Raw genomic sequence first — 288358 nt, forward strand, 5'->3', positions numbered from 1 at the left:
ACCAAAATTCAATATCCAAAATTAAGTGTTTCTTTTAAAAGAGGAAAGATGGTAGAAATGCTTGAAAGAAATGAATGCAGTAGAAATAGGTAGGTATTGATTTTCTTAAAAGTTTAACAGCAAACATTTATCTAAACTTTCAGCACTGGAAGACTTCTGTCAGAATTATGTAAGCAACACAGAGCACACTGAAACTGGCAGTTTTCACTGTCCAAATTTCCACTGTAAACAAGAGAAGGCTCAAAGCAAGATGTCAAGAATGTTGAGAAGTATGAACTGGCTATTTTTAATGAAGAGATAGTAACTAGGAGTGCACTCAGCTTAGCTCAGCTCAGCTCAGGAAAGACTGACTGAGGGATGTGATTGCTATATATAAAGTCATGGCTAAGATGACTTCTTAAGATGCAGGAACCAGAAGACTGAAATTGAACTACTGGGCTTAAGATTTAAACTCAAAAGAAGTTGTGCATATTTAAATTGTGAATCTTGTTGCTATGAAACTATGGCTGTCAAAATTATAAATGGATTTAAAAAGTAGCTACGCAGATTCATGTAGAAATGGAGTATTAAATATGATCAGGCAAATGCAAGCTGAAGCTCAGAAAGTCCATGAAGTACAGACCGCTGCAATTTGAGAGTGGAATACTGGAGAAGGACTCTGTAAGTGCTCCGTTTCATGCACCCTTTCCTAAGGGTATATTAATGGTCCTACTCACAGACAGGCTACTTCCCCACTCTGTACCAGAGCAGCTGTTCAGGAGCACGGACAGTGAGTGATTGATGTAAATGATGGTGACAAAAAAGTTTATGATGGGGAAGGAAGAAAGGGAGAGGAGCTGACATCTTTGCTAAAACCAGTGGCCTCTTTTTCTTCAGAAAGGATGCTAGAAGCAGCTGTGCTCCGTTTCAAGGAAAGTAGCTGAAACAGCATCTGAGGCAAAGCAGGTCAGGCTTTGCAAAGCTTAGCTGAGAGGCTAAGCATGAAGGAAGGGACCTAAACATTGCTGGGGAAGCAGTGTGTGGGAGGAGAAGTGTACATGGAGGTTTCAGCAGAAAAGGCCAGATCTGTTGCAGGAGCTGAATGAGAGGACAGAGGAAAGCCGGGAACAGCCAGAGAAGCACCAGCAGTGTGACCTTCTTAGAGGCTAAGCACAAGAGCACTGTTGACTGAAGTGTTCCGAAAAGAACAAAACTAAAAAACCTTGAAATATAGAGTGGTATTTTTCTTTACTACATGAATGATGTTACAGAAAGGAAAAGGCTCTCCATGTGCCTTTTTTTGTAGGTGTGCATCTAAGAAGTATCTGATGCATCTACCGTTTTCTTCTTCTAATGGATAAGTACTGCAGATCTGAAGTACTGCCATAAACAGTCAGAAGTGGTGACAGTGTAATTGCCTTTCCTGATTGTGCCAACAGTGCTACAGTTCTTCACAGCCAGAGATAGACCCTCAGCCTCTGATATGGGAATCAGAGAGACTACAGACAAAAGTTAAGGGAAGGAGAGGTATGATACGAGCACAGCCTGTTTGCAAAAGAAGGCGGCTGGGAAGGGGATTCTAAACTCTTCTGTTATTCCATCAGCCTGCCTTTTTTCCGGTATGAAAGTAACTTCATCTGCATTCTACACCAGGAAGTTGTGATCTTGTCCTGGAAGATTTTCCTGAAAAACTAAGAGACAGGTGAGCGTGTAAAGGTTATGTAGGACTGGGAAATGGAAGTAATCAATGCAGTGAAGAAAACAGGCTGATTTTATGGATGGATCTTGTTTTGATCTTTAATAGCCCTTCAGGATCTGTTGGCTGAGTGGGTTTTAGTGACACAAGGAAGCGATACATAGCTATATAAGATGAAAAAGAAGGGGAGATTAGATTAATCTCTAATATGTTTTGCTGTGAAAGCTCCCATTTCCATTTGGGCAGGGCATAGGATCTTGTAAACATTTTTTTATTTGCAGTGTGCAATTTAATGTTTATTAAAATTGCTTACAATCCTTTGGCTTCAGCTGTTTGATTCAGGATCTACTATATGGCTGGTGGTTTGTCAGGCTGTCACTCTATGGATATATCAAATTCTTTTGCCTGTTTGCCATTATTTTAGTAGTGGAATTGTGGTGTTCATACAGCCCCTGGCCCTGCTTTATGGCAAGACCCTTGCTCATGCCTGAAATGTTAATCATCATCCTCTGTACCTTTCACCCATGTATATCTGCAAGGTATTTTATCCTTCAGAGGGGAAGTCTGTATTGTAGTAAAAGTGCTGGCTCAATTTCACAAATACACACAGCACTGGGAGTTGTTACTATCACAGTCATGGACTATGTAGCTTCAGCATCTTCAAGCCACTCCTCAAGTGACAGGTACAGGACTTTCATTTCTCTGTCTCCAAGATATCACTATAGACCAGGCTCCTGCTTTTCCCACTCTCAACTTGGGTCTTGAACTGTAGACCACGAGTGCTTTTGCAGTTCTTCTGACTTGGTTGAGTCCCTCTAGTTCTTCCATTTGGGAATTTGTAATAGTGATACATGCTATGAAGGGCAGCCTTTTTTATCGCAGGCATCACTGAATCTTGGCAGTGTAAATAAATCATCCTGTGACTGGTAAAACTAGTGGGGTTTGCTACCCCATGGCTGTGTCCTGCAGCCTAAACCTTTCCATCAAAATAGCCCAGATTTCCCCCTTTTGCTTATTATAATTCAGATGCTAGTACAGCACCCTCAACTCCAACTGAATGCTGTATAATCCACCCCACAGTATAAGCTGGGCAGGGAGCAGCCACAAAATATTTCTTTAGACCCTACTGCAGCCTTTCGTCTTTCAGGTTTTTTACATCTTGCTGATTTTCAGTGAACCTGTAAGAACCAATTTCTGTCTCCTGAACTGGATTGCAGTTAACCAACAGGTTCAAAAGTTACTGAAGGTGTAGTGGAAAATTGGAAAGCAGACTAACAGAGCAAGAAAGAAAAGGGATCTTAAAATAGCAAACGTACATGTGTCTGCAGCTACTGATGCTGAATAACAATGTTGGTATAGGAGCATATGGCCTTAAAATATCTGAGAATAAATTTAGCTAGAAATAGGACAAAGGCTCTTAGCTATGCTTGATGCTTTTGAACAGCCTTTCTGTAGGAGTAGTGAGAGCAAACCATCTACACTGCTTTCCAGTGGAGTTTAATTCATTTATGAATGGGCTACTGTGTCTCTGCCTGCATGAAAAAAAGAAAAACTAAAAAATCTGTTAAGTGTCTGGAAACACGATTACTTTTCTAGTCCCATGTTCCTACCTGTAGTCTGTGACCCTCCGAGAGTAAAATAAAGCATGCTAGATATTTTGGACCTCTCCAAAGATTATGTCTGAGTGGCAGTCCACTTCCCATATGCTTTTTTTACCTAATGATGGCACCTCTTCCCTGGCTGGGGGAATCATTTTAATATTAGTCATGGCATTTACAGTTTGAACGCTATGGCTCAGATTGGCAGTAAAAACAGGATCTCAGAAAAAAATGGCTTTTGCTTGAATCCCAAAATGTTGTCAGGTGGGTGGCTCCCAAGTCATCTTCTTCACTTGTTTTCAGGCAATCTTGCTGTTAAACTAACACAACAGAAGTATCCAAGAAACCTCTCAGCACAGTTGGTTGAGCATCTAAAAATGAGGACAACAGCACAGATACTCAGACTGGCTTGTAGGTCAGCCAGCTGTTTATAGGATTTTCCTGTCACAGAGGTAGATAAAACCTTTTGCAACACCAGGACTGACACACTAATTTTGCTGCATGATCTGATGGGCCCAGGGGTATTTTAGAGCTCCAGCTATGTGTATACATGATGTCGTTCCTTGGTATGTCTGGAAAAGTGGACCCACGCAAAATCCTATGGATGGGTAGGGAAAGATGAAATTAGACTCAATCCATTCTGTGGGAGTAGAGCAGATACTGCAGGCAACTGCATCTTTCTTTCATATCTTTATTTTACATGTGTAATACATTTTCCCTGTTTCTGGAAGTAAGCTTCAGGTAGGCTTTAGAGGAGGAGGTGCGAAGGAGGGAATGGAGACATGCAAGTCTCTGGCATGCCCTGCCCTTTCTCACTTCCTTGCGTGACTCACTTTTCCTCTTCTCAGATCCCAGCTGGGGTCTGTAGCCAGGTGGGTTGATGTGGCTTTCCTGTAGCTCAGCAGCCTGTTGCCCGGTAGCAGCCCTGCATTTGTGCAAGGCTCAGCTGTGTCCCTGGCACCCAGGGGCAGCTGCTCCCTGCAGACCTGCTCTGGTCCACTGGTTTCCACCAGTGTCCACCAGTACCTGCCTGCCCATACAGTTGAGCTCTGTGGCCATGATGACAGGTGAGTCCTGCCCAGCATCCAGGGCTAATTAACTCACCCATCTTGTACATGTGCTCCGCGTATGCGGCAGCTCTGTTTGTCGGGCAAGGGCTCTTAGAGAGGGTGGTAGGAGGGTCTCTGGGGACATTGAGGGGTTCCACTGGGGAACAGCCTGCAAGGCATCTGGGGTTCCCAGGGGGAGCACCGGCGGCTCGACTCCTGGGCAGCTGGTGAAGAGCGTTGCAGAGCAGCTGCTGCTCTTGCAGCTATCCTGCCAGCTCCACTCCTCCCGATGCCATTCCTACCTCCAGGATTTTTCCCTTACACACAGCACCACCATCCAAAAGTCTCCCTGGAGGAAGGTATCTGCCTGCTGGTTCGTCTCTTTATCCTTTGCCTCATCCGCGGGAGAAGAGAGAATAAAAGCCATAAGCAATCAACTCGCCTCCTTCTTTTTCCTTTTTTTATTTCCCCCCTCCTGCTCCTTTCCTGTTGTCCAGGCAGGGTAAATCGCGTTTGGAAAAGAGCTTTTCTAGGTGGATGCATGGATGGCAGCATAGTGGAAGAGGTGAGCAGCCGGCAGAAGATGTGAGCTGGAAGGGCTGTGTCGTGGGAGTGGTCCTCGCTTTGTGTGCGAGCGAGGCAGTGAGAGTGCAGCCTCCCACTCTGGGTGCATCTTTTTTTTTGGATGCTGTGCAGTTCCCCGTGTGAAATGCTTTTTTGGTTAAAAGAAGAAGAGATGTCACATCAGGAGCTCACCCAGCGACTGACTACGGTTATCACCCATGTGGGTAAGGCATATTTATTTTTCTTCTTACTGCATTTGTGTAGATTTCAGGGCCCTTTTTGCCCCAGGAGGTGCTGATGCTCTGTACAGGCAGAAAGCCTTTGTGTGACAGTATCACACCTGTGTATGAAATAGGAGCCATCAGCACACTGCAAACTCATGGCTTTAGGCAATTAGTCAGCTTTTTACTGATGATTTGGTTAGGTTTTCAAGCATGCAATTCTCTGAAAAGCAGAAGCACTAAGAAGAGAGTGTCCTACCTGTGAACTGATCTGTGAAAAATACCCAGGCACAGTCCTTCTTGCAGGGAGATGGGAGAGAAAAGGAGATGATGGAAGGATGCTAGAGCAACAGCAGTACTTAAGGTGCTTTATATTTGCTTGTGATACTGGCATTGCAGCCCATTATCAGAGAGTCTTTTTTTATTGCCATTTCTGTTTCTAAGGTTCTGGAAGGTGCTAAGACAGGATCCCAAAAGCTGTTCTCCATATCAGGCTTGATTTTACTGTTTTCTAACCTTCAAATGCTAGTGAACACAGGTAAGGCCCTATACTAAGGACTGGCATCCTTGTAAGTCTAAGTTGGCTACCCACTTGCTGGCATTGGTGACCACACTACAAGGAACCAGATAACCTGGCAAGACAGTAGGAAATGCTGGTGATTAAAATATCAGCTGAGCAAAGATTTTGGTCCCCTTTTTGTTACATACAATTAAGTTAAAGTGAATTGTGGCTGTGTTGCATCATGCAAAGAGAATATTTTAATTGAATTGCATGGAAGCAGATTTTATAGCTGTCAGTGTTCATAATGGATTGTCTGTTGTGAATGCCAAAGATGTTGTACAGGTTCCCAAAATGGCTTTGCCATTGACTTTGCCATACTCAATCAGTGTATGAAACCAAGTGGCACCAAAATGTGGCTTTTAGAAAATATATAATTAAGATTTTAGACAAAAATTCTTCTTGTATTTCATATTAGCTGTAGCAGTTGAATTAAGTTTAAGAAATCAAATGCAATCAGTAGCTTGCCTAAAGAAACAGCAGAAAAGCAGGCTTAAACTGAATAAAATACTTAAGACCAGGTCTCATGTCTCCAAACACTTCTTTAGAGGCCAGTCTTGGTGCTCCTGGTAACCTCATCAGGGGGTTTGTATGGGAAAGAGGATGTGATTGCCAGGAGAGCTTGCAGCATCAGCCGCTTTGACCCAGTGATGCCAACATGAGTTGCTTTGCAATTGTTCAAATTCAGATTGACACAGAGTCATGTGAATTCACATTTTCATTTTGAAGATCTGGGATTCAAAATGAGGCACATTCAGTAGGCACACAGTCACATGAATTCACATTTTTCATAGAATCACAGAATGCTTTGGGTTGGAAGGGACCTAAAAGATCATACAGTCCCAACCCCCTCTGCCATAGACACCCTTCCACTAGGTCAGTTTTCTTAAAGCCTCATCCAACAAGGCCTTGAACACCTCCAGGGGTGGGGCAGCCACCACTTTTCTGTGGCCCTGGGCCAGGGCCTCTCCACCCTCACAGGAAAAAATTTCTTCCTAATATCTAATCTACATCTCCCCTCTTTCAGCTTAAAACCGTTCCTCCTCGTGCTATCACTGCACTCCCTGATCAAGAGCCCCTCCCCAGCTTTCCTGTAGGACCCCTTTAAGTACTGGGAGGTTGCTATAATATATCCCAAAAGCCTTCTCTTCTCTAGACTAAAAATCCCAACTCTTGCAGCCTGTCCTTGTATGGGAGATTCTCCAGCCCTCTCCTCATCTTCATGGCCCTCCCCCTAGACTTGCTTTAATATATCCATGTCTTTCCTGTGCTGAAGACTCCAGAACTGAACACAGTACTCCAGGTGAGGTCTTATGAAAGTAGAGTAGAGGGGGAGAATCATTTGGGATTCAATATGAGACACATTTAAATTTTTTTAGGAAGAGTATTTCAGTGGAGCCACAGGAATTTGTGTGTCTCCCGGTTTTCCTCTTAGACACAATACAAGTCCTTGTCATCCATATTGAGGACCTTTCTTGTTGTCAGAAGGGATATGTTAGAGGTAACATAGCATTATGCTAGCATTTAGCAATGTAGGAAATTATTTTGGAAACTAGAAGGATGTTAATGAACCTTTCCCCTGTTCCATGACAAACAGGGTTGTGTGGCTGAAGCTGGAGTGGTCACTGGTTTCCTGGAGGTCAAGCAGTCAATTAGTCCTAGGAAGAAGAATGAAGCTCACAGATCTTGGGGTTTTTTCCCATTTCACACTGAGGCAAGAGCCTAGTTCCCCAGTTTTCAACAGGGAAGATTAATCCCACCATCTCCCCAGCCATTCAAGACATGGAAAGCAAACCCTACTTGTGGAGTCCTGTCTTTTTGTGGACAGTGCTAAATTTTTATCACATCACATAACTAGAAATAACAGCTGTACCAAAATGGAAGCAAGTAATGTTGAAAAAAGTTGGATTGGCTGAAGGAAGAACATTCCTTCCAAAGCAACTGGTGATGAACCATGTTTATGAATTACATCTTGTAACATAAGTTGCCTTAGCTGAATCAGCAGTAGCTTATTGAAACAGTAATTCCTGGGCAGCTGCAGGGATCTCTTGAAAGTTCACTGGGAATTTTTACAGCTCAAACAAGTAAAAAGGCTCTCATTCTAAGCAACCTGAGGAGATCCCTTGCCATGAACATACTTTATCGTGTTTGCTATTTTTACAGCATTTATCACCCTCATATTACTGCTTGGGCTGGTGACATTCAACCTGTCTAGTACGCAGCCAGCTCTTGGTTGGGAGCACAGCTCTCGGCTCACCCAGAAGCAGAAGGGAAGAGACTTATTCACAACATTTGCAAAAAGCCAAACAAGAACTTCATGGGAGTATTTAAACAAAAGACCTTTATATTTGCAATAAAACCTTTAGGTGTTTGTTTTGGTTTGCGTGAAGTAGATGACACACCGGCTTATTTTTAATGTGTCAGTAAGATTGTCAGAAACATAGTTAATTGCCTGGAGCTCAACTTACCTGTACTGGACAGAAGCTTTGATCCCTCATTAGCTAGCTCATGTTGTGTTAGACAGTTCATGTGCTTGTAAACAAAGACTCTTATTTTGCTACAGATTTCATACATACAGCTACCTGCTTCACCCAGGTTAAAATTAAAGCATTGAATTTATTTACCTACTCCACAGCCGCTATCTTAACTTGGTGCTTTTCTAGTACCATGCACCTGGCCCTGTAGCACATCTTTAAACAGTGTCAAGCCATAGAGGACCAAACTAGATCTCTTGAATAGCCCTGTGGTCCCTCAGCCTCTCTGGGATTATTCCTAGTTGCCCTGATGTGGGTGAGGTAAAGGGTTGACTGCAGGCGTCTAGGGCAGGAGTGGTTTGTGAATGCTAGCAGGCTTTCTGCTTGCTATCCAAGATTTAGGACAAAACATTACCCGATCTTGTTACCAAAACTGTGTCAGGAATCTTTTTTTAATTTAACCTACTTTCATTAAACTTGATTGTTGGGAGGTGTTGGGAAACACTCATCTCTTGAAAAAAAGCGTGTCCTATGGGTAGGTGGGCAAATGGCAGCTCTTCTGTGATGGGAAGGGAAGAAGCTTTGCTGTGTGCCATGCCTGATGCTGACAGCAGGATTGTTTGTGTATGGGAATGGTACAGCTCTTCCAGCTAACGAAGCCCACCAGGATTTGCTTTTGTGCACTCGCTACCCACCCACACTTGGCAGTTGGTGCCCAGAAGTCTGATGCCAGCTTTGCTATGTGTGGGCAATGATCTAGGCACGGTTACACACACAAGCACCTCCACTCAGTGCCCCATTTTCTGCAGATTTTTATTCTTAAAATGATTTTATAACAAGATGGAGATGCCAGAACTGACGTCAGCTGTCTCAAAAGGAAGCAGAGGAGCTTGGCTCCTTTCTGTTACCAGTAAAGAATTCTGCAGTACATTAGAGGCAGGGCTTTCTTAGAGGCTCCCCTTAACTTCCAATTAAGTTGTAAGAGCTCCTCGCAGCTTCAGATGGCAACTGGATCCAGATGAGCTGACTGACACTGTCCCTGGTAGAGGAGGCACTGATGTGAAATTACAGAAAGCAGTACATTGCACAAATTATATGTACAAGAAAAAATGCCATATGTTTCTGTCAGCTTCCATCTGAGTTTACACACTCTTATTTACCCAAACTCTTTTATGAATGCAAAAAAGAATTTAAGCGACTTGATGGACATCAAAAGGAAAGTCAGTGGCAGGACTTAGTTTAGGATGGACATCTCAGGACTTCCACAGTCACTTTAAATTCCTATCAGTTAAGGATGGCGGGTTAATTCCCACCATTCTTGGCTTAACCACCAGCTCTAAGGAGCAATGCAAAATATCAGGTGTCAGAATGTCTGTATATTTCAAGAGAAGCTGTACTACAGTTTGGGAGAGGAAGTGAAGGGTGATACTGCATCCATTTGACTGTATGAGAGGAATTTAGGTCAGCAAAATGGAATAACCCGGGCTGGCACTTGTCCGAGGCCAATGGCTTAGCGTCACAAGTCACAGAATCTGTTTTATGCTGCAAAGCTACAAATAATCTAATATGTCACAGCTGGATAGACAATTGCAATGTTTCTGATCCGTGTCTGTGTACAGCAAGGACACTCAAAAGAGAATTTTATAAGAAATTTGCTTTCAAGGTACTGTATAAAATCAGCCTTCTGCTACTTCTATGCAGAGGCTTAACTCAAAGCAATGGAAATTCCCCTGCCTGCAACAGAAAATTGTTCCCTTTGTTTTAGAGCATTCATGCATTTCAGAAACTCTTTTTGAACCACTGATTCTATGGCTCTGCCCTACTTACAGTTTTCTGGTGAGCAGCTAGGGGCAACCTGTCTTTTCTGCTGACCACAGCACACCAAGTTTCCTTACCTGAAAGTAAGATACAGGCATATGGGTTGTGCCTCTATCACTGCATTCCCAATGAAACAGGACTAGAGAAACCTGCAGAATATGTTTGCTAAATTTGCTTGGGATCTCATGCTAATGAGAAGTGGTAGTTTGGAGTTCCTTTACGCATTGACCTACTTCTATTTAAAAAATTACCTTTTGTGATCATGTTATCTGCATCTTTCTCTGTGTACCCCAATGAAGCTTTGGAACTGCTGGCCAATATTTACCAAATTTGGTGATGTGACCAAGGTCATAAAATAATACGTTCACGCAAAACATGAAAATAGTGACTGAAGAGAAGATGCAATTAGTGAAGAAAAGGCTAACAAGCTCATTCTACTAGACCCAAGAGAATCCACATGAGAAAGTGTAATAGGGGAAAGGAGAGGTAATAGCAATTTATCCTTTCAGTTTCACAGCTTAGAAAAGCCACTTGCTTATATTTTTGTTCCTAGATTTGTGGCTATTAATTTTACTCCATTCTGTATGGCTTATTCTGTGCAGCTGTTTCACTGCAAACTGTTTAATAAGGAACTATTTAAAAGTGTTTTGCTAACGCTGCAAAGTTTGTGCCTATAAAAAGTGGAAATCAAGCTTTCACAAAAATCTATGAAAAATGTGCCTAGAGCTCTCTCAAAGATGTGGAATATTCCAAGTAGCACATGCTACTTCTTTAAAGCCTAGGTTGTAACCTGGTTTATTGCGGCATGATCAGAAATAAAGACCATAAGAAATTGTTATGAGTTGGGGATCCATAACACTAGTTTGTCTCAAGGCAAGATATTTATGTTATAGTTTGGCCTAGGGAGACAGGTGTGACTAAAGGCTTCCCAGAATGACTTGAAACAGTAGTCTGCACTATGGCTGCTTCTGTTTCAACAAAGAACAGCTCAGAGGTGTTTCTCTTCTGCATTCCATCCTTCTTTTTAGCTGACTACTTTTCATATGGGATGTGACTCTTCCTCCACCACCCTTAACAGAATTAAAGAGAAAGTTGGAAAAATCCTGCAATATCCACGTGTATTACCATCAATCATTTGTCTTACAGCAGCAGGCAGTGAGCAGAGCCATGCAGAGCCCCACAGAACTGAAAGACTGCTTACAGCCCTAGGAGTTTTCTCATTTATTGCTGTCGTCCCCAAAACTGGCTGTTAAACCCTGAGTTTTCATTCTCAAGCCAGTAAGAGACCAGGATGTTGGGGAGGAAAGCGTACAGGAGTAGCTGCCATCCACCATCTGCTTGCTGCAGGGTTTTCACACTTTCTACTTACGCATTTTGTGATGGCAGGTGTTGAAGACAGGGTACTAGGCTGGATGGAACTGAGGTGTGATCCAATCTGTCAATCTCTAGGTCACAGTCTGTTTCGAAAGTCTGCAAACTGCTGCTGTTAAATCTAATGCTACAGCAGCCTCCCTCTGTCCTTTACTTTGCAGCCTACCTCAGTAATGGCTTGTAGGTGTTTGTTTCTTGGTGAGTGCACGGAAGGGTGTTTGATATGATGAAATCATTAAAGGAAAGTCAGGTGGCAGGATCCAAGTTTTGCTGTTAGCTCTGGTGGTGCCCACGTTCTCTTCCACAGCTTTGCATGCCAGTCTCTGCATCCTGGGCACCCTTAGAAAGATCTCCTGGGCTCTGCGGCTTGTCTGTTGGTGCCTGGAAAGTAGCTGGGAGTAATAAGTATTCCAAGATGCATGTTTCGGTTGCAAGCAAGTCTGTATGCCTGCTGTTCGAGTCACCTCTTCTCATGGCTTTTCTGAATCTACCTCTGTATTTCAGACTATTTTAATACAGCAGAAATGAGGAACTGCCAGCTTCCAGAGCAGGCATTTACAAACACTATGTGGTGATTTTTTGGAAGAGGAGAGGCAGGGAGGGAGGTTGGTTATTAAATTAGAATAATAACAATTTAAAAAAGAAGAATTAGATATTATAGGTCACAAGCAGGGGAAAATAACTTCTTGCAGCATCACTCATTAAGCTAGTCAGACTGTGGAACTTTCCTCTCTCCTCTTAAACACTCTAGAGCAAGCCTTGGACTACTTGGCAAGAATAGCCAGGGGCAACTCTCCATAGGAGAGCAAGGATAGGAGTTTTCCTTCTATGTGAAGACTCTGGATCAGGCACAATGAAAGCTGCTGGCACTGACAAAAGTCATCTCTTGCTGACAAGGTAGGTATTTGTGACCATTCTGTAGTACTAAGTTCCAGATTAAAAAGGAAATAGGGCCAGAAGGAGGTAGAGAGAAGGTCCTGTCTGTTCCCATCTCTGTGGCAGAGGGAGGCTCAGATGGCCACAGTGCAAATTAAACTGAGCTGACATCTATCACGGTTTCTGGCAGCTAGTTAAATACATGGGCCTTTTCCCACCTCTTGCCTCATCTTTTATTTAATTCATTTTCTTGCCTTCCATATGGTGCCTGAATTCGAGAGATCCTCTGAGAAGGCATTTCCCTAGGGGAAACAGGTTCAGCTCTAGGGAAGATACTTGCAGCACATGACTGTCTCAATAAGCAGAGAATAAACTAAACGATTTCATTGCTGTTTCTCCTCCCTTCTTATGCACCATGTTTGAGGCCTCTCTTAGCCCCCAAAGAATGACTCAGCATTCACTCAAGGATGAGTCTTTCTGGATGAGGCTTGGATGACTGCTATAATAATTTTGGTGCCACAATGTCTGGTACCTGATATTAGCCCCATTTGTATATTTTTTTCCCCTTTTTTAAGTGCTGAGCTTGTGTTCAGGCATTTGGGAGAAGGTAAACCATGGATGTTTTGTGCTAATGCTGATGCGGTGTAACCCGCTGACTGAGCCTTTTGTACCTCACTTTTAGAGTTCAGTGCAGTAACATCTGGATTTACCCTGGTGGTCAGTGGGGAAGTTACTGGAAAAACCTGAGTTCCCTACCAAGCTGCCTGCTCTTACTCACATACCAAAATGCTGGAGAATGATGAGAAAAGGATAACATGGCACATGGATCATTAATAGTCAGTCAGCTTTGCTGAATCACACTAACCAGTGCAGCAGAAATGTCAGAAAACAAGGAACAGGAGGGAGACAAGGTCAAGAAACAGCCAACTCTTACAGGCACAGATGGAAAAACATCGCTTGTAAACACTTAAGTCATCTTTAAATCATGGCACAGGGGGAGGTACTGCTCTGAGAGCGGAAATGCCATAAAGAAAAGCTGGTGAGTTTAGTGGAGGAAAGGACAGCAGGCTCCGCTTTGGCAGAGGAACAGATGTATAGGGGACAATCAGGTTGAGATCACAGTATCTTCAAGCTCCACTGTCATGTAAGCCCAACATAGATAGCATCTGTGAGTCCAAACTCAGAACTATGTCTAAGGAATGACTGAACTCGCGTACTGGAAGAGAGCCATGTCCACCATGTGAACTCAGGCTGGTGTAAGTCTGAAGCAACAACATTTATTCAAGGGTGAAATATGTTACATTTGTGCCCAACCACCTCTTGTCAGTCACAGTGTAGCTTTATAAGTCTGATGCCTTTTCTGCAGGAGCCTGCAAATAATTCAGTATTAATGAATAGTCCTTTCTCCCATTCTCTAATAAAATATCTTTGTGGTGTAGTAGGGTATGAAGCATTGAACTGAGACAGACAATCCCCAGCTTCAGTGGACCCTAGGGTTTAGTTCCGTGTCTCCATCTTTTCCAGCCACTGGAGAGTCTTGGCAGTACAGAACAATATCCCAGGCAGCATTGCCGAAGGAAAGACAGGCTGCCAGGATCAAAAAGCTGTGCTATCGTGAAATGTTTGTCTATGTTGTTTAGCAGAACAATATGCGCACAATAGCTCAAAACCACCTTTGCACCTGCTGTTCATTGTATTTGTGTTCATGAAAATGCATTGTTCTAAGATCACTGCTGTCATGAAATTTGAGTCCTGACTACTTAAGGCAGTCAAGAGCTAAACAAGCACAGCCAAAGCACTGATTCTCCACGCTTTCATAGAGACGCACTGCCCCCCTTTTTAATCCACCATGCCTCAAAGGTGGACTACATGCATGGTTTGGCTCTAGTATAAGGGTCTACCATCTGGTGCCTTACTGATCTGTGAGGACTTATGGGCTTGTTTGGCCAGCCCAGTCCTCCCTAGCCATGGCAGAGCTTCCCTGATTCCAGAGCTACATGACTACAACAGAAAGGATATTCACTGGAGACTCAATGGCAGTGAGTGCAGGGCTGTTACAGTGAATGCAAAACTGACTCTCTGGAACCTTAAACAGAGATACAAAGGGCCTTTTTTTGGATGTTAGTCCAGCTTTTGATTTTAAAAGCTGCTGATTCCTGACCTGGATTACTCAAGCATGGGAGTAAAGGTTAAATTGCTGAAGAAACCAAAATCCTTTGAAACGTTGCAAAGAGGTGATGGGAAATGATCTCCCATCAATATTACAACAGAGTGGCTCTCATCCAGGAAGGTGCAAAGAGTTCTCTATTTCTGTGTGCCAGCACTCTGCACTACCAGATATTTTTGTCTGAGTGTACTCAGCTGTAGCTGGTCCAGCTATAGCCCCTGCTGCAAACAGACAGAAGAGGCAGCACAGTGCAGGCACTGCCTTGTGAGCCGAGATTTATGACCTACTGTCAGAGTTCCCTGAGTTCATGTGGGGATCTAGGGTCAGCTCCTGTAAAAGCTCAAGGAAAGCCAGGCTGAGAGGATCTTGAGTCAGCTGCCCCACATCCACAAGTGCAGGCTGTGATCTCTCTGCTTCCAGTTACCTCCATCTGTGTCTCAAAGATCTTGGATAGAAATCAGCAGCTCTTATCCTGAGACTCATTAGGTACCCATCCGTATCACTTAATAGTGAGCATCCCAATGTACTGTAGTAGGACATCCATAGTACCAATCCATATATTAACACTATATGTTACAGACATCATGAGAAAGGCTGGATCTGCCACTTCCATGCAGGTTGTTGCCTAGGGCAACGAGATATGAGGGGCTGCAAACCATTTAGCTACTGCTTTCTCTGCATGACTGTGAGCTGTATAATTTCCAGTTTCCCTTGGGCAATGAATTGTCTACAGCTGGCCCTGGACACAAGAGCAGTTATCTGCATTTCCAGCACATAAATACAAGCCAAACAGTGCTGATGTACAGCATTTTGGTCTGCTTGGCAACAGCTGCTGACAAGATCTGACTCTCCTCATTCAATACGTGCCTTGAGCTTCAGAGATGTTATAGAGGTTACTCCCATTTAACACTGGAGAACCACTTCAAGATACCAGAATGTGGAAAGGTGAAGAAAATATAAACCCAGAGACAGCACCCATATTTTAATTATACATAGGTAGAGGATTAGCCCACAGTTGCTGGCATCTCCCATTATTATTACTGCAATATCAATAGTTTAGTTAGGACTTTCTGAGGATGTGCAAATGCTGACAGACAGTTGTTGAGGGAAAGAACTGCAGAATACACATGCAGCTTAGTAACAAAGATAAATAGAAATGAGATGATTTGACATGTGAAATTTGGATGCGTCATCTATTGATTATATATGTTAAACCTTAACACTTGAAATGCATTTTTTTTCTGGCATGGAGTTTGTATTCTAATAGAATTGCTGTGGCTAGAATTACTACCAGGAGAGTTCGCTCTTGTAATTAATCAATAATCCTTCACATAACAAAGGACAACTATAAATATTTCGCCCTTTTGAGTCTGAAGTTCACTGTTACCCGTTACACTTTGGTTCAGAGGTCTCTGAAGCCAAAGCTTGATTTCTGAAGAGATCAATATTGGTGTTTGCAGCATAAAAGCCAAAGCTGATGACATACATAGGAGCCATACGATTGATTTTGAAATATTTAGAGAAAAGGTTATGTCAAACAGAAATAGATATGGCCTTAGTATGACCCTAAGCTGTGATTGGGTGCAAAACTAGTCAGAAAGCTCCCAGCAATTACATGCCAGTAGTTGGTGCGTGAAGGCTGTTGGGAAAATCTGATTAATCCTTGTTATTGTGATCAGCTTATTTTGTGAAAACAAAATTCCTAATTTTTTGAAAGAGATTCAAAGCTACTCTCATCATCTGCCTCAGATATCTGCACTGTTATCAATGTCTAATATATTTTCCTCTTCCACATTGCTGAAGCCAGGAGGGGCTTCACAGCAGACTTTCAAGTCACAGTTCATTTTGAGGTAAACTTTTTGAGATTTTTTTGGGATTTTTCATAGCTCATAAAAATCCTACTTTCTGGCTTTGTTGTCAGCTAGAGGAGACTGCAGTTTCAGCAATGTGCAATTGTCATTTTGGATCATGTTGAATTACACCCTGGCTTTACAGCAGAGCCTTGTGCATAGTTGTATCTTGAATGCATGCATATTAATTCTTGATCTCTTTAGAAGCCATAGTGTAAGTTTTACATAAAAGTCATTTTCCTATTTAGGAGAAAGCACATCCATTTATTTTAATCTCTAGAAAATATGAGAGCATAATCTCATGGCAGCTTCTCTTTCAGCAAATGTGAGAGTCTGTTGAGATTTTGATAACTTAATTGAGCACTACAAAATGTATTAAAAGTCTTAAATACCTGCTAGGAATTACAGTGACAGGGAATATACCTTACAGGAAAATAAGGCTGGCATTAGTATGATCATCCTCACTCCTCAGAAAGCAGGTCCACAATACCTGAGCAGAGATGATGGCAGATTCAAATGACACATCAGGTCTAAATTAATCTAGCAAGTCTAATCTACAGGGCAGGAACAGCAGAGAAAGCAGCTGAAAACAGCCTTACCCACTGCATAAAGGCTAGAGGGACTGGTGGCCCTCTTAAATGGAGGAGCTGGAGCACTAGGTGGAAGGTGCCTTGGTGGAAGCCTCAGAAGAAAATTCTCTGGCAATTAAGGCTGATGAAGGCACTGGGACGCTGACTACCTGCTGCTGTCTAATGCAAAATATTTTCGTGGTATATCTCACATGTTCCAAAATACCTGCCTTGTCCTCTCCAGCACTGATATGTGGGATCAGTCATTGAAGCCGGTTTTAAAACCCCTTGTTAGCATCTCATTTTTATTTCAACCCGTTCACTCATTCTTAGCAATTTCAGGTCAGTGGCCTTTGGTATCAGACCTCCTGCCTCTGAAAGTATTTAGCCTGACACAAACACTGCAAAACCTTAATGAGCAAGACACTATTTTAAAACATGGTATTGAAAAGATGGGGAGATCTACAAAGGATGTGAAATACAGTGAAGAAATACTCTGTGCCACATTCAGGGCTACAACCAAGAAAGGGTTATTTTTTGGTAGGTCCCCATTTATCTTCCAGCTTTACTGCAGTAATTGCAATTGATCTTAGACAAATTGTATTAATATGTTGGGATTCAGTTCCCAGCTGAAGGTTTTTTCCTTATGCTTCATTATTTGTATTGAGATTTTAGAGTTCATTGGTGGGTTCTTATAATGATCTGACACAATTAAAAGTATTGCTTGAATTTTTTCACAGTTGATTGCTATTCTTGGAGCAAGTATATGTAAAACAGAAGACAGGCAGGCAAATATTTTGTAGAATTATGTGGATTTATGCTACAAAGGAGGAGCAAATAGAAGGGTGTAAATAGGAGGTGACACTCATTTCCCCACCTGAAAACAGGTAGCAATTAGGAGCAGGTGTTATCACTAATAGTGGCATGGAGAAAGGCTGCAGAGCCTGTTCCAAAGGAGCTGTGAAAGAGACACTAGCTGAAAGAAATGCAACAAGAAGGTAGATTTTTAGGTGTAGAAGGAAATACAAAAGAGAGGCTGGAAGGCTGTATGAGGTGACCTAAAGGCCGTGTGGAAGGCTAATCTGAGGCTTGGTGCTTGTGTGTTGTGGAGACCTGAAGGGGGTGTACTACCTGGGAAGATGCAAGAGTGTAGAGAAGAAGAAGAAAATTCTTTGGAAGCTGGGAGGCTACACGGGAGACCTGAAGGCCGGGTAAGTTGCTGGTAATTCATGTGTTGCATGTATAGTCTGGAAGCCTGATCTGAGTCCAATGCTATCAGCTGAATTGGCTCAGAGACTTAAGAAAGAAAAAAATATAATTACTTGCAAGAGATCCTATAGATAGAGCCCAGGGAAGCAAGCAACAATTATGGTTTATTTGCCAGCACATTAAACAATTAGATTTCCTTTCAGTCAAGATAGTTTTGTGCAGGCAGTTGTTAACCTAAAGCTCTTGGAGCCTTCAGGGCTGCAGGAGAGGGAAGAAAAAGCAGAAACTGTTCAGATGTTGAAGCACCTTCAGAGGGAGGAGCGTTTGAGAAGGAAGAGAAGAAGCTGTTTACTCTGAATATCTTTACATGACTTAAGAATTAATTTGAGTGATAGCTGGGTGCTGTAGTTGGCTTTCAGTGGTGTCTAGAAGCATTGGCTAGTTGAGCAGGATGATGCTTGGAGTCTGCCTGTGGTGTTGCTCTCCGCTGGCGTGTGGGGTCAGATGGTGCAAATGTCTTCACCATAAAACTCCAGCAGATGTGTCACCTACTCAAATCTTCTTTCAGTGGTGCACATGGACTGAAAATGCATGATTCAACCTTCTTTCCTGCCCATACACAGTGTGCCTCTGTCAGTATCTTTGGAGCCGTGCTTTAAGCACAGCTGACTGAAAAGTGTGCTCTGCTACTGAGATGGTGCTGACAGATATTTCTAGTTTGCAGTTCCAGGAGAAATCATGCCGATCTACATCAGTGTTGCTATAGAACTTTGTAAGAATGACCAAACACTTGTAGCTCCACGTGGTAGCAATACAAGTATGGGTCTTTGATACTTCAGAGAATCAGAAGTCCAGTGTAGAGAGACGTATGTTTGGGAGCAATCAAGAAGATGGCAGGCTGCTTGATCCATGTGCCTCTGTACGTTTTGGGGGTAACTGTCTCGTATATCTGACGTGGTTTCATTCTTGACAAGAGACTAGTCCTAACTGTGAACCTACTGCTTTTAGCTGCTTTTAAACTACTTTGCTGTTGCTTTGTTAAGCTGAACATCTTTGCATTTAAAGATTCTTCTCAATTAAATCAATCTGATGGTCTTTTGAGCCAGTGGGAGGTGTATGGATATCTGCTTTTAGCATATTCCTCCCCAGATTTTGGCTTTTGTGGAGCAAAGCTTTTGGTGAAATTGTTTCCCACCACCACCCCAAGCCTTCTTCAAATGTTTCTCAGATGCATCCTCAAATTAAAAAAAACCAAAATATTATTCTTACACTGTATCCTTTTATTGGCAATTAAATGGAAAACTGTCTATTTTCTGGGACTTACAGTCTCTCTGTGGTGCCAAAGTGCTCAGCTGAGAATCACTGGAGAACTACACAGTATTATTTAATGCTCTATTCCATGAAGTGGACTTACGCCTATTGGGACTAAGGTCCATAAACGGATGTGGGATTTAGATACATTTTATTGAGTTAATCTGTGCTGGTCAGCAGAAATCATTTGTAGTGGGCTTCCTGGCAGGCCAAAGAGCAGTTTCTTATCTCATCAGAACACTGCACTGTTCAACTTTAGGTGATTTAAGTCCATAGCGCTGTTGAAATCAAAGTACTGTCCTTATTTTGTGTTGGCTGATGGTCCAGCCTTGTGCGTGCAGTATTTTGCACACCCCAGTGTATGAATGCCACATGTAGTGGGACATTTGAGTTGGTGAGGAAGGTCTTTGCACACTAACGTGGTGTTGCAGAGAAACCCTTGCGCAGACCCTTGTAGGATAAGTTATCTCGGATGCAGTGCTATACTGTTTCTGTACCTGAAGCTGATTTACAGACATCTGTTTTACTGTGTGGACCCACTTGCCTGTTAGTATATATGTTCCCTAGATAATTTTAGGCTTGCTGAGGAAAGGAAGCAAGGCTTTTATGCTTGTGCTTTGTCTGCCTCTCCCAGCTGGCTCCTTTCCATATAATTTTAGCAGCTCTTGCTTGGTTATGACAAAGGATTGAAACTCTTGGTTTCCTGTAAATCTGGTGAAAACAGATTGCAAGAGAGCCAATTGTTAATTTACCCTGCTGTTAGACATTACAAGATAAGGACAGTGTAGGATGATGAAAGTTAGTAATTGTGCTGTTTGGGGAGGAGAGGAAGAGGTCTGGGAGTGTGGTTGTGTGTGGTGGGACGATGTCTTGGCCTTGCTGTGCCCTGGTGCTTGATGCAGTGCTCAGGGCAGGGCGAGGTAAAAGAAGAGTATGCATGATATACACTGATGCACACGCTAGCAGGTTTTTCATACCTTTATTTTTTCTACTGCACATTGGGCTTTGGTATAAGTGTGGAAATTGCCCTGTAGATTATGTCTTTCTGGAAGCTTAAATCTATTGCAGCTAATGGCTTAGAGACAAAGCTGGGGACAATAAACTGGGGACAGCTCAGGTGTTCAGGCTATGGGTGGATGTGAAGAAGGAACAGTTCTGCAGCATGAGGCATTGAGCCAGACAAATTCCTAATGCCTGGATATAGATGTGTGCAAGTGTCCACCTGCCCCATGCTTTCGCTTGTGGGTGCACACAGAGGACAGTGCTGCAGCGTCACATTTGCAGGTGCCCAGCACCGGGAAACTACCTTGTGGGCAGGTCCTTCAGGACAAATCTCTGGTTTCTGACAGCAGGCCTGCCCCGGGGAAAAATCTCTTGCTAGGACGGAGGGTCTAAGTCCTCTTTGACTGACTCTTATCCTCTGTTGCCTAGAAGGATGCAAGCCTTACTCTGGGGGATGCAAAAGGCTTGTGTTTGATGTCCATCTGTTATCTGAGAGAGCCCGATCAGTGAAAGTATTGGTGCTCAGAAAAGTCTAGATAGGAGCTCCTTTTTCCCTTGTGGACTGCTCAGAGTAACTGAATCAACCTTGCCGCACAGACATGCAAACAGGAAGAAATCAATAGTCTCTAAAGTCAAATATCCCACTCTGTGTAGTAACTGATATTGAGCGTTTGAGAGATAACAATGAAACATTGGAAATGCCTTTACTGTACTTCGTAACGTGAGAAGCTGTTTCTTCCTGTTCAGCTAACATTTGGCGTGTGGCCAACGCCCCAAATATCAACAGCCCTTGTGATTCTTATGGATCCTATTTTTATCCCTGTGTCTTTTTGGTCCTCCTTTATCTGCTTCAAGCTCTGAATTACAACAACAAAAAAATGCTGCTTACATTGAGGAATGTGCACAGCTGTTTCTGAGGGAGAGAAGCTGTCCTGATGGTCTTTGCTGCATGGATCCAGCAGCAGTTCTGCGCTGCCAGTGCTCCAGTGGTTGGTTGCAGGAAGGAAAAGGGGAGAGAAAGAGGAATAGTGCAGTGATCTGACCACTAGCAAGCTTCAGGGTTACTGTCACACTGGAGGTGACTCAGTGTGTCAGTGGCAGAGTACCAAGAGGAGAGAAACATGTTCCCTTCTCTGTGTCCGGAGCTGTAACTGTGCATCCACCTCTCACAGTGCATGCTGCACTGCTGATAAGGTCATCATGGTGTTTAGGAGTGTGGGAGAATGTGGCCTTGCACACCCAATTTTATGGATCATAACCATCTCTGGGTTACCCGGTGTCTCTCTTGCCTGTTCCTTCTGCATTTACTTGTCTTCCATTTGTCCTCCTGTCGCTTTCAGCCAAGCACTATGTTTTGGGTGTGTGTTGCACAGAAAGGCTCTCACTCTCACTTGAGTTCTGGGGCATTTCCATGATCAAGACTGGAATACCTTTGCATCCAAGCATAAGCCTTGGATCTAGCTGTTCTTTACCCTTATCGACAGGTGATTTTGGGAATCTTTTTGTTGATCTTGCCAAGCAGATGCCTAGCGGGACAGAAATGCCTCCTATTCTTGCTAATATGCACTTAACTGCACAGGTCAAGAGAGCCAGGTAAAATAAACCCTGCAGGTGCAGCAGCAAGCCCTGCCCACTGCTTGGCCTAGGAGGATTCCGCTGTTCTCCTGATCTCTTGGGCAGCTTCTCTGGTCTGGCAGTGATGGCACAGAGGCTGTTGTTGTTGGGTTTTTTTTTTTAATGTTGGTAACAGTCCTTGGATAGCCCTGGATGCCTGCACGGCTTTGAGATGTCAGTAGAAGTTCTTTGGCTGGGTTGTCTTTTGATCTTTGCTATGATCACTCCTGCTTTTGGCAGCTTGCATGGGAGTGGATGGGGACTAACAGTGGCAGACTTATTGTTTCCTGCTGCTGGAGGTGACCAAAACTGTTTTCCTCATCAGTTAAGAAATCACTTTAAGGAGATCAGTGTAATGAGATTCTGAAACCATATGGCACTGGAATTAGGGCCTTCTAGTGCAGTAACTGCATGCTGTAATTGCAACAGTGCTGTATGCTAGAAGTAATTTCAAGAGCAGAGACATCTTTTTCCTCTGCTCGTTCATTTAACTCTTTGGGGCTTAAAACAATTCCTGGGATGTAGCCCTTTATTAAAAAGGGAGGGGGAAGGAATGCTAGTTTGCTTTGTATTAGTTGGAAGAAAATAAATGGAAGTTAATAGAAAAGACCAGTTTCTGTTTCCTAGCTGAACAGTGGAATGGATGTTACCTGTAACAGTGCTGTGTGCTCTGAAAATAAACCTGTAAAGCTGCTGAAATGCCTCATAGCTTATCAGACTCATGATCTGGATGATGGGGAAGGCAGAAAGAAGGTCAGGAGGTGTATGCAAGAAGAATGGTGTGTTTCAGTGTAGCTCTCAATGAAGAGTTCAAACTTCAGAAAAGATATCACAAAAACATGGAAAATGTGAATTTGGGTTTCAGGAATTACACAGATTATTTTTTTTCTCTTTAGCTTCTATGTATATCACTTGTAATAGCACTGAATTTAGATACCTTATTTCTTAGACTTGTAGAATACTGTAAGCAGGTGGGAGGAGCTGCTGGTCTTCATGAATAAATAGGATATCTCTTGCTGCTCTCGCTGTGGGTTTTTTGTTTTGTTTATTTTCTTAAAATTGTTGGTGGATGGGAGAGGCAATTTTTCAGTCTCAACTACTAAGCTTTCTTAATGGTTCTGACATGACTCTAGTGGAAAAGGGATGTTTGTTTCTCCTCAATTGTTTTAATGACCGTGTGGGGTAAGTTGCAAATAGGGAGTGTTTTTCAGTATTTTCTAGCTGAAAATTGCAGCAGAAGCAGACTTCTCTCCTCCTTCCTCTGGCACATAACTGCTGTTCTCAAACTCAATTTCTTGTGAAGAGTCACGTCCATTGTGCCCAGCATCCTTGATATCCAACATGCTTGTTGCACGATTCATGCTTAACAGTGATACCAACAATTAGAGCACTGTTATTTGGGGAAGAAGCATATTTCATGAGAAGAGACATAGGGCTTAAAGTGATTTAACTGAGCTGACTTGAAATTTGTGACAATCCTCTGGCTGTACAGTAAAGACAGCAAGCACCTTCCAGTGAGCTTCCAAGGTGAACTGGTGTTTTTAGTGAAACTAGGAACGGCCTGTTTTGATTAATGGCATCTGAGAATATCTGGGTGGTTGGGATTTCTTTTAATTTCTGATGATGTTCTTGCATCTAGTTACTTGCTTACTCATTGACGGACCAACCCAGATGACATTGCTAGGCAATGTTGGCAATACACAAGCAGAAAAGGTTTTCTTACTTAGCTTTTCCAAACATTTTGACGTGTTTGTCTGGAGCAGCAGGAAAGTAACTCCTCTCCAATCCGTCACCTATGGAGAAGACCCAAGGAAGTGTACTTGCCACTTTCTGCGCCTGTTCTCTCCACTATACCATTCTGCAGGCGAAGAATAGTAATTGGTTTTCAGATGGATACCGTTTAGCTAACACAGGAAAATTGTGAAGAATCAGTCATCTACTCTCAGTGCATGTTTGGTAACGTTACATAAAAGCATTACTGTGAGCCAGCCCTTGCAGCAACTACAGCGCAAATACATCCAGTGCAGTGTGGAAGAGGTAGTTTGTGTGGTAGGAAACAGTGCAGCTCTCAGTGCTCCAGTGTCAGGTTTCTGAAATGTGAATGAAATGAAACTTGCAGGAGAATAAACAGATCCTTCTGTCCATCCATCCTAGAACTCGCACATCATTCAGTCCTGTTGCTAAATGTGTAGAAGCTACAGTCAGCTTATTTTTTGCCTGGCGATGGGTGGTGGCAGAGATACTGTAGGCATCAGGGATGTGTATTTAATAGTGTAATTGATCAGTGTCTGGTTGTGAAAGACTGAGACTTGGATAGTTTTCTTGGTATGTGCAGTAGCTACCTATGCTTCAGAAGTTCACACACAGGGCATATTTCTTCTTCCATCCCATTTCCAGCATTGAGTCTCCCCCTTGGAACAGTGTGTCTCACAGATCCTCCTGTTGCTAAGCCACGTGGAAACTGGTGGGAGCAGCATATGCAAGGGATTATGGCAGACAGGAGTGTATTGTCACAAATGCTGGATTCAGCCCCCATGGTATATCCATATATATTCAGGGTAGAAGTGCAGTTATTCTGTATATGTCAGACATACACATGAATGTATCATCTGAAAAGCTTCATTTCCAAGGTACATCATGTTTGCCTGTGTATGGAAGGGCACCTTGAGCCCATCCAATGTACAAACAGAGGATGGAAGAAAGGTTTTAAGATAAAACTTCAGGGTTATGTTTCTAGTCTTCTTATCTCATGATGACAGCTTTCTACAAATTTATTCTGCCTTCTGTGACTCTGCTTTCTCTATCTGTAAAATATAGCAGCACACAGGGGATTTCTTTATGGAAGCTCTAATAAATATTTTGCAAATGCTAATGAATCAGGTCACCCAACAGCTCAGTATGTCGTTGTCCTCACTTTGCAGGCAGGGTTTTGGCAAAGAGCAGAAGGGTGACCAGCTTCATGCCACGCAGCAAATTTGGTGGGGAGGAGGAGTGAGGTGGGGGTTGGCAGCAGACAGAAGAGTGGAGGTCTCCTTTACAGCTTACTTTCATCAAAAGGAGAGGTCCTGGGACTCACTGCTTACCGGGTCTGGTAGCTGTTTTACTGCGTGGTCAGTTTCTATGTGCTGGGTCAGGGAGCTGAAACAGCTCACTGAGTGATTGGGAAGCACAAAAGCCAGCAGGGAAGAAGCTGCAGAAGTTCGTGGAATGGGGAAGAAATAAGGCTGAGTTGATTGCTGTAAGCTTCAGCTTAAAGGCGTTCATGCCTGTTCATCTAGTGATTCACCATTTTAGTCATGTCATCGTGTGGTGTTTTTTTTCTCCTGGGCATCTTTGTCCCCCATAGTTCAGTCTCAGATCTGTATTAATTGTGCTTCTCCTTTCCCCTCTCTACAACTCTACAACTCTCTCTAAGTTGCTCTCTACAACTACCTGAAAGGACGTTGTAGAGAGGAGGGTGCTGGCCTCTTCTCCCAAGTGATGGGGGACAGGACAAGAGGGAATGGCCTCAAGCTCCGCCAGGGGAGATTTAGGCTGGACGTTAGGAAAAAATTCTTTACAGAAAGGGTCATTGGGCACTGGAACAGGCTGCCCAGGGAGGTGGTTGAGTCACCTTCCCTGGAGGTGTTTAAGGCACGGGTGGACGAGGTGCTAAGGGGCATGGTTTAGTGTTTGATAGGAATGGTTGGACTCGATGATCCGGTGGGTCTCTTCCAACCTGGTTATTCTATGATTCTATGATCAGCTGTGATCTGAGAGGGCCATGAGCTGAACAACACTGGATGCAACTATGTAAAGAGCCAATAGGTAGTAGTGACTAAGGCAGAGGAAGGCAAAGACTCTCTTGGCCTGTGTATAAGATTCTTTTCCTTGTATGAGAACAAGAAAGCTTGTTCTGTGCTCACGTCCCTGCAGCTGAGTTCTGGGTTGCAGCTCAGTTCTTATTCACTAGCTTTTCACTGGACCCTTTGCACCCTCGCCGGTGCTGGCCTTGTGCTTGTTCATGCACCTCCTGTGCTGTCCCATCCCAACCCCAGGGAAACTTTTTATTTCTAAGCGTCAGGATTGAGTGCTCTCTGCACTCAGTTCCTTAAGAGCTAGTTTCTTCATAAGACACTGTGACCAGTGATTTGTATTATACTAATTTGATAGGAATGGTTGGACTCGATGATCTGGTGGGTCTCTTCCAACCTGGTTATTCTATGAGTCTATGATTCTAATTGTTAGAAGGGAAAAAGGTCAGCTTAAATACCCAGCTCCTTCAAAGAAATGTTTCTAAGTGTACGTTTCAGATTTCTTATTTTGACGTCAAACTGATGGATCCAGCTTCTTTTCTAAAAAAATTTTTGTGGTGCTGCACAGCTAGCAGAGTGTGTCTGCCAGCAATATTTCCCTTCTGTCCTCCATTTGCTACTCTGTTCATTTAGATTATCAGATCTTATGAGCAGGCACTGTGCACAGCAGCAGAGGGCTTTTCTGTACAGTCGCAGCCTCCCAGTACCGCTGCCAGACGTATGAGTAATTGGTTGAACAGCTCTGCGGAGCAGTCTCCTTGCACCGTCCGAGCTGAGATGCAGAAATAAAAAAAAAAAAATCCATTCTCAGTGAAGAAGAATCATAAAATCCTAAGCCTGAAAGGGACTGAAAATCATGAAGAAAAACCTTTTCTTAAGGAAAACTTCATTGTGAATGTACCTGGCATGCTCTTTAAGAGACATTCTGTGATCTTGCATCGTGCTTCTGGGATCTTCTCTCTTCATTGTTGCTTATAAGGTAGCTTTAAATTAATGATAAGGAAGCCATTCAGGGCATGGGCTGTGCTGAGGTTCACAGCTTTCATTCTGAATGAGAGGATAAAGTAAACTGATATTGAAAGCAAGGAGGGAGAAACAAACACAGTCAGTAAGCCTATAAAAGTCTTAGCCAATGGCAATGGTAAGTATCTTGCTGGCGAGGGTGACCTTGAATGAACTAAGTGGGATAAAGTCACCAGCCTGGACTGACGGCTGAAGAATCAGGCTGAATTCCAGCAAACAGAGAGCAGATTCCTGACAAGATTCTCCTGAGCTGTGGCAATGGCTTCTCGCTGTTGGAAATGTGGACAACAGGTGCCCAGGAATCCATCTTTCACTGCTGTCCGAATAACAGAAGGAGAAATGAAATCTTATCATGATTTTATAGGAGGATGCATTAGACTGGAGCGGATGACAAAGAAAGGTATGTGCAACATCTTTTAAAGAAATAGTATCGTCTTTCAGTGCTAGCTGCATTGCATTCCTAGGAAATTTGCAAAATGAGATTTTTTTCTAATGCTCTCTCTGAGGAGTCAGTGCTAAATAAAGACAACTGGCTGGATTTGAGTATTAACTCAGGTATGAATGCATCATTTGACTTGGCTGCGTATTTCTGGGTTATTTGCAGTGATTTGAACTAGAGGAGGTTAAAATGAATGTTAGACTCATTCTGAATATTTACTTCACTTGGATGTTAGACATTGAAGTTTCTGTATGTGTGTGGAGCAGGTATTTGCTGTGCACGTGAAATACATTTTTGAAATGAATGTGAGGAGGTGGAGCAATGGGCTTCGTGACCACTTGACCCAGTCACCCTGTGCTCCTAAATTACCATGTAGAAGGCTGATATCTTTCTCACTGTAAAGATTCTGGTTTCACTGTACTTAGAAACTTGGACTACTGAGCTTTTTGTGCTGTGTGTCAGTCTGGCTATGGGGCAGTATTCTCCTCTGAGTGAGTTGCTAGTATAAGATACTGATGTCCTGGCAATTCATACTAATTACATGTTAACTCTGGAGTGATGTTAGTTTGTTAGTTGAAATCTGAGTTGTTGACTATTTAGTCACATATCAAGATTGCTGAATCATAGAACACTCTTTCTGTATGTGTCATTTGAGTGAAAGATTAATCAGAGTCCTTTGGTTTTATTTGCTCTGTTAACTTGGATAAATACTTAACAAACCTCAGATCCAGAAACTTATAATGTGTTCACTAGTATGAGAAAAAAGATCCCCAAAAGCGTGCAATATGATTGTACTTTGAAGTTGGACAGTTTATTATGATTTAATTAGCTCTTCAGAAAAAGAGAGTTTCGTTCAATCTAGTGAATCGAGAATATTCCGCAGAGAAAAAGGTGGACCAGAAGCAGGTCATCTGCTGGCAGCTATTGCTTGCAAATTGGGATTTGCATATGCTTTCTTTAATAGGGCTCTAATGAACAATGCCAGGGTTTGAAAACTGCAAAGCCAGTCCATTGTACCTTTGCTTGCTGGCCATCTACCCACGCTGATTTTTGGGCTCAATGCCTACCTATGTGTTGTTAGATTTGGCTGACCTTTCAGTGACACTGATGTTTCCAGTTGCGCTCTTTGTAATGAGGCATTCTGAGTTCAGCATAGCATGGCAGAAATGTGTGGTAGCTGAATAAAAGACAGAATAGAATGAATTGAAGCTCCTTTCTGAATCTATGATCAGGTGTTTCCAGGTTGCTTACGGCTTTGAGGGCCCAGGGGCCTGCTGGAGGCACTGCTCAGGCATCTGCTGTTCTTTCTTCCTGTAGGTAGAGAGGGGAAGGCACTGGTAAGAGCTTTGCCATGGTTACTGTTCCCAGGGAAACGCCTTCCCTGCCTCTCATGTTGAGAGATGACCTGGCATGGTATTATGGGTGGAAGTCCTTTGGAAAATCATTTTCTGCTAGAGAGCAGATAGTGCATCAACTAGTCTGAGCCTAGTGCTGCTTTGTAAGGTAGGAAGAATCTTCATTGCTTTTGTTTCAAATTAAGTTAAAAAGGCCACAATAGGGGCAGAAGTTAGGTTGTTGCTAGAGACAAGGTGCCTTCAGCTGCATCTGTTAAGCTGTGTGACCTGTGAGAATGCACCAGTGATAGCTCTGCATGCGGTCACCAGTCAGAAAGGGGCTGAAGATCTGGCAAGGTGCACAGGAATTCGTAGCAGCAACGCTGCCTGGGTTCTCTTTCCTACTCTGAATGGACTCTGACCCTGTACTCATCTCTCTTTTTTTCAGCCTTAGTTTTCTTATCTGTAAAGTAGAAGCAATGAGAATTACCTGCCTCTGTAAACCCTGGACCCTGATGATGTAGCTATGACTATGCCCTGAAGGTTAGACCAGTTTCCCTTTGCAGTAGCTGCTATGTAAACACAGGGGAAGACAGGTAATCTGTCCCATAGAACTTGGGCTCTGTCTCTCCCATCCTGCTAGTCCTTTTCCACCAGCAAAGACCTGTTGACAAACTCTGGGGGTGGATGCGTGCCCTTTTCTCAGGCTGGCTCTGCCTGATCATAGTAGCAATGCAGGATCATGAATTTCTGTGGCATGTGCTGACTTGACTCTTGCTTAAGGGTACCTTCCTGCAATGTAAGGATCCATCTGGAGCGTTATTGAGGACTAACTGGCTAGTGCTTACTCAGTGCTTCAGACACTCCAGAGTATGAAGCATTTTTCACATGTGGGCCATGTCTCTGGAACCCTCTGAGTATTCTATGGTAATTTTATCTGTCGTACTAAGTATCATAACGAGAAGAGATGGAAGATGCACAAGTAACCACAGCAGAAAGAACGGCTCTGTGGTTGCAAGTAGACCTGCAGGCAACCTGCCTACCAGCAGGACCCCGCAGCAAGCAGCACTTTGCCAAGTTTATCCAGTTCCTGGATCGTGCCAGTTGAAGGCTTCCTTTGAGTCAACGTGGTTTGTTTATATGAGTGGTTAAAAGTCTGCTTGTAGTCTCCTGTTCATGTCAAGAGATGAAAATATTGAATGCTTACCAAAAGAAAGTGCCACTGTGCAGGCCAGTTTAAGGTCAGGTTCACTGTGGCCAGCCTCATGATGACTGCTCAGAGCTCTGCAGCCCTAGTCCCCTGCAACAGGCAGAGGACAGACCTTGCTGTGTGGGATGGTCTACAGGTGCTGAAGCCTCCCTGAGGGCTGATGTACAAATGGTGCTATTTTTAAGCACTGGTCTGTGACCTTGAGACTGGTAGCTGCAGCTCCAAGGAGCTATTGCTGATAACGGAAGGAAGGAGCCTCCAGAAAGCCAGGCAAGAAATTTGGCAGAGACTCCAGTCCAGAGCTGATCCTCCTTATAGGGCTCTCAGTTCCTCGTAAAAGAAATACTGCACCTGAAAGCAAAGCAAAGCCTCTTGTCATGAAATACATCATCCTTGTGTTTATGTGCCTTTTCAGCACTGACATGACTATTCATATCACCCAGCTGCGGGTTAACAACCTTCATGCTTGAGGACACCTCCTGCCAAAATGGGCCTCTCTGTCCCCAGATGCTCTTAATTAGTCTGCTTTGTTGTGATGCTCCGATGGGACCACACTGCTGCTGGGGCTTAACGTGGATGGATGAGCATTGGCCAATTAGGGTATGTTTCTGCACGCTGTGGAGCTTGAGGCTGCATGCAGATCATATAATTTTTAACTGAACACGTGTTTTATCTGTGCTCAATGCTGGTGGCTGTGTAAAACAGGGTAATGACTCTGTTGACACTAAGGAGCATGGAGTTCATTGCTGAGGCTGTTCAGAATTTTGTTGTTGATGCAAAACCAGGTGTGAGCCTCCTTGCCAGTAGGATGGGGACCTGTCTCTTGTGCAAACAGAATATTTCTGATTTTGTCCTTCTGTATGACAGAGGAATGCTGCAGCTCTCTCTGCCCATCAGTCATGGGGTCTTGTTCTTGATCCTACTGCTGTCTCTGTTGCTGCTGGAAATGAAAAGCAGTTCTTCAGGTCTGTCTGTCTGGGGAGGAAAATGGATTGAAATATTGGAAATGGTTTTAGAGCAGTTAAGGATTTTAAGATAGAAAATGGCTGCTATGGTATTATCTCCAGAAGGAAATCCCATCTGAATGAGATCAGGCTGAAATTTCTTAGACTTTCTGGAGCTTCTTCACCTTCAACAGCAAAATAAATGAGAAATGATGACCTTTCTACCAAGGTGCTAGTTACTGGGGAAAGTGACTCTATCATGTGAAGACTGAAACCTGCAGTGTAAGTAGAAGGTATTTCTAACCCCCTTGAGGCTCAGTCACAGTGCCTCTTCATGCATTGCTCAAAATTCTTCTTGGTTTATTTGCATTCAGCATCTATTCTGCTCTTTAATGTAAAATGCTACCTAGGGAACCTGGGATAAATATTTTCAACTGTCTCTCACTGCAAAGAAAATAGCTAAAATAAAATACTCTCTTTTCCATAGAGTTTCTTCGAAGAAAATATTCTTATTTTAGATGCTTGTGTCTCTCTCCACCTGCTCCCATTGATGTGCAGCCTGCTCTGCTGCTATTGGACAATACTGAACCATGTTTACCTAACCTGAATAGTCCAGAGAATGGTGATGGAGATAGGGAAGGCATAGCTTGATTTCCATTTTAAGTGTTTTGAGAGATAAGTAGTGCTGAGAAGATCGAGAGAACAAATTCTCAGAGGGCAAGTTACAGCAGAAGCCTTCTGGGTTGTTTATGTTTTTTCCCTTCCTCCCACGATACCAGAACAAGAAACAACTCAGTGAAATGGAAAAGCCTTAAACGGGGATAGACAGATTGCTGTAATTGGTAACATTTTGTTAACTTGTGGGACTTATTACCACAAGATAATAGCTCAGTGTGCTTTTTCTTTTTTTATCATCTAAATTGCAGTGTAAACTGTCAGGGGAGAAGATTTTGGGGGACAGTGGTGCTGAACATACTGGGATCTTGGAGACTATCTGTGCAGAGCTCTCACCACAGTTATACCCATGGAGCTTATAGTCTGATTTCAGCCAGTTCTGCTGCTTTAAGCCCTACCTAAAGACACATTTCTGCTTTGCTGATATGTTGACCTTGTGTACAAATTCAGCTGCTGCTTTGTTATCTGAATCTTGCTGTGGATTAACATGCCCAGTAAGGCTTCTGTCTTGGAATCTTCTTCTTCCCCACCTGAACATTATTGAGTAGAATTACTGGTGTTCAGGTATAAAAGAATGATAAATACAGTTTGGTTTTAGCAGCCCAGCTTCCCTTATATGAATATTTGACCTATGCCAGGTTTCTTGTTGCACAAAATTTCTGATCCTATTAGTTCATTCTTTTTCTCAAGGGTAAAGAAAATCCTCCAGGCTTTTATAACAGACAAGAATTATTGACCAAACGTTTCTTTTTTCTCCTTTTTCTAAGCCAGGATGTCTCAGCAATTTTGTTCTGCACAGAGACCTCACTTCATTCATATTCAGAACCTGTTCCTGTGAGTCATTAAACCGGGAATTCCTGAGTTCAGGCTATTTGTCTAAACTTGAGTCACCACCTTGATACATTGTGCTGCCATAGGGGCCTCTAAGGAGCAAGGGTTTACATGACTGAAGATCTGATTATGCAATTGAGATACTGTTAATGAGTAAGGTCATCTGCTGCTAACATTCAGAAAACTTGAGGTGAGAAGGGAAGATGGAAAAGAATGAGATGCTGTTTCATGTTCGCTTGACTTTACCACTACACTCAAGAAGGGAGATCTGCCAGAGAAAAGATGAAATTAGGGGCAACTATCAAATTTTGAAACCAAAAACCACAATAAGAGTCAATAGGCTGGAAATTAAAGTGAAAGCTTTGAAATGCAAGCCAATTTCTTTGCGTTAGGCCAGCTCAAGGGGTAGCAGTGGATTTGCAGTTGCCTGGAGCCTTTAACATAAGATTAAAGAGCTTTCTAAAATGCTGGTTTAATCCAATTTCTGTGAACATCTTGTGTATTCGACAAGTCAAACACAATGAACCTAGTGGTCCCTCCTGGTCCTGCAGTGGAAGAATCTGGGAAGTTCATCTCTGAGTTAGAAGCACTTGTGGATCAGCCATTCCTTGTGATACTTTTGGTGAGACATACCCATCACATTCTTGATAGGAATGGTTGGACTCTATGATCCAGTGGGTCCTTTCCAACCTAGTGATTCTATGATTCTAGGTGTGAACATGTGAGTGTGTGGGGTCAAGTGCTCAGATGGTGCAAGTTATTTCAGGGTCTCTGAGGTGTATTGTAGGAACTGAGGAATAGGTTCCAGAATTTTGGGTTTTGATTGTGTTTTTTTTTCTAAAAAGTAACCTTTCATATGTGCTGCAGTTGCTTACCAGTAACTAAAACTGATATGTCAACAAGTGTTGCTCTATTCCATATGCTGCATGCTGGTAGCATAATACTTGGATGGTAAGAAGTATTGTTCCACTGAGAGAAGCACAATTAAGCCTTTTGAGCTCAGCAAAAACATGCATGCTGAAATTACCTTTTCTGATTATGCAAACCAAAAGTCTGACACTTGTAAATCTGGTTTATGAAACTGGAAATGCTGTCTGATGAGCTTTCCTTTGGGCATGCAGAGGACTGAGAGGAACTTCTTGATGTCTCTACTATGATAAATTCATTCCTCTCCCTGTCTTAGGAGTTCAGTGTAAGGTTAGCTCTTTGTGCTCACTTGCAGAGTGGTGTTTAGCCTTCTCACTCCACAGCTGGATCTGCTACTTTTGCAGCATTGCTACATACAGGGTTAAAATAATTTTTAGAGTGTAATCATCTAGTGCATTTATCAGCCACTTATATTGATATGACACTTTTTCATAGTACTCTGGATCTTCTTCCACCTCAGCTCCTAGAGTGGAGTAGTCTTTGCAGGAAGATCTCGAACACTGCCCGGGAGAGGGCAGTGGACAATGCCAAGCCCTGTTGCTGAGTTCTGCTGGGCACTGGCCTCACTGGGCACTGGCTCAGCTGTCATCTAAGGCTCCCACTGGTGATGAGCTGGGTCTTGGTGAGTAACGGGGCTGTTGTCCCTGTTGACTGTGCACAACTGGAGCTAGAGCTAGATCTCTCACCCACAGCCTCCCCTGTACAGAAAAAAATGTGTCTGGACTGGGAAGCAGATTTTGGCAGTAAATTGGTTACATACAGACATTTATATCAGTATAGGCAGCAGACAGTAACATTACACGCTCGCTACAGCTGGTAGATTCATTAGCTCAGCATGCAGTTTAGGAGAGGCCAGGGAAAGAAAGTGCAGTGTAAAAACATACTGTGAGTCTTGCTACTCTCCTAGTCTACCATTATCCATCAGTAGCATCACTCTGTAATGCTACAGGTGTTTTAAGCTCTCATATGTGCCTTGTAATTAGCACAGTGATGCTCTGTTTTGATTTGGCATTTATCTTTAACTACATATAGAAGCCTGTTAATTTTTTCATGTTATACTATAAACATTTCAATAATTTGCACTGGGGGGACTGACGGGGAAAGATGGAAACACTGGGTGTGTTATCCTTAAGACAGATCCTGTCCAGTACCCTGTCTGTAAAGACAACTTTGATCTGCCCCTCATTTTACAAGCAGGGAAAACAGACTGGCTGGTGAGCTGGATTCCTCTCCCTGTGCATCAGTTTCCCTGTCTGTAAAATGAATCACACTTGCCTCTTTTTAGCCTGATTGGTGGCAGGACATGTAGAAGAAACAAGATGGTTTTACTGCATCATGCATCCTAGGGGACAGCTGCTCTGCTGTACACTAGTTGAGTGACCTCTATCCAGAGTTACCAGGTTGCTGGGATTTGTGGCAGGAAAGGGACAATTTTATCCATCAACCTCATGTGAATTGTTGACCTGAAATTGCTTCAGACAGCTATCGATACCATGTTACCATTGTCACACCAACATGAAAACAGGCACACTTTCTTTGTGCAAGCTTGTGTCCTGAAGAATTTGTTGAACTGGACATGCAGAGCTGATTACTCCCCTGTATCATGTTTCCAACTAAATTCATAGGTCTCCTGCAATTTTCTTGTTTGTCTTTAAATGACAATCCTATCCTTTGGTGTGTGGGTGTGCCCTCAGGACAGTACTCAAATACAGCTATTCACAGCAACTTGGTTTCCCTTGGCCCTGAATACTCTACTATTTGAAGTTGTTTTAACTAGAGCTCTTTCCAGCCTTATCCTGAGCAAGTGAATTTGTTCTGTCTCTTGTTGGGTTGTATTTTTATTCGGAGGCATTCACAGCTTCACAAAACCCAAGTGCCTAGGGTCTGAGAGGGAGGAAGCCAGCTGTACATTGGGGAGGGTTAAAGTCTGTGTATGGTGAGCGTCAGAGGTCTCCACTGTGGTTTGCATTGAAGCAGTCACTAAGCAATTTGTGCAGCCTCCTCCAGAAGAACGTCACCTCTTTGGTGTAGTGTTGGCTAGGTCCAGGACCGCTTCCACAGAATGCTGCCTCTCTCCACCCCTCCCCTCTGCCTCCTGTGAGCTCATTACCACAGCAGGACTGGGAGAAGCCAGCCTGTGACATCAAGAACACACATGCTTGTGAGTGTCTGTGGGTCTAAAGGGGAGGCATCACTCTTGGCAGTCCGTTTCTGTTGCTTTTTTCTAATGTGTGTCTGAAATGGGGTGGTGGTGACAGCTTGGGGAAGGCTGCTGGAGGGATGGCTGGGTCTCCTCAGGCAGAGGGGTCTGCTGTGAGCAGTGTTTATCCCATTACTGAGGTATAAATTCAGAGTGCTGCTGGCACCAGTGACAGCAGCTATGGCTCACTGTTTGTCTCCCATGGCGGTAACCAGGGAAATATTTGAGCTAACTGGCCTTTGTTCAGGAGTGAGCAAGAAAACAGCTCTTTGGTTCCTGAGCCGAGGGGTCCCTCAAAAATTATAGGCTCTGAAATGATTTTGCTGGATGCAATAGTTAAGAGCAGAGCAGTGGCTGGAAATTTGTTTCAGCCGTGAAGCTGTCTGCTTGTGAGCTCTAGGAGGAGGAATGAAGTCTGCCAGCCAGACTCCTCTATCTCTTGATTAGCCTAGTGTCCAAGTATTGTAGTGAATATGTCTTAGCTTTGCAGTTCATCTCGTGGTTTTTGTTACTCATGATGGATTTTAACATGACAGTCTGAAAATGTGAAACATTCTTTTGTTGCATTCTTTTCTCTGAGCAGGAATTCTTGTTCTAACTCCAGTGTTGTTGTGAAGTGCAGACTTTGGGAAGATGATGTATTAACTTTTCTCTGGCAAAAATTAGAAACCATCAAGAAGTGTTTACTACTGAGGGACTAGACAGAGGGCTGAGCTGTGCTGCTGTAAATCTGGATTCATTTATTAAAGCTGTTGCTGAGATTAGGCTTTGGCCTTTAATGCCTTTTGCTTGGGAAGTTTCTTTTATTGGGTGAGCAGGCTATAACATCTTAATATCTTTGTGTGTGCTCTGTGAAATCGATAAATGTCTGTCTCAAAATAAAATATTTTGCTGAGCAAATGATGTGGAATGCTGTGTTTCTTTAGCTCTTTGCAGTTTATAGTTCATGATACATAGTGAGGATTTTATCTATCATTAATTATTACAGTCTCTTGTGATTTTGCAGAAATATTATAAAAGTGTCTTTATAACAGAATGGGATATGAAGTTGCCTAAAGTGGGGCGTATATGCTTTAAGAATTTTATATTAGTTTGTATAATTTAGCTTTTATTGGGAATAATTAATCAAGGGTTCTTAGATGTGTGCATAAACATATGGTGCATTCTCACCTTTAGTAGTTATCCAAATTCTTGAAGTACAACTATAGATATATATAGATATGCATATATGTAGATAGTATGACTACAGATCTATTTTACTAATGTAATTTTGTAGAATGTACTAACAGTAAATTAAAATAGTGGCTTATTTTCACTTTCTTTCCAGTTTATTTATGTAGGAGAAAGATTCTGATTTTTTGATTCACAGATCAATTTTAAGAAATTTTCTCTAAACAAACAAAAATCCCAACCAAACAAGGACATCAAAAGACTGTTTTTCAAGAAGTGGCTAAATGGAAAATGTGGCAGCATCTGTTTCTTCACCCAGGGAAGACAATTCTCAAATAATGTGAAGTTGTCTTAGAAAGCTGAAATAAACCCTAGAGGGTGCACATTAGCAGTAGCAGCACTGCACGGAACAGTAGCAGGGACCCATCCTCCCTGGGCTGGGAACAGCCTGCTCACCCACTTGACACAGGAGTGAATAATTAATTTTTAAGCTGTAGATACATCTGATTGAGAGCTGTCAACTTCACTATTTCTGAGTCCTGGCATTCCCTGGGCCCAGATATTAATTCTGTATCTGATTTTCCTGGTAATTCTCTATCACTTTAGATTAATAGATATTTACATGTTTAACAAAACAGAACTCCAAACAGATGTAAATTTCCTCTAGTTCCAGTGATGCTCCAAATTGACTTTGCTTTTCCTTGTGCATGTCTTGAGGGGTCTGCTGAGTTAGCAGTTGCCCAAAAGTCTAGATCTAAAGCCTGGGGGGTGTTCAGGTGTGGATCCAAAATAACTTGCATTTCCAGTATAAAGAAGGAGCATGCTGGGCTCTTTGACTTGAATGTCACTGCAAGTTCTTGAAAAGGACCTTGCAGTTTGCTAATGGCTGGTGTGATCTTGAGAGTAAGCTAGAAATTTCCCTGTTATGTAATGGTAATGTAGACCTGCAAGTAACAGGGCGTTCTAATTCTCCCCTGTGTCCCTGCCTTCTTGATGCCTGCATGTCTGTAGGACTTACATTCTTACTTGGACAGTGTTCAAATGTCTCCTTTGGAGGTTGCCACTAATGACTGCTTCAAGCTCCTTCTGCATCTTTCATTCAGTGAAATTCAAGCCCAGGTATGTGCTAATGGCTTTGCATCTTTAGGGTGGTAAGAGTTCCCAGTTATCACAGTGGCCCCACATACCTACTCAAGAAACTGGAAATGAGGGGATTTCCAGGTTGGAGGACTTTCCAGGTTGGAGGACGTAATTTCAGTTCTTTGATATAAACAGCTCTCCTTTCAACCCCTTCCAAGTCAGCCACTGTGGGCTCCTAAAGCATCCTATGCCTGCCTGTAAAAACAACTTTAAGTCTGTCACCACTCCTGAAGCATGGGGAAACACTACCACTAAGTGGGTCTTTTCAATCTGTGACCTCTCCACTTCTCTAATCTTATGTTAAAAGTGAGCATCAAATTTAGTCAATGAGATGAACTGAGAAATGCAATGATCCAAAGTAATTTGAGTAGTCTTTTCTCAAAGGCTTAAAATTGGAAAAAATTTTTAATGCGCCTGCAGAGCGCAAAGCTCAGGAAAAGCTGTACGTCCCACATTAAATTGTGCAGAATACTTTGGAAATACTGATCTCAACTTAGCATAACAAAAGGAGAAAACTTAGAGCAGATCTGCTGTGCAGCAGATCACTTCAGGCACCGGTTCAGCTTCTGCTCAGGTAGACACCAAGAGTCAAAGGGGTTTGAGCTCTTCAGAGACAGGTGTGCATGGCTAACCTTTCTGTCTTTCATGGACATTGTTTGGGAAGGCTTGCAAGGCAGCTCCATCCACATCATGGTCTAGGTGTGTCCACTTCTCAAGGGGTAAGGTCATATCAGCAGTGCATCTGTTGCTCCTAATGTTGCTTGTCCAGATTTGAACTACATTAGTGCACGCAAAGCTGGGTTTTCTGTTACAGTTAAAAAAAATCCCAAACTTTAAAGGTTACCTTTAGAAGATGCTTTTTTCTTTGTAAGTTAGTCAGAAAACTTTGGTATGAAACTTGGTTTCAATGAGACTATAAATAGTATTTAAAAAAATACACATTGCAGGTTTCAGAATTGTGCTTGGTTAGCAAGTAATCTGAAAGGAAAGATGACGCCAATCACCTACCTATGCATTTTGGTTTTTCTAAGCTGATCGAAGTGTGATTTTCTGCTGGAAAAGGTAATCCTGACCTTTGGCATTTCCCACCCCATGCCTTACTAGCACTTGTACCCTTCAAGCTCCTTTGCAGAGAACTAACCCAGACAATCCACTTAAGTAAAGCAATCTTTTCCTACAATAATATTTTTCCTAGCTTAGTTTTCAGTTCAATCAAGAGGTGGTGGGAATGTGCAGAAGAATAAGAGAAAAGATGGGATTTCCTTTCTGTTTATAGCTGAACTTTTAGTTCCTCTTAAAGCAAACAATCTATACCACAGCCAGCTTGTATCAGCAACTGATCTTGCTGTTTCTCTGCCTGGGCTGAAAGAACATAAAAACCTTTTCAAAAAATAAGCAAAGGGAGCAAATGATGAGGAAGAGAAATAAATAGAATTTAAAAAAGAATCCCAAACCAAGAGCTTTTTTTCTCTGGTGTAATAACTTTGAAGGAAGAGGACATGTTTTGCTTAGGGATTTGCATTGGGAATTCTGGTGGGACAGAATATTTTCAAACCCTTCAGCTTGTTTAAACCTTACCAGTGAAGATGTGCAAATTTGTCATCTTAGTGTGTTCAGTTCTTGAATTTAACTTAGCTCTGCTAGGGTCTTAGCTACCAGTCATTGTTCATGACCAGCAGATGCAGGAGTTGGTAGAACATTTGAACTGTAGGTATTGTGCAGCTTTCAAACCCTGGAGTTGTGTGTTGTCTTTGAGTAGTTTTTGAGAAGAATATGAACATGTAACGCTAGGTGTCCTTTCATGCTCTTAAAATGAAATCTCTGGCCTTATGCCTAACCCCATCTGACACTTTTTCCATCATAGCAGCAATCTGATTTTTCCTTGAAGTCACACTTTGGATTTGAATGCTGTGAGGGCCATTTTTGACTGGGCTTGCACAGGTAGAAGTAGGCTGATGTACTCTGAGTTTAGAGAAGATTTGATTTTACTTCCAGCTGTCTTTCTTCCCTGTAAATTACATATTAGGCTGTCATTAAGAAGAGGCGAACTTTGTAACCTGTTATCCTAAGACTGGTGACTTAAGATGGGGGATTGAAGCATCTTCCTACTCTAGTGAACGAAAGCCCAGGCAGCTGCAGCATTCAGTCACTGAAAACAAAAGAAATGCCAGTGTCCTGCCATGGCTGGGTGCCTTCAGTTGTCTTTCATAGAGCCTTAGGCACTGCTGTGTTGATTTGCTCTGTGCAGTCCAATTTTTCACTCCAGCAGGTCATCTTTCCAACACTGTTGGAAACTATTAATTGCCATTAACATGTAAACTAGTTTCTCTCTGCTCAGAGAAGAGGACAAGATTATATTCACTGTAGCTTTTCATCAGCTGCTGTTGAAGTAGGCCTGAAGGCATCATTCTGTGGGCTGTGCTCCAGCCCTGCTGCAGGAATACATACAACCATGGTGGGAAATTAAATAGACGAGTGTGTGGGTGGGGAAGCCCAAGCATATTTCATTTTTAAGTGAGGAATTATGAAGCGTGACTGAATGGCTTTCCTTTTATATAGCACAGTTGCAACAAGCCTCCCTAGAGATCTTGGAGGGAGGAGAAGCTGCATCAGGCAGATGGCTGTAGTAATTGCTCTTCTTTTTCTCCCTCTTGGTAGAAAAGCTTGGGAAGCAAAACCGTAAGGCCTAATTCTTCTGCAGCGAAACTTGTCTTGCATGTAAAAACTTGAATGATCCCTGCTAGGAATTGCATTTATAGCAGTTTAAGAGGAGAACCATGAACTGACTTGTTTCTTTTTTTCCCCCTAGTATCACATCCTTATTCACTAATAAATTAAATTAGCTCAAGTAATGAAGAACACATGGTTTGTGTAAAGATTCAACTTTGGTGAACTATATACAGGGGATTGGCATTGTTTCACGTCATGCTGCTTGATCGATTAAGCTTTTTCCTTTTTTAAATTTGAGAAGTTGTGTAACGGTCTCTTTAATTATAAAAAAGCTAAGAACACAAGAGTAATTACACAGAAGCTAGGAAATGCCTGAGTCAAGGTTGCCAAGATAACCGTGTTCCAGCCACTTGGCTGATGTATGTTTTGATATGATTGTTAGTGGCATAGCTATACAGATATTTTTTTATTTTTTTTTGTTAGAACATAGGACTGCTCTGAAGTGACCAGGGCATCTCCATCTCATATGCAGATATCAGCAAGGTGCAACCAAGCAAGACAGTTGTTGTCAAGCTCCTGCAGCTGAAACCTACAACTTTACCATTCTTTTTTGTGTCCCCTGTAGTGAATTAAAACATACCTTTCTTCAATACATATTTTTCTGAAGTAGTCTATGAACCTGCAGCCATTAGCTCAGCATCAACTCATGTCAGCCTAGAGCAGGGTTTTCTCAGCTGTCCCACAGGAAAACTGTGTGCTGCTTCTGCCCGCTTCCTGCAGGCTTGTGGCTTGCAGGGCACTGGCCAAGAAGGCTACAGAGCCTCCTGGGATAAAGATAGTGGAAGATATGAATAGATTCATGCTCATTAATGCTAGGCAAAATGCGTTGGCTTTAAAACAAACCCAGATCTGTGTATTTTGGTTTACTTCTAAGAATTTTTTCAAGCTTTTCTTTCAGTCAGAGGTTAGAAACTACCCTTAGCAGCCCAGGTAATCACATTTCCAAGGTCTAGGATGTTACAAGCTCTGTGTTGTGACAGTGTTACAAATTTATCAGTATTGGAGGGTAACTGCCTTTAACTACTGTCCTAGAGGAAGATGCCAGAGGGCAAGTGTTGTGTGGACTACAGCTACTGCCATTTCATTGCCATATGATCTGGTTTGCCATTTGGGTTCACGAAGCATCTGGCACCTTCCTTTGTTTCCTCAGACTTTTTCAGACTCTTGCTAGTTTCTTCTGCTACAACTTATTTCCGTGCGTGAGCTATGCTCGCTTACTTGAACATATGATTCCTAGTCACCAAATATGTTTTATACCAGCTTTCTCATCATCTGAATGTCTTCTACTTGAATGTGGGTTTTACAGAAAATCCCATGTGGGTCACTAGAGAGACACTTGCTGCCTAGGCAAGGGATTTGATGAGACCTAACTGGCACTCTGCAATTCTTGTTTCTATTACTTCATTTTATCCTTACACCACAACATTCTTTTGGTAAAAAAAGAATCTTTAGAAACAAAACACCAAGCTATTTCTAAGGCAAGCTAATAAATCAGCTACATGAAGAGGGGGTGGGCAGCTGGGGGCCACTTCTGTTTCACTTCAAACTGGTTGATATTAATGCCTTCATATAGGTAAACATAAAAACTAAGTTATTGTACTGACAGGTTTGTTAGTCTGGAGGGATAAGCAAGTCTCTAAGAGACTAGAGATGGTGGCACATTTTCTAGTTCATTTTATGCTTCTGTCAAGCTTCCTTGATTGTCGCATGCCTTGCAGAAACATTTGCTGCATTTTTGTGACTGGCCTAAGTTCAGTCCTGGTCACCCAAACCTGAGTGCACCTATCTACCTGTAGACTGCACAGTCATAATGTATTTGTGTTTTCTGGATGCTGAAATTTAACAATATTTTCTTCAATGGATGCTCCCGGATTTCTTGATTCTGAGAGTCGAACCTCTGTTTTACTCATTTTTGGTTTTATTCCCTGTTTCTAAGTTGTGGGGTTTGTTTGGATTTTTTTTGCTGTTTTTTAATTTAGCTATAGTCATCTCTAAACACCTACTTTTCTCACTCCTGCCTCCATCTTGCTGCTAGTCTGTGGTTTGAAAAGGTTATAACTATTATCGTTATCATGATTCAGAACCACTTTGTGTAGACTGCCTGAGGGTTGCTAGAAGTCTTTGACCAATGATCTGGAGACACTTGGTAGTGCCTGTTGAGGGCTGTATTCATGGGTCACAGGACCATTTTGTTGCTGGTTCTTTGTTTAGTATACATCTGACTCTAAAAAGGGCTATCAACATACTGTTCTTGAGCAGCTAGCAGAGAAACTAGGCTTACGGTGTTCTCTGCTTTGTAACAAATAAAGTTGTATATTCAAAATTATTTTGGTTTGACTTTACTTTTTACTCTACAGTTTACCCCACAGATTGCATTCTGAACTGAGTAAAAAAGGAAAATTGTAATGGGCTACTATTATTTTGTTTCCTTTGGGAACCCTATACCTGCCTCTTTAGGTCCCTCAAAACCTGGAGTTCTATGTGGCTGTTGGCTGGGATCTCTGTGCTGCCAGTATATGCATAAGGAATTGGCAAAAACTCACTTTAGGTGAGCTGGAGGAGGAGGTAAGTGCAGCTCAGGGGTGCAGAGTATAAACTATTTTGTGATACTCAAACTTCCCTGATTTGTCTGTGGCCGATGCGCAAGATGGGTGATGATGTGCCAGTTCACATGTCCTTCCTATGCACAAAAATGTTGTTGGAAGGGGTTAAAATTGATTCTGGGAGTCCTGATGTCTAAGGATTCATGGCTGTTTGATATAGAGACAAGAAAAAGCTGTAGGAGGAGGGGTGAGATTACTACTGCAGTACAGTACTCGGCTGCCTTGAATAAGGTCAGCTGGGGTCAGTAAGATACCAAGGGGGAGATCAGGAGGCTATTCCATCCTTCATTCTCTAAGTGACCACGTGCTGTATTGAAAGCAAAGCCCATCAAATAGGATTGCTAGTTATATTTGTAAAAGCATAGAATGGAAACGAGTTCTCTGTTCCTAGTTGTTCAGTGGATTTTCCTTTGAGAATCTGAACCTAACTTACTGAATATAAGTTTAGCTTTACTATCCTTTCCAATGGATTCTCACAGACCATAGCACCTCAGGTTTAGAGTATCTACAGATGTGGAGACTCTGAACAATGTTACTGTTTTAGCCTTTCTATTGCTCCATCTAGAAACTGGCAGGCTTTTGTTCTAGTTTAAAATCAATTTCAATTGAGTGCTCTGCTGATTTCAAGGCCTTAATGGCTACACCACTCCCAGACAATGACTCTTTCAGCACCTGCACAACAAACAGCACAGAAAAGAGCCTATTCTTCTTGAGTGGAAGAGACCAACCTTGTTTTGGCCTCGTGCAATCTTTGGTCCGTTTTGCTTAGTTGTGAACGTCATGGTGAGAGGAAAGATATAAGCCTATTTTGATCAAGTAGATTTCAGAACAATATCAGCAATACACTGGAAGATCACCCACCAGTGGCAACCTGTGTAGCATAGGGCACTTTTAACAGGTAGTTGTGCGCTGCTTTTAGCAGTTTCGCTGTAGTAGTCAAGGCTGGAGGAAAGAGTGTGATGAGGTGGTTCAGACAATCACTATACTGTGGTGCTAAGAAGCCATCAGAGCACAAGGTTAAGTTGCCCTTATGTCAAGGCAGAGATGATGCAGATCCTACTCTTAATTTCTGCTCCGTGAAGACTTGAAAGGAAAGCAAACACTGAGCTGGTGTCAGAATATATTTGTTCTTGGAAGAAGGATCAGGATTCCGTATCTTACTTCAACAAACTGTATCAGTCAGCTAAGAGCAACAGGCTTTGTAAGATCTCTTACCATCCCAAGCAAAGGCAAACTCTTTGTTTTGACAGGGTCATTTCTGGAGTTAGTTGTGATTCTGTATTTAAGATGCTGTTGTGAAGCTGTGTTGAGACATAGTTTCCATTGTTGTGGTTCTGGAGCCTTGGGGTAGGGAGAAGGTATAGTGGTTTTCCTACAAAGGCTGCCTGCTGATGTGTTGTGATCTCTGCTGTGTGTTCAAGTTTTGATTCAGGCCACAAATCTAAGTTTGTCAAACTACGCTTTTTGAAATAAATTACTTTTCCCTACCTGCAGCCCTCAGCACTCACTGAGTCTCACTGGTCTCACGTACACACTTTACCTGGCACAGTCAGACTTGGATCTTGGACAACTCCTGGGCTTTGCTCAAGCGATGAGAAAGGTGACTAGGAAACACATTAAAATAAGGGAGCATAGTTTACACACTGACATGCTATAATACATGGGTCAGTGCTCTGCAGATACCCATGTTTTAACTTGGAGTAGCGTATCTCTGCTTGGTGTCTGTGTCCAAAGCGAAGCCTTGGTTCTGCTCTCTGCAACAGTAAATACTTGACCATAGTAGCAGATTGAAGTTACAGTTAAGTTCTATGAACATCACTGAAATCAAGCTCATTATCTGTGATTTCGTTAGTCCATTCTGGTTGCTCTTAGCCACCTGCAGTGTCAAGAACCAGAGAAGCTGATAGTGGGCTGCATAAACGGAATGGAAGTGAAGGTCCCACATCAAAAACATCACTCTTTCTAGTTCGACTTTTCTGCTTTTTAGTTCAAAGGGAGATCTGCAGAATCAACTCTCTTGAGGTTTGGGGTTGGGTTTGTTTTTTTTCCATTTACTTGAAATTATTGCCTTGTTTTGTGCATTAACCAAAATCTGTGCAATATTTTTTCCATATTGTGTGTCACTGTCTGTCTTGGATTACTTTGCCTCAAAGCATTAGTGAAGTGTCTGAAACTCCAATGAGTCTGAAGAATTAGAGAATGAACAGAAAAGTTTCCAAGTGATGTGTAATTTAAAACCTAGAATCCCTAGCTCTGTAAATAATCAGAGTGAATGTCTGAAAGCAAGACAGAGATGGTATTTTGGGCAGCAGACAGGACAGAGGAGAAAGAAGCTAACTTCTAACCTCTCTGACCTTCCTCTCTATTTCTGGATAGTTTGTTTAAAGCCAAGTGCACCAAAGTATTTCAGTGCCTGCATGGTATTGACATCAGTGAAGATCCTGATGCTCAAACAGGACAGCTACCTGCTTCTAGTCTGATCCATCCTCTATCTGGACTGAACTTCCTTCCTTCCACCTGTGTTTAGGCAGTCAGAGGTGAGCTGTACAAAGCCAGGACTGGTGGTTGCTGTGTAGCTGTACAGTGGCTGAAGACCTAACCGTAACAGGTGCTGTTTTAAGTGATCTATGTGAGATTATAGTCACTGGTCATTGAATAAGTCACATTCAAAAATTGTGGTGACTTTTCCCCAACTGCTCGCCAAGGTATTTTTTAACTTCTCAGTGTTTACTTCAAAAGGATAGGCTTTGTTTTCACGAGAAGAAAGCCTTACAGCCCCCTATTTCCTCCTTTTACTATGTATTGGCTTGTAGCGGAAAAAGCATCAGCAAAGGAAACTGTTCTGGATTGGTTGGTTACACAAAGTCCTCAAGCAGAGACCAGGGAGTTCAGAGTAGAACATGGCACTCTACCTGAAATAGACTTTATTCTTTCAAAGACTGAAAAGCTGCTTCATGTGGGAGGCCAAATTCAGTGGCTTAATATGGAACGTGAAGTAGTAAGAAGTAGGCTGTCAGCTTGGGCAAACCTGTGACGAGTGCTGGCAAATCTACTGGAGCTGGCTTATGAAAAGCTTTCTCTGAAATCACAAGGCAATAGATAAAGTAAGTAGGCAGAAGATGAGACTCTGTAAGTATCATAAGCTCCTCTGTGATACTCATATAACACCTAAGCCAGTAGTCAAGCTGGGCTCTTTTCCTTTGAGTGTTGTTTTGCTGGGTTCTTAAAGGATGGAAAAACAGTCATGAAATTTTTATTAACTCATTGATGATTTCTGTTTTCACTTGCACAGATGAAATCATGCAGCAGGAGATACGGCCGCTGGTTGCCGTGGATATAATAGAGCAGCTCCACAGGCAATTTGCTATCCTGTCAGGTAAGAAGTTGCTGGTAATCATGCTCTGGGATTCTCTTGGAAGTGTATTGGAATGTTTCGTGCTGACTGTAACCCTTCAGCTCTGCACAGCAGTTGAAATAGCATTTTTATATTGCTAATTAGAAGTGCTGTTAGTTGGACATTTGCAGTGTATGGAACTGATAAATGTGAACTCGATGTATTTGTTTCTCTTAAAGGCAGGTTAATTTTCCATGCTCTCCATAGTGGGGTGCAGGGAACAGATTTAGAGGGTAAGAAATTAAACAAGTATTTTTATGCATATCTTTGCACAATGTCCAAGCAACTTGTTTGTGGGAAAATATTTTGGTCTATCAGGGAACTGTTCATGACCTTCCCCTTCTTCCTCACTCGCCTTTGTTTTAGTAACGATTCATTTCTAAAGTTTAAGGTTCTAATCTTTTAAAGATTTGATTATTGCATATTCCTTTGTTTGCCTGAAGTTTGCAATTACACAAACTGACGCAGTTCCTGCCCCGAATAAACAGCTGATACCGAAATGTTTGCCAGATTATTTAATACATTTATTTCAGATACTGTAGAAAAGAAATCCTTATCTGGGTCCTAAAATGGCCTTTGCTGTTGACTTGATGGCCTCTGGCAACTCCTTTTGGCTCTGTTTCTTCCTGTTCTGCAAATAAAGGAATTGAGAATTCATTTTCTTGGTTGCCCATAGAAACGCAATGAAGTATCATGATTTTGCATGAAATACGGAGATGATCATAACAAGGTGCTCTTGGACAGTCTGTCCCCCTCTGCTTTGTGAGGGGTAACACCAGGTATGTGGTGCAGAGAGTGCACAGGCCCAGATCTGCAAATGATCCACCCCGTGGGCCCAACCATTGCTTCATCTTCACATTTTTAAGTACGCCCAAGCTGCGAAATTAAACCCAAAACTTAAGTTATTCTGAATTCTTTGTTGGGCTCTGATTATTAAAACTTGATTTTGGAGGTCTCTAGGTAGCATTGTGTGACAATTTCACAAGCTCAAATAGCTGTTTTGCATTCAGTAGAGGATATTGACTGAGCAGAGGTGGAACCAGCTGCCTTCTTGTCAGTGGTAAAGCATCTCAAGGTCACGTCTTCCTAGAATTCTTAATAAAATCAAATCTCTATGCAGAACAGTGCCAGCAACTGCATAAAATTGCTCAGACACTTACATCCCACCATTGTGCTTGGTTCAGGGTAACCAGGAAATGATAGTGTAACATCCACCCCAAAAACAATTTTTGTGGGATAGTGTTGCAGTATTCTTGACTGGCTGTCCAGGCAATTGTCTGCATTCCATGCACTTACTGTAGTTCTGCCAGGCCAAACTGGAGAAGATAGTGAGGAACTTGGAATTATCGTTCAGTGCTCTGCGCTTGACTGCCAGAGATTTTAATGCACAGATGCCACAGCAATCTTGGAAGTATTAGGTTGTCAGGGAAAGCTGGGCACCTCTTTCTTCTTAAGGTGCTAGCTGTTTAACAGGAAAAATAGACTGATAGATGGGACTGACAGCCTCTTAATCTGAGGGCTGTTGTCAAGTTTGAAAATAATTCTCACTTTAAAAAATGCCTCAGAAATGCTACTTGGATCCTCTTTATTAGTGCTAAACTGACTTTAAAATATTCTGACTATGAGAGGGGGAACAGGGAATCTAATCGCTGTAAAAATCCTTTGGGGTCTTGATGTTACCTTCAGTCAGTTCACAAATGGGATGCCTTTTGTAAGCAAGAAAGCACTTATCAGGTGGTCTCTCTAGAATGCTCTGCTTGATTTTCTCCTCACCAGGCATGCAGAACTGCTGCAACCGATATTGTTTTTAAGGCCTTCGATTTAATGAATGCCTGAAAACATTTACATGAATGTTAAGAACATCGTGCATGTTGACAACTGTCTCGTGCAATGCCTACCTAGTAAAATGTGGAGGACTACTTTTCTTAAAATCCATTACATTGCAACATTTAAGACCATTAATAATAGCTATATATGACATGTAATGGGCAACTTGTGGAAAGTGGTTTACTAAACACGAAGAAAACCCCATTTCCAGTTCCAGCTAGGACATTAAACATGGTACAGAAATAACACTGGCAAATATAAAATAAAGTTTTCGTATTTCTTTATGGACTCATCATTTCAGCAGTGCCTGTATTCTCACCTGCTGTTCTGGCAAATTCAGCTCTTCACATCCGATCTGATTCTTTTATTCTTGGAAGTGATGAGAAAGATGTTTAAATAAGACTATTTATATGTAAGATACGTAAAGACTTTGGAAACAACTCTTCATAGAAGGCAAGGCCGAGGGACTTGTTTGTTAAGGTTCAGCAAAGAACTGGTTCATCAGAATACAAGTACTAATAACAAATGCCAAAAGTGAGTGAAAAGTAATCTTCCTTGCCCCCATCTGCATAAATAACAAATCCCACTTGGAGAACTTTCAGGCTTATCTAAAATTTCCTTGGTAAAGTCCAGAAATAATATCCCAATAAGAAACAGGGCAGTATAGTTCATAGCTTCGAAGTTGAATTCAGTCTGAAGTTTACAGCTAAATTTGGAAATCTGGGTGCCTCCACTCTGAAATCCCCATGGCAGCCTGGTCATGAACATAATAAAATCATGTACTCGGTGGTCCCTTTAGCCCAATATCTTATTCTATTGGTCATCACTGGTGGGTTATAGGTAAAATATAGCAGCAACCTTCCTCAGTGTCCCTTTATTGCCTCCTTCAAACTGAGGTTTAGGGACAAGCCAAAAATGACTACGCTTTTCAAAAATTCATTTCTTTAAGAGTAACTGTCTTTTTCTTCTAGCAAAAGACTGTTTTCTTCCTCATTTCACTTATTAAAGTAATTCACACATAAATGACCTCACTTGATTATTTTAAATTTTTCTCAGGTGAGTCTGCGGCTTTCCCTTAAAGCACGCTGCTTTTCATTAGGCACAAGCAACCACAAATATTTTGGTGCTTCAGTGATTGCCTATGTGGAGACTGAAAATCTCGCGATACCTAGCCTGTTTCTTAGTTTTCCATGCTGATATGTTCCAGCTTGGAAGCCACAGTCTGGGGGGAAGAAAAACCAAACCAAAACCAAACAAAAAACGAAAACCAAAAAACCTCTTTGGCCTGATCACCATGGGCAGTAAAAGATATTCCAAGCTTGTAGAGTGTTTTGGCAATATAATATGTTTTTCTGAACAACTTCATAAAAATGGTATATGCTGATTTGTAGTAGTTGTGGTTATTTCTTTCACTCTGTGGGCTGCAGGCTCCAGAGGGCAGCTCATGACCTCTTCCATGTATGCACATGCAGAACTTAGTGAATCTTAGCATTCTGGTTTTGTGCTGCTCCACAGCTTCTAGCTTTGTCAATCTCTCCTGTTCGGTACTGTGGACCCCAAATCCATTTGTCCAGTGATAATAAAAGTAACTGCTTGACTTTTACGGGGTTTTTTATAAATTAATATTTATTTGGTTAATGTCAGCTCTTTATTAACAGCTGGTGGCTGAGGCAGATGTGGTGAAACCATAATGTTCCCTTGCAGTAAAGCAAAAATGAGAGAATAAAACTATTGAAGTCAAAAGCTCTTTGTTTTTTATGGATATGAATCATTAGAAATACTTTCCTCTGCTATTCCTGTGTACAGACCTCCTAGAAGAGGATCTGACTGTCTTGCAGTCTCTGAGCAGATGGTAGAAATTATGTAACAAGCCTAATGAGTCTGGTGTTTGATTGTGTCAGGGTCTAGTTATAATGAATACATTGGATGCTAACAGCCTCCCATTTGTCCTGACCCTCTAGTCACCAGACTAAGACTCTTCTGTTCATGCCAAGAACAGGGAAACTCTCCAAAGCTTTCCCTGGTTTGCTGTGGTCACGGAAAAGGCTGCGGTTCAATGTGACAATATCCTTAGTCACGTAGACCTGCTTTAGTCATCTCTTTTTCCATGTGCTGATCTAGGCCTACTTAGCTTGTGAAATCTGGTGGGAGTGCTGCTTCTTGTGGCTGAATTCTGGTTTTGAAACCACTACTGCTTCTTTCCTTTCCCTGAAAACCGAACTCCCAATTATGGGACTGCAGCTGTGGCAAGGCAGGATTGCACAGCGATGTTTGTGTGTTTCCTGTAGCTGTTAAGGAAACAAGGTCACAATTATGGGGAGTTCTGAAAACCTGGCTATTCTAACGTGCACTGCTTTTACTAAATGATGGAGAACCACTAGTAAAATACTGTTCCTGTCCTGCTGACAAACTAATAACCCTCTGTACCAAACTGCTCTTGGAACTACTACTATCCTCTCCCTTTTTATCTGTAGCTTCACAACCTGTTCTTGTCTGTAATTACTTTGTCAAAGAGCCCAATCTGCCATTTGCACCGATAATGCATCCTGTTCCTAAACCATGAATTTATTAGACAAACTGTCACAAAGTGTATTAGTAGAGATTAGTTTTCTTTCTGTTCTGCTCCTGGTAAGTCAATGGACTTTAGTGGATGGGAGGCTATATCTGAAAACAGTAACTGATTCCAAAGCCAGTTTAACTAATTTTCAAAGCCTGGAGGGTGTTTGGCCATCTGCTTCCTGTATGAACTGAGCCTTCTGGAAAACATGGCCTGACCTTACCAGAAGGAGAGTTTGGAGTTTGTGTAAAAATCTAGACCCAGAAACTTCAGTGAGAAAGTCAGCATTCACAGCCCTTAATCAACATGGAAAACCAAAAGAAAAAGGAGCATGAAAAAAGCAAAACCTGGCCAAGGCAGTGAAACTTCAGCCAAGATATCACTCAACTCTTGAGCTGTTTGTCCCAGGAGATGAATTGCAATTGGGTCTGCTCTGACTAAGAGAGGTCTCTGCATGCAGGCAGACCCAAGCAGTTGGCCTGCACATGCCAGCAAGATTTGAAAGAAAATTTTCCAATACTAACTGATGAGTTGGTGTCTGTGGCTGGCTGAGGAGGTGTGCACTGTAAACTTGCTGACAAACTTTTGGAGCTTCTCCTGCCCATAGTCTCCTTTTTTTTTCACCTCTCAAGACTCAGTAAGGTCTTAACTAGGTAAGCTCTAGCTAGATGTTACTTTACGAATCCTGCTGCTGGATCTAGGATCTCCATCATGTCCAGGAACCTGGCCTGCACTTGCAGTTCATTACTGCTTTTATGTCAGTCATACCAACACATGACTTCAGCTCTGAGAGCTCTCAGAATTCAGCCCTCGCGCCTCATTTTTCAGTCACACCCTTTACACTGCAAAGCAAAATTAGATTTTCTCTAGTGCCATATCCTGTTCTCCTCCATGCATGTTCCTCCCCAAAGTACTTTAGCTGTTTTGTTTCCATAGCTGAATTCTGGCCCCATCATCACTGCAACAGCTAGCTGGGCTGCATTGGCAGCTAGAAAGCCTATCTGATAGGAGCAAATCTGAATGCTGCTTTATGTCCTGGGACTTGGGGAATTGGCATAGATAACAGTGAGCAAAAGTCCCATTACTATGCCTTGTACTCCTTGACGCAGTTTGTGCATAGTCTCTCCTACTTTTTTTTCCCTTCATGTGTTCTCTCTGTATTCTGTCCTGTCAGCCAGGTTCTTCCTGTCCCTTTGCCCTTGGGCCACAAGAGAAGAGAAAAAGCTGAGTGAGAAGCTGGAGTGAAAATGAGGATAGTGTCCAGGAAGAGGAGGAAAGGGATGCTGTCATTCTGAGTGGCAAGTTGGGCAGAAGGTCAAGCTAACTGTGATCTTTTCCCTTGAAGTCTTGCCTTTAGCAGCCAGTCCAGCCTTCTGCTCCTCCAACTCTTGATGTTGTCTGCCTCATTTGTGCTCCAAATTGTTGAGTTTTACACACCTTGTGTGCAGCCCAGCATGCAAATTATTTAAGTGTTTGCTGGTAATTTATGTCTGATCATACATAAAGATCTTAAACCAGAATGCTCTTCTCTAAGCAGTAGTGGATCCATGCCTTCAATGCAATGAGTTTGGGTTGGGTGCAAGGCAGGCTGCTATCTGTAGAGGTAAAGAACAGAAAGGCGATAGACCTCTTAAAGAAAATCGATGGAGCTAAATCAGGGTGGCAGCGTATGTTGCATTTGTGGGTACTATCTGCAAGGGGAGCTCAGATCTGCATCAGGAGATGGTAAACAAAATCTGGTTGAGTTTCCTCCTCAGGCAAAGCTCTGGGCCTCGCTTTGATGGAGCAGGCTGTGGTCTGACCAAGGAGCACTGACCCATAGGAGGCTGTCAGTAGGATGGCCTGGCTCCCCTAAGGCAGGTTCAGGAGCAAACTTCATGTTAGTTCAGCTAGAGCATAGCCCTGAACCTCCCCTCCTGCCAGCTGAACCTCCAGTGCTTGTGGCTGCTTATTGCACTGGCCACTGCCACTAGCTGCTCTTTCCCTAGCGTGGCACCAGCATTTGGAGCTTCCAGAAGGTGTTGGAGGTGGCTAGGTTGCTTGGAAAGTACTGCAGAGTGGCATCTAATGGCTCCTGGGGGAGCTGCAAGTCAATGAGACAGGCCTGTGCATTGCATGAAGACAGCTGCCAGGCGTGGCTGTGCTCCCAATATATGGTTTTCAGTGGATCTTTGTTTCTCCTTCTGACTGCACTAAACTCAAGTTATTGCTCACTTCTCCCATGAGATGCTCTAGCTCAGCTTGTGCCCCGTGTTGCTCCAGATTTTTGTTAAGAACCTTTGCTTTTGGGCTCCCTTATCTTGCTGTGCAAATGCTGCTGAATAGAGCACGTACCTCAGACAACCCTAATGTAACCCTCTCAGCTTTCTTCCTGCAGCTCACTCTGTTCCCCACTTCTTTTCTGTCTCCTTCTTCTTGCTCTCACTTTCTACTCCTTTTTCTTGAAGACTTTTTTTTTTTTCATTTTGGAATTCCATGGAGCTGCTGGACCTTGTTCTGTCCCTGTCTGCCTTACTTTTGATGGACTGTAAAAATTCCTGTTCAGCAATTAGACTCTTTTCACAGCTGGTGCCCAGGAGCTTATATACAGCGTCAGCCAAGTACAAAGACCTCATACAGAGCCCTTGGGAGCAAATTTTGTGTGCTTAGTCCTTATAGCTGTGGAACTGACTGAAGACCGTCCCTGCCGGTTTCCAATTTGTGCTCTCTACCCTTCCAAGACATTGAGTAGCTAGCTAAAGTATTTCAGTGACTAGAAGTAATCTAGTGGTAACTACCTAGAGAGCAAGGTTGATGGCCCAGAGAAAAAAGGGCTAGAGCTTGTCAATTCACATTCTGCAGGAATTTGCATACTGCAGCAAGTCTTGGTTTAGTGTCAGGAAAAAATGGGCATTAACACTTAGGTGTATGGAACTGCTGTCATCCAGAGGAGAGAGTTTTCTAGACATCCTTGGTATATAAACAGCTTTCCTTGTATCCCTTAACATCCACTTCTGTTACCTCACTAGATAAATAGATATATTTATGGAGATAGATAATTTGCCTTTGTAACTCAACTACTACTTAAGGTTCAGGTATAGACAGGGACAACTCATTCTTAACATATTTTGTGTTTCTACTTGTTACCCAATATTATAGCCATTCCTATTCTCTCCTTGTCATAGTACTTAACAATTTCTGATCACTGAACTTCAAATTTCAATCTGATTTCATGATATGGTAGGAACTGAGGACTTCCTTTTTTGTTTCCTTGTCTTAATAATAGCTGTATTCAAGAACCTTCTGAGAGTTCTTCTGTTTTGGTTGCAGCAGAAAGTGTTACCTTCACCTTAGAGAATGAGGTGTTCTTAAGAGTTGTACAGGTGCATGGCATAGTCAGAGACAAGGAGCTCCTGGCTCTTAGCTGAATGCTCAGTCTGAGGCTGCTCCTAAGTGTTCTTCTAGGTTTGTTGCTGGTAGTGAAGGGAAGAAGAAAGTGTTCAGTCTGCTTGTGTTCATTGCTTGGATGGCTTTTTATAGGAGAAGATCTTGTGACAAAAATACACATCCACATACATACAGTGTCATCGGCCTGCCCCATCTAGCTCAAGGTAAAGAGGCCAGAGGAAGAAGAGCACATGTATGAATGTGGATGCAAGAGAAGGTTGAAGGGACACAAAGAGACCCTGGTCAGTAGGAGCATTAGAAGTACCATGTGAAACTTGTAGTCTAAACAACTCTTAAGTATATCTGCAGATAAATCATCAGGCGTTGAGGGTGGGGATTCAGGGGAATCTTTACCTTTTTCTCCAGGGGCAAATATTGCTGCTTTAAACCAAAATATTCCAGGTTACTACATCTCCCCCATCTAGAGTATCTTAAATACTTCAGTGGGAAAGCGTGGTCCCCAGGAACCATAAGAATGCGTACAAGAGGCCATCTATGAAATACCTTGACTCTACAAGAAGAGAGAGAGCCGACAACCATTTTTCTGGTCCTTACTGTTTGTGTCCAGAAGATGTCACTAGGTATCTGTAACAAACCATGCTAACTGATCCTGCTGAGGGGCGTTCCTGGCCTCCTGAGCGCAGCAAGCACTCCGGGGAAAGTGTGACTAAATTTGTGTGACAGTGTATTCTGTGTCACTGATGATGATGCAGATGGAGTGCCCTGAGATCAAGCTGTCATGCATCAGCATTTGGCCTTTTTCCAAGGCCAGTGTGGAGGGCACAGTGGAGGCTGTGGTTCTGCTCAGTGTTAGAACTCCGCTTCAGTGCAGTGTGAATGACAGTATTCCTTCTTTGCATTTTGGCCGAAAGCCTGTTTTCTCCCTAGCAGGGAGATCTAACACAACTGAGTTATATTCAGATGTAAACCATCAGACAGGAAAATAGGGGCTAAATGTAGTGTCCTGACAAAGACTAGATCAAGAAGGAGAAGGGTTCCCGTGTTCAAAATTCCTGTTTTCTAGACCTGCAACTTTTACTGTATGCAAACATTGTGTTCCTCAGCATCCCAGCTCTCCATGGCTAGGCAGCACAAAAGGGACTTTAAATAATCCAACTGAGACTGGGAGGGTTGGGCAGAGGCAGGATCAGGACTAGCAAGGGACTCTATGGAAATAGATAGGAATTGCTGGAACACCTCTTTGCAATGAGCACCAAAACAGGAGTGGGAGCACCTGGTTTGTGGCATCAGCTGTGGTTATCTTCAGGGAAAACCAATGGTCTATGGGAACAGCATGGAAACAAGGTTTGTTTACAGGGACTTAGAGGATACTTGTTACGAATGAGACTTTTTTTCCCCATGCCTGTTTCCTCCTGTGCTCATAATGGAATAGTTTATTGGATGTTTTCCTTAAGGAAAGTAATTTTCAGTCTGCCTCTCGCAGCTTCTCCTTCACTAAGGGGAAACCCAAAACACGACTATTCCTTGGACAAGAATCTTCTGTTGGTGATAAATGACTAGGAAAACAGTGTGTGCTGCAGGACTGGGATTAGTATTGGGCTTGTAGAGAACTCCTCAGCCTGCAAAAAATAGGCTTACATGGACATTGCAGAGGAAGGAGAAAGACTCAGAGAAGTGCATGTTCTTAATGCCCTGTCTCAGCAGCACTAAGCAATTGGGTACCTGTAACACAAGCTTTGTTTCATTGCATGTATTCATGTGCTACTGCCTCATTAATCTGATCTTGGCTCTGAGTCCGAGTTTTGTGAGAAAACTTCTGACTTCTGTGGGGTTTGAGTAATACCCGTATTTATTAGCAGAACCAAGTTAGTGTTGGTCCCACAAGTGAGCAAGGTTTGTGTCATGGTTTATATGTATGTATTCGAATCCTATATGCTCTGTTACTTCATTTCCTTTAATGTCTAGAAGGAATCGGAGAGTGCTGTACCTATACATAGAGAAATCATAGAATCATAAAGCCTCTTGGTTGGAAAAGACCTTTGAGGTCATTGAGTCCAACTGTAGCTGTCCACTACTAAACCATATCCTTGAGCACTTCGTCTGCCTGTCTTTTATATACCTTCAGGCATGGTGACGCAACCACCTCCCTGGGCAGCTGTTCCAGTGCCTAATAACTCTTTCAGTGAAGAAATTTTTCCTGATGTCTAATGTGAACCTCCCCTGGTACAACTTGAGGCCATTTCCTCTTGTCCTATTGCCTGTCACTTGGGAGAAGAGACCAACACCCACCTCTCTACAACCTTTTATGAAAGGACCTGCCTTTCATAAACTCATGCTGACTGGGCCTGATCACCTGGTTGCCTTGTGTGTGCTGTGTGATAGCACTCAAGATGACCTGTTCGACAACCTTCCCCAGCACTGAGGTTAGACTGGCAGGCCTGTAGTTCCCTGGATCCTCCCTCTGACCCTTCTTGTAAATGGGCATAACATTTGCCAACCTCCAGTCAAGCGGAACTTCCACCAATAACGCTGTAATATTGCCACAAGAAATTACTTGGAAATGGGAAACAAAGAACCAAAGAAAGTGCTTAGTCAGAATTATGTGGAAAGTTCATGGAAAAGCTGAGAATAAACAAGAGAGGCTAGAATCTCAGCCAAGGTAAGCGTAGATAATAAAACTACAGTGAGTTATACCAAAGTTGATCGTATCTGTACTGGGTCTGGGTGCTTTCCAACAAAGGATATGCCAGTGTTTCTCGTTTGAGTACGACTAGTCTGTTCACAGACATAAAAATGCCCTCTAACTTTTACAACTTCTCTTTTGCAGGAGGAAGAGGGAAGGATGGGGCACCCATTATAACCTTTCCAGAATTTGCAGGATTCAGTGACATACCTGATGAAGATTTTCTGAATGTGGTCACATATCTAACCAGCATTCCCAGGTGAGATTGAGCACAAACGTCTATTGATTTCCTAAAGCGCTTTGCTTCCTCAGTGGCTCATCACTTTTAATGTTTCTACCATGTATCAGTGACTCTGCATCCATCCAGTTCACGTGAAACTTCCTAGGAGGCCCTAGGAACCACTTAGATCATGTGTGAGAAAGAAACTTTCACACCGGGCAGGCTTTCTGTTCAGGATTTCAACTAGGTGTCAGGGGATGTAGATCTGAAGGGAAGCAGTGAAGATGGCAGATCAAAAGGGAGCTAAGAGGGGCCATTTGAGAAAATCTCAGGGGCACTGGACGTAGTAGGGGAGGGTGGCAGCTGGAGGAAGCCAGACTTCCATGTGTTCTGTTAGTGATTGTTCTCTGATCGCATCTTTCTGACAAGCTTTCCCTTTTTTGAGAAAGCAAGCTAGGTGCCCCATTGACAGGATTCTGGCAAGCACCATGTGCTTTCTGATACTTCGTTTATTAGGAGATTGCTTCACAGCTAGGATGTTTTTCTTGCTGTGCAAGGATAGTGAAACAAACTCACTTCCACTGCTCTGAGGAAATGTGTTAAAGCATGGCTGCTGAATTACTTTTTTGTTTGTTCAAAAAGAAAGCTTAATATTTTTTCAGTCCCATGGTCCTGTCTCTGAACCATGGCTGTTTGTGCTAGTTAGAAGTACAGCAAGGATTTATTATTTCCTGTGGTCTTGTGTATAAAGGTTCTTAGAGGATGATGAGGGGAAAACGTGCCTCCTTCAAGTTTGAGTAAGTTTTCCAGCTCTGTCTACATGTATTCCCTATACTGGGTTGCCAAAGCAAGCTGAGAGAAACCACACACTGTGAGCTTAACAGCTTCATTGTTTCACTCTGCTCTGTAGGGTTTTTGTTCTGTCAGGAGAAACTCATATATTTATTCACTAGCTTCAGGACTGGGAGGATGACAAGCTTCAGGGTTAATAAACGAGCAACAGTAACTGAGAAAAACACAAAACTAGTTTTGCAGTTCTTTGTGTTTGATATGCTGGGTGGTGATTTCCAGTAACGTCACATGCTGGTGAACTAGCGCTTTGCATTGTCAAAATGATAGACAGGAGTGTTTTGTTTCTTCAGCCTGTGTGAGAGGCCAAAAGTAGAGATAATTTCAAAAGAAGTCAGACCAAATTCATGAAGGATAGCTCCATCAATGTCAGCTGAACGCAGTGGCTTAGATGCAAACTCTGGATGAAGAAATCTTTATATTCCTTAATGCTGAGACTTGGGAGAATACCAAAGAGAAAGATCGTTCTCACTGTCCTGCTTTTGCATCACTATCTACTACCTAATAACACTGGAAAACAGGGTATTGGGCTAGATGGACCTTTGCTTTGATTCAGTTGATCAGTTTTGTTTCCTCTTTCCCTGAGGAATCCTAGAGCAATGAGCACGGGATGATGAATTAAGTTTCAAAACTTTGTCAGTCAGGAGAGCTGCAATATGCCTTTTTTACAGATGATGAAGTATGTGTATATTTCTTGCACTACAGACGGGCTCACTAGAACTCATATTCAGTAGGTGATTATTCAGTTTCATTTAAATGACCTGTTCACTGTCAGGGACAGGCTGGGGTTTGAACTTACATTTTGTGCATACCAGCACATCGGTTTCACTCTTAGGTTCAACAGCAGGGATGTGAGTTTTCCAGGGAGTTTGCTAGTCTTTGCTGCAGTGCTCTTAAAAAGAGCAACTGTATTTCTTGCGTCACTATTTGAAACTTGCCACCCTTTATGTAGACAGTGAGGGACAAAGGTATTAATTTAGAAGAGGAAGAACTTGAGTGGCAAGCTTTGGTTGTGTATTTTATGATGTAATTGTATGGAGTATAATCTTAATGTGGCATAAGCAGTGGACCTGTCTGGGTGCAGTGGAGTCTTGTCAATATGCAGTTGGCTGGTCCACTCACAGTGTGTCTGTCATACTTCTTGGCAAGCAGTAAAGTGACTGCATTTGTTTTTCATCAGCGCTACTGCACTACATACTACTGTGTGTATTGTGACAGTGTTCCTGTACGCGTTGTTTTGCTGCTAATGATTCACCTTTTAATTCTCAAGGAAGATGTACAATTATCAAACAAAGCAAATAAGAGAAAGAAGAAAGTACTCTCTAACTCTTGTGGTAACAAAGGGTATGGCTATGAATCGGGTAAGATGAAGTGTAGTTGAAAAGCAATTCACTCTGTTTATTGGAGAAAATACTTTCTTTTTCATAACTCGGAGAACCGGAGAAATCAGCATAATTTTTCAGCCAAATGTAGGGAAAATATCTGTATTTTGTAGTGTCTGTTTCTAGGTATCCTGTAGAATAAGGTTCATGCTCTTTGTAGAGAACACAGACAATATAATTCATTTAGTTAGTAAATTTCTAAGTCCCTCTGGAATGATTGATCTTATGTGCCCAGATGACAAAACACTGAAAGGATAAAGATAGCCAGGAAATGTTATTCAAATGTACAAGCATGCGTTTGTCTTCAATGTTGCTGAGCAAATTTGCTTTACTGGCTGTGGCGTACCACAGCGTTTTGGCGTGGGCTATAAGTAAACCTTGCACTTCTGAGCTTTAAAACATGAACTACTCTCCAAGGTGGCAAACCAGCCCAGTGAGACTTTTACAATCTGATTAATTTTCCCTCTGGTTCAACATCTACTCATGGAAGTGCTCCACCAAAGGTGTCTACATACATACATACACACACATCTACAAACATTGAGGAACATAGTGTATGCACATGTATGTCTCTATGCACACACATGCTCACAACAGATAGCTCCAGAAAACCCTTTTTTACTTGCTGAAAGCTCTTCTTACTTGACATGGATCAAGTGCTTTGATAAACAGGTGCCATTTTCTCCTTCCAAAAGAGGTCAAGAAATTTGACATCTCCTGGTCTCTTCAAATCAGTGTTCAAGGGCTCACCTGGATTCAGAGCCGAGGATGGAACAGATGCTGAACATTGCACAATTTTCGTTCAGGGAAAGGCAACCTTTCTGCCAGACTTTAATTTGGAGTTACACTTGATGATTATCTGCTGTGTGGGATTGTCTTCAAATCCCTCTTTTAACAGAAACTGAGAAACCCCTATGCATTTCCATAATGAGGGTAGAGGTATTATGGTAGTGACACCGAGAAAACATTGATAGAGTGTGTGTGTGTTTGTTTTGTTTTTAAACAAACTCATTTCCTCTGGATTGCATGGACAGGAGTGGGGTTTCTCAGCTGTGCATCCACTTGCACTGATGCTGCTGTCTTGGCTAGGCTTCCCATGGCTGTTTGCCTGCACGCATCCCTTAGTGCCTAATGACATTCAGACCTTGCTATGGCCCTTTTTTTCAGTATGCTGACTGAAATAGGATCACTTGCTGACACTCTCTCTGTTTGGCTGGGTAAATTTAGCTCTCAAATCAGCTCTATCTAGTAAAACAAAAAACCCCAAACATACAAATAACATTGGCTTGTCTCAATGAAGACAATTGATACTGTCCTGGACATCAAGGTGAAGAGCAGGAAACAACATTGCAGAAGGATAAGGTCTAACTGTATCGAGGTTACAGGACCATTTTGAGTTTTCTGTTGAAAACCAAGTGCCTCTCTTGTCTAGATCCTCCTCATGTTCCATCCATCAGCCTGTGGCAGCCAAGATTTAGAGGCGTATCACTGAAAGGTTTCTTTGCTGCTTGCCTTTGCATAGTCTGCTGGAGCGATTTTGAGTGATGTAGATGTTCTCCCACATTTTCTTCTGTGCTCAGCTGCTTTTCTTTCTAGTAGCACATGATTATTTTTTTTCCCCCACTCCTTTCCTCCTTCTTCAAAATGTGTAGTTTTAAAGTCTGTTCTCCATTTTTTTTACCTATTTCATCTTAGACAATGTAATATGTTCAATGTTGTAAAGGATATATACTGCAATAGGTACCTGAATTGTTCATTTAATGCCTTATTCTCATTTTACCCTGACGAATCTCTCCCAGATCTCATGCCTTGGCTTGTACCTGCCCTTTTTGTGTAATAAAGGCCTGTGCCAGACCTGACAGCCCCATGTGCCAAGCACAGCTGTTTGGTAGGTTTTACCTTTGCCAGCCAGCTGCAGTTACTACATTTGGTCTTGGCGGGAGAGAGCTGTGAGCAGTTCATCACCATAGCTAGACTGAACACCGAGTGGTATTTTGCCCTTCTTTGCTCTTTTCTCATATTTAAAGCCAAGTAGTTATGTAAATATCTACTACTTTTTAACTTCCTCAGTCTGTCTCTTTAACTGGCCTGCAACACTGAGTTGCAGTGGCAACTGATAAGCAGTGTTCCCATTCCCATGTGTTAACTATTCCCATCTCTCCTCACCCTCATGACCAGTCTTGCCAAGTCTAATTTAATGAAAAAAAATTCTGCTTGTTTCTTGCATCTTCTGAACTACTTGTTTAAGAGGCTTTTAAAAATGGGACTTCAGAATTTGTTCTGAGGCACAGACGCAAGTCCTACTTGGCACAAATACTTCTGTGTTTGTTTACATCACAGTTGTCTTTATTGCTTTTGGCAAAAGCTGTCTTGTCACTTACTTCCGTTGCAGTTTTCTCACTGAGGTGTGATTATAAGGGTCTGATTCTGAATTCTTTTAGGCCTCCAATTGTTTCTCAAAAATTGACGTGGCTGTCAAACACATATAAAGCATATTAAAGAGATGGCCTTTTCCAAGGTCTTTTAAACACGTAACTATTGAAAGGAGAATTGCATTACTTAATTATGCCTTCGTATCTCACTGTTTTACTAATACCTTTGTTCTTTGTACTAATAACAGTAGGCTAATTTCAATGACGCACTGTAAGCAACATATATGCTGTATTGTAACATCGTTCTCTTGAAATAAGTAGCCATAACAAGCATTTTTTGTATCTGTTCTGGATCAAATGCTCTGCAAGAGCAAAGAAACCTAAGTGGGTCATGCTTTTTGTGATGACTCATTTATCTGTTTGAAGAACTGTGAATAGAAGAGCTAACCTACACCTGTGTGGGCCAGACCATGCCCGAGTTTGTGCTTTCACAAGAGGTGCTGGGCTTGTTTTGGGGAACACTGAATGCTAACAACTGTTGGTATTATCAGTATAAAATGTTCTAAAACTTTATTGTGGATTCTGATGGATAGTACACAGGAGAGTTTTCAGCTATTTGATAAGGAGTATGATTCCGTCTTTAACAAACCAATTTTCTGTTGACTTGGGTGGTCAGACAGCAGCCAGAGTTGACTAGGTGGTCTCCTGTTCCCTAGACCAGGAAACGTCATGCAACCTACATCGTTCTGGTTTTCAGAATGTTTCTATCTGACAGCTTCTCAATGGTGCTTTTGCTTTTTGAGATGGTGATTGTATTAGAGGATTGGGAGGTTCATCTGCAGTAAATGGAGTAACTGGGGCTGTTGTTGGCCAGGGTTGTTAAATGGGAAGACAGAAGCAAAAATACTCATCTCCCGTCTCCCACAGTTCTTTTCTTTCTGTGGCGACCTAAATATTTCTCTGCAAGTCGCTAAATAAAAAAAAAAGAAGGTTTTGGATGTGTATCATACAAGCAAAGGAGGAAAACAACAGAGCTTTGCTCATTTTGATTTCCCAAACTGTCAGAAATTTTACTACAATCTTCCGTGTCTGAGATGTAACCAGAGTTCCTGGCACCCCACCTATAATGCAGCAACATCCGTTGACAAGGTAGAGAGAAAAAGCCTGCCCTGATCCTATGTGTCTCCATTAGGCTGGACAGGCACCTGGTGGTCTAGAGGCAGAGGCTGATTTCCCCAGGCCTTCCATGCCTATGAGACTTCCAAAGCAATTTTTGGTCCCAATCAGCAGAAGCAATTTGATAAAACCAATGCATAATTTGGTTAGGTTAGGAAGCTAACAACAATTAGACACACAATTTCTTTCTTGCCTTCATGTGAATTATTTTTCCCAACAGCTAAAGCAAACATATAGATGCCACATTGGTCATTTTTTTCCTTAAAATATTTGTTGATCTTGTGAAGGATATGCATATAATTGTGTATATATAGAAGAAGAAACTTATGAATTATCTTCCCTGTGCTTCCCTGCACTGCTGCAAATGCAGTTTCTGTTCTCTGATGGAGAGATGCCTGTTGCACTACTTAAGAGAAGAGGTCATGTATTGCCATTTAATTTTGTAATTCTCAGAGGGATGCTGTAAACAATACTTAACTGAGAAATTCATTGAGTTTACCTGTTACCAGTTACTATCAGGAACACTTGCATGGCATCCCAGATTTATGCAACACTTTGACTTTCAGGTTTCTGTTCTTGAGCCTGTAGAGCTGTAGGTGTTCCTTGGTTGCTTCTTGTATGGACAGTGGAAAAGAGATCAAGGAAATGTTTCATACAATTTCTTTCTATCTTCATCTGTGATTAGATGTTTGATTGCAGTATGTTGTCTTATTATGACGTTTATACTCTTTCTGCCTGCCTCTAGTTTGTCCAGAGATGACTGAGCCATCCTGCTGTAATGAAGTTTTTGGAGATTTTCCTCAGTGTAGGTTCCAAGGACTTCTTTCCAGCTCTGAGTGCTCTTGGAAGGCAGAGGGTGGAGCAATCCCACTGAAGCCCTACGCACCAAAGTGTCATTTTTTGAGAGAAGGAGAGGATGGGATATTTATGAAGTGTACCTAAATGGGATGGAGCATCAAATCAGTGCTGCATAGATCCTCCTTGAAAAGTACTGAGAAGGAACAGTAACTGTTATTCTAGCCAGTGTGTTAAAAGGATACTTTTGAATGACCTGCAATCCTAGAAGCAGTTTCTGGCTGACAAGGTATAAAAACTCTTCCATTCCTGCTTTGTCTACCAGAACTCCTGGAGCATTTTGTACTCAGGGAAGGTGGTGACAGCAGGGGGATTGTGGACTCCCTGTGCCTCTGTCAGATGGAAGCATACTTGGAGAATGCAGACTGAAGTGAGGTGCCTTGTAACTTTTATTATTTTGCAGTGAAAACAAGATCTGAGGGGTTTTGTCTTCAGTACAGCACAGTATAATTTATGATCCTAAACTATTCATATCCACAGAGTTGGCAGCAGAGTAGCATAGCAGCTGAGAGATTCTGCAGATAAAATATTCATATTTTGTGTAAGCTGCTAGCCTCACACTAGAAAGAGAAGATTTGCCGACTTTCATTTTCATGTGAATTTCTGCCAAATATTCATTCTTTCACTGTATATTGCATTTTCACAGTGGGCTTAGAGGGTTATCTACCAGAGGCTGTGCTTTGCTGCAGTATGCTTCCTTGGAATGGGAGTATCTCCGTGTAACCCAGCATATTTATTTTCACCTGTTTTGCAGTCTGGAGGCTGCCAGCATCGGATTCATCATCATTATAGACAGACGACGGGACAAATGGAGCGCAGTCAAGGCATCCCTGACACGGATAGCAGTAAGTGTTTGTTTTTGTTATTTATTGTCTAGAAATCAAAATTATCTGCTGAAACTTCAGCACAGGATACAGTCGCATATGCCAGTTTTTAGCTACTATTTTCTGGCTGCGAATGCAGATTCTCCCCTGTCCTGAAGCACCCTAGTGTTAAGTAAGAGAGGGAGGAAGCTGCAGGAAAAAAATTACACAGCCTTCTCGACTGCTGAATTAGGACAAATTCCTGATTTGCTGGTGGACTGCAGTATAAAGTCTATTAATTTGACATTGGTTCCTCAAAGAGTGTAACAGAGGTACCCTTCTGTGTCAGGGGAGTGAGGACATATCCTGCTTATGAAAGAAATGGATCCCAAGGGACTTGTGTTTGTGTGGTAGTAAGTGATCTCTGTCAGAAATGCTTAATAGTTTATTATATCTCATTTGCAAAAGTCAGACCTAAGCACTGATTTTCAGTGCTAATGAAAGCAGCTGACTTTATATACCTCTTACCAGGAATGTGTGCTGTGAGAGGAACAAACCCTTCTATACAGAGGTGTGGGATAGAGGCATGACCAAGGTGACTTTCAAGGAATTTAGACAGAATTGCTTTTCATTATCAGTCCTTTTTAGCTGCTTTCTTCTAGAAATTGTTCTTTTGAATGCTTGATGAGCTCAGAGGAGTGCGTGAGGTATGTAGGCTGTGTGTTGCAGACAGGGCCATGCCTTATGAATGTGTTGAGTGCCTCTGTGTGTGTGAAAATATGTGAAGATAAAAGGAATAAAAACCCTTTCCAGACTGAGAAGGTAGGTCATCCTGGGGAAATTCATCTGTGTTACCTTCTTCTTTCATTAAGTCCAATGTGGGTAGCCTGTTTTGCCCTGTAGTGCCTGCACCTGAAAAAAATGAGAAAGCCTGTGCTATGGCAGTGCAAAGGGGGGTTAGTGTGCTTTAGATCTGAGAGGAAGGCACTAGTGCAGAAACTTTAGAGCTCTGTACTAAATCCATGTTAGAAAGCAGTGCATGACTGAGCAGTGAAATCCATGGGCCAGTCTTTCTATTGGCTTTGGCTATTGTGACAATGAAGATGTGCTGAATGGACCAGCTGATATTATCAGCAGCATGGCTCAGTGAGTCCTACCTGCTTTACCTTCTTTAGGAAACTCTTGGCTGAAAGTTCCCTTGGCCATGCTGTTAGGCAGAGTTGTGCCTTCTAATAGTTCTATATTTCTTGCAGGGAGCATTTCCAGGAAACCTGCAGCTAGTGTTTGTCTTGAGACCCTCCCGCTTTATCCAAAGGGCAATCGCTGACATTGGCATTAAACTCTATCGAGATGACTTTAAAATGAAGGTACCGGTAAGCATGCCTTTTTTTGTCCATGTGTTTTCTTTATCTCCATGAGTGCAGTTCTTAAGTGCCAGCGATTTCTCATAACCTAGTAAATGAAATTTGATTGCGAATGGCAGTTGGGACTTTTATCTGGTACTGTATGGTTTATATAACAGTAATACCAAAGAGTTAATTACTGGTGGATGCTTCACAGTATTTAATGGACACATTCCCATGTGGATCGTCAGTCTAGCTATAAAATGTGACTCATTTTTTAAGTATTGACATCTTAACTCAGGGGAGCTGTTCCCCTGATGTGAGCAGAGGTAGATCTTCTTAATCCAGTGAGAAACATAAGTATTTAGGACCACAAAGCACTGAAAGACAGGGCTGAATTCTTCACTATTTTATGTATTACTCATCAGAGTGCTGACAGTGCCCTGTTAAGTGCTTGCATAGCATTGCCTATTCTTAATGCCTTTTATGATCCCCACACCCTCAAATCAACATCTGGTTTTTACTTCTTTTTACATGCAGTTGGCAGATGCTGTGAGTTGATGAGAATGTGATTTGAAGCAGATTATGAATCCTGAAAGAGTTTAAGTTTTAGGTTATTCTATGAGAGCTCTTTGGGAAGTTGCTTCTAGCTGCATATTTGTGTGTGGCTTTAAAGCATTTCATAAATAAACTTGAATTGTGATTCTTGATATTTCACCCTGGACCAGACTCATACTGTGTTCCACAATGACTTTACTGGAGTGATTTTGCATGATTGTTTTGGATTTTGCTTGTGGTTTTATATTGTTTAGCAAAAGACCCATGACTCTCCTCCAATGAATCTCTGTTAACACCCAAGTTTGAAGTTCAGATGTGTAAGACACTTTATGCTTCTTCTGAAGTAAGAGACAGCAGCCCATTTATTAAAATACATACAGAAAAAGAACCATGAATATTCGTTTGGTTATTCTGGATTAACTTGTGACACTGACTGTAGTTTGGCAAGGGTGGCTTTGTAGTAATTAAAATGCAAAATTGATGTCAAAATAAATACTTGATAACAAAGCAAAATCTTCTAATTTTATAGTACCTTTAAAAATGGAGGTTCCTGTACTTAATAAGCCACAATCTGATACCATAGCAACTAGTATACCAGCAACTGTAGCTCTGAAAGGGACAACTTCACCAAAGACCAGCCTTTCCTAACAATTCAGCATTTTCTTTACTTTTAGCAATTTATTCGACAACAGTGTTGCATTTCAAATCCAACTCAAAACTGTCAAAGTTGGAAGAGAATTTAATTTTAGGGAGGGATCAAGCATCGCATTAAATATTAAATAGTAACTTACTTCTCCTAAAGGCAGGAAAATAAAGATATGAATTTAGTTTGTGGTCACCTTGGACTTTCAGATTTTGAGCTATCTTGAGTATGTCCACAGAGCTCTTAGTCTTACAAAAACTAAGACCATAATATGCTTGCTGTTAGATTTGCCTGCCCTCTGCCTAATATCTGTAGGCAGCCTGTCAGATTTATATGCAGGCTGTTCACATATGCCTGATGTTATTATAAGTTGCTTAGAACGGTTAAGTTACTGAGAGTCAGATCTATTTGTCCCCCTTGAAAATAGTATCCTACATGCCAAGCATGAGAATGGGGCCAGAGAGTTCTTGTCCCATGGGAGATATCCTTACTCAAGGAATTATATATGAGCACCTGTCTGCAACATCACCATCGTCTTTTCTGTTGTTTGCAAGTGTTTGTTCATGTAGTGAATTGGGCACTACATCAACATCATAACCTAGCCGTGGATGAGTTGCAAATGCTATCACAACTACAAGCAAGTCAAGGCCAGGACATGAGCATTCAAAAGGGGCTTCAAGAATGTGGTGTACGTTTGTTAAACTCTTTAACAAATGTTTCCTTATCTGGTCTATGAAACTGCAAATACGTTCAGTAAAATAGATTTGCTGGGTTAAATCAACACCAGATTGAGAAAGTGCCAGAAGATCATATAGGAGGAGAAAATAAATGCTGAAATAATAAACCAAACACAATAAGGAAATGCAGGATTTATATGACTTATTGTCGTACAAATGTGGTTAATAAAACTCGTGAGGTAAATCTCGATTGGGATGGTGATTTGATTAAGTATCATTACCCAGAAGCAAGATACAGAAATATTGGAGATACACCAGGCTTCATCTAAGATAAAATCTGGGAATTCAAAAGGAACACTCAGAGATTCCATGAGACCCCACCTCAAGTACTGTGTCCAGTTCTGGAATGCCCAATATAAGGATATGGATCTGTTGGAATGGATCCAGAGGAGGGCCACAAAGATGATTGGAGAGCTGGAGAACCTCTGTTATGAGAACAGGCTGAGTGAGTTGGGGTTGTTCAGCCTGGAGAAGAGAAGGCTCCAGGGAGACCTTATAGCAGCCTTCCAGTGCTACAAGAAAGTTGGAGAAGGACTTTTCACAGGGACATGTAGTGAAAGAATGAAGGAGAATGTCTTTAAATTGGAAGGGGAAAGATTTAGATTAGACATTAGGAAGAAATTCTTCATGATGAGGGTCGTGAGGCACTGGCACAGGTTGCCCAGGGAAGCTGTGGATGCCCCCTCCCTGGAAGTGTTCAAGGCCAGGCTTTGAGCAGCCTGGTCTGCTGGAAGGTGTCTCTGCCCGTGATGGGGGTTGGAACTAGATGATCTTCAAGGTCCCTTCCAACCCAACCCATTCTATGAGTCTATGATTTACCTAAGGAACCTTCCATTAAGGGAAGTGAATTAAAGCATCTTCATTGTGTACACAAAAGGCTGAATAATCTGTCCGTAGCAGGCACTTCTTTGACCTTCATAGACTGTGACTTCCTTCAAATGGCCTAACCCATCATGAAGCAACCCCACTGCAGCTCTGTGTTCCGTCCTGACCTGCTTAGGCAGGCCCTCCTCTTCTAAACTGCTATTGTCTTGCATTCTCCAGCTTACTGAATGGTTGTCTTCAGTCTGGTACATTATGAAATACAAAAGGAACAAATACAAAGTCCTGCAGCTGGGAAGGACTTCCTTCCAGAAGGACTTACTTTCTTAAGAACAAAGAATGCGTGTTCTTCCTTCCCAACAACACAGTGTTGTGTTGTTGACAATGATACAGGCTGTAGCCTGACTTTCTGGGGAGAGAAATCTGCTGAAGGGGGCCTGGGGACATAGTAGACAGCAGGCTGTAGATGAGCGAGTGATGTGTACTGACAGCAAAGGAAGCTACCAGTGTCCTGCATTAACAGCAACACTATTAACAGGAGCACAGTGAGCCGTTCAAGACAAGTGATTTTCCCCCCTATGCCTGGTTCTCATTAGATTGTATTGAGAATATCCTGTCCAGTTTTGTTTCCTCCCAGTACAAGAAAAATATTAGTCTGGAGTGAGGTCCACAGAGAGCTAGCAAGAAGGTCAAGTCTTGGAGCGTGTGTTCTGTAAGAAGATGCTGAGGGCTTCTCTAGCTTGGAGAAGAGAAGGGTTGGGAGGGTTAATAGGACATAACAGTAGCTTTCCAGTCCCTCCAAGCAGGTTACTGAAAGCACACAGCCAGGCTGTGTGTGAAATTAGGACAAAACATAACTGACAAGTCAAACAAAGGCAGTTCTGACTTCATACCAGGAAAAACGTTATCACCACAAAGATAATCAGGCAGTGGACTAGGCTTCCTGGAGAGGCTGTAAGGTCTCAATGCTTGGAGATTCTTAAGACCCAAGTGCATAAAGCCTTGAGCAACCTGGTTTGATCTCACAGCTGACCTAGCTTTGAGAAAGATATTCAATGAAAGACCTGATATTCCTGCCAACCTGAATTATTCTAAAATGATTCTGTAACAAATATCAGATGAAAAACTGTTCAGGTTTGTTCTCTGGGCTTTTCTAAGAGCGCTAGCAGCCTAGAATGTACTTCCTCTTGCCTCCATACACCTGTACACATCTCATTGTCAAGAGTGCTGGCAAGAGTACTTGCTATGCTCCCTTGGAGCCCACTAACAGGCTTAGCCAGTTAGTCTTTTTTAAACAGCAGAGTGAAGTAATACTTTTGACTTTAATATTAGAGTCCAAGGCTTACTATTTCTAGTAATCTGTGCTAAACATCTTGGTTTTCTGTTGCTGAAATCATGGTGTATTTTCTAGCAGTTAGATCAATGAGGCGTAATTAATTACATGTGTGTTATTTGTATAACCACTTGTGTTGCCAGATTTAGAATGGTTGCTAAAAGGTAATACTGCTTGCCTGAAGCTGAATACAAATCTGCTTTTGCTTTCATTAAGCTGTTCCTGTGGTAAGGTTACTCTTTAAAGTAAGAAAATGGATTTGGGTTTGTCTCTTCTTTCTCTTTAAAATGGAATAATACCAATGTGGACATAGAGTGCCATAGAAATGATACAACTGAAAGGAAAATTTTATTCTTAACTATTTAATTTCAGCACTTCTCTAGATTGAGTGGATGGTCTTGAGGAAGCTGGTTGTTGAAACTGCTCTCCATTTCTCTATAAATAACAGTTATTTATAAAATATAGAAACGATTTGATGGAAGTTGTGTGAACATTATAAATACCATACTTTTGCTGTTGATGCTCATGCAAAATGACTGCATCCTCAGCATAGCAAGAAGCAAGATGATGTCAAAATATGGTTAGTTCAAGAATGGCTGTGCACATGTTGAGAAGGCAAAATTTTGTGGAAGTAAACTGTGATCATTGCATGAAAAAATATAAAATGAGAACTTGCTGTGTATGGTGGAACTGCAGTTTGGTCATACGTGTTTAAGGCAAACTTAGATCCTGTTAACAATGCTTGTTATTTCTCTTAGTCCCTTGTGTTTGGATTCATTTCAGATCATCATGTTAAATTCTGTCTCTGATCTGCATGGCTATATTGACAAAAGTCAGCTGACCCGGGAGCTGGGAGGAACCCTGGAGTATGGCCACAGTCAGTGGATACATCACCGAACTGTGAGTGTTGGTATTGTTCTTACGTATGTCTACATCCAGAGTTGTCCAAATAACAAACGTAGGGCAACCTTTAAGCACTATAGTAACTCTTCAGCTGCATTTCAGCATATGCATCCTGTTAGGGACTTGTGGAAAGAGGAAATTCATGACTCAAATAGAGAAAGGGGAATTCCCCAAAAGTTTGTAACTGAAATAGTAATTTGTATCTCACTGTTGAGCCCGATTAGGGCCCAACAGTGTCATAGTATTCTTACTCAGCAAGGCCCTTTGGCACATTGTTAGCTTTTGAATGATTGATAAGATTCACAGGCCTTCAGCTCACAGTTGACACTGAACATCTGCTTTAGCACTTTGCTGACTCAAAGTTCAAAATTCTCACTTTGATTAATTATGTCCATGTTTTTAAGAGACGATAAATACTCAAGACACTAGATTTTTTTTTTCTGTGTTTTCATTTCTGTGCTACGTAAACATGCGTTCCAGCTGGGTCTTATTTTGAGTAACTGAAGAACAGTTAATAATTATAGCAAGGCAGAGAGACTTTTTATTCTATTGCCTTTGAGGAAACTTGTTACACTGGCTTTCTACTTTTACGGCTGTGTTGACTACAGTGAGGTTAGGATTGAGGCAGATGAACAGGCTTATGGAACTGTCCTTGCAGGAGTGAGTCTGAAGGAATCATCTATATGAGCTTTCAGACAGCTAAAGGCTTGAAAAAATGAGGAAGGGGAGTAAAAAGAGGCGCAGGAAAGGTTGTTTCGTTTATTAATAACAGGAGTTTACAGAAAGCATGAATAAACAGTTCAGTAAAATATGAAAATAAGTGTGCCAAGATATGAGGTGTGTGGCTATATAATACCTAGGTCTTTTGGTTAAATTTGTTTGAAAAACTTACCAAATGCAGAGATGTGAAAAAAAACCCCACAGATGCAACTTAGTTAGCTGCATGAAACAATTTATACACACAGGATAGGGTAGGGGCACACATGCTATTGCGCGAAATACTGATAAGATCATGGTGTGTGGTGCAGTCAGCCAAGGAGTCTTTGCTGGGTAAGAGGTTTTGATCAGGGAAATGTCAGCCTCCACGGAACCTTGAAACAACCTGACTTTCAGCCTTGCTGAGCTACAGTCTTTATCCCCTTTGCTGCTTTTCTATGTGTCCTCATATCTTGTCCTGCCAGTGCTTTATTCTCTGAAGCTTTAAACTGTTGCTAATTGGTAGTGATACAGCGATCTTGCTGCACTGTTCTTTGTTGCTGCATTGTTCTTTGTTGCTGCATTCTTATCTTAAGTGACTAGGAGCCTATGAGCTTTCTTGCCCACAGAGTACATTTGCAGCTTCTAGTAAATGGCTTTTGGCCATGCATGGCTTTATCTGCATTGCAGTGAAAACTGTGACATTTCAATGAACTTTAATCCAGTAGTTCCAGTGCTGAGAATAGCAGGCTACAGGTGCTAAGCACTAAGCCAAAGCATATGTGGGTCTGTACTGCTTGTTTTGAAATCAGGGATGAACTAAGAGGGGAAAAGCGGAGGAAGGGTATTAAGCCTGCTGGCATTGCTGCATCTAGGGTGTGTTTCAGATCACGTATATGGAATGTAACTTCTCTCTGCACATTTTACGTGAAGATCTACCTCCAGTTTATTTTTCATTGAGCACACAGTGTGATTTTTAGCTGTCATGATTACAAATGAGGAATTCCCATCATTGCTGGAGAAGGGAATGCAACTTGCAACAACTATGCACTGTTTGGTTGTAAGAGCATCCCTGGTGCTGTTGACCGACTCAAACCATTGGGTGGGTTAGATCAAAAAGTGTAAAGAATAAAAAGCTGTACAGGACAATACAGTCCCTAAAGAATTTGGGGCATGGTCATGAAAAAACATCCCATACAGTTACTTGCTACTAGAGATAAAGGTTTTAATCACGTTTCATGAGTCTGAAACATACTCAGTTCTGAAAAGACAGCGTTGATGTTATGCCTTCCTCAATTGCCCTTTCTTCAGTAACCATAGATTTTAGTTTTGTGTTGGTGCACCCAAGTGTTAAAGAAACAACAATGCTCCAGTGAATTTATGCATTTAAACTGTATTTGCAGCAAGTAATTCTTCTGTTTGTGTAATAATATGAACATATTGTGGAAAGAGTGATTGGAATGCATTTGGTACTGATAGACAGGATGGAGACACTTGTTTTCAAAAGTCAGGGGAAGACAGATTGCTGTTGAGTGAACAATGGTTGTGTAAATATAAATGCAAAAAGGCTTTGCCCTGTATACTTTCAGAATCTCCTCAACTTAAAACCTTAATTAAAATTTTAAACATAGTAGAATTTCCCAGCAAGCACAGGCAGAGGATCTGAAGTTCCAGTCCTGGCTTTGAAGCTACAGTCCTCTGTGGTTTCATTATGTCTGTTAAGCCCTGGGAGTTGCCCAGCTGGTTCATTGAGATGACAGTACTTGTAGGTCTGTGAAAAGATCATTTGTGACACAGGTTTTTATTTGTAAATTTTAGCATATTCACCAAAAAAAGTGCAACGTGGCCACCTTCACAGGCACGTAATACTTGCAGCACAGTGTACCTGAAGGACTAAGCATTGTTAAAAGGCTAAGGGTAAATAATCAATCTGTGACTTTATGCTCTTGCTTTCCCAGGCTATTGAAAACTTTGCAATGACAGTAAAAACAACAGCACAGATGCTACAGACTTTTGGAACAGACCTAGCAGAGACTGAACTTCCCAACGATGTGCAGTGCACAGAGGGGCTCCTCTCCACGCACACTGACCACCACAGCAAGCTGAAGGTGAATGTTGTCTCGTGACAGATCCATCAGTATAACGTATCATTTTTGATGTAACAATTTTCTGCCATCATTTGAGAGTCCATTATCTAAAAACTACTGAAAAGGAGAGAAACCTTGGTTCTGGAGGTCGCTTTGATACCGCTATGAAAAATGGTTTATTACAGCTTTAGGAATGATAAAACAGGGAAATGTGGCTTCAGATATATGAGAAGGTGTAATGGGATAGCAAGGGTTCTTGGTGAAAAGCTCATCAAAAAGATGAACACAGTGATGCAGATGTAGAGAACAGCTGTGAGGATAATCCAGGAACAGACAGAATAGTCTAGCTGTCATTTAAAAAAAAAAAAAAAAAAAGTTGGGGCAAGTTTAGCATTGCAGAATAAGGCTTAGAAAGAAATATCATTGCTGTCAACAAACATCTTTGGTTAAACACGAGAGAAAAAATACTGCAGAAGTTATGTTAGCACAAGAACAATTTTTTTGCAAGAAGTGTGGAGTGATGTGGGGAGTTCTCAGCTGACATGCTAAGGTTTCATAGAATAACCAGGTTGGAAGAGACCCACCGGATCATTGAGTCCCATCATCCTTGTCATTGCTCATCTTTCCTGCTGGGAAGACACTTTTTTCTGTGGATATTTCCTTGCCAGCTGTTGCTGAGTGTGTCACAGTGTCATTTAAGGAAATTCCAATAAGTGGTGCAATATCTCAGCACAGTCACTGAACTACCTGTGGCACATGTTCAATTTGTGGTAATTTATTCTGCAAGTTACCTGGTCAGAAATGCAATCAGCTCAGAAGTTACATACTATTCCTTTACTCAGAAATATACCAATTATTCGAAGTGAATAGATTCATTTCTCTGCATGCCTCTAGAAAAACATATAATCTTTGGTAAGCATTTAGATTTTGTTCCTAGTATTTAAAACCCATGAAAGCATTTAATTAATATTACTCTGTTGTCCATCTAAGAGATGTGAGCATTGTTAGAATGTGTACATACAGTTTGTTTGACTTGTTTTTTTTTCCCTCAGGATGAGCTGAAGTTAGCTGTGAAGCAGGGGGCCACCCTACTGACGTGCATTAGGGAGCCAGTCACCCGAAGTGCCAACAGCAAACTCAGTCCAGATGAACTGGAAAATGTAGCAACGGTAGAAAGGTCAGTGAAGCCAGATTACCTTGAGTGAGTTGGTAATTTATCCTAAAGAAATGCTAGTGTAATTAAAATTATTTAAATATGCACATTATAAATTCCCACTGGTTCTACTATTCAGGATTTATTGAACAGCTAACTTGGCAACAAAAACAGCTTTGAGGAAGTTACTTGATGAAACTGTCAAAGCAGGTTCAAACAAGTCCTGAATTTCTTGGTAATTTTTGGCTGGACCACTAACTACTTGGCTGAAGATTTAATGTGGGATTTACTTTCCCTGTAACGTATGCATCCTCCAGACTTCTGTGCCTGGTTAGAAGGTGCCATCTGAATCCATGTGAGTGAGAGTGTATGTGCTTGTGCACGTCTGTGGAAACACTGAGGGAGGAACAGATGAAGATGATACTCAGAAATGTACCCTTCACAGCTGCGGAGAGAGAAACCCCTGTTCCTTCCCACAGTGCTAGTTTCTACCGTACAGCTCTTAGTCACTGTGTAGAAGCTTCTGCTGTGCCATGTGATGCAGTGGAAAGAGAAATGTCATGCTAGTGGTTCAGTGTGTCTGCATTTACCAGGAACAAAGCTGCCAAAAGTAAAGCTGAGCCCATATTTTTCACTGAATACTTTAAAATCCTTCAAACAGTAATCCCAAAGGCATTTGTGAATTCATCTTGAATTCAACAGCTAGGTTTGATTAGAAACACGTTTTTCAGGGTAGATTGAAAACAGTACTTTTGTTTTTCAGATAAATAGAGGGAGCTATTGGTGTTTGCCCCAATAACTTGATTCCAGCACTCATTCGGCTCGTAGGAGATCAGGCTTGGTCCTATGCATGCCCAAAGAGTGCCCATCTGTTGAAATACCGGATATTCAGAGGACTTCTTTTCATCTTTTTTTTTTCTGTTTAAACTTTTCTACTTTGTAATACAATTAATAGATCATTGAGAGGCTGTGAGGATGACTCACTAGTCTGGTGTCAGACATTTTACTCAAGATGTATGATGCCTCAATAGCAATGTCTTTGTAAAAACGTTTCCTCATTTCCACAACGTGAAACAATGTCCGTGGTAGGCATTATGAGCTTCTAATCTATTGTTTTTAATGGACTAGGAGAAATGGTTGAGTCCTTGCCTAGTTCTGATAGATGAAGAATATGAACAAGTTGTAGATTTCCGCTTTAAGCGTTCCTTAAAATAAGATCTGCATCATATTCAACCTGCATTAGCCTGGAGTGAATTACCTTTAAAGAATTGAGTGAAAGCTTGGGAGAGACAGCTCCCTATGCCTGTCAGTGCATGAAACAGCTTGGTGTTCCTGTTGGAAGTCAGGAGGCAGGACTGCAGCTGCCACAGTGGATTCACATAGTTGTCACTCATGAGTCACACTCTTGCCTGTCCCACTGCAAATTTCATTCTCTTATGCTTAAGGGAGTGTTAACACAAAGTTGCCTTGCGTAGGTGTAGACTCCCCACTGTCTCCCTACTCTGCTTTCTGCCATCAATTGAGGTAACTTAAAATAAATGAACTATAGAAACTAAGTAAATTCTTTTCATTATAATTTCTTAACAGGTTATTGGCTCAATTGGATGAAACAGAAAAGGCTTTTGATCAGTTTTGGACCAAGCATCACTTAAAACTAGAACAATGCCTGCAGCTTCGACACTTTGAACATGATTTTAGAGAGGTATTTCATTTGTCCATTCTATCTAGCCTTCTCTGCTAAATGAGGTCAAGTTTTCCCCATACTTAGAGTATACTGTAATCCATAAAGGAGGCTGGGAGAGTAGACTTCACTGTTAAATGAGAAATGGATACTCAGTAATTAAATTTCTCACAACATTTGAATAAGGCACAGTGAGGAATAAGTGCCAGCCTGCTAGGCCAAAATGTGAAAAAGCAAATTCTTGATAAATTGTTTTGCATTATATGTGATGTTACCAAATATCACCTCTGTGACAGTAACTTCCTGGTCCCATTAGAGTGAGTGGAATGCAGTTCAGAAAGCCCAGCTGTCAGCCCAGAGTCTGGAGTAATACAGATTCTGAAGTAATATAGACTCTGGAGTTACAGGTCTTCAAAACTGTGTGGGCCTAAATAAATAGTGAGAAGCAGGATAACTCTTTGAAGAATAGTTAACTGTTGCTTTTCCATTTTGGAATAAGCTGAAAGACTGAACTTGAGATGCAGACACTTCTAAAAGATGTAGGTGAATGTTTAGAAGCCATAGGTTTGTTATAATTTTACGAGTATCTTATGATGGGGTTTGGGTGGGGTTTTTTGTTGTTTTTTTTATTATTATTTAATTTTATGGGGCTTTTGTCATTGTTGTTTTAGGTAAAACTGGCATTGGATAATCTCATGGAAGCACAAGCAGGTTTTGCTGACATTGGAGACAGTGTGACTCGAGTGGAGCACCTCCTAAGGGAACAGAAACAACTGGAAGAGAACGGACAGGTTTGCACTCGATGTAGTATTTTAGCTGCTATAGACATGGTCTTCTAGACACTTCCCTGTCACTGGCCTTATGTCAGGCTTATTCTCTTCTCATGAGTCATTATTTTAAATTGCAAAACTCTGATCCTGATTTCCAGGAGCCAAGGTTCTTCAGAAACCATAATTGCAGTTTCTTACTTGAAAAGCTAGAATCCAGTTTCAAACTAGGAAAGGTTAGGCCCATCTTTGGAATCTGAAAAGCTCAGCCTACTTAACAAGTTCCATTGCCCAAATAACTTTTAAGAACATTCTATGCAAAATGCTAGCAGTCTGAGGAAAGCCAATGCCTTTCAATGAACACCTTTATTTTCCAGACATTTGAAACTTAATTCCGCCAGCTGTGATATGAATCACATTTAGCATTATTAGAAAGCATTGAACAGATGAGTAATTTGAATTGGACAAGGATGCACATGAACAAATGTAAAAGCTAATGGTCACCTTTTTTAAGAATAGGATTAAGATTTAGAAATATTGTGATCTTAGTTATAATAACGAGCATTTTCTTCCCATTGCCCACATCACATAATATATTGATGTGTGCTGTGTTCCTGTTAGCCACCTCTAATTTCATCCTATTGTGACTACGCTTGTGAATGCAGTAGGTTCTGAAGAGTTTTTCGAAATATATCTTAGAATCAAAAATAAAGCAAAGCATTATAAGCCTGGCAATTAGTGAGTAAAAAAAACCACATAATTTTTTCAATTATTGGGAACGTCACAGGGAAAAAAAATTCTATAATGAATGTCCCCAGTATGTCAGAAAGAAGACAGCATATACTCACAGAATCATAATTATCACAGAATGGTTAAGGGTGGAAGGGACATCTAGAGGTATCTTGTTCAACGCCCCTGCTAGAGCCAAGACACCTAGAGCAGCTTGCCTAGAAGGGCAGATTGTCGAGACTTTTTAGTTTCTTTAAGGAGGGAGAACTCCACAGCCTCTCTAGGCAACCTGCTCCAGTGCTCAGCAACCTTCACAGTAAAAAAACCGATGTTCAGACTGAACCTCTTGTGTTTTACTGACAATGAAGTCAGTCTTCAATGTAAATATAAAGTAAGACCTATCAGCTAGATTAATATTCCAAACCTTTACCTCCAGGCTACTGCAGGGATTACAGAGAAGGATTGTCTTTACTATGCATGTAATTTTAAGATCTAACTTTGGAATTTTTTCTCATTTCACAGGAACCTTTAGAGAAGGCCCAGTCTCTAGCTCTCCATGGAGAACAGCTCATCCAAAACAACCATTATGCAGTTGACTCCATTAGACCAAAGTGTGTTGAACTCAGGCGTATTTGTGATGACTTCACCAATGAGACCAAGAAAAAGTATGATATTTTGGGAAAGTCGCTTGAGCTGCATAAGCAGTTAGATAAGGTGAGTGAACCACCTAAGATAACAGCTCTGGTAAGGTACTACTGAAAACGAATGTTTTTGTATGCTTGGGTAATTTGGATGAAGAGAAAAAGTATTTATTCCTTTTTTTCTCCATTTCATTTGGAAACTGTTACTATGAAAACTGGAGCAGTAGCTTCCCATAATTAGCATCTTAAAATTATGAAAATTAGGATATAAAACTAAGCAACAATTGAGCTAGACCTAAATTTGAAACAAGAACTAAATGTATCCCAGTGCTTAAAAATGAACAGTTTACTGCTTGTTCAGTTGTTTTCACTTTCTGTGATCTAACTAGAATAGTAAGCTACAAATGCTTTGAGATTTCCTGCATGCTATTCCAGCCTCATCTGAAACTGGATTTATCAAAATTTTACAGTAAAAACCTGCTTTGGAGTATTTTTGACTGTGTTTAAAGGCCTAAAAAGTTTTGGGCGTTTTGATATGGTTCAAATATTTGTTTTGATTTTTGGATAATTGTGTGATTAAACACTGAAATAAGGCAGTAGAGCTGACAGATTCAGTTTGCACCATCCACAGTTATACTTCTCGGTTTTGCCCATAATATTACTATTTTACACATTACTGGACCGTTAAGCACATTGGAGCTGAATTTAAGTTGTTATTCGTTTTAAATATCTAAGTGAAGTGACTTGTGGCCTGGAATTATTGAGTGTACTGTGAAGTAACATTCATTCCCTTCAGTGACATGTTAGGGCAAATCCATATTTCATGGAGTAGAAGCCACACTTCACAATGTGGACTGTCAGTGATGATGGAGTTGCCTCATTTTTCTTTAAAGGCAAGCCAATGGTGTGAAGCTGGAATCTACCTCTTAGCTTCCCAAGCTGTGGACAAGTGCCAGTCACAAGAGGGAGCTGAAACTGCACTCGTTGAAATTGAGAAGTTCCTGGTAACAGCTAAAGAACATCAGCTCTCTAACCCGAAGGAGTTCTACAATCAGTTTGACATGATCCTCACCCCTGAAATAAAGGTAAAAGCCCTCAGATGTGCATATACTCACTTAGACTTTCAAAATTACTGATTGCCTTGTACATAACAGTGTACTGGGCTATATATTTGAGTCTGCTCTTGCCCTACACCAGAAGGGCACACAGGTGAATATTTGGGGCAATAAGTTTTACTCAGATGAGTAGTCATGGAAGACATAGTTTTCTTCAGAGCAGTGCTAGAAGGACTTAATGAGCTGCCATGTCCTGCTCAGTGAAACTGAGACTTTACAGAGTGCATGGGCTGGGTTACATTAAATTGCAGCACAGTAGGATCTGCAGCACTAGTCTGGGTAACAGAAGTCCTTTCTTAACTAGCTCAGTCCAGCATTGACAGCCATCTGTTGCTTGCCTTTTCTTTGCCTAGGCCAATGCCCAAAGAATTCTAAAAAAACTAGAAGATGTGCAAGAAATGTTTGACAAGAGGCATGTAAGTCTGAAGAAGCTGGCAGCCAAACAGACCCGGCCAGTACAGCCTGTTGCCCCGCACCCTGAATCTTCCCCAAAGCGAGCATCACCAAAGATTACCAGACCAGCAGGAGTAGGTAGGCCATGAACAGCTGCTTTCAGATATACACGAATGTTTTGTCTGTATGGTCATGTTTAATTTTTGTTATCAGAATGAAAACTTGCACTTGTCAGCCTTCTAGGCTCAGCTGTTAAAAGTGAATGTGAAATATCTGTTGCTGCAAACATAAAACCAAGGTAAATCAAAAGAAAAAAAAATCGGGCTTCTCTTCCTCGGTCTAAAGTACATTTCTGTGCTGTTTCTCAGTATGTCTCATACTACTAATTCTTGAAAACCCAAACCAGGCCAGTCACTGCAAGTGTGCAAAGTGTGAGAACCTCTTTTATGTTCCATGTACTGTAATGTGACTATTTGGCTTTAAAGGGTCACTATCCCCAAAGTTTCAATCAAATACTTGCAAAGGTTAAAGGTTCATTAGCGACACTGACTCATTTGTGTAATTTTTGCTTTTCCCCCTCTATATAACTTTATTAATTTTCTAGTGTTGTCCTCTACTAACTATAAAAGTTGAACTTTGCTTCTATTTGGAATTTACTGACAGGTCATGATTTGAGATTAGCATGTGCTTTTAACCAAGATAGCTGTTTTCTGCAAAAAAGAATATGGGTGAAGCAAATCTGAAACAGTGATACTTGAAAAACATCTACCCTGTACTTGGTGGCATGGAGAGGTTGTCCTTTTTCAGCAGAGATGGATATAAGAAATTAAAAAATGGAACCTTAGGGCTTTTTTTAAAAGGGGAGCCTTTAGGAAAAAGCCTTGAAAAAACCTAAGTTGTGTGAAAAGCATGCCATAAACTTTGCTTTTTCAATAGGAATATTAGGATGGCCAGTAGCACGATCATTTTGCTTCCCAGCCATGCTATCACAAGGTCGCACAAATGCCCCCGTTGTTCTCCGGTGCTCTCCAACACTCATACTTTTTCACCAAGGAAGATCATAATTTCCCTCCAATTACTGTGCTGGTTTGTAATCTGTATTTCCCCCCCTAAACCACACAAGCTGTGTTCTCAACATATTATTGCTACCTCAAGTTTCAGCCTCACTATTGGCTTAAAGCAAGCTGAGACAGCAATGCCTTTAAAGAGGTTCTGCTCTGCAACCAACTCGTCCTCCAGCAACGTGTTCCCCTCTTGCACTGTTTTTGGCAGTCAGTTAGCTGTATGACTTGTGATTTACCTTGAAAACTCAATGAACTGACTGCAAAACCATAGTAGTTAATTTTCCATTACACAAGAAAATGTAGGGAGCTCTGGAGATCACGTAGCCCAATCACCTGCTCAAAGCAGCACGAACTTCAGAGTTGATGAGCTTGTTCACCTTGTGGCCGCTAGTGCTGATGCAAAAGAAGCAACAGGGAAATGGGGCTATGGGGTCAGTAGGTCAGAGGTAAGTAGTGAATGTTAGTGGTAGTACAGTTTTAGAATGGCTTTCGCCTCTTGGGAAACTTCATCTCCAGGCTAAAAGCTAGTCTTACGTTTCTGTTTGTGCACACAGTTTCTGTGTTTCTTAAACTTCTTCCATGTTATTTTAGAGCACTTGCAGTTTTTTAAATCAAACTTTTGGTGTAAGTAGAACCTTAAAAAATAGTCACTAGTATGTAAGTGGCAATGCTTTAAATTTTAATTGTTGTTCATACAGCCAAGCCAATATTATCAGCTCTTTCACAAAAAAAAATCATGAGATGCCTCCAGGCTCTGACTCTTGCATTGCAGTTCAGTGTTACACAACACCAATACAGGATAACTGTGTGACAAGGATTAGCCTCTCATGTCCTGCTGAAAATGAATAGGTGGATTTAATTTATTTTAAAATAGTACTCCAGTTCTTTTCCAAGGGAATGCAAAATGCAACCCAGCCCTGTTCAGGCATCAATGAGTAGACCATGGCACCACATTCAGATTCTTTGTGCCAGGATATGATTGACCTAGAGTACTTCTGCACCAAGAAACAGAAGTCCTTGACTACAGCTTATTCTGGGGATCAAACCCAATTATCTTAACTGCCACGAACACTGTGTGTATATTTGGGTATTATCCAATTGTCCACTACAAGGAGTTATGTTTTTAATTACTTTCTAAATGCCAAAACACTTGGCAAGTACTGGTAAGTATTTCAACCTCTTTTATTTTTGAGGAAGAAAACTGAAGCACAGATAAACTGAGTGATTCACCAAGGGGTTTCAAAGTCTGAGTCTGAAATGTGGTTGAGAATAGGCTGAGTCCCATTTCAAGCCTTGAAAATGAGTCTGTGAAACTCTGTTCTTTTTGAAGCTACCCTCTTGTGGACTTTCCTCTGTGCCCTTTCTTCAGATTCATGGGATCAATGTAGAATCAGTGTTTATTTATGGGGAGAGTTTATTAAGCATCATCTTGGAAAAAAGAAAGAGACTAAACGCACCTTCTTGAAACAGATATTGTAACTCATTCTGATTTGATAACCAGGACTTACCTGAACATTTCTAAAAGCTTGCAAAATAGAATATGGCAATAGGAAAACAGAATATGGCAATAGGCAAATACCATATTTCTAGGCTGTATAAATACAAAGGGAGGCAAAGGCAATAAAACATGGTAAACAGAAATAGAGGACCAGAAAGAAAGGCTTTTGTCCCCAGGCAGCAGATGTAACAATACCACAGCAGCATTGCAATGGTTGCCTCTGAAAGGAAAAAAAATTGCACTTGTTCTAGAATAGATTTTATTTTGTTTTGACTTGCTGACTCTCCATTTCCCTAACAAGGAATTGTAGGGAAAATTCAACCCATTCAGGGTGCTAATGGAAAAAACGGATGTGAAGGCTCAGGCATGAAATACTCCATTACTGTGAGGCTCTGTTTTACATTGACACAGACATAGGTGCATACAGACAGAACAGATACCACGTGAAAGGGCAGGTTTCTATCACGGAAATGACAGTGATAGTTTCTTATGTCAACGTCACTATGGTCTCTATTGACTCTTGGCAGTGTCATAACTTCGTGAAGATGCAGAAGGGCAGCTCAGAGCTACACTCTAGTGGAAACTCTCCCTCACCCACTGCTTTTCTATGGGTCTGGAAATTCTCAAGCAAAATTTTAAATTAATCCCATATGTGCTTGAAACTTTTGGTTTCGTGAATTAACTTGTAAATTTTGCAGGGACAGGCCTGTTCAACAAAAACTGGTAACGGAATTATGATGCTCAAAAGTCTGTGCCAGCTGGACTTAGTGTAAATTTTAGCTGTGGGAATCTGCTTAAATATTATTCACCGATTAACCAAGAAAAAGCAGAAACCCCTCTGCTGACCTTTTTATAACAAATGCTTCGAAAATCTTTAAGTAGTACAGATGACACCTTATTTTAAGGAGAATGCTGTTTACTCCCAGTGAAAGCTGCTTGAATACTGCTAATGACTAAACTTGTCAATAGGTGTGCTGGGATGGAAGGAGTGGCACTTGATGAGGAAATTCCTTTGCTTTAGTTCATTTATGAGGGCATCAGTTTTGATGATTTTACTACATATTTGCGGTCTGTGTTAGCTGGAGTGAATTGGGATAGGTCTACGAAGTTAAACCATGCAGGCTAGTATTGCCCATAGGCTGTCAGGCACAGTGGGATAAGCCACAGAGCTGTAAAGAATAATACAAGCTGTTAGGGATGACTGTAGTTAGCATTTCTCTATTTTCATTTGCTTATAATTCTCCCAAATTCTAACTCTTTGAAATAAAACTTCCCTAGAGGCTATCTTCTTCAGCCTGATGCTTTCGTGGAAAATTTCAATAAAAATGGTTTGGCCATCTCGGTGAACAAGGTTAGGAAAATTGTCCTGGTTGAGTTACCTTTGTGGCTAGAGCTGGAACGTGGCAGTACAAAATAGTTCTACCGCTTCAAGTGTCCAGGTTTGGTAGAATTATAAGCACTCGGGGAGAAAAAAAATCTCAGTTCATACATGTTCATTATGTATGAACTTGCTACAGTTTGGCTCCCTATAGTCTCATTTCCCTTGTTGTCAGCAAAACTCTTTGTAACGTAGAGACAAAATATGCTTTGTATCCCCCCTACTGCTTGTTTCCTTACAATATGAGCTTGCAGCAGCTTCAGACCTTCTTCATGCAGGGCTGTCACAGCCTCCCTTTCTTCTCTCCTCTTTGCCCAGCAACGCAGTGTGTTTATGACTCTGCTTTTCCTCCATACTTGTGGTCATATAACCTATGGGAACCAATAAGGGCACAGAAAACTGTCGCTGAGGGTTATGGTGTGGGTGTTTGGTTTTGGCTAGTTCAGCTCTTCATCATCCAGATCCATGAACAGCACTGCTGACAAGAAAAAAAAAAGAGGAGACAGAAATGCATTTCCAGAAGTTTGGGAGGACAGGGAGAGCTGCACCAGATCCACTTCAGATGGGTGCCAACTGCTGTGGAGTCACCCCTGAAGCTGTGACTACTTACTGCTGCTTTTTTAAACTCCTGTGGACACAGGAAGAAGAAGCTGGTGCTGTAGGTGTAAATGTTAAGAACAAATGTGGGTGTTAATGTGATCCAACTTAGTGCATTGTGGGGGGGGGAGAGTTGTTTTTAATAACTTGTGCAACTAAGTAAAGAAATCTGTATTGAAAGACCAGTGAAAGACTGAAATCAGAATTACTAGGCAGGGCATATGGTCCTGAACACATGAGGTGGCTTATAATACTCGGTAACCTGAAAACTCATTTCTAAAAACGTCAAGATAGTCTCCTAAAGTAGTGTATTTTCTTTTGACCTTTATGCATCAAACTCAGAGATTTCAGTGTGGTTGATAACAGCCTGTTAGCTCTGAGAAGTGTTGTGAAAACAGCTGAGTAAATATTTATGAAGCACTTGAATTGTAAAAATTACTATTAGAAAAAAGGCAATTATTTTCAGAGCAGGAATTGAAATAGCAAATGCATAGAAAGGCTCTGCTCCCTCCCCCACTTGAGAAATGCAGATAAATCGAAACAGTGAATAAGCTGCTCATGAATTAAGTGGGTTTGATTCCATGCACAGAATGAGGCAGGTATTCTTAGAGAGGGGTGGACCACGATGCCCTAGGAGCAAAGGGGCAAAATTAGGGTTGCACATGTAGCTTTGCTTCCTGCATCTCCTGACTTCTAAATGCTATAAAATACTCACCTATGGAATTTTTTTGTGCAATTTAAATGTGAAATACAGGAGCAAGGATGCCAAAATTTCTGTGAGCTCATTAAGCAAATAACACGTTTAACAGCACATTACACATACAAAACCCATGACTCATACTAGAAGCATCTTAGAAGGCCAATTTGGAACATGAAATTCAAATGGAGGAACACAGCTGGAGCCTTTTCAATTCTTTAAACAATAAAATTTAAACTGGTTCCATCTCAGTTAAATGTGCACGACTGCTCATTGGATCCATTCCAGCGTTCCTCACAGTCGCTAATGTGTAACACTTACTAACTAATAACATCTGGACTCTTGCAAGAGTTTGGAGATATATGCAGGAGAAGTGGGGCTGCGGAGAGATTTGCTGACTTGGAAAAGATGGTGCATGTGATTTTCATTAATGGTTTTGAGAAAGCATCAGTTTCTATAGTTTAAGATATTTCCATAAATGAAGTAAAGAAAAGGAAAAGATGCTTTCAATTTTGTGGCTGTAGGGCTGCTATCACTCTTGAGCAAGTCTGAGGAAACTTAAGCAGTGTGTCTCTTTGCAGAATACAGTTCCACACACAGGGGCCTTGCTCTGTGCTTCTTATATGGACAGACTTTCAGGGGGCTTGAAAAACATTTTGCTAGCGCAAAGTAGTATAGATTGTATTGCCTTAGAACGGAAAAGACTTTCTGTATTAAGTCATTAAATGATAAATTTTAGATGCTCTGGTCTTTCTTTAGCTACCTAACAATGCTATTTCGTCATCACCATCATTCAAAACTGCTATTCAAATTCTTGTTCCCATGGGTCAGCATGGGCTGCAAGCCCCAGTAAATAATTTAGCAGACAAGTTGTTTTCATGCCTGTTCTAGTCAAAGGACCCTGATTCTGCTGTAGGTGGTTAGCAAGAATGCACCAACTCTCACACGGAAAACAGGTGGGGAAGCGTGTGGCTGTGAAATTCACACAAGGCCTGAACGTAAAGCATGGTAGTTATTTAAGGAAGGCATCCAACATCTTTCTTGGAGGTGGTGAGTGTGTCATAACCTTTGACTACAGTCTGTGTTTCTTGCTAGCTAATGAGTTACGCTTACTATAGCAGGAGCAACTTTTAGGGCAGTTACTCAGATGGACAAATCCAGCTGTCTGTGAGCACCTTGGAGCTGCATACTGTTCTGTATGTGCCTCATATGTGATGTAGCCTCCCTATAAAAGGTGGATTCCTGAGAGATGGTGCCTGTACCCTGCCGTGCACCAGTAGGGTGGGGAAACGGGTGAGACCACAGCCTTTCCTCACAAGCAGCACAGCAAGTTATCCTCACCGAATTTATTTCAGTCCTTGAGTGGTGGAGACACTGCAAAGCAACATTGAGCATGTGAGTCTGTCCTTTTCTAGCAGCTTTAGGTACAGTACAGCCCACGTGTTCATACAAAACTAGTAAGCTTTACTGTAAATAAAATGTTTATTACCCTGCAATAAAATGTTTACCTCTACATACGATACTCTTTAACAGTATTTGTTTAAAAGCAGTGTCAAACAACTTAAAACATTAATGAGTTCAAAATGAAACATACATTACTCGTTATCTAGGGGAGTTCTGTGAAACAATTGGATGAAAACATCCTTGAAACCATGCAAACCTGAGATTGTTTATGGATATAGTTTTCCTTTATTCCTGTGCCTTTGTTCTTTTGTTGAAAGCAGTTGAACACCAACGTCCAGCTTCCTTAGCAGTACAGTACAGTAATGACCTTGAAATGGTCAACTATGCTGAATTTAATAAGGGAGTTTCCCTTATAAAATATTTCCAGTTCCAGAGTAATTAGTGCAATAAAAATTGGCAGGTATTTGGGCTGTTTCTTTCTAAATTACTCCAGAAACTACTTAAATGTCATAACGTGCAGTAGTCTCTGAATATGGGCCAGTCGCTACCTCAGACTCTGGAACATAACCAAAACCAGATTGTTTCCTGTTTTCAATTCATTTTCGAGTCAGATTGGGAAGGGGATGTTTGCTGTGTCAATCTGAATCAAATTCACCCTTGAAATATAAGCAGTCAGATTTGACTGTTTCTTTATCTACTGCCTCTGTTCTGAAATATGTCACACTGATGGAGCCAAGATTAAGCTACCAAACCAACCTGAGCAATTTGCTGTGGATCAAGTAGCATCTGCATGTGGGCTTTCTGTAAATGCACTTAAACTGTCGAGTGCTCTCTTTGCTGTATCACCTGGAGCTGTCTGAGTATGCAAGTTGTAATCCAGACATCAAAGTCCTAACTGATTTCCATGTTTTCCACTGGCTGCTTTCAGCCAGGGTTTTCATACCAGTATCAACCATCCCTTTAGCTAGAGAGTGTTCTCGTTAGTGAATAGGTAAAAAAACTTGGTATTGCTTACTATGCTGTTCTAAGCAAAAGTTCTCATGTTTCCTAAAGTTATTTCCTTGGCTTCCACTCCTTTTAAGAACACATCCAGTACATAACAAAGCTAAATCCTACCTTTTCTGAGCTATGCAGTGGACTGAGCTTAGGCTTAAATAGGGTAACTGGACACAAGCAGCATATCTGGGATATTCAGGAGTGACGGCTAAGTGTGTATGGAAGAGTATGAAATAATAACTTGGTTTTCTTTAATTGGGATCAAGTCTTAGATTTACTCTTTTTTATGTTAATTTTTCAAGGTATAAATAGGATATAGCTGGGAGAAGCTCCAGGAGAGAATATTGTTCAGTATGATAGGTATGATCACCGACTGTGTCTTGTCCAGATCACGGCAGATGAGAATTTAAGGTTAAATAGAATCTTTAGGATGCTTAGTTGATAAAGGTTGGTATTCTCATTCTGCCAAAGGTAGACCTTGTCCTCCCTGCAGATTAGAAAGGTATAAAGAACTTCAATGATAAAGACAAATATCTTTTATCTGCTGCATCTTGCCTCTTCCCCCACTCGCCTTGGTTTCAAAATGTCAGTAGACCACTTTTTGGGTGAAATAACAATAGTTTTGAGAGAACAATTACTACTTCATGGAAAGTTCTCTTGGGGATGGGAAAAAGGCATCTGTTGAAAGCAATGCTCAAAATCAAAACAAATCCCCCGCTGTATGTTCTGAAAGAGAGTGATGGAAGAATCACACAGAGTTGACATTTGTATTTCAGCTCAGTCCTGGGAACCACAAAAATCTTCTGCTGGTCGATTATAGCCGCTGATGGCTGTCAGACTTTGCTATTCCATTGAAGAAACTTTTTAATATGGAGTCATTGTGAGGAAGTAATGGGCATGAAATGGACATTGCCAAGTCCTCATGTCATTCGGCATGGGATAAAACCAGGAAGATTTAGGAAAGAGTTGGAAAGAGGTTGCTTCAATTAATATTCATCCCAGCTGCATAATAAAACAGTTGAAAAGACAGTGAGTAGAAATGTGAGCTTGTTGTTGACTGTAAAACTGATCTCTAGTCCTTCTAACTGCATATCATTTGGGGCATTTCTATGGCACTTTTTTACTACATTAAAAGCATTTGAAAATTTGTTAAAGTGTTCCTCATTCAAAGATATCTGCATCTTCTTATTGCATCTCTCAGCTTCTCCAAGAGAATAATAAAATCAATTTGTGACAACCAAGAGTCTCAAGACCTCCAAACATTAAACTTGGTGAAACAGAATGTTACTGGATGCACTTGAAAACACCAGCTTTTATTTTTGAAAAGTCCTTGTTCAATCTGAAAGTTTTCCCAGAATAAATCTGAAAAGGACCTAATTGCAGAATTGCAACACTTTTGTTCTTTGCTGCCTGACCCAGATTCTTTCGTCATTTCATCTGGTATTCATATTTGTTTGCACCATGACATGCATGGTTGCCTGTATCAATTCAGCAACTAACAAAAAGGAGAGTTCTGTTTGCCTTGTACTTAAATAACATGCACTGTTAACTCATAAATTTTAAAAAAAATTACAAACTATAACAGATTACTTTCTACTCAAGCTAAATGTATGATTCCCCTTCTCACAGTAAATATAAATTTCATGATAAACTTTTTTCTTTGGGTAGCAGTATCAGGATAAATGGTTAAGTTGTTAAGGCTGGTCTAGCAGTATTAGATAGCTCATGGTCGGCTGTGGTTTACAGAGACTGCAAGCCCCAACACACCCAGACATGACAGAGCATATTCCAAAATAATTTCCTCGGATTCACTGTCATTACATACATGGTTACAATGATGCAAACACCTGTATGATTAATCTTTTGAGACTTGTTCGTGTGATGACACCTTACACGGAGCAATCCTTTATAATCTGACATTAGGAAACCTTTACCAGAACCAAAATTTCCATTCTTTGGGAACCTCCGCAGGTAACAACACTTGAGTGGAAAAACTATGCAAGTGAAAATTACCCAGCTGTGGATACAGCTGGCTAACGTGTATCTGTGCTACCCTAAAGATGGTTGCCAGGGAGGAAGCCAAGCTAAAGTAGTGATGGCAGCGTGGAACTGTAGGTGCCAACTTGAGACACGAGGGAGCCCATACCTTGTGCCAGCTGGTCTTTCACCATTCCAGCCACAATTCCATTCTCTAAGCCAGGTCTCAGCTACCACTGATGCGACAGGATCTTTGCCCCTTGCTTTTATTAGGAAGTAGGATTTCAACTTTTAGCATGTTTTCTAATGTTACTTTCTTTTTGAATCCTTCAGCTACCAACAGGAGGTCCACAGAAATTTCCTGCCCTCCAAAGACCATTTCTGAAGTAGAGTTATCAAAAAAGAAAAACATTAAGAAGACTAAAGGTGGAATTAAGGTAGGAGCATCTGGGTTTTGGGGACATCCCATATTGCGAGAGAACTGAAAACAAATTAAATATAAGTTCACGTATTTATACTTGGAATTAAAAAATTGAATATTTACAAGTTAATTCTCTGCTAAGCATTTGTTTTTTACACTTTCATGTTGCAGTTTTAAAGTTACTCAGATGACAGTGTTAAAAAATACTTATGCTCATGTACATGGAAAACCAAGTTACACTAAAGCAGAAATCACTTTCAAAGGATGAAAAGGAAACATGGTTGGAACGTCTAACAATAATACATAAAAGTGCATCCAAAGTTTCCATCTTTCCTTATAGCATATGAACTATTCTGTTTCTGAAACTGGTATCTCATCCCAGGTCCTCTGAACCTAAGATATGTTGCATTCAGAATCCTACAAAGTTATAATTTTTTTTTATTTAAGTATTTTCTATGGGTAGTTCCTATGCAAAGGAGGAGAGACTAGACATTTAATACTTAAACATAAACCAACCAATCAACAAAAACCCAAAAATTCCACTGTTCCTTGTTGCTGCGTGGGCAAGGAAGGTTCAGGGAAATGTATTTTGCTTTTGTGTCTCTATGATAAGATTTGTTGCATTATTGCTTCTGCAGCAAGACTCTGTTTAGGGCTCTTCGGACATCCTTACCCTTTCCTCCCTATTTTTGAGCCTGACAGCATTTAAGAACCCTGCCCTTACAGTGGAGAGTCTTTTCTTTGAGCTGTAGAGACTGGTCGGGATAACAAGCTGTCAAGGCAGTTGTTTCACTCTCCTAGAGTATTTTAAGATTGGAAACAGATGGATCCAGAAACTTCATTCATCTGCAGTTCTTGTAACTAAGAGGAACTACAGCTGCATCATGAAACTTTTTATTTGCCCACGCCTGCTGAAATAGCCACTGTCAGAAACTAGTCACCTTTTTTTTTTCCCTGTCAAATTCAAGCAATGCCTCATTTGTCTTATTTTAAATGTTTGGGTTTACACTAAGTAAGTGTACCTGTGAAAGATAGGAGTACCACTGAAGCTGTATTTCAAATGGTCTGTGACCAGATGTTACATAACTTTGCCAGCATCCCTTTACCAAAAATAAGACAGATATCGAATCATACGTAGTGCAGTTCACTCACAACCTTATAATAATATCCCTTTGCTGTAATTTTCTTGCATCTTCCCTGCATTAACATTGATATTATTAGCTCTTTAGGGCAGTATGTCATTAGAACAGTAAAAAATGCAATTTAAGGTATGCTTAGAAAAAGAAAAAAAATAAGAGAGTGTCCTGAATGTGTTGAGGGAAAGAATACAAGTAATATTACAAAAGAATAGCAAACAAGTTGTGTAGGGTAGGAGAAAAGCGTGACCTTGATTTAGCTGCCTCATGAAAATGATAAAAACAGCAAGTAGTCTTTTCCACACTGTTCAGCAGTTCGGGGGCAGAAGAAGAGGAAGGGAAAAAGTTTTGTTAGTACAGCTCTGTGTAAAAGAAATACCTTGACCTACAATGTGTTATATACACAAGGGAAAGGAGAAGGCACACTAGTCCCTGCAGTTGTTAACTTTCTAAGACTCTCCTTCCCTCCCATTCTTGCTATAAAATTTTTGTTTGTTTTCTATTTATTCTGACAATAGTTCAAGTGATAATCATTCATAAATGGAGTCCATCATCACCAACTAGCTAAATAATTTAACTATACAGAATAGATAGGACACTACCTTTTACCCCCCTGAGTCAGCCCTTAAAAATAAAAATGCTAAGGAACTCAAAAGACTCTACTGGAGTTTAGATATTGGCTTGTTTATAACTGAAAACTCAGCAGCTGAGTTGTTTAACCAAATCTGAAGAGATTGCTTTTGAGTAAGCCCAAGTAGTGCTTGATGCTTTCAAAGCTGCAGGTGAAGGGAGGAAAAGCCTACTCAAAACTTGCTTGGAGCACACTTGAAACAATCCATCTCTGCAAGACTAAACAAGGAAGCAAGTTAATATTTAATCAAAATATCATGTAAAATGCTGTAGTCCATTTCAGTCTTGCGACAGCCCTTGCACATGTATGCTGTACTCAGTATTTAAGGGTATGCGCTGTCTTACATAAGACTGCTACTAGTGAAAACACTTCCAACGCACAAAACCAATTGCCCAGACTTCTCCATATGACACTGTACAAAGAACTATAAAAATGTTAACTCTTTGGGTTGGTTTCAGGGAGGAAATAAAAAAAACAAATGTATTTCAGTCTCAGGAACAGACTGTTATACTGCAATTACCTACATAAAGAGAATTCACCTTCTGTGGTGGAAGAACATAAAGGCTTTGCCTGGAGTCAAGAATGCCTCCCATGCCAATCCTGCACAAGGAAGTAGAAATATAGAGAGGAGGTATTCTTGATTTAACAACCTGCACATCCACAACTCAATTACTTTAACATGTCTAGTGACTTACTAGACTAGAAGAATACAACTCAGACCCTACATAAAGAGTTTAAGTTCTGTAAACAAACTCATCAGTATTAAGTATTTTCTCTTTTAATGTGTCCTTTTATTCAGATTGAAGTGATGCATGAAGCCAGCCAAGGAGGCTCCAGCAGAGTCCTGGTGATGAGTGAAAGTGATGAGAACTTATCAACAAGGAGAAGGTAAGGCTGCGCACATGAGCTAGTATAATTTTTTTTTGCTCTTAGAATGCAAACAACTGCATTTATAGCACATTCCCTATGACTTCTTTGAAATTCACTAAGATTAATAAATAATTAGACATAATTGAGTCACTGAAAGACTTATAACCATGTGTTCATACACAGTCCATCAGATGGAAAAGCAAGTAAGATTCACCTTTTGTTTTGGGTTGGGGACTTGTAGGGTTTTTCTTCTGTACTTTTCTTCTTAGAAGTATTAGTTACATGATATGAGAAAAAAAATGTCATTAAAATGAGCCTTGCATGTATTTACAAAAAAGCAATATAACAGATCACCTCATTGTGTTCAGGATATTTGACTACTATGATATGCCTCTGAGAAGCTTCTGATCTCTTAAAGGCAAGCAATAACCCTTTCTTTCTGCCAAGTCTTGAGAAAGATTATCAATGATGTATTCTAAAACATAAATACTTCAGTCATTTAGTTTAACAAAAAGTACCATGCAAACCCAGTTTAATTTAGTTGAACTGCAGTGTTTCTAGGCCAAAGGAAGCAATTAAAACACCATAAAACAAAAGAAAAAATGAAAAAAACACAACAAAACACACTCTGCAAGAAGCTAACCCTCACAATCCTCAGACTTCCTTTGTTGTCTTCAGTATGATTAGATAATTCATACTTACGTTACGCATCTATCTCACACAGGTATACACTGAAGTTACTTGATGCATAACACTAAATTTGTTAAAAGACTAGCTTGATAAATTATGCTAGACAAATTGGAGACACCTACAAAAATGCAACTTACTACTATCTGAATTTAATTATGCCCTATGAAAAGAGCATGACTGGTCTCCAAAACATCAGCTGGTTTTTAATAGGTGCCATCTGTGATCTGAAGTAGAACTTAGATACACCTCTTGAGTAGTGATTGCCTATAGAGAACATACAAATTTGGACTTCTGTAACAGGTTAAGCTTCTAATATCTAGCAGGTTTATGTGAATTTAGACCTAAGAGCTTGGTAAACTAATTTTTGAGCTGTCTCCTTTCTTGGGAACACCAATTTTGCCTTCTTTTCCACAAAAGGTTTAGTTCGAGGTAGAATAGAAAGGAAGCAAGAGAAAGGAGGGGGCAGTTTAAAACCCTCTCATGAGGGAACTCAGACTAGTATTTAGAAGCATCAGAGCTGAGCCTGTCAGTTACAAAGAAAGCAACAAGAGATATTTACCTTTGTTGTGTTGTTTTGGTTTTTTTAAAAGAAATAAGTCTGTTTATTCAAAACAAATTTTACAAAACAATTGTATTTGTGGTACAGAGCAAAGTTTAATAAATACTGAATACTTTGTATAAAAAATTAGTAATATCAAAGGGAAACTGATGCAAACCAAACAAACAGGTAAAAACAACTTTATCATTAAATATGCTGTGCAATGTCAAACTCTGAATGAGGAGTGACCATTCAGGCTGATACAGTCTTATTTGTAAAAGTAAAGTCTGACAGCCCTGCATTGGAGCACCAAGACTATTATTAAAAATGGTTCCAGGCAAAGGTGTAATAATCTTAAGTCAGTGTTCAGAACTAGAAAAGAAGTTCTCTAGCGTCTCCCTTTTTTTTGAAAGGAGTGCCTTCATGCTTTCCTTTTCATTCAGCAAGCAACTTCTTTTCACTGCAGCAAAAGAAAATGCATGCTACAAACATCAAGGCCCTTTTAAGATTAAGAAACAATTCAAACAAAACTCAAATCAGCTGTAAAACAAAGTATTTCAATGGTCAAAAGTGACTTTCAGATAACAGCAAACTAGATTTAAGTAGCATTTTAGATATTAGCTTAATCTCTAGAAGTTTAAGCTACTTTAAACCTTTGCCTGAATAAGTGAAAACAATAAATCTCAACTCATAGTTATGCTGGAAAAAATTATAGTCTCAATAGTACATTTTGGTTGCATACTGTGTATGAAGACCCTCTTCCCCTACAGTGAACAGGGTGGATTTTTCCAGTAGTGCAGTTTTGCTGTGCAGCTTGTTGATTTAAATGGCTCACAACAGGTCAAAGCTGATGAAGCAGCTTTCCTTTAGTACACAATACTACTTTCTCTATATGTGCATTTATTTTTCTGTGAGCCAGTAGGATTTATAGATCTAGGGCTGTCCTGTGTTGGTTTTTTTCTCTTTGATTACAGTACTAAGGATGTGTGTGTTTTAAATCTGTTTAGAAAGAATAAACCCAGTTCTTGTTCTTGCCTTAAGTATAGTTGTTATATTTTTCAATCACTCTGACACCAACAGATGATTTATTTGCAGGCCCTTTATATACTCAGCATTCGGGCCCACTTAGGATTCTTGTTCTATTCCTTCTTGGAAAACCAATTATAGAAAGTTACATATGTCACTTAAATCCAGTACCTGTCATCCACCTGAAACGGCAGCTTAGAGAACAATCAGCAAGCTCACTCCTGGATTCTGTCTATGTGAACATATTCCATTAGCCATTTAAACCTGCATTTTAAAACCTGCAGCACAGCTCCAAGAGCAGTAGCAATTATTTAAATAAAAATTTACTACTTGTAGCTTAAAACTGCCAACTCCTGTATAGCTGTTCTACAGCCAAGTCAGAAGACACAGACCCACTACTTCACTGCTCCACAGAGCAAAAAACTTCAGGTAGAAGAAAGAGGCTAGACACATAAAGCAAGTAGTATTGTTCCTGTAATTATCACAATTCCAAGAAATGTTTGATCATTTGTGATCTTTTGCATTGTTACTGCTTTGCTTATAAACATGTCTCATTCAAGCTTTATGGAGTACTTTTCTGATACTATCAGCGCTAGAACTTGTCTCAGCATCAAGTCAATTCACAAGCAGTATCTGACTATACCTTGTGTGGGCTGTGTGTCCACTCCATGAAAAGCTACCGTAGATTTGGCAATTAGCAACTAAAATATCCATCCTGAGAGTCTGTGAAAACACTGTTAGTGAGCCACACAAGACAAGATTGCGGCCATACTAGAACGTTGGATCTCTGCAATATTTATATGGCACTACAGTAAAATTCAATGCTTGGAGTTTGAGCATCCTGATTTACAATTCACAGGTGTTTTGTTCCTCCTGCAAGTGATATTAACATATTCAAACATACTCAAGGTACAGGGGTTTACCCTGAAATTTTAATGACAATCTTGTGCTTAAGACATCAGGAGAAACATTTTAGCAATTTTGAGTTGTGTACTGAGTTTCCGTGGATCACCATCTTCCTATCCCTTCAGTGTGAAGTCAAACTTTATGTAGAAAATACCTTCCCCTCTTTGTTTGTACAAGCATGAAAATTTGCTTTTTAGTCTTTAACAGCCTCAGATTAGCTCTAACTAACATTCTCAGGGACTTCTGCTTGCATTGCACTTTTAGAACCATGAATACTGGAAAGCAGATACATTAAAAGGAACTCATTTAGCTTATTTGCTTATTAAAGATTGGGCTGTTTAAATATACTGCTTCAGTTTGCAGAAAGCACAGAAACATTAGCAAAACCAGTTATGTGAGTAATATTTGATTTTTATCAAGTTCAGTCCTGATCTAGAGAGAGCTCCTTTGTTACTTAAAACAACCAAGTCAGAGGGCACTCAAAACGCTGCTTCCTTCCCCGTTTGAAAGACTTAAGCTTTGAGAAAAAGATTGTAGCAAGTTTTTACTTCCAGCACTGTTTGTCAATTTTAACGTTGACTTACTTTCTGTGAAGCATTGAGAAATGGTGACTATTTGTAACCAATTTACATTGCCTCAAACTGCTGCAATAGTCTCAGTTGGCAGGTCAGAAGTTCTGGTTTCCTTGTGTTTGAAAGGTCTACTCCATTTTGATATATATTTTTTATCATCATGTGCCTTAGTTCACATAGCTTTTAAAAAGAAAAAAAAACCTTAAGACTTGCTGACATGTTTGAAGTCACAGATGTTTTCACCAAGCATTTCAAAGTCTAGAAGTCAAGTCCATTACAGTTCATTTAATCAAGTCTTGCACCCCTTGAAGAGTGTAAACAGGCTACAATGTAAAAAGTTGCATTACAATAAGAGAGCTATTCCAGTAAGAGTTTCTGAACAAAATTTGGGACCATCTTCCACCCAGCCCCCAACAATTCACATTTACGTTTTACCTCATTCCATGTTTACATATATTTTGAATAAACAGCTAAAAAGTTGTTGCTCCTTTTTGGCTCAGTGATCTTCAAGACAGATATTCAAGTATTAAGAAAATGCAGCTGAACAAGGATATGTGTCCACATAGTATAGTTTACAGAGAAGCATAATATTGACTAGTCTGCAGTAGATTCTACCCCAAATCCCCGAAGAAAACTTTTTAACTTTGGGATCTGTAGCCTGCTTCCAGAGCTGGTGAAGATCATATACGTGTCCGTGCGATGTCATCATTTTGTTATAAATGCAGGGATGATATGGAGCCTTTCCTTCCCCAGAAAAAAAAACATGATATTGTGGTACAATTCCCATTTTATTGGCACAGAGACCCATGAAAACATCATCTATGTAAAGACTTGTATTGAGAGTCAATGAAGCCTCATATACTTTAGCAGCTACATCATTTGATATTACATATGCAGCTCCTGCTGTGTAGTCAGGATAAGAGGGCCACTGGTACATTTCATATGGAACATAGTATTTGCTACTCTTGTCTCTTACGGGAGGGGATCCACGATGGACACGACCAATCCAGAGATCTTGAACACCCATTTGTGCTAGACTTTGGAGATAAGCAACAAGATTTGGCATATGGATAAATATATCATCATCTGCAGACATAATGAACCTGGCATGAGGACAGTAGGCATTCACCCAGCTAAACTGCAAAAGCAATTTAAGAGTAAGATTATGAAAAGTATCCAAGAAGTCTTGCTGAATTAAATCATTGTATTTCTGGTCTTCCAGCTGAAGTTCTCTTTGCATCTGTGTTTGCTTCCAATGATCTGCTGGTTGTCCTAAAGCAAAAAGAGTTTTGATATTGGCATTAAGTTGAGAATGAACATACTTCTCATTACCCCAAGTCTGTCTAATTGCATCCCTCCGATGACGGTTTTCGGGAGAAGTTTTCACAAACAACAGGAGAAGGACATCCTGCTGCTGACACTTCTCTCTGTGGTTGATCAAGTACTGGTAGCTTGATACTCTGTCCAAGTTGTCCCTGTTGATAGATAGGCTGTCATTCACAAAATGGTAGCTGTTTACGAGGTATCTGTAGGAATAGGACTTCATATGGCTCACAATGTCATTATCAAATGGGCCCCAAAAAATCATGAGACACAGTATGAAGCAAGTGGCAAATATCTGCAAAAAATGGCACCTTCTGACTCTTCTGGGACTAACAAACATTCTGATGCAGTTTCTATAATCCTTCTTGTTCGGGATCAGTATTTTACAGTGCCTGTGTTTTAAAGATCACAGTATCACCCCTTCAAGGTAACTGTCTGTTGTAAGGCATGTTGTCTTTCATTCAGTATCCTTGCAAAGCCAGCTCTGTTCACAGATTTCACAAGTCACGTTTCCCAAAAAACGTTTTTCTTTGAAAAAACGCAGACAGTTTTGAAAGATGAGACTTGCAGATGAGTATTTTCCTTTTGGGGCATCTTGAAGTGAACACTATAGCTCTAAATTGGATCTCCTCACATGTTTCTTTCGTTCAAGAGGATGAACACCTACAAGTTGTAATAGCAGGGGGGAGAAAAGTTTTAGTGAGTTGTTTTTAACATGTCTAGCTTTAGGTTTGGTCATGGAAACAAAACGACTACTCAGACACTCCCCATCATCCCCACACTCCCTCAAAAAAAAAAAAGCACCTAGCAGTAAGTTAAAGGTTGTCAGTGGCGCAGAGCAAGCCTGAGGGAGGCTTGTGAAGGAGAAGGGGGACCTGACACAGAAGCTTCAGTTCTAAGAACAGGTTCCTTGCATCAGAAAACCCCACTGCTGTTCACCAATGGATGACAATATTTTGTTTAAATTCTTTTAAGCTAGGAGGGAAGTCACACTCTACAAACGACCCAGTTTAACAGGCCACCCAAAAGCAACTTGTAAAGCGCCAGACCCCCAGAGAGATCTCTGGCTGCTCCTGGATGTGGGGGTGGCCAGAGCCCCCCACGCCCTCCCAGCTGCCCCCCAACCAGCCCCCTGCCTGGAGCCCCCAGGAAGGAGTCGGGCAAGGCAGGCCTCGCTAGTCTGGCTTGAAGGCTGTGTGGGCACAAGTTAGACAGGGCTGCTCCATCCTCAGCACACAGCCCCCAGCCCCTTCCACCCGGAGGGAAGGTCCATGCTGACCCCTCGTCCGTGTTTGTTCTTCCTTCCCCAGCCCTAGTAGCACCACAATGGCCTCATCCACTACCTCTGCCCACCAAGGGCAGCGCTGCTCTCCTGCCTCGACCCCACAAGGCGGGCTTGCTGAAGGGAAGCAGCCTTCTTGACTTCCACAGCCAGCTTGAGGATGGTCAAGAAGTGCCACGAGTACAACCACGCTCCCCTGACACCCACAACCAAACATCCCACTTTTAGGACCTCTTTTAAGTCAATGGTGCAGAGACTGTTTGTAATCCAAGCTATGGTTAAGAGGAAGGCTGTGCAGCAAGCCGATCCAGACAGGACAACAGAGCCCTCTGTCACAGATGACCAGACACTGCAGCATCACCTTCTCTGCTACCAGCTGGGGCTTTAGTAAAGAAAAGAATCCAAAGCAGAAAAAGCCACCCAAGTCCAGCCTTCTACAGTCTGCAGGACAAGAAAAACGTTAAGTGGCAGCTGCTTGTTGGTCGCATAAGACCCCAAGAATACAGCAAGCCCTCTGTAAGCAAGAAATGTAGGACTCGCACCACGAGGAATGGCAACCCACAGGCTGAGGCCTTCTTGTACAGAAACGGTCCTCAAAGCAAGAGAACACAAGCTATCACTATTAAGTTAAAAGTTAAGTGCACCACAAATGTTTTCAGATTATTCTATCCATTTGAGGTCTCGCAACCAGATAGCACAATGAGAACACAACAGACTATACCCAGTTAAGAAAACGTAAGAGCAATTTTGTGGTGTGGTTATCTGCCACAGGAAGGCAGCTGGCTGCTCAGAATGGAAGGCGCGCTTTGGTGCAGTTGAAGCTTGTAGATTGTAGTGCATAACAGAAAAGCTGTATGGGCAGTTTGGTGAACAAAAGTCAGCGCTTTTTATAGTATCAGTTTAAACCCTTTTTATTTTGAAAACATGACGTTAAACAATGCACCTCAGAGTTATAAACTCAGCAACTTCACAATAGAATGCTATTGCAAAGCTTACTCTTGTTTCGGATAAAGCACAGAGATGAAGAGAAGTTGGACTGTTACAGAAATCCAGATATTTGATAGCTCCTTTTGGAGGAGTGGTTCTGAAGATACTACTTCCCAAGAGCAAGGATAAGTTCTGGTTTTCCCCTCTGATCTAGATACTGAAACTCTTCCCAAAAATATCTGCTCTGCATGAAGTTAGCCAGTTAAAACAAATGCTGCAGCATCATCTCCCCCAGTTAAGTTTATAGAATCTGGAAAAAGAGAGGCTCAGCCTAGGTGGTCAGGCTACCCACTGCCATCACAATAGCTTAAAAGTAATGACTGGCTTTTATGAAAGTAAAGGAAATACAACCACATCTATTCAGCTACTTAAAGCAAAGTTTACTCTGGTAAACACAGGAATTCTACTCACCAAATACAAATTGTTTAGATTATGCTTAGATAACATGTTTTGGCAACACTCTGCAATTGTTCATGTCATCTGGTAAAAGGATACTACAGTCAACACCACAAATACAAAGTTACAGAGGTCACTGAAGACTAGCAATGAAACTAACCTACATGACAGTTACTACCACTCAGGAAGAATAAAAGCCCCCAGGAAAAAAAAAGAACAAAACCAAAAACCAAACCACTACCACAAAACATAAGTTAACATGGAAATAACTTTAATTATGGAGATGTACATAGAGTAAATCTTCTGCTCCCTAGCACCTTTCTCCTGAAAGTCAGGGATGCTGGAAGGAAAACTTGAGCTTTTCCTTGAATAAAAAAACAAGCCATAGAATCAACTGACTAAAAGCTGAACAGTCTGATCTATCATTTCCTTGATACAGTTCACGGGAATTATATCAGGCTTTAGTAGGAAGGTGCTCAGAATCTTCCGCAGAAACAGACCACTGAGGTAGAACTTTAAAATGAAATTATAGATGAGCAATACTGAGGAAATTCAAGAAGGCCTATAACTAATCCCACTGTCCCTGAAAAAACAGCCTGGAGATCTACATTGAAGGTGCCAATGCACAAGTAAAGCCTCTTTCTTTGTCATAACTTTTTAGAGCCCATTTGCAATACCTGTCCTTTGATCTCAGTCACTCTCCTTCCCTTAAGAGGGGAACTGGCTGAATCGTCACAGCAAGCTATTCACTACCAACTGATTCTCATTCTGAGGAAAGAAAAAAAAAAAAAAAACCACTAGCACACCAACATATGTTCTCCCTAGCACGAGGAAGCAATGTGGAACAGAGATAAAACCATGTCTAAGTTATTTTTCTGACCATAATTAAGGTGTTTTGCCCCTTGGTGTACACTTTCTTACTTGTGGCTTGGAAGCTTTTAAATCCACTCAGAAACTGGACAGAGACCGAGAGAACCAAGCACCCATACACAGTTCCTGTAGCTGCTTTCCTTTCTGGTAGGCTTACAATTCACAACTACAGGTGGTCTTCCCCCAGCTGCAACTATTGCAAGCTTTTTTTCCACCCTGCAGCAATCTTACCTGTCCTTAAGGGATTTGTTATTTAATCTTTCAGTATTACCACAAGCATGACTGTCATTTGAATGTAGCAACTGTTTACATTTCTGTACTTTGCATTTGGTACGTACTTTGAGATGAAATAGGATCTAGCATAGTTTGTTACGCAAACTTGGTAGTTTTTAGAGTTACCATTGTGGAAAAGCAGATCCTTAGGGAGCTACTTTAAATGTCCGTAGAAGTCAATGTTTTAAAGTCAGTATGAAGTTAATTTCAGAATAGAATAAGCATAACAGTTTTAGAAAGTCCACAGAAGACAGACAGACAGAAGATCTTAAAAGAAACAGTGAGACACACTGCAGTAAAGCTGCAGGCACTAAAATTAGCATTGCCTGGATTTAAATCCAGACAGATTTGTCACATATAGTGTAACAACGAGATGATCCTGAAGAGTGGGGTGGACTTCCTTGAAGCTTTCAAAATCTGTTCAGAAAGGAGCTACAGGGTACAAAGAAGACATGTTTGGGCACGTTTGAGAGTTTTAAGTAAAATTTAAAACTTTTTTGCAATGTTTAGTTTCTGAGCAATTTAAACAGTTATCATTCCTATGAAACGGAACTCTTCCATCTTCAGCAGTACTAATTTAAGTACTGCTTACTCCAAAAGACTAAAGGAAATCTAGTCAAGTTAGCACATCAAATAAGCCATCAAACCACAAAACTGCATGTTTATCAAGATTTTTCCCTTCCAATCAGCTAATTAAAGGGTAAGAAAGTATGTCCCTAAGTTAATGGATGATGATGCTTACAGCTTCAGCTACAAGCTCATATAACCTATTTTCCCATTTCCAACATGTCTTTACAAGTCATGCTGTCTGTCATCTCTGCCCTGGCCTATGTCTTCCTCCTTCACTCCCCAGTATCTGAAGAACTTCCTACATATTAAGAAGATGCTTTGAAATTAATCTTCAGGTTCCTCTTATATACGAGCTGTATCACAAAAGAAAACTGAACAGCAACACTGAGCAAGTTAGACCCCTGACACTTCTAGGATTTCCTGCCACAGTAACAAAAGGTCACTTCAAGGAAAAAATGTTCACTAAGGTACCTTGCTAAGCCTTCCTTCCAACATAGTTCACAAGCACTAAGATGGAAAGAAAGCACAAGCACGTGGCCTGCAAAGAAAGTAATTTCAAGAAATGTCAAAACTTCCACTGTTATACCTTGTTCTGTACAAAACTGGTGAGAAACAGAAGTCAATTTGGACAGGTATCCTGTAGAAAATTTGTTCACAATGACAATGGGATTACCAAAAAGAAACAGTCTAGTGCTATAAAGATCTATGAAAAGTTTAAAGTCAGGTCATAGATTTTACATCAATAAGGGATATTAATGCAGAAATGACTGAGTATAGCTTTGATAATCTTGTTTCAAGAACATTTAACCCATCTCCCATCTTCTGCAATCTCATATGCAGGTTTTGCCTGCAAGTTCTTTAGTTTTGCTGCAACTTGCAGCCAGGGTACAGTTCCCTGGGATGGTAGAATCAATATTCTTACAAGTTCTTGTGCATGCATTGAGAACTTCTCAGATTGAACAAATGCTTGCTTTTCAGAGGTTAACATCCAACACCTTCCAAAATATGAACTCCTTAAATGATTCAGAAGTTGCTCAGTCAAGAGCAAACCCCTTACTAACATACACCCATCAAAAAAAAGGCACTGAAGTACAGCATTTCCTCCAGGGGAGTTTTGAATCAGAAATTACTACGCAGCATGTAGAAAAATGAGACATTAAAAGTTGTGACTACTCACTGCTTCTCATCGATGTGTAACACTTAAAAGTGCTAGGGCAATCTCTGTACTGTTCGATGCCAGAGAAATTCAAAGGATGGCAAAGCATTACATAGCTTTTAGAGTAAAGCTTTTCAATTCATTCAGGGCTGGAAGCAGAAACAGGTTGTAGATGCTTACCACTGCCAGGAAACATTTAATTGCCAGTAGAGATTTAGTTTCTACGGAGGTTTTGCTCTTGCTGTAACTATTGGGTGGAAAGGAAGAGTGATTTCTTCAGTTTCCCCTAAAATGGAGCAGCCAGCTTCCCAGCTGCCACAAGCCAATCTAAATGAAGATATCTGCCAGAATGGACAGACTTGCTTTCTTAAGTTCCTTTCATCTGGATCAGTTCCCTGAAACAGCTACTGTATAGGCAGCAGCTGAGGAACAAGACCATATCTTTCAAACACCAGAGTACATTTAGACTGCAATTTTCAGTTGCTTTAACCTGTTCTGTCTACTGGAAACTCTCCCCTATGCAAGCTAGAAGAGAGGACTGCATTTCCCAGAATGAAAGCCTCCAAAATACGAGTCATTTAGTTCAAGGGATTTTGCACAAAATAAACAAGCACCAACTTGAAATTCTTCGCTTTGTGTGCAGCAGATTGGGTGAAAAGAGATGATTCTTTGCACTAACAAGAAGGATAATATTCTGAAGTTTCAGAGTCTGGCAGTGAACACAACTGAGGCAGCATACTCTCACTTTCCAAGAAGAGTAACTAAAGCAGAGTAATTAACTTCCACACAGGCAAGTTAAAGATCCAAGACACAGCTACAAATGCTGTAAGGTACCTATTGTAAAGTACCGTGGAATGTTTTGGCAGATGCCAGTGATGAGCTCTAATGCTATACTGAACAGCAGTCTGCATTTATTTAAGTTCACTTTTACAGTACCAGCATTTAAAGACATGCTAGATTGCTGCACATTCTTTTCAACTCCCATGCACTAAGGCAAAAATATGCAGCAAAGGGGCAGAGCACCTTAACTGCAGCTGTTAAGAGTACTAGTTAAGTGTGGATGGCAGAGCTTAAATAGCAAAACCATTCACACAACACTAGTCTTTCTGCTTCAGAGCGAGACTTCAGTCAGCACTTTCTACAGCTTCTACAAAGCTCTCTTCCCCGAGTTTTATAGCAGATAATTTCTGTTCGTATTTGGAACCTTATCTAGAAGCTTTTGTATGAGCGTTTCAAAGAATTTTTAATTACTATATATTACTTAATCTTGCCTGCAGAAGTGCTCAAGGACCACAAAAAGCATTACAAAAAGGATTTAGCTTGCCAATGCTTACTATCCCACATTAGTGTATTCACCTCTTTACAGAAATGTATTTCTGAAAACCTTGCCATAAGGACATCCCATTACACATGGCAAGCTTTGAGCGGAAGGTTAACTGAAACTGAAGGTTGAAGAAAACTGTTTTCCCCATAGTAGAGAAAGCAATTGTGAACTATGAAGCAGTTAAAAATCCCATCCAAAGCTTAACACTGGAAGACAAGAGAATGTGAAGTCCCTAGTTACACATTAACATAGAAACCATTTCAGAGCATATTAAAGAGCTACATCAGAGCCCCACCTACTCGATAATTCTTTCTGCTGCCAGTTTTAAGTAAGCCCGTTCAAATACTTATTTGCAGCAAGATCTAGAGATGTTATTTCTTGCTGATTTTCCCCACAAACTTAAGGCGATTTCTCCTCCAGTCTATGGGCCATACCTAAGGATCAAGCTGAACAACTACCTGAAGCAGTGGTTTTCCATGTTAGCTGCTAAACTAAAGGGGAAGTTGAATTTAAGACTGACACAACTAATTGCAAGAAGACTAGTTTAAACTGCCTTTCTAAGGGATCTCACTGTGAAACTTTTTTTTGCACAGTAAGAACACCTTCCAAAAAAAATACAGTGAAAGTGTATGAAAGACTCATTTAAACAGAAGGCAAACACTGTCGTACCATGGCCGTTTCTAAACCATGCTAGACTTTGCTAACCTAGTTCTATGTTTTACGTTTTTCATTCCAGAGTAAATATTCTCTCATGTGCTCTCCAATATATCCCTCTTCCTCAGACAGTACTCTAGCCTACGATCCCGATTAAGCATCAAACACCAGAGGGATGTTGCAGCAAGCATTTACAGTCAATATGTGGAAGTTACATGCTTTACTAGCATGTGGGCACTAAGGCAGAAGACAGACAAATGAGAAGTTCAATTTGTAAGTTAGAACACAGGGGGTGTTGTGCCAAAACATTGTGGATTTTTCTTCTTTCAGTTAGATCCATGACAATAAAGCATGATGGAATTTAAGTAAAGTCAAATACTGGTTAACTTACAGGATACAGGAACTGGTGGGTTTTTTTTTTAGTGTTCTACTAGACTAGTTCTCTCCTTTGCAGGTTTAAGCTAGCACAGATCAAAGAGATGTGAACTCATGAGCCCACATAGCAGTATATTTTCCATCTAGACTTCCCAAATCAGCTCAGCTGCATAAACTTGCCTCTCTTAAGCATGGCTCATTAACCTTAGCCAAGTGTCATGCTGACTAACCATCCAAACACCATTTATCCTCTGTACACAACTGAACATGACAGAAGTCCTGCATCGCCCATTTTGGCATCAAATCTTTTCTTCCAGTGGTTAATCTTTTCAAACCTTCAAGTAGAGCCCTGGGAGACAAGTCTGCTGGTTTACTCATCCACTTACAACACACATACACAAGAGTTAGAGGAAGCTGAGCTGCAGAATACTTGTTCCCGTCCAAACAGTACCTGGTCAGTAAGAACCAACAACACTTCTGTTAAAACCACTTCCACTTAGTTGACCCACGTGACGTAGCCAGGAACATAGCCTGTTTTTCAGTTCTTTACACGCATTATAGAAATGAAGGAGCAAATCAGATCTCAATCTTATGCATAGGGATACTACACAGTACAGACTAATAGTCTCTGTCACCAGAGAAGCATCCAGGTCTTCAATTGCAAGGCCATGCTTTCCCCACCACATATATACACCCATCAAGCACAAGGTCTAATGCTAGACTGAATCGTCCATGCACAGAAATATACCTCAAACAAAGCCTACACCTATACACACAGGTATTCTAGTAATTTAAGACAGTCCTATTAAAGCAGCTACAGAATCAGCCTAGATGAGAAGCAGCTGTATGGAGAAAAACAGTACTTTTATCATATCTAAGAAAGCATCTGCACATGCAATGAAGTTTAAAAGATGAGCTTTCTGCTGAGTGAAACACCATGAGGAAGAGAACTTCTTTAAGGTTACCACCTAATAGCTTATCATCCCCAGAAATGTAGTGGGCCTATCAGTGCCACAACACTTCAAAGCCCTCCTCTTGAGATCAGAACAAATATTGCTTAAGCCACTTCAGCTTTCTTTACATCCACAGATCTACAAGCACTTAAGAATAGATAGTCATTGCACGCACTGCCCTTGGCCCTTAACAGAATCATGCCTTGTTCATTCTCACTCCATCGTGGTCACTGTTGTCCATATCTGCCAGCAACTCTTACGCTGAAAGAAAGAAATGTATTCTACTTGAGGCTGAGAGAAGCAGAACAGTAATCTTTTCTAGTGGGTCATCTTCTTTAATTTATAGAAAATCAACCTCTGAATCAAGCAAGCAGTCTGACCACACAGTCTTTCTTGTTAAGAAAATAATAAATGCTAAAGAGGTTAATTACCATTTGGGGTACTTCTGCACTGATTTGCTAAAACTACTTCAACACATGCAAACGCAGTGCAGAAGTGAAACTTCTCCATATAATGTATACGCACACATTTCCTATGAAAGCATGAAGTACTAGTCATTCAAGACGCATCAACAAAAGTTGGAAGAACTTAGATTTTTAATGAATTTAAAATTCAAGTTACATAATTAGTACTCTAAATTCAATTAAAGTGTCACCCTAACCTTAGGGAAATCATTATCTAGAAATAGCTAACGCACCAGACTGTCCATTTCTCCCAACTTCCAGACTGCAAATCTGAAAGCATTCATAGTCTCCACTGACATATGAAAGCCTCAAATAGTTTTAAAGTTGAAACTGAATGCACACACTAGAAGCATTATGTTAATAGGTGCATATAGTTTGAGGAAAGCCAAAAGCCTATCAAACAGCCAGCTATCATCTAAACCTGTTAGGTTCATGCTCTCTAATCAAATGTTGTCTATCTCTATCAAAAGATACCCATTTCTTGGGGAACGATTACCAGTTTAAGGATTAAAGTTTGAGGGTTAAAGAAAATAGCAAAGAGTTTTATTAAACCTATATGTAGTGGAAGAACTAGCCACTAGAAAGGACTAAGAGAATGTTTTCTCTGTTTGCAACAGCAGCTGCTGACAGAAGCCACCACTGTTTGAATACTTCCATGAGATCTGGATTCAGCTAGCTAAACCTTTTCCTTTAGGTCAGTAGTGAAATGTTACGCAAAGGTCTGTTTCAGTTATCTTATATGACTACGTAAGTTTCAAGGCTTCAATGTAGTTTTCACATTTCAAATAGTTTAAGACAGTCAAAAGCTGTTGATTCTTTGTAAACTGAAAGAGAGATTCACTACAGAAGGCTCCTACATACATGTTGGGGGTCTCAGTGTTTTTTCAAGCAAGCCTGAAAGGCACAAACATCTCAGATTTATGATAGAAGTGGATCAAGAACCACCTCAACATAGCTCAACAAAGGAGCTGCAGATTGGCTGGAATAATAGTGGTTCAAGGCTTTGTTTAAGCCTGCCTGCAAAGTGGGTGGGATGAATTCCATTAATCCTCTCCTACTTCTGTGGGAACCAAGGAGAATTTTGACTTTTTATACAGCCTTTTCTGCAATGCAACAAGGCCAGGGATTGAACAGTAGACACTCATCTGCTTTTTGTGGTTAAGAAAGATGGGGAGCAGGAGCAGCATAAGGTCATGGCAGAAAAGCAAAAAGAACCAACACTCCCAATGCACTTACCAGAAACTACAGCAAGCTCTAACAACTCCAGAATAGAATCCTGAAGTTTCCAGCTTACCACAGTTGAAGTACCCTTCACTGGGAGCTGCTAATAAGTCACTGGCTATAAGAAGCCACAGAACAGAGGACTAAACAAAGAAGTCCTCAGGCCTAGCTTCAAGATTCAAATCAGATAAGAAAATTAAAACAATGGAGCAGCAAAACACTCCCAAACACAATTAATAAGCAGGAAGATTTTTTCCAAGACTGCAGTCTTTGTAAATTAAATGAAGGAACTTGTGCATTTGCATTTAACCAGAAGTATTTGTCTCTTCTTAGGAGAAATAGATAGTAGTTCACACTATTTAATAACAGCAAGAGACAGAAAAAAAGTGTATTTTAATATATATGAAAATGTGTCTGCTTTATATACGTGTATATGTACACATACTCTTCTGTGCAAGACTGATGTAAGGCCAAGAATGTAACTGAACTAGAGGCAGCACTACCATAATCGCAGCACTAGATTAAGAACTGCTGCGAGGACAGTAGACCAAAACAGAGTTAAGTAGAAACTACAAATGACATTCACTGGAAAACAGACCACAAAACACCAGTTCATGGGCTCTAGAACGAAGCTACAAAGATGGGAGCAGAAGCTTACAAGACAGGGGTGACTTAAGGCAGAAGGAAAAACACAGACATTCACTAAAGATGCCTGATCATACTAGAAAGCTAAGTTTCGAGAACAATGTAATAGAAAGTCAGTACTTGTGATTACCACAGGACTTTACTCTGGTCTTGAGGACAAAGCAGCCAGAATCTCAGAAAATAATTAGTCTTAAGTACAGTACCTTTGCCACCCCCGTTACCCATGATGGGGACTTCCTACTAAAAGTGTAGTGAATAAGTATTGTATTGGCAAGTCAAAGTTACAAGGAAGAGTTGCAAAAGCACTCTGTCTAGTCTAAACAATAAAACACACAGATTACACACACCAGCATACAGGGCTAAGTGAAAGATTATATGAATAACCATCCTTTAGTTAACCAAGTCAAGTAGAAGAAAATCCCATCCTCTGTCTGTTTCATATTCCATTGAAAACCACAACCAGGCGACAGCTCGGAAAGGGGAGCTGCAGTGGTATATGATGAGTAGCAGTTTAAAGAACAAGAAAAGCTCCAAGTTTCCTGCCTAAAAGCAAAAGGCCAGTTTAAGTTAATCAGTACAAGCCTCTTCAGGTCTTAGCAGAACTGAAACTCTAAGAAACAAAAGCTGCAGGATGGAGCAGAAGAAATGTCAGCAGAAAATGACTGACTGGGACAACAGTAAATTCAATTTGAAGCAACTTTCCTCAGTTCTAAATGCAGAGGACAAGCTAAAAATCCCTTCTTCCAATGTGATTCCCATTAAGGAGTTCTTAATTTCAAAGTTTCTGCAGCCAAAATGGGACAGAGTACCTTCAGTGTACATGGCAACATTCCTGGGAGATTTATTCAAGGTTAACAGCAATCTGGAGACAGTCAAGCTTGACCTCATGAAACTGGTTTGCAGCAAGCAAAGTTGCTCTGTGTTACAAGGCAGGGACTCTGGTGTTAGCAAGAGGTGGACATGTCATTCTTCAACGGCCATTCAAACTAAGTTGCTTTTGATCACAACAACAAGACCTTCTTTCGAAGTCATCTGTCCACAGGTTATTTATGCAGTCTTGGTATCTGTGAAGATATTCAAGTTATTTGGGCAAGTGGCAGTAGCATCTCCAAGCCACAATTCCATCTAAGTTGAAGGTTAGACTGTGCATCCACCCAAGCAACAGGTAAACTTCAGGACTGGTAGCGGTTTAAAAAGTTGCAATTCCAAACCAAAGCAGTTGTTTCACCATCCTATTTCCATAGTGGTTTCTCCATTGACCACACAGAATTTAAGACAAGGGTCATCTTTCAAAGATCCTCCCGTAGCATTCTCCGTCTTGCTAAAGGCAATTGTCCTACTTGCAGAACTTAAAGAAGAGGGAAATCCATTCAAGCGTCCATGACACATTTCAGTCTTTGAAGACTCAGAAACGCACAGACCTCAGTTCAGGATCTTGACCACAATTTCCCAAATGTTGCTAGATTCCGAGTATGCAACGTGTCCTGTATCAGTGAAAAATCCTGCTGTCACTTCTAGCCAACCTGACAGAGGTGGACCATGCTGCTTTCCACTGGAATTTAAAGATTAGTTATTACTGAGGTCTGCTGAATAATCAGATAGCCTCACCCAGAAAGTGCATATCCTAGGAAGCCACTTTACTAAACTCCACAAGCCACATGGAAGGAAGAGCTAGTAGTGCAATGCTAAGTCATCACTTTCTAGTTCCCTCCACCACTTTCTCTGCCAGGACCAATGCCGGTCAGACCTACCGCAGTAACAGCAAAACCAGAGTAAGTTTTTCCAACAACAAAACCCCCTCAGTATTTCTGTAAGCCAAGTCTTCAAGTTAAAGGATTACCTAGACCATTCCTCAGGCACAGACGGATAACCATGAGAGATGAGGTTATCCTAGATGCTCTAACACTGTAGGTGCAGAATAACACCAAACACATAAACCACTGGCATTTCAAGTAAGTGATGACTGGCAGAGTTTTCCACATGCTTCTCCCTAATCTGCAGGTTAATTACTGCTCCTAGCTTCAGTACTCACTACTCCAGTTTGGCCAGATGTCAGAGAGTCCGTCCCAACTACTGCTTTGGGCAGCATGAGCTAATAGCTTGCTTCTCAATAATTTAGGATCTTAGAGAAAGCTGGAAGTGATACCGTTTTGATTCACTACGTGGAAGAGAACCATTAAGCCAATACTGCTACTGTGTTTCTAAGCAGGGAAAAATGAAAACCCAAACTTATCAATGAAGAAGTCCACATTTTTACAGAGATAAATTTCTGTATGTAACAGGTAGCGGGCTTCTTTCTGTGAAACTAGTTCTGTGCAGAACTCCCGTAATACCACAGCAATGCCCAGCTCTATGGGACAGTCCAGCTTTCTGGAATACTACTAGAATACTCCATGGCTGGTTTCCTGCCTGGCTCAACAAGGGAAAAAAAAAAAAAAAGCTGGCATTTATCCTCTCTTGGGTTACAGATTATTTTTGAAAAGAGAAAATAGTTATCTCTTTGCTAATCCCATCCTTTTCCCTTTCCAACTGCTAGAAGAAATGCAAGAACTAGGGCAGAGATGAGACAACAAGATAGCATCATACAAAATAGACTTCATCATACGCCTCTAGATCTGAGGATGTCTTAGCAGGGTGTTGAAAATACAACTATTGATGATGCCGCAGCACAAGCAAGCGGCACCGACTTCTCCGCTGTTTCGCGTGGCCAAAAAAGAATTACAGAGTTTTTTAGTGAAGTGCAAGGCAATGATCAAGTTGCCAACAGCGGAGTAAAGCCGGTCTCCCACTTCCATTCCAAGACCTTGCTCAGAAGCTGTTCACAAAGCTCCTTCTAAGAAGCTCGGGTGCCTGCTCCGCTCCCCACAGCGAGGGCGCCAGCGCCTTCTCCCGGCGCCTCGTTCTCCTCCCTCCCCGCTCAGAGCGTCCCAAGCTCTCCCAAAACAACCTTTAACACCCGGGAAACTGGCCCAGGTGTGGGCCGGACCCCCACCCATCTCGCAACCGGCGCCCAGCGGTCACTGGGTTCCCCAGCCCCGGGGCTGCGGGAGCGGCCGGGATGGGGGGGGCGGCTTCCAGCCACGCGGCTGCGGGCGCCGCTTCGGGGAACAAAGGAGGGAGCGGAGCGGCCGCCGCCTCCTGACTACGGTTTGAAAGTCCGCAGCCTGGCCCAGAGCACCACGCAGATAAGATAAAGGAGGAGGAAAAAAAAAAAAAGAAAAAAAAGCTTTTTATTTATCTTTACAGCCGCGTTTAGCGCAAACTCGCTTTCCGAACGCCTTCTGTGCCACCCCCTTTCGCTCAAAGCGTTTTCCCAAGCCGGTTTTTTTCCTACGGAGTCCCCAAAAATAGTTTGGGAGAGGGCGGTTTCCGGCCGCTTCCAGCGGGGAGAGCAATCCCGGCGCTAATTAGGGCGCTAACGAGGCCAGGGCGGGGGGTGGCCCCGGCGCTTTCGGGGGCGCGTCCCGTGTCGCAACCCAGGAGAAACTCCCAGCTGGAATTGCAAGTTTCTTGGGTGCGAACAGCTGAGAAAAAAACCCCACCGCAACAAAACACAAACCGCTTTTCCCGTAGTAAAAAAAAAAAACCAACTATATATATATATTATATATTATATATATATATATAATTTGGAGAGTTACCCGGGAAGAGCTGCCGGAGCCGGGGAGGGAGGCACCAGCGCTGCTTTCAATGGGCAGCGCTTTGAATTTCATCGCTGCTCGAGTGGCTGCGAGTTTCCCCCCCGCGGCTCATGGGATGAGAAAGACCCTAAAAGGGCCACAAAAAGAAATGCTGGAGATTTTTCTGTATTTTTTTTTCTTTTTAAAAGAAAGAATATAATCGACTGCCAGACAATGATCACAGATTGGGGGGGAGGGGGTCTGCTAGGAAACTAAACAAAACGGACATCAAACCTGCACTGAAGTTTGGGTCTTATGAATCAGAGAAATTTGAAATCCCGAACCCCAACAAACCCTTTCTTTGGAGGCAGGAGCAAGGCAGTCGCGTACGGAGTGAGTGGATGCGGTTTGGAGCAGCAAAACCTTTTAAACAAAGCAGTCGGGAAAACTGGTCGAAAGCGCGGAACCCCAATCCCAGAAACGCGGAGAAGCGAGACACCCTTGAACAGACCGGCTCTTACAACCCCTAAAGCCAGGAAGAGAAGAGAAAAAGAGCGTTAAGGAAGGCAGGATATTTTAATTACCCGGCTCCTGGCTTTGCACACAGAGAGGGACGCGGGAGGCGGCGTCCCGGGCGCTGCCGGGCTGCTCGCTCCGCCGGCCCCGGGGCAGGTGAAGGCGGCCCCGCCGCCTTGCCCGGGCTCCTCCCTCGCAGCACAAGGGATCCCTCGGCTCCTCCCCCTCGGCCCGGCTCGCCGGGGGCTATCCCGCTATCGACAAACCGTCTGCCCGTGTGGTAATTTCCGCTCCCCGGGAGGCGCGTTGAGGCTTTTTTCTCTCTCCTCCTCTTCCTCCCTCCTGAGGAGATGGAGAGGGTTGGACTGCAGTGTGCTACGTGGGGAAAGTGACTCAAAATGAGGCTTAAAGTGCTAAAAGTAGCGTTTCTTAGAATCATAGAATAGTTTGGGTTGGAAGGAACCTTAAAGATCATCCAGTTCCGACCCCCCTGCGATGGGTAGGGCAGTTCAAAGTTCTTAAAAATAACTTAGAAGACACGATAAAAAGTTTAGGTGATTGCTGCTCTAAGTCTCCGAGGTGCTACAAAACAGTTTAGAGTTGGGCACAGTCTGTAGATCACAATGAAGCTGTTCTAGTTCACTTTCTTGTTGAAAACCTTCAGAGGAAGAGGAAAAGTGGTTTTTAGGGTTTTCCTCTTCTACCGTGCCCACACCAAACCCTGGTGACGTATTTGGATCATCTTGAGAGGAGTGCTTGATTCACTGAAGTACATCAGCAATAACTCAGTCGCCTTGGCTGGTATTCCAAGAGGGAATTCTTTAATAAACAAGCCAAGGTAAGCACTATGAACGTACCTTTTAAAAACTTTTGTAAAGCGAAAAACTAGGTTTAAAAAACCTTCATTCAAATTGATTTGAAAAGCCACTATAACGCCATGCCCTGTATGGTTTATTGAAAATCAGGGATCTCTCACTGAATATAGATATCAAACGCAAGTCCATTGTGTATCTCCCATTCTTTCACATGACTGTGACTGACCTGAATCATTCGTGACCTCATTGTTGTCTTCACAGAAATTTAACTACTGCATATCATGACTATTAGTGTCTGTGTGTCACTTTACAACCATAAATCTGACAACATCTTTGTGAGGTGAGGTGAGGAATTGATTTCTTTTTACACACAAGAGACAAAATTAGGGGCAAGAATACTGTTGTTAAAGGCACCAAGCAAAAGAGCAAGGGTAAAACCTGAGCAGTTAGTCCTGTGGAAGAATGTGTTGTACTGTAATACAGGTTTTGTTTGGGGAAGCTTCCAGGCCTAAGGAATTTTTCACTTATCTCTCCTTTCTCCTGTTGTATATCTTAGTATGACTGAACGCTTTATAGTAGATTTCTCTTTGTTCAGTTCTGCCATAAGACAAAATATAATGCTTTACTTTTCATTCTAGCGTGAAGTTTGTAGATTGTTTTGTAAATTTGGCATATTATCTAAGTGGTGTTTAAATAACAGTAGAAATAACCTTATAAACAAAGCATGATTAATTTTTCTTACCAAAATGATAACTGCTGATTCCTTCCCACGTTCACAGTTGAGGGGTTGGGTTGGTTGGGGTTTTTTGTAAGTTTATTCTTCATTCTTCCTTTTACATGTCATCCCATGTGAGCATTTTATCAGTGGTAAAATAGTCCCTTTCAGAATAAGGGACTCTCAATTTTAGATACTTTAAAAACTCAGAGAACTTTTCTTGGCTGGTGATACCTGTTTTTCCTGTTTTCATTTTCAGTTGAAATTGGTAAAATAGAAAAAAAAGAGTATCAGCTGGATTCTTCCTTCCCCAACTAACTGTAAAAAAAAAAACAAAAACAAACCCAAACCACAATTTACTTATGCTTCAACCAAATATGACTATAAGCATTCTGTTTCATCTTAAGATTTGTACTGTGTAGGCCAGCTTACCAAATACAACAATGAAAACGTCTCAACTCCAAGCCTTTCAAAGTCAAATCCAAAAGATTTTATCCAGAGACATTTAAATTTTAAAGCTAAAATATTTCTGTGTTATCCGTGTCTTGATAATGCAGTTTTCAGGAAATACAGGTTTGAGGACACCCTTTTTCAAATCAAGAGATACCTTTAAAATTTAAGATGCAAAATTTAAGATGCGTGGATGGGGAAACATGCTTCAGACATGAGTACAAGATTGTAGGTCCATAGAAAGCAAAGTCAGAGGTATTTATGTTATTAAACAGAAGTGTCTGCTTCCAATCAGCACTTCAGATAGACTTAGCTTGCTGTGACTAAGTTTATCTGATAGTTGTGCCCCCTTTTCTACTGAAGAGTGACACCTGCTCAAAGGATCAGAAGCTTTCCTTTGTGCTCACTAGTTTCCCATCATGGTTGATCTGAATTTCCCCTGATTTAGAAGAGGCATCTCTAGCAGTGATGTAACCTGCCTTCATCCTGCTTCTGACCAGAAATGACAGTAGGAGGGTTTCTATCTGTATCACTTCAGGGATTTTATTTTCCAGTGATGAAAAAACAGACTTCAGTGCCAAAAAAAAAAAAAAGGAAAGAAAAAAGAAATCCCCAACCAACCAAAACTAAAACCTTGTTAAGGTCAGAACCTCTGTTAAGATAAAAACTTTTTTAGAAATAAGATTCCACCTCCTCCTTTTCCTCAATAATGTCTTTAGGGAGTGGTTTTTTTAGAACATCACCCTTATTTGAATGCTTAATACCCCATCCCAGTCATATCTTGCCCACTTCGGCCTCAGCCTTAACAGAGTTGCACAGCAGGTTGCATTTATAAACCAAAAAGGGAGCAGTGCTATCAAGCATGCTATTGTAAAGAACACCTCACATGTTTTTCCCCAGTTAACGCCTACGCTGTGTGTTAATCACACTCTGTCATGCACTGTTGCAGCACACACAGGCTCAGTTCTTTAGGGTTGTTTACAGAGCAAAGCAGTTTATTTGCATAAGGATTGATACGTCAGAATGGATGCAGGAGGACACAGTTGCATGCTCGCAGGAATGGGATTTTAGGCAGGCTGATCCCTTGTAGGCATACAGCCATCTGGCTCTGTTGGCCTTGGCTCTGGCTGGAGTCTTTAGGCCCTATTTCAGCATAAATAATGGATTGATAAGATTCAACAGAACAGGGATAAATACCTAGATGTTGCAATTTTGTGGAATGAATTGCATTTCCTGCAGATCTGTGTTAAGCTGCTCTATGTTATTGTTTCCCACTCTTGGTATGGGCAAAGTACTTCTAGCAATTCTTGCCCAGTGGGAGAGGAAGGTAGGAGAGAATTTCCCTAAAGCCATTTGTTCCTAGGAAAGAAAAAGTAACACAGAAGCCTGCTGTATTTTTATAAGGAGGTTGGGATCAAAGGTCTGTCATCTTTGGAGCCATGAGGAAATTGCAGGGTGCTCTCGAAGGAGTGATGATAGGTGCCTCTGTTCCATCTGCCACCTTCTTCATCACATAGATCCATTTCAACAGGGTGGCTAGCATGATCAAACAGCATCTGTGTACTCTAGTGGTTGTGTTGTTTAGTGCAGCCCAGTATACAGAGTCTGGGCCTAAGATTCATGGATCATAGAATCATAGAATAACCAGGTTGGAAGAGACCCACCGGATCATCGAGTCCAACCATTCTTATCAAACACTAAACCATGCCCCTTAGCACCTCGTCCACCCGTGCCTTAAACACCTCCAGGGAAGGTGACTCAACCACCTCCCTGGGTAGCCTGTTCCAGTGCCCAATGACCCTTTCTGTGAAGATTTTTTTCCTAATGTCCCCTGGCAGAGCTTGAGGCTCCTCTTGTCCTGTCCCCTGTCACTTGGGAGAAGAGGCCATCACCCTCCTCTCTACAACCTCCTTTCAGGTAGTTGTAGAGAGCAATAAGGTCTCCCCTCAGCCTCCTCTTCTCCAGGCTAAACAACCCCAGCTCTCTCAGCCGTTCCTCATAAGGCCTGTTCTCCAGCCCCCTCACCAGCTTTGTTGCTCTTCTCTGGACTCGCTCCAGAGCCTCAACATCCTTCTTGTGGTGAGGGGCCCAGAACTGAACACAGGATTCAAGGAGCGGTCTCACCAGTGCAGAATACACTGAGAGGAGGTACAATATAACAATTAATAATAATACATACAATGATAATAATAATAATACAATATGAGAGGAGGTATGTAATCAATGAAAGATTATTTTTAAATCCACAGTTCTGTTTGATAACCCAAACCACTCTCTGTTCCAGTAACTCTGGACTTTCATTGCCTTTACTTTCAGGTGGCCTTCTTAACACTCTTTTTATATTCTGTCTGGGAGCCTTTTGGTTTGCATTTTCAAATCTTTCTGTGTATCCATGAGATGTTTCTTGTATGAGAAATCTGATGGTCTTTCATAATCACATGACTCTGCACTTAGACTACAAGTATTAAATGGTTGGGCATTTTTGATAAAATCAGGAGGGCAACCCTGTACTGATGTTATTGGCAAGCTGACCAAAAGTTCAGGAACTCCTTACTACTGCATTCCTTAGTATCTTAGATACATTAATTGTTTTACTGTGATATTTTGCAGTTTGTCTTATGGGGAGCTGATTTGGTCAGATGTTCTGTGGTATCATTTTGTGAAAGGAAATCTGATTCATAGGTCTATTCTGGTGACGGTTTCACAATCAGTCTAAGCTCATTTAGGGCTGCTCCTGTTGTCCTTTCTTCCTCTTTCTGTCCCCCCACCCACCCCATGCAGTCCATTTGTATCCCTTGTACAGCTGCAACTGTGCAGCTAGTATGATTTTTCTTTCTTTTTGTGAGTCTGATTTTGCATTTGAATCACTGATGTACACCAGTCAAATGCAACGAGGGGGACAGGATGGAGGTAACGGAGAACATGCAGAGGTGTGTAATTATTCCTTCGCACTTATGGAGTGCCTAAACTGATCTAAAAACTGCATCCAAAGAATTGATATTGATACTTGTCAGATGTGAAACTGGATTTCCTGTAAATATAGACTATTTTGTGGTTGATTTGCTTTAGATAAGGTTCACCCATCATTTTTCTAGTCCACATTACAACGAGGGCTGCGTGTCTTGTTGGTTAATGTTAGCGGGTCCCACTGAAAACATGAAAGTGTGACAACTGTTTCTGGACTTTCTGACCACAGCTTAACTCTTTTCATGGGACAACCTCCCCCCAAAGCTTGCATGTGGTGTTGGGGTTATCAACATATTGTCAACTGGCCTTGATAGCGATCACAGCAACAGGTGTATTGAAGTGACCAGTGTGCAGTGGCAGTGATAGGAGTTACAGTAGCATTACCTGTGTCTGATTTTCATTCATGTCTATTACTGCTGAACAATAAGCTGGAAAATTACAAGGCATTGGTAGTTTTATACTCAGACATGGCATGTCACATAATCAACATAATCTCTGCATTCTGAATTAAATTCTCATGAGACTGTAAGCTCCACTAGAGCTTATGTTCAAATAGAATTCATGAATGACGAGCTCTAGGGTTTGGAGTCTGTGGTATCACTTATAGGACCAAAATGAAAGAAGGTCGAGTTGAAGAATATGGGACAGCCCTAGCTATCACATTTGTATGGAGCACTTCTGTATACATGCAAAATAGTCTCCAGGCAGGTACGCAGTCCGAACTCATTGTTTATCCTCTGAATATGCACATAAAGCTTATTTTACATTCTGATGACCTCTGTGGACGGCTGGCATCACTTCTGCACACCAGCAGACAGCTGTCACTTTGCAAACTTGCATCCTGGACTGTTCAGTCTGGAGTTCTATGCCTGAAGGTGTTTGTACCCTTAAATGACAGATACCAACTGCAGATTTGGATACTATTTAAGTTTAAGCATCCTTTAAATTCAGTGTATCTTAATATCTGGGTTAGGCCTACCCTCAGTGTTATTTATCCGACAAGGACTGAGGAGCTTCATAAATCAGTCTGTGCATCACTCTGAACATGAGAATAACTAAGTATGTCACTGAATCATCAGATTGTGTCGTTAGAATAGGATAGCGCTTCTGCCGTGGGTGAAGAATTAAAGCTATTTTCAGAATGAGAATATTGTGCTAGAGCTCTATCCTAAATCAGCAGTAGCAAAGTTGCAGTGACATTAGATCTGGGAATTGCTAAATTTAGGTGTGCACTGGTGTCAAAAATATTAGTAGTTCAGGGAGTGCTACTAAAAGCTTTGGTATTCAAGTGCTTGTTGCAATCGTCAGAGCTGCATATGACAGGATAGAAACTAAGATCACTGATTTTATTAGCTATTGGCAAAAGAAGCAGAGCTTCTAGAGGAGGAGGAGGTAAATCATAGAATCATAGAATGGTTTGGGCTGGAAGAGACCTAAAGATGGTCCAGTTCCACCCCCCTGCCATGGGCAGGGTCACCTTCCACGAGATCAGGTTGCTCAAAGCCTCATCCAGCCTGGCCTCGAACACTTCCAGGGATGGGGTAAACCAAGCTTCTCTGTGCAGCCTGTGCCAGTGCGTCACTGCCCTCATAGTGAAGAATTTCTTCCTTATATCTAGCCTAAATCTACTTTATTTCAATTTAAAGCCGTTACCATTTGTCCTATCACTACATGTCCTTGTAAAAAGCCTCTCTCCAGCTTTGTTGTAGGCTCTTCTTTATATCCAATCTAAATCTACCATATTTCAATTCCAAACCATTGCCCCTTGTCCTGTCACTACAAGCCTTGGTAAATGTCTCTCTCTTGTAAAACCCCTTTATATTTTGAAAGACAGTAATAAGTTCTCCCCAGAGCCTTCTCTTTTCCAAACAACCCCAAAAGGGAGAATGAGTTTCCCCTTTTATATGGCATAAGTACGATCCATTACAAAGGTTTCCCTAGAGTGTGAATATGCAAGCTCTTACAAATTTCATCATATCATATCATATCATATCATGCAATATAATAGAAACTTCAAGTACAATTATGATTAAGTGATTTTGATGAATGGTTGAGACATACAGTAGAACCACAATAGTGAGTCTTTCCAGTCCAATTTCCAGACTTTCAGATGGTAGGTGGTGATTTTCCAAACTTTCAGATGGTAGGTGAATTGAAGCCTACATTTTAATAGAGAAACTGTGTTCTTGACTTTATTGTTAGGCATAGAGAACTGTTTTCTTTCATCAGACTTAGTGAAAGAACAGTCAGCAGGAGAAATTTCAAGAAGCCACTAGCCATTTCTTGTTTGCCATCATCTCTTTCAAGCTTTATAAATCTTTTTTTTTTTGAGAAGTTTCCCTGTTGGGCAGATTGGCTCCAACACTTACAACTCTAATTACAGCTTAAAGGGTTGGGAAGATCTTTGAAGTGCAGTGTATGCTGCCATGAAGGGAGATCTTGCTGCTCATAGAAATGTGTGTAGAATAGCAACAGGAGACATGTTCCCACTATAGATCCAAATAGTTTGGGAAACTGGGAAAATTATTATGAACAGTACAAAAAAAAAATTATTATTACAATATAGTGGTTTATTGAGTGTTCTGGAGGCTTCCTGAAGTTCTTGAGTCCTTTCTGCCAGAGGGTCTGAGAGATGAAGATAAGTTGAAATAAGCACTCTCGATATTCACATGCTTTCTTAAAAAATTTGCACTTATTCAAGTATCAAAGAGAGATAAGCAGTCACTTGTGCTATTATCTGTCATACCTGCTTGCTGCTGGATACTAAGATTATTTTAAAACTCTTCAGAAATCCAAGGAATTCCTCAATTTGTGTTCAGTTCAGTTGTTCTGTTGCCTGCTCACGCTGGCAGGCTCCTGGAATGCAGCTGGCCACATGCATATACTGGATGGTTGGTTTGTTCTAGGCACATGGGGAGATTAGGATCACAGATATCGTCTGTCTTGCTCTGAGTCACGGGAGTGCGTGTTCTCCACCTGAAAAGCACTGGAAGCTTCCGCAAGCACATAGTTGCAGGAATGAAATGACGAGACGGACTCCAGAAAATGTAAAGCGGAGACCTTTATTGTTGGAACTTACAGGTTTATATACCTTTGCTCATCTGTCCACGCGCTTCCCATAGCAACCTGATTGGCCCAGGCCTATTGTCCATGCACTCGCAATCACCAGCATCAACCTTTGGTTGGTTGACCTCCAAAAGCCCCCACGCTGCCCCTAAATGCTGTCTCCACCCTGATTTGCATCTCTGATGTTCACCTCTTTGTTCAGTTTCCTGCTTATACAATACAAGGTCAGTTCAAGGACCCCAAGTCAAAGTATCGAACAGGTCTACCTTGGTATCACTGATTCCTACACATAGTCAACAGGGGCAAGCTGCATCATCTATTGGATGGCTGCTTGCTAGCCTATCCAGGACTTTACTAGTAAAGTTCTGCTCTCTCCTGCCCCCTGATCCATCTCAGGGATATTGATCATACACAAATAAAGGCTGCTTTATGTTGGCCTAGAACTGGAGTCATCTTGTCTGAAGAAGCACATGAAAGCTTCTAGGTTTATGTATCCCCTAACTGTAGCTGTGTCACCTCTCCCTAAAAACCTCGCTTTGCTCCGACACAGGGAGCTGACATTCCTTGGCTTTTCTGTATTTGTGTGAAGGCAGCATAGGCACAAGCCAAGGAGCAGAGGATGTTACTCAGCAGTACTATTACTGCCATGCTGATTGATGGGAGGGAGAAGGCGAGGCAATGGTATGATATTATACCACCGCAGTTCAGATGATGTCACTTTCTCTTTAAAGGGCAAGACAGTGACAGTCTCCAGGCGAAGAAACCACTGAAACAAACTAGGAGGAGTTATGCTTCTCAGGCTGTAAAATTCTCCAGACAGAGCTGCCACAGCATACTGTCTTCTCCATGCATATTCACACCAGTTCCAATGAAATCTGTTTTTAAACTGATCTGAAGTTGAAAACATGCAGCTCCTGCATGTTAGTCAGCTCATGAAGGTGCTGAACACTTCACATTGTCATTTACAGCAGCTCAAATAGCACGTCCTGTTGCCTAATCAGGGTGCCAGTGACTTCCACCCACACTGAGCTGATCTAAATAATTGCAAGGTTTGCAGGACAGTAGCAAATAGGACACAACAGATGGGAGATCACTCAGTCCTGTGTAGCTATTGATGCAATGGAGCACTGATTTATCCACTGCACTCTTCAGTATTCACCACGGACTTTATTTCCTGTATTTAACAGGCTGATTACTAACTGGGAATATAATAACCAAGTCTGGAAGGTTTGTGATGTACTCATGTTTAGAATGGTTATGGTTGGACTTGATCCAGTGGGTCTTTTCCAACCTAGTGATTCTATGATTCTGTGATTCTATGAATGCTTGTATTGACTTCTGACACTTATATTTTTTCATCCAGCAGAAACCTACTTTCTTCATATGGGTCTAAACAGGAATTCTGTTCTGTATAGTGTCACTTGTCTGTCAAGCTGATCCCCTGCGGACTCTGCAAACTGCCTGTGCATATGGAGTTTATTCAATACACTGTTGCTGATCTTTCTCTGTAGCCTCTAGTTTGAAGGCACTGGGCTTGTTTGCATTTGTAGTTATTGCAAACCTGTCTTCAGATGCTGTTCCCTAGTCTATATGGGACGAACTAGTGTAGTGAATCTTGCCCTTATGGCATCTGACATGATTTAGAGCTAAATAATGCGGCAGTGAGCACGCTGTTCTTGGTAAAAATGCATAGATTCTGTTTGTCTATGCTGGCTCCCCCACTGCTACTCTCAGGCCAGACTTACTGCACGGATAGGGGACAGCAAAAGCTCCAGCCTCTGCCATAGCTCTGCCAGGTGTAGCTCTTACTTCTTCCAGTCATTGTTGCCACTGCACCCAGCCCCAATTCTAACCATAAACACTGAAGTGGCAGGCAAGACATTTCCCACATAGGCAAGGCTTATGTAAAATCTCTAACAGCCACTTAAATTGATAAACCAAGCTTCCTCTTCTTCCAGGGAAAAAAAGCAGAGGAATGGCAGTCCTGATGAGCCTGCAAATCTATCTGTCCCGTTGCATTACCTTGGACATGGGCCATTAGCAGCAGCTTAGAGAAAAAAGTAAGAAACAGGAGTGATACTGTTACTCAAATACTGAGTAATATTCTCCCATTTTCTTGCAGTCTGCAATTGTGAGAGTTTAAAGTGGCACTTTGAACACCTTCTCCAGCTGAAATCTCTCCTACAGTTCTCTAAAGCTACTCATTAAGTTCAGAATATATTCTGACAGTGTCTCTCCCACTTTCTCGATAAGTTTATCATAAAATTTTGTAAGCTGCATTCCAGAGGTGTGCTAGAGAGGGGTCCGAAGTATAGTGTAATAAATGGATATGGATATTTCTAAGAGTTGTGATTCCCGGTCGCTGCTGAGTGGAGTGTGTAGCTGCAGGCAGGGTGATCCTTGCCTGTCCCTCTGCCTGAGATTATTGCTACCGAGAAAGCGTGAGGCACACACAAAAAGGCTGTTTGCTCCTCAGCCATGGCAGTTCACGGCTGACTTACTGATGTAAACATGCCAAGAGGAGATTAACTAGAGCAGGATATGTGTTCCAGCTGCTCCCATAAACTCAATTTTAGCTTTTCGGGATTTTCTTTCCCTGTTCCATTCCCATTGTCATGTAACTGGCACCTGGTTCATTTCCCCCACATCCCACAGGACACTGACCCTTGAGGACATTTAAAAGTAGAGTATATCCAAAAAACCTACCAAACTACAGAAAGACCATAGACTTTAAGTCTGGCACAATGCTGTGTCAGAAGCAGATTTTGCAGAGAAGTAGATTTTGCAGGAATGAGTTCTCTTAGGATCTTATCTCAGACTAAAATACAAACCCGCACGGGAACTAGGCATCTCCATCAAATCTATCCCGTCCTTTCCAAGTGCAACATGCACTTTTCTGGTCTGTCGTCTGTGACATAAACTTAGGACTGCCTGTAAAATCAGTTATTACTAATTTTAATAAGAAAACTAATTCCTCATTCTATCCAAATGGCCTTCCAAAGTCTTGCAGATCAAAGTTGTCAAGAGCAGATCTGCTACAAGAATCAAAACCACCAGAGCTCTTCTATTCCTTCATCAGTAGCCCCTTCAGGGTAGTATTTCTGTTGCATTTGCATGAAGTGAATAATAGTTTTGTGTTTGGCTTCTCTATCCCAATCCCAAATGTCTCTGCACAGCACAAGAAGGTCCTTGGAGAGACCAAATGAAAATGAATGAGTAACGTGGGCATGAGTGATGTTAGTTGGACCACCTAACGGAGGTGCTCTGGAATAAGAGATTAGGGTGGGGTAGGAATCTGTACAGAGCAGAATCACATGTACCTAAACCCTTCCTGCCACACCAGCTCAGCAAGGATGCACGCCTGAAAGTAAACAGAATTTTGGAAAGAGACTGTGGGCATGTTTTAGTACCTCTAGTACTCGATATGAATTCTCCATATAAATAGGTCCCATTAAGCTTCTTTTAACCTACTGTTCAGTTTTATTTTTTCAGTCTTATCTGTTTGTAAAGTTTGGGTTTTTACCACTGTAACTTTTGCTTTTACTAAAAAAGCCCTTTTTCAAATACCATGCTTAACCATTCTGTGTGGGAAAATCCACTGCACCGTCAGCTTTAATCAGATTTCTTGCTCAATTAGGTCAACTGGTATTTGGATATCGTAATATCGTATCTACAAAGGAATGGAAAAAATATACTGCACATAAACTGAAAGTACTTTCTGTCTTAAAAGTCAAACTGAGCATAGAAAAATCGTTAGATAGTTTTTGCAAAAGTCAGAACCTATTACATATCTAGAGATCTTTCACCTGCTCCATTTCCAGCTGTTAGTAAAAAAGCATCCACAAAGGAAATGGTTTCCAGGTCACAGGAGGCCTGTGAATTTCCCACAGTGACAGGACATGCAAAAAATTTTAGAGGTCTTATGTTTTGAATATAATCTACTAGCTACAAACACATAAGAATAAATGTCAATATGAGTAAATTAATAACCTTTATTTTTATACATATATGTATTTATTTATGTTTTTATACTTTAAAAAGCAGTGAACTTCCTTTGTTGGCTGGTAAACTTGAGTGCCCATAAGGATTTCAGTTTAGCAGATACATTCCGTATTTATGCAAGTGTAGTGAAAAATAATTTCTTTCTCCCCTTTCCTCACTTTAAGTCCTTTATACAATTACTTTGCTGTAGTAAATAAAAGATCCAGCTGTACTAGATCTGCCTGGCCCGAAGAAATCAGAAGTTTTGCTTTTGATGGGATAGTGTTTCTGAGAAAGAATAGTGAAATTTGAATAATTAAGTTAATTCTGTGGCCTGTATGTAAATACTCATAACATCAAGCCAGAAAACAATGCTAAGAGGTCTTCATGGTATTGGAGCAGCCTGTTAACCTGCAATGTCTCAATTACATGCAGATATTTTAGAAGTGGTTTTGTGTAGTATCTTGTATGGATCACAATCTACTAGCAACATACTAAAATTACTAAAATATAACTTAATAGTAATACCACTTAGGAGTTGCCTTAGTAGCAAATTTGGTTTATAAATTATTTACCTGCATTTAGCTAATTCGTTACTTGATGCTGAGAAACCACAGAGCTAAATGTATCTTTATCATCAAATGGTGCGGCTGCAAATTTACAAGACCAAAAGTGGGCCTGATGGCAAGTTCAAAATTATGGATAGCTGACAAATATTTACACAGCTACTTGGCAAGTTATTTTGGTGTACAGAAAGGACCAGTCTGCAGCATCCACATTGTCTAAAGCTAGCTCAGATTTGTATACAAAGCTGCATCAGTTTGGTGTAGGTACACAGCTGACATAAGAAACAATTCCTGCCTGCCTGTTAGTCCTCTATTCATATTATTCCTCTCTGTAGGTGATTTAATTAATTTGCCTCTCCATTAACAACTCTGTTCTGGTTACTATAATGTAGGTCAGCTAATTAAGATATATAAAAATATTTCCCCAAGGTCATTTGTTTTGGGAACAATAAATGTGGGACAATTCCTTATATGTGAGAGATCAGATCATTTCAGAAGCAGCAAAATATTAGAAATGGTGACTTTGGTAGTGGAATATATTTCTAACAAAGATACAGTCCTTCTGCTCAGAAGAACTTCCATGATAACTCGAGCAAATCCATTTGACATTGCAGCAGAATAGGATCACCTAGGCAGGCAATTACAGTATCTTCACTAAGAGGCATTAATTTCCAGATGAGACAGAGATTACTACCCGAATCCTTATATTTCTCAAAGCTAGTTAGTTGAGGTTCATTTCATTTGCTGCCGTGAAATGTTCTTTAAGAACATTCGGTGTTCTTCAAAGGCATTGGCCTCTTTCATTTGGAGGAAAGAAAAACGTGTGGCAGAGAAATCAGAAATGTTTTCTGTATCAACTAAAAAATAAAATGTTCCATTCAAACAAATGTTCTTAGGTCCAGAATGATCTTTTATTCCACGTCAGGCGGCAAAGTACAGCAACTGAGTCACTACTTAAATTTCACTACAGCTCTTGCACAATCTCAGCTGAGAATACTTTTCAGTTGGGAAAGGCACTGTTAGCACTGTGAGAAATGGACAAAAATTCCTCTTAAAAGCAGTTATGTAGGTGGAATGGGAGTTTCCTGTATGCAGCAGCTGACATACTGTCATTTCTTTTGATTCCACAGCAGAGATAATTTTAAGATTAGACCAATCTTAGAATTTCTTGTAACAAATTCTAATTCAAAACTGGATGTGCTATTTATTGCTGATTCTACCTCCTCTGGGACAGTGAGATTTTCACCATTTACTACCTACAAAGGAGATACCATTGAGAAAAATATAATTTCATTATATTTAATTTACATTCAAAAATAGAAATTTGGCATCACTTAGGACTACCCAGAGTATTCAGCCAAAGAAGTCTTTACCACTGTGTTTATTTTTGCAAGCCAGTAAATTTTTCGCTCTCCCTTCTCTTATGTCCAACTCCATCCAATGTTGACGTTTATTCCAAGAGTATGTATCCATTGAACTGTGCACGCTTCTGTTCAGGCCTTTCTCTTGTCTTTGAAGCTTCAGGTATTAAAAGAGCCAGTGCTTTCAATTTAAGTAGCTCTCTGTCTAAGTTAGATATATTTATAAAAGTGATGTTTATTTTATTTTTATTAATTTAATAAATTCCACTAAGTATTTTGCTCTTGCACACTGGTATTCTGATGTTTCAGCTGTTGAATATTCTAACTTTTCACCTTCCAGGCACTATGCATTTTTGCAGGACAGGTATGGAGTGCTCATGCATAAGTGCCACTTTTACTGCTCCACAGCAACTGTGCAGACAGATTTTCTGCAGCAGTGATTTGAAAGCACCAGTTATGCTTCCAATTCCTTTTCTAGGAGAAGACTCCTTATCAGGACAGCCATCTGTGATAGCAAATCCTAGCATAGAAACAATACCTGTGAATGGAAGTGAGCTGATGAGTTTTATGTTGCCATCTGAGCAGGATGCACAAATAGTAACTGCATGGGCAAAAAAACCATTGAGATTTAGCTAGAGGAGATATTAATAGGTTGGGGTAGTCTCTAGATATTAGTCCTGCTTAAGACTTCCGTATAATTGATAGGGGGTTTTAAGGTAGCACATATGTCAGAGAAACCATCTGACACTGCTCTTACCAGAATTATTGTGATACAGACCTGCAGAATGACATGACACACCTGGGGACCTTGAACAGCCATTTGCTTTTTATCTTTGTCTCATGTTTTTAAGGAATAAGGAAGGAGGAAGAGCTAATAATATATAATAGACTGGGACATGTATTCTCTATTGTTACTGTGGCGAGAACCTTCCTAGTAGCATGCTTTCAGTTATCAGAAGCCAGCTCATAAATATCTATTGAAAAAGTTTTGTTGCAACACGACAATGCAGTGTGGGATTATTATATATTTGGTTAACAATATTGCTAATTGCAGTCTGAAGCAATATGAATAGCTGCATTTGGTCTAAATGTCAGCAGGGGTAGTGGCAGACAGAAAAAAGCACCACTACAAGAGAAGGGTGCTGATTAATACCAGCATTTGCCTCAGTTTTAAGGTTTCACTTAGAACCTTGGCTAAAAACAATTGAAATAATGTTTGTCCCCCACTTGTTCCCCTTGTTTCAGCATCCTTCTCTGAGTCTCTTCCTGGTATTTTCACTGTCCTGGCAGCTTCTACATTCTCATCCCTGTTGGAAAGAATCCTTTATGCAATCCTTTTTCTTTTTTTTTAATTCACTTCAACATGGCATGACCAACTTGCCAGAGGTCTGAGCACTAACGACAAAGTAGAAATATTTTTCCTTTTACTTTCTTCTTTCTTACCATCCTTATTGTGCTGGCACTGCAGTGCCTCTCAAAGCTAGGAGTCATTTCAGGTGGAAACTGGCTCCATGTGAGATCTTAGTAGTGCTACAGGGCCACAGGATGTCATGGTTGCCAAAGCAAGAATAATCTGCCCAAGGGAAACTGGTGTGAAATCACGTCTGTGGGAAATGTCATCTTAGTGTAATCGAGGCCATGATATTTCGTTAGAAACTCAGACCAATAATTCAAAGAAATGTAAGCTAGTTCATGCGTTTTTACTGTTTCCCATAATAAGTTTCGTTTGCTGGAGGAACATCTGACAACATCACACCAGTGTGGCCGTGTATGATCTCTTTCTGCCACAGCCACATCCTAATTCTGCCAAATTATCATAGCAGCCAAGGCCCTGCTATACGGAGTGCTGTGCCAGGTAAGTAGTGGCTGAGATGCCTCTGCCACAATAAACTCCTTCCACAGAAAGAAAGTTGATGTTGCTCTCCTGAGCAGCGTTTCATGTCATTATTTCCACACCGAAAAGCTAGTGGGTCAGGTATCATTGGGACCAAGGTATTCCACTTTTGGAACTCTTCTGATCTGGTCAGTCTCTTTGTTTCTCTGAGGAAGGAGCAACTATACTCCAGTGGAATGAAGGTTTACTGACAACAAAAATGCCTACAGATAGGATGTAAGGGTTTTCTTAGACTCCATGGAAATTTTAGACCTTCGGATCAGATGCATAATCCTTCATCATCTGTGCTGAGAAGCCTGCTACCTAGGAATGATCCTGGCAAGGAACTATCCTTGTGAGAGCTGCCTATAAACTTCAGCCAGCTCAAGAGTTTTGTTGTCTTTGGACTGCTGCCATCCAAACCTCACAGTCTTATACAATGTCTCTGAAATGAAGGAACAATGGAGTGTCTCACCCCAGCTTTACCTCACACATTGCAGTTCCACCTGTTTTTTTCTCCACTTTTGAGTCACCAAGTGGAATATTTGGGTCTTTGCTATAGTCACAACATTTTGTCCAAAGTCGAGGCTGCAAGTGGCTTCTAGTAGGAAATTACCTCTGAATCCTCTCACACAGTCAGCTGCAATGAGCCTGTTTCTAGCATGCAGGTTCTCATTCAGCCAAACCATGAAGAGTCATTAGCATCAACGGCAAGATTTCCACTGGTTCCTCCTGGCTTCATCTCCTGTTTTCATGTTTCTCTGTGTAGGGGAAAGCAAATACAAAAGCAGGTAGGATGGCAGATATGTCAGTGCTGCATCTTCTGCTGCCTCCAAGGAAGCAACCTGCTGATTTAGGCTAGTGAGCAGTGTGAGGGGCAACACTGGAGGCTGGAGAACAGTGGTAGAAATCTGCATGAAACTTTGCTATATATTTTGGAGATGGGTATAGAAAAAAAGGAAGATGCTGAGGAACTGTGAGCTAAGTTCAAAACTCTAAATACAGTAGGGCTGCTGGTCTGTCACTTATAAGCTTATATTCTTCATTTTTCTGATACACTTTTTCATTCCTTCACTGTTCCACTTTATGCTTAATTTCTAGTATCATTGACAGAAACATTAAGGTGAACCGTGATGCCTGTACTTTCTTTTTAGCAGTTAGAAAGGCAATGAATTAGCTGCATTTTTCTTAATTTCTCATCTACAGTCCAATGTCCTTCCTCTTTAGAAACAATGTATTTTGCATTTAGCAATATTAAATTTATTCAGATGTTGGGTAATATAAAGAGGGCTTATGATGTAGCTGGTCACCAGAAATTACTTCTAACTTAGTCATGCTTGTTGAGACCAGTGGAAGAGCTGCCTGTGACAATAGTCCTGTCAATTGTCAACTGTATTTTCCTTAACCACCACACTCAAAGCAGGTGCATGCTGCGTTCCCCTCACTGCCCTGTGACATCTCGAAAGAGATGAACATTTCACATTTCACTGCTCACGGCTTGTTGTAAATCAGGTGACGTCATTACCAGTTTTCTAGGCTGCTAGAGTATCTCAAATGCCATTAAATGCTTTCTGTCATATAGTAAGCTCTCTACTTCATCGTTTACCAACCTAGCATGCTCACACAGTGGCCGTAAAAGTGTTTCCTTCATACCCTCTCAGTGCTTTCCCCTGCAGCAGCAAGACACACGTAGGTTGCTCTTTAATTTATTGCTCTTAAACTGCATCTTTGCCAGGGCAGTTCTAAGGTCTGCGGAAGGCCTTAGACCAAGTGTGCAGCTTTATATTGTTAACAGTTTGACAAGAGAGTGATTCATGTGCAACAACCTTTAGTGTTTGAGATTTCGCTGCTGTAGATGTTCTTTAGAGGTAAGTTACAGACTTCTCCTGGTGGCAGCTGTATCACTGACCCTGTTAGAGAAAGAAATGGAGAGTAACAGTTTCAGAAAGATAGTGTTGTAATCATGTAAAATAACATCTGGAGACTGTGGGATGGGCACAGATAGGTGTATAAATTATATTATGCAATACATTCAACAGTGGCAAGCTTGGGAATAAAATTTGCACCTACGAGCTCTTTGCAAAAGCATGAGAGGTATTCTGTTTTGGGGACAGTGGGAGGCTTATGCATACAGCTCCTGTGTTCCAAGTAGGAATTCTCAGGGATGTACTGGTACATGGGTACTAAGAGGCAAGTGTAAAAACAGCTCTAAAGCATGTATGCTGAATCTGACAGAATGCTAGATGTTTGGTTAAACTTCTCTTTTTTTTTTTTTCACGTGGATACTGCTTGTGATTGGAAGAAGACTGCAGTTAAAAACAAAAACAACAACCTCCCCACACCCAAGAAAAAAAAAACAAACAAGCAGTAGAAGTGTTATTTAGGCAGCAAATCCTGCTATCTCACTGTGGAGAAGTATCGGAAAATGATTACCCTTTATGTATAGACTCAGGTTTTGGAGATATAAGCTCTTGAACTCGATCTAGGAGCTGAAGGAGTACTATCATGATTTTGTCTCTGTTCCATTGTCATTGAAACTGAGATGATAAAATGGCTAACATGACCTTTCTGAGGACTGACAGAGTTAGTTACATAAGTTTTTCATAATGCTAAAGCATAAATCAGTATAAATCTACATATAGAATTAAGTTAAATAATAAAATTGAATCTCCTTAAAGAATTGTGTTAGATTATATAGGATTACATAATCCTAGCAGCTCAGGAGAAAGCCATCCCCGTGTTACGGAAAAAAAGCCGGCAGGGGAGAAAAACAGCTTGGTTGAACAGAGAGATCTTGAGTGATAGCAAGAAGAAGAGAGATGTTTATGGGCTTTGGAAGAGCAGACAGGCCTCTTGGGTGGACTACAGGAGGGAAGTGAGATTGTGTAGAGAAAAAATCAGAAGGGCTAAGGCTCAACTAGAAATCAGATTGGCAAAGTCTGTGAAAGATAACAAAAAATCTTTCTATAAATATATAAATAAAAGGAGGACTAGGGAGACCATACAGTCCCTATTGGATGCAGAAGGAACAACAGTGACAGGGGATGAGGAAAAGGGGATGAGGTACTTAATGCCTTCTTTGCCTCAGTCCTTAATTGTAAAGAAAGTTGTTCCCTCTGTGTACAAACCCAGGAGCTAGAGGAGCAAAATGAGGCTCCCATGATCCAAGAGAATCATAGAATCATAGAATAACCAGGTTGGAAGAGACCCACCGGATCATCGAGTCAGAGCCTTGCTTGCCCAACTAGACACCCACAAGTCTATAGGTCCGGACAGGATTCACCCAAGGGTACTGAAGGAGCTGGCGGATGTGCTGGCCAAATCCCTTTCCATCATCTTCCAACAGTCCTGGAAGACTGGGGAAGTCCCACTGGACTGGAGGCTGGCTGATGTTGTGCCCATCTACAGGAAGGGTCGCAGGGAGGATCCAGGGAACTACAGGCCCATCAGTCTGACCTCAGTGCCAGGGAAAGTCATGGAGCAGGTGATCTTGAGTGCTATCATGAAGCACATGCAAGAGAACTGGGTGATCAGGCCCAGTCAACACGGGTTCACAAAAGGCAGGTCTTGCCAAACTAACCTGATCGCCTTCTATGACAAAGTGACTCGGCTGCTGGATGAGGGAAAGGCTGTGGATGTGGTCTTCCTGGACTTCAGTAAAGCCTTTGACACAGATTCTCACAGCGTTCTGCTTGAGAAACTGTCAGCCTCTGGACTGGACAGGCGCACACTCTCCTGGGTGGAAAACTGGTTGGATGGCCGGGCCCAGAGAGTGGTGGTAAATGGTGTTAAATCCAGTTGGAGGCCAGATACAAGTGGGGTTCCCCAGGGCTCAGTGCTGGGTCCAGCCCTGTTCGGTGTCTTTATCAATGACCTGGATGAAGGCATTGAGTGCACCCTTAGCAAGTTTGTGGATGACACTAAGCTGGGTGGAAGTGTCGATCTGCTGGAGGGCAGGGAGGCTCTGCAAAGGGATCTGAACAGGCTGGACTGCTGGGCTGAGACCAATGGCATGAGGTTTAACAAGGCCAAATGCCGGGTCCTGCACTTGGGGCACAACAACCCTATGCAGTGCTACAGACTGGGAGAAGTCTGTCTAGAAAGCTGCCTGGAGGAGAGGGACCTGGGGGTGTTGGTTGACAGTGACTGAACATGAGCCAGCAGTGTGCCCAGGTGGCCAGGAAGGCCAATGGCATCTTGGCTTGTATCAGAAATGGCGTGACCAGCAGGTCCAGGGAGGTTATTCTCCCTCTGTACTCGGCACTGGTGAGACCACTCCTCGAATCCTGTGTTCATTTCTGGGCCCCTCACCACAAGAAGGATGTTGAGGCTCTGGAACGAGTCCAGAGAGGAGCAATGAAGCTGGTGAAGGGGCTGGAGAACAGGCCTTATGAGGAACGGCTGAGAGAGCTGGGGTTGTTTAGCCTGGAGAAGAGGAGGCTGAGGGGAGACCTCATTGCTCTCTACAACTACCTGAAAGGAGTCTGTGGAGAGGAGGGTGCTGGCCTCTTCTCCCAAGTGACAGGGGACAGGACGAGAGGGAATGGCCTCAAGCTCTGCCAGGGGAGGTTTAGGCTGGACATTAGGAAAAAGTTTTTCACAGAAGGGGCCATTGGGCCCTGGAACAGGCAGACCAGGGAGGTGGTTGAGTCACCTTCCCTGGAGGTGTTTAAGGGACGGGTGGACGAGGTGCTGAGGGGCATGGTTTAGTGTTTGATAGGAATGGTTGGTCTCGATGATCCGGTGGGTCTCTTCCAACCTGGTTATTCTATGATTCTATGATTTTATGACAACCCTACAACTACAATGGCAGTATCTTAAGAGTCCTCCAGAACTTCTCAGGGAACATTCCTCAATATGATTTGTCTGGGGTTTTTTGATGCCCTGAATGGACAGTGTTTCCAAACAAAATTAGGATTAGTAAATCAATTAAAAACCCCAGACTTCTTACAATGGGGGTTCAAGAGGTAGTTTTCTATGTTAAACTACAATTCAGAAAAGATTAAAATAATCAATTTTTGCTTCACCTTCCATAGAAGGCTGGGTGGTAAAATATCCCTAAGGCCTCTGTTCTTCTTCCTGTAATACTTTGTGTTGTACTTTTGACAGGAACCACACTGTTTGTCTATAGTAGTTACTAGGAAACCTATGAACTAATAATTTGCTTTTCAGGTATAATTGTCAGATAAGTGTTGGGTTTGCTTCAGAGTCAGTCCTGATGTAATCTGTTAGATAACAGACGTGATAACATCTGGAAGATCTGTGTCTTGTTTGCAGGTAAATAAAGAGTAAGAGGAACTTAAGATTAAAGATTCATTTAAAACTTCAAAACATTAAGTTTCTCTGATGACTTTGTCATACCTGCTCTGTTATGTTTTTTTTAAACAATGCAGCAGCTGTTTGGAAATGCAAATCATGAGCATTAAAAAAACCTCATGAAGTTCTGATTGCTGTAATGTGAAGTTTTAGGTCTTCTGAATCTGGAGAACAGAAGTGATAAACAGAATTTGAGTTTTCCTTAAAATAAATTTAGGTTACACCTGAAGTTAAAGAAACATGACAGATGGAACAACTTTTTTAAACAGTGTCAAGCCTGTTCTCCAATTCATGAAATAACGCAGAACAGTAGTTCTTAGGTCTACCAAGGGAACCAAGAACATAACCATCCTTTGGCTTTGAAGAGTGCTAAATGTTAGAATATTTCTGTGTATCATTGCAAACACCACAGCTGTGTGCACAGGTAGGATGTACACACAGTTTCTATGATGACACTGTCATGCTAAAGCAAATACGGAACTTGCATAGGAAATTACACTTGCATGTGTCTGTTTTATTGGATCTGCTATTAGCTGCCTATCTGGACAAATGAATCTCCAATTTTCTCTACTGAAGCTGATAGTGACAAATACAATTTGAACCACTTAGTTTGAAGTAGATAGTGACCACCAAACATCTGTTTGATTCAACAAGTTTCTGCCACTAGTGTTTGTGTTGCAGCTTCATAACCTTTAGTGGCTTGACCTTGGTGAGGGATGTTAGTTCAATTTTTGTTTGCCAGCCAAAGTTTTTGACTCCAGAAACAAGTTGTGTATCATCCTTATAATTTCTTTTCAGCACTGTTAAGTGGCAGTGATGCTAGAACTGTAGCAATCTGCCTGTTCTCCCTTGGCATCTAGTCTGTGCAGTAGCTTCAATAGGTGTTGAAAGGAAAGGCATATTTAACTGTAAAAGTTTTACTTGTTTCAGTCAGCTGTAAAAGCAAGTGCTAATGATTGTGAAATAATTTTTGGACAAATGGCCATTGACTGTGCAAGTCTCATGAAGGTGCCTGGACATGGTGTACACATATATCTATCTCTTGAGGAGTAATCTAGTACTTTGAGCATAATCCAAACATAGCTTCCCGCTCAAAGGTGTGCAAGTTCAGGGAAATGTGGACAGCTCATACACGGGTTAGGGTCTGGCTTGGTTTTATGAGTAGTATTGCAGAATAACTTTTCACCTGTGTTTGTTCATTGCTTAATCATGAAAGATGATATATTTTTTTTCCCTGTTGCTAGATGCATCTTCCCTGTGTATAAATATCTCAATTGAGATCAATGTGGAGGTTCATCACTGTGAAGGCAGGACTCCTGGAGTGTCCTGGGTAGAGCTCTGGCCCATTTCCAGTGTGTTCTGATAGACGCTCTGCAATTTTGTCTTTCCTTAAGCATTAAGGAAAGATACCAATCAAATCCTATTTATTTCATTACAAAATTTGAAACATTATGAATTAGCTGAAGGCAAGGTCTAGTTTTCTCAGTATTTATAATGTTTCTGAAGCAGTGGTCTATAAAGCAGTACTAGCCAATGGCACCAAACTGGTCCTCACCCAGCTTGCAAAACCATATTGCCTTGAAAAAGACTGTGTAAATCTGAAGCAAATCAGTGAATCTCTTTGAGTAATCTAGTCAGGTTTCAGTCAGTGCTTTTGCATTTCAAGCTGCCTGAAAAGCATGCCAGCAGTTGCTTATGCTTTTCTGTGTTGTGAGCTGCTTATGGCTGGCCACACTCCAGGCACTGGCACAGGCTGCCCAGAGAAGTTGTGGTTTCTCCATCCCTGGAGGTGTTCAAGGCCAGGTTGATGAGGCTTTGAGCAACCTGATATAAGGGAAAGTGTCCCTGCCTATGGTAGGGGAGTTGGAAACAGAGGATCTTTAATGTCCCTGCCGACCCAAACCATTCTATGGTTCTATAGTTAGGACTTTCAAGCTTATCAACAAGGTACAGCATTAAAGTATGGAGAAATGGCCTTTGGAGGCTTTTTACTTTTGTGTAGTAAGAGGCATAAACAGGAATATGCAGTGAATACCATGTTTTCTTTCATGTGTGCTTTGTTGAACTGTTAGTGAACATTGTAACTCACCACCTTTCTTGTCTTTTAGCCACATAATCAATGAGCTGATAGAAACAGAACGTGTTTATGTAGAAGAACTTCAAAGTATAATAGAGGTAAGAAACGTTTTTGAAATTACTTCTGGTGCTTAACCTCTAAGTCATCACTGTGGGTGCACGTCTTTCATGAGGTGAGCATTCTCACCTCCCACCTCATGTTTAGAGTACACAGGCTCTGTTAGCAAGATAGCTCAGTCTTGGGGAGGGAAAATGAGAAGGATGTTTGCACATCTCTCTTCAGGGCTTAAAGGAAGAGGCACCTTTTCTGACATCAGCCCACAGAGTGATAAAAGTTGCATGGTTCTCAAAGTTCTGGCAGGGGAATAATTAATAATGTGTCTTTTCAAAATACATCAATAGGCCTGAGAAACAGCACCCTTGATTTCCATGGGGCCAAACACTAAATTTATGTTAATGTAGGTTTGTTAAATGATTGAGAAAAAGGAAGGCCTTCTTTGTCCTTTTTTTTTATTTTCCCGTGTAGTGCCTGAACACAGGAAAGAGCAGCTCACACTGCAAATATAACACTTGAGCTTTTGAAATGTGTAGGATACCAGCATACTCCATGTGTGGGGGGTCTGAGGTTCCGGGTCTGTGGGAGGGTGGAGGCTGAGTAGGGCTCAATCATGCTTGTATTTGGGTGGGACTTGAAGGACTGGGCAGTTTCTTTTGTACAACCATGTGGTTTCTTCTTTATTGGATTTGATCTGTGGAAGCTGATGGCTCTGATAATGGATATATTACTCTTGAGTTTAAAATCTGCACTCAGAATATTCTACTCTTAAAGTTTTTATTGAAGAAACACAATCCAGTTTCTACAAGAAACATCCAAATAATCAAGCCAAATACCACAGTTAAACAAATAATTTCAAACCAACCCTTTTGCAACAAAGCTGTGTAGCAGAAAGATATGTGTCTATCAAACTTAAGTTTCCATCCCTACGTGACCAAAATGGCTTTTGAATCCTGGGGACTTTATTTAATCTTTTTTGTTAATCCAGTAATTTGTTTATTTATGGTTAAAAAAATGTGTGTGCACAGCTTCCAGGGGTTAAAGCTCTGGGGGAAATTAGAAGCATCAGAAACTCATGGGAACAACAAAGACACTGGCCTAGGAGAAGCCTTTGTATGCTCTGTTGAGAACAAAAAGCACATAGACTTTGTGGCTTTTCAGTGTCTTTGACACAGTACTTCTTCGCTGGTTAAAACAGCCTGGTTTTATTTTCCACTTTTTGCAGGGGTATGCTTCAGAAATGGACAATCCCAATTTAGTACATCTGATTCCATCTGCGCTCCAGAACAAGAAAGAAGTTCTTTTTGGGAACCTCCCAGAAATCTATGAATTCCACAACAGGCACGTGGGAACTGGTGGTTGTGGAGTGCCCTCGAGTGCTACTGTCATTTCTATTCCCTTTTATGTGGGGACCTTTGTCGTACTCACACATGTACAGTCAGGAAAAGTCATCCTTGCTTTGCCTCTGTGTGTGTCCTATAAAACTCATGTGTGGTGAATACCTCTGAGATAATCTATTCTATCTTTTTTTTTTTTTTTGGTGAAAAATTATACTCTTTTGTGCATTTGCTAGTGATTTCCCCTGGCATTATCCATTTTGAATGTCCCCTGCGGTTAGTGTTTTATCACTTTCCTTGGTACACTGGTAAATGTCACAGTACTAAATCCTGATGTTCTTTCTCTGGTAGAACTCCTCTGTGAGGAAGTTTTCTTAGTGTTAACTTTATTTGTCCTGTATTTCTGTTATCACATCAGAAGATATAATATTGTTGATAGTACTTTTCTTAAAGAACTTTATCCTTCACATGATTATAAACCTTTTCAGCAACTGCAGCCACACTGTGGACAAGATAGTCTAGTGCCCATAACTATGGAATACTAATTGTGAACAAGGTTGCCCTCTTTTCAATTCCCTTTCAAACACAAAGCCTAGAGCTACTTCCATAAATTTCCTGTTTTTCCTAGCCTTGATTAAGTAAAACTGGCTATAGCCAAAGCAAGAATTTAGGAATTATTTTGGATAATAATTGCCCATAAGAAGTAACAAACAGTTGAAGAAAATCACTCTTTTGCAAGTTCAAATATTATGCCAACTGAGTTGATACATAATAGAAAAGTTCTTATCCTGCTTGCCCATTATTTTGGAAGAATGTGTCTTCCATTTGGAGAATGACATTCCCCTGCCTTTGCAAACCTGGTCTTTCCTGGAAGGCTTAGTGCATTGACTGCCACTGCAGAAGTGTTTGGACTACATACCGTATTTTCACTGCTTGCTGATTAAGCAACTGCATCTGACAGAGCTTTACTGCCTTTTCTAGCTGTTCTGAATAATCCTCATAACCAAATAGGAAGCAGGTGTTTGGGCTACGTTGGAAACAAATCTCAACAGCCAGAGGGACCACTTGTATCAGATGCTTGTGAGCAAATGAAAACATGATGATATTGGTGATTCAGGGAATCAGTTATGAAACATATCCTATTTTTCTGAAATACATATATTTCTCTGTGTGTCAGTATTGTTACCTTCCCAGCTGCATCCTCTTACTACAAAAGAGTAGGCTTTAAGTAGTGTTTGCACAGAGGCTAGCACACAGTTTGAGTGAGATGTTACATTACTGTTAACTTTCCTTTCTCTCTCTCAGGATATTCCTTAAGGAGATAGAAAATTGTATTGAAAACCCTGAGCTCCTTGCCCGATGCTTTTTGAAAAGAGTAAGTAAATGTTTTTGCAGGTTTGTATGAATATCTATGGTCTTATCCTGCAGTACTTACGGATTTACTCCTATCCTTTTACCCCAATTGCTTTTGTCAATGAGGGAAACTCACTTAAGTAGATACTTCCAAATTAAGCCACAGTGAACAAATGTCTATTTTGAAATCTGAACATTTACCCAGTTTAGTGACTGGAATAGACTTGTTGCCAGTGTTTTACCAATGTTTATTAAGCCCTGGTTAAAAAAAAATAAGATTAGTGATCCGAATGTTTGACTACTTTTCATATTAGGCAAATCTATACCAGCATTCTGATGTATCCCAGACACCACGGTTCTCTGTAAATAAGCAGAGAACCGTATCACAGCAGATGCTCTGTGTGCAAAGAGTGCATCCTGTTCCTGTTCCTTGCACCATTCAGGAGACTTACTCTCCTAGAACTGGTCTAGCAGAATCTATCATCTTCCATGCATGGTGAAAACCCCATCAGCTCCATAAAACTCTCTGAGATCAATTCCTTTACTTGTTCACAAATTTCAACAACCAAGTAGGATTCTCCCCACTTGTATGAAGTGGCGAGGATTTGGTGTTTGTTTACAAGCAGGCATAACAGAAAGCCCAAAGCCAATGGGCAGTGGTGGTTTTGGTCAGATCATGTGTCTTTTCTTCCTGTGGCTTCAGTGCGAAAGTTCTGCAACTCTGTCCTCTGAGAGCTCCCAGTCTTGTCCCTCCCCTACACCCCCTCCTAATGAACATAGTTTAGTTCTGTTTCCTGTAACAGAACAAAAGATGCCTGTTTATACAGCACTCATTCAGAGCCCCTACTAATAAGAAAAAAACCCCAAAGAAAACGTTTTGGTGGGTTGTTACTGTTTTCATAGTCTGTCAAAACTGAATAAGATCCTGTGTTTTGCATGGAAGGTGCAAAAGGCACAAGAAACAGGAAAATCTGTTCACTTCTCTGTACTTATAGGTACCTCCTGCTTCTGCTGCACACTGCATCTAGCATTTGCTGCTTTTCCAGGGTACATGTTGAATCTTCTTTTTTTTTAACACAATGTTGTATGAAATACAGACAGATTTGGTTGAAATGTACATACCGCAGTTAGAGATGTTGAGCACTGCCGCATCTCTAACATTTCAATGGGAATTATCAACATGTGGTACTTCCAAAGGGTACACTCCCAATTTACAAACAGGTCAGGCTGAAGAGCATCATCTAAGTATAAATGTGATTATAAATCCACTCTGTTATTTTCTGTTTAACTTCAGAGCATTTAGAGCTTGAATAAATTACACCACTAAGGAATATGTTGTTATTCTAAGATTCACATGCTGAGCAGGAAAATATTGTGGTGAACAGGATCTACAGTCTTTGAAGAATGCAAATATTTGAAATCTGAAAAGCATAGTCTGTATGTTGCAACTACCTCTGGATTTAGAGCAAATGAGAAATTCCTGATACAGAATGGATCCTGTTGTTCTGCCGAAAGTTTAGATTCCATGTTTAAATATTGTAGCTTATGTCTCTGTCTGTAAAAACAGCTGTTGAGCCCAGTTCTCACTATTTTACCAAGATGAAATCAGCAACACTAAAGCTATGGTTTGGATGTGGAGTGAAATAAAATCAGTCCCTCTGTCACCTTTGTTTATCAGCTTCTATGGCCTCATCAGCAACACTAAATCTATTGAATAAGAGGCTAAATAATGCATTTACTTTCTCCCTATTTCAAATTTCGCGCTAAGAAGGCAACAGCCTCTCTCCTGAGATGTCTCTGCTCACACAGTAGCACCTTTGATTCAAGAACTTGCCCTTATGTTCTGTTTTTAGAAGAAGCCACATGAAGTCCAGAAATTTGTTTCTGTTGGACTGCCTCTTGGAGGCACAAACAAAGTCTGGTTGTGTGTTTGTGTTCTCCATGATTTGGCAGCTTTTTATGGCTTCCTGCTGAGCAAAGGCTTCTGGCTTGCCCTGTGAGTTATTACCATGCTTGCTTTGGCACAGGGAAAACTGAAACGGCTGCTGTTCAAGATGATGCTGCATTCTGGGAGGAAACTCATGTTGTTGCAGATTAACTTCTCCATTTCTTCTTCTTTGTATGGGTGTAACCATCCTGTCACAACATCGTGGTGGGCCTATGATTAGAACAGACTGATTTTCAGGCTTGCATTTGGAGAATATTTCCCTCTCTGATCACACTGGGACTTTACAGCCCTGATTCCAGAGCTGTTTGAAAGCCTCCTAAGAGCTGCAATTGCACACCCAGGTGCCTGGGTCCCTCCATCCCTTGCCAGTCTTTCCTCTGTCATGTCCCCACACAATCTCCCACCTCCACCAGTGACATCTGGTCAGCTGTTATCATGGATGTGAACCCTTCTTATCAGGTGACGGCAGAAACAGTCTGTGGAGTACCAGCCTATTTCTACTCCCTGGCTTATCTCCTGGAACATGTTAGCAGAATCAGGTGAAGGATGAGAAAGAAATGACCCTCATATCCTCCCTCCCACTTTGCTTGACCTGACCAGGACTGACTCGAGCAGGACTGTAGCAGCTCACCAGAAACCTGCAAGTTAGATTCAAAGAGCTAAATTCTAATCTGAAGCAAAATTTATTAATAAATCAGCAGTAAAAAAGATAATAAACTGTCCTTATATGCTATGTGCATGAAAACTTACAAAGATGTCATGATACAAATCAGTGTGGAAAGGAAACGCATTAGTGGGAAGAGAAGCATGGAGTAAACGTACCTGCAAGAAGTCAGAACATCTGTGTATGAAAATAGAGGTGTGTGGAACATTAAGACTGGGATTTGAGTAATTAGGCCATTAATTATTTCTTGACATTTTAGAGTCTGATACTAGTAATTTCATCAGGAATTTCTAATTCCTTAAACTATTACCAAACTTAAAGCTGTATGTATAGATGTATCTGCCTGAGCAAGTGTCACTGATCTAGGCAGCAGCAGATTGCATTGGCATAGGGTGGTTCCACTATGACAAATTACTGGTAAATTGTTGATTATTGTACCTTTTCTTTAAATTTAAAATGGTACTTTTCTCTTACTCCAAATAGTGCTCTTGACTGTTGCTGTCTCTGTTCTTCTTGCCCAGTCCAATTAGGCTTCTGTGGACCAGGAACAAATTGTAATGCCTGATTACACTTCGTTATTACTTTTAGTTTTGTGGGTTTTACCCCCTGCTAATTTTCCTCCGAGGCAACATGTACAAACAATTCTATTTGTGTAAAGAAAACCCTGTGCTTATTTTGAAACAGCACCATTAATATTCTATTGAGTTACAACTGAGCTTTTTGTATTGCATAATCCTTTACACAGCAAGGTGTTGCATGGCACAGCTCTGCTTTCACATCTGATTGATAAGGGTGATACCAGTATAGGTCTCTGGGAAGATAGAAGCAATGCTGATTTCTTCTAGTAACTGTATAGAAAATAAAATGCTTTCCCTTCACCAAGAGTGTATAGGCAGTGTGTAATGGACTAATAGTGCAGAGGCAAGAGTCAGGAATTCCTGAGATTTATTTCTGGTGCTGTTTTGATTCACTGAGGTCACACCTACACACAGAGTAGGTGCATACAAAGATGAGAAGCTCCCAGCCAGTCAGGTGCAGCCAGCCCTGCCCAGGAATCTGTACAGCAGTGCTGCATGGCTGCAGGGCTTCTGTGCCAACCTGGTATGCAGTCAGCAAGCTGAGAACCTGGCCGATAAACGCCAGTCTGTCTGCATCCACCCATGTAGCCTAGGGAGCCTGAAATACACCTTTCTGGGCTTATATGGAGATTGGCTTTGTTTTCACTGAAGTCAGTGAGATTTTTGCCAAGGACTTCACACCTGGAGTGTAATCAAAGGTAAAAAGAGGTCAAGTGAATCCAACTATTTCTAGTTTGGACAGGACAGAATTTAAGCACATCCCCCCTGCCTGGCCTAGGGCATCAACCAGACAAACTTGCTGTGGCTTAATTCATCCTTGAACTACTGAGAGCCCGCACTATTTTTGATGTGTTCTGGATATGTAAACCTTGTCTAAGTGGTGAGTATTCTGAGCAGTTACCAGTCTGTGCTGGTATTGTTAAGAAAATGTACATTTCCAATATTCTTTTTTATTTTAAACTATCTATTTCCCTCTCTGGAAGATTGAATTTTTGGTATTAGAATATGCATCTTCCAGTCTTACTTTATGCAAAAAAAAAGAGAAGAAAGAAATCTTACTTTCAGATGTATTTAACTTTACAGGAGTAAAAAGCAACTTTGCTAGTATAATTTCTACATACAGAGTTATTACTGTGAATTACTTCTTGTGTTAGAGTGGTAGGCCAGAAAAAGTGTGACTCAGGAAAAATGCTCTGTGGGTTCTTTTTTCTTACCTTATTTAAACTCTCCTTTTCTTCCAGAAAGAGGACCTCCAAATATATGAAAAATACTGTCAGAACAAGCCAAGGTCTGAAGCTCTCTGGAGGCAGTGTGGAGACAGCATCTTTTTTCAGGTGGAATTTCCCTGCAGACTAGCAGTGCAAGACCATCAAAGCTTGTTTTGCTTCTGTATCTCTTCTTTCTTTAGAAAACTTTGAGAAATGTACACACTTTTCTGCATGCTTCTTATACTGATGGCAGGTGTGAAGGTGCTCTCTGCAGGAGAAGAGGCAGATAGAGTAGCAGGTAGACTTCCTGGACAGGAGCCTGACCTTTCAGGCTATACCCAAACCGAAGAGGTGTTGGCTTCTTTGCAGACTCCAGATGATTGCCATCTCATGAGCAGAGTATGCCAGAGTTTTACTCTGAACCGAAATATTAGCTCTTGTTTAGATCTATTTTTACTGTGGCATAAGTAACTTGGAAACAACTATGCAGATGGAACAAATTTCTCTGTTAATTAATTCACATACATATAATATTCAGATTACCAAATGATAATGATCTTGGTATCTTGCCTGTGCTTCAAGAAACAATTGTATTTTTCTTCCCTGTTGTCCCTTACAGGAATGCCAGCGTAAATTGGATCATAAGCTTTCACTAGATGCTTATCTCTTAAAGCCAGTTCAGAGAATCACCAAGTACCAGTTGCTGTTAAAGGTAAGTTTTCCATGACAGTGCAAAGAATTCCACTGCATACCTTGTTTTACTTACAGAATTGCATGTTAGCATTATTTTCTGAACAACTACTGGGAAATAAATCCTCTCTCACTTCTTCAACAAATACATTTTAATGCTAATTTGTTAAATGGTAATACTCAAGAAAGGGCTTCTATTTCAGAATAAGTACTGCTGGTATTTAGCAGTACTCATACTAAGAAATAGCAGTATATTGCTATATACATAAAGTAAGATATTTTATATAGTAAGTATTGTCTAATCTATTGTTTTATTTACTAATAGATATTGAATTTGTCTTTACTGAATCAGTAAAGACATCTTAGAGTTTGGAAAGAGGAACTGATGCTTTATATCCTTTTTCTGACATCTGTCCCTGTTTAACAAAACTCTTCTAACTCTCAAAAACCCAATAGTTCCCTATGGTTGTGACTCAAACCTTTCAGAAGAAACCACTCCCTTTTGGTGCTCCCATTTTAAAGACCCAGCTAGAAATAAATTGTCCAGAACTTTTCCATGGGATGAGTATGTGACCTTCCCTCTTGATTTGGTTGGAACTGTGAGTGGTCTGTGCTTGAAATTCTGGTCTGAACTGGGCAACAGGAAACATATGCTCTCAAACCAGTGACATTGTTTTGAAGATGGTGGCTTAAATTTCTGCCTTCAACTCTTCAGTTCTTAATAGTATTTACTAACTTTTGTTATGGGAATGTCATGAAGGTGACTTACATACTGATCTCAAGCCTCTGTACTAGTACTAGTGTTTGCTACTGTCATGAAATTCAGTGTGAATTTTGCAATGAAGATTTTGGGCTGCAATTTTGTTTGCTAACAGATATATTAGGATCTGACTGGCCATTCACTTGTGCTGTATTTCTGTGACCTGTTTACTGACTTCGCACAAAACTGAAGAGCCCAAATAGTGAAGGGGGATATTAACAAGGATGCAACCTCACTGACTCCAGTAGGTGCAATCCAGAAGTAAATTTGTCTTTATTTTTTGAAACTATTCTACAAGGATGGAGAAAATGCCAAAGTCCTCAGAAGAGCAAGAGTAAACCAGATTCTACTTTTAATTTGAAATATGACTGTAAATAAAACCAAGATTAGATCAAGAATTAAAATTCTTAGGCAAAACAGGTAGCAGCCGTTGGGATCAAAGCTGGTCAGACCAGTTTTGTACTTCACAAAAACACGTTGGCACAGATGTTTACTTTGTCAGGCTTTGAGATCTGTGAAGATGGTGCACTCTTTCCTTGGCAGGAGGAGCATTTAAAAGTGTAGGAAAATAGGAATTGGTGAAAAACTGGTAACAAGCAAGTGCCTAAGAAGCTGTGTGTCTTGAGTGGTGGGCAGACTAGTTTTAAATTCTGGGTCACTGTAACCCTCTAGTTTCAATCAGTTTAGCTAATATTATAATGCAGCATGCCCACTATACAGAGAGCAGGGATCCATCCTCATCCTAGAAATTGTGCAACAGGTACTGTAGGAATGCATCCTGGTTTTACCTTCTAAACCCTGGTTGCCCAAGCACTTGAGAGACTGCTGCTGTTAAGGGTTTGCAAGAACTACCTCTCTGCAGCCGTGTTTTACAGGAACACAAGTGCTTCAGCTTTTGGCTTAAATGATTTCCCAACCCAAAATGTGGCTGAAAGCAATATGCCTGGATGAAAACAATGGCCAACCCCAGTAAAGGGCTTTAATTCTTACTTTAATAAAGATTACTAAAGTTAGTAGAGTCTCAATTAATTCCTAGGTGTATTTCTGGAGCATAGTTTCCATTCTATTTCACATTGTAGTCAGCATAAGGAAACAAAACTGAAGTGATTTCCTGTACACTTCTTAGTGAGGTGCTGTTATTACAAGAATTTACGTCTTAGTTTCGTCACAGTTTGCATTTCTGAAGTGAAAATTGCATCCAACCAAACAATTCTTTCATTCCACTGGTAGCTATATAGAGCAGGGACAAGTCAAAAATGATGATTAAAATGGTTATTTGGTTATGAATTTTGTTACTGGAACTAAGAAGCTTATTCTTTCAGCTGATTAATGGATGCAGATTCCAAGAATCGAAATCACAGGTCACTATGCAACACTAATCAATTCTCTTACTCTTTCTATTTAATGGCTGGGATCCTGATTGGCATTGGTTCCAAATTATATGATGTAGTCTTGGGATCTTCTAGCTGCTTTGAGATCTCAAAGTCTTCTCCAGACTGTACCAAGGATATGTGGTGTGGTTTTGTATCTGTTAACCTGTTCCTCCCTAGATGCTTTTAGCAAAGTTAGTGTCTAATTCTGATATCAGGTGGCTACTCATTGGCAGTAACTACTTTCTACACAATACAGTGGGTAGAAAAAATAATCTATGCATCTGAATTGGTTTCAGGGCTCCTCTGTAGGCAGAAGAGCAAGAGGCAAGGCAGTTGATTTCATTTAAAATGAAGGGGTTGTGTCTTTCAGGATTTGCATACGTTGTAAACATTGGTTACAAAAAGAGAATTAAGTCACAGAATCACAGAATCACAGAATAACCAGGTTGGAAGAGACCCACCGGATCACCGAGTCCAACCTGAGCTATGACTAGAAATTGTCAAGCAAAAGACACGTATAAATAAGAAAGCTCACCTTTATAAAGGACTGTACTGCAAGTAGCTGATCCTAAATATTTGGACCTCTAAGTGGGATCTCTGTATGTGAAATGATTACAGAAATTGAGCCCTCAAAAGGATTTTGTTTGTTTCTTTTCTTTGGATACATGCTTCTTAACTTGTCCAGAACTTTGACTCTTGCTCCTTCTGCAAGGGTTGGAGGATGGAATATCTGCTTATTTCAAGCAGAATATAACTTTGAATAATTTTTTTGTAGAGGTCAGCATTTTATTTCAAAATTACTGTCTCTCATAAAAGGTTCTGAAATTTGCAAATGTGGATCTGTAAAGTGTAATACAGAGGCAGACGATAAGAGACAGGGAAGATTTATAGTAAAAATAAAAAGCAACAAAAAAAAAAACCCAGCTGAAAAAACTGTATTATAGGTTAAAGAATTCTCATTTAATTTAAGGAAGAGATATTTGTGATGTGATTTGACCATAAGTCTATGAGCATCTGCACAAGATGTGACTTCTTCCCATGCAGAATTCCTTTAGCTGACAAGAGCTTTCTAAGACCTGATGGAGTGTAAAACCTGCCAAACTCAGACTAGATGTTAATTTATATTTTTAGTAGTGGTAACAAGTAGCTTGTGGAACAAATTTCAAAGGGAAATTGTGAATTGTCTAACACCTGAAGTCATTATGTTAAATTGAGTTTCTTTCCTAGCAAATATAGAGTTAAAGCTGGATGTAATTCTGTGACATGCAAAAAGTTCACTATAAATATGTTGGAATGGTCCTATCATCTTAAATGAGAACTTGAAAATGTCCACATAGTCAAAATATGCGTCCTCAGTGACAATTCTGGTGAATATCCTGTTTGGGATTTATATGTATTTGGTTTGGGTTTATTTTTCTTTTTTTTTTTTTTGTTGGTTTTTTTTTTTTCCTCCTGTAGTTCTGCTGTTTTGCCTATGCAGCATAAATTTCAGGAAGCATAATCTTATGGTAGCTTCTGGTATAAGAAGTTTCCAAGTAGTTTTCATATCTGTTTTTAATCAGGAAATGCTGAAGTGCAGCAAGAATTCAGAGGGTACCGCTGAATTGGAAGAAGCTCTGGCCACAGTGCTTGATATCATCAAATCAGTAAATGACTCCATGCACCAGATAGCAATCACAGGATATGAGGTATTATTTTCTATTGCTTTTACTCTCATCTTGGCCCATCCAAGGTTCTTGTCATCATTGATCATGCCGTGCCCTTGGCTTGTATGCTTTGCAGGAGACTGTGCCACATTCTTGAAAGATGCCACTCAGTGGCATATTGTGATGACCGAAAATAAATGTCAGCATACCCGTCATGTAGAGGAGGGGGTGTGAATGTGGGGAAGAAGTGAGACAAATGCAGTCCAAAACTCATTTGTAGGTGAAAGATAAGTGTGACAGACGTAACTTAAGAAATTTGCTGAAACTTTGACCACTTTGCAACTTAGTATTTCCAAACCTTTTGCTCTTGGGGAGGAAAATTTGGCTTCCATTTAAAGTGGACAATAGAATCCATCCCAGTGACTGGGAAGCTGAAATGTGATGTAACAGTCATAGTACAAAAAGATCACAAATGTACGTATCTCTCTGCTGAAGCTCTACTGAAGTCATATGACTTTCCAGAACTAGTGTGCCAACATAAAGTGAGCCCTTCAGTGAGAAGTGGAAGCAATTGGCACATAAAGGAAAACACACGCCTGGCAAAAGGAGGCCTAAGCATGACGTGGTTGCTCATTTTGAAACAGCTGCAGTCTGAAAATGTCAAAAAAAAAATATATACTGAGAAGCTGGGTTTGGGGTTTAAAGAATTACTGGACACCGGAAGAGTCTCCCAAACTTGAAAAACTTGAATATAATTTACCCCAGCCTTCTGCACAGCTATGAGCTATATCCATTATGATCTGAGCAGTGGGATTTTGAGATGTAAATCTTTGTACCAAGAGCTGGGTTTAGGTTAAGACTACAGCATGACGTTTCTCTTCTTAGTTTAGATTAGCAGTATCTTCCTTATATTATTTCCATTTAATTTTCAATTTTTACGAATTTTCTCAAAGTAGGAGAAATCTACTATACTCAGATTTGTTGGCTGAATTGGAATAGCTTATTAGCTTAATTTCTCCAATGTACAAGGTCAAATCCAGCATCTGACTGTTTCTGCCACTGAAAGTTTTAATGAATTGTTGAGGTTTAAATGAACAAGTCCTAATTTCAGTTACACAAAAGAAAACGCTGATCTTACACTGGTATAAAATGTTTCATTTTAATTTGATATAAAAAAATGTTGCCAGCTATGCATTTTATTTAAATGTAGAGAGACAAATCAACAGCTTAAAGTGACTCAATACACATAAGTATATTGTCCAAATACATTTAGACTGGTATTAATAAAACCCTTGAGACCTCTAAAGCTGAAAGGTAAAATAATTTCAGTTCTGTATGTTTTATTCTTATTTGTATTTCTGGAGAATGAAAGCAAGCCTGGTCATTTTTCCTTTTAGTTTCCCTACTCTTGGGAGGCTATTTTGTGTTATTTAAAGCCAGGCAAAGCTTTCCCATCTCTGTTTTGTGATTTTATTTTTTTTTCCTGGACCAGTATAAATGAACATTGAGACACATCTCTGCTGCTTTTAATTTTCTCCAGACTTTCTGTTATGGAGAGTCTAATAATGCCCTGATATGAGGTGAAAAGTACCTAAGCAGACACTGGTTTTGCAGTTGAATCTAGGGTAGAGGATGGAGAGTAAGAGGGGAGAACAGGTTGCAGTCTTTAAATTAAGAAATAAAACATTCACACTTGGAGCCAGCATCATCACCTTATAATCAATAGGATATACAAATGTTGAACAAGTCCTTTAATAATGTACTGAGTTTATTCACTCAATTTATTATACAAAGCACTCCTAGAAAAAACTTGCTGCTGGGATAATTGTTTATCATTATTTGTTGAAGCCTATTACAATACAGATGTTGCCGTGTCCTCTATCCACACATTGCTTCACTCTTCAGTTCTGAACCATGCTATTAATGTTTGTGCTGGTAGCATCTGAGCCAAATATTTATATAAGTTGATGTGTTTTCTTATCAGTTGTCCTCAGATAAGGGCTTTAACTTGGAAAGGTCTGGTTCCTGCCCAGTTTCACTCTTGCATGCACTTTTATGGCTTCTTGGTGCCTTTGCCTCGGATTTGCCCAGGGGTGTGCAGCTTTGCATAGTTTGCAGATGGTGAGCCGAGAAACTTATGACAAAGCTTTTAAAGACTGTTTTGCAAGGAGAGGGAGCTACACATTTACATGTGTCTAGGCACCAGTCTGTGTCTTCAGGCTCCTAAGTGTCTTTTAAGGTTTTGCCCAGGGATAGAATATAGCTCATAGCAGAGCAGAAACTGATCCTAGGTCTTTCAGATAGAAGCTTTTGCTTCTATATCTGGACTGTACTGGGCTTTCATCTTCATACTGCCTTGGAGTCAGGAGTCTTGAAACCCAGCTCCTGTCAGAAGATGCTTCCTCTGAGGTCATCAGAGGGCACACCCTGTACGTAAGATCCAAAAAGGTCCCAGGACAGACCTTAGACACTAATTATGATTAGGGAGAGAAACTGGGAATAATGGACATGGAAAACAATGGGTTAATGGTTATATGAATAAAGCACACCTGTTCAGCAAGGAGGTATGTGCAGATGGATTTCCAGCTGTAACATGTCCACTCTCCAACATAAGGGATGCCTAGGTACGTGCCTCTGCCTGGAAACTTAAACACCACTATAGGAAAAATCTGTGCTTGGAATCACCCTAGTTTGAACATGATGTAGGCTCTGTTTTCCTTGTTTGCCAGGGGGACGTCAGTGAGCTTGGGAAGCTGTTGATGCAAGGTTCCTTCAATGTGTGGACTGATCATAAAAAGGGGCACAACAAGGTGAAGGACTTGGCTAGATTCAAACCAATGCAGAGACACCTTTTTCTCTATACAAAGATGCTACTTTTTTGCAAGAAACGGGAGGAAAACACAGATGGCCATGAGAAGACAGCTTCATACAGCTTTAAAAATTCATTAAAGGTAATAAATGTGGTAATAGTGGGGGAAAGAAATAAACCTGGTGTTCTCACACCACAGGGATGTTTCCATGTGGAGACTTGAAGAAGCTAAACATATCTGGAGTTATTTGCAGCCCTGAGTAAACAACGGCTCCTATTTAGTTTTGATCTGGAGACTGACTCATACATACATCCTGCAGCTCTGGATGTGAACCTTGGTTTTGCAACTCGATATGACTGGGCACCTTATGTGTTCTTGCCCAGTGTCCCATAAAGAGGAACAAGACTAAATAGGCCTGCATCTTTCATTGTTCTGCCTATAAGCAGCTTCCAGGTTCAGTTCTGTTGCGAGCTTTTTATTGACATCAGCTGAGCAGGTATATTCTGTGACAGTAATAGCTACAGATGAATCACAGCACAGAAGTGCCCTTCTATTTGCAAAAGTGACATTTCCAAATATGACTCAGGACACCTTCTGTCAAGATGAGATTCACAAGTAGGCCAGATCTTCCCTTTGAGCACATTGGTGTGACACTTGTGACTTCAGACAACTAACATGGGTCATCAAGTGTAATGCTGCAAAATTATTACAGGGTAACCAGACAGAAATTGTAATAGAACCTGGTTCAAGGAGTGCACTAGTTCATATAAACTTCTGAAGTTTCTTTCTGTGGAGAGAGTAAGAATGATGACGTAATCAAAGCTGTTTAAATCTTCAAATCTAATGCTGAGGCAAATTGGAGCAAGAGGGATCAACACACATAGGAAGATGGGAAGCTGGTAAGTATTGCAGCAGCTGGACTTCAAAACTGTGGCTAAGAATCTATCATTTAAGGAATCTAGAATTATTTTCTTAAGTTCCCTGTTCATCTTGCTTAGTTAGACATTTAGTTCCTTGCTCACCTCTCTTTTTTTTTTGTAATTTTCCTGAAACTGTATCAAATTTCTTGTGTTGTCTTGATTTGCAGACATTAAATCTCAAAGGCCTGTTCCATTGCACTTCTTCTCCCATCTCAACAGGTCAGTGGTGGCAAGTTGCAAATGCCATCGCCTAAAATGGAAAATTCTTACAGATGGAAAAGAGCCAGGGTAGGGTTGAAAACTGACCCACAGTTCAAGAAAAAAAGGCAGAGAGGATAGACTCACAATCAGACATCAGCTGATGTTACTTTTGAGTATTTAATTTTTTTTTCCTAGAACAGTCAAAAAGATGAATGATAAATTAGATGTTGAGAAATAACGTGCTCTGGATTTTACTTTTAATGACTCCCTAAGGTGCAGAAGAGAATGAAGCCTTTTAAAACCACTTCTAGAGGACAAAGGGGTTAAAGACTGTTGATGTTTTCCAGATTCCATCATCTTCTTTTCTGTTTTGAAACAGATGAGCACTGTGGGCATTACAGAAAATGTAAAAGGGGATAACAAGAAGTTTGAGATCTGGTACAATGGCAGAGAAGAAGTCTATATCATTCAGGTAACAACAATCTTTTTTTCCCAAGGACCATAGAATCATAGAACGGTTTGGGTTGGAATGGACCTTAAATATAATCTAGTTCCAACACCAAATTTTAAGGACTATATTTCCTTTTCATTGAATTGCTTTAAGGAAGTTTTCAGTTGCATGACTTCCACTGTTCTGTACACTCAAGAAACAATAGCCTTTGGCGTTTGCACTGAAATTACCAATTGATCATTGTGAAAGTGGTCAGGATTTGGGGTAAAAGAGGAATAAAGTAGTGGAAGATTACTTGTAACACTGAACAGAAAAGCAAGGAGAGGATCTTAGATTCATAGTAATTTTTCCATCTTGAAGAGCATATTCTGCTTTGCTCAGAGCTGGCCATAGTGTTCTACTCCTTGGAAAAAATCAAGAACAAATGTAGGTCAGGGCAGCCAAGTGATTTGCAGTATGCTTTAATTAGATCTGCTTTGCCTTTTCCTCTTGTTTTCTCAGGCATCTTCTGTTGAGCTGAAAAACACCTGGATTTCAGAGATTCGCAAAGTCTTGACAGGACAGCTAGAAGCCTGTAGAGGTAGGACATGCAAATCTGGTAATGTTTCCTTCCTTCTGTAGCCGTGTGTGACAGCATGGAGCTGGGATGAGTTACAGTGCTATCCCATACCACCAGTGAAACCAGCAAGAACAGATCTTCTATGTGGGGATCAGTTGAGTGGTTGCAGTATTGCTGGGATTTAAACCCTTGTCTTGGTCAAATTAAATGTTTTGAACTTTAGAAATTGCATGTATAATTATTTCATTCACAGTTAGACCAAGGAACAGGATTTTCCTCTGTTCTCCCTCTCAAACCACAACCCTAGAAAAATCCATTTACAATAACATGTGAGGAGATGGACTCCCAATTTTCACTTTGTGCCTTCTCACAAGACTGATGTGAAAGGTGTCAAAAGATCTCCTTCTACATACATGACCAGGCACAGGAACTGGTCCTCTCCATTCTATTGCTTGGTTTTCTTTGTGTGGTTTTTGAGGGTTATTATTTTAAATCTAGTTGCCTGCTTTATGCTTTAAGTGTCAGGTATCCCATCTTTTTATCTTACTGATCTCCTTGTAAAACATGATTAATGATATTTCCTTCTCTCACAGAGATGTCACTATGAAGGTGATTTGTTACATGCTTAAGACATGAATGACTGAAGCCTCATAAGTACCCTTTTTTGTTTTGTAAGATACTGAGTTCAAGACACAAAATTTAGTTAGGTTATTCCAGATAGTTTTAATCACTATGTTCTCCTATTATCTGAGATACTATTCTATTTATGAACAAGAATGTAGAGTCCTAGAAGCCATTTTCAGGCTCTCTTAAGACAAAAAAAAACCCCATAGCTGTGTCCAATGCGGACTTATTCTAGGCCCTGGCACTGCTTCTTACCTTGACCTGTCATTTTCTGCTTCTCTCATACACAGACCTCTCTTTAAAGCTATGCAAGCAAAGCCTGTCCACTCAAATCCTTCGGATTCCTAAGCAGACTTTGTCCTAGAAGGAAACCTGTGCCTCTGCTTTAACGTTAGAGATCCCCTTTATTTCACAAAGACAACGAGTACTTACAGCCTCCTTAAGTGTAAACAACTATGCACATTAGACTCAGAAATTTAATCCAATTCATAACAATATGCCCATTTTCAGTGCTTGCTACTCAGGGCTTTACTACTGTTCTTGTCTTCATTCTTTATCCTTTTTATTCTGAAATTCCCTGTGGTCAGTTGAACCAAAAATGCTGAGGCAAGAACTCAAGATTCTTATCTGTGCAGTTTCAGGGACTCCCTGATACAGTTTGTAATATTTACTTCTGAAGTATAAAAGCTGGCTTTTCTTAGGTTACTACAGAAGAGAAGAGTAGCTTATGGAGGAAATGGATATGTGCAGCATGTTAATTCTCTACACGTGTTTCTAGTCAAAGAAAATAAAGCTTGTAAATCACCCAGATGAGAATCTGTGAAATCGTTGTAGCATACAAGACTTAGGCGTATTATGCATCTTCCAGAGAAAACTGTACAGGAATGAAGACCAATACGTTTTGAAAACACTTGTATTTTTATAGTCTTTATTGTTTTGTATTAAGATCATAGAATCATAGAATATTTTGGGTTTCAAGGGACCTCAGGAGATTGAAGTTCAACGTCCTGCTTAAAGTCAGTTGTTGGTCAAACCAAGCTTACTCAAGACTTTATCCAGTCTGGTCTCGAACATCCAAGGATGACTTTCATCCTACTCTACGAGCAGAGTCAAGCTTTCCCTCATTGTGAATCTAGCAGGAAAGCAGCCAGAGGGCAAAAATTTTATCTTATATCCTATTGCAAGTCTTACCATTACCTTTACCCAAATTATCACATGGATCAAAGCCCTTATTACAATGCTGACAGCAGGAAGAAAATGCTTTGTCCTGTGGTTTTAAATAATTGTTTCTATTTCCAATGACTCATGAAAGAAGAGGCCTTAATTTCATGCCTAAACCAAGACTGTGTTTTGTAAAGAGAGAAAGAAGAGGGAGACATTTATTTGTCTGGGCTGTTTTAATGACTGGTTTTAGGATTTGCAAAGGGGGTTGGAATGTTAGAAGGAACCAGCTGAGATGAATGTGTGAGTAAAGGGCAAAGAAGGTGGCCAAAGGTATGTGATAAATAGTTTAACATATGGGTCGTTACTGGCCAAACACTTGGTATATATACACCCCCAATCGTATGCTGCAGTGAGTGTGGCATGTTAACAAGGCTTTGGGTAACACAACCGTCAATCCCAAAGACCATAATTGTCTCTTGCAGGCAAAGGAATTAGGGATGCAGTTTAAGCAATCTGTGCAAGGCTGTGAATCAGTTGCCAAAACCAGGAAGGGAGCTACCCCTGACTGCTCACCCGGAGTGCTCCTTTTCCTCAACATTCCCACCAGTGCTTCCCCTGTCCTTTTACCAAGTGGGGCTTCATCTTCTTCCAGAGTGAAACAGCCCCAGGATCTCAGCAATGTTAGAGTTTCAAAGCAGTTCCTTCCGTTGCCTCCTCACTTCTCAGTGTCTGACTTTCCCGGCCCTGAAAACAAGGTTGTCAGCATCTTTCTTATCATCTTCCTTGACTCAGTAGTTACTGGACATAGGTACAAGTGAGTCTGTTGCTACCTTGCAGATATGCAAAAAGAATAAGGTGTTATTCAAGTGCCATTTTTTTATTATCGCTGTTTGTCTAGGATGCTGAGCAAAAGCATTCTTCAAAGTGATGGGAGTATTTTCTCCTAGATGGCCACATGTGCAAAAGGATTGAGTGCATTTGTTGCTAAATCCAGAAAAAGCTGTGAGCCACAAAACTTGTATTGTATTCTGGGAAAAAGGCCAATATGTCCTTTCCATTCCCTAGATCCATATTGAGCAGTTAGCTGGGAAGAGGTACAGAGAAAAGAAGGTGATTGGGGAAGAAATTTCTTCTGTACTGAAAAAGTATAGTTAGACAAGCTGTTTGGGTGAGCTGCATTTTCAGCCTTTAAAATCACTATACGCCTTTCTCTTCAAGGACAGGTACTCCATTTTGATTGCAGAAGAGGTCAGAATTTCTCCTCTCCTATTTCTCTTTCTCTCTCCTACCTTCTATGCAAACAAGGAAGCAACTTACATGATTTGGAGCAATTTGTTTTTATATTTTTTTTTAACAGAAGCAAGTCAACTGCACCAAAGAATCACTGAGAGTGTGTACCATGCACCAATGGATTCCTCCAATGCAAGCAGGTAATCACAGCTATGATGGCACGTCAGGGCCATGTTTTGTCTTGCCTTTGTGCCTTTGTACTACATAAATACTTAGCTTTCTGTGTTTAGCTTCCTGGGTACTAACTTACTTGACTGTCTTTAAAGACATGTAAATGTAGATAAAGGTTTTGCTCATACGGAAAATTTAAAATCACAATGCAGAATTCATTTAAAAGATAATTTGGTTTTGCAAAAGAACCATATGCTGCAGATTAACTCAAGTTCAGACAAAATGTATTGGAACATTTCCAGAATGTTAAATGAAGCTGCTAGCAAATTTTTGTAATGACCCAATTGCTAGGCAAGTTTAATGTAAGCTGGCATGGGATATCACTGTAAAATTTTAGCAGATAAACAAAACCCAGATCCCACATAACACAGCCAGCCTTTGAGGCTTGTACAACTCAATGCAAGAATTTTTAAGTGGATGTGGTGATGTTAATCCTGCACAATATTTTCTCTAGGCTGGATTACATTTGCTTTATTTAAAGTTTCAGGTGAAAAGATTTAAGGGTGAAAATCTTTCAGCAAAACTGCCTTGGAGATGTAAGAAAATTATTCCAGTAAAATATGAAATGCTTCCTGAAAATGTTTTAAATCAATTCAGATGTATGTCCCTCTTATAATGCTCTTACAGTGAGAATACTCAGAGCAGAAATTACAGACAAAATATGTCAACAGAAAATCAGTTAACTCCAGGAAGAAATGCCATGTGATTAGGTATTTGTCCTAGTGGATTAAAAGAAAGGAAAAATGAAGTGCTTGTTATCCTGACTTTGCCAGCTATACCAGAGAAGGAGAGGTTAGGTACTTCTCCAAATGCTGGGTTATTATAGAAGAATATGGTAAGTCATTGTGAAAGAACAGTGCTCTGGGCTTTCATGAATGGAATAAAGTTTAAGTGTCCTATCTGCTTATTGTAAGCAGAGGCTACCTAAGATGTGTCTCAGAGAAGCAAGGACAGGGAAATCGCAGCACATGATGACTTTGCACTAGCTGATGTGAAATAGTGGATTCGGCATTCCTCAGGCTGCAGAGCCACTTCTGCAGTTTGTTTCGGGATGCTGGGTGGAGACAAGGAGAGGAAGGAAAAAAATAGACTTTGTGATAGCCACCCATGCGGGCTTAGTCTGTGGTTATGACTGATGTGACTAAGCAACCTCAGTTGTGAAAGGCACCATAAGCAAGCAAGTGGTAGATAGTACCAGTTAAAGAGCAACCAGTAGCATCAGTGCTCTGCCTGTGGTTAGAGGCAAGTTAGTTATTGAAATTTTATCCAACTCATAGACACCCTCTCCTGGGTTTCCCACACGTAGCGGTGACTCTACTGTTTATTGAGAATTGTCAAACCTGTACTGTGACATTGGAGAAACCTGTTTGTAGGACGCTGTCCCCTCCCTATCATAGAATCATAGAATAACCAGGTTGGAAGAGACCCACTGGATCATCGAGTCCAGCCATTCAACCCTGAGCCAATATCTCTTCAACGACAAAGACTTTGTCCTCTTTACTTATTTATATGCCATCACAGCGCTTGGGGCTGCAATTCCATGAGATAAGGCAGAGCTGATCTGAATCAGGGTTGGAGCTGAGATCTTGGCCAAAGGGACGCTTATAGCCAGTGCCCTTACTACAGGAGGTTATTAAATGACCTTAAGTCTTGTGAAAACCGTTTAAATTCTCTCTGTAAATTCCTTCCCAAAGTATTACTGTTTAATCCTAAAATGAGATGCCCTGTGGTATCTGTTGCCGCTGTATCTCTCTCAAAGGACAGCTGCTGCATTTTGGTGATAATGAAGTGATCCTTTTGTATTGTTTTCTAACCTGTCTAAACATATGAAACTTAAATAGACTATTGTTCTAATAGCTTAACTATCTGCTTTATTGAAAATGACTGACTTAATCATACATCCATGTGTATCTGTGCACACAGATATATACGAGCACTTGGAGTTTTACTGCAGATGCTTTTTCAGAGAAACTAGTGTGTTTTCTTAGTGTCTGTCTCACAGCTGTAAATCTTTTAACTCTCAGCTGCATGTTTCACAGTTATCTCAGACTAGCTGGGACGGAACAGAAAAAGGAATAAGGAAATGTGAGTGTGCTTTGGATTTGTTCCCGTATTTATTTTGAGCCCCTTTTTGTACTTGATATTCAGCTGCAAAATCACATTTTAATTAAGTATAGGAGGTAACAGAGACCTCTAAGGCTCCATCAGAAACAGGTTAGAGGCTCAAATACAAGGCAGTGAGGCCCAGGCTGCCTTGTAGTTATAAAAAGTTTGCACAGTTCTCCAATATTCTAAGTGTTTTAAAGTTTTTAGTACTATCTTGGACGTTCCCTTACAGCAAGACTTATGAATGTTAAGAGTTCATATGTTAATTGTGCAGTTACTGATACATGTTAAAACCAAGCATTTTGGGAAGGAGTATTCCAAGTGTGTAGAGACAAAGAAATGCATGGAGCAGTCTGCCAAAGATAACAGTCAAACACCCAAAATAAACCACCAGACATTTGCAAAACAATAAGGATAAGAACTGTGAGAAAACCTTGCAGCTGGAATGTTCTGCAAACCTGGAGGAGGGGAGTTGCTCCTATTACAGAGGACAAGGCAAGGTGCCTGTGCAAATCTGGTCAGATGGATCCCCTTGTCTGTGGCTCAGCTGTAGACAGGGACATCCCACTTGGATTCGTGCTTTCAAAGAGCAGAAGAACCAGAAGATTGGGGATCCTCAAGCCAATGGAATCCCTATGTTCCTCTAAGCATGGTATGACCTTTATGTGACCTGTCTCTCTCCTACAATCAAATATACTTATGCTGCAAAGGGTGGAAAACTGGGGTCCTCTTTTCTAACCCGGTTTCCAACTCCTTCCCTCCTTCCTTCCAAATCCATTGTACTTGCAAAAAGATCTTGTGCAGACAACCAGCTTGTTCCTGTTTTTTCCCCTTCTCAACTCTTGCCAAGTACTTCCCTTACTATGTCGTGTGGAAAGGAGGTACAGGCTAGAATGGCTTTTTCCATCATACATGCCTGCCCGGATGCAGATTTTATAGCAGACAGAATTTTAGAACCTGTCCTTTATTTCTTAGGGTTCCACGTCTGAGAGTAAAAAAGAATGCTTAGCGCTCAGCGCTCCGTTAGGTATTAAGCAGGAATGTAACTACTTTTTTTCCTTTCATGCAAAGGTATAGCAGGAAATCATCAAATATATATGAAAACAAATCCGAGACATCAAATGTGGAAGCATCTAACAATAAGAACAGGAATTCCAGTCCCAGCGCCAGACAAAAGAGAGGTAGGAGTTCTGAGACACAGCTTTTTTGCTTCCTCCGGGTAATGTTTTTATTTTTGCACACATTCCTGGGGTTCGAGGAGAATACTCTAAATGTATGTTATTTAAACCCAACATCCAAATAACAATGCTACAAAGCTGACTGTACCATGAAACTTCCTGAAGACCATGAAGTATTACCAGATTAGATCTTTTTAAGTCTGAGTTTTGATGCATTGCTGCACTCCTTATACAACTTGTGGAGTTTTTTTTTACATAGAATTTGAAGGGCAATAGCATATATATTTTAAACTGGCTAAGTTGGTTTCTATCTGTATTTAAAATTATCTATGGACTTTGCTAACTAATTTCCTTACTTTATGTCAAAGATTTGGGGTTTTTCCTCCTCTGTTTATAGGTTCCCCTCTAGCGTAGAGTAAATAAATGCATGTGTGGGAGCTGGGATCAGCCTCTGCGGTGACTTTCACGCTTCTCCTCCCCCTTTCCCACGGGGCTCCAGGCGGGTCGGGGCTCGGTCCGCTGAGGATCCGAGCCCCGACGCGCCTGGAACCGCGTGGGAAAAAAAAGCGAAAGTGAAGAAACGAAGTGAAAAAGTCTCCCCGATGCGGTTTTGTCCTGTTTTCGAAGGTGCAACGAGCTGGGCGGGCTGGTTCTCAGCCAAACTTGCTGGTTTTGTGCCACCTGCTGCCTGCAGGAGTCCCAGTGCCAGACGCAGATTAATTTAAAATATTGCTTTCTGTCTATAGTACAGAGCAGGGAGGGCGCTGTTGGCAAGCGATTTGTTTCGTTATTCTTATGAATATTCTTACGAGCCTGTGACTGAGTTATCTATAGATAAAGCAGTATTTTGTGTGGACCTGAGTGGTAGATTCACTGTTTTGAAGCTATGTGGGAGCCAAATCCTGCAGGAACCTCTGGAGACCACCTAGTCTGACCTGGTGGGGTCGATTGGAGCAAGATTAGCCTGGAGAAGAGGAGGCTGAGGGGAGACCTCATTGCTCTCTACAACTACCTGAAAGGAGGTTGTGGAGAGGAGGGAGCTGGGCTCTTCTCCCAAGTGACAGGGGACAGGATGAGAAGGAATGGCCTCAAGCTCTGCCAGGGGAGGTTCAGGCTGGACATCAGGAAAAAATTTTTCATGGAAAGGGTCATTGGGCACTGGGTCAGGCTGCCCAGGGAGGTGGTTGAGTCACCTTCACTGGAGGTGTTTAGAGGACGGGTGGATGAGGTGCTAAGGGGCATGGTTTGGTGATTGGTGGGAATGGTTGGACTCGTTGATCAGTGGGTCTTTTCCAACCTAGTGATTCTGTGATTCTAAGTAGCACAAGGCCATATTCAGCTAGGTTCTGAATACGTCCAAGGACAGAGACTCCACAACAGCATTAGTGATGCTGTCCCAGTTTTTAACCACCTTCACAGTAAAAAAAGTTTTTTACTATTTTTAAACCGAAGTCCCCATATGTCAGTTTGTGCCCATTGCCTCTCATCCTGTCGCTGGCCTCCACTGGCAAGCATCTGGCTCCATCTTCTTTACTCACTCCTGTCAGGAATTTGTATATACTGATAAGGCCCTCCTAAACCTTCTGTTCTCCAAGCTGAACAATCCCAGCACTCTCACTCTCTCCTCATGTAAGCTACCACAGTCTCTTAATAATCTTCATGGTCTTCCCTAGATCCACTCAAGTATTTCCACATCTCTTGTTCTGGGGAGCCAGGACAGAGAACTGCAGGAATGTCTCACTTGTGCTGAGGAAAAGGGAAGCCTCACTGCCCCAGACCTGCTGGCAAGTCTCTTCCTAATGCAGCTCAGGATGCTGTTGGCCTTCTTCGCCACAAGTGTGCATTGTGGGCTCATGTTTCCCATCACTGTCTAGTTTGAAACGGTTTCCCAGATTACTGGGTTTACCTGCAGAATGAAAGAAAAGGTTAGAAATAACTCAGGTGGAGACAACCTGCCTTCAGAGACCAGTTTCCAAAGGCTGACTTGTGCTGGGAAGATGTGGGGACTTGTGAAATCTTAAGGGATTCCTCAGTGCAGTGGTATCAGTGCGTAGGTGAAGAACTAGCATATATACCTTCCCCCTACACACACGCACTCTTGCACTCACCATATGTTTCTGTGTTTATCAAATACTATGGATTTACTTGCTCTGTGCAAACAGAGTAAATATATTTTCTATACCAGTTTCTGGATTCTTTATAAGCTACAGTGGAAGATTACCTTGCATTGGGAGCAGTCATGGCAGGGAATGGCTTTTAGGCCAACTCAGGCACTCCAAAAGCCAAAACTGTTTCTCTGTGCACCTGCAGGCAGCCCCACGCCTGAAGTTGCTGCTTGGTAGCAGTTCCTCATCAGGTACACCTGCCTGGCCCAAAACAGACATCAGACCATGGGCTAGAAAGAACTAAACCATAATGACGTAATACTTCTATATTGTTAAAATCTGTTCATCTTGCACCCACCTACAGACGTAGGAAGCTCGGATTATTTTGGCTGCAAATCAGGAAGTGATGGGATGCGCTTTCTTTTGGAAAAGCACAGCTTGACTGTCTGTTGCTTGTCCATCAGTGTGGATTCATTGTCTCTTCATGTTCCCTTTGTAATTCTGGTCTTCATTTGTGCCTCTGTTTTTCACTTGGCAGCATAAGAAATGAAGAAGAGAAAAGTAGTAATTATATCTTAAGGCACTGACCCAGGCAGCCGGCACATGGCTTCTGTCCTGCTCCTTTGCCATAAACCTTCTGTGTGTGTGCTACCTGACAACACAAATAACGTAGATGCAGAATTTAGCAGGTGTGCATGTAATTGAGAGTTTGATCTAGGTCCACCTAGGTCAATGTGAGTAAGTGAGCAGCTTTCAAACCCAGAGTCTCAGGACCTAGATCCATCTGTGACTTATCCATATAAAGGCAGCAGCGTGGCAGGAGCCTGGCAAGTAAGCTTTTCTGGCATGGCACTCTTTATATTCCAGTGAACTGTGAGACCAAATGCATGACTGTGTGTCAGGTTTGGAGGCTGTTAGAGAGACTTCAGCAGGTAAGGCTGAGAGCGTATCAGCCACAGGGCTGATGATGGCAGACTCTTCAGTGCTAGTGTACTGGGTAGCCAAAGTGTGACCGCTTGCAACACTTTGCTGTCTGTACATGTCCTACACTGTAAGGCTTCTTCTCTTCTTTCTCCCTATAACCCTGCTCTTCCAACCAGAATGATGTGTTTTCATAGTAGAAGGCACCAGATCCTTTTTAACGCGCTTGCTGCTGAATTGTGTTTTCCTTTGAGAGCCACATTGCTTCACCTATTTTTCTTTAGATTTGGTTTTGTTGTAGTTTTTCTCCATAAAAACTCAGTGAGCCAAACTCAACCCAGGGGTTCTGTTTGACTCAGCTAGTTTAATCACCCTGACTTCATGTCACCTTTCTAATTGATTAGCTCTTGCTAAGGCTTGAACTGAATCAAAATTTATTTATTTTAAGTTGTCATCCAGTGCTAACCTTTCCTTTCCCATAAGCTGAACAGCTGACCCTTCCTTCCTTATTTCTCTTCCCTTTCCCTCTTTCTCCTAGTTGATGCTTCCACCAGCCTTAACCTTGAGCGCACAGCGCTTGCTAGAAAACGATTCACATTGCAAGGTCTTTCCAACCGCAGAGCTCCACCCAAAGGTAAAATCACCCCATGCAGCATTTGGTCTCTGGCCATCTGTCTCCTGCACTCCCACAATGTCCTCTCCATCCCATAGCGCCATCCATCACTACTTCCTACAGTGCTGCCACATCTCACCAAAATGCTCCTATCTGATTCACTCTTCTTCAAGATGCTGTTATCAAAAATTGCTCCCATGGCGGTGTTGGCAAGGCAACCTTTGAGTTGACTGGTTGAATCTTTTACTGGCGCACAGTGCAAATAATGTTTATTTCCAGTTTCTCTCAAGGGCCAAAGGATGGACATGTTTTAAACCACCGACAAAACTTCTTTCAGCAGTTTATTTGATTGAAAGGAAGACTATCATTGTGTTGTGCTATGTGAGGTTTTTATGTGTTAAAGTGTTCACTGGACCTCTTTGTGTTTTCAAATATTGCTTAGCCAATGGCCTAGTGGCCACACTAAGTAACTGGAATTCAGAAGATCTGGAGTTTATTGCCGTTTTTATATAGTTGTGTTATATGGTACTGTAAAATGGAGTGTTCTGAGTCTTTGTGCATAAATGTTTAGGAGATGCTTTATATAGAATCATAGAATGGTTTGGGTTGGAAGCAACCCTTAAAGGTCATCTACTCCAGCCTCCTTGCAATGAGCAGGGACATCTTCAACCGGATCAGGTTGCTCAGAGCCCTGTCCATCTTGACCCTGAATGTTTCCAGGGATGGGGCATCTACCACCCACACTCACAGCACTCTGTGTCTCCTTGCCTTGGGTCAGCATTAGCTGTCCTCGTTTGCAGAGCCAAGCTCATTTCTTGGAGTAGACACAGAGTCTCTAAGAGCTGCCTGACGTGGTATAAATGTAGCCCAACACAATAATCATAAAGTGAATTTTTCTTTGTATTTTAATAAGGGCAGTTAAAGCAGTCTAAATATGGAGTGATTCCAATATAATTATTACTAAGAGCAGAATTTAGTGTCTTATTTTTCTTCAGATGTTTAGGAGGTGTGAATAAGGATGTACTTGGATATATGTGCTTTTATGGGTAAATTGATAAAGAGATGTATTGGCAGATAAAGAACCTTTTTACAGTAGCCAATCCACAATTAAAATTACATGGAGATTTTGTGGAGCTAATATGATTTCTTGATGTTTTGGCATAATAAAACACCATAGGAATTACACTTCAACTAGTCATGCTAATTTCTGCTCTACTGGAAACATACAGTGAATGTGACAATTACTAGGCAGACATATGGAAAAAAACAAAGTAAATGAAAATGCGTGACTGAACATTAAAATAAAAAGGTGAAGATGAGGAATGGGAAGGAGAATTTTAAGATGCCTGGTAAGGAAATCTTCACAGTAGTATAGTTCTGCACAGGACATTACAATCTGAAATACAAAATCCCCTGAAACTTGTGTACTCCAGTGTTGTATGCCAGCTAACCATGAGAAAAAAAATAGAGAAAGAAAAAAGAAGACAGACATGATAAAAGAAAGGAGATAATTGGAATAATTGGTAGAGTTAAGTGTTCAGGTATCTTACCAAAACTGAGATATGAAGCATATGAACAGCTTCAATCATGTCTCAGTGAAAATACTCACTTGAGTAATGCAGCACGTGTGCTTTGAGTGTTTTCAGCAGAAGAGAATAAACAGTTGATCCTGCACTATTTGTAAGCCTGCAATGTTTTCTCCCAAGAGGTGATGCTGTAGTTGGTAGTTGCAAGAAGTGTATTAATTTGCTTGTAGACCTGTAGATCCAGTTTCTGAAGAGCTGCATAATGACCTCAATGTGTTTTGAAACATAATGTGCTCTCTGAAGCTAGTAGACAGTTATTCCATTTATACCTCTGATATGTTTGTGACACATTTTGAGTCAAAAATGCTACTTGCATCTCTCAGTGAAATCTGAGGAAGTTGTCTTCATTCCTGAGTGGACTTTGGGAAAAGGCAGGATCCTAATTGGAGTAAACAAAGCCAGCTCTGTTGTCTTCACTTTCTCCTAGCTGATTTGCACCAGTGAGGATGGAGGCTCAAGGTTTTCAGGCATTCACACAGTTAACTTCTAAAAATGACAAATGTGAACTCCAAACCATTCGTGTTTAGTTTTCAGTGTATTTCAGGTCAGTCATCACAGAACAAGCAGTTCCGAGTCTAAAATACAAACCTCATTTGTAGACACACACACACCATTCTAACCATCGTGCTCATTTCTCTGTGTTTTGTAGCTGTACTTAAACTAGTTGGTTGCTGAAATATTAATTGGCATGTTTCCCTCTGAACTATTAAAATTGGTATATCTGGAATTGCTTTGAAAAAACATGGTCATATGAACTGGTTTTTGTGCTGTTCACTTTGTTGAGGGTATTTTTCCTGGCTGTTTTAGAGAAGCAGCCTGCCTTTATTTACCCTTTTCCAGCTGCTGCTTTGCTTTGGACATCTTTTACCCTCAGTGCTTATTAACCTCTAATCCTGCCCTGCATTGCATCTGTCTATTCTCCCAGATCCAGAATCTAAGGAAAGAGAAGTTACCCGTCGCTTTTCCCTAGCCTCCTCCATCAGCACCCCAGTTAATGCTTCTGCTGTGACCAAAGGTACTGTCATGCTGCTTGCTTAGCTACCCTTCTCCCTTCCTGCTGACTGATACATTTACTGCCAAGTGCTGTTCACAGAGTGAGTCCATCAGGCTAGAATTTTACAAGTGCAGGAGGTTTCAGTAAAAGAAGAGGTGGGAGTAGTATAACACTTGTAGGGAGGCAGGCTGAGGCATTTGAATGCATATCGAGGTGGGCTGCCAGCATACACGATAGCTGTTCTGAATTTCTCCATAATAGGCTTCAAAGAGTGGTGCTGGTTTCCATGGAAACTGGATTAATTTTTGGCTGTTGTGGGGTTAGGTTTCAAATTTCTCCCTGGTTTGTAATAATTGAAATTCAGTAGGAATTATTTCTTCATTTCTTTATAGCTGTTTAGGATTTTTGCTTTCAAGGAGAGAATCTCCTCACTGTGTAGCAGATATCAGATGATAAGAGAAGCCTGAAATCAATCAGAAAATGGAGTAGTAATAGATGTCAGTCTTAAGAATATTTAGCGTAATCACAATTATTGGCCAGAAATAATGATTGTAAGGAAATCTTCAGATGTGTATAAGGGAGCTAGGTGCCCAAAATGCACTGAACTCTGTGCAGTTCATGCATGAACTTATGAAATTTTTATTTTTGAGCAGTAATTATTTTGAGAAAATGTACTTTTACAAAATTTAGTTTAAGTTATTGCACTAGTGCCTACATTTAAACTCAAAGGTAATCCATACATTTGGGCAAGCTTGTTCGGCTGAAAATCAGCAAGATTGTAGGCAGCTATGTCTACATGTCAGAGTTACTTTTGAAAACAGAACATATGTTCTTATATATCAAATTCTGAATATATTGTCTTTTGACAGTTCCTGGAATGAAGTGGAGGAACTGATTTGCAAGTTTAAAATTTGTTGGGCAATTCACAAACCAAAGTAGAAGGAAAATTGGCTGAATTAATTCATATAAAATTCTCTGCTATATATTTGGTTGGAAGAAGGTTGCACTGTACTTAATATCGTGTATTCTAAATAATTGCGAAGGATATGGACTGTGTCCTTGACTGTGCAATGAAGCAACAGGTATCTGAAACAACCTGCTTCCATGTTGTCAGGAAATGAGAATGAGATGGGGTTTATCAGCAGAGGAAGGATGTGATGTTACTGCTGTCTACAGTGTTTCTTTACCAGCCTCTTTAAACCATAACACTACAACTACATGGAAGAAGATATTCTCATAGACTTCTGTCCTTGACAACAGCTTCAGAAATACATGACCAGTTACTAGGCTATGGGAAAACTGAATTATTGCCTAATATTGACTTCCTAAGCTGGGGAACGGAAACAAGCACGACTGTAGAAAGAGAATTGGCAAGCAAGGGTTGTTCTTTAGTGTGGTTTATTGAAGAGAGCATGTGTGAGATTCAGTGAAATTCAAACTTCGTTGTGGGTCCTGTCCTGGGATTCTGTCCACAAGACCATTGGTATATATATTTTTTTTTTGAATGGTGGGAAAGCTGCTTTTATAGTTATTTTAAAAGCTAGAAAACAAAATCAGTGCTTTTCAATTAAATGTTTTATTTACAGCACCTGCTTTAAGAAAATATTTCAGGTGACAAAACAACTGAAGCCTGAGTCTTGTCTCAGCACCAGCCAAACGCAGATCTAGCCAGAGTGTTTGAATCATCTCGTTTGACGCTAACTCACTGCTAACGGCTTGGCTCTATCGCATCACCCATCCTCCACACGTGGAGTTAGGACACAGGAAAAGCACTGTAACTGGACCTGTGAGGGGTGCCCTCCACTTCTGTGGAGCAGGAGTGTTGGGTTTTGTGGGATCTTCCCTGCCAGCCTCGTGGGTACAAAGCTGAGCTTGTGACTCTGCCTGCATTAGTGCCATCTCCTGGACAAGCATGGGAGAAAACAACACTGAAACCTGATTGGAAGCGGATATATTTACTGTCTCTTAAGTTCTTTTGAAAAAGAGCCCTGTTTCCTATCCATATCACGGAAGTGTTTAGGTTTGTGGCTTAAAATATAGGATTTGGTCATTTTTTCAGGGCAAAACAGAAAGTATTAGGCAGGTAGCGTTTCCAAGTAATGAGAAAGCAAGTTTCTTCTTTAACAATATTTACATCCTTGTGACTTTGCAAACTTCACACAGGTCCCCTTGTTCCTGCAGTTAAAGTCAAGAGACATGAAATAAAGAGTGACCCAACTCCCTTGGGGTTTGAAGGTATGAGTATTTCCAACTGCATGAAAACCTGTTTGGAAATCTTTTGATATTATTTATTGAATTCCCATCTCATCACTGCTGGCAGAGGACACTGGAGTCTATTAGGGATTTGGTGTCAGTTTACCTGTTTAACTGTCATAAACACAGCTTCTCACCTCCGTGCCTGCTCCTTGCACTTATGTTATATTTATAAACTTCCACTAGTGATGTGCCTAAATTAAAACCCCAATTCTATGCCTGTTTTGGGGAGTAATACTCTAGACTGTCATCTGGATCTGGATTTTCTGCCTGGCTTCTGCCTAACTCTGTCGAGTGCAGCAGCAGGGAGTCAAGGGGCTAGTTTTCATCTTTGCCTGCAATCTGGTCACTTGCATCCCTCTTCCTTTGTTAGAGTTTATGTCTAAAGAAAAGCAGGAGCTGTGTACGTGAAGACTCCAGAAGTGGCTAGACTGTGCATTAGCATCCATTTAAGGTGCAAGTGTTTCATTTCAGCCAAGCAGAATTTCCACCTATTTGTTGCAGCAGATTCATCAATTACTGCTTAATAAACAGAGGCTATTCCCCGGCTACTGGAAGGTAACCAGCTTCCATTGTCAGCTTCACCCTTTACATGAACATTTCCCGGAGCATGTGGCCTTGTGGGTCGCAAGCAGTTGGGTACCCTTGTTGCAGGACAGGGAGGAGAGACATGTAAGCTGAGGAATCCTTTCATAGGATTCTGTTGCCTCTGTACAAACCCTTGGTAGAAAGGGCAGGCGGCCAGGTTAGTGGTGGAACCGGTGATATATTGGAACTGTTTCCCGTGTCACTCCCAGCAGAAGAGGACACTGGAACAGGAGGGCTGAAAGAAACAGTTCAGAGGCAGCAGAGCAAACAGTGGTTTTGCTATTTGCAGAATATCTCTTCTTGCCAGTTACCCTTGGCACTAAGTTTGGAATCATCCTGGTACCCGGCACCAGTTTCCAAACTTTCCTCCCTGACCGATACTTCTGACCTCAGCGCAGCATTTAGCTGCAGAGGCAGGGGGTACTTCAAGGTGCAAGTACTATCAATAGGATAGAGATGAGTTAATCCTCACTGGTTAAAATCATGGTCCTACTGCACAACATTCCTCACCAGACTGAAACAAAGAACATTCTCATCCCTTTCCCAGAAGACGTTGCTATTGCTACAGCTCTGACAGAGTTAAAACAAAGGATTCGATGTACTTAGATAAAAACTTGCCCCATGAATTTGAGTTGCATTCATCAAGAGCAAAATCATTTGATTTTGGCTGGGAAGTAGAGCCTCCCTGGTTCCCTTTCATTGCTGGGGATCAAAATTTTGGGTACCAAAACCATATTACATTCTCATATAGGACTATTTGAAATGCTGCAAAGAAAATATGTTAAAATTGTGTAAGGAAGCTGTGGTGAAATAAAACACTGCACTGTTCACTCAGCAATTGTTTTTGTTAATTAACATCAATATCTCTGTTTGATTCATTTGGCTGTTCTCTGCCCTTCTCAAACTTAACAGTTTTTCTGTGGAATGCTGCTATATTTTCACTCATTTGTGCTGGTCATGTGTCTCCTCTTTTGTGACTGTTGGGCCCCAGTCCACCTGATTGTTAAAGAGGTTGCCAGTTGCACAGGTGATACAGGAACTCTCTTTGTACTGGTTGTCTGGTCACTATTTCACCTTGAAGACACAAAATTGTACTTCCTATCACAGATGCTTTTGAGAACACCATATTGGCCCAGACTACATGTAATACTGGTTCCAACATGAGACCCGTACCTAGATCTGCTTCACAGACAGGTAAACAAAATTAAAGCATTTATAATCTAAACTTGAGAGTGTAATTTAAATTTGTAATATTTATTCTTTTTAACCTAAAGAGATTTTTCTCTTCTAATGAACATTATTTCCTGTGAAAGCAATGGAAGATCATTAGCAGGTATAGAAAGAGCGTCCTGGATTCTGGTTTTGTGTAGGTTAGACACAGCTGAAAATAATTATTTGAATTGGTGTTAGAGAGCTCAAAATTTGATCTGTTACTTTATAGCTTGAATTAAATATGTAAAACTTAGTCTATTTCTTAGTCTCTGAAATCAGAATAGCAATTTGTATGGAATAGGAATGTTGACACATGTATTTGTAGGGAATCCTTGCTGTTTAGGTTTCTACCTTGGATGCTTTCTACAAAAGACACCAGTAAAAGATTACTGAAGATTTGTCTAATGAGGAAGGGGATCTCTTTTTCTTTTGGTAGTTGTAGCCCCGCCTGGGAATTTGAACAAAAATTGCTGTAGCAGTTTGAAGCTAATTAGCATCAGTGCATTCTTGTATGCTTAGACAGTTGCTAGCATTTTGTGTATTTCAACTGACACGGAATGTGGGGTCCAGTTCTATGTGCTGCCTGGTCTGTAACTGAGATTCTCTCCCATCTGAAAACTCTGTTGGTATAGACCTTGGAGAGGACGCTTACAACTCCTCACATGAATGCCATTTCAGAGGCTAGTTTATTCCTTGAAAAGAATAGATTACCTAACCATACCTGTAGGGTTAATAACTGGGGATGCTGCTCTGGTGCAAGAAGGTTGCTGACTCTCTTCTAAATGAATTGCAATGCTTGGGGCAGTCACAGCCCCTATGTAACAGGAGGGATGAGAACGGGTTGCAGAGCTGTGTGACTGCATGTTGCACCAACCAGTGCCTTTAGCAAGGAGGATGTGCATGGGGAGGGATTAAATAAATTGATTAATAAACCTGGTTTTCCCAGTTAAGATAGCTTTTCTGTTTGCTGCCTGGACTGCCTGGCTTGGGTTTTGTATTGTCTCAGGCGAGGTTTTGCTGTGGGTTGTGAGTGTTGCGTTATGCATAATCCCACTGCATGGGCCTCTGTCTCCGTGCCTTGTGGTCAGAACACTGCTCTGCCTTGTTGAGAGCAGTGGCCCACAGGCTGTAAAGAACTTGATTCAGCATCTGCTCAGGCCAAGCCCCTATGAATCCTATAATGCACAGCAGATACATCAAGTAGGAAGGCACATGGTGATTTGACTGACTCTGTTCAGCTTCTATCTATCAGGGCTTGTATCCCTTGGTAGATGCAAGATCCGTTTCCTCCTAGCTGGACTGTGGTCATTGTCATCAGAAAAAGGACACTTCAAGTGTTATGGAAAATGTATATCATGATTGCTATCTCTATGGAAGAGGCTGAGTTACTTTTCCATCACATTTCCGTTCACCAGACAGACAGGTCTTGTGAGGCTCAACCTGAATTTCCCTCAGGATGCATCCTCTGGGCATGCCTTTGTAGGTAAAGAGACTGGCTGTTATGCTTGGGCTGGAAATCTCTCATTAAGTTTCTTCCACTGAGCTGGGGTGGTTTTGGGCACAAGTCATGCAATAAGACTGCTAACAGCAGAAATATCAATGAGATCTGCTCTACCTACCACCTGCTCTGGTTGTCTTTGTGCCTTGTTGTTTTCTCTGTCCCTTCCCTGCACTTCCAACCTGCTCCAAGGTATAGTCCTGTAAGTTGCTCAGGTGGTAACATTGCCCTGGGGTGAGATACAGGTAAGAAGTCAACCAAAATTCAATGGCTTTGGGATTCAATTTTTAGAAAAACATGTGGAGGTAAGCTGGAATCTGAATGAGCATGGCCTTCTGAAAATCACATCATCAGAAGTTATAATTTGCTACAGCACTCGCTCTGCAGAAATATTCCTGGTCCTTGCTTTTGGTAACTCCTGAACTGAAGAGATACAGCAGTGCTAAACACTCAAGGTATTGATGGGCATACACACTGTGGGCACATATCTGGCCTTCCACAAATGACAGCAAGTTGTACAGATTTTAGAGACAGAATAATGGCTGCAACATAATTTTGATGGCAAAATCAGAGAACAAGCTGTATAAAGGTACAAGCAATTCAGTAAGTGGAATTGTAGGAAGTGAATCTGTGACATTTACTTCTAGAAGACTGCGTCTGAAAGAAGCTAATGACTAATAGCTAACTCTTATTTTAATTTATCTCCTTTAAAAAGGTTGGCCCAGCAGGCAAATGCCATCTCTAGACACATTTGAAGATTTTGAAGCCATCCCCTCCAGCACAGATGAACTCTCCAACTCTTCTGACTTGGAGGAAGAGACCAACCCTAACAATGTAATTCCATTTTCATACTCTGCTGCCCTTTCCCAGTGCAACCTCTCCTCTAAAGATCATGATTTAAAAATTTGGGGTCACATCAGCCTTAAATTCATGGATGTGTAGGAATAGAGAAGATGGGAATTTGAGCTGGGGTGTTAGGGGATTAGTCCAAGACTATTTCGTTGATCAGGAGTGAGACCTGATTGAGACAGCTTTACTTGTTACTAAAGAGAGGGAAATCTCTGAGCCTCTTAAAAAGCAATTTCAGACTTTTCTGATGTCACAAACCCTATTTCTATAACAGAATAATGGCTGGCTAGTTTATTTTAAAGCCTGAGTGCACAGCACAGATCTGTTCTAAGTTTGAATATTTAACCTGGGTATGATAAAAGGAATAAAAAGTTACATGGTTACCTATAGAAGAAAACTCTGCCAGCTTGAGATGTCTAATTTAGTATTTAACTAAACTTGTTCTCTCTTGTACAGTGTTCTTTCATCCATAGTGACTGTATTTCTGGTGCATTGTTTCATTCATTTTAGGGGACCAATCTTTTCCGGGTAGAAGGCAGTTTTGACAGCTGTTTCCCAGATTCTCTTACACTCGAGGATGGAGATTTAGTGCAGTTTGTGCAGGAAGGAGAGAACGGTCAATGGTAAGTACAGCAGAATGTGAAAGGTAGAACCACCTGGAAAAGATGGGAAATGTTCAGAAGAATGTCAAAGCCTCTTCAAAATCAAACAGATCCATTGACCACAATGTGAAAGAAGCAGTGGGAGGAAAGAATGTACAAATAGCTTTGGTTAATTCCACCTGTTTGGCTTTTGTTCTAAATGTTGTGACATGACGCTTAAGAGGACAGAGGTTTGCATAAAGGAAATGGAGGGGAATATTTGGGCTTTTGACACCTTCTAGCCAGAAGGACAACTGTCAAAGGCAGCACCCTCTCATAGGATGCATCAATAAACCCTCCATGCCTTCCACTGAGCTGCAGCAGTGAACCAGAGAACATTTTTATCCCCAAAGGCATATAAGACATGACTGACAAAGTGGAATGAATCTAGCCCCCTTGAGCTCTCGTATGTGTCGGTGTATTTATTCCAACAAGTGAGTGTTAGGAATAGACTTGCCTGGACATCTGAATTCTGCTTCCATGAGTAATTTGGAGGAAGAAATAAAAAGATCCGACCTCCTTGAGGTGCCCATGCCGTCAGACCCTTCCCTCAGAACTGACATGCAGCTGAGATGGGAGCAAGTCTGACAGGGTGGAGTAGGTGATAAATGAACTAAACTCATCCACTCTGGATGGTACTTACAGCCCAGGGATGGGCATAATGAAAAATTCACTTCCTTCTGCTCTGAATTTGGCCCAGGGTCTCAAACACAGGTCAAGACCACTGCTTCCTTGTCACATAGTCTGCTTGCAAGTGAGCTTGTTCCAGAATATTGTGTCACCATGTGAGACTGCTGAAACTTAGTCACCGTCTACCTGCGGGACTGCCCTGGGTCCTCTGCCTTCTTCCTTGGTTTAGGAAATGGCTGCCCAACATGCACCTCTAAGAAACACAACACAGGGAAAGGGAATGTGGGGAAATTCACTGGCTGTTCTCTGAATTTCAGGTTAGTGAAGAAACTGGTCTCTGAGAAGAGCGAGTGGGTTCCTTCCAGTATATTGCAGCCAACAGAGGGAGACAGTAACAGCATAATTAAGAACAGCAATGCAGGTAATAGAGAAAATGTCTTACTGGCATTTAGTATTTTTTTTCATACTGAAAAAAGGTTATGATAAATAGTGCACTTCCTATATTAAAGTATTTGGCCTGAGTGTATGTCTGTGCTGCAGTCTCCGGTGACACACCTGAGCTAATCTGAAATGTGGTGTCGTGGGTGTCAGAGCTAGTTAGGCACAGCAGCTTACCTTGGCATGATTTAATTGGTTTACCTTCCCAGACAGCATTTGAATCTCCCACCAAACTCCTGTTGCTACCAGTACCTGGGCTGGCTACTTTACAGCTTGCCCAAGCGTGTCAGCTGGCAGGTTGTGTTGTAACTGCAGGATAACTTTCATCTGACAGAGTTAATGCTTGGATTTAGGTCAGCATCAGTTCTGTGGTTCTGGTGTAGGTTTGAAAACATTAAAATCTCATGAACCATTACGGCTTTCATCATATTTCAGTGCTGGCTTCACAGGCTGGAGGATGGGCTCTTCTGGTGAGATTTCAGCCAAATCAGCACTAAAAATCATCCTTTCTTCAGCTTTGATTCTCACCTAACACCCAAGCTGATACTCAGCAGCTCTGCAGATTAAAGGTTTACAGTTTGAGATTTATTTTTTTTCCCATCCTTACATATAATTTATCAAAAAAAAAGTCCTGTTTTTCTTCTGGTAACAGAAGAAAGCAAAATCTGCCACAGCCATTCCTTGGGGACCTCCAATAGAGAGCTACCAGCATCATTTTTTTCCAAGTTACTGGTTTCTTTAGCTCCGTTTTTTTTTATGATCACTTCATTAAAGTGGAGAAAAACCTTTTTGAAAGCTAACCAGTTTGCTAATTGCCTCTCCTTCACAGTGTGTCAGTTCTGCCATCACCCTCAGTGCCTAACTATGCCTGTAATTTGTTTGGCATGTCTAATGCTTCAAAAGAAAAATAAAGATGCACACACATTAGTTACATACCAAAAGAGCCTCTCTTTCCTTTAGTGAAGGAATCAGGTGAGCTGTAGAATTGTGATTATTTATTCTTTATTTTATTTGAGACCTTTAACAATGAACCTCAAGACTGTAGGCTGGAAATCCTTTAGACGTGCTCTAGTGACAACGCCCATGTCTTCCTTTTCAGACATGTACAACGATTCCTGCAGTACAGCCTCGGTAGAGTCAGACACCAAGGAGAGTGAGGTGGCCAAAAGCTTCCCAGCAGAACAGAGGGCTGGCAGCTGAACAGCAGATGAGCCTTCCTCAGGATCCCATCCATCTCTCTCTTTATATTGGGTGGACACTTGATCAAAGTTGCCTTTCTCACAAACTCTGAGGTTCATAATTCACTAAAACTTTATCAGCATGAACAGATGACTGTGCTGTCCACCTGTCAAACTGGGAAAAACAAACTTGAAAGGAGCATTAAACATCCAGAAAGCATCAAAACCCACCTTCACTATTAGAGAAGAAAAATGCTTCTTGCATTGATGATCAAACTGTTTCAGAAGATGTGGCCTAAATTAGGTCGACAGCAGAGCTGAAGAGTTACTATGCACGCACCTTTTGGCAACTTCTCTTGAACACCAAGTTACTGCAGAGGGACGCATGCTAGATTATGAGTTCTTGGTCTACCATGGGGTCGCCCGGAGGTTTTTCCATTTGCTTGCCTCTGGCTGTGCCTTCCCTGTCCTCCTTAATTCCAGATGATACATCACAAATGTGCCCTTTTTGCTGATGGTCAATACCAAAACCATCCCATTTTAGGGTGGCTGTGGAGAGGAGACTTCTGACTTGGACCATCAGAGAGGCTTCTCACAGCAATGACGTGACTACTTTTGCAGTGGCACAGTGAATGACCTGCTGCATACAGCATTATGTTGGGATGGTGCAGATGGCAACTCCTGGCTATGAGGGGGAGGTGCAGGGCTTAGCAGGGAAGCAAAGACATGTGACAGCTACTGTGACAAAGAACATTTTGAACTCTTTTTATAATATCAGTCATTTCTCTGCCCCCTCTGCAGTCTGTGGTTGCTGGGTCACAACCCTTTGCACTTGGTGCCGATAATTCAATTGAATGCCGTTTGATATCATATTTGAGTAGACTGCATGCTTTCTTTGTGTGCTGGGCTATGGAGTAGATACATTTCATCCCCCATTTGGAATATACTTAAGCGCTGCAAATAGGCAGTGAGCATTAGATGCTCCAATGAGTGGAAAACGTGTTGTTGTTGAATACTTCTTTCCAGGACATTTGATTAAAGGACTGTACCAAATCTCTGCCACGTAAGGATGTAATGTAAAATATAAAGTGATTACAGATGTTATTATTTCTATATAAGCCATTAGCTCATTTAGAGCAGCTGTTAAAGCATGAAGGCATTTTGATGGTAATTGGGTCTTAGGTCCCACAAAAGCTGCTAGTACTTTAGTAAAGGTAAGTATTAACTGAGGGTTGCAATCAGGCAAAGATCAACCTGGTACAAATGACTCCAGAAGCTCAAGAGTAAGTAATAGGCTTTCACTGTTAGTTTTTTTTTTTTTGTTTAAACTTCAGATTAGTGGTGCTCTATGTAAATAATAAAGGGTGGGAAGCACTAAAAATGAAGATGAAGCAAACCCAAACCCCACTCTTTAGTAACTGAGCCTCTGAGCAAAATAATAGGAGTCTGTCATTTCTGATTTTGTCTTTGCAGAAACCTGAATGTTCTCCTTTGTGTCCCAGTGGAGGCTGGCCATGCAAATAGCTTAGTGTGTGAGTCAGGATAGCTGTGAAGTGGGTAGATAGTCCCATTCAAGAAAAAGCCTCAGAGCAGGTAAAGGCTTATTCAGATTTTATTTGCCTGTGAAGGCTTATTGATTAATTATGGGTTGCACTGTGGTAGTTAAATCCAATAGTTCTTCTAATCCTCAGTAACTAAACTCTGTGATTTCTGGTGTTTTCTGCTCATGACTGAAGTACCTGAGAGTTCTGTACTTTTTTGGAAGCTAACTTTGTCCTACAGAGATAAGAGCTTGTCCATTTTGTGCTGGTCACTTACATTAAAAATCACCTGTAGGCTCTCAGGCAAAATGAATCCTGTTCAAGTCTACTGCAGTTATGAGCATCTTGAAGGAAAAATTTATTATGTTCAGCACCCCAAGGAAATATGTAGTGGTGCTTTCTTGTAGTGCAATTATTTTATCCTCTCCCTAAAATGACTTAATTTGGGCTTCTGTATTACTTTCAGTTTTTTTTGCACAGCCTGACAACAGTGCTTCTATCTACTCCTTCCCTAAGCATAGGAGAGGAAAGGGGTAGGGAGCTTTGATTGCACATGAATAAACACAGTAAGCTTGTGAGTGTGAGAGAGATGGGGAAGGGTTAACCCACGTATACAAAACTGCCAAAACTAGGATTTGTGACATTGCTCCCACATAAAAAGATGCAAACCTGCACTTTGGAGTTTCTCTGGAGGAATCTCATTCTAACAGTGAAATGGCGGCGGGGAGTCTCCAACTGAAGATGGAAAATCAGGTATTAAATCCATTTTCTACCTCTGCTGTGTGCAGGGTGACAATATCTAGTCTTGTATCCCCTGGTGCCTCAGTATCTTCATGTAAAATGGGAACTATTGGATTTCTGATAGGAAATTTTAGCATATATGCAAAAATCAGGGACCCTCCAAGGGGATAGCAAAGCATTCAACTCCATATGCCCACTGTGCCCTCCATGAGTGTCAGTGGTGGCATCCTGTGGGGCAGTCTAGAACTGGAACAGGGAAGAGGATTGCTGCAGAAGTGTCTTCTCTCTCCCAGCTCACCATCTCATCATGACAATTGCAAAGGCATGGGCTGAATTATAACAATTCTCCTCCTTACTCTGCTTTTGTAAACAATATGTTTTTTCTTGCAAAATCTCATGGTTTATCCTGTTGGACCAAAGTCCGAGTCACTCCTGCACCACGAATGACCTGAGGATGGCAAGTAACTCGCTGTGAGCAGCAGTGGCACAGCACTCTGGTTTTGGTGGTCTTTGGGAGCTGGTTGTGTCACAGCTATCCTCAGACACTCCTGAACTTGAGCAGGGAACCCACAACCATTAGTTGTCTCACCTTCCTGCAGTGCTGGCGAGCCAGAGGAGGTGGCCTGTTTCTGTCTCCACATTCCAAACTCAGACCATAGAGCAACCATTGAAGCTGCTGAGAGTAACTGTGGCCCCTTGCCTGGCTGATGCCTGCGGTGTGAATGGAAGCGAGACAGCGCCACGCTGCTGGGCTTGCTTTTTTTAAAGAATGAATTTCAATGACAGATCAGGCTGTGACAAGTCTGAGAGCAGCCAACAAGTAGCAAACTTCTGGCTTTGCTGACGAGACAAGATGAGGTTTGATGAGGTTTTGTTTTGTTTGTTTTTATTAATAGTAGACAGGGTAGTTTTCTAATTAGTGTATTTCTGTCAAACAAGGTGATAATTAAGGGAATGACTTCCCATGTACAGTCTAGAACATGATTTGGTAATGTCCAGCAAGATTAATGTGTACGTTAAGGTAATTTATTCTGTATATAGGTCTTTGACACCATCATTTTCAGGTAGATGGACCCAAAAATCATTGTTTTCCAAACATGGATTTCATTTCAGTGTTGTTTGGAGATGATATAGTGATCAGGAAGTAATTTAAAAGTAATGGTTGCCACTAAGTTTTTGTAGAAGAGACAAGGTAAATCTATGCTGTAGCAGCACTCATGGTTGGGCATTGTGCCCCTGCTGCTTGAGCAGCAAGTCCATGCCAACTGCCTGGGTGTTCTCTCTGGGTCTGGACTAGTGAGACCTGCACTCCAGGCTGAGGTTTTGACTTGGAACTCCTCCCTGTGTTTTGTGAAACCTGGAGGAACTTCACACCCTTGAAACTCTGCCCTCTGCTCAGTTGGGTGTAGTTGGGCAACAGACTCCTTCCTTGCTGGAGATGGGGACAAGCAGATGGACAGGCAGTTGCCATGATGTGTAAGCCTTGCTTTTCTAGTAAACCAGGCCAAAATGTAATCAAGCCTGATCCTCTCCTCCTCTCCTGCCTAACCCTGCTGGGTGGAGAATCAGACCAATGGTCATTGTCTGGGTCGTAAATGGCTGTGGCCAAGCCATGGCTAAAGACTGGCTTTTCTTGCCAGTTACAACAAAGCTGTGTGTGCGTGTGTCTTATATTCTGGATGTGTATGTGATGAAAAGCCATTTTATTATTCATAATTTTCTTAAACTCTGAGATTTCAAATGGGATTGGGTATGAGAAAGGCCATGCACTTTCTTTCAAAAAATATTCAAAGCCTAACTTCGAATATATATATGATTAGAAATATATAAGAGTAATAACAAAATAGAGCCAAATTGTGTATTTCTTCTTGCAGCTGGAGCTGAAATAGCTGCTAAGATTTCCTCTCCCCAAGCTGAGAATTGGTACAGTTTGTTTTTCTTACATATTTTCCATGGTGTTGATAATGATGTATTTGTATATTGTGACTGATGAGAGATAATCAGACAGGGAAAGAGCACAGAATTACCTGTCCTTTTTTCCAGTCAAGACAGAATGTATGAATTTATTACAAGAAAAAAATGTGCAAAGGAACTTTCTGTAATTAGGCCATTCTGACCTGTGTAGAACCACACCTTGTTTGAGATTTATAAAAATTATAAATAGTACAAAACATTGTCGTTGATGTCTCTATATGAACTAACAATCAAATGAGCTTTTTTTCCATTCAGTCTAAATGAGCATCAGTAAATGCACATCAACACAGCTCAAAAAAACCCACACATCTGTCCAGTATGACTTTATTTCTCCAGCACGTGTCACATAAGGCACAAGATGTTTTTTTGCTTTTACCCATCTCCCTCAGTCAGGTTCCTGAATCCCCAGGACTTGTAGGAGAGTGAAAGGTTAACACAGATAGTCCAGAGGTGCATATGCTAAGGCTGCAGCCATATGGAAGGCAGTTGTAGGATAACTTTATTATAGCCACCTTTATTATAGCTATATCTGCACAGCTTTGGCTACCGGTGGTTTATAAGAGAGTGCTAATCGGCCCAAACGCATGCTGTGGATCATGTAGAAGTGCAAGGATATAGGATGAGAATGCAGAAACACAACACAAATATAGAGAAGAAAATATATTGGAAGTAATTTCAGCCAGTATCCAGATTTCTGGGGGCAAACTTCACCTCACTTGAGTTTTCAAGTCATTGGCCTTATCATGTTACTGCAGTGCAATATTGGTATGAGAAAATGAAGAATCAGGACTACACCAGATCCCAGGTGTGAGATTTGCTTTGTTCCTTCCGCTACCCGCTATGCTTCCATGCCCTGCCCAAAACAGGCCCCATGGTAAAGTGCCAGGGCTGGAAATCCAGCTGCACATGTGAGCGGGCATAACACTTTACTGTTTCAGAGCTCTGGCATGCAGCTATGTGTGTTGGTACCTGCCTGCGCATCTCGTGTCTCAACTTGGCGCAGTTTGCAGGAGGCACTTCATGGGACGGAGGTGAGTCATTGTTTTTTGCTGAGGGTTGGGTTTGGACACAGCACTAATGGTGAGCCACTCTGACCTTCAACAAGCTGCAGTCCTTACAGCAGGACTGAACCAGCCAGCAAAGACCGCCGACACTCCCCAACCAGGACCAGAGCCCATTTGGGGTGTTGCTCAGCCCTGTTTTACTTTCAGCAGGTGCTCTGCAGAACTGGCTTAAGACACTTCTTATGTGCCTTAACATTAAAAAAAAAAAATAGTTTGGTCCTAAAGAAAGTACTTTTTTAAAGAATACAGGAGAAAGTACTGATTTACAGGTCTTAACCCTCCACTGGGGTACAACTGCAGTCTGCACCAAGTCATCAAAACTGGAGAGAGGAACATGAAGCTTTGCATAGCCTTGTGGAACTCCAGATGTCAGCTGCGGAGTGAGAGCCTGAGAGCCTGTCCTCCCCCCAGTTAGCCCCACAGTCCTTTCTGTTTTCACTTTCTTTCCTAACCATCATTTATTTCCTTCTGTGATAGCTTACACAGGAGGAGGATTGGTCTCCCCCTTTCTCTCTCCACCTCCTTGACAGCCATGTGACAGAGCACTCTCTGCATCAAGTAAAACTTTTCAGTCCCCAGGAAACCTTGATTTCCTTTCCACTTGCTCCATCGTGAGAGGAAGCATCTCTCAGACCCGCGTCTATCCTGGCCATGGGGAGGAACACCCGGCAGTTTGTCTTGCTAACCTTCGCCTTTGGTGAGTAACGTTGTCTATCTGTTTTGTTAGAAAAATGAGACAAACTATGCTGGTTTTGCTTTCTTGCAGTCAGGACAGCACCTAACAGACCAAGAACTTGAAATAGTTTTGTTGCTAGCACTAAGGGTGTTTTTAATGAAGTCCCACTGCTAAGTAATAACAATAACTACATTTAATTGCAACTGGTATGTACTCAGTCTGATGTTTTCTGTGTATTTTCTGTTGCACTCTCTGGTGACATGAACTCTGACTTTGTGATGTAGTCAGTGTAAAATAGTATTGGAAGCAGGCTTTCTTGGGCTTGCTTACTTTAATTAAAAATAATTCCCAAGCCAGGAAAACTGATTGAGGTTCTTGAGTGAGACAAGCAGAAGAAAAACTAAGGAAGCGTTTCTTGAGTTGTTAATTTGCCAGCATTGTGAGGTGCAGGGCACAATCAGGAAAGCAAGAGTGAGGCAGGGGGCTTGGGGAAGGCAGAGGCAGACTGGGGCTTAGCTCAACAAACCAGAAAACCTGGGAGCTAGCCTGGTCAAGGATGTGTCCTGGCATGTGAAGTCATCCCTAAAGAACCTGAAACAGTACTAAATCTGCCAGGTAAAGGACAGAGCATGATTTAATCCGTGCATTGGCTAAAGGCTTGGTAGGGTGCTGGTTTTCTGCAGTGTGTTTTGCCATCAGCATACAGGGATAACATAGGTAACAACCCCTGTCTGCCTCTCAGCTCTGTTGCGGCAGTGCAGTGCGCAGGACAACAACACAGGGACTCGGCCACAAGCAGATCCTGCTGTATCTGCTCTGCTTCCCCACACCTGCTTCATAGTCACAGTCTGCTGAAGTAGCCCCAGAACTTCTACATGGAAGGAAAGCAAGATCAGAGAGAAATGACACTGATAACTCAGTGGTCAGCAAGGATGTTTTTAACCAGAAAGAACTTGTTTCCTCAGCTCCATATCCATTTTTGATCGTTGCATTAGTAATTTGTTGTGGTGTTTTATTAATGCCACAAAGTCAAATCTTTCTATGCAAATAAGGAAGTAAACATACCTGAAGTTTAAGAGATAAATTCTGGTGGGTTGGAGGTTTATGAAACTGCTCCTGTGGTGGAGGGAAGCTATGACAGTACCGAAACTTCTCAGAAAATCTTGGTGCTTTTCCAGTTCCTCAGGGACTCAAACCAAAGCAGCTAGAGCCAGCAAGAGTGTGCTCAGTGATTTTCGGAGCTGGGTCAGGTTTTTGTGTCCACACAAAATCACTCAGTTAAACATGAGCACTTCTTCTGGGCAGCATAAAGCAGAACAAACCTGTTGGGCTGCTGAGCAGTATGAGTGTGTGCTTAGACAGAAAGGGGAAAAAAAAATCCCCAGCAAGAGATTTTTTCACATACTCCATTACAGGACAGCAGGCTGAGAAATGTCACAGCCAGATCATGGCACTGAGAGCTCTGCTTCCCACCATAATGCCTGGGAGCAAGGCAGTGATGTTCCTTTGCTGGCATTGACTGAACCTCCCTGGTCAGCCAAGCATGAAAACATGATCCCCAGGCCCAGACTGGAGACAGAGAATTTCTGAGCGCTGCCTTGACCTTTTTCTGAGAGTTTTACTCTAGAGCACTGCATGCATGGAGGCTTGCTGGGCAGTAATGCAGCCCTCAGCATTTGTAACGCACAGCTCAGAAGCTGAGTTGAGAGGAAAGGATGCAGCTGCTTGCTCCAGAAAGATACGCTGCAGGGAACACACAAAATGTTGGTCATACAAAGTTCTGAGCTAGCTCCACAGATGAAAACACAAAAAAAAAAAGAAAAAAAAAAAAAGGAAGCTATGAAAAGGGCTGCATTAGGATAGGTGTGCAGGCAGCTCCTTCGCCAAGCCCCTAAAATGGTGAGGTTTTGTGATTTCAGCTATTGTTGCAGATCTCTGTTCATGCTAGGTGAAAATAAAAAAAAAGGAAGGAAGACAAGCTTCAGAGATTTCATTTGTTTCCACTCTGAATGTGGCTCTGGCCTTAACTGATCCTAAAATCCAAATCTCAGCAACCTGCCTGCCACAAACCTTTGACACCAATTAAAGAGAAATTTCTTTGGAAGGATCAGCTTACAATAAACTTATCTGACAATATGTTGTGGCATCCTCTGTGGAGCTGCTCTGCTAGGAATATGAGCTGTCTTGGACCTTTGGGTTCCTTGTATCTCCAGACTGGAGAATTCATCTCTATCCTCTAGCTAATTCGGGCAGTAAAATACCTGAAGCTTCATGCATATCAAGGAATACATATATGTCAGTGACTTATGATGTCTTTTATCTTGATCTTGTCTCTATAGCCTTTTTGCATACCCGTGGTCAAAGACTCAAGCAGAAGAGTTGGGACCTTCATTTATTCTACAATGTACTTTTCCCACTTTTTCTTCACTTCATTATTTACATTTAGGAGCCAGATATTTTCTTTTCAGTTCTGCAAGGGACATGTTTCTGTGCATGTTATAAGAGGGAACATAATTCTGGGGCTTGACTATTTTTAGGTGTGGTCCAAAAAGCCCCTGAATGCTCTACTCTGAAACTTGTTTTTTGTTGCTGAAAGAACATCTCCAAAAGGGCTGCTTCTTCTTTGTTTGGAGCATCCCCTTGAGTACCCCTTAGAGTGAAGAACCTGAGGGTTCAAGCTGGTGTGGCTACAACATCACCATAAATATCCGGAATTTCCCTGTCTCCCAGACGAGTCCCCCAGACTATTCTAAATCACTCTAAAACCATTATGCTGCCTCACTTGCTTCACACACACAAAATGTTCCCTTCCCCCATGCTTTGTTGGTAAGTAATCCACGCATCTACTGCATCCTTCTTAGATCTTTCTAATTTTCTGCTAGCACATCTTGCTGTACTACTGTCTGCAAGGGAATTCTTGTGCTGGCTGGGGATTCTGAAAGCGTGCACACACCCCTGTCAACCTCTGGCTTCTTCAGTAGTAAAAACAGTGTCTGGGGAGTTGGGAGCCAGTGTGCTTCCACTGCAATGGGTGTATTCAGAGGTGTGAAGATTGGAGGAGGGACAAAATATTATGGTAGTCCTACAGCGTGTCTGCTTTCACTCTCCTGTCGTGACTGGAGCCAAGTGAAGAATAAAATCACATCACTCATCTGATAACAAAATCAGTATAGTTATGTCGTGGTTATCAATAGAAATGTTAAACTTAAAGGTTTCTAGACTACTGACTTACTTGTTTCTTTGCAGCATTTTTCTCCTGTTTTGCTGAAGTGGCCCTGGGGGTTGAACTGTCTGCAGAAACCACATCCTTCCACCATACAGCTACTTCTGCTCAGCCACTTTATCATTCTTCAGCCCATCAAGGCATCACAGCTCATTTTAACAGCACAGGCTCTCCTAAAATGACATCCTTAAGCCATAGGACAACTGTGCAGACAACAGACCAGCATCAGGTAACAACAGCACCAAACCAGAACACAACAGACCAGACAGGAGCAACCACCGCACAAGTGACTGGCCAAACATCTCCCGTGGTGGTATCCACAACAACAGCAGACAACAAAACTGCAGTTGGTCACACTACAACCCAGGCAATGGAAACAGTTACACCTGCAGTGAAGAGCACATCCCTACATTCTATGTCCTCAATCAAGCAAACTACAACAAATGTAAGCACAGAAATGACAGCAGCAGCCACAAATACGACCATAACGTATACAATACCAAATACACAAATGACAGCTGCTGCCATAAATACTACAGCCACCACCAAGCTAACTGTAAAGCCCAACACAGCGTCAGGAAATCAAACCACAGCACCTAAAATTCCAACTGCTACAACCATGGCCAACACAACAACCATTCATCCAGGTACTCGTTTGACTATCCCATCTACTGCCATGACAGTGAGACCCACTCCTGCACCACAACCTTCTCACATCCCCACTGGCACATACACCATTTCCCATGGGAACTGGACCTGCATCAAAGCAGTCATGGGCTTGCAACTGATAGCTGAAAGTAAAAAGCAGGTGAGGTGGAAGCACCATACTGCTGAGCTTTGAAATGACTATTTCTTCATTAACTGGAATTTATTCTTCTTTCAGAAGTTAGCTTGTATGATAAAAATAATAGGTTTGCAACCAGGCTAAGGTCTTTTCTGTCCCGCTGCATCTCAGCTGTTGTACTTGGGCTTGTATGATGATGTTAGTGAGATGTATGTGTGCTTTCTTACTTCAGTGATGTATCTGTGATATCAATACTTGGGTGGTAGTTCAGGCTTCAGTGTTATTTGTGTTTCCCAGAAACACAATCTGAACTGACTTCTATGAACAGCTTGGCATTGTGAGTTGCAATGAAAGCAAGAAACTGTCAATTCACAGGCTTGGATTCAGAGGTAAGTTGTCTTGATGCTGATATATGGAGATTTTAGGATCACAGGCGGCCTGAGGAGCTGGTACCCTCTCCTTGCAGCGATCCATGGTGAATGATTCAGCAAAAGATATCGTAAAACCTGAAATAGTGTTATGTCCTTCAGAATTAAGGTTTTGTAACCTTTATTAATACAATATATGGGGTTACATCCCCAGGCTCTGGAGTTCATACGTCTCCAGCCATCATCATTACAAATCCAAATATTCCTGCCTGGGGTCTGAATATTTCTTATATGAAATGAGTATTGCAAGAGTAATCTTCGTCCCTGGACCTGGCAGAAGCCATTTATTAGAGATATTTATTACAAATGCAAGGCATGTTTGAGATAAGACTGAAGGAGCTGAACTCTGTATTCAGGGCTGCAGAGCTCTCCTTTCAGACTACAACATGGGTTCACTGAATGAGCAGAAAGCAATTATTTTCTCCCAGCTTAATGCACCAGAACAACTCAATGCTATGTCCGACAAGTGCTAGTGCTGGGTTACAAGCAGGGAATGACCCTGGCAGCCAGCATTTCAGCTGCTTCTGGCCTGTTCATTCAACCACACAGAGCCTGTCTGAAACAAATACCCACCTAAAAAACAGCTGTAAATCTCTATGTGTTTCTTATTGTTTCCACCCTTCTCTTCATCAGCAGCCTTGCAATGTGTCTTCTCTTCACAGAAGTGGATGGAGTGCGTGACTGTCAACCCCAATGCGACACAGACATCTGGAAGCTGTGGGATGGTGCAGTCCGAGTTGAACATAACTTTCAGTGGAGGTTTTTTAAACTTCACCTTTATAAAGGTAATTGTTGCATTTAGAGGGAAGGAATGTTTAGGGCTAGGGAGCTGGAATTTAGGCTGCCTTTGATCCAGTTTGTGCTGTGGGAAAAGGCATTTCACCCATCTCAATGCTAGTTTTATACCTGTACATAAGTCACTATTACTCCTGTCCTTCCCAAGAGTCATGGGTTTCATGGATTATTCCAATTATTTGACCTTTGGAGGCCACCTGGTCTAAGCGCCCTTCTCAGAGCAGGGTTAATTTCAGTGTTAAATCAGGTCTTGTCTATTTTAACTTTAAATTTGGAAAGGTTCATATGTGCAGTGAAGAGGTGAAGGGTAAAAATGGGCCTTGCAGTCCTTTCATAGAAAGTGCTAGAGGGCAGTGTCAAAGCTACCTGCGTAGCAACACGAAGCGTAGAATAGCCTCAAGCAAAATTTGAGTTTCATTTCTACACAAGTAAAAACCTAGTGGGAGGGAAGGCCAGGTCTGCTGCTGACACTGGAGCAGGACAGAGGGAATGGGTCTGGGACTGGAGTGCCTGTGCAGGAACAAGGTGTGTGTGCTGAGAACTCTGACATACAGTGTCATGCTGCTCTTATGAAACGGAGTCTGAAGGACCACCAAAATGCAGGTAAGGTTAATAGTTTCCTTTCCATAAATCATAGAATCATAGAATCATAGAATAACCAGGTTGGAAGAGACCCACCGGATCATCGAGTCCAACCATTCAAAAAAAAGACATTAATTTACAGAACATTGGAATTATTAAAAGTAAAAAGGTGACAGAATAAAAACTGAACTCTGGATGCAGATGCAACGGCTCACATCCAAGAGTCCTTCAAGTATTAATATGACAAAGTTTTTGGTAAAGTGACCTCAATGGAAGAGACTTGTGATAGAACTAGAATTGAAACAATGCCAAGTATCACATCTGGCCGGCCAAAAGCCACCCACAGTCATTAAATCCAAAGGGCAGCTTGTGCAGTTGTAAGAAGCCACAGTTCATCCATAGCTAAAGGGGCCTAATTTCATCTGATTTTTTAGTGGAAAATTCCAAAGAACTGACCTACAACAAAATTGTAGATAAGTGCCCTTAAAACGCAGCAGGATAAGCGGACTTACAAATGCACACAGAACTTGGGCAAGAGAGAGGCCCTGCTTACACAGTGAGAAAATGAGTTTTCTTTTTAATGTTGTGTCTCTTGATACTGTGTTCCCTGCTGGGACTGCATCACATGCCAGCAGGGCTAGGGACAGAAATTAGTGCTGTATACAAAGTCATTAATGGGCAGGGAGGAATATGGCACAGCTTGGATCCCATCAAACTCTGAGCGTACCATGCATTATGCCCATGTCCTGGAGCTCCATAGCAGTTCAGAGCTGCATCTGGTCACCACTGGTGTGTTCTTCAATTAATCAAGCCAAAATGTCAATGTTGCAGCCTGGTTCTAAGTTCAAACTAGTGACAATTAAGAAAAGTCCAAATGGTTAATCAGTTATCATCTTCCCTTCAACAGAGGGCCATCAAATCCTTGAAATTCAATAAATTTCTATAGAAAGTCTGAGAGGTCACAGCAAATTACACCCCACTGCAGTCATTAATGCTTGAGCAAAGAAAATACTTTGATTTAGTTTGTGTCAAAAAGTTTTCTAGAAGCTAGAGAGAAAAAGTGAGTTAAAAAATCAAGGAGCTGTTTTAAAACAAAGGATCAGTTCAGACTTGGAGTGTTTGCTTTAAATATATGCTTCCTGCAACAAGGAGAGCATTTTCTGAGTTACAAGGATCCTTAGAAAAAGTCTGGTGATTCAAGTACCCATGAAAACCCCAGTTTGTACTAGTGCTAAGGAGAGTGATGTGAACCTTTAGGAGGTACTTGACCTGTCTTGCCTTGAAAAAGGTGGTTACTGGCACTGCATTAGACAAGCCACCCTTCCCTTAAAGATAAGCCTCAAGAGCATAGCAGGGCTTGTCTTAGACTTCTTTGAAATTCAAGTTAATAAGAAATTGCTTTGCCGCTGGTTTTAATGTGTTTGGTCCCCACAGTCTCTTCAACTTCTTTGAACCAAGAGTGTTGCAGCTATGGCACTTCTGATTTTCACTGGTGAAAGAGGAGCTGGATCAGGCCTTGGGGCTGTGGTGCCAGTGTGGGGTAGTGGAAAGCGAGTGGCTGGCCCAGTGCTCACCACTGCTGTTTGCAGTGAACTTCAAAAAATGCAAGTTTTGTAACCGACCCACAAGATGGGCGGTAGGAGCAGGTGTTTTCCCCAAGCAAAGTTACTGACTGTGGCCAAATAAAACATAGCACTGCCACTGAAAAATTGGTAATATTTGACCTACTTATCTTTTTAAGTAGGAATAATGCTGAGAAGCTCTTCTCTGGTGTATTTCTTTCTTAAACTTTCCCAATCCATTCAACTAGCTTTTAAACTGCATAACATTAAAACTGAGCACACATAAGACATTCCTGTCTGCTGCCATTTATCCACCAGCTGCACTCACCAGTCCCTGCGTGCTCACAGCTGGAATGAAAACTACTGGTAGGGCTGCTACACAAAGACTTACATTATATTCTAGTGCTGCTGCCAGGGAAAAACTCCTATGGCTGACTCTCACTTTGTGATGGTCCTGGTGACAGTGTTCTGGTTGCACCAGGGTTTTAGGGCACATGGAGGAAGGGCAATCAGCTGAAAAATTTGCTCTCTGCTGTTGTACCAGGTGCTTTCTATATCAGCAGTCTGTAGGCATATTAAAAAAAGCCAGCCGTCTGCAGGGTGGAAAGAACGGTTATTTCTACCCTACACAGACAGATTCCCCATTGCTGTTTTCTCATTTGTAGTGACCGCTGTTAGCAGACAAAATGGGAAACAAGCAGCAATAGCATGAGATGCTCTCCCAGCTCTCAGCTTGTTGCTGACCTCTCCCAGTTCAAAACAATGAACACAGAAGCACAGGTTCTTTCTGCAGTTTACTCACATGAAGGACATTTATATTTTAAGGTGACTATTTTGCTGTAGTGAGCTGTATTTTTTTCACAAATGTGAGGATATATTATGAATAAAGGTACATCTTCTTTTGCAGCAAGCTCCAATGTACTTTGTCAGTAAAATTGAGACCAGTTTACAGTTGTCTTCTGAAGGTCAGTGACTTTACATTGTCTTAATTTCATATCAAACTGCTCTGGGTGTGAGATAGACTTTCATATCTTTATAATGCTTAATTTTGCAAATTGTGTATTTTATTACGTGTTTAACATGTCATTCATCTAGATTTTCTGGCATGGAAATGGAAGGGAAGGGACTGGGCTGCAGTTTCATCAGAATTGTTCCATTTTCCTATTGTCCTCAAAAACTGTCGCTGTCTTCCATTACTTTTTCAGAATAGAGATTAATTCAAATCTAAATGTAAGACACGGAATCATCATCAAAGCTTTTCTCTGCAAAAACACAAAAATGCTGTGGCTCCAGTTGCATTTGTCTTTCCAATCTAATACACTAACTAAATGGATATAGTATCTGGATCATGGGAATGTGGAGCTGGATCTAGCTTTCAAACACAGCAATGTGGAGAGGAGGCGTGGTGCCAACAAGAGACTTTGTTCTCTCTGGCTGTTTGTTACTGCCTCTCTGCCTGATGTTGTCATTTTGTATTCCACCAGCAGTATTTCTGCAGTGAGTAAGCCTCTGTCTTTCTCTAAGATAAAAATTACCAAATCAACTGTATCAGTACAGTTGACTGAAGAGAACCAGGGGTACACTGGCAGATGTGGTTGAAATACAGTGATGCAGAGTTGATAATGTGGATGGTTTAATCTTCAACTGCTATAACTGCTTTTAAAGGAGCATGTGTATCCAGGATATGCCCAGGTTACAAGATCTAGAGCTATATTTTCCATAAAGTCCTGTGACACCAAAATATGTTTTAAAATGTTTTTAATCCACAAAGCAATACAGATCAGACATGTCAAATTCCCATGATAGAGATGGTTATCTCTGTTTTGTCTGGAAATAGCTGTGTTGGAGACCTGAGATAGTTGTCTGCTCCTGCGAGAATTGTAACCCCCTATGGCTGATTGAGATTGTTTAAATATGATTAAAAGAAGCATCTGAAATTCTAGCCACTTTTTCAGATTCAGGCTCAGCCAAGTTGCCTATTGATAATTAAAGCACTCATCTAAACATGGAAGAATGTAACTGCTATGTTATGGGGAAAACATCCATGCTTTAGTTACATCTGTGACTGCTGCTCTACCAAAGCACCAGGGATCCTCAATTTTATCTCAGAAAGATGTTGGTTCCAACAGGCTTAGTGTGAATTCTCATTTGTCTCTCTCTTTATGGCCTCCAGGTATGCTTTACCATGCAACCATACATGAGAAGCTGTTTACAACAAAGTTGGGGAATTCCTTTAAGTGTGCCAGCAAGCAAACCTTCAGCTTGGAGAGGAATTTCCAGCTACTCTTCGTTAATATGCAGCTGCAGGCGTTTGATATTGATGGGAACCAGTTTGGGGAAGGTAAGCAGAGAGGATACTTTTCTGCCCTTCTGACATCTACATGTCAGCACTCTGGTAGCCTAACAGATAATTTGCTAGACTATAACCACACATATGCAGTGATCCTGTTACACCTGTAGCACAATTACAGCTTTGTAATGCTTCCCAAGTAATGTAACCTGCCTACTGCTGCGTTCTTATCCTTTACTGAGTCATTTTCAACACAGTGCTAACCCCTGTGGAAGATGGAAAAGTGTCTTTCCCTCATTCAGTACCTTCTATTTCACCTTGTCATTAAAAATGTTCAGCTCCACAACCATGATTTTATTCTTCACCCAGTTTCTCCCAGAGCAAGCGGAGATGCATTCACCACCATTGCATTGCCCAAATCCCTAGTATGTGCAGTTCAGTTCAAGGTCATAGGCAGATTTTATCTATTTTGACAGGCTTTTGACACTTCTGATGTCCCACAGCTGCAGCAGCAAAACTGCTAACTAATAAGAGATACTTGTGAATGCAGGATGATACCTTCAGAGCAGCTATGTTTAGACATGATGAAACGTGCTCCTGAGGAGAAGCAAAATAGGCTTGCTCCCAGTATCAGAATTACATGAGATGCTCACTTCCCCAGTTTGTCTTTTCTTGAGTTCAGCCACAGAAAGAAAACCATGCAGCTTGGTAAAGGACGGAGACAGGCTAGTACTGACTTTCCTGGTCTCTGGATTGCCTGCACTGGGAGAATGTATTTGAGCTTATTACAACCTCTTTCCTACGCCTACGCTTGCGGTTCCTTCCACGAGGAAGTGAGAAATTGTCATCCTTATTCCCTATTTAGCAACGCAGCCAGGAGCTGACCAGCCTGTGGGGTCCAGGACTGCTGGGTGCATCAGGAAAGTCCTGTGTCCCACAGTATGGATACTTTCATGGTCTACAGCCTTGCTTTTTATGAGATGCATGAAAGATCCTTCAAAAAGTGGAGAGGTAGAGTAGATGGTACCCTGTGGCCTCTTTCAAATTGTACATCTTTACATTTCTGTGACTTCCTCTCAGGGTATTTCCATACCTCGGGTGGTATGGAACTCAGGTGGACAGACAGGCTTATCAGCTCTCTAGCCCTTCATATGAACTAATAAACATTCCCTTCTTCTGAGATTTGACCTTCTGGATACTTACAAAATATTGCCCCTGTATTCTTCTTTTTACTTTAGATCTGTCTTTTGACTAGTCTTGCTCTATCTGATTTTTCTTCTGTTATTCATCATTTTGACTGCCTTTCTTATTTTAAAAGGAATATAACAAGAAACATTTGGGCCTTTTTTGGTTTTTCATACTTTTCTTTAAATTCTTAAAAGCCAGACTGAGAATCAAATCTATCCTCTCATTCTCATAAAGGTTTCCTTCATGGAATAACATTGAGCTGGAACACTTCATGGCATCCCATCTGGTCCCCACATTCCCATTCAAATTTGTACAATGAGTGAGTTCAGTTATGGCTTTTGGTATGGCCTTGCCTCTAGCAGAGACAAAGCTTAAAAAGACACTCTGCCTTTCCAAGGTCAGGCTAATCTCTGCTAATCAATACCATATACAAAATTAAATTAGCTTTGCTCTCAATCAAAGGGCTGAGGAAGCAGCTACCACCTCTGAAATAATTCCTCAGTGACCATTAAACAGTTACGAAACTGCTACATACCTTTGCTGTGTATGCAGATTTTGAAAGACAAAATCCCCACTTGAAGGAATTACTCTAGACACATCACCAGCCTCCTCCTCTCGGGTTTCTCCAGACTAGTAGTTTCGCTTCTCTTGCTCCTGATTTGCTTATCTTTAAAAGGGGAACAAAAAGGGGAACTGATGATCATTTGTTTCAAGCTCTTTACAATTTTGTACAGACTGCAGCATTGATGCATCAATAGCTTGGCCTGACAGAGTCCAGAAAGCTCTAAAAGTGTCTCCTGAACTGTACTTCAGTACATCAGAAACAATTCCTAGAGTTCATAGCCCAAGGTTTTGTCAAAGTAAAATGGCCAATTCAAACATCTCTGGCTTTTGCAATACTCAAATGCAAATACTTTCCAGCTCACTTCCTTAACAGCAGGTTACACTAAACAGACAAAGCTTTAAAAAGGCAGCATCTAGCAGAATGTTGATGCCTTTGGCTTTTTGGCATTTTATCCCATGAAATCATCATCAGGATCAGAGGAGAAATGGGCTGGATTTGGGGGAGAACTATGTAGAGGTTCTGGAGCTGTGACATGATGTCATGTATTCTGCATGGTTCCTGGACAAACTGCTTGCTGTTGGCATAAAGATTCCCACTGGGGAAAAACCCTAGCTAAGCTATAATCTGTGCCAGCATAGTCATCAGAATTAGACAATAACAACTAAGGCTTTTGTCTTAGAATGCTGTTGAAAACTGCCTTGTAATAGTCACAGGGAACGAAAGGGGCAGAGGGTGTTGGATCTCCCTCATGCCTTGGATATAAACTGGGTGCACTGCTGAGCTGGGATACTGTAGAGTCTATCTGGTTGAGCTACCCTACTTAGAGCATAGCTCGCTACTCAGGTACCACTCAAAGCATCATGCTAGAGGTCTTTCTTTCCCTGGAGCCAAAGGAAGGACCATTCCTGCAAATCAGATGGAAAATGTAGGTCTGATCCTGTTCTGGGTAACACACCAGTGATTGTTCTCAGACCTTGCCTTCACTCCCAAGGCTACACTTGTTGTATTGTGAATTTTAGACTGGTTCTGATGTTGTAACTTGGGTAAAATTCCATTTCTGTCAGTGACCCAGATGATGCTGTCTCTTCATAGGAAAGTTACCAATTTATCACAATCTGGAAGTTCATTTTTAAGTAATGAGTTTCCATTTGATCAGAGGATGACTTGAATGTTCATATGTGTAGGGACCCACTGAGGAAGTCAGGATTTTCACTCTCTGTCACTAAGAAGTACGTTTGCAGTGAATATATCTTTTGATGGTTCTTAAAAAATATTATAAGTATCGAAACTTTTTCTGACATAGTTGTATATGTACCGTAAAAGTACAATAGTACTGCTAAAACAACCCTCTGGACTGAGTCCATGGCTTCTGCCTTTGTAATTGCTTAATGTTCTGAGTTAGCCAAAATTATCCACAAATATTCTGAAATAAAGACAGAGAACATTTAGATTTTTATTTTTCTTAGGAAACTATGACTTAACTAGGATCCTTGCTGTACTAGTGATGTGCTGGACTATGGCCTCCCTTCTCTGGCCTGATCCTTTTTACTAGGCAGAAGCAATTAGATGCAACATAGGACCAAGTTTTGTCCATGCAGGATGTTTCTTGCTCTTTACTTTTAGACTTGCACTTTGTAGCATTATGTTGCATATCTGCTATCCAGCAAGAGAGCCTCCTGTTGTGTATGAACTGATCTTGATGGTAAAACAATTGCTGCAGACATGAAAGAACAGAGTCATTCTCTAGAGAAGCATATGTCTGTTTCGAAACGGGCAAGTTTTCTTGAGATAAGATTCACTACAGGTAAACATGTTAAATTTAACTCAGGGGAAAGAAAGGAGAAAAAAAAGAAAACAAGGTTTTGAGAACTTATGGCTTACATTTGCTAACTTTTCTGGAATACAGACATGTAGCGTAGGAGTTCTGAGTTCTGTTGTAACACATTTTCTCATTTCCTTTTACTTTTAGAAGAAGAATGCTTTCCTGACAGAAACAGCAGAGCAGCTCCTATCGCAGTGGGCCTGAGTATCCTGGGATTGTTTGTCATTGTGTTTGTCTCATTCTTGATTTCCAGAAGAAAGTCACATAGAGGATATGAACGTATCTGAGATGCCTTTTACTTCCAAATCAGCATAGCAACAAAAGAAGCGACCAGCATTTTATCTCCTACCTACCAATCTCCCAGCCCTGAAGCCATATTTTTAGGTGGTATAACACCATGTGTTTAAAGCTAATGAATGTTTCTGGAAGTTTTCTTTAAGGTAGGCAGGAGAGAACTCACGCCATCTACTTTAGGCTATTCTTAGCATCTAATTTAGATGCAGCCAAGAGGACCAAAGTGAGGAGCCTAAATTCTTTATATTATCAACAAGGGAGGCGATTCACTTAAGTCACATGCCTAAAAATAGCTTAAAGCGGGCATCACTCTCCCTCAGAAAATCCATAAGGTTTCTTAAAGATGATGTTTAGATTTATTAAAATAGATGAATCCAGTAATATGTTCTTAAAGTTAATAAATCATAAGTCCACAGCTACAGACAACCCTGATAAAGCAGAGTTCATAGAAAGCCTTGTGGGTATGCGGTGTATGATGAAGTCTCAGGGCAAGTGTAAGTGTGACTTCCATCTGCTAGCAAGTTCTCACCAGTCCAACAAAAGGACTGGTGAGAAACCAGTCATGAGAACTTTGTCAATCCTAGTTTTTATCCTAAAAGCCCTTCACAAGGATGCAGTGGGAATATGTAACTCTAGCTCTGGAGGCAGTATTTTTAGGATATTTTCTAGTTTCCAGTGACTGTGTATGCAAATAAGAGAAGATCCAACTGAGATCATACAGGGTCTGCCTGACCAGTGGGTGCCAAAATTATCACTTGTCATTGATTGTCTCTGCCATGCTGCAAAGATGTCTGAACTTCCTGCCAATAATTCTTGATCTACAGCCTCATAAACACAGCACATCTGAGCAAACTGGCATTGGTAAGTTTATCCTGAAATGTTATCCCGCAAACTGCACAATTCAGGAGCTGACCGACAGGCAACTGAGATGTCTGTGCAGCAGAACTGAGTGGGCATTTGGAGGCAGTAACTCAATCCATCTGCCCCAGCAGGCCAAGACACCCCATTTGTCAACTGGCGCTCAAGGCACAGCTTCCCTTTGCCACGTGTTTGCAACATGATGTGGAGAATGAAAGCACCGTGACACATGGGCCAGCGCTAGGGATGCCAGTACAATTGCTTGGAAATAGGGTGAATTTGCTAGATAAATTAGCGGAGCTCCATATTGTGAGGTCTTGGGAAAGCTCATGAGTCACTTCAGTGATGGACCTGTTACAGTGACTGCTACTGAACTCAGTACCTGTCCCTCTGCTGCCCTCTACTGAGATGGCAGCACTGGGATCTCTCCTAATGTGGGGAGAGACCATGGTCACTGAAAATATCAGGGATTAAATGGCCACGGTTTGTGGCAGACCTGCACAAAGACCACAAACAAATGGAAATCCCTTGATCATGTATGCTCAAGGCTTCTGGGGGAACTAAAAAGCTCACACAAGCCTCAGACAAACTCTCTGCCCAAAAGAGAATGCAATCCAGAGTGCATGCAGCTGAACAGCTGGATTTTCATATGGAAAAAAAATTGGAGTTGCTTTAAAGCACACTTATTGTAACACTGTAGTCTGTTTCCTGCTAAGCCAATGATGAAGACATGAAAGTAGTGATTGCTTTTGAGATTAAGTTTAACTAATGTTCTTTGTTGTAACAAGGAAAATCTCTTTGTCACAAAATATTTACAAAGCTAAAAACATACACACACATGCACGCACCACAAACAAATGTGTTCACTACAGCAAATGACATCAGAATTACAAGAAATAACATGTAAAAATTTACAAAAGAGAAAATAATATTAAATGAAAGCACACTTCCCGCTCAGGGTGATGACTTAAATTCTATCAATAAAAGTGTTGCCTGCAAAAGGACTCTGGATTGACATCCATTAAAGAAAAGGAAGATTGAAGTCTTATGCAAAAGTCCTTGTTGTTAGTTCTGGACCTAAACAAAATAGAAATGTTGGGAGATAATTTAATTTCCATTAGGAACAGCCCAAATCCTAAGCAATTATTAATGGTAATGTAACCTCACTGGATTTTCACTGGGTAAAGCTGATGATGATATCTTGTGAGTTTAATTTCCCTTAAGTTTTGATATTTTACTAGTAATTAATCATTGAGAGCTTACTTATTTAAATCAAGAAAGAAAATAAATCCTTTCCTTCATATGTATTACTAGAAGGTCTGTGTCAAGTAGAAACACGGTTAGACTGTTCTATAATCAGCATAGTATGCAGCAGTGGAAGTAATTAACAGTCTCCAGGAATGTTCCCTCGGAGACTGAATGAATCAATAAATCAGAAAGATAAAGACAATTTGGAAACACACACTGATAGAAGTCATTACCAGCTGTGAGGAAGGGAGGCAGTTGAATACGAGTATAAGGTAAAGTAGCACACAGAATAGTAAACTTTCAAACTTTTAATACAGAAACAGTAATTTGAACTGCATTCAATTGAATAATCAAACTGACATGTGTTTCAATTACCATTTTGTATAAGGCTGCAGCACTATTAATTTTGCTTACTGAATTTTACCCAGCTTAGTTTCACCCTTCCTCGTTCCCCCTTGGTTAGTGGACAGGCAGACAGTGAACTCAGTGGCATCGTTCAGGCCTTTGTGTTAATAAGATCCCTCTAGTTCTCAGAGTTAGTTAATACTATTAATCTGTTGATTAGAAAGCAGATTTTTATAGTGGATTAAAGCAATCACTTTTTTTTAAAAAAAAGAAGAGAATTGATGAGGTATCCAGCAGGAAAGGTAAGTATATGGATGAGCTTCCATTCAAAACTGAGCCCAAGTATGCAGTAGTGATGTTACTGTCCCAAACCATTACATGTGGACATCTTAACAACAAACACTGTCTAAAAAGCTCAGCCCTGCACATGATCTGATCCTAAGGCATTCTGACCAGATATCAATAGACATCTTTCCCATTCAAAATTAAGTCCTGTTTCATATGTTCTTTGGATTGTTGGGTTGCCTGATCTATACAGTTTGTTACTTCTAATGAGATGGATGTAGTATTTTTCTGTTATATTATCTACTGAAATATCTTTTTATGTTAATATTCAGTCTCTTAACATATGATAGCAACATGAGGAGAGAAAACTGTTCTTAATGATCCATAATTCCATGTTTAATCTCATGACAACCTCTGGCATTTTTACCAATGATGCAAAGGTTTTTTTTTTCCTGACTTTTTTCTTTCTGAAGTGAATCAAACCGTTGCTATTGAACAATGTTTGTATTCAAGTTTACTTGATTTGTTCTTCTGCTTTTTATTGCTATTATTTGTTTGCTTTTTTTATGAAGGTGCATACTGTCGTCTCTACATGACTAATACTCTAGGCTTGCTCTAAACGGTACAGTTCAAGTGCACATGGTACAAACCAATGAAAAAAATTGGAGGCTCCCATGAAGTATTGCCAGCAGGCAGCAAACTGAATCCAGTGGAGTTAGTACTTTTTCATTGGAGAATTCCTTACTGCATCAGGCACTGGGGGAGGTCAGGAGATCCCAACCCCTAGGTGCAACCTTATTCCTACCTGCAGCCCAGTCTGCATGTCGTCACCTCCTTCCCTGACCAGAAAACACACAGCCAGCCTGCCACAGGGATGCATGTTAGCATGCTGGCATAGTAAGGAGTGTTGCTTCTCTGAATTTAACATTGAATTAGGATTAGACAGCCCAGCTGCTCCCTTAATCGCCACATGCAGATTTTAAACCTGATGCCTGTATTTATGTTCTGCCAGAATTTAGATAGATATTTGGCTGGCACTTTTTTACCTAATGGCCTTAGAAATTCAGAGGTGAGCACATCCCTGCAGCTCTTTGCTGCTTTGCTACAGCTCCCACCCCAGACCATTCACTATGGTCTCTTGCACACCCAAGGCAGGCAGAAGGGCATCCCATGAGTATGATGATGCCACCCTTAGCCAAATCACCAAGATGTTTATAAAGCAAGATTTAATTTCTTTCAGTCCTTTTTGCTCTCTGATGGACAAAGGAAGTCTAAAATAAAAAACAGCTGTTAATTCTGATTGAAAGAGGAAGGGAAATGTAGATTAGCTCCTTGAGTGCTTAGAGGTGGTTTGGTTGATCATTTCTAGCTTACTATAATACATGGTTGCCAAAAGTTAATTTGCTATGAGAAGTAAGATATGCTTTTTATTTTTCTAATATTGGTGTTTCTATAAAAGTTGTGTTTAGTCATTAAAGTGTACATTGCTGTGCAATTATTTTATCTCTTGAATGCTACTTTATCTAAACTGTTAAAAGTACAAGTACAATCCAACAAACAGGGAGGGTTGCATGGGCTCTGGACACAAGCCGCAGAGACAGATGCGCTTACATCCTAACTGTAGCTTTTACAATGTTTCCTTCTGTGGCTTGGGCAGCTCATCTGAACATTTCTATCTTTATTTCATCAGTATCACAAAAAAAAAAAAAGGCTACTGAAAATATTATGCAGTTTTCTGTTAATCTCCCCACAACTTCCAGAATATATGAATTTGCTATATTTCTTTTTATTACTAGGTCTTTTTGTTTCATATTGGTCAAATAAATACAGACCATAATTCACAGCAGATGTAATAGATGCTTGTTACTTCATGTTTAAACCGCTTTCACAGATAGCAATCTTAGGAATTGTGATAACAGTCTTTTGAGGAGAATGCATCCTTTTCAGTGTGCAGTTATGGAAACAAGGGGAAATAAATAGCGTAGAAAATAAACTTGAGAATACAGCAGCTTCTCTGTTGGTCAGAGGAACTCCTCAAAATTTAGGGGTTGTACTAAATGATCTCTAAAGATCTCTTCCCACCCAAACCCATCTATGATGCTATGTGACTTTGCTGAGGTTTTGCTATTTGTCCATCAACAGCCAGCTTCAAATATTATAATTGTAGCACAACTGCATGAGGTAAACTTCTCAGTAAATGGGGACACACAAAAGTTCTTCAGCTTCATCGCTGAAGGTTTGTCAAAGAAACTTAGAATCAAATCTGTCTAGATATATGTTTAGCTAATAACTGTCGCCAGACTCTGTTCTGGATGCAGGCTCTTGTGATGCCTCCAAGGCATCTGTTGGGAGGCTTTCTGGTAGAGCTGGACTGGCTACGAAAGAGAGGGGTGGGCAGACAGATGGGAGAACAGGATACTACCTTCTCTCTGGTGAGCAAGGTAACACGCTGAAATGGTTGAACATGCTATTCATGGCTAAAGAAGCAAAGGCTGTTAGATGGACTGCAGGAAAGCAGAAGATGTGGCAAAGACCAGGGAGAAAAACCTAGCTTTCTACTGCTGGCAACTGATTTGGGAACCTATCTGTAGGGAAGTGCCAATGAGGGCAGCAGAAATAAAGTAACTTTCCTCACTGATAAAACACCAGAATTATGTCTCACTTGCTATTACCATTTCTAGTGTCAGTGCCCATCCCTACATAATGGATAACTTAATGGCTGTGGGTCAGAAGGTGAACACTTTGCAAGCCCCTTGATTTGTCCTTCAGTAACAAAGCAGGAGAACAGTCAGTTTGCGCTGCTCTTTTGCACTTGCTTGGCCTTCTACAATATTAAGTTTGGTGCCAGATCCACAACAGTGATACTTCTATTTAATAGACAAGGTTCTTGGCTTGTTCATGTCAGTTTCAGAAGCTTGGTTGGTAAGTGCACAATTGGGAGACACATTTCAGCTGATAAGCTATGACTTATGTGGTAAGTTCTGCATGTCCATTGCCTAGAAGGGGTCTGAAACAGACACTCAAAGGCTGTTGGGTGTCTCAGAATTCTCTTTTTCTTTACAATGTTTAATGGCAGATGGAGGAACAGTCAATGATTTTTCCTTTCAAGGCACTCCCCACCCCAATCTGTAAATAACACCACCATCTGTCCCGGCAGCATAAAGGTTTGGAATTCACTGAAGAAATGTTTTTACATCAGTGTCTAGAAGAAAAAAAAAAGTAGGTTGTTTGGTTTTGGGTTTTTTTTAAAGCATCAGTTTTAGGAAAATAACAAGGATGAGAAGATTTCTATAAATTTAACCCTTCACTAGTAAGTTGACAAGACAGTTGGAGACTACACTTTCTTGCTCACACCCATGGCTGTGGCCATTGCGTGCCAATAACGCAGCCGTATGCATGTCTAAAGTTTTATCAGCAACAGCAACACTCACAGTCCTGGATTTTTATCAGAATCTGGGCCTTCCCAGTTAACCACAAAATGTTATTCAAACAGCATTTCCCTTTTTCTGCAAGTCCTATTGCCTATGAAGTCGGTAGATCCCAAGTATTTTATTAAGTTATAATTTGATTTGCTCAGTTTCTTGCTTAACTTTCTCTTAAAAAAATTTTGAAAGGAGTAGGTTGCATTTCCGACATACAAAAACAAAGTAATGTCTGTTGGGAAGAAGCATTCAAATGAAGTCAGAAAATCTGTGCAAGCTTAGAGACACAGATCTTGGTACTGAACCTCAGCTTTGGTGGGTCTTTCCTATGCCCCAGAAATTTTTGAAGGATATGCTTCATGAGTCCAGCCGATGTTTAACCTCATTCATTTTGCTATGGAATGACTTTTTTTTTTTTAATATCTCCTTAAGGAAAATTAATTTCTATTTCAAACAAACTATGATGTTCGCAATCTGATCATGGAAAAAAAATTAGAAAATCACTTGAATTATTAATCTGAACAAGGGTTCAAAATATGCCAAGCTTCCACAATAAAATTGAAAAAGTTGTACATCACTACAATGATCACAGTGCCTCTATCTATGTACATGCACATTAAACTTATTACTAGTATCAGTGAGAAAATGTTTATTTTCTGCGTTTCAGTTTTATTACATTACTCTTTCAAACATCTGTGTATACTATCTGGTGATCCTATTTGACTTTTCAAGCCCTAAAAGCCATGCTTGCAGGACGTCCTCACCAAGAGCAGATTTACGATATAAATGTGTTTGCAACCTCCATTAGTTCTGCTGTTCAAAGTGTAAACTCCACCACCACTTCCGATTTATGTATTCTAAAATATCAGTAGTTCTTCCTGAGGTTTAATGGTAAACTGTATAAAATGCTGCCATCTTGTGTTTAGCGACAAATTAAACATTCTGAAATCTTTTAAAATCTGGATTTCAAAAGGCAAAAATTGGATCTATGTTGTCAGCACATTATGTTGAAGAAAAATGAAGTGAACAAATTACAGAAAAGTGGAAGCTTCACTTAATAATTTAGCTTTTAAAACCCTGTCTTTAGAGAAAGTGCAGAGCCCACCATGTCCTGCAGTTATGTTCATGGGACCGTACTGTTTCCCCAGGCTACTCTGGCATCCATTCAAGCTACTGGAGCCACCTGGTCCCTGGTGTGAAAGGTCACCATGCCAAATTTAAAAAAGCAGCAGCAGAACAAGCAGAGATTACTTGCACACCAAGAATGCTCTTTGTATAAGAAACTGTGGCCATGCTTCAGAGTATGGAGAACACACAAGGCATGTTAAACACCACCACTATTGCAACTGATAGCTTGTGTATTCTTTTTGTGACAAAACACGGTTGCTTTGCTCTTTGTAAACAGCAACTAGAAATACTTATTTTGCCTACATGCTACTAATCTGCTTTATTTTTCATTAATGTATAAATAAGATTAAAATCATGGTCATGTGATACTGCTTTGGAAACGCTTTACTGTGGTCTATCAGTATCATAGTTCATCTAAACATTCCTGTTAATGGAGGTTGAGTAAATTTGGAAGGAGGTGACCCTGGCAATTCACATTGCCTGCTCATGCTATGTGACGGATCCAGCTCAATGCAGATGACAAGAGTGGGCAGGTGAGGCCAACTGAAGGCCCAGCTGCCCTGCATCCCATCCCCTGAGGAGCACGGGCACTGCGCTGGAGCTGGGAATGGCTTTGCCAAGGGCAACTGGCAACCTCAGAAGCCAAAGAGAGCAGTGCTGGCCACACTGCCTTCTGTTCAGGAGCAGGTGGGATGTGCTGGTCCCACTGCTCTGTGGGCTTCTCCACTACATGGAGAGATTTGTGCAGGGGGTGTCTCGGCACCTGGAGATCCCCGCGCCCTTCCCCACCAGTTTGTGTTGCTGCCCTGTTCCAACTCTGCATTGACATCCCTTTTTACAAGGGCATGGAGTGATAAGACAAGGGGGAATGTCTTTAAATTGGAAGGGGGAAGATTTAGATTAGACATTAGGAAGAAGTTCTTCACGATGAGGGTGGTGAGGCACTGGCAGAGGTTGCCCAGGAAAGCTGTGGATGCTCCATCCCTGGTGGTATCCAAGGCCAGGTTGAATAGGGCTCTGAACAGCCTGGTTTGTGGGAGGTGTTCGTGCCCATGGCAGGGGTTGGGACTGGATGGGCTTTGAATCATAGAATCACCAGTTTGGAAAAGACCTCTGAGATCACAAGTCCATACCTATTTGCCTACCTCTAGGGATGGTGACTCAACCACCTCCCTGGGTAGCTGTTCCAGTTCCTAATGACCCTTTTGGTGAAAAATTTTCTCCTAATGTCCAATCTGAACCTTCCCTGACACTGCTTGAAGCCATTCCCTCTTGTCCTATCACCTGTCACTTGGGAGAAGAGACCAGCACGCACCTCTCTACAGCGATGCAACAATCCTACACTTCTATGATTCTTGAAAGAATACGGTTATCTCAGAGCTAATGCTTCCGCACATAAAGCCAGGAGTCGGGCAATCTGTGGTTTTCATACAGGATGGGGGATGATATGACTGAAAGCAGCCCTGTGGAGAAGGACTTTGGGGTGCTGGTTGATGAGAAGCACGACATGAGTTGGCAATGTGTGCTCACAGCCAGAAGGCCAACCGAGTCCTGGGCTGCATCAAAAGAAGCATGGCCAGCAGATCGAGGAATGTGATTCTGCCCTTCTATTCCTCCCTTGTGAGACCCCACCTGGATTATCGTGTCCAGTTTTGTAATCCTCAACATAAGAAGGATATGGAACTGTTGGCACGGGTCCAGAGGAGGACTACATATATAATCAGAGGGCTGGAGCACCTTCATTATGAGGACAGGCTGTTAGACTTGTTCAGTCTGGAGAAGGTTCCGAGGACACCTTATACCAACCTTCCAGTACCGGAAGGGGCTGCAGGAAAGCTGGGGAGGGACTGTTTACAAAGGCGTGGAGTGATAGGAGTAGGGGCAATAGGCAAAAACTGGAGAGGGGCAGATTTAGACTAGACATAAGTAAGAATTTCTTCAGTATAAGGCGCTGGCAGGGGTTTCCCAAGGAAGCTGTGGCTGCCCCATCCCGGGAGGCGTTCAAGACCAGGTTGGATGGGGCTCTGAGCAGCCCGGTCTGGTGGGAGGTGTCCCTGCCCGTCGCAGGGGGTGGGACTGGATGGGATTTGACGTCCCCTTCCACCCAAAGCATTTTGTGCCTCCGTGACTCGGATTGACCCCAACTCCACTTCCTCTCCCGCCCCCCGCCCCGCCCCTTCCCGCCTTGGCGCGCACCACCCGCGCGTTCACAACATGGCGCTGGCTGCGGCGCGGGCGCCGTGAGTGGGGCCGGAGCGGGGAGCGGGGAGCGGCGGGGCCGGGGCACCGCCTGGGGCTCTCGGTGCGGGGCCCGGGGCTCGGCAGCCCCCGCTGGCCCCGCGGCGCCTCTCGTGCCTCCTTGGCTGATGTTTGAGAATTGCTGGGCTTCATCCCAGGTTCCCGAGCCGATTCGTGTGTTAAAACAGCTCCAGGAGTTGAATTTCAGGGTCGCTCAGCTTCCTCTCTATTTGAGATTTAGCTTTGTTCCCAAAACGCTTCACAGCGGTTCTTTGCCATTGATCTCTCTCTCGCACCTTTTCTCTATACAAACATTTCCTATTTCCTTTTTTGACCTTTTCTGTTCTGTGATTGCTTTCTTTCTGGAATACTTCAAGTTGCCTTCATAATAAATGCTAGATGGTGTTTTTTCTGACCACCGAAATATTTGTTTAAAAAAAACCAAAACCAAACGAAATTAACAACGTGGACTATTTGCTTTTTTTAGCAGCATTCAAAATTAACCGAAAGGTTTGTTGTGTCTAAATGAAAACCTCTTTAACCAGAGATCTGATGAGGTTTGTTTAATCTTTCTTGTGCTTGAACACGTTCTGTGGAAATAGTTGTATAGCAAGTTTCAGAGCTGTGTTACTGCTGCCCTCTTGCCTGAAAACAAAACTAGCTCAGTTGCAACTTCTTTATGTGCTTGCCTAACGCTTCTCTGTTTATAATTGTGCAGGCAATGGAACCGAGTACGAAGATTTGTGAAATGGGCTTCAACAGTAGGTATGAAATACAACTTCAGCTGCTTGGTTTAATTGCCTGCGTAATGTGGATTATTTTACAGACAGTTTTAGACCATTATGTGCTGAAAAAACATATTTTTTAAAAAATAAATTGTCAATGTTTACATAGTTTCTGGAAACAGCCTGTAGCCAACCTAGCAGAAATAATCTTTAATGTGTAAACAACATTTGGCATAACTTTATCTGTTGTAGTTAGGTCTACTCAGCTCTATTTTTTTTTTGTGGTGCTTTCCTTTGAGTCCTTTTCTGGGGTTTAAACAGTGTGTGAAAGAAGGATAAAAATACTTAGCAAGGTGCTTTAAATGGAGTCTGTTATCATGTTGTCTCAAGTATGTCTTTTAGAATTCAGAGATACAGTTTCGTATTTTTAGTTAGTTTTCATCTATTCAGCTCTTCCTGTGAGGTCTCCAACTGTACTGGCCTTGTATTTCTGTCAATAATGTTAGAGGTATTTTTATGTAAGAATTCTGAAGAAAAAATTCCAAGATGTCATTAGCATGGAAATGCTTTTGAGTGAAGCATGTGTTTTTTAAAATTATTGGATGAAAGGCATAGACATTATAAATAATGAAAAAGAAATCTGTATTTTAAAATTGCTTTATTTACAGGAATGTTAAGTTTGTATTTCTTTTTAAAATTGCTTACTGTGCTTCATCCTTCTAAACAGGAGGTTACAGCATAGGGAAGATTCTTATTGCAAACCGAGGAGAAATTGCGTGCAGAGTGATGCGAACAGCAAAGAAGATGGGTGTGAAGTCTGTAGCAGTTTATAGTGAAGCAGACAGAAATTCCATGCATGTAGCAATGGTGAAGTATACTTGTTGTTTGTGATTGGCATTCGTACACAACAGTATTTCTTATTAGTAAGTTCAGTATGGAAGTAGTTGTGTGTTATTGCAATTCATTTTCACCACTGTAGAGTTACTTCCAAGTTTTCCTTGAATTAATGAGTCTGCCTAGTGTCTGTCTCAGCACCTGACAGCATTGCAGGAAGCATGTTAAAGTTTGGTGCTCTAACTCCAGGGTAGCCAATGGAGGTTGAAGAATGGGCTGGTTTATTTGGGGAAGAAAGTCAGAATTCGTTTCACCTTGTTGAGCCTCCCTGTAAAGAGAGGCAGTGGCTTAAACTGTTGCATGCTAGTAGTCTGATAAACCATATAACTAGCTCAGAAATTCAATTAAATTTGCTAAACAGTCTTTGTTATATGTACTTCTTCTGTAACAGGCAGATGAAGCATATTGCATTGGTCCAGCACCCTCACAGCAGAGTTACTTGGCCATGGAGAAAATAATGCAGGTGGCCAAGGTCTCAGCAGCACAGGTAAGTAGATCACAACCTTAAATCTTCTCTTATTTCCATTTTTATCAGGGGATATTTCCATCTTGCGTTTCCTAGCACTCTATTGAAGTTTCAGGGATTTCTAAGCTAACCTGATAGACAAATAGGCTGTAATGTTATTCTATTTTAGGCTATTCATCCAGGTTATGGTTTCCTCTCAGAAAACACAGAGTTTGCAGAGCTGTGCAAGCAAGAGGGAATCATCTTCATAGGTCCACCTTCATCTGCTATCAGAGATATGGGTATTAAGAGGTATCAATTTCTAATTTGTTACTTGGTTATGCCATTTATGGTTTGGCAAAGATAAATTTGCTAACAAATAACCAGTTGCACTGTAATTATTTTATTCTGTCAGTTTTCATTGTCTTATTTTTATGGCTTCCTTCAAAGGAATAAGCTGCAGTTTTATACATGTGGGATTCCTATAGGCATAGAAACAATCAAGATTGTTCAGTTATTTGGACTTTAATAATTAAATACCTAACTAATTATAATTTTCCAGAACTGGGGCATTGCAGTGTTATATAGGTAGGGGTTCAGCAGTCAGATTGGATATCTTGTATATTGGTCAAAGGAATGGTGGAAAAGAAACACTGGCTCGTCAGTGGTTATTGTGGCTTATGTAAAAAGGGGTGCTAAGTTATGTTCATCACAGAGGATATTCTTAGTTACTTAGATCAAAGAAGTGTTTTTAGGGTATGAGTTATAAGTCAAGAATATGGGCATAGGTTATTACCAATGCATATTAATTTCAGATAATTAATTTTTTATCACTTCCCAATGTGAGAATAAATTACCTCTCTAATTTAAGTAATTTTGCAAGTGTATTTGAAGTTATAGTTGTTATGCACAAGTGTTTTATGTGATGTAAATCCAGTGTGTATCATGAAAAAAGTTTTGTCTTTATACAGCTTCAAATATAGCTTTGGTAGGATACAGGGTTGTAATTTGAGAATGTTAGATTTTGGCCTCTGTAATGTGAGTCAAAAGATAGGAAAGAAATGTAAGACTGAAACTGGCTACTGCTTATATCTGGAGGGCTTAAAGAAAACCCCTATTTGAAACATTTAATGATTCAGAATCAAATTATATGTAACCCACTTATGTAAGTAGTCCTGTCTGAGGAGAATTAACATTGGGAACATGAGCAGGTTTGGAGCTTAAAAAAAAAGAAAAAAAATTATTATTATCATTCTAAATGTGAAACTATTCTGTCAAAGCACTTCCAAAGCTATAATGTCTGCTGCTGGCGTTCCTGTTGTTGAAGGTTATCATGGAGAAGATCAATCAGATGAGTGTCTGAAGGAACATGCAAAGAGAATAGGATATCCAGTGATGATTAAAGCTGTTCGTGGAGGTGGAGGAAAGGTAAAGGAGCTCATCTGTTTATCACGTGGTGTAGAGATGTCACGTGTTGGTGTCTGTAACTGAATATTCTAAAAGAAATCTCTAAAAGAAATCTCTGAAAACAAATGGACTGGAAAACTGCTTTTGCTTAAAATTTATTGTTAACATCCAGTCCAGCACTATGAAATCTCATCTCCATTTGCCCTGCAGTCAGGCGCAAGATAAGTAGCTGGTATAAACTGTCAGAGTTTTGTTTATTTCAGTGGATCTCCACTAATTGACATAAGCAGAAAAGTTGCCCCATGGTTTTGTTTGTGTGAAATTAATGGCTTTAAATTATTACTTTGTGACACCTTCTGTGACCTTTCTTTCCAGCAGTTTTACATGTTGCCTAAGAAGAGACTAGAAGTACCATTGGAGTGTTTGTCTTCTAGACACTTTTAACGTATGGTGAATTCTGTGTCTAAATCGGATTTTAGTCTAAAATACATTTCTATAAAAATTAAGTGACAGAGAGTTCTAGTTATTTCCAAAATAGCTCTGTTTAATTTGTAATGAAAGCAGGTTTTGTCTGCCAATCTTGTAAAATTTCTATGATATTTAAGAAGAAAATTATGTTTTGCACTCATCCACATCAATGGAATGTTAATATTTTTTTACACGTCTTATGGAACCTTCAGTGAAACTTGGTAGAATTATGTTACTGGAAGTTAATACACAATTTTACTACAGTTTAAGAAAGGAAGGAAGAATATTAAGCTCATTTCTTGCTGGTCTAGTCATATACCTGTTTGTATGCAGTAAGGATTTTTATTGTGTTACCATAGTTTTAGACATTTAGATATACTTTTTTTTTCCTGTATGTAAGGGAATGAGAATTGCTCACTCAGAACAGGAGTTTCTGGACCAGCTAGAATCAGCTAGGAGAGAAGCAAAGAAATCTTTCAATGATGGTGCAATGCTGATTGAGAAATTTGTGGATAATCCAAGGTGAGAAATAGATGTCTTACTATAAACGCTGAAATGTTTATTGAACTATTAAACAAACATGACTGTTAGAAGTAGGATGAAAATTGGTCTTGTGTATTTTATTTGGACTATAGCAGGGGTATAGTTTAGCCAAAATTGTTTATAATGTATTGAATTTCTTGTAGTGACTATGTTTTGAAAGATAAAATAGTGTTGTTTGGGAAACGTGGCAGTGACATTTAATGACATCAGTATACCTCCTTGAGCAAGCTTTCTAAACTCAATTTACATCTAGAAAAGAAATTACTTTAGAATACTTAAACTACAGACCTGAGTCAAGCTGTCATAGTGTTTCTGCTGCCCTCAGGTGTCCTAAACCAGTTATTTACTCTTACTTTTATTTTGATATTTAACGTAGATAATCTTTAGCTCATACCTGACCTGTGAAATTGAGCTAATTTATTTTTTATAAAGAAATTTTCACAGAGGTCTATTTGATACTCTTGTACTTTAGATCTGTTTTTCTTGAAGCATCACGATAAAGAAAACATTTATTCTAAAGCAACTGAGGGCCTACTTATGCCATCAGATGGGCATGAAAAACATCTCATCGCATTCCTGGGGAATTCTTTTGGCCACCATCATGATAATATCAGAATGGTGACAGGTTTTTGTTAGTTTTATACATACAATGAAGTTCTGCCACCTAATAGTTGTCCTCTGATATGCTGTGTTGAAATAAACAATGTTGTTCCTGAGTGAGGGCTGCTGCTTCTTGTGAATTGCTACACAGTAAATTATGGGGGAAATTGTCTTTATCAAGTAATAGTGAAGTGGGTTTACTTCTGTAATAATTAAATACCTAATAAAGAGGTAGCAGCCTTTAGATGTGCATCTTGTTTATCCTATGAGCCATGAGGCTTCACTGCAGTAGCTGGCATTTAGAATCCTGTTTATTTGTCCAGAACAGTTGAATTCATGCATAACAGCAGCCTCATTTCTACATTTTTGTCTGTTTGAGGTCAGACAGTGAAACCTGTAAGAAGTCCTACTGAAGTGTACAGTACTGTGCACAAGTTCAAAGTCTGGGTGATGTCAGTCACAGGATTGGGGCTTTATTGCAATACATTGAAACATTAATTACTGTGGAACAGGCATGTTGAAGTCCAAGTATTTGGTGACCAGCATGGCAATGCAGTCTATTTGTTTGAAAGAGACTGCAGTGTGCAGAGACGGCATCAGAAGATCATTGAAGAGGCACCAGGGGTGAGCAGAAAGTTCTTAAAATTTTTTTTATGAACTGACATATTTTTAAAGTAATTACTATCTCACATCAAATTTATTTAACGACTAGTAGTTTATTTGTAATTTTCAGTACTTGTTTTACTTTTGCTGCAGAAAATGTTCTAATTGAAAAAATTACTTTCTTTAGAAATTTATTCTCAATGGAAAACTATGTAGATTTCAAGTATAATATAGGAATTTCACTACAGTTGCTAAATACTACAAAGTATTCATGCAAAGTAGGTTCAATATCACCAAAATTCATAATAATTTATCATATTTTGTATTATTATTTACAGCCAGGAATTGATCCTGAAGTTCGAAAGAGGCTTGGAGAAGCTGCTGTCAAAGCTGCTAAAGCAGTGAATTACGTGGGAGCAGGTAAGTCTGTGGAGGTGTGGCTGCTCCGGAGGTACGCTTTTAACTTAAGGCTTTAGGACTCAAAGCAAATGGTATCTGATTGAGTATGACACACATTAAGTTTTAAGCAAGTAGTCACATAGTTAATTCTGGTCTAGTTGCAAATTTAAACTGGGTTACCTGGTCTGAGCCCAAGACTAGTGGCAGCTGAGAAATAGAAAGAAAACAATGCAGAGTAGATAATTCAATTACCTTGATTATTGCTGGAAAATAAGAATTAAGAATGCTGGTAAGTTTGAGCCTACCAAAGGAAAAATAACTTCTTTTTCAGCATATGGGGAATAATACTTTATATGCAAACAGTAAAGTCTTTAAAAAAACAAACCAACCAACCAAACCCCATAGCTCCCTGTGTGTAAAATCCACACCATTTCCCAGATGAGAAATAACCTGCTAGAATTATTTGTGACTTTTCTTTTCTCACTGCTTTCTTTGGATACTTATTTTTAAATAATAATTACGTGCCCAATACATGCATATGACATGTACGTGATACTTTAAAGAGCCTTCATGCACTTTTTGTAACTCTGACAAAATGCAGCTTCCGCTGTAGCGGAGAATAGCTGCTGAACAGCACAAGTAGGTAAATGTGCAAGGAAACAGCTCTTCTGTTTTCAGACCTTATTTGTGTGATCCTTTAAGATAATTTGATAGAATTCAATGAAATTCAGTGTAACTTGTTTAGCTATAATAGTCTTGGCCTGGCATAAATCAATTAAGTGACTTAGGTTTCCATTCTGAAAAAGTCTCATTTTGGTGAAGTGACCTTTTATGTTAAATACTTCAGGAACAGTGGAATTTATTATGGACTCTCAACATAATTTTTACTTCATGGAGATGAATACCAGACTGCAAGTAGAGCACCCAGTTACAGAGATGGTCACTGGAACAGACTTGGTGGAATGGCAGCTTAGGGTAAGCGTTAACTGTTTTACGAGTTTAGTTCCTCTTGTTTGGTGAAGAGTGCTCTTTGATATTGCCTATGAGAGCCCAGATGAGTTTTCAGATCCTCATTTCCTATTCAGCTAACAGGGCAGAGTTTTCTTTACTCTAAAAGAACATCTTGTATTGCTGTATTTGATTGTGGAGCATTGTGTTCGTGCTCTGAATTCCAACAAAGTCTTCTTCCAGTTGTATAGGGGAAACAAGTTTTTTCAAGTATATGTAGAAAGGTTAATAGGCAATATGGAAAGCGGGAGGAGTAGCATCTTGATCATGCCCTTGTAGTGCTGAAAGTTTTTTAACTCTCTAGTTCAAATGTATCTCTGGCCCCAAAATAGTTCTTGGATCAGGCTGTAGGAGGAAAATTTCACAAAACCCAGTGTCTGGTTTTATACTAGTGTAGTCACATTCTAACATAAATGTGTAGTTGTATGGACTGGAAACAGGATTTCCTTGCACACCCAATTTGCAGAGATTACTTATGTTCAAATGATAACAGGAAGTTTTAGACCTTGAGGAACTGGAAATAAAAAACAGTTCTGGTTAGATAAATCCAAAAATGAAGACAGAAGCACACGTTGAGCCAAAATAGGTAGAGTGAGGAGGTTTAGTGTAATGAGAAAGAAAACTAAAATAGCAAATGCTGATGCAGAAAGAAAGAACTTCTTGATTCCTCATGTGGAATGGAAATTTAGCACTAAGTGGTGAAGTACAGCAGGGATCAAACAATACTAGAAGAAGGAGAAAGAGATAAGGTGGAAGGGTTCTGTGGTCTTGGCTTGTGGCTTAATGAGTCAATATGTGGAAAATTTCTGTCAGTTCTTGGAGAGATTGTTTCTGTGAATCTTTGTAGTACTACTCTTTCTTTTGAAGACTAAATTATATTCTGCTGAAATCCATGGAGGCAGATGGCAGAGTATGGAAAACCCCTGGCACTTCAAAAGAAGGTGAAATGTTGCTACAAATCTTTTAATAGGAGCTTGTGTTTTCCCATGTAGATGCAAATTACGTAGCTTCCCGATCTCCTTGTGTTTGACTGCAACAGGCTTCTTGTTATTATTTTGTCCCTAAATGCCTTGGGTTTTGGTCTCATACTGGTGTGATTTTGATGTTTGTTGGTATTCCTATATCTGAAATGTGAATTCCTTTGAGTAATAAAACATTGCCTTCACCATTAAAGGTTCTTAAATTGTTAGAAACCCTTCAGAGAAACATTCCCTTAAATGCACAGGTCCCATAGTGTATAGAACAATCAATAGTATACGCCAGTTGTGCTAGCTACCAGTAAACCATTTTATCATCTGCTTTTGCAAAGTTTTTCTCAAATGAAATCTTGTCTAAGTCGACCACGCTTTAACTTTAAATGTTTAATTTTTTGACATAAGCAGTAGAAAAAAAATAGGCTGTTTTTCCATTATGTTTTAGCTGTGTGAAATATTAGGAGGTAATTTTACACATATTAATTCAAAACCCTTTGACTGGTGACTACCAGAGGAAAGGAAGGAGTAACCTCAGAATTAGCCTTTTATGACCTACCCCGTGTTCTTGTACTTTTTTAATGTGTTCTTTAGTTGTTCATGTTTAGAAGAAAGGTGTTCAATATTTTATACATTGGCATTCCAAAATATTGATCCTGCATTAAAGAAAAACAACCTATTATTTTCAGGTTGCAGCAGGAGAGAGGATTCCCCTAAAGCAGGAAGAGATTCTGCTCCGAGGCCATGCATTTGAAGCCAGAATATATGCTGAAGACCCTAGTAATAACTTTATGCCAGGGGCTGGGCCATTGTTGCACTTATCCACCCCACCACCTGATAGTTTTACCAGGATAGAAACTGGAGTCAGACAAGGTAAAACTGAAGGCGGTGTTGTAATGAGAAATATTTAACAACAAAAGCTTTTCTTTATAACTGTTTCCCTTTTTGGCCTAAATAAATTTGTCTGACAGGGTGTTGCTACAAAGACAAATCTCTACAGAATTACTCTTCCTTGTGATTGTCCATGCACTTTTGGTCAGTCACTGAATATTTGATTTACCGCTTTATTTACCTCTATCCAAATTATTGTCCATTGGATCGTGCTGATTATATTCTCATCACAATTTATCAATCCTGCATTCTGGTTGCTACAAAGAAAACTGAATTTGAGTAATGTTATCTCTATAGGAGTCTGTACTGAAGTTGTCCTTGGAATTCAGATGCCAGGTTACATTAGTAATGTCCTCTAAGGACATACAGGAATGTAGCTCTCAATGGCATCAGAGTTTATTTACATATGGTGTGCAGTACTGTGCATTAGCAGCTTTCAGAAAATACTTGGTTTAGTGTTACAGCGTTTTTTAATGTATTTTAGGTGATGAAGTTTCTGTTCATTATGATCCAATGATTGCAAAGCTAGTTGTTTGGGCTGAGGATCGTCAAGCAGCACTGAGGAAGCTGCGATACAGCTTGCATCAATATAATGTAAGTTGAAGTAACCCAGTATGATTTCAGATCTTGAACTAATTTTATGAACATCTTGAGCTAACAAAATGCTACAGTAAAACAGAAGTAGTTTCTAAGAGGGAGCCTGCATTGCCACTAGCATTTCAGACTCGTTTTTTGATTACAGCAGCTGCGTTTTTCATTAGTAGAGTGAGTAGAGATAAGTGTGAAGTCCAGATTTACAAATTAGATTTTTCTTAAGTTTGTGGTATCTCGAGCTGGATGATGCAGCTGGGACTCTTTTGAAGAGTAAAGCTAAACAACACCATTTTCAATAGTAGTGTGAGCTTTCTCAAATTTAGAGGATTTTTTAGGTGGAATAGATTCATCTATCATCTGTGCGTAAGTTGAGTAGAAAGCTACGTATTCATTTATTCATTCATAATTTCATTTCAAGTTGATGATTTTTTATTTTTTTTTAAACAGATTGTAGGATTAAGCACTAATATTGATTTCTTACTGAGCCTGTCAGGACACCCACAGTTTGAGGCTGGGCATGTGCACACTAATTTCATTCCTCAACACCATGATGAACTGTTTCCAACAAAAAAGGCAACCCCACATGAAGTTATGTGTCAGGCAGCTCTTGGACTCATACTGAAAGAGAAAATGCTAACAGATGCTTTTAGAGATCAGTCAGATGGTAAGGACTTCTTTTATTTTGTTTTATTTTACCTGTAACAGGATGAGACAGTGCTGTGAACTAATATGCAATTATTTAATTTGCCTGCTCCCTTTTTGCCGTACTTCATGTGTTTGGTGTTCTGCATTCTGGTATCCGTTGGATATTTACGCACAGAGCAGACAGTGACCTTTTGTTGAGAGACAGATACTGAATGTTTCACCACTGTAATGTTCAGACTGCTTCCCACAGCACTTCAGATAGTCACTGTCTGAAAGACCTTGGGATTCATAATCAGTGTCACTGTGTACTCTTTGCTCTTTACAAGCATAAACAATGAGTATCCATCACTACTGTTCCTACAGTTGGCCCGAGGTCTTCAGAGATAAAGTGGACTCTGCTGGTACTGGGAGATGCAGGAGAGTTTAATGGAATGAGTAGGACACCAGGAGCTGAATATTCTTGAGTTCTGATGCTGTTAGTGGCTATACCAGTAAGGCCTGAGATTGCTGATAACAAAAACTTCATATAAATCTAATATATGCTGCTGACAAACTTGTTAATTTTTCTTCTTCCTCCACTTTAACTATCCTGGAAATGTGGGAGAGTGACATTGAATCATAGAATCACCAGGTTGGAAGAGACCCACCGGATCATCGAGTCCAACCATTCCCACCATTGGAAAGGTTCCCATATGCTGTACCCTTGCTTCAAGAGATGATGAATTAACAGGGCAATATCTGATAGCTGTATATCTCATCCTTTCTCAAAACCACTGAGTAATCAAAAACCCTCAATCTTCTTGGGCACTGTGCTGCTGTGTTTGACTACTCTTACAGCTGGAACCTTCACCTAAAAGTTAATCTGAATCTGCTGTGTTGCAATTGAATTCCCATGCTTTCTTTTGCTGTTCAAGGATGTGTTCATGGAGAGCAGTCAGTATCCTCCTCCTCAGTAAGTGCTGTTGTTAGTGTCGTGTTTTCTGTAGGTTGCACAGCCTTAAGTTATTTAGTGTTGAAGCTTGAATTGCGATGCCTATTACAATGGTTACCCAGTCTTATATGTGCAATATAAATATATGATGGTAGTAATAGTGGGATAGTAATTTTATTGTGCCAGTTCCAAGTATTGTGTTTTATCAAAATAGAACAGAAGTAATGTATGTGCATATGTTCTGTTTTAGATAAATTCTCACCATTTGCATCCAGCACTGGTAGAAGAATAAATATATGTTACACTAGAAAACTGTCTCTTCTGGATGGGGAAAACAGTAAGTTAACAAAAAAGTGTGTGGAGGGAGAGGAGATACTTTATGGATAATGTTACTTCAACTTGTGCTTGAAAATTCAGGCTAAGAAACAGCAAATAGAAGCAAGATAGCTCAATGCAATTTAAGCGGGGAATTCACAAAATTACACCATTAATCCACATTATTAGATCTTGAGGAGATATAAACCAAATTCAAATACCACTACTGATGATCATCATTACAGTGAATAAAGTTGAGATTTTTTAAAAGAGCTCAGTGCCATTGATTTTTTTCTTTTCTTTTTTTTTTGCACTTTGTACTGCACTTTGGTGTGAAAGTGCTCAGCACTTTTTCCCATCAAAAATCTGTTTTCTGTCCAGATAACTTAATCTAGATTTCAGAGTATAACATCAGGTGTTCATCTTTGGAAAACAAGTTGTCTAGAATTCAGTATGAAATCTGCAGTGTGTACTAAGCTAATCTGAAAATACTTGTTCTTTTCTTACTATTGGAGGTCTCTTTTTTTAATCAAGAAAAATAGTCTAAATAATGTTTACATGCTATTACTCTATATCCTATATTTAAATCTGTTCATGTACATGTTTTGTTTTATTGAACAGTTGTGGATGTGGCTGTAAGTTACAATCAAGAAGGATCATACAACATGCAGGTACAAGTCTTTTTTTTTTTTTTTTTTTTTCAGACATTTCATTAAGTAAAAGAAGAATCATTTTCTTGTATACTTCTCTTGATATTAACTATTACTAAAGTTCCTTTGTGTTAACTATTAGTAAATTATTTTTAAATATTCCAGAATTATCTATGAAGAATTACAGGTTATAAGTGTGTTCCACAAATACTAACATTTGCTTTATTATTCATGAAAGCTTAGGCTTTGTCCTTATAAAAGCATTTAACTTTCAGATTCAAGATAAAACATTCCTGATTTCTGGAGAGATCCTGAATGAAGGTGATTCAGTTTACTTGAGGTCTTCAGTAAATGGAATAGTCTGTAAGTCCAAATTGGTCATTCTGGACAACACCATTTATCTCTTCTTTCCGGTAAAGTTCCTTTCTTTATTTTCACAAATATAAAATTTCAGAGTTTTACCCTCGTCAGTGAACAATATGAATTGCAAGAGGATGTGAAAGAGATTCATATTTGGAAATTCTTACATTGGCCCCGAATGTTCTGATAGTTCTTGGATTTATAGCTATAATTAGAAGTTAGTTGCTTATGGTCAGTGAATGAGAAAAGGGGTAAAAATGCAATCAGGTGAATCAAAGGAGATGCAAATGATAGTTTGAGAGAGGGAAGCATAAATTATTTAAGTAGTCAAGTATTTTAAGTTTGTCATAGAACAATAGCAATTACTTCAGTCTGACAATTATTTGAAAGTGTAACTGATATTTTTATTTTGATGTATTTAATTTTTAAAATTAATTTACAATAAAGAAGTTGATAGTGGTCTGAGTAAGGGTAACTTCAGCTCATATTAAAAAACTGATATCCTGATTTACCATGTCATTATCTTCATTGCATGAATAATGGCATTTGAAAGAGGAGGTACCCTAATTTGCATGGTTAGGCTGGTATTTTTTTATTTGCAGTTAAAAACATTACAGGGCTTTAAAGTAACTAAAAAATGTAGTCTCAGTAAGAAAACTAAGTATATATTAGTTTGAATAATTAACCCCTCGCTCTGAGCCCTTTAAGACTTTGAGCAGAATGTGGTGATAATTTTGCTGCTCGAATGGTGAGGAAAAAGTAACTCATGCTGGAATGGCAAAGCTCAATTTTCCTGTGGGATCAAAGTGGAGGCTGAGGTGGGGGATCTAGAAGAAATCGCAGGAATTCTAGGGGTGGGTAGGATGTGGGGGAGGAGTCTTTGGGAAACTGTGGGTAGCAAGTCTGAGACAAATTTGGGGATTTTTGATAATGGTGAGAATTTTTCCCTCGACTTAGCACCAAAACCACTTTATTGTGAATCGCTCATATTGACAATGTGCTTGGCAGTGAGGATGGTGATGCCTTTCTTGTTGCAGCAGCCTGCCTATTCCTTGTGCCAGCAGCCTTTATGCATTTTCTAAAACCTTCTGTGCTGTTGCTGTGTGAATAGGGAAGGTGTGGGTTTGGTACAAAGGTCCCTGTATAGCTTCTTTTTCACAGGAGTGGTTCCTTGCTGATCCTTAGTAGCTGCAGGCATGGCTTTTAAGGACATAGACATGGGCATGGTAGTAAGCACACCAACAGTCTTGTTGCTGCCCTCGCTGCAGTAGTCTGCCAATCTAAACAGCTGATTGATTTGCTTAGAGCTGGATCTGTTATTTCCCTGTACATCAGCATGTATACTAGTGGTATTATTAATTATTTTATGTATACTAGTGGTATTATTAATTATTTTATGTATACTAGTGGTATTATTTTATATTGTTAACTCATGTCATTGATTCTGTTTCCATAGGAAGGTAGTGCTCAGATTGGCCTTCCTGTACCGAAGTACTTATCTGCAGTGAGTTCAGTGGGAACGCAGAGTGGTGCTGTAGCACCCATGACAGGCACAGTTGAAAAGGTAATAATAATAATATGAGTAGGAAATTAATTCCCCAGTATGTGTCCCAAATTCACTCTTCCAGAAATGGCACTTGCTTCTGTACTGCCAGGAAAGAATCAGAGCCAGAAATGGCAGTGCTGTGTGACTTCTCCCAGCTGGAAAAAGCCCTGTTTACTCTGAGTTTTCAGCAGCCAAGCAAGAGTTTATCAGGCTTCTTGTCGTCTTTTTCAAGAGCTCTGGAAGATTTGAATATTTAACTAATCTTACTGCTTAGATATTTTTTTCTTCATCTTAATGACTTTCTAAGTTGAAGTTCCCTGAACTCTTACAGGCTGTTTGATCCATTTCATCTAACCAAAAGGGTGAGATGAGATGCACTTGCAGAAAAAGAAATATTCAGAAATTTCTTTTTGTGTTAAGCTATGTGTTTTGCTGCTTTTGATCCTGGTTTTGTTTCTTTTTTAGTTCAGCAAGTCTTATATATTCCTCTGTAGAGTGACAAAGTTTCAACAGAAAAGAGATTTCTGGGAGAGTTTAGTAGTTGAAGGATTCTGCCAGCAGTTAAAAGCCATGAACCCTTTCAGAGGGTGGGGTGCATTAAATGTGGATCTCTTACATGCTGAGTGATCACTCTAAATCAGAGTTATTGTAGAAAAATCAGGTGGCTCCTGCAGTCTTCTTTCTGCATTTCATTTTTAAAACAACTTTAGAGACTGGCTCTGGGAAGAAGTTCTGCACTATCTCTCTCAAAATGGAAGCTCTTAAGCCCAGAAAGGGTGAAATATACATTGTCTCTTCTTTGATACATTAATGGCTTCCTGGTCATGCTGTTAGCCATTATTGATCCTATTTGTATAGTCTCTGACTTCCCTTGAGTATTATCTAGAGAACTCAGATACCCATTTAAACAATAATTAAGATAGGAGGCTCAGTGGACCCACTAGGTGGACTGTGCTGCCCAAGATGCACCTGATGATTTTTAATGACATGCATGGTTTTTTCACAATTTTGTCTTGAATTGTAGGTGTTTGTGAAAGCAGGGGATAAGGTTCAGGTTGGAGACCCTCTCATGGTTATGATAGCTATGAAAATGGAGGTAAGTGACATATGAAGTTACTGAGAAAATAAAAGCGTGGTCAGGATTTAATGTTTAGTTGCATAATTGGTGCAGAGTGAAGCTTGCAGATGTCAGTATCGCTTCATATGCTGTGACCCAAGTGTTGCGTCTGACCAGATTTTATAGGATTATATTTGCTGTTATTTTATTAACTAGCGATGATTATATAACCTGTGTTATTCCGCAGATGTTTTAACATTCATTGGTTAGCGCTGTCAATCCTTCTTTCCCCTCTCCTCCTTCCATTTTTCTCGCAGAAAACCGTCCAAGTGTATCTCTTGCTCGCTGTGATATAAGCACATGTAATATCTGCAGTTACCTCATACAGAAACTTAGCCAATGGTGACTTTGCAAATATGCCCAGGATATTTTTTTGTTTATAGTATTTTTATGATTATTTACATAGAGTTTTACCAAGCATACACTAAATATTCTTTGTAATTGACACCATGGTAGTCAGTGGACTAGCATTTTGGCCATTATATCTTGCAGTGTTGCTTGACCATGGCTCAGATTGCTTGAACTATATTTTATGTAGCCTAAGCTGGTTTGGTTTGACTATTATGTCATTATAAACTTCAATTTGTGGCAGCAGAATTAACATTGAGAACATCTGCCTTTTCCTTATCATAGTCTTCTATAAATTACAGTAAAAATTGTATGAAAGACAACTATACTCTAAAAATAAAATTACACCCCAAATTATTTGCAATTGGATGGTAAATGATTGTGCCTCCCCGGCTGATTTTTTTTTTTTTAGTGCTATTGAAATATAAAATATAAAAATTAAAAAGCAAGTAATTATTTGAACGAATCCTTTCTTAAATGTGGGGATTTAATAGTAATACTAAATGTTTTGATATTAGACTAACCCTATGTAGAAAACTACCAAGAAACAAAACTTCAGTGGAAAGCTAACCTGATACAATAACAAGCAGACTAATTTGGGGATTTATATGTAAACATGCTATTCCTTTACTGTCACTAGTCACTGTATTTGTATTTCATCTGGATTTTGCCAAATAGCTGCTCGATTAAGACCTCTCCTGGCCAGCAGACAAAAATATCTTTAGTAAATCAACAGATTCCTCTTAAGGGTTCAAATGTGCTGTATGATTAACGTTTTGGACTAAAACTGTGTTATTTCTGCCTGGTATTTATTATAACAAAAAATGAAGTAAAGTAATATTCATCAGTTCATAGTCCAAAATATAATATTCTGTAGCATTTTTGTTGCCAGTGTACAAAACCTTAGTCCTTTGTAAAGAAGGTTTAAAATATGTATGTGTCAGAGGAAGTAATTACATGTGTTCTGTTCTAATTGCACAAAAAGAAAAAAGCATTCTGCTGGTTCACTGTTGATCTGTTTCTGTGCAGCACACCATAAGGGCTCCAAAGGCAGGAGTGATAAAAAAGGTTAATTTCCAAGAAGGCACTCAGGCCAACAGACACGCTCCACTCGTTGAATTTGTGGATGAAGAGGCCGAGTCAAAATAAAATTCAAGGAAGGTGCATTTTATATTTTCTACTTTATTTTTCGCTAAGGAGAAGATTTTTTTCACATTTTCAGCAAACTATTTTGTATGATATATTGGGGAATTGTTTTCCTCTGCACTTCCTGCATAGTTTGACTGTAAATTATGCTGCCTTTATTGAAGTTTGGATATCACTACACTGTAATCATATGTGTAACTCGTGGATCCTATGTGGTGGTTGTTCAGTGGTTATGTTTGCCTGTGTAATGCCATTAGACTGAAAAAAGATGTGGAACTCTAAAGAATGGGAGAGGCTAGTAAGGGCTCTAAGTTACAGACAGCTAGGATTCTTCTACCTGTTTTTTCATTTACTGTTGCTTTTTTTTCCCCTGAGATGTGAGAGCATTGATTTTGAAGGGAATCTGAAAGGTGACAGTTGTTTTAAGAATTCATTTATCTGGCAAAATTCCTATTTGTGGCATGTGTTTTTGCCTGAATAGGGAGTTTGAGTTTGCTCCTTAGCCCAGGAGATCCTTCAGTCATTTTGGTGTGTCTTTTTTTCTCATTTATTTATTATTTTCAATAATACATTTCAATAATTCATTTTTTCAATGAGTATGGAAAATTTGCATTTCAAAAATTATTTTAATATACTTTGAAATTTCTGGTGCAAAGCACTTTAAAAATACAAATGAGCATTTGCTATACAAATCAAAGCTGGAACATAACTAGTTTCCGAAAATATCATTTGATCTTCACACATTGAGTAATAGCACAGAAAGATAAGGTTATTTAATACTTAGAAAGAGTGCCGAAGTAAAATACTGACTTCAAAATCCTCATTACTTTTCCCACATTGTTCACATTTTAATATATTACTTATTGGAGGTAATGAAGCAGGCCAGAGTCTTCGTAACAACATGAAATATGGCTAAGAATAATAACCATATTTTTTTGTATCTGCACTGTTGAAGAAGGGGAAAATTGATAGTGTTTTTGATATGTAAAGAAAACATTTCTCAGACATGGCATACTGATCATTTGCCATGAATTTATTGAACTTGTTTAAAAAGCACCTCAGATAAACAGGAAAAGGGAAAGGATAATACCATTTTAATTGCAGCAAACTTGCAAAATCTTTTCACCTTTTAGTTACGGTGAAGTTCTGCTTGTGATCTGAACTTTTGATGTACTAATTTATAGATGGCAGCATGGTTTATACTGCAGAAAGGAACAAACACAGATGCTGCAGTGAACCCATATTTATAGTCACATCTGTGCAAATGAATCCTTATATTTACCTGATGAAATCTCATCTCTGAATCAATACACGATGTCGGGGAAATTCTCTGATCTGGATCTGTACCTGTGCATCCTTGCCTGCAATGCAGACAAAAATTGTAAAAAATAATGGCTCTGGATGGTCTGTGTATTAAAAGCAGACAGTAATACTTCTTAATTTTTCTTGTAATTCGAGGGCCACCTAATGAAAAATTACACTCAAGTGATCATCTTACAGAATATTGCCACAGTGGTCTTTAATTACTGCCAAATAAAAATTAAGCTTACCTTCGAATGTTTGGCTTTGTTTTTCTCCATTTTGTTCTTTTCCTGGTTGCTGGATTTTAGAGGGTTTTAAGCAGCTGTTTGTCAGTATCAGATGATGATACATAGACCACAATCACCAGATCACATTCAGGAGGCAGTAATCCAAACAGTTGTAATGGGTTTTGCTGCAGGTAAGTTTAGTGACCCGTTTTATCTATAAATTGAATCTACATACAGAAATGTGAATTCAGTCCTGAAGAGACACTGCAGCTTGGCATTATTTTCTTTCTGTGTGACATTGCTGTGTTTCTAGACCTACTTTGCTATGTTGAATCTGTAGCAAAACATCAAAACTCACAGCATGAGGTTCTCTGTCCACTAAGTCTGCACTGTTCCAGCCAGTGAAACATGAGCATGTTCCTTGGAAGCTTGACAAAATATTTCCTGTTGGAGTAAAGAGAGACAAATAATTTTACCAGCTTTAATTTTCTCTCAATTTTGAAAATTACTTGTTAGTTTTTTCCTTTGTAGGTTTCTGACACTGATTTTTCTAGTGATGGTTTTGTTTATTTTAGAATAAAATCTCTTGCAGAAGTCACTGCCAGAATTTGCACACTTGAAATGTTTTGTTGCAGTGTGCTTTAGTTGAACTTAAGAGATGTGCAGAGAATTACTGAAGGTAGGCTCTTCCTGTAACCCAGAATTTTAATTTATGAAATATTCAGAAATTTTCTATTTAGTACCAGTAAATTCCTGTGTTATAAATGTGACTTGATAAGAACCATATAACAATAACATAGTTGTAACTAAACTGTTGTCTGTAGAACACTTGGTGGTAGAGTAAGAATAAAAAAAAAAACGTTGATTATTTAAAATGCAATATTTCAGTATTTGAGCTAAAAGGATAATCTCTGCTAGTGGTTTGTTATCCATATACCTTTTCAAATAGTGCTGTAGTTCAGATTCAGGATTCATAGATGCTACAGAAACAATTAATCTGAACTGTTTCTAACTGTAATGGTCTACTTTGCTGCCAGAGGAGAAAGGGAACTGGGTCACAGGGTGTGTAGTTCAGCCACGGCTACAGGAAAGAACAAGGGAGTTTGTGTTCCAGACTATGGCTTCTGTGAGACAGGATCAAAGCGTAGCAGTCTCAGTGACCTTGCTGGTTAGCTTGTTATACCAGGTATGTAACATCCCGCTCAATAGCGTGTGTTACATACCAAAATGACAGCTCTTCGTGAACCTGCAGGGATCTGTGTCTCTCTTGCACTCCTCGGCTGCTGTCGGTTTCACTGGGCATAAGCTATTGTAGATCTCTGGTACAGAGCCTGAATTCATGCTGAATCAGTGGTGAGGACACAAGGAGAGGAAAGCAGGACTGTGTTTTTATTTCAGCCACTGACTCACTGTGACTTCAGGCAAGTTGCTTATTAGGTATTTGCCTGTTTCCTCCTATTTAGTGAAGTTGATGGTAAGCAAAACACTGCAGAATTTGTGGAAATGGTGATTTATAAATAATTAATTTCCATGCTTGCTGGTAAAATTGTAATTTCAGATGTAGACCTACAAGGTCTACAAGATGTTTACCTACAAGGCTATTTTTTTTACCCTTTTAACAATAACAATCTATACCATTGAATTGTGAAAATAGTTTCCAATATGTATTACTGATTCCTTTGTTGGAAAGGTTGTTACTACCTGGTTACCAGAAAATCCTAGCTTTTTGATTAAAAAATAAATACTGATGTGTTTTGGTAGGACCTTTTAAAACTTAAGTCATAGTAGGGAAAAAAGCGAAGTTGATCTGAGCACAATTCTGTATTATTAGAACAACTTGTACCTGTTTTAAAGGGCATATCAACTACTTGCCACAGCTATATTAATTTCTGTTGATTATTCTTCTTTACAGTCAGGTCAAGAATTATTTGATTGTTCCATCTTGCTCTTTGTAAAAAGCTTAACAATGCTGTGTAGAATGTGCTTACTGAACAGTCAGTGGCAGTGGATTAAGGTCCAAACCTACAGCTTTTATGCAAGGTGTGTTCTCAACAGATACTTTGACTGCTTGTACGGTTATGTTCAAAATTATTTGTATGTGTAGGTGATTCACAGGTATCATTTAGTATCTTTTAACTGTAGTGGGGCATAAACTTCTGCATAAGGATTCTACGCTACTGAGTGTCTTATTAAAAAATCAATATTGCAGAAATTAATAACTGAAAACTTGGTATTTATTTTTATGCAGACTGATTGTATTTTTTGAAAGAAAAGAGCCTGGGCTCTAAAAGTAGTGAAATATCTTTTGAGTCGCTTCATATAAGCTTAAAATCTGATGATTATACAATGCATCCACATTAAAATAAACATGGGTGTTCTGACTGACTAGGCTGTATTTTCTATTATAGCAGTAATAAGCAAGTAAAACACATGTCTAGAGTCCTACTGGGTTTTGAAGTTATAATGGTAGCTGGATTTAAGCTTTAATCTGTTTTCCATATAAACAGTTCTGGTGCCAAAAAGTTGCTCTTGAAATGATAATTGGTCTTTGTGAATTGGCAGCCAATCTACTTGCTTAAAAAGTAGGGAAAGCAGGAGATGTTAATGTACTAGAGCCAGCAAAGATTCAAAGTGTGTCTGGTGAAAAAAGCCTGCTGTTGAGAGCTCCATCCCTCTCTTGCCTCTCTGAAAATGAAAGAGGCACCTTATTCAGGGCTCTACTGTTTTGCTCACTCATTAGTGGGCACTGGCACACACGAACCAAACTAAAACAAATATAAAATCAGAACTGTAATATACAGATGTGGCTAACTCATGTAGGTAGTCACAGGCACGATGGTTATGATTTGCCACTTAAATATCACAAAAATTAATGTTGCGTAGGTTGTACAGGCATGTTCCCAAAAACTATTACAAAAGCATGAGGAGTGGAGAAGGTTTTAAATGTCTGTGACATGTCTGGGAGGAGGTAGAGTCATCTTATTACTGTTGCTCTGTGTGTCAGCATTACTCTTGCAGACTGCTTACCTTTATACGTATAACTTAAATTACTGCTTCATATACTAATAGCAAAATGTGTGATCTAAATTTGGATGGCTTATTAAAAATAAGTTGAACTTTTAAAAATGGCACATACAGAAGATCCCTGTGATAGGGAAATAGCAGTATGCCTCAGTTTCCTAGGTTCTTGAAATCACCCATAATTCTTTGTAGTGAGAATGGAAAGCTGATTACAGTTCTCTGTGTAGGTTTTCATCATGAAGTCATAGCTATGATGTCACTGTCTGGTTTATAGCTTGGGAAATTTCAAATTCTGTTTACAGAGATCATACCATATTTACAGTTCTGAACTAAGGAAATATCCATGTCCGATTAAAATCAACTAGCTGTCTCAATTATTATTGCCCTCTAATTTCTTAATTCATCATTACTTAAAATGCCTTGCTTTTAGTGTATGTATCTTGCTGTGTGTAATGAGTTCCAAAAAGATATGGAAATCTTGCAGTCTTTTGCCCTTTAGGTGTCCTGGAAATTGTCAATTTATTTAGGCCTGTCAGGTTAGGTACATGACAAATGTTGAGACTTTGTTAGGCTCGCTGACCTGACTTTGCTGCCTTTGTCACATAAACCCTTCCTGCTCTCTCCCAGAGATAGGCACGTGGAACCCAGCTCCTAGGATGCCTTTGACTGGATATAGTAACTTGTTAACCTTTTACATAATGCAGGAGGCATGAAAAGCTTGACAGAAGGTAAACACCCTTCCTTGCAAGCTACTAACAACAATCTTCAGATATTGGCAATGTGCCAGTTTGCAGGTTAAATTGCTTGGACACCTACAGGAGGACTCAAGACTGTTTACTTCCTCTGTGCTTTCAACGCAGAAAAAGTTAGATGTGCTGATATGGACATTCCAACCATGTCAGTTGAACAGTGGGCTATGAGCAGACCATTGAGTCTTCACCTGTGGATGCTAAGGAACTTCATGCCTTCAGAGTGGCATTAAATCTCCTTGTGCAGGATAGTTCATGGGACTTGCTCTTTGTTAAACATGTCAGTGTTTGCAGGCAAAGGGCCATAGTCATAACCACTTTAGAACTACTCCATCAGTGTAAGACAAATTTGTGTTTTCACTTCCTAGAGCATGAAGTAACTGACAAAAAGATGTGGGGGTTAGAAAGCCATTTCTAGGCCAAGCTGTTCTAGGTTATCGTTATCCTTCATGGAGCTTTGGGTGTCTTCCTCAGAAACTGTTCTGAGTGTAAGTTCTCAGCAAGGGGATTACACTAAGTGGATTCTGCATTAACTTAATGTGAGACTTGCTTCTCTATCTCCTCAAGAAGAGAACTCAGTTCAGCGTAAACCAGATCAGTGTTATTCAGAACTGTATTTGACACATTTGGATTTAAAAACATCACTGACTGGTTCTCCTAGAGTTCACGTGAGATGATAAAACATTGGATCACACAACAAAACAAGGCAAGTGTGTCAGCCTAACCGTAAATTAAGTCATCATGTTACTGTGGTCACAGTGATTATGCTGCATGCAGATTGCACGATGAATATTTCCTTCTAGTCTGTATCGCTGAATGCATGTGTCATGTTTACAAATAGCAGAGCTGTTTATCACTGGTGTGATTTGGAGTGCCTTCCTGGATCAAGTCCTACAGAAGCTGACATGTAACAAGCCCCATTTAGACAACTTACTCTGAATATGTACAAACACGCTTTTTGGCAGCCTTTTGCTTTACAAAGTATCTATTTTTGCTCAGAAATGTTAGGGGTGAGATTTAGACACAGCACAGATGTCACTAAAGTACAGATCGGGGCGATCTGACTGGGTCTTAAAGTCTGTGCTGTTCAGGGTCTGCCTGCTGCAACGTGCCGCAGAATGGGAGGATAACTCAGTCTAATCAAAGTGGCTGAGGCAGGAGATTGCCTGGCCATGGTAGCCATGAGCTCTGGGTAGGCTACCTTATCTTAGATTCTGCAGTTCAGCCATACCCAGGGAAGTACTCTGCAAGTCAAGACAGAAGAGCATATTGTAGCTCCCACCAATATCAGGAACACTACATTTGCAACAGAAATGGTGGTAGGAAGCCACTTCAGTTCTTTTCTCATGTACAGTTTCACCTTACAACTTTTCACAATTAGAAAAAACAACAAAACCAAAAACACAAACAAAAACCAGTCACCTGCACACTGGGAATAGTATTAATTGGCATTTAATGTGTTTTTTTACATTTCACTTGCATTTCATTGAATAGTCTACTTTTATCTGCTCTGCTGAGAAGCCCCTGCATAGCAGTCAAGTGTGATTTTCCCATACATTATAAGATGGGAGTTAATAATGTAGAGGAATTTAATAAGTTAGATCAAATCACCAGGTGGCCAAAGCTGGAAGTGGAGTCCAAATGACCTGACTCCTAGAAAAAAAGATGGTACAGCAGGAACAATTTCTGAACATTAAAGTAGTGAGAACAACTTTGACCAGACCTGCAGCTAATTTAGAAACTGCTGATTTGTAACGCAGGCAGCAGATGAAAGTAATGGATTGAACTAGAAGTTATAGCAATGGCAAATTCTTCAAGGAATGGCTTTAAAGTAATCATAACTTGAATGTGTAAAATCAGATCTTGTACATAATACCTGTGAGTCTACTGACATAAGTAGTGCTTTATTAAAGCTTATGAACACTCTTGCATGTGAAGTTCCTTGTGCTCTTAAGTATTTGTAACATCAAGCCTTGATTTATTATGAACTTAATCTAAAACTCATTTGAAAAACACGGACCATGTTGATTTCAGTACCTTAATTAGGACATGAACAAGAAAAAATTAAAAATAATTTATGTTTAGTACCTTATTCAGTAAAAAAAAAGGCAAAATCAAAAAAAAACTTTTGAAGTATTAAGTTAAAACCTTGTACAACTTTTTAAAAGGATAAAATTAAACACAGTGTGCCCCCAATCACACACTCAAAATTGCCTCAACAGACTCTGTAAATACAGAAAAGGAGTAAGAGTCACAGCCATTAAGGAAAACCAAGCCACTGAAAAATTCTCTGTCCTGAGGAATCTACTGCAATCACAGTTCATCTCTCAGATTCTTGTTACACATTGCAGTACTTCTCAGGAAGGTCTAATTTGTGCCTTTGGATTGCAGGAGGGCTGTCACAGCACATTACAGTGATGGCAATTAGTGAACTCAATGGAATAGATTTCCAGGTTTGGCTTTGTCTCCCCTGCCGTGGTTCACGTGGAGTGGGCTGGTGGGCAGTGCTTATGGCTGTTCATGCTGGCCACTTGGCAGCCATGCTTGATTTCAGAAACATGTTTTTTTGAAGGATTCAAGGTGTCCAGGCAACTAGAGAGCTGAATTCACATGTAGTCCCGTATATTTAATATCAAGGCAACACTTAATTTTACTGTCTCAGAACAGCAGCAACAACTGGACACTTCACAGGACAGGCCTGATTCTCCTCTCCAAACACTACTTTACCTTCTCACACTCCATTTAAGCTTTGCTACAATTTTCAGTGAAATAAGCGAGAAGTGGTTCAGACCCTTTTCTATAAAAACATGCACATTCCCTCTGGACATCCATCATGAAGAATGGCTTTCTGAAGTCTTAATTTCTTTGCTGCGCGTAAGATCACACCAGTCATGTAACACAAGTAGAGAAGCTTACTTCAATAGCTCCCAGCTCAGCAGGAGAGGGGAGAACAAGAATCGGATCTCAAACCTTTGTCCTTCACAACTAGAAGTTTGCCACCACTGTGAGTTTTATCAGCAAACATTCTGCTTCCCCCAACCTTCTCACTGCCAAAAGTCTGCAGTAGATAGACTAAGCTTTCCTGGGAAACAACAACTGTCTGGGATACTGGTACAAGCTGTGCCTTAACCCTTGCAGCCTCTCCTGCTCGCACATCCACGCCGCTGCGGGAAAGGCTTCGGCTGTCAGACACTGGGAAGGATCCGCTCTCCAAAGGGGGTCGCAGCCTCTAGCAGGAAAATCGCAGTGCAGAGGTGGCCCCGTAAGAAAAGTCCTGTAAAGCCGCTGCCCTCGGACTGGGTGTTCCCCAGGTCTCCGGGGCTGCACAGCAAACGTTTTCTGCCTCTGCGAACCCAGCCCCGAAAAGCGCAGGGGCTTCTCCCATCGCAGCCCTTTCTAAGTTCTCCAAGGCCGAGGGGCCGCACACCTGCCCGCCCGGGGCGCCCCGCGAGCGCGGAACAGCCCGACAGCCTCCCAGCGAGCCCCACGGCGTTTTACTGACGGGTGTTCCAGGAGCAACCGCGACAGGAGAGGGGGCGGCGGCGGGCGAGGAGCCGGGCGGAACCCCTCGCAGCTGGCCAGCACCCCGCAGGAACAGCGAGGAGAGCAGGGGCAGGAGTGGGTTTCCCCTTCTCTCTCCCTCTCCCTTCTGTCTCCCTCTCCCTTCTCCTTCCATCTCCGTTCCCCTTCTCTTTCTCCTTCCCTCCCCCTTCCCTCCTCGTTCTAATCCCCATCTCTTTCCCTTTGCCTTCTCCCTCCCTTCTTCTCTTCCCCTTCTCCTCCTTCTTTTCCCCCTTCTCCTTCCTTTCCCCTTTCCCTTCTCTTTCTCATTCCCTTCCTCCTTCCCCTTCTTCCTTCCTTCTTCTCTTCCCTTTCTCCTTCCCTTTCCCTTCCCCTTCTCCCTTCCCTCTTCCCTTCCCCTTTCTTCCCCTTGTCTCTCCCTTCCCTTTCTCTTTCCCCCTCCCCTCCTCTCCCCGCGCCCCGGGAGGCGGCGGGCGGCCTGGGGCTGGCTGCGGGCGCGCATGCGCGGAGGCGGCGGAAGGGCCCGCGCGGAGCCGGAGCCGCCGGAGGAAGCTGCCGCCGCCGCCCTCGCTCCGCGCCTGAGCCGGGAGGGGAGAGGCCTGCACAGCCCCAACATGGTGAGCGGGCAGCGGGGGCCGCGGGGAGCGCCTGGGGCCTCGGCGCGGGCGGGGGCCGCGGGGCCGGGGCCGCGGGGCGGCTCGGGGCCCGCCCGGGCTGTCCCTGGGAGACCCGGGAGCCGGGGTCACTGCAGAGTCTCCGGGTGATGGTCGGAGGCTCCGGGGAGGCTCCTCCGCCCGCCGGGACCTGCCCGCTTCGCCTTTTTCCGTAACACCTCTCTCCTTGTAGCGGAGGGTTTGCTATGGGCTCCTGAAGCGGCTTCCTCCCCTCCCTCTTCCAGAGGGACGCCGCAAGGCTTGGAACAAAATCTGCTATTTTTGTTTGCCTAAGCGAAGGCAAAAGGCGTTCTGTGTCTTTAAGCGAGGGGGATCCTTATTGGTCTCTCGCACCGGAGGGAGCGCGTTTATAAGTCGTGCTTTTAGGCCTTCCCTGCGTACAAAACTCGTACGGCTTGAAATGCACCTGTACGGTTTAAAGCAGGATTTTTCTGTAGCAGCGCCTTTGGAAGGGCAGGGGATGGAATCAGAGATCTGTCTTTGGAAGGGCAGGGGATGGAGTCAAAGATCTGTCTTTGGAAGGGCAGGGGATGGAGTCAGAGATCTGTCTTTGGAAGGGCAGGGGATGGAATCAGAGATCTGTCTTTGGAAGGGCAGGGGATGCAGTCAGAGATCTGTCTTCGGAAGGGCAGGGGATGGAGTCAGAGATCTACTGGTGAACACTTAGTGGTGTAAAAATCACTTACACCTGCAGTTAATGTTATTTTGGCAAGCAGTGTTAAAAGCATATTACAAAAAATAAAGATGTTGCCTTTACCTGATGGAGTTACTTGGCATAGAAATTTGGTCACCCGGGATTTAGATGAGTGGTGCATTGTGTAGGCCTCTCAGAAACTTGTCACTGGGTTACTGGTATAATTTTTAATTGAGTAGTTTGATGTGGATCTTCACTTATGTTTGTTATGAGAGCTTAAAACTAAAGTCTTGCTAAAGTTCCAACTGCAGAGGTGTCTTATTGTAATTCTGCAGTCTGAGACTGTCTCAAATAGCACTTATGCAGTGATGTTACACAACTCCTTACGAAGACTTTCTTCCATAAAGACCACCTAGAGCTGTCTTACGGTATATCCAGTGTAAGTATGCAAAGTAAATTCACAGTTGAAATGCCTTGTACATACATCTGTGTGGCTAGAAATTTAAATAGAATGATACTGTAGTAAGCAGCAATATAACAGAAATAGTGAGGCACATTATTCTGAGAATATCACTTTGTGAGAAACAGCAGAATCCTGTCTGCTTAGTTTTCTTGGAAATATTGAACTGAAGAACCAACTGATGTATTCTGTTGAACAGTGCTATACTGATAGAGGGGTGGAATTTATCAGATTGGAGGGAGTATCTGAATCCTCTAGTCATGGCCTCGAGCACAGTTGTTAGGTCCTATGCAAACAACTATTTCCCAGGTTGTGCTTGTTGACTCCAACACCCAGGTGAAAGAATGACTGAAGTGGGACTAAATAACAGCTGCAGGTTTTCTAAGTAGTTAATACAGGTATGAATTGTTTCTAGTGCCCAGGTACAGGATTTTGTACCTATGCTTCCGGTATGTCAAAATCCTCTAGTTAGTTAGGGGAAGGAGAAGGGAGACTTCTTCACAGAGACCTGAAGATGTCCATCCAGAAACATGAGATTCAAAATCCCGTTTTTCTGCCTGTGTGCATTACTGCTCTAGCTAGTCCTTCCAGTGGCTGTGGCAGGTTCCTGGGGCTGGGTCGCTTGTCCAGCAAAGGAAGCATTGCAGTAGAGGCTCTTGGAGCTGGGGCCTGGCTTCTGTTTGTCCGTGCAGCACCACCAGGTAGAGTGCTTCTGTCTCTGATTTAGTTTCACCAGCGTTTGTAGGGCTTTCAGGACAGAGGTTTCCTTTGTACTGTCTTTGTCCAGAATCTGGAATGGAGGCCATTACCACAGCCTGTTAGGCTTGTTCTGACCATTCAGGTGACTTGAAAAGTGTTTTCTGTCCAGTGCTCAGGCACGCCGCCCTGGCAGTGTTCCTTGAATTGCTGATAGCAATCTGCCTCTCTCACCCACGTTTTCATTTGAGCTGAGCAACACCTGTAGAGGTGGTCTCCAGCACCTTACTTGTTGGTGTGTTACTGCTTCATCTTGTCATGAGGACAAGTAATGTGCCTGCAAATCCAAAAAGAGCAGCAGGCTGGTCTATTATATTCTAAGCCATCTTCTCTGGGGAGAAGAGCTACTACCTGTGCTATTCTGAATGATTTAATGTATTTAGGACTAAGTGTAATAATTGAGGCAAGTGTGTGAGTATCCGTAGCTTCTTTTCAGAGCCAATTGCTGACCTTATCTCTGTTTACATTATCTGTTATCTTGTGCAATTTGTGCTCTCTGAAGAATATTTTTATGCTAATAAATACATAATTTCTTACTTCAAACCTCAGGTGACAGGAAGTTGTGAAAATTTAGTATTAAAAAAATTGCTTGTCTGACGCTGTCTCCTGTAATGTTGTTGTACTTCATGACATTGTTACGTAGTGTTTAACTCAACAAGCCGCTCTGCCAGGCTATTTTGTATGGTGCACATTAATGCTTGTAGTAGTTTGTTGATATTAAATGTTTCTGGTTTTGGTTCTTCCCTAGTAAAATTTATAGATCCTTGGCATTACACTTAGGAAGGAGTAGTCTGAGTGCTAGACAAGATGGTGCATGGTCTTGTTTCCTCTTCTGGCTTACCAGGGAACCCTTTGAACTTATACTGTAAAGTCACTCTTAACTAGAGCCATGAAAAAAAGTATTCAGGAATATGACCTAATCTGAGAACAGGGTGTGAAATTTGTTATGTAGCTCTTGATATTTTACTCATGTTTTATGGTGCCAACGCAAATAAAAGGTATGAATGCAGCTTCTAGTGGCTGAGTAGATCTTCTTCCCTGGGCCAGAGTTAAGAATGCTAAAAAAGAGACAGCTTTATTTTATAATTTATTTAATTGAAAAAGACTTTATTTTTGCTATTTCCTTCACCTCAGGTTATCTTGAATTAACTTAAAACACTATTAGAACTACTACATTCTTCTGGATATCTATATATGAATCTTCTACAAAGGACTTTCTGCCTATATGCAAGTAACTAAAATGATTTTATCCACAAAAAGAACATTAGAGGATGTAAAAAGCAACCTTGATTTTATGTTGCATGTGATTGTTGATTTTATATCTGAACAGACCTTGTAAATTTTCAAGTTTTCTCTTCCACTGCAGACAAATGGATTTCATGTCAGTTTTAAACAGAAGCTTAAAAATGTCCTTATGATTGTACTTTGTGTGCCCTCTTTTTGAAAAACTGCTGTAAAATGAAAAGTAATAGAAGGGCAGGTTTGTTTGTTGTACAGAAACCGTAGTTATTTACTTTAATTGGTTTTGTCTCTACTTGGATTTTAAGGGTTTTCTTGGTAGTATACACGTGTGCCATCATAGTTAGTGGTTTAAAATGTAATACAGTTTATTCATAGACGTCTATTGTGAATAACTTTTGTTTCTTTATAAAAGAAAAATACTCGTGGTTTTGCCTTTTAAGCTTTAGTCATATATTTGTTAAATGCAAGCAGTGAACCAGAATATTTGCAGTTGTCTTGTACGTTGGTTTAATGGATACGGCACAACGTGGAATGATTCAGACACTGTAAGGGAGCAGTATTCCCTTGACCATTAGTATGCGCATAAAGATATGGCAAAACTGGCAGTTGTGTTCAAGCCCAATCTGTGTGCAGGCTGAAGTTATTCTGTACTTGAACTGATGTTGCTGGGGTCCTTTGAAAGTGCAAAGGATGCTTCCTACAGCCAGATCTCTTGCTAGAGTGTAAACGCAGTTTGAAAAAAGCCTGGGCTTTCTGGAGGTTGAAACTAATTTAGAAAAGGCTTTTACCTGTCACGTGTGTGATAACTTAACATGCTTTTCTTTGAGTCCTGACTGAAACATAAGCACAGATGTCACATTGTTATAATTCCTTTAGTTAGCTGTGAAACTGGCAGGAATTGGATCATTGGATCTGTAAGCAGTGGCTGGGAAGGGAAAAGGGAAAGGAGTTTGTTATGGAGTAACTGTGTGAATGCCTTCTTTGGGGGCCATAAGGAGTTTTAGGCAGGGGTACTTCAAAGTGATCGTGTGCTGCTTGTCTAGCTGACAACTGCATGTAAACCGTGAGCAAAGTCCAAGATCAGGGTTTTGGTAGGAATTCCCAGCTCTTCATTCCAGGCTGTGTGGGACGGACGTTGTTACACTTTCCCATGGAGATTGTCCAGGAGAGTGGAGCCCTCATATGGCTATTAGCTGTATGGAAAATGTTGATGACCAGTGTGCAGCGCTGATATTTGAATCTGAGGTGACTACAAACTGTATAGAAGATAAGGAAAACTAACAATGTAGTCAGTGTTGGCAAGTCAGTTCTAGCATTTTCTTCCCCTAAACTGGGAAAGCTTAATCCCCTTGACAGAGGGAGTTTCAATCTGAGGCCAGGAGCAAAAAACCACAGAACATTGGGAGAAAAAACCCACACAAGTATTTTTATTTATTTTTAATCTTCCACTGAAGTATCTGATCAAGGGTGAGTTGTTGAATTGGAATTCAAATTGGTAATTTCAAGGTAAATTTGGTAATTCTTCAAGGAGAGAGGCATATTTTCATTTTAAAATGAATGTTATAGCATCAGACTTTCATTGGAATGATGTAATTGCTGTAGTTTTATGAATCTACATAATGTAACTTTTCATTTGGAGAGGTTATTCTGTGTTTTTAAAGGAAGTTCACCTTCTGTCTCTTATGACATCCTTATCATGAAAGGTAGCTTGAACACCACACAAAACTGATCAAAGGCTTGCAAATGTGTTTTTCCTTTTCCCCTTACTACCTTTGCCTGGAACCACTTCTGAAAGTCTGAGTTTTAAAAACACCTTTGTGGCAAAAGGTCCAATGTGAGAAATTTGTTCAAGGGGTAAAAGTTACTGGAAAATGTGTTGCATATGTTTTCCATTGGTTTCCACTTCTGTGTTTTAGCAAGACAGATAACTGTTACAAGAAATTCTGTCTTCCTTTTTAACTAGTGTTGAGGTATTTTCAATGGATTGCATTGCCTTACAGCCCGTACGATCTCAGTGTAAGTTATTTGTTTCCTCATGACTATGGGATTAAAGGTTATAGAGTGCTCTGGCTTCTGTATTGCACACTTAAAACAATAATAGACTGTTAGAGCTCAGCTTCTAGAAATAGCCCTTAAAAGTGCAGAAGGCTTGGAACCTGTTCCTGCTTGAAGCGTGGGTTTTTAATGTGATGAAAGAAGAGCTATAACAGGATAATAAAAACTCAGCAGTAATTTCATCTCTTGCTGTCCTGTAGTAGGCCTTCAAAGAGTTGTCCAGCCGCTTGGGATGTGGAGTGTCATCCACGTTGGCAAGCTTTTGCAGAAACATTCATCACATATAAAGAAAGGGCTTTGGCACTTCTTCGCTAAAAATAAACTCGTGTTTGACCAGTAATAATATAATTATTCCAGAAAAAAGATTCTGGCTGCACAGTGCGATTTATTACATCTTAATATATTACCGAATGCTCTAGTGATTAGTGTGATTAGCTGCTTGAATATTGGCAAATTCAGTGTTCTTCTTAAAAAGGTTCTGTGTTACTATCTGTTGGGGACCCCCAAGCTCAGGAAGATCTTGTGTATATATAGAATTTAAATTTTATCAAAAAAGTGATGTAAGGTGCATTTTTTTAATCTAATAAATCACATTCTCCTTTTATCTGACAACACGCAAACCCCACTGCCTTTGTGGTCTTGGGCATCCATGGTAAACCTGTAAGCCCTTGTAAACATGTTTCTTGATCTGTTGTTGCCATTGTTATTTGTCATTGCTTTTGGAGCTTATCCTTGCAAGAGTAGAGCAGAACAAAGCCTCTTGAGGTTCTACAGAATACTCACTGTTAAAAGGGCGATGCATACTTACATGTAGATGTTAAAAAAAAACCGAACCAAAAACCCCCAAAACCTAGTGATTAAAGGCACCAACTTTGTCAAAAAATAAAAAAAAGAGGCAAGTCTAAGCGAAGGTCAGAAGTATGACTGCCCTGTAGTGCAGCTGGGTCTGTGGTGAGGCGGCAGCCTGGCTGTGTAGAACTGATTGGAGGAAGCTGGTAACTGATACAGAAAATCAGCCTTGGGATTGTTTTGTCGTCATTGAGGATTTCATTCCACAGTTTGTTTTGGTGTATCTGAGCTTACAATGTGTTTTTAAAAACTGCAACCAAAAATTCATTAATCATTCCTGGAAGTATTCCACGTGGTCCACCGCGTTGTTGGTGTAGGTGATTTTTGTGAAAGTTTGAGATCGATATCATAAGGTGCTGAAGGTCTGCTGTGAAAGTCGAGGCATGCAGAAGTTATCATCAGTGGATCCTTGCAGGACCTGCGCTGATGACTTGACGTTTGCTTGGCACCACTTCTGAAAATCTGAGTTTCAGAAATGCATTTGTAACAAAAGTTCCAATGTGAGAAACTTATTCAGGAGACCAAAACAAAGCAGCAACTCATTTTAGCTTTAAAAGTAGCATAGCCTAACTAATGCAGCTGTGCTTAAGTCTACAGTGTCTGCTAAAATTTTGGCTTCAGCTGAGTTTGGAGGGGGGGATTCTTTTGTTTGTTTTTTTTTTGTCTAAAAAGGATCTTAAAGGGTATTGGTCTGTTAGTTATGTTATGTGGGTATCACTTTAGCCCGCATGTGATGCTTTTGTATTTCTCTTTAAAGGTGTATCTCTAAAGCTGGTCATTTAACTACTCTTACAAATAATAGCATTCACATTCATTGTCATCAAGCAGCAGGAAACTAATTTTTTTTTTCTTTTCTGATGATAATGTGATTGGACACTAATTATCCTTTGGAATGAAGAGCTTGAGCTCCTACTGGTCCTAAACCTTTGGCAGAGGACAGTTGATCATGTCTAGAGACTTTTTTAGCCATTTTTTCCTCCATAATCCCTGAGAACAGGATACACACTTAGAAATTACAATAATGAACAGAATATAGAAGTTTTGGTTAGAATGCAAGGTAAACCATGCATAAAGTATTTGTGCTATGTAAGAAGTGCAATCTTAACTGAAGAGTCAGTACTTTCACGTGCCAAATTGTAACACGAGGAGTCCCTTTGCTTTCAGTGTACTAAATGAACTTTAGAACTGAATTTGAATTTAGCGTGAGAGCTCTATGATTGTTTTCTCCTGTCAGCACCTAGTTTTGTGTAACTAATACCCTTGAAATACTGAGCGTGCTTCTCATCAGAAATATCTTTGGGAATCATGCTGTGCTGGTAAATTACTGGCAGCCAGTTCCCCATTTGGTTTCATGCTAGAGCAGAGAGGGATGTCTCTGGGTCTGGTCAGGAGGCCTGAAATTCCACAGCTCTCACCTTGGCTACTCACTCCTCTGCCTGCCTCCGGCAAAACTACTTACCCCTTTTTTTAGCTTCAGTTGCTGCACCTGTGAAATGGAGACAGTGCCTCCTCACAGGAATGTTTTCCAAATCATGTAGGTGGAGCTGAGCACCTTCAAAGTAAAAAAAAAAAACTCTGAAAAAAAAAAAGAAAGGCTGTTTTGGTGTGGAGCATTGTGAAATAGGTGACCCAGTGTAGTTCCTCACTGCCATCAAGAAGCACATCAAATGGTCTCATCCTGTGCTAGCTGGTGTTTCTATTAGTTTGGTCAGCTGGGACTGAATGAAAGCCAGCCTCTCTGTCAGTGGAGGCAAGCTATTAAATGACCTGCTCTGCTGCTTCTCTTGAGGCAATTAATCGATCAAGTATTTTGATAGCCATCGGCTCTTTTTAGGCATCTGAATTGCCTTTATTTGGTAAGTGCGTCATTCCTTTCTTAAGAAGAGAATGATTTTTCTTTCTAAAAAACAAATTGGTTTCGATTGGAGAGTCCCAGCTTACAGAATTATGAATTTGCTCTGCCTTTCAGCTCTTTCCCCAAATATGCAATAGGAATATCTGGTTTGATTTCTATGACTGCTTTGCCATCATGATTTTTGTGCTGATTTAACTCAGTTTAGTTACAATGTAAAGTGCATCAGATGAAAGTAAGTTTAAATTTAACAGAGAAAATAAGTGTTGGTTTGAGTGTCTGACTGCCCCAGGAGTGAAAGGAATTTTGATTGCTTGGGAAAATTATAAAATGTACTGGTTTCAAGGAAAAAAATAATGTTACTGGTGATAATTATTATTTTTTTGTTCAGTAAAACATTTCTAGTTACAGTACTGTCCATTTTTACTAGAACAAGTTGAAATCATCGCAGAAGGATAAAGTGCGTCAGTTTATGGTCTTCACACAATCTAGTGAAAAGACAGCAGTGAGTTGTCTATCTCAAAATGACTGGAAGTTAGATGTTGCAACAGACAACTTTTTCCAAAATCCTGAACTTTATATACGAGAGAGCGTTAAGGGATCATTGGACAGAAAGAAGTTGGAACAACTATATAACAGATACAAAGGTGAGTACTCTGGATTTTAAGGCTTGTTTCCTAGTTGTATGTATGTATTCTTAACTACGTGTATCATTGCAGCTGTGCTCTTGTGCTTGGAAATCTTAACCGACTTTGCTTTGTATTGCTACTAATAGGGAAACAAGCTGGAAGGGGGATATATGTAGGCTTCTGCTTCACAAGGATTGTGTGTGGTTGCATTATGTGCTCTAAGTAAACGTGCATTTATACAAGATTAAGGTCTGGAGCTGGAGTTGTGTGTTCAGTGAGTAAGTGTAATGGTTAACATGGATTTTAGGTGATTCTTCTGGGAAAAGCCCATCACTCCTGACAAAGTAAAAGTTGGCGTACAAGCATGGATTCTACCTTAATTTTTATTCATCTTGTGCTCAGTATCAGATAGTTACAAACAAAGTGGAAAAGAAAACAAAGTCTCTAGCTGTTACATAGCCAATGTTCAGCTGATGATACTGTACCACAAATAGTGAAGTGTATTCAGCCCAGCGGAACAAATTCTGTGGTTTAGCACTTTAAAAAAAAAAAATCTAAAAATCAGTGCTACATTTTCTGTCGGTTTTCATATGTATGCGTAATCCAAATACCATTTTCCTGAAGTCTTTGTTGGCTTGTGTTAGTAGATCTTTGTTAGTGAACTTGAAATGTGAGCATCTCTGTTCCAGACCAGATGTTGATTCCTTTGTGTAAAGAGGAGCATGTCTGGCTGACTTGGAATCAGTAATGGGAGAACGTAACTTTCTTTTAGGTTACCATGTCCAATCTCATGCATGCTGGTGATACCAAAAAATACATAAAACTAATGTTGAGTTGGTATGGGCAGATTTGATAATTGTATCAGTACAGCTTGCAAATGGATACTGCAGAATTGTTTGTAGTGGTACACAGATTGACAGTCTTACCAAAGATGCCAGTAATTAAGTGTGCTGATGGGAAAGACCACTGTTCTCTGTATGGAATGAGTCAGAACATCATGCATATTATTAGGCAGAAAACAAATGTTTGTGGTGCTTTTGTCTCTCCATTAAAATAAGCTTCATTGTATGGGACATTTTATTGTAGTGACTTCCTCAATTATTAAAGTTTAACCATTGAAAATACTGGTTTAATTTTGGTTTTAGAAGATGTACTTATAAGGTCTGATCCCATAAATGGCTTCTTGAAAATGTTTCTTTATCTCAAGTATTACTTTTGAATAAATAAACTTTTCAAAAATCTGGTTTTTTGATGCTTACTTTTGTATCCCAAAGATCCTCAAGATGAAAATAAAATTGGTATAGATGGTATACAGCAATTTTGTGATGATCTAGCTCTTGACCCAGCCAGCATTACTGTCCTCATTATTGCATGGAAATTCCGAGCTGCAACACAGTGTGAATTTTCAAAGCTGGAGTTCATGGATGGAATGACTGAGCTAGGGTAAGTGTTCAGTACGTATTAGACACTGACAGTATAATCCAGCGTTGGAGACATGAACCTACAGTGAAACAGCCCTGTTTTGGTCATTTTACAATTTCATTGTCCCTCCAGACTTCAGAGACTTTTTGGAGTCTGGGATCAGTAATGCATCTGCTGTCTGTGGTCTTGGTTCTTAGAGACCACAAAAAAGGGAGGCAACTTTGCTGCTTGCTTTGGTTGTGCAAGTATTTCAGTTAGTTGCCATAGAGCTGCTTGAGTGGATAAAGCAAGGGTGTTGGTCTGCAGTCTAGCATACCTGGGTTTTACTGCCTTATGAGAATGTGGTAGTTTTTATGACGTTCTAAAAACATTCTGGATTACAGAACCTGATATATCAGCAAGCACGTGCAAATGGCACTGTGAAGAAATAACAACAAAGAAATGAAATTGTCGAATAGGTGCAGAGTAATCAAAGGCTTTCTGAATTTTGTTTTGATAATCATATTGTATTCTATAAGAAAATTATATTTTTTAAGTTGCATTTAGTATTTTAGGGCAAAATGAATAATGTACAAATAAACACGCTTTTTAAAATGCAGATGTGACAGCATAGAAAAACTGAAGGCCCAGATTCCTAAAATGGAACAAGAATTAAAAGAGCCGGGAAGATTTAAGGACTTTTATCAGTTTACTTTCAACTTTGCAAAGAATCCGGGACAGAAAGGTTTAGGTATGTATTCCTAATCGTAAACATTTGTTCGTAAAGATGGGAGATGACCAGTTAAAGCAGTAACTGAAAATATTGTTTTAATCCAAAGAGTCTGAAAGATAGCCACCCTTGGGATAACATACATCTCTCTGTTGTGAAAGATAGGTGCCAGCTCAAGGTGTTCAGATGGTAGAAATAACTGTGTCATTAGTACAGACTACACATTTTTATGAGAGTGTTTATTTCACTGAGAATGTGTGTAATTTTCAGTAAGCACAGTGGGTTATGGTCTCACATTAAAGGCATAATTGTACCACTTAGAATTTGCAACACTGAACAGATTAATTGAATTTTCACTTGTAGGATAAATTTAAGCTGTAAAACTGATTTCCATGTAAATACACTTACACAGTTTCTTGTAATGCCAAAAATGCTTGCAGATGTCTTGGCAAAATAGAACTGGAATAGTACAAATAGATTTCTATATCCTGGGTTTGATGGCTTGATGCCTGTTGTTGTGCTGTTGGTAAGAGTCCCTACCTACAGCATTCCCCTCCCTGAGCTCACTGATTTTTTTTTTTCATTGTTTCAGAGCTCTTCTGCTGGTTGTGGTTTTGCTCAGTGTAGCATGGGAAGTGGAAGAATCACTTGTTAAAAATAATTTATTTGGAAAACAAAAACTAACACCAAAAACATGACAAGATGCCTCAATTTGGATGGAGCTAAAATAACAAACTCTTTATCTGCCTATTCAAAGCAGCAGAAATGGGGGAAAAAAATTGCTTTCAAGCAGTAATGTTAACCAACCAGAATGCACATTCAGTTATGTACAGTGTAGCTGAGATATTACCCATAACAGTTACAGAGTCATGAAATACTAGTTAACTCCTTAACTTAACTGTCCTATTTTTAACAAGAAATAAGGTACTGAGAGGCAAGCAGGTCCTTTTTTGGCAGCTTGTGAATTTATTTTTCTCAGTAAAATGCCTTTAGCTGACTGCCACTGACCAGCGTTTCATTCATGCTCTGCGAAATGATGAGCATTCTGCTTTGGTTTTGTCATCTTATATATGCGGACCAACTCCTGGCTTAAAAGGACTATTGAAAAAAATAAGTAAATGAGCAAAAACTTTGTCTTAATTTTGACTCTGTGTTATTCTTTAACATCTTTCTGTATCCTGTTATTGTTTTGTGTTGCATTGTGAGTTTCGTTGTCTTTGGAGCAGTTAAAAGAGCACCACTAAACTTTAAAAATACTAGTACATGCACATATTGAGATCTGAACCCTGCAAATAAATTCAGGGGTCTGAGTCTTACGCTACAATCATACAAAGTGGGCAGTAAGTGAATTGTAAGAGGATAGAAGCTGGGTTATGGAGTGTCAGTGTGGAATCAGTTCTGCAGTTGTGGGGTTTTGTTGGTGGGGTTTTTTTATGGTTAAGGGTGTAACATTTGTATGTTGGTTTTAATCTTTAAACAGCATTATACAACAAGCGTATTCTGCTGAATAAGGTGGTAAAAGTGAAATGATTAATCACAGTGATGGCATAATTGCATGATAATTTTTAATTATATTTTCTCAAAGCTTCAGAATAACACAACTGTTCCATGTAGTACTTGCCTCTTATTTTCGTCTCTGTATTTCTAAGGTATAAGGAAGACTTTCTGATTTCTTTTTTTCCCTATAGTCCCTATATGGAAATTAATCTTTTGAGTATCTTTGGTGGAACAGCCTTGAGAAAAAATCATGTTCCAGGAAAACTAAATCCCTTGTTTTATTTCTCATTCATCTTAAAGCTTCTTTATGCTGGTTAAGCTCTAACAGTGACAGAGATGAGTATGGTTTTCTCAGATTCATATAGCATAGACGTAGTGTAAGTGTGGGTCTGGAAGTGATTTAAAAATCAACTTGAAATCTGGATGCTTACCAACCCTTTAGGAACCAATAAGCAACACAGTTCTAGACATGAATTTATGATAGGGCAGAATAATTCTGGAAACCCTAAAGCAAGAAAATACTGGGAGAAGGACAGTACAGAAAACTAAGTGCTCCTAGTTAGGCAATTAATTTTGGAATCTAAATAACTACTTGTAGGAACTTGCAAATTGATTTTAATGTATATTGGTCTCTAATCTTCCAAACACTGTGTAGTAGTTCAGGCACAGTTCTGGAAATGCATTTCCTCTGCATAATCCCTTAGGTGTCTTAGGTGTTGTAGGTGTCTTAAAATTCTTGTGATATTTGTATATCATTTGCAAATACTTTTTAGTAGATAGTAATCTCAGACTTTTTATTTGCTTCTCTTGCATCTCTCTGGATAAAACTCAGAATGAAGCATATATTTTGAAACTCTACATTTGATCCATGAGGATTTTCCTGAGCATTCTTTCACTTCCTTATGAAGACCAGAAGTTCCATCTTTATGTTTGGATTCTGTGATTTGATAGAACTTACTTTAAAATATGTTGTTATCGTAAGGCTTTATGTCTTCACGCTTAACATGTCTGGACTCACATAATAAGTTTGAGATTGCAGCATCCCGAGATCCTTTTTTTTTTTAAAGGGCTTTGCTTACCCACAAGAATGAACTCAAAATTGTGTAAGCATGTCAAAATACAGTTTGTTTATAGCGTTTTTTTATAAACCGCTATAAATATGCAGCTATTTGACCTTGCATTTTTTTTGTATGGCTGCTATTAATGCATCACAAGTCAATAAAACAAGTTCTCTAATCTTTTCCCTTGAGGAACTGATCAGCTTAATCTGAGGTTTGTATCTGTTCACTTTTAGAAAGACAGTATTTTTAGTTGAAAGCTGAAGTGCATATTTTTATGTCTGAATCTTCAGTTGAAGAAAAGTACTTGGCTTTTACACTGTTACTTTCACATAAACTTATTTACTGAGGAGAAGTGACTTTTCTCAAAACTCAGACATGCATTTTTGTCTGAAATCTCCCTCTTTGCAGCTGCTGTAAAACCCTGCACAAATTTTGTTCTTTCCTTTGGTCAGGAAGCGTTATAATGTGAAGATGCTGTTCAAGAAGAACTTTCAATATCAAAGATACCAAAGAATTCATAAACTCCCTGAATCACCTTCTATTTTCCCTCCAGCAACGCTGAGTTCACGTGTTGTGTTTTGTTTGATTTGATTTCACCTCTAAGATCCACCTTCCTGGTTTTTTTAAGTAGTTTGGGCAACTGGGTAAATGGAGTGGTTTTCTTGGGTTGTGTCAGGTTTTTTCTTTCTTTTCTTCCTGAGATGCATTTGCTCATGTGCCTCTTCTCTCTGCTCTCACAAGGGGATTGTTTATGGAAGAAGAGATTTGCTGGACTGCAAAATATACAGGAGCGTTTGTTAAAAATAGGTCACTTACCTCAGTAGCCTTTTGGGGAGACTGTAGGTGCTTGCTAATGGATACTGAATTCAGCAAGATCACAGTTAGTAGCATTTGGTTATACAGTACAGAGATTCTGGTGAATTCCTGATAATGGAGACCAGGCTGGGTAGAGATTTAAAGCTCAGATGCATAACATCCTTTTATCAGCTAACACGATGCTCTATGCCACTAATAAATGGGCAGTGTGTGTCAGTTTAGCCTTTGGCAAATACCAGGGAGGCGAGGTGGGTTTTTTCCCCCCATTACCTGCTAGACTAACCAGACTTTTTTAACGGCTGCACTATAACGGCACCCACTGCTGACAGCTGCATGCGGGTGCCCCATGGGCAGTAGGTTGTTCTTGTTCCAGAACTGTCAGTTCAGGTTTCTCAGTCATCCTAAGAATCAGAGTCAAAACAAGCAAGAACTTAACAGCAGTCTTTGGCGGGGGAGGGAGAGGGAGAAACCTCAAACTAACAAAAAAAAAAACCCAACCCAGACAAAACCAACAAACCATCAACTATCTGCTTATACAGTGCTTAAAGACTTTTTCAAAAGGAGACCTGATTGCAGAAATTAACCCCTAAAGCCATGTTACAAAGCCAGCACCTGTAAAGGTTGCTCTATAGATGAAACCATGAAAAGCTGGGTTTGTGTAAATTGTATTTGATATATTAAAAAAAATTAGACTGATGTCACTACAAAATACTACCAGTTTTCTTTTCAAGTCAGTAGCATTTCTAAGACAAAAATATTTCACTGGATTTTGGCTAAAGTATTGTTAAATAGCAAAAGGCATGTGAAATATCCTTGTATGTTTCGGATATGTTAGAAATTAATAAGGGAAATTTTCAGTTGATTCATGTAGTAGTATAAAAATCTAGAAAATATTTGTGTAATATTTAATTTATGATTGCCTTTTTGTAAAGGATCCACAAGTTTATTTGCATTGGGTTGCTCTTTTCATCTTTATGAGTAACGGTTCATTTTAGTGTTAAAGATACCTTTGGAGATGGTATATTTGAAATGCATATCTCTAAGAGTAATATATTTTAATATTACAGATTTAGAAATGGCCATTGCCTACTGGAATTTAGTACTTAATGGAAGATTTAAATTTCTAGACTTGTGGAACAAATTTTTGTTGGTAAGTTTAAGTCTTTACATAATCTGGATTGCAGTAATTTCAAAGCTTGGAGGATAAATGTTTGAGTTATTGAGTAGATGGAATAGACTACTTTCACCTAGATCCCAGATACTGCACTTCATAGTGTATACAAGAGAAACATGTTTTGGGGGCATGGAAGTGTCCAAACAGTAAAAAATAATATGTGTAAGGGTTTTTAATTTATTGTTTTCAAACATAGATTTTCCACCCTTCCAAACAGGAACATCATAAAAGATCAATTCCTAAGGATACCTGGAACCTTCTTCTAGACTTTAGTACAATGATAGCAGATGATATGTCTAACTATGACGAGGAAGGTAAATATCTCCATTTTCTTTCACGAACCTGTGCTTTATGCTACATTTACTGCTGTGAATCTGCTTCAGCACAGCTGTCTATTAACAGCACAATTAGAATGTTACCATTAGAGCTACTTTAATGCATGTTGTTTTCTCTATGTTACTGCGCGTTTAAAAATGAAATGCTAAACTTTCTTAAATCCATTTTCTTTTTCTCTTCTCCCTTTAAGTATGCTTGCTTCAGTTTTGTTGAAGATTGGGCATGTGATGATAGGAAAATGAAGCTGGCAGCATACAGGGATTGCTAAACATAAGTTATTTCGTACCAAACGTGTTTCTTGTAAACTTTTGTACTGATCTTTCTTCTTCCAGTCTGTGTGTAGCCAAGAACAGCTACCTTCAGTTGTTGGCGGTGGGTCAGTTCAGTGAGAGGAGGAAACTGTAAACTGCTGCTCCTTCCAGAGCAGAGGGGACCAAACTTCTACAGTGTTATTTAATAATTATGGACAGTTCTGCTTCCCTTATCAGTGAGCAAATGGGCTGCCACTCACAATAAATGAATGTAATTCAGAAACATTAAAGGCAGAAAACATGTTTTAGTGATGTGGAGTAAAAACATTTCAAGGGGAAATAAACCCAAAACCCAAACCACAGTTATTTTTAACCTTCCCGTTACCACCATGCACATGAGTGGGGACCTCTGTGGATATGACTGCTCAAAATACGTAAAATATTGACATGCATTTTACTTACCTGTTGATAAGGAACGTGGAAAAGTGTATCTAGGGCAATACCAGCCTTCCAGGGCTGTGTACTGTACTGGACTGCTGGCTGTCGGAGTGAATTTTGCTGGTTTTGGAGTACTGATCCGAAGTGTGCTGATCCTAACAGATGAACATTGCATTCCTGCAAAATCAGGTTGTGAGTAGTAAATGCTGTAATATGTTAAGATACGCTGTCGGCAGCAGCATCGACTGCTTCATCCAGTGCTCAGTGTTTAAGAAGCTACTGCCATCCTGGAGATCAAGTTCAGCTGCCAAAAACAGGACAGTTTTAAGCTAGAATTTTGTCAGCTGGTTGTTTTCCTTCTTCTTTTGTCAGGAAGTTGAAGGAAGTGTGACCCTTGAAAGACATGCACATTAACTGGCTTGAAAGGGAGCACAAATCTTAAACCAGCTCTTAGATTTCACGCAAGAAAATCAAATTATAGTTTTTTGCTTGGAAGTATGCCTAGTTAAGACTGGAAAGTAAATACCTTCTTTAGATCCGAAGCTTTAAAAATAATGCCTTGTTGAACTGAGTGCTTATGTTCTGGTCTCTTTTTTTCTTTTAGGGGCATGGCCAGTTCTTATTGATGACTTTGTGGAATTTGCACGCCCTCAAATTGCTGGGACAAAAAGTACGACGGTGTAGCACTAAAGGACCCTTCTAGAGAGTGTACATAGTCTGTACAAATACCTGAAATGGAAAATTGCACAGTCAATTTCTGCTGGCTGGACTGAACTGAAGATCAATCCTCACAATATGGCTGAGGGTTGAGACAAACTTTTAAGGATACATCTTGGACCATATCATATTTCATTCTTCTACTGGTGGTTTGGGCTTTTCTTTTAGTCTGGACCACTCTTGCCCGTTAAAATTCCAACATTGTGGATTTCATCATGGATTTTTTTAATTTTTTTTTTTTGTGGACCACCCTAATTTCATCTCCCATAAGTTCTAGAAGCTTTATAATTATTTTGAGGTTTCTGGTTTCACATAAAGCACAATGCTGGTCATCATCAGACAGCTGTTGTATGGCATCTGAATTATACAGATCAACATCAAAATAATTTTTAAAAGAAACCTTAAATATACGCTTGGGGCTGGTTGCAAAGACTGTATTGATAGCACTTCCTGCAAGAGTGATATATTTAAGTGTGCTGGGTCCAATTGTTGTTATTTTTTCTTTTCTGGAAAAGTACAGGTTTTGTCTAAGGCAGTTGGAGTAAAAAAAAGTACCGAAATAAACAAGAAAACCCAAGGTTGATGATACTGGGGTATCTAGGTGCCTATTGGGATGGTTTGATTGTACATCAGCTGACAGTGAGAGCAGTTGAAGTACGACACAACTACTGTGCATTTACAGCACCCGCGTTCAATGTTAGTCGGCCTCCAGTGAGCATCATTGAGATAAGCTGTGTGTGTCATGATAGAATCTAATATTCTCTAGGTTATTACTCAAGAAATCAGATTTCATGACAGTTTTGAAATGCTTACCTGTCTGTCAAAGAAAGGTTTTTCATTTCTGTGGAAATCAAAAACTTGAATATACTGAATTTGTGTCTTATGTTTGCTACACAGTACAGTATTTTAAAATGGGACATGGAATTTTTGTGGTTGAGGTATGACAAAACGAATGGCCCTGTTGTACCAGCTTCTTGTGAGTTTGATGTGAATCTAGGTTTTGAAACCATAATCCTGAGAAGTAACATACAGGTACTGTCATTATGGATGACACCCATTTTTTAATTTTTTTGTTGAGTGTTCCTTAAATTGACATATCACTGTGGTTGCCAAATAAAGAAATTAGGAGTAAAGCTTTCCCCAACAAGCACAGATCAAATATAAAATAACTATACTGGCTTTGCTTAAATTATTTTGTTGATCCATCACTACTTATTGTCTTACTGCAGTTAACTAAATTGCTTTGTTCAAAACAGGTTTTATTGGATACATTTCTTCTTTGTTTTTAATATTGCAAGAGCTCTTGAGCTGCTTTTGTGCTAAATGTGGTCTTTTACTCCTCAGTTAGTTACTTGTGAAGAGATTTGGTTAAATGCTACTCTGTTAAACAAGCTGGGAAATACCAAGCTCCAGGGGAAAAGAATTACTCTAGTTAGAAGTAGGGATAGAGGTTTGAGTCCGTGCTCAAAAGATTTCTGTGCTAAGGCCAGAATTCTTATGAAGTGATTAATTGGTACTTGCACTGAAGAGCAAAATGCTAAAAATATTTTAGGAAAAAAATTGACTATTAAACTACTAAAAATTTTTATTTCTATTCTCTGCAGTTGAGCAGAAGGCTCTGGCTCCCCTTAGTGCAGTGCTCCTTTAAGAAAACTCAATCATGCATTTATTTCAGGAATACAGTTCCACAAAACCATTGCAGACTTTCTCCAGCTACTGGAATTGGCTATGCCAAAAAATGTGTGTTTTGCTGCTTTCAGTATTTCCTTTCTCAATTTTATGTAAATATAAATGGGGACTTGAACTTACAGGGGCCGGGGTGGGGAAGGAAGCTCTACCGGGGATCTCCGCGTGCTGTTTCTGTCCGAGGGTTTGGTACAGTTTCCAATCGATTAGTTCAGGTATATGCTGTGTTTAGGGAGAAGAACTGACTTGCTTTGTATCCCAACAAGGACTCGTCCCTCGAAGAGTCTGAGACTGGGGAGTGGCGTCAGGCTGTGGTGTTTTAAAGAATATTCCTTTTGAATGCAAGAGCTTTTCAGCAAAATAGCGTTGTCATCAGTTTGGTACTACACACTTATAATTACTGTGTAATTATAAAGAAATACATAAAACTTTGTCTAATTATGTTGCAGAAAAAGGTTATTTGTGCTATGATGGCATCTTAAACATTTTCAAAATGGGTGAAGTTGAAAGCAACGTTGATTTAACAGGGTGTTGTTTTAAGGACAAAATGCCTGGGTACAGGGAATATTTTGTATTGAAACGTGCTCAGATGTGGCCATGTGTTTTTTCCTTTATATATTATTTGTGTGATTTTTCTTTTTTTTTTTAAGAATGCAGACAGTTGCTTCCTTGGATTGCTTTAATTCGTAACTGCTTACGTCTTCAATTTGATGATCTCCCCTTACATGGATCAATTTAATTTTGCCAAATGTCGGGGAATAAAAAGGTGAACATAAAGTTTGTAACCTGTTTTTATACATTAAATATGTACAAAATTAGAAGTGCCCTGATATAAAACACTTACTTAATCTTGAGATTATATTTAGTAAAAAAACCAAACAACCCCCATCATTTACATATCTCTGTAAATTCAAATGTAATTCTTACAGTCCCTCTCATTACCAACAGAGGCAATAAAGCTCCAGTGAAATTGCCATGACTTAAGTCTTCGCATGCATTGTTTCAGTGTATTTATTTGTAAGACTTATTTCTAGAATGTGCTTTTAAGCAGGAAAAAAACCTGTGGAACACTTGTCTGCTGCATCAAATACACGTTATTGCTAAGTCTCAGTGCTCCGCCACCTTGCCTACTGCTTGTTCTAAATGCTTAGAAGTACAAAAGGGAGCTGGTGTGTTCCAGCCGTGCTGACGTCCCCAGCATGTGAAGGGAGACGCCGCACAGCGACTTTGTTTCAGTGTGTTTGAAGGCTACATCAGTGAAGTGACTTTTTTTTTTAATTGATCAACCTGTTACGTATTAACTTATGACTTCCTTCAAAACTGTTTTACAATGAAATCCGTACTGAGAAATCCTTATTTAAGAAAGGTATTATTTTTTAAGAGTGTGTTTAATAAACTTTTGTCATTCACACTTTATTTAAATAACGTTGCCACCAGTCTTTGTAGATTATTTGAGTGTTGTACACAGTCTGTGGGTTGGTTTTTAAACCCACGGTGCCTTTCAGTCCTCTGAGCTCTCCAAGGGTCACCCACACCATTAAATGCTTGATGAAATTACAACGTTATATACCAGGAATAAGTCTTGGTGTTTGTGCACCAGCTACTCCTACCTGAATCTCTTACATGAGATTACAACTGTTTCCTTTCTGAACTCGGATCTGTCTCAGAGTATCCTGTTTCAAGCCCTCCCTCCTCCCTTAAAGAGCTCAAAGGAGAGCTGGCAGGAGTCAGCACTGATAAACCTGTAAATCAAATAAGGAACTGGAAACTGCCCAGGAAGCCTGCAAGATGAAGGGGCTGGAGCTGTAACTGTATGGGGAGAGGAAGAGGCTGGGGCTGGGCAGCCAAGGGAACGCACAGCTGTTAAAGAACTGAGAATGATCCCAGCCCTGCGGAGCACTGAGCCTCCTTCCTCTCCAGCATATTTTTCCTCAAACATTTACATAATTAAAACAATGACACAGCTAGAAGTGAAACTTTTATTTAATAAATATAATTCTCATAAACCATTTTTAAAACAACTTCTACTGACCAAGCTGTACAATGAGCAAGCACAGACTCGCTGTCAGAGCATCAAAAATAACGAGGCAGCCACAGTGTCAGAGGTCCAAGATTATTTGTACTAATTATTGCTACAGTTTCCAGTTGTCGATGCCCCTTATTTGCCCAAGATTAAGGATCATCATCATCTTTAAAAAGATACTTCTTCCAGAGATGACATAATTCAAGTTTTTCTCTTAAAAAAAAAAAAAAAAAAAAGCACTGAAAAAAAGAGGAGTCTCTGATGTGTTGTTTCTGCATGCATAGAACTGGAAATTTCTCATAGGACTGTAACTGCAAATTGTGAAAATGTATTCTTTGCCACAATGATGATTTTAGTCTCATTTTCAACCATTTTTACCCTTTCTGAACTCTCTACCCCCTGGGTTATCTTTTATCCCATTCCCAAAATATAAAGACATTGAGAACCCACTGATGTATGAAACAATTCCCTTTAAAACTGCTGCGGAAGAAAATAAATGCACCCAAGGCAGTCAGGTGCACCGAGCGTTTCTTTCAGAGAAGTCACTCTGTATCAGGAACAGCCATATGGGTCCCAGCCTCCCCTTTCCTGTTCCGTGCAGAGGCCTGAGCCCATGGCCCTGCCAGTTTTTTTGTGTCCATGCATTTATACAGACTGGAAACAACAACAAAAATAAAAAGTATCTACAGTGATGGCAATTGTATGAACTTATTATAACACAACATCATAGCATGGCAGCAGCTCGGACAAGGCGAAAACTTCAAAGTGGAGAGAATGTTCCTTTTAAGAAAAGCCACAGAAGCTGGGGCAGCACCCCGGGGGGCTCTAGGCAGTTGTTTCCGATGCCTCTATGAGCAGGATTTAGCTGAAGGAAAAACATCGATGGAAAGCAGGAGGCTTGCAAATACCAATGGGAATGCGCTGCTACAACAACTGACAGCAAGAATTGGTACAGCCATGTGCATCCCATGCTGTCTCCTCCCGTTTATAAACAGTAATTCCAATAGAGAGAAGAACCCAGACAAATTGTGCCACTGGAAGCAAACAACAGAAGCAAAGAACACACCAACAATAAAAACATCAACAGAAATAAATAACCCAGATTTGCAAAGGAGAAAGTCCAACTGGGAAATCATTTAGGAACAGAAAAAAGGCTCAATTAGTCCATGATGACCAGTTCGCCCAGCTCTAGCAAGAACTCCTTTAAAGCAATGATGGCTGAGTAAGAAGGCAGCGGCGAGTGCCGTGACGGTGCTGTGAGAGTTATTACGTAGTCTACGCCAAGAAAGAGAGAATCGCAAAGTAAATGGTTCAGAAGCACATTGTGATTGAGCACTTTTGAACATTGAATTTCACTCAAATCACTAATATTTATAAGTACGGCAGTGTCAGATAAAACTTAAAAATAACAGGGACAACAGCCTTGATGCAGTTCTAGCACTAGAAAATGAGATATTTTTTTATTCCCAATATAGAAGTTACACTGTCATAAAAAAAACCCCATGTTTGGAAGTAGCCAATAATAATACCAAAGGTTTCCAGTAAGAAATTATAGCTGCCCAATATGCATTCTAAATTTTCTAAATTGCATAATCTCCTTTCAAATCATATTCTGCACTAGAAAACAACACATTATTCTGAAAATGTAAAGCCCAAGTTTTCAGCCTGCCTTCCTATTTGTTTCTCATTCCCCTGTAACCTTAAAAAATACACAGAATATTTTAAGCAGAATATTTACATTGTTTCACAAACTAAAATTCAGAGCATTCCCACTTAATATCTTCCACTGCACCCTTTAAAAAGCATAGGTTTGGCTACTCAAGCTCTGTTTTTCTAAGCAATAAAACCAAACCCTCTTTTTCACAGAACAAAACCTAAAATCTGCTGAGAACTCCATCCTGTTCTGAAGGTGACTGTGGAGAAGGTGCTTCTTCAGAGACTCGGCATAGTTAAGTGGCCATACTCCAGCCTTGCTTTTGACTGGGAACATCTACCAGAGGCCTTTCTGCTGCACATTATTGGGTAATTACAAAACACTTCCTCTCTGGGGAAAATTCCCTGTCACCCATGCACTCTAAACCAGAGAGGAATGCTAGTGTTGCACTGCATGAGCTGCATTTTGTTCAGTCTTCTTCATGAAGAATTCTGCACCGCACCCAACATGTGGCAAATGGTTTCATACACTTCAGCTGTTAGAGAAATGCACAAAATCAACCTTCCTTGAATAGAAGCAATTTTAAAAGATTTGTGACATCAGTACAAAAACCAGGGTCACTTCTTCAATCCAGAATATTCATCAGACCAAAAAAATCTGGTCTTATGCAAACCAATTCTATGTTCTGCTAAAAGAGAAATTACTGGTTTATATTTACTGCAAATAGAAAAATATACCTTGGCAGACAGATGTATTCTTAAGTTCTTCCTGAACTGTTTAAATGCATGTTTCTTCGGTAACCTTACAAACACTGGGAAAAGGGAAGGTTTGGGAAAAGGGAGAAGAGGAGATGGAAGGTTTTAAAGAAACACATAATGAATGCAAATTATTCTCCAAATATAGGACCATGCTGCTTTTGTGCAAATACAGTTTACATATTTGTGTGGTAAAAGCCAAAATACGTACATGTACAGAGCCGAGCCAATCGAAATGCTTGGAGCGGGGTTGTACATCAAAGCCTCTACCTTCTACCATACAAAATTAGTCCCAGTTTGTTTCAATACACTAACCAGAGACTAGCAGGGTTACACGGTCACACAAACGGACTGGATGACTGGGATGTGATGGCTGACGAGGACAAACACGCACTTCTGAAAAGCGAAACACTGATTCTGACAGACAATACACAGCTAAACAGCAGATATCTGATTAGACTATTTCAAAGCATTCTTTGTTTCCCAGCTATCCAGTGGCAGCATGGAGGCTCTCAGAATGAGAAACTACTAAGAAAAAAAAAATTGTTATTTTATAAACAGATTTTTTTTAGTATATGTCATATATGAAGAATATGATAAGAATAGGTGAAATCCAACTGTAGTTTGTTACTAATGCATATCTGGATAAAAGTTTTCTTGGGGAATGGACAGATGACCATCAGTTCATTGTACAGGAACTGGGCTTCAAACTAGATGCAGTCGCAAGTGTCAAACACTGATACCCATTACAGGGGAGTGTGTGAGACTCAGTTTTCAGCGATTTCTAATCATCTGGATACTTGATGTGGGGATCTAGTGTACAACTGAAACTGTCAAGCTTTACCTTCACTGCACTTATGTATTTGAAAGCACGATACAGAAATAAACTATGAACACCAAATTAAACACTTTTTAAAAAGGAAATTTTGCTACCTTTCAATTTATTTTTTGTTTCATAATTTGTTTTTAGAGCACCTTAATCAATTTGTGAACTCTCTTTATCTATGCCAGTGGGACAAAACCCTCATAGACTGTACATTCAAGTCACTACATTTTTAAAACAAGGTTGCAATGACAATTTCTTTACTTCACAAATGTTGCCTCCAATAACGAGATCTTGAAAATCCCACAGCACTTGCAGCCTTCAGTTCAGAGTGCAGCTTCCAGTCATTAATGCAAAAATAAAGTTCCAAAAGGAGAACTGAAATAATACCGGTAAAAGTCATGAACAAGAATAATGAACAGAAAGACTCTTAATAGGTAAGGAACATCTGAAGTATCTGATGCAAGGGAATTCGGACCTTTTGAACATTTCCTCTCCTGCAGCTCTTTGAAATTGGGAGAACCTGGAATGACCATGAGAAAAGGGTCCTCCGCCCTGGCAGCAGCCTGGGCCCCTCTGAGATCTCATCTCAGGAGGGGAAGATGTGTCTGCCTGAATTATGAGATACAGGTTTGTCATGTAATTCGCTTGGACGTCAGCACTTAAGCCAAACAGTGGAAAATTGTGCAGGCAGGGTGCAAGCAGCCAACAGGAGTTCTGTCCAAATCCTACACTTAACTGCATCTTTATTAAAGAAATTCTTGTACATACTATTTACAGTCTGTGTTTGATTTACAGTTTATTCCAGCCAGAGAGAATTCTAATATGCACCTTTATATCTTATTCTGTCTGACAGAAAGATTCTTCCAATTATTCATAGGACTTCTGTGTCAGAAGCTGATTTAAAACTGGAAATGGTCCAGAAGCAGCAGCATTTTTACCAGTCTCTAGCCACAATAAATTGCTGTCCCTAAGGCGACACTCTACGGATGTCACCAGTAGCAGTTACCTCCTTTTATCTCCCACATCTAAAGACAACCAGTCAGGGTCGCCACCCTAGCTGAATGAACAGGCAAACCTTGCTACCCCGTCCCAAAATATGCAGACACATTTATACTGGGACAACAGATGTACCTGCAAGATGTACCATTCAAAGCTCCTTCTGTGCAATTTATTTTTATTGGCATACGTAGGTATCAAAACATTGCCATCAATGTCTCAGATCCTTCAGATATATGAAGATATTTAAGCATTAACTGTATCTTCAAAGTACAACATGACCAAATATAAATACATGAAAAAGAATAAAACATGCAAAAATTCCTCAACTTTAAAAGGATTAGTAATTCAAAAAATTTATGCTAGTGAGACTTAAGCACAATCTGTTGATTCTTACACACACTTCCATGTCAGAATCAAGAACTGTTAACAAAACACACAGGGCATAAGAGGACTGGCTTCTGAATTATTCTTTAAGAGAACAGTGAACTGTGATCGCCCTTATTATTCCAAATTATTGATTTGGCAAAGTTAACCGTTTTTCAAAGCAATGACTAATATATTGCCATTCATACACCAGCATAAATATCTGAATTGTATTTAACTCTCAAAAATTACTGAACGGATTGTTTATAGAATACAGTTACGATCCATGGAAATAACAAAATGGATTTGCTAACTGCTAAAGATAGCATCTGTGAGAGACAGCTCAAAATGAATGCATGTGTTTAAACTGAAAGGTCATCACGAAAAATGAAACCTTTTTAAGTTTCATTGTGCAGATTCAGTTCTGTTGGATCACTCCAATTTGGGAGAAGGAAGATTCTATCACTGCACTACAGTGACGTCTCAAGTATCAAAGACAGGATTCCAATCTGCTCATATGGTAACAAAAAAGATTAAATGGTCAGAGATAAAAGCGTTCCTTAAAAAAAATATTTAGCAATTTGTGGGTATAATTAGGAAAAAATATGGGAAGCTATTACAGTCCAGATGACATTATGCTAGGCCACAAGACAAGCCACTGTTTGTATTGAGAAGTCATGCTAGTCTTTTCTAAGGCAGGGATGTAGCATTGAACTCACTTCAGAACCTACTAGAGGTGTGTGAACACCACATGGCTTCCACAAGCATTAACAAATGTCCCTGTTAACAAGTGGGTGAGTCCATTGTGGAGAGAGTCAAGATGCTTCTGTCGTTGGCATAGAAGGGATCCGATGAACTCCATGATCTAAAGTAACAATAAAAGAAAAGTTTGGCTGACTGGGAATTTATAATCTAGAGGTGAGGAGAAAAGTCTGTGAAAGCAAAAGATAGAAGTGCTATGAGATTAGGCAAATGTAACTCTCTAGAAGACTAATCTAATTTCATGTAGGCACCTGAACTTCATTCAAATCTCTGAAAGCAGAGTGCAATTAATCATGCCAACCATGCAATTAACAACTCTGGCAAAGTTTGCTCACAGCTACAGGTATACTCAACACTATAAACTAGAACAACCAGTGGTTTCTATGCCAGTTTTATAAGTGAAGTTTTAATGTGTGCCTCAAGGAAAATCTGAATGTGGCATGTGTAAGGTGTGAATGCTATGATTTGATACAGGCCAAGGTTCTGGTGGAGCCCTGTGGAATGCTCAGCCAGCGGTGGAAACCCAGTGTGCTGGGGGCCCAATGCTAAACATCCGTGCACTAAAGTTGTGGGCAGGCAAAACTTATCTACAGCAATGAATCTCTTTTATCCCTATTATTGAGTTAAAATTTTAGGCATCAGGAAAGCTACCTAACATGCTTTTGATTCAGGTGGGATCTCACAATGACTTTCTCTTAAGAACAAACTACCACTTAGGAAGGCAAACTATTCCGGTTGAACAATATTATAGGACTGTGTGAAAAGCTGAAAACCAGAAAGTTGGAAGGCAGGAAATAAAAATCTAACAAACTTATCCTTCAAATTTGCCTCTGTCAGAAATCTGCTGTTTCTTTAGAACTCTTACATGCAGTGCCTTGACATGAGTACTACTCATGGGACAGCTTGAAAATTCAGTAATGAATTCTACTGTACAAGACATGTATGTGATCCAACATTCTCAATAGTTTAGTGACTGATAAGCTGACAGACAATTTAATGGAACATACAGACAAAAATGCATTTTATCATACCACACCACATATTTTATATTCTAACTGGTGAATGAAGCTATAGAAAATACTCCTCAAATACATTTTACAAGCAGTAAATTAAGTACAAGAGACTATATTCCTGTGGCCCGCTACTCCAAGCATTTGTACAACTTTGATTCACCAAAGTTTCTATCAAAATTTGATACCATATTTGATTTCATGTTCAGTTATCGTATTTGACAGAGCATCATATTTGACAGAATATCACGAGCACAGAACACCACACAAGCTAGTTACAGCAGCATTATTTAAAACAGTGCTCTTCATTCTACAGCACACTCACAGACAACATATTTATCAGCATCACTTCATTCAACACAAACAACTTGCAGCTATCTCCTGGTTGAATAGGCAGCTAACAAACACTCTCAAGGGATCATCGTGTTTGGGGCTGCACAATCCTCTGAAGATACCAGTTCTAGATAAAAATCAAAGCAGCTCAAGCTCATGAACAAAGGCTAAACAAAGTTAAAAGCTTTAAAAAAAAAAAATCACCAAATAGACTTCTTAGCTGTACCTTCAGCATTTCACAACTTGTAACTGCCTCATGTGATTTAAGCAATTAATACACTGAAAAAAAAAAAAAGAAGTTCACATATTACCGTGAAACTGGGGTGGGGTGGGGAAACAGTCTTTGGACTAGGCTTTCGTGTCAACACTGAGTGGAAGGAATTGAAGAGAGCAAATAAGACTGAAATTAAAGAAAAAAATCCATCTTTTCTCGTTGTGCAGTACATAAATTAAGAGAAGGTAGAAGATGGTTCAGAGTAATTTCAACCAGAGGCAGAAGCAAAAACTACAGAACTTCAAGCCGTTAGTGTAGCACCAAGGTAGTTTTGCATATTCATTAAACATAATACTAACTTCTTTGTTCTAACAAGTCTAAAACTATTCAGCTAGACAGAACTTAAGTCTGAAAATTACATGAAGTAAGCAGACAAGAAACCTGAGAACAAGCACTCTCCAAAAACTGTTTAATATTCTGTCAAATATGAGTTATCGCCAATAAATATTTGTAAGTTCTTATAGAAAGAACAATTGAGTGGAAAAAAGAAGGAATTGTAAAAATTTAAATGCATTGCAGAAAACAAAACACAGAATACCTACCTTATAAGACTACACATTAATAAAGCAAATCTTAATTAAAATCTGTGTTAATTAGACAACAATAAATGAAAAAAAGTAGCATGAGAAGTTCCTCATTTGGAAAGCAGTTTTACAGACAAGTGGGAAAAAAAAAACCCCAAAACACTTAAAGCAACTGCTACCAAAATGTGGATTTTTAGACCAATTAAATGCTCACCTTATAGATTAAAAATTCTATTAAATTGTTTATTTTATACATCATGCCCACTTTCTATACAGCAAGAGTTTGAATTAAAAATGTACTTAATCGTAACAATTCATTTTTCATATGGAATGAAACATTTTGCATAATCATACCCTAGATTTGTAGAAACATTGAATAAATTTCAAAAGCAAGCCAGAAGAGAGAAACTGACTGAAATCACAGACACCGTGTTCAACACAAGAGTTCAAAACAGAGATGTACTATATACCAAATCAATACCTAAAGGCAGAATCAGGACTGACAAAGCTTGTCAGTGAAAATTACCCACACAAGATTTTATATGGAATGAATGGTATCACAGCCTTTAACCAGAAGAAACAAAGTTGTTCAAATACAAAACGAGTTTCCTTGAAAATGTGTAAAGTGCAACTTTTTCAGGTTTGGCTTTTGACCAATGAAGGACCATGATATCATTCAGGGACTGAGAGATTACGATGTACACCAGACTACTTTTATTTCTACCCCCAAATATTTCCATGTTTGTTAGCTATCCCTCTTTATTTGGAAATGGGGAGATGGCACATTAGCAGATTTAATAAGAGCTTTTCTCACAGTTATGCTGACTGCAAGAGCAGAATCGCTCCTTAGCTGTATGCAATTACCCTAATGAGCTTTTATCCCATTGAGGTTTCACACGTGGTTTGTGAAGGAAGAAGTATTACTTAGCAGATACTTCGGAATGGCACACATGATTTTGACAATATACTTTCTAGGACCAAAAAAACGTTTAAAATTCTTAGAACCTGAAGGGTCTGTTCTGTCAATCACACTGACTTTAGAAATAGATTATAAAAGTTATACTACAAAAATATTTCATCTTCATATCAATCAATTGCTGAAAGACTTAAAGAGACTCTCCTTCTAACAACAAAGTTATATTTAAGGGGGGCAGTGTGAGCCTTTTCTATATTTTCAGGAGTAATGCAAGCTCCAAGGTAAATATTTGGAGGTTGTACATCAAGAACCAAAGGGAAAAGTCTTTCTTTTGACTTTACAAAGAACTCCTGACTTGTGAAGGCAAAAAAAAACAGAAAAAAAGGAGCGGCAAGGCTTGGTTTTCTAAAGGGAAGAACGTACAAATCAAGAGAAATTACGACAGATACAACACAAGAACTTGTAGTAAGCAAACTAAATGTTTCAACAAAAATCTTTTTCCCCCTCCCCATCCCAGAAGAAAGCACTCAAAAAGAAACAAGAAACTAATCTTTTGGTATGAAAAAAATTACAATGAAGAGTTGCATTTCCTACTTAAGTAAGCAAAGCCGGCAGCTGGTTCGCTAGACATCTATTGCTGCAGGCTCATCAGGTTCCAGTTTATAGGAGAATCGTCTGCAGCAAAGGCTATTGAGAGAAATGCCACACCTGTTGACTCGGCTTGAACTACATCTTCCCATTAGTCGTTCCAGCATTCTTCTAACAGATGTGCATGCTGTTTCCCCATCTGAGAAGCAGCACATGGAGTCCAAGCAGTTGATACCTGAACCTGCCTCAGCAAGCTGCAAGGAGGAAATAAAGAAAAAATCAGTACTCACAGATTCTAGCAATGAAGATGCTATCAGAAAACACTTGGGAAAAGCAGGCTTTCTTAAAGTTAGTGTTGAATATTTTTCAATTTTATAGGAGAACTACTATGATGTACTATATTATTACTCCTCTTCCTATGGTCTATATACTCTAAAATCTGATCTTTCCAAAGTTTGGAGGCAGCTGTGGTGACTATATGGAAATCTTTTAGCACCATCTCTACTTAATGTTGGATATAAACTGTTTAGCAATTCTCTATTACAGCTAAAATCAGTCTCTGGAGCAGAGCGTCATGCAGTTTAAGCTATGATGCCATGATTAACCTCAGCGGAGGTACAACAACTTATACAAGCAGCAGGTCTGCCCTATTTTAAGGGAAATCTATTAAAAGAAAGCTTCAGACTAGGGCTGCAGAATACAATGCAGCAACCTGATTGTGAGTAATAATTTTTCCTCAGGAAGCATGGAATGCAGTTTGCTATAATTGTTCATATCATCCCACTACCACAGATACTCTTAGCTTGGCAAGGAACAAAACCACAGTCCTGATTTTGAGAATGTGTTTTATCTAAATGGAAAGAAGGCTCACGTTCGAACAGTTTGCTTATGTTCATAGCAGTAAGAAGAATAATTCAAGATTATCATAATAAACTTTCTACTGTTCATTCTTTGTAGGTGACAAAAAGACCCAAATAAAACGAAAGCAGGAGTACAAAGACATATGGGTTCAAGTTAGGTGCCATCTATTAGTGTGCTTCTCTACATTAATTTTTCCACACAAGTCAACTACAGCATAACTAAGATCTAACTGAAATCTAGTACTGATGGAGAGAAAATATCCAAAACTGACTTTAGTATCATTTCCAAAAGGAAATAAAAATGTGGAGTGTGAGGGTGCTTTTTAATTTAATTTGAAGCTCTCCATGACAGCATCATATCAAAGAAACACTGAACACAGGCTAAATTCAAGCATCATTGATCCTCACTTCACTCTCAGACTCCAGTGAAAGCAGAAATCTGGGAGGAGGGATCTTATTCTGTGATAGGACACAGCTCATTTAACAGCATCCCCCAACTCTCCATCCTGTGTGCAACTGTCATTCATTATTGTCTAAAGACTTTGGTTCCCCACTTCAGTTTCTTACATGCCACCTACACTTGCCCATCAGCGCAAGGAAAGCAAAGAACTTCAGTGTTTCCTATGGGAATGGTTCGCTATGAATGGACAGGTTCCTTCCTAATACCTCAAAACAGGCGACTGGACAGATTATAGCTTCATAACAGAACAATTCCTTATACTATAAAAAGGTGTCAGTTAACAGAAACAAGAGGCATTTGGAAATCCAAGAGAAAAATCAGGAGGGAGGCACAGAGGCAGAAGTGTATCTTTTCCTATGCCTGCCCCTTCCTCAGATCTGTTCCGCATTCCCCATAGTCCCTCCAGATCTTCCTGTCACACTGCTTAATGTGATGCTTACAGGACAGTCAGTTAACAATTGTATGAAATTACAGAACACATTACAAACTGAAACCTTTGATTCAGCTGCCGCATCTGCCATGAATGAATGCAGGCAGAACACACACTTCTGACTAACTTGCACTCATTCAGAAGGTGTTCTGGACACAAATCGAACATTTATTATGACAATGAACCTTAGAGACGAGCAGAAGCATCGCAACTGACAGGTCTAAAAGGGGATTTGGTTAAAACCAAACCCAATCAAACTAAAACACACCTCAACAGAGCCCAAGTCCCTAAATGCCCTTATCTGATGACCATTCCATCTGGTCACAAATGAATCGTCACAGAAGACAGAACAGCACTATTTGCAGCATTGCAGTCCAAGCAAATGTGACCTTTGCAGCCACTTTATTCTGCACTCAGTCTATCAGACAAGAAATTGCACAGAGCAGAAGGAATTCTTATTAGGAGGTCAGAAAGCAAGCTCCCTGCTGCATATGCAGCGATCTTCACAGTTGTGTTCACAGCAATACAAAAACTCTCAACATTCTTACTCAGGATTTCAAAAAGAATATTTAGTCCATCCATTACCTTGAAGCAGATCAAGTGATACCTTTGAAGTTACTGTAAAAGGTCACATTACAGCGGCTACACGTCAGATCACATAGATGAGGCATTTTTTTTCCCTAGAAAAGCTGCTGACCTGAATGCTAGCAGGTTCTAGATATTCTTCCAAGACTGGCAGAAAGGGGAGCCAAGAGTAACCCAAACTAGCTTCCATGAAATGAACCCTCAGCTTTGGATTATGGAGGGTTGGCGTCTCTTCTTCATTAGAATTTCCTTTGTTGTTCTCAAGATGGATAATCACAAAAAGCTAGGATCGTGTTTCAACCACGATTTATGGAAAAGCTAATATTACCCTTTTAAAAAAATGCAGCAAATATGTTCTTTCATAAACCTGGAAACAACATTTATGTTTTATTACACTCACAGTTAAGTGTACAGTAATACTGGGAGAGCATTAAGGACGACAAAAATTACTTCATTTTACATGTAGATATACTGTGTATCACTGTCTGGTGAACACTGGTTTTTATATCTATTTCCACCAACTAGAAGGAAGATGCTTATATTATGCTACAGAGTCCCTTTTCTCAGCCTTCTCTCTGTGGCAGACAATTATAATCATAGTTTTGTATCAAGGTAAAACCCAGCATAATAAGGCAGAAGTGTATAATGGTCTCTGAAGACCTGAAAGAAAACCCTAAGGAAACAAAAGGCAGGAGAGACAATGTTTTAAAAAAACATAAGTATAGAGAAATATCTGATATTATTCATATTTGGGCTGCAGGTAAAGTATTTTCATAATGTAAGATGTGAGATCACAATAAACATAATACTTTATATGATAATGGCCCATTTCATGTAATAAATCCAAAAGAAACTGAAGTGCAGAATTAAAGAATGATTCAGCCAGATAAGGAGGGGGGAAAAAATAGAAATCAAAACACATACTATGATGCAAATTTTCTTGCAGATACCAAAAATATGGCTATTTTGGAAATGGCTTCATGATTGCCTATGTATGATATATAAATAAAAAAATATATACACACACATTAGGGTAGAGTGGGGGTACTACCTAGTGAACGTAAGAACTGTCGGGTAGGTTAGATGGATCTAGCAGTTGCCTATTGTCCTCCCCTCTGTGCCTGCTTTCAGCAAAGTCACATGCTGAGCTGACTGAACCCTTATCTTCTTCCATCTAGAAGGATAGAAAAGCAACAAATCTTAAAAAGCGCCATGCGTGCATTGCTTTAAAAGTTACCATTTTTATATGAATTTTCATTTTACAGATCTGTTCCTGACAGAACAAGACATATTTACAAGGTAGAGAGGCATTTTTTTCCCAAGTTAATCTATGGATCAAACACAAGTTCATCAGCGCACAATATTAGAAGTTTTCAGTCTTTTTGCACACCACAGACTACAAATGGGGAAAACCCAACAAATTTTAAATCTATTTCAAATTTTCAGACTTTGGTGTCAGATTTTGGAGTTTCAGTTCTTTTTCCCCTTCTAACAGAAAGGACCATTTCAGTTTGTCTCATTATAGGGTATTCTGTATGCCACAAGACAGACATTTCAACTTAACATTTAATCACACTAAAATATGTTGGGACTTAGTTGAACAGGAAACACATTTAACCCTGTACATGAGGTTAAGAGCAATGCTGTTTTCCTAAGCCCAGGTCCTAGCTGCCAGCACAGCTGATGAGATGATTATTACTAATTGTGGTTATTACAAATCCACAATTAAATAGAATCATAGAATAACCAGGTTGGAAGAGACCCACTGGATCATCGAGTCCAACCATTCCTATCAAAGGAAATAAAACCTTGCTCCCTACTGTAAATCTCACTTTTTCTAAGAATATTAAATGTAATATTCTTAAACAAAAAACAAGAATGTTGACATTGAACAACTTCTGTGGCATTTACGTTTTCAATATTTCTCTGGGTTTTCCACTCTTCATCTCTATGAATCAAGTAAACCTACAAATGACAAATCATTCACTTTTTCAGAATCATTAGACAAAAGTATCTTCAGATAAGGACACATGCATGTTTTCGACTGAAGATTAATGTGAAATAGTCTACTCTTATTTACTCCTTCTTCCTACAATATTAGCTAACTGATCAGTACCACACTATGCTAACAAAATATACAAACCTGTAAAGGAAGAGGCTACCCTTGTTCAAAGTTTAGCATATTAAGATGTTCTGGTATACTTCACTAGTGTGAATGCATGCCTGCACTTGTTTAATCTTCTTGGAAATAACACATTCCTTACAGAAAACATGCTGCAAAAGGAACAGAAACGTGTATGTTCTTGACTTCTACACACCTGGGCTGGATCACACATGAAAGCTATTAGGAGGGGTATCCTATGAAACAGTAACTAGAAGAAAATATACAGTGGAGGCCATAAAGCCAGGGCCAGAAGCCTTGAGTCCTGAGGACAGCTAAAGAAAGCAGATCAGTACAGAGATGAAGGGAAAACAAAGCAACAAGAGACTCATAGGCCTGTAGACAGGGAAAGAACAGGGTCTAGGCTGTGCTACAGTAAATGCTACAGTTTGAGAGTCCCAGATAGAATGTTATGCACTGACAGTCTTCCCTGTAAATAAAAACCTTTTTTTCTGTTTTAAATGTCCATATTATTGTGTACACTCATATCGCAGTGTTCAAAGGCAAAAACTCTATAGTAAATACAGTTATTCCATCAAGAAGTAGAATCAAAACCCCTGTCAAGGTAACACTTCTCATGTGTGGCTTATTACTTCTGACAGTTGTCAAGCACAGAGACATGGATACATACATATACACACAAAACGTTGTTTATAAAGAAAAAACTGAAATGGGATACAACGGGGCCACGTTAATACCCTAACATATATGCTTCAGGTGTCCAAGAACAGGAGGGACAGCTACAGCTACTAGACAACTACGAAGCAGTACTGAGTTGCCAGTATCCAGTTAAGCACAAAGCCTGCACCCGACTTGCACTGCCCAATTTCATCCTAAGTTACAAAAGTGACAGGAAAGTTCAAAGGCAAGAGCTGAGTGGGTACACACATCACTGCACTTCTGACTTGCAGGAATCACATGAACACTTAAGACCTGTAAGACTCCCTTCAAAGCTCTAAACTATACATCGCAAATTTACATAACACAAACTTGAGCATTTTTCGCACCCTGTGAAGCCTATAGACATAAAATTTGATTATAACATTGTACTTGTCTTTTAATTTACATTCATAAAGGTACTCCCCTTTTGCATATCAATAAAACAATACGCAGAACAAGATATAACTCAGTTTAACTTGGTGCTATGCTCCTTCTGAGGTTTTTAATACATATATTTAACAAACAACAAAAATTTGCTGAAGTCTGTTCACCAATCTACACACATTACTGGGTGGGCACATACAAATGAGGCGTGACAGAATTAGCTGCTCACAGCTACATCCACTAGGCAGCTGGTTTGTTTCTCATTCCTAAAGATTTCCTTGCTCTCTCTGCTCTAATGCTTTTGGAAAACACCTGCCCTGGACACCACAGAAACCAACTCATGGTCTTCACTCCAACTTCAATTTTATGTAATACAGTGAAGTGAATAGTTTCCGTCTATTAACTGATCTTCCTTTTTACTGTTTTAGATAAGGATCCACAGGACAGCTTCCAAACTTCATCCAAAGCCTACAAATAAAGAAATAGATAGAAACAAGGATTTGGGTTTTTCTTATTGCACTTTACACCTTCAACTTCACAGAATAAGGTGCTCAGTGCTGGTACTTCAGGAATCTACTCCAGTGCAAAAATTCAGACACATAAGAGAATTAGATCTGCATAATCATTTGTAACTCAGGGACAAAGCAAATTTCCCATTTTTTGCAACCCCTTCCCTAAGCGCAATGTGACAAAAATCCCCTCAAGTAAGCAAGCATTCTTCCTGATTTTAGTATTTTAATAACTACAGCACTGCATTCCTAGACAGCTTTATTTTTCTTTCACCATCCAGTTGCACAACCCTAGAAACGTGTTTTGTTTTGAAAAGCTTACAGAATCTTCTGTTATAAAACCTTTGGTGTAGATAGGAAGCACCACATAATTCACTTTAATAATTCAGTGAGAAAACAGAAGTTTACTGGAAATATGTTTATCTAACATTTTAAAAAGATGATTTATTTACATGACACTGACAAACCAAGAATTTTAAAAGCTAACTTGGAAAACCTTTTGCAGAGGAATCTCCCCAATATGTTGCCGAGTTTACTAAAGCTCAAGAGGCGCACTGCAGTTTGCTTATTCTAAAGCTAGTAAGGGCTGAATTCAAAACCAAAACACCACACGACTGCCTCGGTGGGGTGCATGGAAATCTATGCCTATATATTTCACAGTGGGACAACTCACAGCTAAACACAACAGCCATTATAGGCAAGTTTTGCCTTGCAAAGGTGCAGCAAATTTTCAAAGGAAAGAAAAAAGGTTTTCTCTTTTTTTTTTTTTCTCCTCTCTATAAAAGGACATGTATCACCTTGTTCAATTAAGCACTAACAATTCTCTGCTCATCCCTTACAATGTCAGTTTACTGTCTCCTACTAACTCCTCAGTTAAACAAAAGGCAATTAAGTCCCCAAAATGTAGTTTGGTTGATTCCTCTAGCACGTAATTGTATAATTTCAAACAATACAGTCACCTTAAAAATATATTTAAAAGTAATCAGGTGTTTACATTAATTCTTGCCATAGAATGTAAAAGTACATAGGATTGGGACAAAACATCGAACAGGCTGAGACATTGTTGATGCATACAAGTGTTTAGTCTTAGAAAAGAGAATCAGCATTTGATAGTATTTTGTGCGCTGAACTCAGTGCATTTGATAAGCTTCAGAACCATAACAGTTCATCTGCACAGACACACGTACACTTTGATCTCTTTTTGAATAATTGTCTCCAACTTTGTAGCCAAATGCCTTAGGAATATGTATCTATGCACACTGAAAACAAACAACACTCACTTTGTATATGCACAAAACAAACACAAAAAGCCTTAGCGGCACAAGTGTATGTATACACCCAAACTTAAAACTTTTTCTGCTCTTTCAACACAAGTGAAAGCAAATTAAAATGGGGCAAACGACTCGCAAGAAATTGCTGCCTGAAATACATGGACCTTCCTGTCATGGCCTTATGAAGCTGAAATTATCCAACATGCACAAAGCACTGTTAATTTTGATCATAAAGAAATTAAAAGCATTACAACCATGCTAGAAACTGGTTATTTAAAAATGGATGCAAGAATAGCTAGATCTGTATTCTGAAAGTTGAGCATCATGCTAGGGATGTTTTTTTTCCTAAAAGAAGCACGTCCAACACATGCTACTTAGGAGAAGCATTTGCCTCAAAAACACAGAGCAAAGCCAAGAAATAACCAAACTGAAAGTATCTGCGCTACAGGTGTTGCCCTCTCAAGCCACTAATATTCATGCCTCTTCCCATCTCTCTCAGCACTGGTTAGTTCACCTTCAGCATGCATAAGAGTTGATGAGGAACTGTCCCTCCTACTCTACCTAATTTTGCTCAGCTGATTCCTTGCCCTGGACAATGGCTGCAGTGCGATGAACTCGTCACTTAAAGCAACTCTGCTGGAGTACATCTACAATCAGACAGAGAAGGGATGGAACATACATGTCAGTAAGAAGCAGCAGTAATTTTTTAAGAGAAAAGACACAGGACAAGACATCGTTATTTAAGTGGAATACACATCATAAACAAAACACAAGCCTGGTACCTTCAGAATAGCTCCCTGGATCATCACAGCCAGGTATTGTTTCGTAGGAACATTCTGAAGTGTACCTTAGCTTTCATACTGAGAAAAAGAAGCCTATACACTTTTACAGTTACACTTTACCAGACATCTTTATTCAGTATTACCTTCTTGTCTCAGTAGTGCTGTGATGTATATTTACTTGAAGATTTATATTTTGATTCAAATTTACCTTATCGTCAACTTCTTCCTATATGATTCTGTGACAGATCTATAGTCAGGTATTACCCAGAAGCTACTTCAGGGCAACAGATCTAAGTCAAACAATTATGTATGGATTTTCTTTAAGGTCAGCAAAAACACCCTTGGAACACAGCAAAACCAAAAACAACACAAAAGCCACATGTGCACCTTAAGTGCATTATGGAAAGTAAAGTTAACCAAATTCATCCCTCTATAAAAGTAATTTCACGCTTGTCTGTCATAGTTTTAATTCAGTGACTTCCCAAAATGTAAGAGATTTGTTTTAAGTGGTGACAGATCAATATTTACATTTAAAAGTTTATCCATAGCAGAATTTCTCAAGTGTTTCTGTCTTATGCCTTTTAAACGTCTTTGCTCTCTATGAATAACTTAGCTACATATAATATCTAACAGATTGAATACTGATGTTGCAACCTTACAGTACGTAGAAGATGTAAAAATCAAGTTCCCTTATATACTAAGTAGAGTAAGGCATATGCCTACTGACAGAGCGAATTCAGAGCACTAAGCCTGGTAACTCACACAATTAGTGTGCTCTTAGTTTCTGAAAAATTAAAACAATAGGGGCAAGCATTTTCAGCTGAGAAATCTGTGTTTTGCACACTGCTCCTGGGAATATTTTAGAATTTAAATGCTGTCAGAGAGCAACAAATAACTCAAGTAGCTGTGATTTAAAAATCAGCAACTAATTCATGTAAGAATTTATCTTACCCTGATAAAAACTTAGCAATTATAAACCAAACCTTTTCTTTCCCCCAATGTGCAAATATGCTGATTTAGACTTACAAATAAGTGAATAATTGTAAATACTCTGTTACAGAGAGAGTGCACCTATGCTACAAAAAAAATCATTTAAAAGGGCTATATACAGAGTTCCATATTCACTTTTTCAATGACTTCCACAGAAAATTCCTTAGCATTTAGGAGAAAGACATTCTCCAAACTCATTCTATCTGGAAGTCAGTCTTTTCCTTTGCTTTGAAATGGAAAAAAATATTCACTAGAAATTTTAAACAAATCTAATGAGGTATAGACATGAAGGAAGCATTCTGTCATTTCTCGACAATAAATGTACTAAGCTGGTCATCTGTTCACCTTTATTTATGTCTATTTCTCCACTGCAAGAGCTGTTGATGAAATTCAATGGAACTGATTGTCCTATTAAAAATAAGAATGGGGAAACCTCAGCAGATTAAACCTCAAGAAAAGAACAAATAGGTGCCTTCTTTTTGAAAATACATTTTTAACTATGATTTCACTATCAGACACCCACTGCAAAACCACCAAATGGCTGCTGAAGCATTTCTGATCAAATCAGATTTTAAGATACCTTGACTTTGCAATATCAGGAATTAGGCGTTCTGAAAAAAAAAAAAGACTATATTTGTAAGCACGGACCCTGATGCTGATCCTGTCAAATGGCAAGGTAGAATAGGAATAAAGAAAAAAAAAATAAGGATGACTAACAGAGATGCACAAAGCAATATCTCCATGGCTACGAATGTGGCTGTAGTCACAGCAAATGTGTTAAGACATTCATCAAGATTTCCTCTTATTTAAGAAGTTTAACTGTGTCCTAGATGACAGTTCTGTAATGGAAGCAAACTGAACCTGGAAATTCTTTAGAATTGATTCAGAAGGGAAGAGAATGTGACAACGCAGATAAAGCTAGGGACAAATTATGTGGGCTTCTTAGTTTGTAATTCAAGCACTTAGGAACATGAGAAACCTCAACAACTATACTGATACTCTGCCAAACAGGAACAGCTGATGTACAGGAAGGAAGGAAAGAGAAGTGCTCAACAAATATTCCCACTAGTTTTTGAAGGGGGGAAAAAAGAAAGTAAGCATAATTACCTATTGACTTTTACCTAAATGAAGCCCCTTTAATCCAAGAAATGCAATAACACACTATCAAGTCTTATCAGGTCCAGTTTAACAGTTTTCTGAAAGGCAGTGGTTATTTAACTTGGCTTTTACATACTAATTCCAAGACTGACAAAAGCATCTAATATTCCAGTTTTGAAAAGGGACTAACAGGATATTTTGGCTAGCCGTACGTTTGTCACCATGGTGTTGATCCTAGGCAAATTAAGAGAATATCTCACATGGATTTTTTTTGTTTAACACACAGATTATAAGGACAATATAATTTAAGTAAATCAACATGCATTTAAATCAAAGTAATTACAAGGTTAGATGCTAAAGGTAACAGTATCGATGTAATGCAGTTAAGACTCTCGGAGAGTACGTAGCTCAGTGTAATTTGGACACCACAAAATCAATATGGACTAAAAACTTCTAATGGGTTTCCGAGCATAACTGCACATGGGGTATCTTTTTCAACTGAACTCTTCATTCATTAACTTTCACTTTTTTTTTTGGCCCTACGTGATTTAACCTATTATCAATGACCTGGAAGAAACCAACATAATCACTTGCAGATGAGAAAAAGATGCAGAAGATAACAGGTTATTGATGTGTATTATTTTTGTAAACTGAACACAGCTTGGGGATTCAAGATACCCATACTCGGCACTGATGTATGCTGTGCTGGAATACTGGTGAAAACAAAATTCAAGATGAGGTTGAGGCATCAGAAAGATTGCAGGAGACACAAGAATGATTAAAAGATTGAAAAATAACCTTTTTGACAGAAGATACAAGTCCAAACTATTTATTAGTGAGAAAATTAACTTGATCAAAAACCTAACCATGAATAAAACAAAAAAAGTTAATATAAGGCTTTTCAGTTTAGCACAAAAAGTATAAAAAGATAAAATAGTGAAAACTGAAACCAAAGACAGTAACTACTAGAACAAAGGGTCAGGATGACTTCTCCATAACTAAAGGGAACACTCAAACATAGATGAGATATTTACCTAAGAGACAGTGTAATTTCAAAAGAATGATTTCAAGGAGTTTTCGTGGCCTGTGTCAGGCAAAAGGAAGATTCTATTATCTTGAGACCTCTTCTCTGAATTTATGAAAATGCCGCATCAATTACACAGCATGCGATATGATCAAGAGTTAAGAAATACTAATTAAAACAAGCACTACTAAAGTTTTTTTTTTTAAGTTATTTTCATCACATTTTAAGAACCATCCAGTGCCAATTACATTTGGAGAGCTTCTAATACCTAGAAAAATGAGAATAAGTTACCAACTTTGAAGCAATACAAAAATGTGCAGTATGATCCTCAGCTGCAAGTTGAGATGCAAAAGACTGAGTGACCCCTTTATAAATAATTTTAATATTGTTAATATCAATTACTTAAACATAAATGTTATTTCCTTGTAAAACAGTACCCCCATTTTTGTAGTTTCAAGTTAACTATTATCTTTTGAAATGTAAACACTTTTACACATTAAGCATGACAGCAATGTAAGAAGACTATTAAATATCACAGGAAAGTAATTAGTTTACAAAAGGTATTTTAACAAGTGTGTTTTTGTAACTACTGAGCAAGCTGGATACAAGAGCATAACATTACCTGAGCTTTTTCAGTACTTGTTGGTTGTAGATGTCTATACAGCACTTTCTTCACAACATCAATAAACAAACAAGCAACTACTATGAGGATTATGGCAAACCAAGCAGAACCACTTGACAACAGTTGAACAAATACAAAGTACATGTCCTGGGTATGTAAAAATGGCCTGAAAAGTGAAAAAGAAGCGGCAATTACTAAAGGGAAATTCAAGAAACAAATGTACAGCACTGGTAGGTTCAATTATATCTTATTTTACATCAAGCAGCAAGTCTCAGGATGAAAAGTTACATCTGCATGGTGTCCATGAAGAAATCTAGTAACCCCTTGGAGCTGACCTGCAGAGAAACTCTGTGGAAGAAGGGTGCCAAATTTCAGAGAGAAACATTCCTGTTTAGTTTTCAATTGTGTTGCAGGAAATCAATCACCACCCTATCTCACCAAGACCCCAAAAGATAAGAAATACATAATTTCCTGATTCAAACCCCAGTGTCTTTATTTCTGCTGCAAACATTTGCCTATTACATAGCTTCTTTGAGAACCTATATACTTGTTAAAACAAAAATGCCTTTAGAGTCACAGGCTGTCATAGACAAGTGATGCCTGTCCTTGAGCACGGGACAGATTAGCAGTATTGCTCAAATTTCTAGAAGAATCACTAAAAGCAAGTGGCTGTTCTAGGCTGAAAAAAAATTTTTCGGACTCTTGTCACAAAACTGAGAGCAAGACTGTAGAACATAATACTTCTGTGTTCTTTCATATCTTCATCTATCTTATGTACTATGTAAAGGAAAGTAAAAAAAAAAAAAAAATTATCACTCACCAGATAATTCCCCCATAAAACAAGGAGAATATGAAATAAAATACAATGGATCCCCAAGTAACAAAATGGTTTATCCATGTCCAGAAGTGAGTTTCTAGTGCCATCTAAAACAGAGACAATGTCAATGAACTTCCTTTCTCCCGCCGCATTACAGAAAATCACAAATAGCAGTCTGAACGTACTTGTGAACTTCCATCTCAAACACTAAATGTGGTTGTAACATGCAAAATTACAGAGAAAAAATTTAACCAACACTGAAACCAAACATAAAAACCACTCATCTGGAATCCTCCAGAATCAATTATTTCTGTATAGCTTTTGAATAAATTTTAAATTATTGCTTTATTACATATTTGACCATATGATCCAAACACAACAGTAATTATTATAGCATCATACCTTCATTGTAACAGTTATAACCATAACGGTGAAGACCAAAGTACCAAATGTCCAGTTTCCAAACATCTAAGAAAACGGTAAGGCAAAAATCATTGAAGAAAAATAATCAGTTAAGAGCATTCATGGCAACTTGGATTTTTCTCAAGTCAGCGACACTAACAAAACAAGTCTGGGGACATAAGCTTGTGACAATGAATCATCATGAAAAAGCAAGAATAATACAAAGCTATGATAAGAGCAAAATTAACCACCCACAAGCCATCTTTCTTCTTGGTTCAAAACAAATCACCACAAAGGCTACATGAAATATGAAGAAAGTCCATAACAGTAACATGAAATGATAGGAAAACCAAGAATTCAATTTGGTCAAGTATAAGCATCCAATAGAAAGTAAATATTGGGTGGAAGGTATTCAATTTCAGTTTAAACATTTCCAGATAATTTTCAACATGCAGCATCCCCCAAAAGTTCACTTTTTACCCCACACACAATTTTACAATTCAAAAATAATGGTGCCATTGTATTTTTCAAAGAAAATTCTAAGGAAAAGACACTTTGTTTCAAGGCTAATAAACACAAAATTAAGCTTCAATTCTAAAACTCTGTCAGTCTTGTATTCTCTTACTCATGTAAATTAAATTATAAAAACTCTGAACAAGTTCTACAACAATAAAATCTCAGCTCTGACAACCAGGCAAGGATGCTGAGGTTGTAAACTATCTACACACATGCTACTCAGACACACGCTGCCATTCTAAAACAGGTGCGACTGCTCTGTTCCTGAAAGCAGTCTGGGTGCTGAAACTGAAGACATTGCTGTTTTGCAGCTATTTTTGCCATTGACATACTGAACAACAACCAAATTCCCAATTCTGTATTTACTGGTAGTAAAGTAAGCAAGCAAGGAGAAAGGCAACTACATGCAGACAAGCAAAGTCATCCTAGAGCTGATTTGTTAGTACGGCACAGAGGCACAGAACTGGGATTCGCACAGTTGTAGTCCTTGTTACAGAGCTCTGCCAAAAAAATCCTAACAGCCTCATGGTGTATCTCACAACTGCTTTTCTCATCTTTACACAAGGCACAAAACTGAGGCAGCCATGAGCCTGGTTCTGCTGATAATTTTAAAGATCTTTGTTATGACACATCTTCTGAAGCCTTCTATTTGCTTTTCACACCCACAGTAACTTTTCACAAGCAACGTGTTTGCTGTTAACTGCTGCAATAAGTCTTGAAGTAAAATCTGACTACTGCTCCTGAGTGACCTGTGAAAGAAAGTGTCTTCGCTAACACTGCCCTCAATGGCCACAGAGTTAGAATGCAAAACATGATCAGGTTATTGCCACCATTTTATTTTTGAACACATTTACACCACGGATGCTGCATCCTTTAATCCTGTGAAGTAACAGATACAATATTTTGTATCTCCTCCTCTTCTAAACTCTTACCATTTGCCTGTTAGGTTTCAAAATCTGACGACATGCACAGCATGAAAAAGGGGGGAGAAAAAAGAACTAAAAGATCAAGTTGTTCCACAATGTCCTGAGGTAAGCCTAACAAACCACCAGCATTGACACATTATTTACCATCTATTGCATTGCTTCAAACCAAGAACTTGGAATGAAAATGTGAGGCCTTGCACTAACACTAGCCTGTATCACACATTTGCACAAACTACTCACTTCTTCAGGACTTTGTACAAGAAAGTACATCAGCAGTAACATGAGTTTCTCTTGCCCTTAACTTTGGCTTTTTCAGGCACACATGAAACTTGCAACACACTTTGTGCACTGCAGATGATATACTGCAACACAGTTCTACCACTTCTAATAACTGTCTTTCAGCATATACAGAGAAGGCAGGGATTAACGCCAAATAAATTCCAAGACTTCTTTTTAAAAATCACAGCACAGAAAATCACATCGCACAAAGGGCATCTGAAAGCTTTATATCCAGTATGCTCATTCATTAAGTATATTTACAAAATCTTATCTTAAGGCTAATTTATATGAGGAACCATTAAAAGCACCTTCTCTATAAAGTCTACATTAACTTACTGGTCTAAATTTATAGAATATAACCTGTTCCCCAAACCAAACATTTGTTTATAAATACAATGAAAAAATGCCTGTTCCTGCCTTGTGGACGCTTACTAAGCAATCTTCAGGGAGGTGCTTTGACAACCAAGACAGGTGCACAGAGCGCACTGACGCAATTTGTAAAGTTACTTCATTAGAGGAGGACTGAAGGTCCTTCGCCAATTCACAAGAACTTCAAAGTCACACAGCTTGTACCAAATGACAACAGAGGATAGACTCATAGCATAGTTGTAAGAGACAGTTTGAAGCTGAACTATTTTAACATTCTTCTCAGACATCTCATGATGAAACAGGTATTCCAGCTAGCTGTACCACCTCCCTTTACTGCTCCTTTCTCTGCAGGGTTGCTAACCTCCAATTCATTTGCTCCATGATTTTAGCAACTCGAGTCAATTCTGGTTGTTTTCTGTTCATCATTATATGGTGGACATCCCTCTCACTTTTTTTTTGGCTAAACTTCCTGAGTTCATGTCCATTCCCTGTCACTGAGGTACCACTTTAAATACAGCATGATGCTCGTGCCATAATGTGCAGCTCTATCAAGCACGACACAAGATTCAGCAAGCACTTCATCACTATCCATAACAGTTTAATGAGAGAAAAATAAACCAGAATCTGACTTTTCTAAATGTGGTCCACTAACTCAGAAGCAGGGAAAATAAGGAAGCAGATTCATCCAAGTTTTTGAAGTTTTTTGTATACGATTATTCCTGTTAACATGAACATCTTTAAAACAGAAAGGGTCAAATTAATATTTGACAATTTCATTAAGTTACTGTCTTAAAATTATTGAATAAAAAAATATTTAAAAGCAGTCTGCATCACTTAAAGAGGATTTTTAAACAAAAAAATTAAGAAGTATCACCAAAACACAGTGGTAGAATAATTCTTATGATATTGTACCTGGCCATTTCCCAGCAGAGAAGTGTCTTCTCCCATTAGAAGATACGAGCCATAGAAGAAAACAAATGCATGAAAGAAGCCCAAGATGGTCCAGTAAAGAAATGGTTTAAAACCCAGATGGGCATTTTTACTGATGTCTCTGCAGAAATAAAACAGATTTTGGATTTCAGATGGTCTTTATGTAACCCATCAGCTATTCACATTGCATGACTGCTACTATTTGAATAAATGTAACTTTTCAACTGCATCAAGATACATGTAATGAATGCTGACATATTAAAATACATAAATCCTGGGCAAAGAAAATAACTGAACTCTCATTATTTGCCTCTGCTTTACACAGGGATCACGAATGGCAGAGGTCTCTAATGGGTCAAATTCAGAAATAGCACAAACTAGAATACTGGAGGTGGAATTGCAAGAGAAAGCAAGCCAGAACTCCTGATGCTTGCCCCTTGCTGTCCTTTAAGAAAAGAGAAATACCTGAGAGACATCTCTTCTTTCACAAAACCACATGCTCTTTTCTCCAGTATGCAGTGCAACATGCTGCCACTGGGAGGACATCTAATTCTACAGGAAATCACTTCCCCTCTTAGTAAAGCATTTTCTGTGGCGATTCCCCTTAGCAGCATCTCAGAGGTTTCCATTTGTGTGTGATTTGTTTTTTCTCCTACAGGTAATGGAGAAGGCTGCCAATCATGTAAACTGACCAAATGCTCAATTCTCTTGCAGTCTTAACATGACAGACATAAAAAGAGGCTTCTTTTACACTACTTATGTTAATTAGCTTTTAAGGTGAAGATTCTGTAGCTGCAGTTCTTCCTCTTCAAGAGTGTTACTAAAAATTACATAAATTACAGCTAAAAATACTGTAGGAATATATAACAGTTAAGTTCAGACTTCTGCAGATGCCAATGTTGTTCAAAATGAAGTGCTAATGTGACAATACATGCAAGATATACATACCGATAGAGCACAGGTTTACTCTGTAATACATGCGGATGCACATGCTGTTCAAAAAGACTGTATATGAGGACAGGCAAGGAAGTGAAACAAATATTGTACAAAGTCAGGTATACACTGTCATAGAGCGTCTGAAAATGGAAACAAAAACTGTTTGAATCTTGTAAAGAAAAACGTTTATATTTATTAAAATTTATTAGCACACTAAAAGCAGCAACAAATCATTAACTACGTGAATTTACCGGTTAGAAAAAAATCTATACTCACATAACCATTAAGTAAAAAAACTATCAAATAAGGAAAATTAAGATGAATATTTAATTGTAAAATCTATGTTGCTTCTGTGTAGTTCTTTCCCCTTTTTTTAGTTATTTACCCTGAATGCTCCACACATTTACCAAGATGCAAGGCATCCAATACTTACTTGTTGTGAAAACAAACAGAAGAACTGATATAAAAATTGTGGTGTAATAAAGCACACATTCTGAAAAAAAATAGTGAAGGAAACAGTTAATCTCAGTATATGTCTCACAACCCTAAAAGAAACTTCAACTACTACAAGCTTGTAAAACTACAAAGAGAGCATAAAGCATTTCAGCATTTTATTTGGCAAAGTGAAGCAATATGCTTTGCTCGAGTATGTGTTCTGTTTGTCTTTTGGGACAATGAACCTGAAAAATATAAATTTAATTTTACGTGCTTGATGAACACATCTCATTATGGGAGTAAAACAATATTAAAAGGAGGAGAAATCCATCTACTACCCCTTCAGGTTTTTAAGAACTTCTTTGCAAAATAGCTTCCACAATTCATTTAAGAAAGCCTATGCCCTGCTCCTGTTAGCTTTTTGCATGGGAATAGACAAAACAGAAACTGAAGTGTAACACCACGTTACCTTTAACGAAAAGCAAACAATAGAAGATTAAAAGTGGCTTGGTGTTATGACCCCCTGATTTCCCTAGTCTGGGTCATAAAACCTGGTGGCCAATGCTAGAATCTCAGATAAGTTTCTAAGTGGATTTTTACTTGTTGTCAACGCTGATGCTAGAGTAAAAAAATAAAAACCAAACAACAACAAAAGCCACACACAGGAAAAAAAACAAAGAACACCAAAAATGCCCACCACAAATTCCCACATTATTAGCACTTCAAACACCCCAGCCCAGGACTGAGCTCCCAGGCTGTACTCCCACTCTTCCCTCTAGCATTTTGCTTAAGCTTGCGCTGCTGCGCTCCCCACACACTTTCTGCTGGTCCCTCCTTCCCTCAACTACTTCCCATGGTCATTTTTCCTTTTAAGAAAGATGAATGAATTTGGTTCATATTAAATTAACAAAAAAGGTTATACTTTCCCATCTTGCTAAAAAATGCATTTAATTTCAAGCTAGCAATACTGCTTTCGGACAGCAGAAATGTCCCTCTGCCCCTCAGCCCAGGCAAGCTCACTGTAGTATTTACAACCCATTTCTAGGTGGAAATACTGAACACCTTCACAGTTAAAAGTAGTGCATTTGGTTCTGAAATACAAAAGAAAACCCAGAGAACATGTTTCAACAGAGATATTCAATCTGTTACCAACAAAAATTTTAGATCCAAAATAATTTTTTTGCTGGGCAAGTGTCACACATTCTTCTGTGAACTTCACTGGCACTCTTTGAAGACTCACCTTATAAAAAAAGTACTGTACAAGGGTTGCTATTCTAATATAGTAAAGATGCCCATGAACAAAAAGCAACTTAGAGAGGAATTTAAATCGTGCTATTGCATAGTCACTGTTTCGTACAGCTTGTCTTCCCTCCTTGCCCATGATTCCTGTAATATTTGGGGAACAAAGCAGAAAACAAGTTAAATATGTAAAACATAAAACCCATAAAAATTAAAGTTTAAAAATCTCTCAACAACATACAGCTGTAGCTACTGTTTTGTTTTCCTTCACTTCAATACCATAAAGATTCAGCACCTTTCAGTGCTAAACAAAGGCATTATTCCCGACAAAACTACAAACTGCTTGTTTGGTGCTGATTCAATTAAAAAAAAAACCAACCAAACAAACAAACCAAAACATCATTTCCATAAGTTCATACAAAACTAAAATTCTCAAACAGGGCAAACCACTATCAATCAATTGTCAGTTATTGATTTATTACGCCTTCCTTCAGAGAGGTTTTTTCCTTACAGTACTTTCTGGAAATATATGACCTATACTCAACAATACAACAAAAGAGCTGTGGTTCTTATAATAGTGGTGTAGTTACTCTGACGGGCTTACAATGCTTGTCACTTGTCACAGCTGAACACAAATTCATTTCTAAAAGCTATTATTAAGATTAGGATCAAGATTTAAAAAAAAAAACTTGGATGATTTTATTTATAATAAAGCTTCAGTTAGTTGACAAACTAACTGTAGGATAAAGCATCATTAGCCTGTAACCTTCTCTGACCTTTCTACTGGCCTGTAACCTTCTCAAGCAGATTGTACCCATGGTCTTAAAAATCACGGCCACATGATTTACACAATAAACATTACCTAAACCTTTCTAATTAGAAAGGGTGACAGACTGAGTAACCTGAGGTACCAATACCTTACTTATGAACCTCCAGTATTTACTATTCTAACAAACACTGTCCAGCATGTCAGTAAAGGAAACACCTAAACACTCTGTGATGGGTACCAATCCAGTTCTGTGTATGTTTTGTACCTGGTTATGTAACACAGCACAGAAGACAAAAAGCTTAAAGAAGGTTCTGGCCAAACACCACAAAACATTAACAGAGAGAACTACCAAGCTACAAAATTAAGTTACCTATGCCAACGTGTGCTTCTTGTATCATGCTCACATCATTAGCACCATCACCAACTGCTAATGTTATAGGTTTCTCTGGAGACGTTTTTAACAGTCGTACTACCTAGAGGGAAAAAAAGGTAGAAATTTTTCAAATCAGATAGACAATGTACCTACAAACCACACCTCCAATTCCCAAAAATCTTAATTAGTTACCTACCTGTAAATATAAAACAGGATACTAACATGTGGAAGCAAGGAATGTAGTGCAAGGACAGAAAGGCTGTAACCAAGCCATGTTAATTCATTTGAAAATTATTTGTACATGGAAAAGAGATACAACCCCATGTTTTTAACTGCAAGAAAGGTGAGGGATCAGAAGGTACTACTAAAGTAACAGAACACCTGGTGTGCTCATGAGACAACAGCAGTATATTTCTTCAAAATATATCAATGAGTATTCTTAGTCAGGTACTGAAAAGCCACAGACCAAGAGAGAGATGACAGAAAGAGGAAAAAAAATTGTTCACTTGTAAGACTCTAAAACTCTCAAAAGAAGAGCTGTGACATCCCACTATTCACAGAAATAAAAGAGATACTTAATGCAAGTGCCAACAATATTCTAAATAGACAGGACTTTGTTAGATGAGGCTTTTGGTTAAGGAGAATTACTAATTAATCTCCCAGATAGCTCGAAATAAAGGTAGAAGCTTCTCCAATTCAGTCACAAGTGGACTGCAGATGTAACAGTGTGAATGCACATCCCAAAGGTTTTCTAAAAACCAAAAATTTTTATCTATGAAAAGATACTGCATTTCACCCTGAAGTTCCAGAAAACCCAAAGGGTGGGTTTCTATCAACAGAGCATCAACTGCATGAGGCAAGCAGACATTGACAACTGTATTCAAATAACTGAGTTGTAGCTGGCAGTGTAGGTACATTGATTCACAGGAGTGGTAACTCACATCACACCAGCAACGCAACAGTGATAAAACGCAGGTCACAATTCAGAGAAATCCATCTGACAGTGAGAATACATCACATAATTGCAGGTACTAATATCCAAGTTAAAGGTCCCCTATTCCTAAGGGGTACTTATGTCAAGCACATTTAGCATTACATATTAGCAAGCAGCCTTCAAGAGGCAGCAAGGCTGCAGTGTCACCCAGATGAGTCCTTGTGAGGTACCAAAGACTGTGGCAATTTAGACAAACATCTACGCCAAAAGGTCAAGACAAGTCCTCTGGCAAACTTTACCAACAGCAATCAGCAACAGCTCTGAATGACTGACACGAAAGACAAAGCATGATAAAAATACCTACAAGACAATCCTGACTATAGTCTCACTTACCTTTGCTTTCTGGAGGGGTGCCATGCGACAGCACAACACTGCAGAACAGCTTTTGCAAACTTCCATAAACAATTTTTCATGTTCCCTGAGTGCAAGAGAGAGGCTGGTCCCATCCACAACCAGTCCATGCTGGATAACATGATCTTCCTTTATTCTATTCAAGGACAAAATGTTGGCTTTGTACTGGTGTGATGAAAAAAGTCTACTTTTTTATTGTTTTTATGAACCATGCAGTTGCCCATGCAATAAACAAAGAAGTTACCCTATGAGACAGACTGCTTCATCAAGTCTGTTATTATATTAACAAATACACTTTTAAAAAGGTAACTTCATTTGCTTGGCACATACATCAAAGAGATCATCATAAAATCCAAAATTAAAATAAAACCAAGCTAAGATGGTCACTGAGATAATGACATCTCAGGTATTTTACCTCTTGGCTAGCTGCCTCAGTTGCTCTGCGCATGTACTGTCTGACTTGTGCTGCACAAGCTCAAGGATGTTCATGGTTCTGTGAAAGTGTCCGCATGATAAACTGACACTGACAGCCGTTTCGTGCTTATCTCCAGTGAGTACCCACACTTTGATACCAGCCAACCTGAGCGCTTCTATAGTTTCTTGGACTTTCTCCTGCAGTCTAGAAACAAGAAAAATCTTAAATAAACAATCAAACACTTTACAAAAAAAGAGCTCACACTAATTCCATGTTATTCCTCAACCCCACTGTCATGATAATTTAAGACTGCATTTCCAATATTATATGTATTTTTCGAAAATCATAGTCTGGCAGATGACATTCTGTTACCAGCAATAAAACAAAGGCCTTGATGAAACAAAACTGAACTTCAATCCTGCCAAGTGATCCAAACTTGTAATAAGCATATCTTAAGATAAATTAGACATCTTTTCTACACTTGAGAAGCTTGAAAACAGCCCACAACAATTACTATGTACTGTGATGCATGAAAAGCTTCTAAGTGCTCCCTCCATCTGTACACTCCAGTGTACAATACACCCTCTGACTTAAAAAGTACACACTATGCAAGCAGAATTCTTTGCAAGGCAGCTATGTATAGAAGTTTTCCCAATGAATTAGCCAGTACCCTAAATATTTACTGCAATTTTTCTGTTTCACATACATTAAATCTCTCCTGATGATGAACACTATATGTCATCATTATTAAGCCAAAATCAGTTGGTACAACACGCATTTTGAATGCTCCTCAATCCACAGAGTGGCAAACATACTAAACAAGAATAGCATAGAACTTCTGGTAGTGGCAGGAGTGTTTTTCATGACACATTGTGTGGTGAAGAGGGCTTTAAGCTAGAGTTGCTGTGGGAGGGGAACCCCAACCCATGCTACTGATACCAATCTGATGCCAGTGACAGCACTAGATGCGCAGAGGAGGAACACAGCAGGAGAGCACCTGAAGAGCTGCACAAAAGAATACCAGCCACTCCAGAGAGTAAATCAGCATCATCAGGGGTGCAGCTTAAATGCCTCTATGCCAATGCATGCAGCATGGGAAATAAACAAGAGGAGTGAAGAGATGCGTGCAAGCCTGCTGGGCTACGATCTCATCAGCATCACGGAGGCGTGATGGAATGGCTTCTGAGACTGGAGTATCAGAATAGAAGAATACAGGCTCTGTAGGAAGGACAGGCAAAGACGACCAGGAGGGGGCATTGCCCTCTATGTCACTGACCAGCTGGAGTGCATGGAGCTCACCTGAGGATGGATAAGGAGCTGACTGAGAGCTTATGGGTCAGGATAAAAAGAAGGGCAGAATCAGGTGATATTACAGTGGGGGTCTGCTACAGGCCACCAGAACAGAAAGACTGAACAGATAAGGCCGTCATTATAGACAGACCCGACACTCATAAGCCCTGGTCCTTGTGGGGTACTTCAACCACCCTGATATCTGTTTCAGGGACAACACAGCAGGACACAAGCAATCCAGGAGCTTCCTGGAACGTGTCATTGATAACTTCCTTCTCCAAATTACAGAGGAGCCCCTAAGGAGAGGTGCCATGCTGGACCAACAATGAGGGGCTGGTGGGAAATGTGAAACTCAAGAGAAGCCTTGGCTTTAGTGACCATGAAATGGTGGAATTTAAGATCTTTAGGGCAGCAATGAGGGTGCACAGCAAGCTCACTACCCTGAGCTTCAGGAGAAAAGACTTTGGCTTCTTCAGGGATCTGCTTGGTGGAGTACCATGGGATGATGCCTTGAGAGGAAGAGGGGCCCAAGAAAGCTGGTTAATATTCAAGGATCACCTCCTCCAAGCTCAGGAGTGACACATGACAACAAGGAGGAGGTCCAGCAAAAAATGCCAGGAGGACTGCATGGATGAACAAGGAGCTACTGGACCAAATCAAACACAAAAAAGAAGCCTACAGAGGGTTGAAGCAAACACAGGCAGTGTGGGAAGAATACAAGGAAACTGTCTGAGCAGCCAGGGATCAGGTTAGGAAAGTTACTAAATCGACCAAGGACAACCAGCTTCTCTAGGCACGTCAGTGATAAAAGAAAGACTAAGGAAAATGCTGTCACACGGTCCCTCTTCAGAAGGAAACAGGAAACCTGGTTACTCTGATGAAAGAAAGGGTTAGATATTTAACAACGTTTTTGCCTCAGTCTTCATTGACATGGGCTTAAACTACACTTCCCAAGATGCAGAAGGCAAAGTCAGGGACTGGGAGACTGGCTAAGCATGAAGATGGAAGATGAGATCCCAGACCATCTAACGAACCTGAAGGTGTGAGGACTTGATAAGATGCATCTGCAGCTAACTGACAGATGAAATTGCTAAACCACTATCCATTGTAATTAAGAAGTCACAGCAGTCCAGTTAAGTTCCCACCAACTGGAAAAGGGGAAACATAACTCCCATTTTTAAAAAGGGAAGACCCAGGGAACTATAGGCCGCTCAGTCTTGCCTCTGTGCCCAGCAAGATCACGGAGCTGATCCTCCAAGAAACTACGCTTAAGGCACATGGAAAATATAAGGAGGTGACTGATGACAGCCTACACGGCTTCATAAAGGGCAAATAGTACCTGACAAATTTAGTGGCCTTCTATGACAGTATTACAGCACTGCTGGATAAGAGCAACTGATATCATCTACCTGTACTTGTGCAAAGCATTTGACATTGTTGCATGCAGTATCCTTGTCTCTAAATTGAAAAGATGGATTTGACTGATGGACCCTTCGGTGGATAAGGAACTGGCTGGATGGTCACACTCAAAAAGAGTTGCGGTCAACATCTCAATGTCCAAGTAGAGACCAGTGACAAGTGGCATTACACAGCGGTCAGTATTTGGACTAGTGTTGTTTAAGATCTTTGTTGCCGACACGCATTGTGGGATTTAGAGCACCTTTCATAAATTTGCCAACGACAAGATGTGTGGTGCAGTTAACATGCTGGAGGGAAGGAATGCCATCCAGAGGGACCTGGACAGGCTTCAGAGGTGGGCCTGTGTTAACCTCATGAAGTCCAACAAGGCCATGTGCACATGGGGAGGGGCAGTTGAAGACGTGGATGTACTGGCAGATGAAATGCTGGACAAGAGCAGACAATGTGCACTTGCAGCCCAGGCAGCCAACCATATCCTGGACTGCATCAAAAGAAACAAGGCTAGCAAGTCAAAGGACGTGATCCTCCCCCTCTACTCTGCTGTTGTGAGACGTCACCTGGAGTACTGTGTTCAGCTCTGGAACTTTCAGCATGGGAAAGACATGGCCTTTTTGAAGCATCTCCAGAGGTGGGTCACAAAGGTGACCAGAGGGCTGGAGTACTTCTCCCATGAAGACAGGCTGAGCGAGTTGAGGTTGTTCAGCCTGGAGAAGAAAAGGCTCCAGGGAGACCTTACGGTAGCCTTCTAGTACCTAAAGGGGGCCTACATGAAAGCTGGAGAAGGACTTTTTACAAAGGCTTGTAGTGATAGAACGTGGGCAGATTCAGAAAGAGGGGAAGATTTAGATTAGCTATGAGAAAAAAAAAAAATCTTTGCTACGAGGGTGGTGAAGTACTGGCACAGGTTGCCCAGAGAAGCTGTGGATGCCCCATCCCTGGAGATGTTCAAGTCCAGGGTGGATGAGGCTTTGAGCAATCTGGTCTAGTAGAAGGTGATCCTGCCTGCAGCAGGGGGGTTGGAACGGAATGATACTTGAGGTCCGTTCCAACCCAAACAATTCCATGATTCTATATTTCAGTTATAAACCCTTATCTCGCCCTGGTTTTGAGTGTAGTTAGCAGAAAACTCCATTGCATACTTGTCTTCTACTCCTGTAGCCCCAAGTAATTCCAGATCCCTTTCTATGAAGTTGAATACATCTGCTAATCTTTCTTCCCGTTGTTGTAAGGCAGTCCTGGCCTCATGAAGGCGTTTGCCAATTTCTTGATACTCCTCAGGTGTGAATCTTCTGTAGGCTACGCACAAAGTTCTTAGTCCTTTCTGTGAGAAAATAAAAGACTACATTCAGAGTAGGCGAGATTCTGATCTAACAAGGTGTCACCTGCAATTTGTTCATTTCAGGTCACAGAATTTGTACCAGAAGAATTTTCTTCTGATCAGCTGGAAAAAGATACACACTTACCAAAGCAAATTCATCCACATGTACCCTTGTTTTATCTATTTCTCCACTCTTACTACGAGGAAGAATGGAAGATTCTGCTCCTTTTGTGAATAAAAGCTTTTCCCCTAAAAAGTAAAATAGAACAGAAATTACAAATACATACATTTTAAGAAGTTCTCAACCAGAGCTTGTCCAACTTCTGATTACTTACCTGAGGGACTCTCTACAATGACACTCATTCGCCTGCGATTTGGATCAAACTCCAACACATGAAGCAATTTATACCTATGTTTTGTGTTTTAATAGAAGAGGGAAGGGGAAAAAAGTTTTTAGAAATAAATCTCCAAGGACAACTTCTTACATATACACACTTACCCCACAGAGCTTTTCCTGAAGTGCCATTTTTATATAGAAACTCTAAAAGTAATGCTACCACTGTTGAGCAATAATCATAGTTATAGGTATTTGTGCAATTAATTGCTCTTCATTGCTTTACATAAATTTAATTCCGTTCTATTAAGAATAAAAGGTTCTTCTACCAACAGGAATAGTTTCCTGAACACTAACGTCACATCTCAGGATTACCATCAGCTGTTACTTATTCCTTTATCCTTCTATAACTTCAAGTGTAACTTCAAAAACTACATTTTATTTCTAACACTTGTAAACAATCTACACAGTCAAAGAGTGTATGTTCCCTGACAAACGGACTATTTTTGTTATGTCACCACTACTTCAGAAAATTAATTTTACACATTCAAGTTTAGAGTCCTGCCAACTAACTGACATATATCAAATAGATAAAAGGCGTTATGACATATCAAAGATACACAATTATCAAAATTATTTCTATTCATTTTGGGAAACTTTAGAATATGTAATGGAATTACGCATACAAGTGATTGATTCTGGAAACTTCTAGAGCTGAAAGCAGAAACTGTAAGACTTCAATAAACAATTCAGTTTTCCAACTCTGCTACAGTCTCACCCTTTGAGGCATGGGCAAAGATACAAATTGTTATAAATCACACCTACACAGTAACTCACACAAAATCCTTGCATCTCAGTTCCAATTGGTAAGGAATAAGACACAAACAGTCTTAAAGACTGCAAGGGAAAAGCATTAAAAACACACTGTGGAAAGGCAAGGTTGTCTTATGAAGAAGAGAACGATTAAGAGGAGACCATTAATTATTCATTTCCACTAATACGTTTTGTCCTACAAAAGAAACAAGGAATAAAAATTAATACCTTTCTGGTTTTCCAAGACTTTTTACTTCCATACTGTCCCCACTAGTTCCAGTAAATACTACTCCAACCCTAAAAGGAAAAGAAAAATACACATATAATCATCACTTTAGACATAATGCCCATCAATCACTGGGGGCAGGGTGAAGGAAAGGAAAAGGGAGAGACTTCTATACCCCATAATTGCTCTCTATTTCTATAGAAAATAAAGAACACCCATATTCTATTATATTTTAATACCAACGTACTCTGTCCACTACAATTTCTCAAGAATTTCCATAAATATTTTAAATCATCAATTTATAATATGCCTATTTTATTTTTCTATGTTTTTTTAGTAAACTGACAGTGCCAGACCCTGGGCTTTACAATCTTTCTCAGCAATTTTTAAGGTTGCTTTTACCACTAATTGCCTACCCTGGTAGGCAATTTCTACATTAGATAGTTTTGGCAGCACAACTTACCTGCTTGCAGCTTCAACTAAAGCTTTCTCATCTGGCGAAGAAGCATAATACTCCAATGGAGATGCTATTCCATTGGCATGCCAGGGACCATCAGCACCATCTGTCTGATCTGCATTGATCTGCACTGTATGACAAAGACAAACTGCTTTCAAGAAGAGTTCTTCCTCTTTCATCTATAAGAAAGAAAAAACTTTATTTGTAACATTTAGATATCAAACAGCTTTGAACAGACTTAATAAAAAATAAGGGTTCTTTAGCCTGAAGGAGAGAAGGTTGCAAGGAGACCATATAGTGGCCTTTTAGTACCTGACAGAGGCACAGAAGAAAGCTGGGAGGGATTTTTTTTACAAAGGCATTGAGTGACAGGGCAATGGGAAATGGCTACAAATTGGAAGGGGGAAGATTTAGACTAGACATTAGGAAGAAAGTTTTTATTATGAGGGTGGTGAAACACTGGCACAGGTTGCCCAAGGAAGCTGTGGATGTCCCCTCCACAGAAGTGTTCAAGGCCAGGCTGGATAGGGCCTTGGGCAGCCTGGTCTGGTGAGAGGTGTCCCTGCCCACAGCAAGGGGGATGGAACTGGATGACATTTAAGGTCCCTTCCAACCCAATGCATTCTATGAGAAAGTATGCGTCTATTTAAAAATCTGCCAAGTATTCCATGTTAAATATGATTTATTAAATGCATTGAGATGTGATTATTTGTTCAGTAACACTTAACACCTTCAAACTACTCAGAAATTCTGATTTTTATAACACACTAATGCTAGAAGAATATTTCTCTGAAATAAAACACTTGCTATCTAGGATGCTTAATGAGGGGCAAAAAAAAGTCTTACCAAACTATGCCTACTTCCATCTGGAGAATCTTCAGAAAACCCCTCTGGAGTTAGTTTACCATTGATCTCTTGGTACTTTATGCCATTAATGGAGCACTCCCGAAACTGCATCTCATTTTCAGTTAATGTACCGGTTTTGTCTGTAAACACATATTCCACCTTTTGTAAAATAAAACAGAAAAAACTTGGGAGTTGTGTGTATTTGTTAGAAGACAAAAAATAAAACAATCTCAATTCAGTCTCCAATACAGACCTTGTTTTCATCATGTAAAAATTTTTATTTCTGCCATGAGATATTTACACCTTATCTTCAAATTAATCAGAAATCCAAGTGCAGCCAACAAAAGTCTGCAGTAATGAATTTTAGTATTAAAAAAAGAAGCAGAAAACAGAAGGTAAAAAAACCAAGAAATAGTATTTTTTTTTACTCTACCTGTCCCAA

The 288358-nt window shown here is 40.3% G+C and overlaps 6 protein-coding genes across 21 annotated transcripts in view; 4 read left to right on the top strand and 2 right to left on the bottom strand.

The window, feature by feature from the left end:
• The first annotated feature begins 26551 nt into the window (after positions 1–26551).
• On the top strand, positions 26552–178974 carry MCF2L2 (MCF.2 cell line derived transforming sequence-like 2). The gene is made up of 34 exons (XM_069864764.1): positions 26552–27144; positions 46240–46323; positions 56940–57054; positions 64404–64494; positions 65706–65825; positions 70672–70788; positions 73446–73595; positions 74627–74751; positions 76315–76429; positions 77080–77199; positions 78427–78618; positions 79439–79630; positions 80014–80191; positions 89998–90101; positions 92652–92740; positions 136302–136368; positions 137550–137665; positions 138967–139036; positions 143446–143538; positions 144032–144124; positions 147798–147923; positions 150611–150832; positions 152192–152284; positions 152765–152843; positions 155968–156040; positions 159249–159358; positions 162920–163015; positions 165506–165595; positions 167738–167809; positions 169523–169609; positions 171841–171959; positions 172485–172597; positions 173563–173666; positions 174783–178974. The coding sequence occupies exons 1-34, from the start codon at positions 27003–27005 to the stop codon at positions 174881–174883; spliced, it is 3858 nt and encodes a 1285-aa protein (XP_069720865.1). The 5' UTR covers positions 26552–27002; the 3' UTR covers positions 174884–178974.
• Positions 96792–113220, bottom strand: B3GNT5 (UDP-GlcNAc:betaGal beta-1,3-N-acetylglucosaminyltransferase 5). Of its 4 annotated transcripts, none has more exons than XM_069864759.1 (2): positions 113152–113220; positions 96792–98440 (listed from the first exon to the last, which is right to left on the bottom strand). In XM_069864759.1, exon 2 carries the CDS (start codon positions 98115–98117, stop codon positions 96981–96983), a length of 1137 nt encoding a protein of 378 aa, XP_069720860.1. In that variant the 5' UTR covers positions 98118–98440; positions 113152–113220; the 3' UTR covers positions 96792–96980. The 4 variants fall into 4 exon arrangements, with proteins under 4 accessions (XP_069720860.1, XP_069720861.1, XP_069720859.1 ...); XM_069864760.1 differs by lacking the exon at positions 113152–113220 and adding an exon at positions 112589–112609; XM_069864758.1 differs by lacking the exon at positions 113152–113220 and adding an exon at positions 112192–112396.
• Positions 178975–180436: 1462 nt separating the features above from the next.
• LAMP3 (lysosomal associated membrane protein 3) lies at positions 180437–194811 on the top strand. The gene is made up of 6 exons (XM_069864692.1): positions 180437–180878; positions 184104–184888; positions 185955–186077; positions 189139–189196; positions 190405–190572; positions 194244–194811. Exons 1-6 carry the CDS (start codon positions 180833–180835, stop codon positions 194381–194383), a joined length of 1320 nt encoding a protein of 439 aa, XP_069720793.1. The 5' UTR covers positions 180437–180832; the 3' UTR covers positions 194384–194811.
• A 9061-nt stretch (positions 194812–203872) lies between these two features.
• Positions 203873–222077, top strand: MCCC1 (methylcrotonyl-CoA carboxylase subunit 1). The gene is made up of 19 exons (XM_069864757.1): positions 203873–203916; positions 204633–204679; positions 205367–205506; positions 205925–206020; positions 206169–206290; positions 207259–207406; positions 208254–208375; positions 209509–209620; positions 209938–210019; positions 210846–210973; positions 212667–212850; positions 213353–213462; positions 213910–214126; positions 215289–215375; positions 215975–216024; positions 216279–216416; positions 217820–217927; positions 218934–219005; positions 220404–222077. Exons 1-19 carry the CDS (start codon positions 203891–203893, stop codon positions 220521–220523), a joined length of 2109 nt encoding a protein of 702 aa, XP_069720858.1. The 5' UTR covers positions 203873–203890; the 3' UTR covers positions 220524–222077.
• A 7747-nt stretch (positions 222078–229824) lies between these two features.
• Positions 229825–249578, top strand: DCUN1D1 (defective in cullin neddylation 1 domain containing 1). The gene is made up of 7 exons (XM_069864762.1): positions 229825–229958; positions 238294–238510; positions 239767–239935; positions 240514–240644; positions 245065–245147; positions 245389–245485; positions 246801–249578. Exons 1-7 carry the CDS (start codon positions 229842–229844, stop codon positions 246878–246880), a joined length of 894 nt encoding a protein of 297 aa, XP_069720863.1. The 5' UTR covers positions 229825–229841; the 3' UTR covers positions 246881–249578.
• Positions 249579–250845: 1267 nt separating this feature from the next.
• The window catches only part of ATP11B (ATPase phospholipid transporting 11B (putative)), a 68087-nt gene continuing 30574 nt past the window's right edge, over positions 250846–288358 (bottom strand). The window contains exons 12-33 of one of the 13 annotated variants that reach the window (XR_011338086.1): positions 288350–288358; positions 287917–288075; positions 287077–287249; positions 286616–286684; positions 285576–285649; positions 285386–285489; positions 285062–285243; positions 281214–281417; positions 280781–280934; positions 279451–279553; positions 278313–278458; positions 277071–277130; positions 276650–276777; positions 275684–275822; positions 274130–274153; positions 272682–272747; positions 272283–272386; positions 271463–271628; positions 267508–267593; positions 259747–259880; positions 253014–253087; positions 250846–251656 (exon numbers count right to left, since the gene is read on the bottom strand). The exon at positions 288350–288358 is cut by the window's right edge and continues 189 nt beyond it. Coding sequence is in view for 11 of the 13 variants with exons in the window: in XM_069864778.1 (XP_069720879.1) it covers positions 259662–259880; positions 271463–271628; positions 272283–272386; positions 272682–272747; positions 274130–274153; positions 275684–275822; positions 276650–276777; positions 277071–277130; positions 278313–278458; positions 279451–279553; positions 280781–280934; positions 281214–281417; positions 285062–285243; positions 285386–285489; positions 285576–285649; positions 286616–286684; positions 287077–287249; positions 287917–288075; positions 288350–288358 (2283 nt within the window). In the remaining 2 variants the exon portion in view is untranslated. Of the gene's footprint in view, positions 253088–253932; positions 256085–258351; positions 259881–263012; positions 263136–267507; positions 267594–271462; positions 271629–272282; positions 272387–272681; positions 272748–274129; positions 274154–275683; positions 275823–276649; positions 276778–277070; positions 277131–278312; positions 278459–279450; positions 279554–280780; positions 280935–281213; positions 281418–285061; positions 285244–285385; positions 285490–285575; positions 285650–286615; positions 286685–287076; positions 287250–287916; positions 288076–288349 lie in introns of those variants that run through there. The other 12 variants (XR_011338085.1, XM_069864788.1, XM_069864787.1 and 9 more) reach the window with 12 other exon arrangements.

Source organism: Phaenicophaeus curvirostris, chromosome 10 (assembly GCF_032191515.1).
Source record: "Phaenicophaeus curvirostris isolate KB17595 chromosome 10, BPBGC_Pcur_1.0, whole genome shotgun sequence".
NCBI lineage: Eukaryota > Metazoa > Chordata > Aves > Cuculiformes > Cuculidae > Phaenicophaeus > Phaenicophaeus curvirostris.

What these genes read in the sequence shown, in the direction of transcription:
- MCF2L2 (XM_069864764.1), top strand. Translation starts at nt 27,003, where the DNA reads ATGGCTTCTCGCTGTTGGAAATGTGGACAACAGGTGCCCAGGAATCCA. An exon ending in TACCAGACCAGCAGGAGTAG is followed by an intron (nt 80,192 to 89,997) that starts GTAGGCCATGAA and finishes TGAATCCTTCAG; the next exon opens with CTACCAACAGGAGGTCCACA. An exon ending in TAGATCTGCTTCACAGACAG is followed by an intron (nt 169,610 to 171,840) that starts GTAAACAAAATT and finishes TCCTTTAAAAAG; the next exon opens with GTTGGCCCAGCAGGCAAATG.
- B3GNT5 (XM_069864759.1), bottom strand. Translation starts at nt 98,117, where the DNA reads ATGTTTGTTAGTCCCAGAAGAGTCAGAAGGTGCCATTTTTTGCAGATA.
- DCUN1D1 (XM_069864762.1), top strand. Translation starts at nt 229,842, where the DNA reads ATGCGCGGAGGCGGCGGAAGGGCCCGCGCGGAGCCGGAGCCGCCGGAG. An exon ending in ACTATATAACAGATACAAAG is followed by an intron (nt 238,511 to 239,766) that starts GTGAGTACTCTG and finishes TGTATCCCAAAG; the next exon opens with ATCCTCAAGATGAAAATAAA. An exon ending in GTCTAACTATGACGAGGAAG is followed by an intron (nt 245,486 to 246,800) that starts GTAAATATCTCC and finishes TTTTTCTTTTAG; the next exon opens with GGGCATGGCCAGTTCTTATT.
- LAMP3 (XM_069864692.1), top strand. Translation starts at nt 180,833, where the DNA reads ATGGGGAGGAACACCCGGCAGTTTGTCTTGCTAACCTTCGCCTTTG. An exon ending in TTTACAGTTGTCTTCTGAAG is followed by an intron (nt 189,197 to 190,404) that starts GTCAGTGACTTT and finishes TATGGCCTCCAG; the next exon opens with GTATGCTTTACCATGCAACC. An exon ending in TGGGAACCAGTTTGGGGAAG is followed by an intron (nt 190,573 to 194,243) that starts GTAAGCAGAGAG and finishes TTTTACTTTTAG; the next exon opens with AAGAAGAATGCTTTCCTGAC.
- MCCC1 (XM_069864757.1), top strand. Translation starts at nt 203,891, where the DNA reads ATGGCGCTGGCTGCGGCGCGGGCGCC. An exon ending in GAAATGGGCTTCAACAGTAG is followed by an intron (nt 204,680 to 205,366) that starts GTATGAAATACA and finishes CCTTCTAAACAG; the next exon opens with GAGGTTACAGCATAGGGAAG. An exon ending in ATTCCATGCATGTAGCAATG is followed by an intron (nt 205,507 to 205,924) that starts GTGAAGTATACT and finishes CTTCTGTAACAG; the next exon opens with GCAGATGAAGCATATTGCAT.